Consider the following 288,358-nt stretch of genomic DNA (forward strand, 5'->3'; position numbering starts at 1 on the left):
TCCTCTGGCTATGTTGAAGTGAGTATTCATCCGGTGAGTATTCCTGGGTACTCTGCAGCCATAGCTAACAACCCTGGCACGACCCACATCTGGGGTTTCTTATGCAGAACTCTTTTATCAGAGAACTTTTGGCCTATTCTTAATAAAAGGACAACTTCTTCCTGCCAGCTGCAAAGTAATGCTCATTCACAGGGTGATGTAAATAGTGTCTCTTGGTATGTCTCCTTTCATAAATGAAAAAAAAAGGGATTAGTACAACATGAACTTCTCATTATTGCTCCTACTGCTGTCACAGTCCCTGCACTGCTTCTTAAATAAACCCCATGTGCAGTACAATTGCACTAATTCTTCTGCCTGAGAAATCCAATATCCCATGAATATGTGAGGGATGATATTGGTATAAGTCAATAGAAAGGTTTTTAATATTCCAGGGTTTTCTGAGCAAAAATCCTCCCTCCCCTTCCATTTTTAAATAGAACATTTTGCAGGAGTGTTTTAGATAAAATCAAAAAGAACATACATCAAAGTGTGAATTTTATATCTAAACTGTTGGAATCACAATTACTTTTGATTCATATGCTAACCCTGTGCCAAATCATCATGAGTGTTTATGTGTGGATATGCACAAACATACATTAGCTCTAAATTTTGGTGTGTTTTGCTTTATGGTAATCATAAAGGCATGCTCAGGCCAGGAAGGAACTAGAGCATGTTCATGAATCATTGATCAGTCTCAGTGCAGATCCAGAATTTGTTTTTTGCTATTATGCCCAGATGGGCTATTACTGTTATAGGGAAGTGATTTAGAGAAGGAGAATAGTGCTGAGCAAGAGAAAGAGAACAGAAGTGGCTCTTGCCTTGGGACTAGTGGGGTCTATCCCATCAAAACCTCATACTTCTTACTAGATGTCTTTTTTTGTCATTCTATCTTAATGGTAACATGTGCATAGCACAGTACAAGTTGTAAGTAGGAGGCAACATGTCACAGTAAATGCAACATGTCCCATGTCAGGTGTTACAGGATGTCCAACATACACTTTCCATATATATATATATAAATTTATATGTATATGTGGGTTTTTCACTGGTGTTTTAATGCAACATAAATTTCTCATACATTTATCCACCTGCACAGTATCTCTATTCCAGAAATTTTCTGGCTATCCTCAAGCTTTCAGAGATGAGGCTGTGGAATTCAGTCAGTGCAAAGATGTTGCAGAAGAAAATTACAAGGCCTTTTACAAGGTTATGGCTCTTTTCTCTGGTTTCCGAAACAGGAAAGTTTAGCACTGAAGTTTTTTTGTCTTCTTTTTGTATTACTGTTAGGAATAGCACACACTGTTCTTGCTTTGTGCTCTGCTGCTCACTGAAATATCAGTTGTGTTACACTTGCACAGATTTGCAGTTGTGCACAAATCCACTCTTGTGTTTTCTGCTGAGAGCTTCACCATTCATTCTGACTAGCTCCTAGTGAAACATCATTCTTTTCTTCTGTTGAGGTGGCTGATAGGGGGTTTTATAGCCTTATTGAAAGACCATTTTAATTCTCTATGTCTCCTGGTCACATCTAATAAGGAAAGAAAATGAGACAACTTAAGGGCTGGTTACTACATCCAGTTCCCTCCTGTAGTGTACTTAGCAATTGCACACAGCCTTTCATTGCCATCATGTCTGGTATGTAGGAAGCAAGGGCAGGCAGCATTCTTTTGGCAGTGGTTTAATGAAGAACCCAAATATAATGGCTATTCTCCAGTTTCAACACTTCAGTGGTGCAGCTCAACCAATGCACCTACAAGGAAACTACAAGAGACAATGAAAACCAAATCAGAAACCCAGAAGAAAGGAAATGGAACCAGTAGCATCTCATCTGGTGAATGTAACTTTGTGTGTTTTTAGTGGTCACTTTCCTCAGAGGCATTAATGAGTGATTTAGACAAGCTTATATGGTGTCCTGTCAAAGGGAGGCTGGATTTCAGCAGTTCTCTCTCTGGAAAGGGAAATGACTGCAGCTGTGTAGTCACAGTGCAGCTGTCTTGAATTTCACAATTCCCCCAGCAAAGATAGAAGTCCAACCTGTGTACTGGTCTATAAAAACCACCAAGATTCTCCTTGATTTCTGAGAAATTAGGGAACTAATCTTGGCAGAATCAGCAGCATCATAAATAGGCAGATGGTTCAGTAAGCTGCAGAGAGGGAGTATTGCTGCACTCCTTTCTTAATTTAGTATGAAAAGTGAGGGTTTTGTCTGTACTTTTACACAGATCCACCTGCATTCCCTGAATTGAAAGAAATATGCTCAGTCTCTTGATTTAAATTTCTACTACATAGAATTACTTTGTGCAGTTGCTCTCTAAAGCTCAGCAAACCTCCTTTTAAACTGAGCTAAGAATGTCATGTTAATGTTGGATCCCTCTTGCCCACAGAAGGGAAGCCACAGAGCACCTCCTCACTAGCATCAGCCCTAACAATGTACAAATCCAAAGGCTTCAAAAATCATTCAGCTAATGATGTTAGAAAATAAAACAATTTAGGAAGTTTTAAAGATCTTACATGCCTAATTATTTGAAACCATATCCTGTTCATAGACTGATATTGGAGGAAGTTAAATAAAGTTAATAAGCAGGTATTTTGGCATTCTGCTCAGTTTAATTCTATTGCTACATCCTGCAAGGTCAGAGTATCCAGAGGTTAGTAATGAAAAAGATTTGGAAAATTCTGTCTTGACTGAGTGGCTGTCATGGGGAATTTTTCTTACACCATTGCTGTACATAGTATTTTGCAAGTTACCTGACCAGACTTTGCTGTCAGAGATGCAAGTAGTCACTCAGCCACATTGCTAAGGTGGGGGATAGGAGCAACACTTTTTTTATTATTTGATTACTTAGAGAAAACAACAATAAAGCCACAGCCTTTGAGTGGTATTTTGTTACCTGACTCACCTCAGCCTCTTAAGCTGCGGAGGAAGAAGTGCTTGCAATGACACAACATCCACCAGGAGATGGCCAGGATCTGTGTTTCCAGGTAGAATAATGCTGTAGAAATACTGGCATATCAAGCCAAGGGGGTGACTTCTTAGGGAAAATGGAGAGACTACAGTGTGTACACTATACATATACAGTCTCTGGAGCAGACAGTATGTCTGATAAAAACAGGTATGAGTACTGTAAATCCAAAGGAACATCTTTTTTGAAAATGAAATCTCTCTTTTGGGTACTCCCTAGAAGCCTGATGCTAGATTCCTGAATGAGTTCACAGCAGGCTGAATGAGTTCACGCAGACTCCCATGTTAAAAAGACTGAAGCACCAGCTATGTTGGGCTCATCCATGTTTCAGCTTTGCAGAAGCACCAGAAGCAAATGGTGTAGACTTGTGCTTTCATCAGGCATCTAAATTTATGCAGTGGGACAACTCTGCTAGAGAGCAGGTCCCCACAGCCATGTGGGTCTTATCAGATCCCTCTCTAACTGCCCATTGCAGGAATTCCCAGAGAGCAGGAATCAATCATTCTGTGCCAGCAGTCTCTGGACAAGTCCTTCACTCACATGTTCTGTGTAAAGCCATGTTACAGTTCCTTAAGCTTCTTCTATAACCTGCTTGATAAAGAACTATGCTCTCTTGGGGATAGGTGCTTAGGAACATGGTTTTATATCTCAGCCAAAAGACAAATCCAATTTGCTTTGGCTGGTAGGACAATCTCTCCCATAGGATCAACTACTTTAAGGACAGTAGTTATCCCCTCACTCAGGGGTTATTCCTTCTCCTAATCCAACCTGCTTCCATCTCTCACTTGCCCAATAACCCACAGGATGCAAAATGAAAGCCGAAATATCCTGCAGAAGGACAAACTAATGCAAAAATCCCTGAGTGGCAATGCAATTTCATTCCCTGATAACATTGCTTTAAATTTCAAATCTATCTTCCAGTAGAACAAATGATTTTTGCAGGATGAAGCACCCAGCGCAGGAAACATTACACCAGCCCCAGTCTCCAACTCCATCAGCCTGACTTCTTCACTACTACCACAATTCATGGTTGACCATGCATCTGACAACTTCATGGCCTCCAGTGGAGCTGCATTTCTTGTTCCAAGGCAAAACCTCTTCCTCTGTACATTCCTTTATTTTATTGTGTGTTGGTAGAGCCTCCTGCACTGGAGGAAGTGGACTCTGTTCCAACCAGAGCTCCAGAAATCTCACTAAAAACTTTCTTTGTTATTCTGTGTTAATAGATGTTGGCATGCAATGGCAACATAGCACAGCGGAGGCAATGTGTGATTCTGGAGATAACTAGTAATATTTGCTTTCACATGTTTGTGTGTATAAATGTGTATATGCATGTATATATCTTCTTCTAATGTTTAAATGTGTCATAGACTTCTCATGCTTTTGAGCCCCTGTGTAGGAGCTTTCACTGAGGATTTTTCTGACTATCCCCAAGCCTATAGAACACAGGGCTGTGGGAATTAGGACTGATGAGGAAAAGGGGCTGGGAGAAAATCACAAGCTGATCTTTCACGAGGAAACAGCCCTTTTGTTTTTCTCCTGTGTTTCAAAACACAACAACTAAATATTTTAATCTGGTTAATATTATCTTAGTAATGGGTGACCCATATTGGTCTTATTTTCTATAATGGTGTTCTTACAACCCTCCACTCTTTGCACACATATGCATAAATCTATGGAGAATTTTATAAGATCTGGTAAAAAGCACTAACATCACTACCACAGAAAATGAAATCTTGGTTGTCAAGGGGCTCAGATTTAAACTTTTCTTTAGCAAGCAGAAGTACTGATAGATCTCACATTCATTTCTGGATCTTAATTCTTGTACTACATGCCTTTTGAGTGATGTGCTGTACTTTTGAGGGTAAGCATATCTTGGGGGCTGTGGTATGTTTTTTAAAGTAAATATTACACACTACAGTCATTGGATCTGCATAATGTTACCAGAAACATCTGGAGATTTTCAATTCCCTCTAATCTTATTTTCCTGACAGCTATAAACTTATGCTTCAAAATGTAATATGTACTATGGGCAAAAATGTTTCTTCTCACCAAAGAGAATTCCTCTGCCAGAGAAATAGTCCAAATAGTCCACTGACAACATCGGTAAGGCAGGGTTTGTGGGGTTGCTGTGCTCAAGAGGAAATAGCAATAATTTGTAATTCTTGTTAAAGTTTCAAAGTCTCAGTCCTCTATTGTGGCCTTTCAGATACCAGTGGGTTTTTTTCCTAAAAGTCCTCAATGGTTTGTGTCTGTTTGACTGTAGCCTCACAGGGTCATTGTTTCCTTTGCAGCTGATTCAGAAGTCAGAATGCAAGGAAAAGTCATCCACTACTGTAACCATGTAAAATCACTTCCACGTGTTTAGGTGTTAGACTGGCAACATATGTTCTTAGAATATTTGGACTCTAACAACTAGAAAGCAGCTGCAGATGCTGTGGGATAGCCTCTAAACAGTGTAGGTTTGTATGTTCACACATGGTCTGGAATGGCTCTTAACAACTTCAGCCAGTTGCAAGAGCTGGTAATTCTATCATGAGAAAGAACAACTTGGATAAGTACTACCCAGTGGTGAGATTAAGTTTGTGTACTTATTTACCATAGGTAATCTAAAATTCTCATCCTTTCTGTTATGCAGTTATCTAACATGACTTGTGTTGTGTTTTTGTTTGCTGACAACCCCTCTTTCTTGCCTACCTTGGATCAGAAGTGACGTTTAGTTTCCGACATGATGCAGTAAGATGAGAAGGAACTGCCTGATAAAGCTATTGCTGGCAAGCAGAGAGATTGAAGGAGGTTGCACTGCTTCATGGGCAGTCTGCACTTTGAAATGTTCCTATCTGGTCCCAGAGCAGGAAGTTTTAAAGTATTGCATGCCATGCACAAGACTGCTGAACGACCAGGTTGTTGCAGTCTAGTGAAAATGTATACTTCACATTTATGGTACCGGTGGGAGAATGAAGAAAAGTTTGTTACTTTCCAGAATATGCTAATTCACTGCTCTTAAATAAAATGTGTTACATGTACAAATCCAAGTCTTCTTGTTTTGCCAACATCTCCAGTTACTGTTTCAGTCTTGCACTGTTCATCTAGATTCCCATTTCTCAGTAGACAGGCATCATCTTCTGAGCGATTTAATAATGGCTGTTAAGCTGGACCTTTTGCAACTTACATCACTTTCAGAAATTTGAATTAGACTTCATTTCTAGCTTGATAAATTCAGTTGGGTTTACCACTATAATATTTGTTAATTCAAAGTTAGTTTAATTGAAACTATGGAGAAATATTGCCATTGTATGAAAACTTTATCCATTGAAGCCAAACTTCTAAAAAGATGTATAGAGCAGTTTTTAACTTAAGTGCTGGAACTAATGATTGAGGCTGAATCCTATGCAGTAAGTAAAAAAAGATTGTTATGATAGTTTTTTTCAGTCTTAGTCTCAAAAATTAGTCTTTCATTCATAGTGAGACAAATGCAGAAGCTCTGTCAAAGTCAGGCAAAAAATTATTTGGACTGGAATTTAAAAGTTTGTTGACAAATATTTAAAAATAATGCAGGTTGAGCATTCAGCAGATCAAAGGAAAACTGAAGTAGGGTAAAACTGCTGAGTTTAAAAGCCAGTTTCACAGTAAGTAGTTCAAGTTCCCTGAAAGCAATTCAAATGTTCTGAAGTTTGGGAGCACAGCTGCAACCATCCTCTGTAATATAAAGAAATGCACTTTCTCTCCCCCGAAAAGGGTTATCATTAAATCCTCTAAACAATCCTCTATGAGCAAAAGGGATGCTGACCAGGCCATGGACCAGCAAAGTTATAGCAAAAGAAGCATTTTCCTCAGCCAAAAGAAAGAGAATTTCAGAGGTTTGTGTTTTAAAGGTGAAAGATTTCTTTTCTACACTCAATTGGAACTTGAGCAATATGTATGGGAAGTGAAATTTTTTTCTTTTTTTTTTGCTAGCTTTTTTGACCTATTTATCAGAAACTATATGCTTTTAAAGTCAGATATAATGGCTAAAACTTGAAAACATGAGAAGCAGATACAATACACCAGCGAAGAAGTTTCAACATGCTTCAGTTCCTGATTTAAGTTATATTTATATGCTGTGCTAGTAGAATAAAAAGATTAGAAGAAGATGTTAGTTGAGACAAAATTATAGAATATACCAGGCCTGGCTGTTTGATTAGGTTCACTTTACAAGTCCTAACTTCCATATTCACACCCATTCTTCAAGTGTAGACAGGTCTTTCTCCTAAACTTAGAGCCTGCCAGCTGCAGATAGTAAACATGAAATAGTGCAGTACTGTGATGGTGTTCACAAGGGTTTTCGGATGAGGGAAGAGACGTAGATCTGACTCCATTTTTCAGAAGGCTTGATTTATTATTTTATGATATATATTACGTTAAAAATATACTAAAAGAATAGAAGAAAAGGTTTCCTCAGATGGCTAGCAAAGCTAAGAATAGAAAGGAAAGAATGATAACAAAGGCAGCTGTCTCAGACTCTCTGTCTGAGCCAGCTGGGATGTGATTGGCCATTAATTATAAACATCCAAGATGGGCCAATCACAGATCCACCAGTTGCATTCCACAGCAGCAGATAACCATTGTTTACATTTGGATCCTGAGGCCTCTCAGCTTCTCAGAAGGAAAAAATCCTAAGGAAAGGATTTTCCATAAAAGATGTCTGTGACACAGTACTTGTTACAAAATGTGAAGGTACTTCTTTGAGGCAACACCATGTGTTGCCTTGAACTGCTTGTGTTAGACATCTCTGAATTTTGACACAAGTAAAAATTCATCTGGTGAACAACAAGGTCCTTGCTACTTCTCTTGCCTAATGAAGTGAATTACATTTGTTACATTTTGCATTGTGTTATATTTAAAGTCCCAAAAGTGTTTCAAATTTTGTATTGTAGAGTGCATCTGGTTGACAACTCCTTTTGTCACATTATAAGATCCATATAGACACCAATTCCCAATAATAAGTTGCTATGAGGGCAGAATCAAATATCTAACTGACTGTCTTGCAGAAGAACTGTTTGCTTAAATTTAAGTGCTGTACAAGAGAGCTGCTTAATGCAGTAAAACCAAGTATGGAAACAAATTGTATGTTTGCATCTTAAAACTTAGTAAGTTTATGTGAGAAAAATGAGAAGGAAAATTCTGAGTCCATCGTCCTTTGTGCTCTGGCAGCACACGTGCATGCTAATAATCAAATGGCAATGGAAGTTTCTAAAATGCAAGTGGAAAAGGCCTGAAACTTGTCCTTTTAGACTTTTCTACAATGTTTACTGTAATTCTTTATCACTTTTAGTAAAGCAAGTCATTCCGGCTAGAAATTTCCATTCCTTGTTTTTGTAACAGTTTTTTTTCGGAGGGCTTGAGTAAGATTAGTTGTGCAGAGACTGGAAAAATGAAAATGTGGAGTTTTCTTGCTAATGTTAACAAATAAAGCCAGAAAAAAAAAAAGCTCTGTGACAATAATGTCCAATCCTATTTGCCCTGAAGTACAACACTGTGAAGGCACTGCACTTTACTCTGTGGGTTGAGTGACAGAAAAAGCAGTAGCGACCTCAGAGTTTTTGCAGGAAGCAAATACCTGTGGCCATGAAAAGCTCTTGCAGCTGTCACTGTCATTCTTGCAATTTTGGTAGAAGACTGTACCAATCTTGACTGCTTTTCTTGTGGGCACACAGTGTGCTAGTTACATGGTATGATAGTTTATATAATCACACTGTGTTTGTTCACTGAAGCGTGGTTTCGCTAAGTGAGACGGTTAAATGCTATGGGCTGAGTTGAATTCACTTCTGCTGTTCTACAAGCACAAGCTAAGCCAAAGAGACTCTGGCTTTTTTGCATTCAAAATGTGACATTCCAGAACTGATTAAATACTTTGAAAACAAGCTATACACAATTCAGGTTGGGTACATAAATGAATAGAAACATTTGTCTTCAGTTTCTGACTGTATTCTCTCCACATATTAAGTGAGCTGTGAAACATCCTAGTGCTGTTTTTACAAACAGCATAAAATAACATGAGAAAATAAAATGTTCTGTTTTTAGAATGGTATTTTTGTAGTTTAGTGTATAAGGCATAATAATGCATTACCTGAACATTTTGGGGAAAAGATCACCAAAATACTGAATTGCTGTCTATCTGCAGAGCACTACTCAGCTATGTGCTGAAGGAGGCAGGGGGACCACTGGAAAATGTCATTCAGTAATGTGGTTGGACAGTGATGGCCCTTATGTTTGCATTTTTCAACTATGTTTCCTGTCTGCAGCTGGTTTGCAAGTATTATGCATTCAAGGAATAGCAAAGTTTTTGTAATGTGGTAAACAGCAATCAGGAGAGTTCATATTTCCTTAACTAGCAGTCATAAAATAATGACAGAAAATATGGAGAAAGCCTCATAAATGCTACAGTAAAATGTAAATACTTTGCAGCTTTATATAATTATTTCCACTTTTTTAATCTTTTCCATGTTTCTGTCAACATTTCTTCAGACTCTGCTTCTCTATCCCATGCTGTCACCTGCACTTCAGCACAGCAACTGCTGAAGATATAGATGAGAACAACTATTTCCAAATTCTTTTTATATTTAGATATTGTAATAAAAATACAATGGGCCTTCAGCAAGTGATTTGCAACATCAGAACTCTGGTTTTCACTATATAAAATATACTCAAAAGTGCCAAAACTCCACAAATAACAAAAACAAAAGAATGAAAATTAAAAGGCCATTAAAATTTTTTACTGTACTAGTATCTACTAGCATTTAGCATTTAGATGTTTTTCATTCTAAAAGTGCCTTTTTTTCCCCTTCAAATTCTGTGCTAAAATACTGCATAAATTCCTGGCCAGTTAATTGCTTGTCTGCAATAAAATAGACGAACTTGTAACTAAAATGCAGTATGAAGTGTTAGGTTAAAGGTTACTACCTTTAGACATGAAAAATTATATATAAAATAAACTGTTATCTGTAGTGACAAGATTCTGAATTTTTCTTTTCTCTTCAAATTCAGAAATGGCTGTGAGTATTGCTCTCAGGATTGAATTGTTAGCTGAATTCTTTATGTAAATCAAATCAATGTAGAACAATTTTGTAAAATTGTTTATATCCTGAGAAATTCAGTAATTTCTTCCTAATTTATACTTGGTTTCAAGTCATTGCCCACTTTAAATTTTAATAATATAATTTAGCACTCAGATGCAATAGCAATAACTTTTCTGAGCCTCACATAGATCAAAACAAAAAAATCTTTGACAGCCAACCTGACAACATCATAAATGTAAGTCATCTGATTGTAGGCAAAATTCCTCTCATTTCTATGGCGTCCTAGTTACTATAAATTAAGTAGACTCATTCAATACAAAAATAAAGGACAAAGTGTAGAGTTGCATAAATAATCAGTTGAAATTGTTTAAAGCTGATAAATAATTGTCTAGCTTTCGACAAATGTATGCCACATCTGCAAAAGATCATGATCTAACATGTATTTAAATATTCTGCTGGTTTAATGTTATTAAGTGCATGAGCATCAGTGCAAGATGGAGAATTTAGGAGGAAGAGAGTTTAACAATACCTGTATAAGCTGCCAGTTTCCTTTTATTCAGGAAGGACAGTACCTACACCAGCATTATGTTCAGGTACACCTTTCAGGAGAGTAAGAGCATAACAGCATTTAAATGTTTGTAGAACTGATGTGTGACACATTTCTCATCAAGTGCCACGAGACACCACAGAACTGCTTAAATAAGTAGAGAAAGGGTTCAGTGGCTGTCAGATGGAAGACCATATCCAGGAAAGGCACTAGGTGGCACAGAGATGATTATTTAGGGCAGTGCAGAGAGTGGTAGGAGACCTCAGAGCTTAATAAAACAGCAGTGATTAGTAGCAATGTGAACTAATCCTTTTTATGCAATTTGCCATTGCAGACATTTAAAACTGAAATTCTGTGGTAGCAAAAGAATATTGCCCATCACTTTTAATCTTGAAAGGGTCAGGATTATATGAAATAAATTTACTGCCATGACAAACCAGAGGGACTTGTGAATTTCCACTTTTTCTTTCTGCTCAGAGTTTGCTTTCTCAACCTTTTACCGGAATTACCTGAACCATTTGGAGTTACATCTACTAATGGAGCACAGATGCCTAGGAGAAAACCTCCAGTCCCCCTAAGATGTAACTCTGACACAAAATGGGTGCTAAAGATTATTGTATAAAATGGTATTGTCTTTATAATTCATTCCTAAATCAGCTGTTGGGGAACAGGCCAGCAGGTCTCCAGGCTCTTCTCTCCAGAAGTTCCTCCTTTTTGCTATGGCTCTCTTAGTTTCCTGCTCTGGGAGGACTGACATTAAGGATAATGAATGTACTGACTCACACTTCTGTTAACAATTCAGTCATATTAAAGATTCTCCCTTTGTGTGGGCAGAGGAAGCTGGGCCTCATTAAGGGTTCAGAAGGAAAGATTAACATTCTAATGAATGCACTAGAAAATGACAGCCAAGACCTCTGGATCTGATTTCAGGCTGTGGTCTAGCTGCAATATCTCATCACACTTCTAGATGCAGTCAGAATTTGTTCCATTAGAAGATTGTTCATATTGACAAATTTAAGTAGGATTTCCCATTGTTAAATATCAATGCTGATAGTTTCTATTCCTCTGAGAAACACAACTTGTGTCTCTTCACCACTGTGTATCATTGTCATGGCTTTAGCTAACTCAGTGCAAAATCTAAGGTGAAATCGAGACAGAATCATCCCCCTTATTCTTGTAGTACTGTAGACAAAAATAGATGTATTCACTTTATAGTTACCAGCTTGGATCAGGAAAGACTCATCAAATTATGATGAGTCTTATGAATGCTCCTTGTCTTGGTGAGTAAATAGAAAAGGTAATTTTATAACTCTCATGCTAGACAAAAACTTTTTAGTTGCTCATTTTCAAAACTTTAAAACCTTGTATGAACAAAGATGTTGCTTTTTGAACTGTGAAACTTCCTCAGAGATTATAAATATTGGGTGTATGGAGGATTGGGCTTGTATTTTGTTCTTAGCAAAGTGTTTACACGGGCAGCAAGGAAACAAAAAGTCATGTGGCTATTATAAACTACTATATTTAGAGCCTGGTGCTCTAAATGTCAGGTAATTATCAGTGTCTCAAGAAGACTTCCATCAAAATGAGCTATCCCTCCTATTTGTAAAGGTTTGTATTGTATTTCAAAAATGTTTGCATCTCCCACTAAAATATTTGGAGGAGGGTAATAGAAAATAAAATAAAATAGAAGTGATGGTAATTGATTCAACATATTCTGAAATCCTAAGCTTATTTACTAGTATTTATTTTACATTATATCACTTTGAGGGTGTCAAATTAAAGCTGTAAGCTAAAGGAACCAGCAAGGGAATTAGAAGCTGGCTAGAGACTTTATTGTATTCAGACATTCATTCATTTGACTTTTAAATGCCACTGGCTGCTCACTCTTCCCCAAGCTTCCTATTTCCATTTTTCTATAATTGTTAAATACTATTTTAATGCACAGGGTTTACCTTTTTGGCTTGATCATGAATGACTGTAGTCCACAGAACATGATAAATACAGTTGTCTTTCACTTGGTTTTGTTTGTTCACTTTTATCCTCCAGTTCTTGCCTTTCTATGATATCTTCAGATCATAAGTTCTTCCAGGTGAAAGCATTATATTTTTCCATACATTCACTTGGTTCATTTTCATTAGGTACACTTTAGAATCATAGAATTAAAGTTGGAGAATACCTCCAGTTTCAAGACTAACCTTTGATGAACACCAGCATTTCATATGGCAAAGTGCCACAATTTTAATATATATAAAATTTCAATGTATTTTAATTGCTAATCACAAGACAAGAACTTTTATCATTTTCACCTGTAGACTTGTTTGCAAAACACTCAGCTGAACATTTTTTGAGATTTGTCCCCATACAATTTTTTCACCTTAGAGAATAACTGCTCAAATTGCTGGTTATGCTTTGAAACAATTCACAGTCTGCTATGCCTGTTTCTAAAATTCAATCTCATGTTTAATGATTCTCATTGGAAAAGAAATAATTGCTTAGACCCCATAATTTTAAATGTACTTTGCCAAGAGTTGCTTATGACACAGTTATTCCAATTCTGTTCTCATATTGTTAATCTCTGAGTGACTGCAAACCCCAGCAAGAATTCTGGGACACGTAATTAATGAGTACGCTTGGTTAAGGAATAAACATTAGAGACAGAATAAAATGTCCTCTGGTGAATATCACTCTTGTATCCAAGGAAAGGATAGCTGACAAGCCTGGGTGGTGTTCCCTTTAACACTATTTAATTCATTGCATTTGGAACGGATTTTGCTTTTCTTGTTTGGAGCAAGAGAGGAAGAATGTTTTGTACTCTGGTGTAGTTATTTACAGGGTCCTTTCTTCACCTACTGTGTGTTACAGTCAGTATTTTCTCTCCACCCTTCCCATTCAACATTTCAGAGTATCACAAGCAAGTAAGGTCCTTGGTGTAGTAAATGAACGCAAATAATCTAAAGTGCTGTGAATATATTTCAGATGGGACACCAGGTTTCACACTGACCCATTTTCTCTGTCTGAGCTGGACCAAGAGCCTCAAAAAACACACGTCCATCCCTCTGCTCAGCAAGAGCAGCTTGACTTCTCATTCTATTTTTCCTGGGCTAGACAGGAATGGCCAAGGTAATGGCACGTAATGGCACTGGCCCATGACATGGGTGTTAAAAACAAATATATTGTTCCAGCTTGTTCTGCACCAGGAAGAAAACACTGTAGGTGCATATAAGACCAAGAAATTACTTGCATTGCTGGAGATGTTCAACTACAGGTGACTCCCCAGTGACCAGATGGGAGAGCGCACAGCCATCTGTCAGTTGCAGAGCACAGAAAGGTGGCACCTGTGGTGGAATGGTATTCTCTCTTTTAACATTGCAGAAGGACCCCTTTCTGGCAGAACCCTGCACTAGAGTGAAAGGAATGTGTTAAAACAGGTGAATTTCCACAGGAAGAAGAGATTTGGCCAACATGTAACTTTTCTTCATCCCAGCTTGCTTATGTAGCAGTCCCACTGTGTTACAGGCAACAGCACTGAAGTGCAGATCAGACAAGGCAAGCATTCCTCACTCTGCCAGTTCTGTGCTCATTATATCTTGCACTGATTTTGGATTATTACTGAGGTAACTTTTTGTAATACCAATACTAACACTGTTAGCTAAGGTGCGTTCTTGTGTTTCACCAAGAGTAGAGAAAGTTGAACTTGTTACCACTCATCTAAGAGGAATTCCAAAGTTACCAAAGCGGATGGTGATTCTCAGTGTGGTCATCACATGCTTCAAAACAGCATATTGGAAAAATTTCCTAAAGTGAAAGTCTCAGACCCCCAGTTTGTTCCCAGATCATGTCAGGAGATTTGTTTTGCTAGACAGGTTTGACTAGATTGGTTTGGCTAGAGGTTTTGTAACCTGTCACAGTTGGATATCACCAGATCAAGCAATAGCAGTATGTTAACTTTAGAAAGAAAATAATTTAGATTATGCATATCCACCTAGCAGAAAAAAAAATGTTTAAAAAATCAAAATTATTTTCCTGTTGATCTGCTTTGAAGACTAAAACCAGATACTGTATGCCAGACAGTAAAGAGTGTACAATTTCTTTTGGGTAATTTTATTTTTTTTTAAATGAAAACCTGTGACAGATCTTGTTTTTAATTTATGTCTTTACCTTTCCACCCACTTTTCTAATAGTAATATTGGGGTTTTAAAAAAGAAATTGGACCACATTTCCCAATTACCACTCTCCACTGGGAGACTAGAGTTTCTCACAAAATAAGTAGGCAGGAGTGCTTTATACTGTATTTTCCAGCTCATAAAGTGTAAGGAATGGAGAGAGCTATTCTCTGTTGGTGGCAGGCCCAAGGCTTTTACTCCTCAATCTTTATAGATGTACAAGCCACATATTTGTCTGTACCAAGACAAATATGCTGGGTTTTGACTGCTTCTTGGTGAAGTCTATCTTGGCCCTATCCTTATTGCATAGCACTCAAAATTAAGTGGGGAAACAATTTTTTTGAAACGTTGTTGAATTTAATGATCTGTTTTGTTCATATGCTAGAACATGTAGGGATTTTGGCCCCAGGATCTGGTGTTTCAGGTGATGTATCTTCAGAAGGTACAGGATAGATCTAGGAATTGTCTCGGTTAATTTTTCTGTATTTCTATATTTCTATATCTATCAATATTTCTGTAATTTCTATATTTTATCAAGAGTGTTTAATGTTCCCTACCCACACAGAGTTGTTCAAGTTTCTTAGCACATTTTATCCAGAGTCTGCCACAGTGCCTTACTCATGACTTGAGGCATCAGCTAACACTTAGGGATTATGTAACACATGATGCTTTCTCTTCACCACAGACTATGTCCCTCAGGGACAATCTCCTTATAGAGGGTCATCTGATTCACAGATTATTTTGTCTGTAAGCTCATTTCTGTATATTTTACAGATTTCAAGATCTGGGGACTGATATCACTAGGCTGAAGGGAACTAGTGAGGAACAAAGCAGCAGTTTAACAAAACAAATAAAACAGATGAATGTGGGTTGTTTCATGGTTTTAGTTTTTCCCCAGACAACATTTGTGTGGGACTTTGTTTTGTGAAATTTGGCTGAGATTTACTGCAGATTTCAGATTTGTGACCAAACTTTTACAAAACTTGATAGATTGTTAGGTCTGATTTTTTTTTCAGGAAGAGCCACATTTTCTACAGCCACTGCCACAAGTAAACTGCGTATTTAAGCCAACAATTTCATCTCTCTTTGCATCCATTTATTCCTTGATTTGGCTAGTTTGTCTTCTGAATGATGACCCTCAGTGTGTTTTTCAACTCTGCTGCTATAATTGGCAAATACAATCTTGGCAGCATCATGCAAGAAATATTGTAATAATAATTAAAATTTTAATAAACAATATATTGGTTTGTTTTATAAATTATTGCAGAACACAGAAGTGTTTAATAAAAAGCCTTTTCTTTGTGTTTCTGAGCATCAGAGATCTACACTAAAGACTACACTTTCAGGGAGGTACAGAAGTCAAGGCAGAGTAAGAGGATGGAAGAGCAATTCCAGATTATGGACTCACATACTACAGATAAAGGTGAAGTCCAAATGTCAGCTAAATACATTGATTTTCCCATTTTAGTTTTGAATGAAATGTCTTCTCTCTTCCTTTTACATAATCTCCTGCTTTTGAAATTCATGTCATTCCACTGTTCAAAAAGGAGAAAACCCCTGGGGGCTTTAAGAGCGATGCATTGCAAAGCTTTTGGAAAGAGCTTGCTGCATTGGAAGGTCATATTGTAGTTTTACTGATTCATTAAAAATGTATGCCTCATCTCCTATATAGTTTTCACTCCATAGTTGCAGAGCAGCTTGTAGAGCATGTGGCTTTGTTCTATTTCCTAAAAGATTCTTTCAGCCTTTAATGCAGTGGAAACCAATAATGACACTGACATTTTCCCTGCAAGCCTTCACATTTAACCACGACTTTCTCCTGATGTCTGGGGTGCAAACTCTCCATCTGACTGATGTTACTGAAATGTCGTCTGTTCTGTCACCCTCCGAGTACAGGAAGATGTACTAAGGAAGCAGGGATTGATTGAAGTAACCCAGTACATGGATTTTTTTTAGGTTACCAATGTCATGCTGTTCCAGTTAAAGTGAATCCGATTCAACCTCAGTTACAGTAGGGTGCAAATACAGGCATTCATTCACAACATCCCAAAGCAGCACAGTTACAACTCATTACCAAAAAAGAGATATACATGCAGAGGTGAAAGGGAGCCTTGCCAGTGTACCTTGGGCAAGGTTATGTAAGAAAAACCTTTCACCCTTATTAATGCAAATACTAATGCTGTTTTTTATTTGTGGCTTGGTTCTTTCCCTCCTGTCTCATACTGCATCTGCTCAGCAACCTCCACCTAAAATCTTGCCCATCACTAAGCTGTTTTTAGCTTCCTATGGGGAAGTACTTCACAGTGCATCTTCAGCTATGCTTAGATCTCTGCTTGTCCCCTTCTCATCCTTTGTTGGAATACTAGCTCTCCTTCCCTTCAGCCCTTCAAGGACATCCACATGAACTTATTCTTTTGCTCCAAAACTCATGTTAACCCACATGAGCTTATACAGGAAATAATCAGCCCATTCTTCTTAATGAAAACCAGGATTGTTTGCCCTCATTCAATATGTATATATTGCTTGCAGCAACCCTTTGGCCAAGGTCTATATATAACTAACTAGTAGAGAAAACTTTACTTCGGTGAGTAAAAGTCTTTTGTTCCCCTCTTTAATGACTGCTTCCCATGTTTCAGTGTGGAATGTAGGTTTCATTGCACTTTTATTCTATACCAATCTGTACTTTGAAACCGTAACCGAGATAATTACACTTAGGTGCTTGTCTGCCTCTCATTATTGGCTGAGTGCTGCCTGGGCTGACAGTGAATTTTGGTGACTGATCTCCAACCTCCCACTCCAAAGCATTCAATTTGATATGTTGATGGTCTTAGGACAAAAAAGTTGTAAATGTAATTTTTTAAAGAAAAATAACTGAAAAGGCATTTTTCTACCTAGTCAGTAGCATCTCAAAATTGAAGCTTTTGGTCAAACTAGGAGAAGTCACTGTGTGATCACTGAGTATATGTGCTTATTGACCTTGATTCAAAACACCACTGATATTCAGCTTAAAACACATGACTGAATCCCACTGGAGTTGCTGCAAGCATGTGCTTGAGTGTCTCTTATGAGTAAAGATGGGCAGAAATCTTGTAGATCTACATTCCAGGCTGTGGGCCTTTTTTCCATCCTCCAAAAATTAAAATCCCTATGGCTGCTTCAGTCCTGAAAGAGTTAGAGAGTTCCAGAAGATTTTGTCTTGTAGATAATGTTAGCTTGTCTGGGAATGTAAGTCCTCTACTTGAAGCATAATTCCTAGAAGAATTAAGCTCCTGACAGTGGCTGAATGAAAATTTGGATTTTATCCGTCACTGCTGAGCAATTTACTGTATATGCATGATCCTTTCCAGTAATGAAGAGAGAGGTGTGACCAATGGCTGGGTTTGTTAATTGAACTCTGTGCCAGGACTATGACAAGGCTTAAAGAGCCCTCTTCATTGTTTTTAGGACTCTGAAAGGTCTCCATCTAATAAATGTGATACCTCAAAAGTGAATAGTTTCACTTCAGGCTTCTTGGCTCCTTGGGATACTTTTCCCAAACGCTTGATGGGAAGCTTCAACCAATAATTTCTTTGTCTTCACAGTAGAGGAATATGGAAAAGTTGATGTGTTGGGAGTTTTTAAGCTTGATTTAATGCATTTAGGAAGCATTGGCAGTATTTACACTATTCTACTGCTATCTTTTTATCTTATTCTGCACAGAGATCAAATTTAGCAATTTCATTAATCTGGAGGGGGGAGGAAACAGTTTTATAATAGACAAAACTGATCTTCTGCATCAATATAGCTAATGGGCACATCAGGTGCCAATAGCATCAACTTTATATCAGCTGTCATGATTATTACATTTTCCTTTCCCAAATTGTTTGCATTTATTTCACTATTACAGCCTTTTCATCTTTGAATAATAGTAGGAAAAATGAAGGAAAATAGCTGGAGTTTTTCCTCACTGAGACTAATATTTCAAGAGCAAAAGACAAATTACATATTTTGTCAAATAAAAAAAACAAACAGAATAAATAGATCATCTCTAAGTCCTTTCCAACCTAAACCATTCTATGATCCTATGATAAATCAAAGCCTGCTTGCCCCAGAGAAGTGTAACATCCACTATTTTTTCTCAGTAGTTCAATCTGAAGGCTTTTCTGACAACCGTAAAGTGAATTGTCAGTGTAAGCAGAAGCTCAACACTGAATTGGGTGACAACAGCTGGGAACTTAACTCTCAGCCTGAAAATGGAATGGCTGTGACAGTTTCTTTGGAAAAAAGACAGGTGGCAGCACATCTATATTAGATATTTTTTTAATCATGCCTACAGACAATGACACTTTTAGAGACCTTACAGCGCAGCACCTCCCTTGAGCAGTACATCCACATGTGTTAAAGGCTCCTGATAAAACAGGTCGTTGTATAAAAGGCAAATTCACCCACTCTGACCCTTCATACAGTAAGGAAAACTTTGTAACTAATGTCACTGTTTTTTAAAAGTAGTACTTGTAAAAAAAAAACAAAATAACTTCATGCCACATCAAGAATTTGCAAGATTTAACCTTAAAGTGAGATTTGTTCCTAATACAACTATGTAATAATGGTGCACTGTGTCACTATTCTCAATATTACTAGATAAAGCAGAATAATTTATTTGCTTTATGATGTAATATTCAAGACATGGATACAGAGACAGAGAAATTGACAACACAAGAATGATTTTCTTCTATATACATTCATTTGCAAAGGAAATAACAGAGAATGTAAAATTGATAAGTAACAACCTATTACTGAAGAAACAACTGCATTTATATGCAGTGCTGAGTGACAGACTTGTGGAGTATCCATAAATACCAGTTTATGCTTGAGATATTTTATTTTAACCTAAATGTTCCACTTAAACTGTGGCCTTATGACAGAAATTATAATTAAAATACTCTCTTCTCTACTTAATAAAATGAATTCCGGGGGGTGATGGTGTTATCTTTTATCACCCTGAATTACATCTCTGACAGCGAGCTAGATTCCACATATCACAGGAAATTCAATTCCTCTCCCTGAAGAGCTTAGAGTCTGATTAAGCTGACATTAAAGTCGATGTAGATCTGCCCATTAAGTTAAGGGAAAGGGACTGATTGCATCGGCCCAGATTTGGAGTTAAGGATAGCAGACACATTCTGCTTTGAACAGGCAGCTTCAGTGATTGTAAGTGCAAGATGACATTCAGCAAGCTGTTCTTTGCAAGTGGAACACCCATTGAAAGCACTTTTTTCCTTCCCCACTCAAAAGATGCTTTCCACTGAAAAAATGGGACCATTTTCAGTGCCACTCCCAGCACTCAGCACAAGCAGAGCAAAGCACAAAATTTGGTGAGGCAGCAGAGACTGTGCTCAGCTTGTTTGGCCTTCAGGATCAGCAAGAGGATCACCTTTAATTGTTGCCATTTAGTTTCAACAAAGCAATCTTAATTTTAGAAATGTAATATTTCTTACACATATTGCCAGTTTTTGAAGACATGCATAAGGTTTGAAAACAGCAATTTATATCATTTCTTTCCCATTTGATGGGAAAACCAGGAGCCAGTTAGTTATGAACTAAGCATGTTTGGTCATTGCAAAGACACGTATTTTTCCCCATTTGTCTGCAAATTAGATTGTATTGGGGCCCTTGCTTTGTGTCAAACCAGCAGGAGGTAGGAATTTTCATTAAAAAATAGGTAGTACAGATTCTTCAAAGATTGCCATGAGCTGCAACAACACAGCATGAGAATCTGATGTAGCCAAATGGAAATAAAAAACAACCAACGCCCCACACTATAATAAGAGTGTTTTAGCTGCAATTGTGTTTGTTAATGTCATGGTGAACTTGAGGCCTTTTCATGCTAAATGCTGCTTCAAACGTGGAAGCAAAAGATGGTGACTATTATAAGGACCTTGAATAATGGACAAGGCAGCAGATGGGCACAGGCAGATGGGAAGCAGCATAACCAGGCAAATTCTATAGGTCAGCTTGCCTGGCATTTGTCTCTGTCCACTGAAAGCTTAACTGCAGTCGTGCTGCAGGTGGCTGTGCTCATTTGGGCAGTGGGTGGGTGAATTTTGCTTGTGTTTTTTTTTTAACATATGCATTATTAGAATTGAAGGTATTAAAGCAAGTGGAGGGAGGATAAAGTCAGAGCTCTGCAGATGCTTACAGGGAAAATTGAGGGCGCAGATAATCTGACAGTGTCATGTCTACCTTCCCCTGTAAAGATTTGTGCCAGTTTTAGTGGGTTGTATATACTCAGTAACAAAATAACTGTCTTCAGACCTTTAACTTCATAGATTCAGTCAACTCTCATTTTGGTGCAGTTCAACTCAGAGAATTTTATTGCATCAGATTTTGGTAATGGGGGTGAACTGTATGTTACCTGTAAAACCAAATGTTATGTAAAGAGGTATTCAATTTAAGATCCTTGTAGTATTAAATATGTACCTGATTTAACAACGATTGATTGGCTATTACTGTCATGAAAATCACATTTTTCCTTAGTAGTCTTTCTACAGTAGAACTCTTTCATATTCTTCCCTCTGTCACGTCCTTTTTGAATACATTGTTTTCTCATGCTGTGAGATGCTGACACTTGAGGGAAAAATTATGCACCAGCTACATTGTTAATAAAAAACCCACAATTGTCTTCTGCTGTTTTTTGGATATGCACACACACCAGCACATGCTCCAGCACAGGCTAATTTACAGAAATAAACTTCCACAAAACTTATCTTAGAACAAAATTAATGTGAATTTCCAAGTATAGTGAATGAACATTTTTTTTCTAATCATTATCTTAAAATTCCTGTTTAGAAATTATTTTAGGACTTATCATTAAACTTATTGATTTGAATACTGTTTAAAATGTATCTAGAAAAACACTCTTTGTTTTATTAACTTCTAAGGACTTTTGGAATATTTTTTAGGTTTTCAATGGGCTTGATGGAAAATTGTGGAAGAGGAACCTAGCCAGGGCCGACAATTACTCTTGTAACAAACACCAACTTTAATGAAAGAGGTGCAATGGTTTATGATATGTGAAAGAAAGCTTACACAAGGTTGAAAACAACATATGCACAGTTTGCATTATAAGTATGTCTAAACCAGAGCTATTTTCAGAGAAAGACTTCCTTGGGCTAAAGCTGAACCACAGATAAGTCTAGTCCACAAAAAACTCCTCACACTGGCATTTTTACTGGGATAGTTTCAGCCACTGGCAGCTGTTCAGCTCTGATAAATTTTTCCAATAGTTTACACATATCACTATATAATTGCTATTTATAACCATAAATATTTGCCTTCACAGGTTTATTAATTTATAAAGACTTTTTCCAAGCAGTTATGCAGGGCTCAATGTTCTGGGCTGAAACATTATGATTTGACTATTTAAATAAAATTATTAAAATATTCTAGAATTTATTAATGTATTCACTTTAATTCCAAACTCACTTATTCATTGAATTTGGGTGTTTCCCAATGAAGGTGTTGACAGTAAGTTTAAAAAGCATTCACAAAAACATCTGTTGGGCTTTCTTTTACTTTGTTTCTTCTTGGAAATTCAACTTCATGCAGACAATGAACTAGCTTTTTATTTTTGGTCCTGTTTTCCATTTTAAGTATTTTTTTTCCCTTGAAATCTGCCATGTTTCCAGTTTACATCATTACTCTTTCTGATGCATCAGATTCCAATCTTTCCACAGCAGTGTAAGCTGTACAACAATGGAGCGCAATTCACGCTTTCGTTAGTTTAGAAAAACTAAAGCATTCTAAAGCATTGAACACCGGATGTTTCATCCCACTAAACAAAAATTCTACAAATCCGTTTGAGGACTACAGAGGCCTGGAGAAGCAGCCCCAGGAGAGAGCACTGACTGCATCTCACAGCGCTGCAGACAGAACATGTCTGAGGCCATTGGAGCTTCTTCTGGTTCTTCACCCCATGCTTTTATTTAGTGCTCACCATCTCTAAACATTTTTGTTACAAATGAAACCACCTTCTTTCTGCTCTTACCTGACCTGCTTATAACAATCTTTCATACACTGGAAGATTTACAGGGTCAGCCCTTGTCTAATAATGTTATACGTGTAAACCGCAGCCATTTCCTAGAGTACTGCTGCCTCCTCTCATTAGTATTAGTACTTTAATTTACCCTTTCATAAAGGCACTACCTAGGAATAACTTAAAGTTTCATTTCTTCAATATTTTAATTTTCACCTTGTCTTATTAAATTACTTGCATCCTTTCTCAGCTGGCTCCTTTCACCCATTTTATGGCCATCCTTTCTCCTCTAGCTCATATCAAAGAGGAAGGGATCTCGACAACTGTAGGGTGTGTCCCTGTTGAAATGCATCAGGGGCCCAAACCTTCCTCTCCTGTACCTCCTCATACTGACACCTTCTTTCATACTGACTAGTTTTTTTTTTTAAATTTCCCATTTATTAACATTTTTCTCTGTTAATGAAACCAAAGTTTTATACTAGTAACTAGAGCTTATCAGAAATAGAAAAAACAGGAATATGGTAGACAACTGCTATCTCTGAGCTGCCTATTCTTTTACCTTCAAGAGAAACCTTTAAGATTTTAATCAACTAAACACAAAGAAGTGGCATCATTTTCTTTATGACGGAGATCAGAGAACCTTTTAAAATCTATTCAGAAGTGTATTTTGGGAAATGGATATATTTAGCAATTTCATAACTGCATATAGTTTTTTGCAATACATTTATATCAAATACCTTATAAAATACCTCATAATTACCAACAAAACAGACCACAGACCCACCTGGAATTATTGGTAGGTGGTTACTACCACCCATTGGACGACTCAGCTTTGGACACTTAAAATTTTGTCAAATTTCAGTGATTTGGGAAAACAGTTAATTTGGGCTATGCCCCTCCCTAAACCTCAAAAACATTGCCTAATCTATTTCATATACTAGGATTATACAGAAAGTTACTTTCTTCATGTAGAAACAAGCAAGTAAACTTAGATTTTGCAATGTATGTCTAAAAATCCACATGGCTTGTTAATATTTAGAGTTTAGGTCTACCATGCAGGTTAAAATGAATATTAAGTAGCACCATCCTATCATACCTTACACTTGTTTTGGCCAAGGAATAGAAAACTTGGCATGGTCAATTCCAGAGTTATCTCAGGTGAAGTTTCCAGTATTGACTGTGGAGGCATAAGTTAACAATTACCCCGCTCAAGCTCATTTGAAACATCCAGGATAGCCATGTATTGTCTGAAAGTTTGGGGGCTGTGGATTTTCAGAGTTGAGAATTGTTGCATTGTGACTGTAAAGAAGAAGGGAATTGAAAACAATGCTGTTCAATCTACCATTGTTCAGGAACACAAGATCAGAACTTTATTGACAGTGATTACTGAATATTGTATCTTTTTTGATAGGTTTAGATTTCTCCATCATTCTAATTTTTACAGGTTTTTTTCACAGCCAGTCCAAATAACAATCTTTTATTATGGTTAAGCTTATTAGGTGCATAAATCCAAAGCACTTTTCTGATTAAATTTGATTCATCTTTCCATCCACCATGTCTGAATCTGGGGTAAACTCAAGTATTAAGCAACGCAGCACATACAGTAAAGGAATGAACTGCAGCTGAAAGCCTCTCTCTTTCTACTTGACTCTTTGCTTATCCCACAGCATAAGTCAGTCATACCTGCCAGTCAGAAGAGATCACCAAGAACAGGCATTCTCTGGCACAAACTGGGATACTTCTGGGCTAATCATTAAAAATGCTACTGACATCCGTGTTTTCTAGACCTCTTCCTTTGTAGTGACACCCTGAAGGAATACTGTATCCTCCTTTCTAAAAACAAACTTCACAGGTGCAAATAATATCCTTTTGTTGCTCATCTTCAGTTGGATAACTTGCCCACTTTGCAAATGTAGAATTAGGGGGAGGGAATGTTACACATTGACAACTCGAGCTGAAATCAGTAGCAGAAAAAAGTTATGTGCAGTCCATTAACAAGCACTGTAAGCATAGCTGATAAAATTCTTTCTTATGTATACTGCACTAGCTATTTAATCTGCTAAACTGAAAGAAAAGATAAAAGAGTGGTTAGCACAGTGCCATGTATGAAAGAGAAAAGTATTTCCCAGCAGGGAAAACAGAAAGCAGTGCAAGCAACTACATGCCCTATAATTGTACACTTTGCATAGATTTGTACAGAAAACTGCTCTTTTTTTTCAGATCCCCCTAGATTATGCAACAGCAAACTTGAAAAATTGCATGATTTCCTACCCTACAAAGCTAACCCCCAGCTGCAAAATGTGATTGTTTTTTGTAGTAGGGGATTATATTTTGTAGTGTGAAGGGGAAGGCCCCAGTTCAGTTATCAAAAATGTTTTCTGCTTTTTCTCTGCTGATACTGCTGCAGCTGTGCTAAGGCATTCTGGAGTAAGTTTTATGTGTGAGGCTGGTTGACTTCCTCTTGTTGGAAAGGCATTGAATTGCAATAAAGCAGAGCTTTGTAGATGTCTGCCCACACAGAGAATACAGCTTCTCTCTTTTGCAGCACGAGAAACTATAATGATGGCTGTCATGTTTGAGTTTTAAGGAGTATGTTTTACTTAGTGTAAAACTGATCTCAGCACACATTAGATTCTCCTGTAGAGACATATCTATATTCCGTGATTTAAATTGCACTGAATTCAAGAGCTAATGGTCACAAATTGCATGTAATACAAATCTTAGCCTTTTACAGATTTTCTCTTCGAGGATTATGCTATAATAAACAAAATCATATTGTTATTAGGTTTTATCATGTATTTTAATACCCCTTTTATTACAAAAATTTACTTGGAAGGTCAAATCTTATGATTTTATAGAGAATAATAAAAAGTTGCTTAATTGTGAGTGCCAGGCGATCATTCCTGTTAGTAGGCACGCTAAATCTGTCTTTATGTTCTAGGCCTGGTTTTTTTTCCAATTACCCCTTTTGGAGACTTTCACTCTGGTACTTGTAAATCTTCATTATTAAAACTGAACAAAAGCATTATTCCTCTTTTTTTCATTTCATGACAAAAATGCAAAAGGACTTTTAGCTGGACAGCCTTGCCTGTTACATTTGTTTCCAAGTTCAGTAAGACTGGAAGTTAGATATTTCATGTCTCTGAAATAAAGGTAATTTCTCCAAATGGCTGGAGAACTGGCACTAGAAACAAACCAGTACTTCAACACACTGCAGGTAATGGATTGAGAAAACGGATGGAGACAGAACTTCCTCTGGCACTGAGCTGAGTGAGGCTTGTTATTTTAAAAGCATCTAAACTGAAATAGAGGAAGTGTTGTGCTGGTCATCCCAGAGAGAAGTCCCAGCTCTGAAGCACATGCATAAGAGCCAAGGTGTAATAAGCAAAAAAAGGGAAGGTGGGAAGGACAGAGGTTCACAGTAGGTAGTCCTGTACATACTAATTTCTGTCTCTCTTGAAGTTAACTTTCCATCTGCCCGCAGAAACCTCTAAACCACTCTAGCGTGTGTTGTAAAAAGAGGGATAGAAATGGATCAAATTTATGTGTATCTCTGTGTGTGCATGCATCTGTAAGTAATTACTGAGAATACAGACACTTTAATTTGTATAAGTGAAGAGGTATTTATACACAGGCTTGTTTTCTACTCATTCATTTGTAAATTAACTGTACACAGCAGGCATGTTTTCTCTACTGATGAAGTGAAGAGCAGAAACATGGGAATGTTCTTAACAGCACTTGAACACATCAAATATTTTTGACAAACTTTTTCCATTAGCTGGAGTGTTCAAGTTAGAAGAAAAAGAAGAGTAAAAACTCCTTTTATCATAGGACTTCCTTGACCTATATTGCAGCAGTACATGAGATGTGTTTGAAATAACTTGCAAGATGATCAGTTTCACAGAAAACTGGGTTGTCAGAGGCAAAGATTAGACAGAGACAAAAAAAATAGAAAACTGAGAAAATGAGTTTGGTAGCCTGCTATGGTCATCTTCACTGTCCTGTGCTACTACAACTGCTTTTCAAAGTTTTCCTGCAAACAAGGTATTGGTGGTGTCATAAAAATAATGCTCACCTCGAACAATGCTTTAGAATCTGAAGACAAATATTTAGGTCAACAATTTGGAACAAAAATTCTTGTTTGATCATTGATAGGCTATTTTTGCTCTAAAATACAATCACTCAGCTCTTTAAATGCCAGTATTTCTGTAAACAATTGCTTTTCTTTCTCATTCAGGCAAGGATATATCACATTTGCAAGGACTGTCAATATCTATTATATTGTCCTTCATCCACTGCTGATTCATCCAGTTGGTAATCACAATTTACCAGTAGAAAGATTTTCTTTGCAATGCCTTGATACCCACGGCTAGTAAGAAACTGTGAGTTCTGACAAGATTTTTCAAGAGGGTCTGTCCCCTTGTGGCTGCAGAACACCACCCCAATTCTCAAGGTTCATTGAGAAAGCAAAACTGAAATTTTTTTAAGACTCAGAAATGGTGGGTTTTTAACTGCCCCTTTCACAGGTATTTACTGAAGAAGGACACATTGAGCCATTTTTCTAAATATTTGGCAGAGATCTTCTAAAGTTTAGTCACCCTGACCATATAGAAAATTCCTAACTAGGAATTCTAGTCTAACTTTGAAATATATTGACTGCTAACACATAACTCCCAGTCTGTAACAGTTCTCAGCATCTGCAGGTAATGGTGTTCTGTTTCCCTATATAAACAGTCTGACATTACTCAAAAACTTGCTGAGACAATGCTCTTGTATCAGAGTCTTCTTGGGAAAAAAAAGTATCAAGAACTTGTGTGATTCTACTCATAAAAATAGGGTAAGCATTGCGTTGTTATTTTTAAGGACTCACACATAACAAAAGGTTTTGTGAAAATACAGCAACCTCCTAAGTCTTTATAATCAAGATTTGATTCTAAGACTTAAATTAAACTATTGTCATCTGGAATTCACTGATGGTCCATTCATGAAAAATTTCAAATGAGTCTTTAATTAGGTCCAGATTATGTTTCCTCTGCATGTAGGGCTTGATATCGTTAATCTTGCATCGGCAATCTCCACTGTCTCAGTGATGGCTCCTCATTACAACATTTGCCATTTTCAATGCCTGAAAGCAAATAGCTGTTCTTTCATCTTAATTCAATAGTGCTCCATGAATTTTAATTAAATCCTTCTCTGAGTTTGTATGATGTTGGTCATTATGAGGCTATTGCACACAAACTATAGTTTTCCTACTAAGGCCAAGCCATTGGCCAGCAAGGTCAATTGCTTCTCATTAAGAATAATAAATGGCAATTCTAGTATAAAAGTACATATGAAAGACTATGCAAATTCTGCTCTCCTTCCATTGCCTTTCTATGATTTGCATAAAGGAACATTTCATACTTGACTCAAGCAATTTTTTCATGGACAGTGAATGTCAAAAAAAAATCTCAAGATTAATTTTCCTGTGACATTTGTTTTCATACTGTCTTTTATTCAGATAGAATTCTTTACAGTGGCCCAAAGACCAGGGGTGAAATAGCATGTGGAGTATTTAAGAAGAAGGTGACATTTTTCTTTTCTCCCTGCAAAAGGAAGCAAACAAAAGACAAAATGATACAGGCTTTGTAGATGTGGGCACATTGCTGCTGAACATATGCACTTGCTTTCATCATTAAGTGCTTCCAGGAGCTGGCATTCATTAGTAGCAGAGCTACAAGGAACAAATCAGAATGTCTACATTTCTAGCTAGCAGTGCTGTCGACTGATTCTAGTGTTTTTTACAGAAGTTTAATTTGTCTATGCAATTGAGCATACTGACATCTGCTTACATACAAAAATCCTGGAACAACAGAGGAAACTACAAACTGAACAGCAGGGAGATGTTCAACACACTAAGAGAGAGATGTTGCAGCTATGCCAGGTAACACAGCTGTGCAAGGGCAGTGATTTCTTCAAATTTTTCTTTCCCATTTACTGTATGACAATGCACACTATGCAACTGTGAGTCTCCTCATACCTTCATAGACATTTAGGCCTCAACAGAGTTAGTACACATCCATAACTGAATGTAGAAACACACACACATATATAAATATATATTTTTTGTATGCACATCTGTAGGTAAAGATGTTGACATGTGTAAATACATGACCCACTGCCCAAAGGGTAATTATTCTAGCTCAAACCTACATATAATATCAAAGAAGGGAAGATTTGGGTTCTAAACTGATTACCATAATTTATTCATCTGGGTTCTGAGGGTGTGATCAGATGAGATTTTTGGATCCAATTCTCCCCTGAGATTTTTATGCAAGAAAAGACAGAGATGACCACCCAAACTCTGAAATTGAGTGTTGTTTCCTAAAGTTGTTAAATATTGGTTTCTTTTATCATGCTTTTTACCAAAGTTACTGTTTAAAACTACACAAAGCTAAAGTATCAAACTCATTTAGTATCTTCCTCAAATTTCCAAGAAAAGAAGTGATACTTTTCTGCTAGTGAAGAAGTGTGAGGAGAGAGATGATTCAAAGCAGTATTTCATGTATCCTTAACATAAAATTCCCAGACTTTGAATTGCTCATAATGGTGATACTCCGCCTCTTCATTTCCTCTGCAAACCTTCCTTCCTTCTGTGACCTTTTCTAACTCACACTCCAGCATTTTGTCTGCACAGTACTCTACAAATTCAATAGAGACTAATGTTGTAAACTTCTCACTTTGCACTGTAAGGAATTAGGAAGCTAGGATGAACATTTTATACAATGGAATTATTTATACAAATAACTGTTTATTCATGAAAACATAGAGTTTCTAATATGGCCCAAAATATTTTTCTAAGACCTCCTCCATCTTTAGAGATGAATAGCAAGACAAAAAAAAAAGTCTACATAATGAGAAATTGGTGTATAGTTATAAACCTCGGTCTATAGAGGTTTAAACATGGTGCAGGTGCAACAGATATGCTTATCAGCGATGAAATTTCCAAACAAAAAAAATTACAAATTTACTTTGTACTTTTGCATCTTTGAACTGAATGGAAACACTGCCTAAAGTATTCAAGCAAGAGAACTGCCCCCAAATGCTGGATGAAACGCAAAAGGCAGTTTCTCATCCCTCTGAACTCCCAACAGCCCGACCCCCGGGGGTCGCGCTCTGGAGCTTCATTCCACGAAGGTGGCTGAAGTTTGCTTGTGCCTGGCGCTAAAGTCACAGCCGGTCCTGGGCTCCGGGATGCCCATGGGGCAGCGTGGAATTCCCTTTGGAACAGCGAGATGGGCCGTGGGGCTCGGGCTCGGCAGAGCACGGCGATACCGAGTCTCTGTTGCGGGCGTGTGACTTGGAGTTTAAAGCTGCAGGTCCCTTTGCCTACCCCTCCCGCCAACCCCGGGCATCGGATTTATCAGGATGCCAGTAAACCCAGTAATAAGAGGAAGTTCCCGGCCCAGGGCAGCCGGGCCCGAGAGGGCAGCCAGCCCCGGCCGGGCAGGGCAGGCAGGCAGGCAGGCAGGCAGGCAGGCAGGCAGACAGACAGACAGACAGGTAGGTTGCGACCGCTCGCCTCGCTGAGGCCGTGGCCGGACGCAGCTCCCAGTGGTCCAGAGCCACTCGTGTCCCTTTCTCAGCTGGAGCCCCGGGGGGTAATGGGGCCTGTCCCTCCTTTCCCGGGGTCCCTGCCCTTCCCTGCCCGCCTCCGGGCGCTCTCTCCCGCTGCTCCTTCCTGCTGGCCGGCGGCTGCCAGGGAGGGCGGGCGGGGAGCGGCTGCCGGGCGCACCTCCCGCGCAGGTACCGGGGGACAGCCGCCGGGCTTCCAAGGGGAGGGCTGGGGTCGGGAAGGAGCAAGGCAACAAGCCACACGGCGCCGACACCGAGCGGGGGCAGCTCCCGGCTCGCCCGCCGGAGGAGGCGCGGCTGTGTGGCGGCGGGAGGGACCCACGCGCGCTCCTGAGCGCGGCGCGGCGGTTCCCTCCTTCCTGCTCCATCCCTGCCTCTCCCCTCACCTGGCCGCCGCTCCCGGTGTGCGCGCGGGTCCTCGCACCTTGGCTGCCCCCGCCCGCTGCATGCAGCCCCTGGAGCGCCGCAGCCCAGGAGGATACGCTGGGTGCGTTAAGATTAACTCTTTTTTATTATTATTATAATTATCATTTTTAGAGGTTTTTCTTTTCTTCTCTCCGGGCGCTTCGCGGAGGGGAGGGCAGAGGGGCAGCCGGGGCCCCCCCGCCGCCGGCGGCCCCAGGGCTGTGCCCGCCCCGCACGCTGCGCTCCGCTCCGCTCCGCCGTGTTTGTTGTTGTTGTGCTCCGGGGAGGGAGGCGGCCGAGCGAGCAGCTCCCCCAGGGCTGCGGAGGGCGGGCAGCCTCTCGGCTTGTTTCTCTTCCTCTTTGCCGTGTGAGCCCGCGTCCTGTCCTGCTCGGCGGGACAGGCGAGGGGGCTCGGCGGAGGAGGTGCGGCGCTGCGGGACACCTGGGGCAGGTGGCAGCGGTAGGTGGCCCCGGGCTCCCTCGGGGAGGGATCCCGCCCGCGGGACGGGTGCCTGAGGAGCGGGCCAGCGGTGCTGGGGACGGCGGGGAGGGCAGGCGCTGCTGCCCGGGCCCCGCAGGTGTCTGCGAGGGGCGCGGGGCTCCCCCGTCCGTCGGGGCGGCCGTGCCTTACATAACCGGGCGGGAGGCCGGGGAGCAGTGGATGCCGTGCCTTCCGGTTTCACATCGCGGCCGTGCCCGGAGCCTTACACCAGAACGGAAAACTTCTCCTTTTTCTGTTTTGTTTTGTTGGGGTTTTTTCGCCCTCACTTCGCGGGGCCACGGCGCAGGACGGGCGCTGGCGGAGAGCTGAGGAGCGGGGCAGGTGCTGTCCTCGCCGCGGTGCCACCGCTGCCCCCGGCACGGCTGGGCGCTCACCGGCTCTTGCCGGGATTTCCTTAAGTTTCCGTGGGGAAGGTGTGCACGGGGCGGCTCCGAGGTGCCGCTGGGGCGCTCCTGTCCAGCGCCACGGGACCCGGCACCTTCCCCGCCCTCCGCGGCTGGGCTCGGCTCGAAGTTGCCGTGCTTCTGATGCTTGCCACGGCTGGGCGAGGGCTGGGCAGGCTTGGAGGTGTTTGAGGTAGCTGTGTCTCCGTGTGTGATGAGCTGTGGCCATTGCAAAGGCTGTACTTCTAGTGCCTTCGTATGCTTGTGGGGACTTTTTAAAAATCGCTGCATGATTTGCCTTGGGAAGAATGTAAACACGCATTTTGTAATTTTAAGTAGGTCCATCCTGATAGTATTTCCTGTGTGCACTGCCTCTGCCCTTCAGTATATCAGATGCTGTGTTTGAAGTAAAGTTGATTGAGATAATATGAAGACACTGGGAAAGTAATGAATTCTTGCAGAGAAACTGAAGTTTTCCCCCTCTTCAGTGGAAGCAGAATTGAGTCTCACGTGATCAGGAGTGATAGCATGTATATTGCACAGAATTATTTCTATTATATCCACTAATCATTTCTAGAAAGCTGAGACTAATGTCATGTTGTTAGTGTGGATTACTGCCAGTTCACAGATGCAAACAAGTTAACCTTGGTAGGTTGTGGTTGGTTGTGTACAAAGGCTTGAAACACCTGGCTGGAAGGATGATGAAGTGCTCCCTGTCAGTCAAGGTAAATAATAACAGAGTAAGGGAACAGTCTTGGTTTGTGTTAATGATTTGATTGCTCTCAGCAGTCAAGTAGGAAACAGTTCTCTAAAACCTTTAAATAGTCTTAGGGCACTCAGTAATTACTGGTATGAGTCCATCAAAGTTCTTGAGCATCGTGGACTGTGGGTAACATCAGCTCTGTCTGTCACGGATTGCATTCTGAATCATTCTAAAGAGCACCAAGGAGAACATTACCAATGCCATACCAGGCTATACCCAAGCTTCTTCTTGGGTATAAGTGGAGCCTAGTGAGGACTAGGAAAGGAAAAGCTTGCATTGATGCTTCCCTAGAATATTCCCTCCAGGCAGCTGTGGCTAAAGCACTCCCATGGGTAGAAGTGTTGCCTTTGTTCTTGACCAACACAAAGTTTGTTGTTCCTTCTTTGATTCTATACAGTAGTTTTTTCAGTCTCTGAGGAAACAGGCAACCAGATGAAGCATTCTACAGACATTATTAATAACTGATAAGATGGTCAGAGGACAAGTTCTTGTTTGCAAAGGCCCATGCACAGGAGTTATATTGAGGGATATTAATTTTCCAAGTGGTGTTCATGCATTAGGCTCAGAGATAATACATTTAAAATAAAGCTTGATATCTGTAATGAAAAGAAAAAGGCAAAGGGGTGGTGCCTTAATGAAATGGATTCAAATTATTTTTCACTGAGTTGGGAGAAAGCCATGAATCCAACATATAGTCTGCTTCACTGAATTTGTAAGTAGAGAATTAAGAACAGAAATTGAGTTTATGCCATTCTGTACAGCTGAATAATATTCACAGACTTTCAAAGCCCCTGTTCTATCACAATAGTTAATATAAATAAGGTAGTGAATGTTACAGTCACTATTGGGGTGATAAATTTCAGCTCACCACTGACTCTTAATGATAGAAATTGGAGTATGTTAATTAAAAATAGTTTCATATTTATAATTACCTAATTTTGTGCCTTTATGAAAAATTTAATGACAGAATTGTTCTTACACTGGGATTTGTTTCTCATGATGCCAGCTCCCATATGACACCTAGAGCCTTACATCCTTCTTAAAGCTTGTCAGAATTCTAGAAATAATCAACTCAGAGTATCCAGCACATGCAGGGGAGGATTATATCTGTTTTCAAGTCTTGAGAACAGCCAAGATGACACTGGTCACCCCATTAATCAATAGCATAAGTGAGACATGATTCCAGTTCTTTTCAGTTCTGAAAGTTGGAGAAGATGAATGTCCGTGGTGTGTTTGATTACACGTGAAGGTACATGGAGTGGTACTGGTGGGATGAGGCAGGAGAGCAACCCGAGTGAGTGTCCCTGCTGTTGTGTATCCAAAAATTTCTTGTTTGTTCTTTTTGTGATTTTTTTTTTCAGTACTTCATATAAATTACCCATATGGTTGAAATAGCCACTTCGGTTATTTATTCCATTAAACACAACATATAAATTTAGGCTCTAATTGCTCTGCTACATGATTTTTGTGTGATGAAAGAAATGCATTATAAACTGTGAGAGAAGGCTGAATAAGCTGAAATAAACATCTCATGCTTACTTGAAGCATAAGTACCAGAAGTCATTCAGTGTTCAAATGCTACTGTTTTCTGTTAGCATCTTACCTGTCAAAAGGAAGAGCTGTGAAAATACAATGGTGCTCATATATTAGAACCTGGGCCATTTCGCTCAAACTTTTACTTACCAGAACTAATTAATTTAATTTACTTGAGAACATAACAATTTTTGACAGTCAGCAGTGTTATTGGACTAATATGGATGAAATCTGGTATTTATTGGCTAAAACACTTAAACCATAACTCGTGTTTAATGAGGAGAAGGCTGGAAGGTTTGCAGTCTAAGACTCTTGCATACAGGTTTGAAGTATAAACTCTGCCACAGATTAAAGGACAGCAGAGTCTTCTGGATCGTTGGTAAAGTGCCCTGTCCTGTGGTGTTTAATTACCTGAATATTTTTTCTTTCAGGCAAGATGTCAGGTTGAAACTGTTATCTGTGTTTCTGAGGTGAGGCTCTTAAATAAAGGACAGCAGTGATGAAGAGCAGCTGGTCAGGAACTGCTGTTTTAAATACAGACAGCTGATAATCTTTCATAAAACAGGAATTTTTCTGGATTCTTTAAAATACCCTGTTGAAGACAGAAGGGTGTCCAGAATTGTTAGATGCTTCCAAGAAGAAAATCAGTGGGACATAGTAATTTCTGAAGAAGCCTGAATTTATGTGTTTTAAAAAGAAAAGTTAGCAGCCAATGGAAGAAGAATCAGAAAAAGGGTATGTGCTTTAGAGCTTGACTGCTCAAATCACTTGTGCAACTGGAACTTCAGACAGATAACTCTAGGCTCCAGTACTTTATTTGCATATTTCTTGTGTTAATATCCACTTTCCAGGCTGTCCAGCCTTCTGCACAGAGTGCTTGATTTGGACCTAATGAAAGAATCGATGCAAAATGAGCAGGTTCCTCTCTGAGAGACCAATGCAGTTGCCCAAGGCAGTGGCTGGCTGCAGTGGAGATGACACTGGAGCTGTGTTACTGCAGCCTTCAGTCCTGATTCTGGCTCTGGCTGTGTGGATCTTTCTGCAGGCAGGTTGTTCTCAGCCTGAGGATAGAACCTATGAGTGCTGCATTTGAGCTGGAGGAGCACAATATGCTGGTGCTGACTGAGCCCTAAGTTAAGATGCCACACATCTTTATTGAAACACAATTCTCTAAGGGTTTTGCCAATGTGAGAATTTAGACAAAATAGTTATGCTAAGCTGTGGTGGGAAAGAGTTGCACAGAACTTCATTGATTGCTTTCCCTTAGAGAGACAGTGATGGTGCCTATCCTTATGTATTCAGTGACAGTGAATAAAGGCTTTGTCACAATCAGTTTTAGATTTTCTTTACTTAATAATTTCATTCAGATGACTATGGATTTTCTATGTTCATTTCTCTGGTTGTTTTCTTGTATTAGTAGCACATGAAGAAATGTCTTCTTCAGTCTAACCACCACACATACCAAATGTTTTCCTACTTGAATCCTTATATCACGTGAACTTTTTGATCTAGTATTAAATAATTTCTGATGTTATGTTTATGATTGACAATCTTACTAACTTCTTTAAAGATGAAATTGTACTCACGTTTTCTTGCTTTGCCAGCTGTTTTCAGAGTTTGGTTTTTGGGTTTTTTAAAGCACTTTTTCTAGATACGGATTTTTAAAACGTGTTTTCTAGATGTTTGGGAAACATATCAGTCACTTTCATTAATCTCCTACACCTCATCTTCTTGAGACATTTCCAGAGACTGACCCTTCTGTAAAAGGTTGATCATCCTGGCTTTAACTTTTTCTTGTAGAGATTGACACACAGGTTACTACTATTTAAAGGATTCAGAATCTATTATGATCATTTATTAGTAGCTAAAGAATTTCTAAATAGCAAACACTTAAACAGTTCCTGACAACAGGATTCAGATTTTAACGTTTTTGGGCTTTCATATTTTGAAAGAAGCTTTATGCTTCTCAAAATGCTCTGTTAAAAATAAGTGGAGAACTCTGGTTAATATAGAGTGAGATAATTCCTATGAGGCTTCTTGCATCAGTTGCAGTAACTGTGAAATCCCAGTTCTGTTGCTTGGAATAGCTGTAAATCTTGGACATAACCCAGGAAAGCCCACACAAAAGGCACGTGAGAGAAAAACAAAAAATAACATGGACAGTTTTTTTTTTTTTTTTCTCCTTCTGTCCTGAAGTGAAACTCAGTGCGGAAGTTAGTTTTCTAAATATTGCTTTTTATTTTACTTTTATTTTTTTCCTGGAGCTTTTGGAAGGCCTTTCAAAGAGGAGAAACAAGAAAATTTTTTTCTTTTCAAGTCTGAAAAGACTGATCAAGTCAGAGCTTTTTTTTTTAATAAATATACAATGACTGAAGGTAAAATAGCAGGTTTTATATGAATTTTTCTTAAAATTTGAGCAATTTTTGATCAACGTATCAGCTGTACTAGGTTTGTTTTGCATGTTGGAAGGAAAGAGGTTTTTTAATTCTGACTTTTTTTGGATTTTGTTCCTACACTTGTAAAATTTCTTAGTGTGTGTAATTGAAATTCTTAGTATTTATTTTTTTGAACACTTGAGAAAGCTTAAACATTTGGAAATGTTTGAATTCAGGTTTTTCCAGGTTGGTGAAGTTAACAGCTGTGGGGATCTAGTGTTTAACTCTTATGAAAGTGGGAGGGAAAGCAAAATCAAATACAAACCAAGTTGTATTTCTAAAATAATTCAGGCATGTAGTGTGTTTTTTTAATATGTTTAACTGGTGCATTATCTTTGGCTTCTGCTAAAGAGTTGCAATTGCAGGACCACAACTGTAAATCTGTTTGTTCTTATCTTTGTACTTGGAAGTCCCAAAATTCAGGTAAAACGATGCAGTTGGACAATTCGTTGCTATACTTGGAATTCAGATACTTATAAAAGAGGCTTTTCAGTATGAGAGATCAGTACTACCAGACACATATAAAGCCATTCTGGCTGCATTTTTGAACCAGTTTTTCTGATTGGTCTTGTGAATACATGAAAGACCATGAAAAATAATGGTTGTATGTGGATTAAGTTAGATCAAGGACTCTTGTAGTGCAATAACAGCCTGTCATCTCAATGGGCATGTATTTTTTTTCTCTGAAGATTGGAAAAGTCCTGAAATACAGCCGTTGCGTTGTCTGTGCCCTGCCAGTTTTTTGGGTTTTTGTTTCTTTTCAGTTACAAATTGGGCTGTGATACCTTCCAGATGAGAAGGCACTTGTATTCTGGTTATTCAAGGGCCTTCTAGGGGACAGTGTACAGCTGCTTCATCTGTTCTGGGCATGGTCTTGCTGAAGTGTGGTATGGTGGTAGAAGGCCAGTCATGAGGTTTGTTCATCTTTGGACTAAAGGTGTTAAAACTGCCACAGTAAAATCAGAGTTTCCAATATAGCCTGTAATTTTTATCATTGGCTTTCCTAGATTGCCTTGATAGATTTCAGATGGATAAACTGAAGTGAGGTAGGGTGGCTTCAGGCTGGTTGGATTAAGTGGTAGAGGTGCTCTTTGCTGTCTTCTCAGATCTTCTTCCTCACCAACCTAACAGTATCACTTTGTATCCCTTTCAGCTTGTCCGCACAGGTGGCCAAATCTCTCATTCCTCAGGCTGGTTTAGTGCCTTGAAGATGAAGCCTAGAATTTATTTTTTTTTTTTTTAATGCAGCAATTCTGCAGATCCCAGTGACAACTGTTACTGTCCTCTGCCCTTCAAATCTGTACCTACACCTGTGTCTCATCAGCATATCCCCTAGCTTGTTGCCATTTCCTCCTGACTAATATATGTAATAATATGTGTGTATATTTAGAACTTCTATTGGCTTCCTACAGTACTGACTCCCAGGAAGCATTCCTGCAGTTTGTGACAAATCCCTCAATTACACAGACTTTCAGTTCATCTCGGAAAAGACTCATCAGCTTCTGGGGGTGGCAGTTCCATATCATCCACAATACCTCATGGTTAATAGCAAAACATTGCTTTGTGATGTTTTCTAAAGTATTGTAATGCTTTTCAATTATTCTTCTCCAACACTGTTGTTTCCTGGATGTCAGCATTGCTCTTCTCTTCTAATTCTAAAAACATGAGTCCTTAGTTAAACTCTCTTGTCAGATCTTTTTATTTCTCTGGACAAAAAGTAGTGTTGGAATATTATCTGACAGAACTTACAGTGATTAAAATAAAATACTATACTTGTCCCTTAGAGCGTTAAGAAGGTACAGAAGAAATTATGGCAGATTTATGCGTGTGCTGGGTTTTTGGTTTTTTTTTTGTGGAGGATGGCTGTACAAGTTTGTGTCCAGAAAGGACCTGTTATACTGAAAATTATGACAGCAAAATCTGAAACCAAAGGAAGGAAAATAGCTGGCTTATGTTTCCAGTAGTTCTGTGGTATAGGATAAAATACTGTTGAAACAATACAGAGCATAACCTTGGGGATTGGTGTGTGCCTTGTAGCTTTATCCATAAAGAATGATATAATCATTGTAATAGGAAACTTTTGGATCCCTACTGTGTTGCATTTGGAATGTTTTGATAGCTCTCACCATTCTAGAGAGCTAAATTGGAGTAAAACTCATAATCCCATGAATTACTAAAATCCACTATCAAGTTACACAGTGATCCCATTTTAATTTGTCTCTTCAGTGAAATGGTCACTGAAAAATAGTCAGCAGGCATTTTCATCTCTACGTTGGTTAGCTAAAAAGAAAAAAACAGTGCCTGGAGGGCTGTGTGAAGAACAGTGGCAAACTGTTTTGAAAGTAGCTGCCTGTTGTGCTTCATATAGTAACAAAATTGGTGATACAAGTAGAACCTTTCCACATTCCTTAAGTCAGCCTTAAAATTAAGTCCCCTTTTATTTTTCTGAAAGTAGAAAGAAGATGGATTTTTTTCACAGCTGTTTTTTAGCTTAATATACATGCTCAAATAATTGGGACTGACTTAAAGGAGAACAATTGCAATTATCTTCTGCTTTGGCTCTTGTTGAGTCTTTCACTATTAGATTCTTTTCTCAAATACTGGAAACTACTGAGGGACTTCTCACTGAAATGTGGAGCTTCTACAAATAGAAACTCCCTGACTTGTATTTTGTGTTATCTTTTATCTGTACTATTACTTTGCCCTGACTTGTTCCTGGAAAAGAGATGCAGAAGTTTCTGCACAGCTTTCACAGTTTCAGCATCGTCTGACTCAGTGCTGTTCACCTGGAAGCTAGGCAGTAATTTGGCTTTGGTTTTGTACTTCAGAAAGATACTCTTGTCAAATGGGAAATAGGCTCACATGGAAAAATTGTTGCTTTAATGGAACTTTTAATAGGTGCTTTTCAACTGAGTGCAGGGCTGTTAGTGTTGAAAAGCTAATCTTAAACTTTGGCCAGCCTGTAGGGTAGGTTGTGAAATACTCCATTATTCTCCTCCTCCAGTGGTAAAATACTTTGTATGTGGTTTGGTTGTTCGGTTTGGGGTTTTTTTTGGTTGGTTGGTTTTTTTCCCCCTCTTAATTCTAACTCCTGAATGCCACAACCTTCTTTATTAATGAAGACACCATAGGAAGATATTTGATTCCAAGTGAAGGCTGAAATTATAGCCACAAGTAATAATTTTTTTATTCCCCTGGAAAGAGTGAAAAAGAAGTAATGAAAACTACTTTGCAACATAATTGGCCTTTTATTATAAATGGCTTACATATTTCATCCCTGTGGGTAATATTTTGTCCATTAGGCCTTAGCAAGGCCACAAACAGCATACAGCAACAACAAAAGTATGCTCCTTGTCTTAATGGAGTTGTGTGGTAAAGCACTGAGTAGCAGCTACTCAGAATTCTTAACTGCAGTTTATATTCTGTCATTAGGGACTGTGTTTCTTTTCTCCTTACCTAATACATATTTACAGCTTCCCAGATCACAGCTGATGTTGTTCTGCACCCATGCACCTTGCCAAAAAGCCTGGCCTCATCATTTTTGTAATTTATTTTAGGTATTGAAAATTTGATACTATGTGCTCCAAAGCTTTCTCTAGGCTGAACAATCCCAGTCTTTTCACCCTCTCCTCACAGGACGTGTGTTTCAATTGACAGTTGTCTTTGTGGCCTTCCACTGAACTTGCTCCTGTTGACATTTCATAATGTGGATCCAAAAGCAGACCTGGTAGTGCAGACACCAGAGAAGTGGATTGTGCATGAAGCAGGGCAATGGCTTCCCTCCGTCCACTGCCTGTTCTTCCATTTCCAAAGCCTGGGAAGCTGTTAGCTCTCCTTGCTGCCAGCTGCAGGGCTGATTCATGGCCTGCCTGGACCTCCAGCTTGTATTCAGGGGAGCTGCTCCCCAGTAAGTTGGTCTTCAGGCTAGGGTCTCAAGACATTTTTGTTGGCCATATCTAAGTTATTCTGAATGGCAACCCTGCCCTCCAGTGTGTTTTCTACAGCAGTGTTTGCAGACTTGCTGTGTGCTCTGCCAGGTCACTGTAAAAGAATTTGAACAGGATTGGATCCCTGACCTATTCACTTTGTAACCATGGTCAGATTGTGAACCATCAAGAGCTGCTGTTTGAGCCTCATGAGAGAGGCGTTTGGGCTTTTTTATCAGCTGGTAATTTACCCATCCATGCTGTAACTTGGATCAGGTTAGGTGCAGTGATGCTGCAGGAGAGATTGAGTATTCCTGAAATCAAGGTGGGTGACACCAGTGATGTCTCATCCGCAAATCCTGTCATTTTATGGCAGAAGGCAATCGTATTGGTCAGGCATGATTTAACCTCTGTAAATCCATCCTGGTGATTCCCAATGACCATCTTCTCCTTAATGTGCCCAGAAATGACTTGCAAGCAGGCATATGTCAGAACATACTGTGGGAGTAGATAAACAAACAATGAAAGTAGGCTTGGACTGTGATGTTTTATTTCCTAGTGATCCCTCAGACTTGGTAACTGGTAACCTGTGCATAATCCCTCTCCTGCTCTTCTTTTTTGGATGCCTAGTTGCTGTCCATCTGTAGGTGGTGAGTGCATGCTGGTCACAGGATTGAGCACCTGCATCTTTGGGAATGTGGTGATGAATAAGCTGGGACTTCATGTGACCTGGGGGAACAAGTTTGTTAGGAACAGGATGTTGCTTCCAGAGTGATTCCTGCTCCCTCTGTGTGTGTGTGTGAGGAATTTACCAGATAAGAAGGTGACAGCAAAAGTGACAATAAGTTTAATAATTATTTTAGCTTGATCTAACGCATGTTAATGATTATATTGATGATCTGCTTAAAGCCAGTGGGCTTTGCCCTGGGTTTTCTTTTGTATTGATTTAGTTCCATTATCTTGCCATTTGCTTGACAGTAAAAGTATTGAATATGCAGTACTTTTACTGTGTCAGGATGTGTGAAAAATCTGTAGTTGCCTTCTGATATGCATTTAAAGCTTCTTTTTTTTGGTAGTTGTTTGCTTTTTTTTATTTTTTGGTTTTGTTGCTACTGTTAATCTACTTTTACATCTTCTCTAATTATGTTGTGGCTTTTTTTCTGATAATCATTATTTTGATATTCCCTTATTACTCATAATTTTAGGTGGTCTTTAGAAAGCACCAGCACCTGTCAAATGCAGTACGATCCACAGTAAAACTGAGACTTGCTTGATTTGCACATAGTAAGAAGCAAAGAAATTTAACCTTATTGTATGATGCTGAATAGTGAGTTCACAATGACTTATTGGGGAATTCAGTGTTTCTCAGATCTTATTAGCACCACTTGCCTTACTCATTCAGATGCTTAATTTTCCAACTTCTGTTACTGATGAACAGTTATTACTCTGTAGAGTTCATCAGGTATCAAAAAATTTTGTCACGTGATGATAGTTGTCCTTAGTTTTTTCCTGTATAGAACTATACATTTAGATACTAATTTTGATTAACTGCACTATTTTTTAGGACCTGAAAAGTCCCTTCAGAGTAAGGTTACAAATATATTTAATAAAACATTTCTAAAGGAGCAGTAGCTGAACTGATTTTAAGACTTAAATTCTACAGTTTAGAAATGTTCTAGAAACCATCTCATCAGCAGTGAATTAATCAGAAATAACAGTATTCACAAAATGTTTTGAATGGCAGGTGTAATTAGTTCATTATTTTAATGCTTCCAGTAGTGTTTAATTGCAGTAAGACTTTACTACTTTAGGAAAAAGATCATAATAGTTGGCAAATCATTGTCAGTATTTTAGCTCAATCTTACGTGTATTCCAAAATCATACTGGCATTTTCTAAACAGAGACTGAAAAAATCATGTAGGGGAAAAAGTCAAATGCTAAATGATGCCTCTATAGTAAATCTTAGATATCTAAGTTCTTACTTTTTTGTATAATGTCTGTCTCTCTGATATTTTAAGAACTGGTTTTATGCTTTGTTGTGAAGTGTAAAATCACATTTTCCTTGTGTTCAGTTTTTTCTTGTTCAGTAAATATTTTATCTTTTGTAAATAAAAGATTAACATGCAAGTACAGTATTTGTAGAATATTACATTTGGAAATGGACAAATGATTAAATGTGTTTCACAATCAGATAGCTCTGTACTTTAACCTAAGAGGAATAACCAGGGCTTTGGAAAGAAGGCAGTTAAGTAATTTCATAATCATTCATGCATTACAGCAATAATACTGGCACACACAAGCACAAAAACTGGTTTTGCAGTGTCTTCCTGATACAAAAAAATAAAACAATCTTCAATGGGCTTTCTTGTATAAGGAAAGACCACCTAAATAAGTAAGATCAAATGAAAGCAAGATTTTTAGACATTAAGGTTTGTTGCCACACTGATTTTAAATAGATAATAGATAAAAAATTATTCTTTATATGTCCTTTTGTGGTATTGAGTTATTTCGTGATTTTTTTTAATTGATTGAGGGAGGTGTTGACTTAGAGTAGGTTGACTCAATTCCAGCTTATTTTATTTGTATAAAAACTCCTGTAGTGTCAGTTAAATAAGTTGCCTGTCATGTAACTTCTTAAGCATTTTAAGTTTTCTCAATTTAAAGATTGCTGCAATTCAGAAATGTTGGAAGTTATTTGTATTTTGTTGGAAGGCAAGACATTATAGTTCATATTGAGGAGAATGTGGAGTAGCATTGTGGTGGGACATACATAGCGAGTTTCTGGCCAAGGGAGAAGATCTCCTTCTGCTTGAAAATTCTCTATTTACAATATAGGATCAGGCAGGTTGTGGGGGTGGAGCATGAAAAAAGCTCATCTGTGAAAAGATCATATATTCTGGATTATATTTGGGTATGGACAATTTTCAGTGGGCAGATGGGAAGCAAGTGATGGGCAAGATAATTGTATTGTCCGAGTGCTATGACACGAAAAGAGCAAAATAGTAACCTGTACAAAAATTATGAGGTGCCTTTGTTTCTGTGGCACCTTTTCTTCATCAACTTGTACATGTTCCAGTCCCAGTGGACCTGGCATCACTGTGCATCTGATTCTGTTACTGTCCGCTTACACCTTTTCCCCATGTGGCATTTGAGAGAGCATTTGTGGTATGATCTGCAATCCTCCTCCATGTTAGCAGACCACCAAAATCTGGTGACATTTTAAGTGCTTTAGGACTGGCTGTTTATATTATGTAATTGGCAAGATAAAGGAAACTTCTGTGCATGACTAATTGAATATAAGAGTGAAAAAAAGTGCACTCTGATTTATCCAAACTGACGTAATGTTTACATGCAGCTATGTTTAAAAAAACCCCAAAACTGTTCTGGTGATAATTGCCTTCCAGTTTGCTTAACTTCAAACATACAGAGTCTGGAGTGCTTTTAACTTATGTTTTTAAACATCCTTGCTAGATGCTGTGAAGCCTGTGGTTTTGGGGGTGGAGCTGTGTTTTTATTCTGAGTGAATATTGTGTGCTTCAAGATAGTAAATGGGGAAAACAGTTATGGTTTTTTGTTTTGGTTTGGTTTTGGTTTTTTTTGTTATTTTTGTTTTTGGTTTTTTTTGGCCCTAGCATTGCTGTATTTTTGTTTTGGAAATTGACATTAGATTTGGCAGATGCTCAAATACCAAACTGAGAATGGATTTACTAATAGATACTTACCTATAAGCAGTAATGCATTAGTGTTATTGGTTAAACAAAAGAAGGTAGTGATGAAAACAGTAGCATTAGCTTAGTAAAGGCTGGTTTGGTCATTCAGAATTATTTATGGTCTTAAAATGCCACAGACTAAATATTAGGGACCGCAGTTGAGCAATGTTGAAATAAAGAAGGGATTATTCATTTGGGAGTAAAAGATTCTAGCTGTAACATCTCAAACTTATCATAACTGTTAATTTAAATAGCTGAATTTTCACTTAAAAATGTATTATAAATCAGCTAAATCCTATTGGTATACCTTACTTGCTTGCAATTCAATAAAAACTGGTTTAAGTATGATGCTATGTTAATAAAAGACCCATTGCTTTCACTCATAGCTAACTCATGTGAATGTTAAATGACAGGTTTTGATTCAAGTCTAGTAACTTGTATTAATGACTGTATTTATGCCATGAGTAGTTGTTTGAAGGGACTGTAGGTGAGTTAAGCTGCATGGTAGTAGGTTGGGTGGAGATATTCTTTGGGGTAAGAAATAAATAATTTGGCCAAACCAGCAGCTAAGTATCTCTTTTCTGAAAGGTTTTAAGTCTGTTAAGGTATGGAATGCAAAGCACTTTTATGGATTGAGTCAATGATGCACAAACAAATTGCTGGAACCGTTAATTAGATAGTTTGTTCTGTGCATATGTGCTATAAAGCTTCAGTCACTGACTGTGGAAATGTTACTCATTATTGCATTTCCATGGAGCAGTGTTTACTGCAGAGTTTTTGAGGAGGGGATTTTAGGGACTCTTTTGGAATATACTCTTAGGGGAATGTTATGAAAAGAGCAGTTGGTTTGTAAATGGTGTGGGAAATAGAGGTGGAAGAGACTTGATGAGCCTTGTATGAAACCCCTAGTCTATCTAGTGCTCAGAATCAGATGTCTCAGAATATCACCCAATGTAACCAATGAGCAAAGGCTCCTGAAAGTCAGTATCCATCCAAACAAAGTGTGTTTCACTGCTGTATCAGTTCCCAGAGCTGTGGAGGGCAGAGGTGGACTTTGTGTGTGTCTCACAAATGTTTCCTGAGAGCCACTGCTCACAAACTTGCAGAAGAGCTGGTTAGCCAAGACCCTGCTGTGCTGTGGTTGGGATGGAGATCATCTCCAGCTCTTTCCCCAAGGGCTCAGACCTGTGTTTCCTGCTGCAAGGAGCAGGCTGCCAAGGTAGAGGCAGTTGAGCAGGAGTCATGTTCCCTTTCTTCAGTGAATGCATGTCTTGGTGCAGAGGGAGTTACAGCTCTCCCATACTTACACTGATCCCTTAAAGGATAAAGTGGATGAGCTCAGAGTGGGGAATAAAGTCTGTTTGTCTAATATCCTACATGCCAGTGAAGTCCAGCTGGCTAAAAGCTATCCTATTTCATTTCTGTTCCCCCTTTCCAGAGTAGTGCTGGTTTTGTGATTTCATTTTGTTTGGGGCTTTGATTATTTTATCCTTTTTTACAGTCAGTTGTCATTGTATGAACAGGTGCACAAAAAGGTAGGCCCTCTCTGCCCCCTGCTCCCCCTGCTTCCCACCCCAGTGCTCCAGGTACACTGTCCAGAAACACAGATTGAAATATTCCCAGGCCCGAGGAGTGCCCTGTGTCATTTGGGGCTGTCCCGCCATGGTAAGAACCACACCATTCATGCAGTCCCTGAAATACAGTGGTCAGACTCTGTCTTCAGCACAGCTAGGTATTCTACACTCCTCTGGTTCTCCCAGAGCCCTGCTCTCCTCATGTTTAGAAATATTCTGACTTTCAGTTTAGACTTATATGTGGGCAGTGTCTATTTTCTCTTCCTCCAACACTCATTTAGCTTTGCTTTACTTAGGCTTGACATGTTATGAGCTTTTAGCCTTATCTCTGTCTAATAGGTTCCTATTGCTCCCCTCATCTTCACATCTGTTCTAGTAAAAAATTCATGTTGTTAGCTACAGCTGACCAGAATTGTACCCACTAGCTGATGTTATGCTAATGGCTGGTGTGATGACTTTAATTCTTTCCTGTTTTAGCTGGAAATACTCCTTCATGTTACAATGTAGGTCTGTTTGTCTGGTTTTTTTAATCTATTTTCCCCTTGCCAGATCACACTGGTGACTCACAGTTATCCTGTGATCAAGCCAGACTGATCTTTCCCTTCAGTGTCGTCCAAGACGATCCCTGGTTTCCCACATCCTGTGTGAGTGTGCTAATCACAAGCTTATTATCTCATGCTATAGGTGACCTTTTGCCATAGCTGCCTAGAAAAAAAAAAAAAAAGAAGGCAGGGAGTGGGTTGTTGCAGTGGTTTCCACTCTGTCTTGTGATAATCTTGAGTCTGATAGTTCACATTTTCTGTGTTTGAGACAAAGTTGGCTGAATGAAGCCCTGGGATGTCAGAGAAATAACCTCATTGTATATTGATAGGGTTCTGGTGTAAAATCATGTGAAGCTGCTTGGCTGTGTCATCGCAGCTGGAGTGTTATTTTGCATGACTGATAGCAGAACTTGAAAGCCATGGAGCACTTATAAAATAAGAAGGGAGGTGTGTGTTGTGAGTACAAACCCTGGCATTATGAGTAGCTGAGAATGGGTTTTCAGAATTACAACTCTGGATTTAATTTTCTAATGTCTGCCAAAGCTTCTCAAGTGGGTTGTAAGTATTTTTTTAGTGTATTGTCCTTAACTTATCTCTGCTTTTGCTCTATATCTGTAATATGGGAGGAAGGTTTTCCTTCTGGTCATGTGTTTTGTCTACTTATGTTGCAAGACCTTTAGGGAAGGAACTTCCTCGCTATCTCTGTATATTGTCTGGAAAACCCCTCTTGGCTGAAGGCTGTGGACCCTGACACAGATGATGGCATTTGCAACACTTTCTTTTTTAAAAAATATTTAGTTAACAATAAAATAGTTTACAAGTGCAACTTGTTCAAGAACAAGATATTCTTATGATGGGTGCTGCAAATATTATATACAAGCTTACTTTTAATTATAGAGTGGATTTGAGATATATTTTGGTAATCATGATTGAAAGTGAATACACTGCTAGTCTCCTTATTAAAACATTTATTTTTCTCACTCCATTATTTTGATATGTTGCCAGATTTTGTTATCTTTTTCTTTTGTACACTGATAAATAGTGAACTGCACTTGAAAACCATACTGAAAAAAAGAGTGTTTGGCCTGTCACATGCTTTTGTCTTCCTTTTAATGTGGAATAAACAATCTAGTTTTCTTTTTAATAAAAGAAGGGGAGATAATGGTCTTGTGTACATTTAGAACATTCTCATGTTCAAATGGAAATTTTCCCCTGGGTCTATCATTGTTCTCTTCAGTAGTTATTCAGTAATGACTGTTTCTATATTGGCTTTAAATGTACCTCTGATAAAGATTGGGAAAACAACATTAGCACATGACATTTATGAGTTACATAAAATGAGACGATATTCAAGTATGAGCCACGAGTTCTTGAAAGCATATTTAAAGAAGCACACAAGTACAATAATTATGTCAGGGTGATGTTCCTCATGCAGATTTCAGCTGCTGTTACTCATTAATTTTTTAAAATTCCAAGTGCAACAACTCACAGCTTAGTGACTGTAACCTGCTGAGCTTATGACCAAAACAATTAAAGCCAAAACATCTGGATTAGAATTCCATTTGAAAAGAAGATAAATTGATTATTTATTTCTCAGCTATGCAATTATCCTTTGCAAAAAATTAATTTTGCTTTCTCTTCTGAGACAGGAAAGTAAATCAGTGTGTCATCCCCAGAGAAAATCTCAAACTGGGGTCAGAGTATCTGTCTTTCCAGATAATCATTTATGAGCCCAGAAAAATTGCTTCTCTACAGCTTTCTGAGTTACTTTTTTCTTAAATTTATTTACAGATTTCAGAGAAGAGGAGCATATAAATCTTTATTTAAGCTTCATGAGGTGTCAGTTGCAGCTTGCATAGCAAACCATTTCTGACTGGAGAAATGTCTTATTTGTGTTAATGGACTCTGGATAATGGTGACCTTTTAGGAGGCTGCCACATGAATTTTGAACGTTCTTGCAGGCTTCAGCATGCTTACAAATGAAAATACTGAGGATTGAATCTTCATCAAATTACTTTAGAAAACACTTTAGGATCATGATTTCATGTATGAATGCTCATACAATACAGCTAGGCAAAAGAAGGCAAAAAGAAGTGAGAAACACAATGCACAAGAAGAGAGAAATACAAGCACAGAGTTAAGGATGCATTTTTTCTGTGTCAGAGAAGAAACATTGGGTTTTGTGCCTCCTTGGCAGTGTGTTCATGGGGAGGAAGGGAGGGAAATGACTGCAGAGAAGTAGATTGGGCCGAAGGGAGTAAACTCGGAGTATGGTGAAAGTCAGACCCTTTCGCAATATCAGTATTTATGCCAAATGTTACAGAGGAGAATCTGCAGGAAATCCATCCTGTTGGTTGATATGTTTGCAGTATAGATAACATATATGAAGTCAGAAGAGAGAGAGAGAAAGATCAGGGAGAGAGAGAGAGAGAGAGAGAGACTTTTTTTTTTCCTGTTAATTGAGAAGGATCTAGTGATTCAGTGTTATCTCACAGCACGGTTAATGCTGTCTGAAGGGGGTGAATCATCTCCTTGTCCCATCTGTCAGTCTGCTGGATATGAGAAGAGCAGGCATACAGCGCCTTTAATTCATGTGTGTTTAGAGCTGCAGGTGTGCATTTTGTTGTCAGTCTCTACAAAGTGTTAATGAAATACTGATCATCAAAGTGCCTGTGTTCTCTGGGAAGCTTAGGTAACCTACCTCACTTTGAAAGGGAGAATAAACCACTCAACATTTGGAGAGGGCTGGTTTTTCTAAGCAGAGAACGGGAAAAAAAGTGAGTTACCAAATATATCTTGGTTTTATTCTCTTGGCATTTTAAAATTTTTATCAGAATAAAGGTGCTAGATCTTGCCTGTTTTCAGAGTACCTTAATCTCAGAAACTGAAAGTTTTCAAGTAACAAACAATTATAATTTTCTGTATAATTTCTCAGTTGCTTTTATTTTTGTCCTCTGGTACTGTTAAGATTGTTACTTTGGCCTGAAATTCTCAATGATTTGAATATGAATGTCATTCTTTTTTTCATTCTTCTGGTTAATGCTGCATCTGAGTTATATATTCTTGTGTGGTGTATCCTATTTTTCAAAACTACCTAAGAATCTAGGACAAATGTCTTACTTTTTGTTGTTGATTCACTGAGGCTGATTGTTGAGTTTCACAGCTGTGGAGGTATATTTGTAAAGGAAATATGGTACTTTAGAAGCCATGATGGTGGAAAGCACTGCTCTTAGGAGTCTTCTGCATATCTGCATAGAATGAGGCTATGATATGTCTCAATTCTTAAGCTTATTCTTAAGCTTACTAAATTTCTCTGTCCCTTTTTTTTTTCCTTTTTTTTTTTTTTTTCTATGAGTTAATGTATTTTACTGTAGTATCAAATTATTTTGTCTCTGGAGCACCTTGGTGCTGAAAAAAAAAATCAATGAATATGTGTCTGATCCTTCCAGAAAGCTGGGAAAAGTTGGTCCTAGCTCCGAGGTGTTGTATGCCATTCAGACATAAACCTATGAAAAAGAAAATAGCAACACCCAGCCTGTTTTGTTGTGGTGCTGTGCATAAAAGACAGCATGTAGCAAGTGGACCTTTTCATATTAGCGACTGAGATAAAAACAGACAAATCAGTCTAAGTTTCATAGGAGGGCACCTTTTTCCTTTTGATACATACATTCAAGGGAGGTGTATGAGTGGCCTCCTCTGTTCCCTAGACTGGGAATAGCTGAGAGGCACAAGTATCTCAGCAAAGTCACAGAGTACTTACAAGGAAATCCATGTTTAGTCAAGACGCAGTTGTAGGTACAGTGGTAGAAGCGCAGCAGGCAGAGGGGACGGAGCTCAAACATGCGGGGTGCTCAAACGTGCTGCTGCACCTTGCCCCAGGCCTTTGGGGTCCTACCTGGCTCAGGCGCACCCTCCTCAGGTGCACTGCAGCTGATAAGGAAATTTCCTTATGACCCTGCAGGTGGATTGGCACAGAGTTCACAGGGCTTTGCTAATCTTAGTGTTTTGAAGACAAACAGTAAACATGTGGCTAATGCCGAATGATTGTGGTCACCGATGATTTCTGGTTGCGTAAAGGAGTGTAGGTACCAGCATGTGCTACATGACCTTAGGGGAGCATTTTTCCATTTGGGAAGCAGAAGAGCCCTGTTGAGAAATTTTCTTTTCCTTAATGGACAGGGTGGATGGTGCTCTAGCAAGGAGAGTGGAGTGGGTTGAAGGAAGAAAGGAGAGAAGAGCAAGAAGAACCTGTGCTACAGAAAATAAATGTCACTTAGCAATTTCATTGTAATCTCACTGTAGTCTAGAATCAAGTTTGGAATATGCTCAATGTGCTGAGGTGAGATTCCTGGAAATCACATGCTTCTGTAAAAGATAATGTGCAATATCCTTCTTGTTGGCAATAAAAGAAAATGGTAATCAAAACAGTCAGGAAACATCTTAAACCTTGGACGTCCTTAAGCAGGATGCTTACCCTATGGCAATTTTAGGAAATAGTTTGCAACAACATTTTTTCACAGAATATATTCTCTCTCGCTGTTGTAGCCTTTCTCATGTGCCATAGTGTTGCAGAAAATTTTAGAGAAAATGAAATAATTTTGGTGTCCTTTGGAATGATACATGAAGTGTGTATGAATTACTGAGCAACTGTGCTAGCACTGGGGAGTACTTTCTCAGATAAAAGTGTTTCAGAACTTGGCCAGTCTCTCAGAGGAGTGGTTTTCTAGGCCTAGTGTCCTTGGTAAGGTACGTGCAGTTATCTGTAAACATCGAAATTGCTGTAATATCTAGATAGGTCAGGACTGTGATATGCAAGACACTATACAAGCATGATTAAATACATCTGTAAGTACTAAACTCCTGTTGACTTCTCTGATTTATAGACTATGGTCACCTCTGAAATCTTGGTTTTGATAATTCATGATGGAAATATGTCTGGAATAATGTGTTTTTCTTTCAGAGAAATATAATTGTGGAAGTCAAAAGTGAAATAAAGTTTGATTTAGGAAGTATTGCACTCTTTCACAATAATGAAAAATTATACTTGTGTTAAATAACAATGAACTTTGTAAGGGATTTAAGACACTATATTTTATGAACTGATTTAACAGTTGAATTAAGAGGGTGAGACTCCTGTGGAGCAGTTTATCCATGGGGCAGGTTACTTTAGTTACGTGGTTGCTCACATCTGTCTATCAAGAGTCTTGACTGTGGCTGCTGATGGATTTAGCTGCAGGTCACTCATTCGTGCCTGCTGGAGGTTTTCTTTCTTGGTGAGCTGGAATATTTGGTTACCACAATGAGGGAATTCTGAAGAAACAGATGAGGCATGCCAAGTGCCTCGGTCTTGTTTTGAAAGAAGATGAAGTGAAAGGCTTCCTTGGAAAGCTGTGTATCACACTGAGAGCCTAAAAAAACCACTCAAAGATTTCCATCTAGCTGGCAGCCACTGCTGTGCAGTGTGTCAGCTTGCTTCCCAGGAAGCTGTGTAACCAGGGCCTGACACTACTAGAAACAAACACAAAAACCAACCAAACAAAAAACCAAAAAAGAAAACAAAAAACCCAAAAACCAACCAACCAACCAACCAAAAAAACCCAAAAAAACCCAAACCAAAACCCAACAACAAAAAAATACCACCAAACCTTGGGTAAGTTTGTAATTAAGAGTTTATGTTAGGAGTCTACCAGAATTAGAGAGAACTTGCGCATTTCTTAAAAGAAATTACCTTTTTTTTTTCTCTGTTAAGACCTGTATATAGTAGTAAAATGTATAAGAATAGTTGTGAATTTAGCAGGAAGTTTTAAGTAAATTCCTCAAATATTTTTATATTCTATGGTTACCCTTCCCATGTGTGAGTAAGGCTAGGAGCACTTGTAGCTCTGCACTATTACCCAGCATCAGTCTGTGATGAATACATATTCCTAGACAAGGTAGTAATTATGTTCTGATACCTGTAAATATGTAAGTCCTTGCATACCTTTATTATTACATGTAGTTCTGTTGAGTCATAATTAACGTGTGGGAAGAGGTAAGATCATTTTTTAAAATCCATTTTCAGCATCAGGTGATACACATTCAGTAGTTTATGCTTTTTAATTTTAAGTAACCAATAGTGTTCAATAAAAGTGCTCCATGTGGATTGGCTTACAGACTGTTTTGACTCCTCAATTACAATATCACTTATTTAAAGTCTGATGACTTCATGGGTGAACTTTTTTCAGGCTCCTGTGAGTAAGAAAATGCTATTTTGCAGTTAAAACTGCATAACCTGCAGAAAGTAATTCCATTGCATTTCTTGTTATATTCAGAAGGTTTGGAGAAGTGTTTTTCTGCCTTTCAAAGGTAATTCTAAATCTTCTTTATAGGACAGTGGGTGTGTATGGGAAGATCACTAGAATGACTTGTTTAGCTGCAAATATTGACAGGCAGACTAGAAGGGGCTAAAAAACACTACAATGATATATGTTTCTAAACCCCTGTTTTTAATTAACTGCTCAGGTGAAGATAAATTACATGATGCCAACCCAAGTGTATTATTAGAGGTATGTGTTGTGTAGAACAGAGTTTTTCCATTTCTTTTTTTGAATTTTGGAAAAAAAAGTTTTTGTCCTTGGGTAAGGCACTGGCATTTCTGTAGTTGTTGCTAGTTGGAATATGGGTTCCTGCTGTGAAGAGAGTGGGAAAGCTGCTTGGGGTCTAGGCTTCCATCAGGTTATCTCTTAGTCTAAACTCTGTGACAAGGTGAATTGATGGGAGGAGATGCTTAATTTCATTTCCCCAGGCAAAATCCCTCCGCTGTTTTTGGAATTACTCAAAGCAGCTGGCATAGGTGGAGCTACTGCTGTATCAGTCATGGATTGGGAAGTGCCAGGTCATGGCAGCAGAGCTGATTCAGCTCAGGAGCTGGTTGTGGCATGGTGCTGAGGCAGCTGGATAGCTCTGCTGGTGGCACCTGCAGTGGTGGTTCATAACTTCCTGCCCCAATTCACTCACTTCACCCTAAAGAGCTTTTAGGTAGCAGAAGCGTTTTCAACTTTTAGTCCTGTTAAATCAGTTTAGTCGTGTGGCCTTTAATTTTCTGAGCCTCTCAGATGGTTTTAATGTGAAACCAGAAACACTTGATGGGGAGTTTTATGGGGGAGCTGGTGATGTAACTCCGTCCACTGCAGGCAAGTGGGGTGTCCCCTCTCATTTGTGACTCAAGCTCATGTGCAAAATTTGTCATCTCACTGGATTTACAAAACTTGCAGGGTTTCACTAGGAAGCTTTTTGGCAAGTGCTGTTGTGGTCATAAGGTCGATCCCATGTGCAGGCCTGTTTTGGCAGGTTATTGTTAGGTGTGATTCATGTGAGATTCGAAGAAGGTATTGCATTTCCACAGTACTTGTGTTTCTTCATTGCTTGGAGCACTGTGACTGTTCTTGTGGCTGTTCATCAGTGCTGAATCATTCATGGATTCCTCGGCAAAGAGTGCTGTTCAGTTGATGGACATTGTTAAGAAGTGTAAGAAGCTGTGTCTTCACTTCATACAGAGCTGCTTAGTCCAGCAACCTGTACATTATGAAGTTGACTAAAAAGAAAATATGAATCTTTTTCCAGCTGAGATGTTTAGAATAGTTGGCTGCAAGTTCCTACAAAGATTTGTAAAAGTGAGTAATCCCGTTGAAGTCAGTGACTCAACTCATTGCATAACGATTGGCGCAGGTAGAAACTCTGCAGTGTGGTCTCCCTCCGGACAGTAAGAACCAGAGTCAGTGTTTAAGTCTCAGTGTTTGATCCTGAGGTGAAAACAACCTGTGTGCTCAGTTTTTAGTCAAGTAAGGCAGATTTCTGCTTGAGGCTGCAGTGAAAAATTAAATCTTTGTTGCTATAAATGCTTGCATGTATGTATGGCTTTCCTTCCTAATCAGGTATCTACAGAACAGCTGGCACTATACAATTTCTTTCATAATTCATATCAGATTCTTGGAATCCTTTCTTTGCCAAAGGATTACTTAGATTTCACTGTTTAATAGGTAGCATGAAGAAATCTGTAACATTTAGGATACCCTTGCAGTGGCTGCTTGCTTTTGTCCCTTTAGCTGAAAAGTAGTTTTATTGCTATGTGAGGAATTAATAGCAGTTACCTGTAGCTAACTTCTCTTCAGTTTGAACACCTGCATTCATTTATGCATGAAAAAAAAAAGATAAAAATAAAATCTAGTTGTGGGTGTTTTATGGGTACCGGGTGATTGTTCCTGGGTGTTACTCCAAAGACATGAGGGAGGCTAAGGGGAGGCAGGAGGACAGGATCACAGATCTGGTCTGCAAGTGTTATGTGGGCTTCATCATCTGTGTACTTAGACATATGTGTGTTATGTACCAAATTTGATAGGTATTTTTTTGATAAATGAGTGGAAAAATAACATTTAGAACATTTGCCTTTATGTTCTGCTGTAGACATGTCTTAGAGTTTTGTATTCTGCTCTGCCTTCCTTACGTTGGAAATTCACCAATTCCTTGTCACCTACTTGATGAGGAATGAGCTGCTGCTCATAATTTGTAGAGCAAAGGCCGGCTTGAGGAAATTCAGGTCTGATACCCAGTGTATATGAATTTATTGGTATTTTTCCTTAAAAAATTTTAGAATGTCAAAAATGGGTGAATTGATTGTGCTGATCTCACAGTTGGAAAGTACAGGGCTTTTTGGTTTTTGTGGGTTTTTTAATCTTGTATGCCATAGATAGGGCTGGTTTAAAAACATCTGTTTTCAATTTAGTAATAAATTCTAACTTGAGTGCACTTACTGAGCTTGGATGTTTTTAATTTTGATTTTGTGAGACCTTGAAAATGGATTTTTTTAAGGATTTATTTAATTGGATACAGTGATAACATGGAACTTAAAGCAAACTGAATTCAGTGAATCGCCAAATAAGCACTGTAGACCCTCAAAATTTGAAATTTGTCACTGGGGGTTGGGTGGGGTGGTAAAGTGTGTGTGTAAATAAATCTATCAGTCTCTCTAAAAGTTGAAGTAGAGATACAAAATTAGATTGATTACTTATGACTGCCCATCACAGATGTGTACTTTGTCAAGAGCAAAGTTTCTGGCTTTAGAATCCTTTTGTACACAAATCAGTGCATGTAGCTGGGGTTATAACAATATATGAGTTTGTATAGCCTATTGCTTTATTTCATGCATGTAATTTTAAGTCATGCATGTAATTTTAAGTCTTATGACTCTAAATGCTGTGATGAACTGCATTCAAATCATCTCAAGGCAGCAGCTGCAAGGTCCTGTACAGACACCTGCTTCTATGACAAGAACCATGTGGCACAACCATGAGTGTGCTCTAAAAGCTGAAATTTGCATGTTGTTTAACCTTCATAAGCTCTGTTAAGCTGAGATATGGTAGGATGAGCCAGAAAATATGAAGAAAGAGTTGGCATTTCTTATGTGCTCATCATGAAAGTGGGAGCTGTAAACAACTTACATGTTCTAACCTTCACAGCAAATTGTTAGCAGTTAATGTGGTGCTTTTTTCACTAATTGCTGTTTATATAGTGGTAAGTGTGAATTCAAAAGAACTTACTTGAACTATTATGGAAGTTTATAGTAACAAATTATTTGATACATACTGCACTGTTTGTTATTAAAAACATAATATTGATAGGGCCTCTACCAAATCTCTGATCTAGTTTTGTTTTATGTGCAAATTTCAAAAAGAGCATTTTATTTTTTTCCTTCTCTTTTATGTCTTTTTTAATAGAAGTAGTAAAGCTTTCTGATATTGCTTAAATGTGTAAAATAGACCAGATAAGCATGGAGGTTTTTTTTCCTTAGGATCTTACCTTGGACTGTAAAAATTCTTATTGAATATGAAAATTTTCTTTGATATGTGTCAGGTTAAAAATTTATCTGTATTTCTTTACAAATGTATTGGTTTCAAAAATGTTGTTTTGTTTTTTATCTTTTCAGAATTTAAAGTTTGGTGATCCGTCATGGGGAACCATGTAGGAAAACGAGAGCATAGCACTGAGAAGTCAACCAAGGTGAGTGTAGAAAATGGAAGAGAGAGAGCCACTTGGGAAATATGTATTCTGTGAAATACCGGGGATTTTTAGGACAGTAGTTGTTTACCAGATCACTGTTACCATTACTATTTTGTAGTTTACACTGTAAAGTGATCATGTTTTTAAAAGAATTTCCTATGAGATGTGGCCAAATGAAGATTTTGTTGTGCTGGATTTAGTGAGAGATGTGATGTTTGATCCATAGTTGATAATAATCTTCTCAGTCATGGTAGTAATGAATGAAAGGGCCTTAGAATCATGATACTGTAGAGTATCTTTTTTAAGAGGCAGTAAGCAGAGTTATATTCTGTGTGTTGACAATTTTTCATTTGGGCAATAAAATTGGCTTTATCCATAAGAAAGACACTGTGAAAAAATAGGTAAAATGAGAGGATTTTTAAGGACAAGAGTGTCAATCCAAGGAGATACAGCTTTAAAAATCTCCTCCCTAGGGAACAAAAAAAAAAAGGGAACTGTCAATATGTTCATTAAAAGTTAGTATTCGATTCCTAAGCATCTGCTGACACTGTTGCGTATTCTGCACATAATGTGGTATTCTGTTTGCCTTGTGATAATATCTTGTTTATTTGTTTTTCTATGTTGTACCGGAAGAGATTTCACAGATCTTAAAACAGAACATCTTTCTATATTTATATTTAAAGTAAAAAAAACCCCACTGCTTGTTGCTAGCTTTTGCTATCTTCCCTCCACACACCCTCATCCAAAAATAACAGTTTGCAGTCTAAGCCCACACTGTATAAAACTATTGCCCTTTGCATTGGACATAAGCTGTAAACAGATAGTTTGGGCTTTATCTGGAGCAATGTGGGTATTTTGCTTTGCTGTGGCAGATTATCAGCTATCCCCAAAAGGTATACATACTGGAACTCATACATTTATTAGTTCCTTGCAATCTCCTTTAGGAAAATGCATAGTCACACTGGAAGGGATGGGGAGAAAGCCACAGGAACAGAGGACAGCTGGCTACATACAGTTTTGTTTTGTGTCAGTGCAGTATTTTGCAAAATATATTTTGTGACCCAAAGTTTCAGTTTGAGTACAAATAGTATGAATCCCAAGTTGCTGTCTTGTGGTGCCTGGTCTTGCAGACTTGCCCTTTTGAAAACTCAGTTGTGCAGAAATGTCTAATGCACCAAACAGAAACATTTAGCCAAATATTTTGATCCTTTCTGAGTAAGCATGTGAGATCCTGCAGGTATGATACATTACGTTTACAGAGCTTGATGGGCTTCAGTGCACCAAATATCCCCTTCTTTAGTCTTTGAGGATAAAATTTGGTTAAAAAAAAACACATCGTAGCTTCTCTCCTGCTGTGGGATCATGTGTTTGAGGCATCTGGATGGCAGGTGGGTGAGTTGTGGGCCACATCTGGCTTCAAAAAGCTAAAAATTCTTCCAATTCCAACAGCCTGTGCAAGAGGTACAAATTTTGTGGTGGTGAGTGAGAGTCAGGTGACCGTGAGTCTGCACTTGGTATGTAGGACAGAACTACAAGGAAATGGATGGCTGCAATTCTTTAAAATTCCTTCTTTGTCCTAATCAGTTCATGGAGAATACTTGATTCTGCAATCAAAATAAAATTAGTTTACCAAAATTGTTGTGTGAGGTAGGAACTTACTACTGTAGTAATATCTTCTGTCCTTCACTCATCCTCCTAGAGGGTCAAAAAACCAAAACACCAAACCCCTAAACTTTCAAACTGTCAGTGCTTGATCAAAATCTCCCTTTATGCACAGAGATGTGCATGATCTCATTTATCTAAAACAGTAATCATGCCACAAGAAATTACAAGGCCATAGATTTAAAATCAAGAAATACATGGTTAAGGTGTTACTATGGATTCCCTGTAGTTAGTCATTCTTGATTCAGTTCTTTCAGGCAGCATTCAGTTTCTTGGAGGCATTAGCCAAACCAGTTTGTTTTGGGGTTTTTTTTCCTCTTTTTTTCAAAGTTGAAGTAGGTTTTTTCTTTGTTGTTGTTCAATATTGCTGTAGATTAGAACTGTTTTCCCACTAATCTTCTGGACCTGCTTATGGCTTACAGACACTTCAGTGGAAATGCTGAACTGCCTCTCCTCCCTCATAGTAATAGAACTGCAAGAAAGAGGCAAACATCTTACCAAGGGTCTTTTTAAATTTCATTACTTTGACTCTTCAGGCTGTTTACTATAAGTCCTTCCCCAAAACTGTAGGTCTAAAGGAAAACCATGATTTTAGGCAGCTTCTTTGAACCTTTGTGTGGTATATTAAGGGTACCCCATGGCAGGAAGGAAATGATGAATCTGACTCCATGTTCTTAGAAGGCTAATTTATTATTTTATGATATTAAATTATATAAAAGAATGCTATACTAAAACTATACTAAAGAATAGAGAAAGGATACTTACAGAAGGCTTAACAAGATACCAATGAAAAACTCGTGACTTCTTCCAGAGTCCTGACAGAGCCTTATGGGGATTGGTCATTAAGTAGAAACAATTCACATGTTGGATAAACAATCTCCAAACCACACTCCAAAGCAGCAAAACAGGGAGAAGCAAATGAGATAATATTCCCCTCCCTTCTCTCTGAGGCTCCCCAGCCTCCCTTGAGAAGAAATCTTGGCGAAGGGATTTTTCAGAAAGTATGACAGTGACACCTTTGAGGTCAGATTTACAGCCACCGTACTGTTCCTGGACTGGTAGACCATTTCTCCAGAGGGCTATTTTATGTGTAGTGACATTAAAGAGACTGTTGCCAATTGCAGCAATCCCAGTTCTTGGCTGTCTCGTAAATGTCCTTTAATCCAGCAATTACTATTAGCTTGATTTGGTGGTTTTTAGAGTTGGCATCTAGCTTCACTTTACTTTTAGTAAATTTGTGTATTTGAATTGCAAAATTAGAAATGGACTTCTGGAAATCAATTACTTCATGAACTGTCTAAGGTGACACCAATATGCTTTCAAATTTCAGAATTTACAGAAGACATTAAGATGGCTTCCCATGCTGTGACACTTCCTTCAAAATACTGTTCTCCCCTTGATATATAGATATGGCAAGCTACAGAGATTATTTAATAAATAATGAGATACTGTGAAATTAAGTGAATACTTTGAAAAATGTTTGACATAAATAATGTGGAGGAGTATTTACAAAACCTTTCTCTTTTACTTACAGCAATAGCATACTCATTTCTGTGGGATTTCTTTCTCATATGTTTGATGGATCTGCATTTTTTAGTTTTGTAAGATACAAAAACATTCCTCAATGAACTCAGCATTGTATCTTTTCTTTTTACTTTGAATGATACTAGACTTTGCATCTGCTTGATGCATTAGTAAATGTTTAAGTATTTATTTTGTTTATTTTCCTCTTAGTGTTAATACTTGAGTTTGAACTTAACATAAATATATCTAAGAACAACGATAACAAAATGAATAGGCTGTCATGAGTTTAGTGCCCTGAGTTTCTTTAACTTCTCATAGAGCTAAATGTCAAGGAGTAAAAAGAACAGACAGTGGAGTTTTACTGGTTTAGTGTTCTAGTTGCTGTGTGCTAATTTGTCATCATTACACTACGAAGTGGCACAATCTCTTTTGCAATGACTTAAAGCTGCCAGTGTTACAACAGCACAGTTCTCTGCTACCCCTCATTAGAGAATTCTGCTCAGCACATTATTGCCTTTCCAAAATCTTTGAACTTTCTTGCTATCTGTCAAAACTGGCCCTTTGATTGTTCAGGAAGGGGGGTTTGAAGGAAGGTTTCTGGCATTGTCCCACTTATTCCAGAACAACTTCCAAATGCGCGTGGTCCGTGTAGCTTGGTTTCCAGGGTCACACAGTACTGTGGGGAGATGGAAATCAAGTTTGTGACCTGTTGTGAAAGATCAAAACCCACTGCACTGCCATGTCAAGGGATTGCTCAAGAAATTTATACAAGCCTGGGACATGTTAGATCATGGGAAATGCTGGATTATTTACCTAGTTCATGTCCTTTATGTAATTGGGGTGCGCTGTAAAAAAACAGCAAAGAACCAAACCAAATTGCTCCTTCTGGTACTCAGCTCTGAAAAGCCTTGGGAAATGTAATTGCAGGCCAAAACTGAAAACAGACATAATGATGAATAAGGCGTTCAGTCTGCAATTTAATGTTTTCTTTGAACTAAAAATAATCTGTTAATAATGACCAAGTCTTGCTGGGTAATGAACTTGTGAAAAATCTTGCCTTTGATTGCCCTGTGTTATGTACCTAGATTCTATAATGTGTTTTGCAGTGGTTGATTTGATATAACTTTAATAAACTGACAGGTTCTCAGTGTTTAAGGCAAGCTCAGCATAACTACTTCAAGCTAAATTGCTTCAGTGAGCATGTATCAGTAAATCAGATAGTTTCTGTGCTGCTTTAGAGGAGATTCTATTTCCTCTCCTCTTTTTTTCCCCCTGTTACCTTGCTAATGTTGTGAAATTAGCACCCTAAGGCTGCAGTTGGGTAACACCGATTGAAAATTTTCTGTCTCTTCCTAGTGAAAGGGAGTTGAAATTCTTAAGATGACTGGCACACAATGGTAGTTGAACTGTTCATCTCATACATGCTCAGTGATCTGCAAGCATAAAAGCTTTCACTACCTCTCATGGCTTAGGCTGCTTACAGGCCTGAGCTGGATGTGTGGTTTTTGCCAGGTGCTTCCTCTTGGTATGCATCATAAATTATCAAAAAAGGAAAAAAACAACAGATGAAACAGTTTTTACTTGCTTAGTTAATTGCTCTGAAGTATTATTTTTCTAAAATAAAAGTTTATTATTTTTTAGTATATACAGCTTGAGAGATGTAACATAGAGATTGTATAGATTTTGAAGTCTGGGGTACACTTTTCTGTAAAAAATAAACAAAAAGAAATAGTCTTATTGCCATACAAAATTCACTTGTATTGCCATAAAAAATTAATCACAAAGCCCTCTCACTTTTTTCCCCTAGCAAAGTTGTATAGCACTATTTTTATTTTCCAGTGTAATTGTGTGGTTTTTCAGAGTTTACTCTTTCCTGTAAAGCAGTAAAGAGCACAGGAACTATTATGGTGTATCCTTTGCTATTTGATGGCTAGATTAAAACACTCCCCCTTGAGCCAGGATGTTTTCTGAAGGCAAGCGAAAAGGAGAAAGAAACTTTAAATGTTGGGAGCACCAGTGTTTTCTGTGAGAGATTTGGTGAGCATTTTCACCAGTCAGTTTTACAGTTAGATATGATCTGTAGGATCCTTATGACCAACTGGTGTTGGTTATGCTGGTGCCTGGTACAAGGAGCTGCTGCTTTTGGAAGAGGCAAATCTTCTTCAAGGATGTGAAGGGAAGTTCTGGGCAGTCAGGTTCAACAACACCAGTTGAATTTGATAGATGTCTGTTTTCCTCATGTTCTACCATCAGCCTAGCTTTGCCCTTGAGCAAATCCTCATGTGGTCTCTCTGTCTTCCTATTTCATTTCTTAACCTTCGTGCTGTCTAACTGGATGCTGCTTTGTTGGGATAGAGGCAATGTCATTCTGTATTAATAGTAGTGCTTGGAGACCTTGAGTGGAGCCTTCAGGCACTAATGCGCTTCTGCTGGTGAGATGATACAGAAATGACTTACTGTTTGAAACCTCTGAGAATGCCAAGCATGAAGTAGCTGTGACATCTGTCCTCAAAAATTAACCTTAACACCAGCACCCAGTATGGTATCAGAAGTCTGTGTTAATGTTTCAGTGGGCAAATAATTCTACTATGAAGTTTAAAGGAACAACTTGTGTCTAAATCCAAGTAATGTGTTCCATTACTTGACTGTTCATTAAACTCTTTGGGTGCTGAATTTAGTACAGTCAATTGTGGCTGCAGCAATTAATCCTTCTCTTGTCTAAAATATAGCAAGCTCATTGAAATTTTGTGAGGATAATAAATTGTACCTGAATTGATGATGATACTCCTACACTTCCATGTTTGCCTTCGGTGCATGTGAAGGGTACTGTGCAAGGAATGGGTGGAAAAGATAAAAGGTGAGAAGCGAGGCAGGTACAAGAGAGGAGCAGGTTCTGGCCCTGCCACAGCACCCACTGCTAATGTTTAAGGAGTTGCCTGAATTGTATAACCATGGCAGTGTGTGGTTAGATCTGTGTTTCAGTGAAAAAGTGAGTTAATGTGTGGGCATTGCTTGCATAAAATAAGTTTCAAGTGTGTTTTTCTGTTTTGCATGCAATGGCTAAGTCCTAGTGCTCTTTGGTTTGGGTCTAGAGCTGGTGAAGCCTGCATGGGTGTAAAAGGAAGAGGTGCAGTGGCTGTGGTTTTGGCTGGGGAGGAGGTAGGGTGTTGGGCTTTGTTCTCCCACCCTCAGCCTGCAGAACTGACTAAAAGAGGGAAGTGCACTCTGTGCTTTTTTAAGGTCTGGTGCTTCAGATGCCATGTTTTTGTGGTAGTTTTCTGCAGTTCCCTCCTTGTTAACTTTGATGCAGAACTAGATAAATGTCCTGTCAAATGAGTTTAATGCCAGTGCCACTTAAATTAGCAAGGAGCTGGAAGAACAGGGGTGGACTGCAGTAGGCATTCTTTGTGAACTCCATGTGAACTGTTCTAGCTGCTGAGATGACTTTTCTAGTAAATCAGACCATACTTCAGCCTGAGAACATGTTGTTCAGTGTTTTGGCACCTTCATGCCATAAAAATGAAGGGAAAGCTGTTGATGCTTTTAATTTTGAGGAAGCAGTAAGTGACATGGCAGTACTGAAAGGGAGCAGTGTCCTTCCTCACGGAAACTTTTGTGCTTTTACTGTTGTGGTGGTTGTGGATCAGCTTGTGGCAGTAATGTTGTATCGCCTGCTCTGAAATTGGGTCAGATGAAAATTCTGGTTTGTTACTTTGACCCTGGTTGTATTTGAGAAGAGCTTAAAAATCTTCTGCAGTAATGTGTTACCTTAAGATACAGTCATATCTGTAAAATAAATTGTGGTGAAATGTATTCACCCTTTTAGAGAAATGGCTAGGCTTTACCTCTGGGTGTCCGGTGTCAAACCACGGCAGAATCTCCAGTGTCTAAGATAATGACTGGCAAAACTGCCCTGTAGCACTTACTGAAGTATTAAAACCTGTTAAAAGTGCATTTTAAAGTTTGTTCTCGTCTTTTTCCTCCTAGTGCTAATTCAGTGGTGTTTGATGCTCCTGGGCAGCAGCTGTGAGGAAGAGTTCTGGAGCCATGTTTCATTTTAATTCTCAGTTTCTCACAAGTGTATTTCTGATAATGCAACTGACTGTGCAGATAGGGTCGTTGTAAGACATAGTTTTACACTGTGCATCAGTAGGAAGTCAAAACACTCTCAGATGCTAAATATTCTGCCACGAGAAAAGAGAGGTACCACATTAAGCTGAGTTGAATTTTGCTCTCATTTGTAACTTCAGCAAGTGTGCAATGGAGATTGGAAGGAAAAGGTTGTAGGGCTTTCCAATGCAAAGTATTGCTGACAGTAACTTCTTTTTGCACTTCAGAAGTTGAATTTCTTGAATAATTGGAGCTATTTGTACATTGAATAAATTTAACTTGTCTGCAGCTACAGTTCAGAAATGGATTTTTCCACTTTGAGGAGAAATGCCATGGAATGATTTTCCTTTTTATTTAACTTTTTCAGGCCTTCTGGTTGATGGAAATACTTTGTAGCTTTTTCTGGGGGAGGAAAAACATGTTTTTGTAAAAGGAAATTGAAAAATTTTTAAGCAGAATAATATGATGTTACTCTTGATTGCTGAGATAAGATTTGTTATTTTAAAAATCTGATCTTTCAGTGCAGCAACCCTAAAGATATCAAAATTTACATAGAGCTAAAAGCACAAGTTACATGCCAGGTCCTTGGATGATTAGGGGGACTTCTGAGCATCAGTTGCAATGAAGAAGAGGCAATAAAGGAAATCTTGCATTTTTGTCACAGTGCCACACAGTGATGTTCAGGCTGGTGTGGCTGTACTTAGAATTGAAAGCTGAATTTAGGGAGGCCTGAGGGCACTCAGCTTGCTTGGAACTCTAGGCAGCTCAGAAAACATTGAAAAGACCCAAGAGACCCAGAAATCTTATCAAGTCTGTCACTAATGAGATATATCTTCAAACAGGCACTTACCAAAACAATAGTCACCATTTTTGGGTCCTCAGATTTTCCTGTTCAGTGTAAGAGCTTCAGGAATGGATTCACTGTTTGGTGGTGCAGAACTATTTTAACTGAATTATGGAAATACCAATATACTGGAGATGTTTTGAATAAAAAAAATTTGAGATGTGATGTTGAAATCTGAGTCATTTGGGGTTTTTCTTGTTTTGGTTTTGTGGTCATAGCTAATTTACCCGTCTACCTCCTTCCTTTATCTTCTTTCTGCTTCTTTCACCCAGTTTCTTACTGCGTGCTATTTTCTGGCAGCACCTCCAATGCAGTCAAAATGCCTTGCTTTGATTTTTCTGAGGTATTAGAAATGCTGTTTAGCTGCTGACAGTGCTCAGAAACAGTGAGGAGATGGCCAGTTAAGAGGCAGTCTGATCAGGAAGGTGTGAGCACCACAGAAGAAAACAGAGAAAATTTGCAACATATCCAACACATATCCACCGGAATAATTACTTTCTTTTCAAGCCAGTTCTCTCTCTTCATGTTATAATGTGACTTTCTGCAACCTTCCCAGCCTACCACAGTACATTGCTTTACAAAGCAATCCAGTAGTGCCACTGTCAATATTTGAAAGCTGAAAATCAAAACAATATTCTGTTATTTTTATGAGCAACTATCATTGTCACTTATATACTGTTTGGTCATGAAGTTGTTTTGGATTTTTGCATTTCTACCTTGTACCTCTTAAAGAATTTGTTACATGCATCAAATGCAAGAACTTCTCTGTAATCCTTTTGGGGAAATGTGGCTAAAATTTGTCAGTGTGAAGTGGAACTGCAAAAACTTTAAATCCCATTTTTGTTTCTTTTGTGCACATATATGTAAGTATGCACATGTCCATATTGAAAAAAGTACAAGTGTATATTTAAAAAAATATTTGTATATAAATGCAGGTGTATATTCAAGTATTGATATTGTGCTTCTATGCCTGTTTGGCTGCAGATGTGCTGTCTGTATTAGTTTCAAAAGGCAACACCAGTAGCCTTCCACCCTGGGGAGTCTGTTCATTCTGATCTTTCCTGTGAACTACAGACTAAATGTTTCCTTAATGCTAAGCCAGAGCTTTCTACTGCAGATGAAACTTGCCTTATGGTACACAGCGATAAAGCCTGAATAATCAGTACTTTTTTTCATTTAGACTCTTGTCTGAAATTCCAGACAATTCTGGGTTTTTGAGACTTGGGAGATGAAAGATGGAAGAGAAGATGAGAGCATGTGAGACTCAGAATCTCAAGTCAGTGCCTGTAACAGTTGAGAAATATTTATAGATCATAAAATATATTTAATATGTTTCAATACTTAATATGCATTGATTTAAAATTAAATATCTTTAATATATTTAACAAATCTATAGTACTAGTATAAATAAACATATCTTCATATTCTAGGAAAGGCTTTGGAGCTCACAGTAGGTGAAACCCACTGCATAAAGTAACAACTGTTTTGTCTTTGGTGCACTACTGCACAGAAAAGTCTGTGTGTTTGGGACGATTGACATTATTTCTGGAGCTTGGTCACGTGAGATGAGATTCTAGGTCAAGGCTGCACACAATGTTATATTTCTGTGCTGAAATAAATTACGTGTCATGTGCTGCAGGATACTTGCTGAGAGAAATTTGCTGAGAGGAGCTCTTTCTCCTATGATGGGATGCTAATCTCCAGTTTCCTTCAGAATCAAATCTGTGTTTGAAGAAAACTTATGTTATACATTTTATTTGAGATGGATCTGAACCACTGTAATCCATTACATTCAGATTGGCTTAAGTGAAGCATGTTTGTTTGTATGTGCTAACAATGTGTCCTGAGCACTCAGCTTTAGGATACCTTTGCTTGACAAATTAATTTTAATGTTGGTATTTTGTTTCTACCATACAATATTAAAAAAAAAAAATCAAAATAAAAGGTTTTTCTTTATATGTGCTTCAACTAATTTCTTGCCGTATACTTATATGGCAAGGGTATTGGCAAGGAAAAAAAATAGTTGAAATGCCTCATAGAAATTAGGCTTTGACACTTTTTCCTTTTGTTTGACCTCAGTGTTTATGTGTTCTGCTTTCCTGCAGTCTTCTCAGGAAGGGAAGTAACAGAACTACATTCAGGAGTCTCTTCAATATATATTTTCTTTCTGTTGCCTTCTTTTCCTTTCCACTGGCATTTTGTCTATTTTTTTCATTTTTTTAAAATTTTTATATTATGCCATGCTATGTAGTGTTTATAAGGATTGATAAAATCATATAAAAATGAAAGTCTTATGGAGCCTGGGGTAAAGGAGGCCACAAGATCCCAGTCATTGGATGTGTTCAGTCGGAATGGGGAGCTCTGGTTTCTAATACTCTCTCAGCAGATTGTACAGGTGTCCTGGCTGGTGGCTTTAACTCCAAGTACATGAACAACCAGTGGAGCAAGGGATATGTCTGCCTTTGGCAAGGGATTCTGAGATCTTCCAGGCATCAGATTCTGCTCTGGGATTTTGCAGAATTCCTAATAGCATAATGCAGTTAATACTGCAATAATGTAATATTCTATTGCAGCTGTTGAGTCACCTGACTATGGAAGAATAAAGGGTTTATGGCATTTTGGAATCCTGTAGGGATTGACACACAGACTTTGTATCAACTAAATTGCATGTCTTTGATAATTTCTGATGATGTCTGTTGCTGCTGTATGTAAGAAACTGGAGGGACCCTCTGAACATGTCTTGCATGTAGCCCCCAGGGGAGATGGCTCCACCAGGAGCAGGGGCCCTTGGCTTTAATCCCAGCTTTGAGCTCTGGTCTGAGTAGATGACAAGTTGTTCTGGGTTTTGTCCCATGGGCTTGCTTTAACCAAGTGGGCTGCAAACCGTGGGCTGGTGGAACAGGTGCAGAGCTGCTGTTTTTGTGCTGGAGCCAGATGCCATTTAATTGTCCCATTTAATTGTCCCAGTCACTGAGTAAGACTTGGCCGAGTCTCTTGCTCAGTTCTCAATTCTGCTGCTGCACTGCCTAGTTGGGTCTTGTGGCCTTAAGAAAATGAGGACTTCAGAGAAAACTCTGAGCATCTGGACTTCTCCTAGTCATGAGTTAGTTTCAAAATGTTAGTTTCAAATCTCAACATGGTTCATAGCCTAATGCTGTTTTCTTAAAAGAAATTGTTTGATGCTTTCCTAAAGTAAAGATTTCTGATCTGTCCTGGCATATCTTGCTTCTTACAATGTTATTAATATCAAGATGAAAGGAAAAAAGTTTTAAGTAGGTACCCTTATTTTCAAAGGATTTATTCCCTGAGATTTTGCAAGAAGAACTTTTGTATCTGTTGAGTTACCTCTTACCAGGACAAGAGCTGAGGGGAAGAATTTTCAGGGTTAAGAATATTTTGGCTTGCTAAAGCTTTCAAAATCCTGTTTTAGAATAACAATTTTTCATTGTTCAGAAGAGGTAAGAAAATGATTATTTGAATGCTGCACTTAAGGGGAAGTGCTATACTTTAGGGCTTGTAAACTTGCAAAATAGAATTGCAAATTAAGTGTGTTTGCTTATCTATATGGTTATACTTATTCACTTGGTTTAATAACTACAAATATTTTTTACCTGTAACGTCTTCAAATGAATATATTTGTTGCTTATATGTAACTCAATCAGTTTTTTTTTTTGTCAAGATAATCCACTTTTATTATAGTAAATCATTTAAGAAGCTGCAACTGTGGGGTGTTAGAGGCAAAGGATGAGACTAAGTAGTGTTATGGTAATATTTGCAGTGCTAGGGAATGGAATTAAAAAGATGTCTAGGTATTTCCAGCAGGCCACCTCTTTCATTCAGTGCTAAAAAGGTAGTCTCTGGGTCTAAAGTGATTATGAAGTACTATGTTGATTCAAGCTGCTTGAGTTAGACTGTCAGTCAAATCACAAGTAGCCTATATATGGAAAGGATCGAATATATATGTTAATAAAATACAGATATTTAAGCTTTTGAATTTAGAGTCAATGGATTCTAATCTGGATTTATTTTAAGATTTTATTTTTTTTATCCATCATGCTCCACCTGTTTTGTTCAGTCCTGGATCTGATTCACATAGCTTTTTTTAGTTTTGTTTCGACTGTGGCTCTGGCAGTACCAATTTTACCCAGAAGTTACATAGCCTCTGGATTATACTACTTCTAGGGGAGAAGGTGGAGAGCTTTGCATGGTCTGCTGTGCTTATGTCTGCAGTCCCCACTGCACAGCACATGAATAATACCAGAAACTATGCCCAAGGTCTACCTGCTCCTTTTTTATGATGAAATACCACCAAAAGAAGGGCAGTGAAAATAGCTTCTTGTTTACCCACAGGTTTCTCTCCAGTTAAATTCTCTGCCTAGAGAAGCAGTTGAAAATAGTTGGTGCTACTTTGTTTTACAGTTGCCCGCATGACTCCTTTCCTTCCTGCTGGCCTATAGAATCAAGGCATGGATTTTAGCCTTCACAATACATATGCAGTGATGTAAAATTCTATTTATGTGCAGAGGGTTACTAAGTAACAGTTGCTGAGGGAAATGCAGTCTTTGACTGTGTGATGACGTCTGTGCGCTTAAAATTCCCAGCCAAGTAGTGCATTAACATAGATTTTGCACATTAATGTAATGGAATTTGCTGTGGGCAGTGTGAGCAAAACCTTGGGAAAACAGCAGTGTAGTTTAAGGAATTGTATTCTCTGCAGCCTGACCCTGTGGACAGGAGATGAAACCAGTTTTTGCCCTTCTTCCTCATCCTCTCCATACGACACCATAATTAAAAACCCTGATATATTTCATAGAATCATAGAATATCCAGAGTTGGAAGGGACCCACCACGTCCAGCTCCTGGCCCTGCACAGGACATCCCCAAGAATATCACACCATGTGCCTGAAAGTGTTGTCCAGACATTTCTTGAGCTGTCTCAGGCTTGGCTCTGTCCAGTGCCTAGCCACCTGCCTGTGTGCAGAACATTCTCCTAATACCCAGCCTAAACCTCCCCTGACACAACATCAGCTAATTCCCTTCAGTCCTGTCACTGATCACCAGAGAGGAGAGATCAGTGTCTGCTTCATTTGCTGGGACCTTTCTAGATTCCCAAGCCATCATTGAAAACATCCCAAGACCACTGACATCCCAAGACCAGTGAAAAATCTTTAAGGGAGGTCTCCTGGTGACATAGGGCAGCTCCCTGAGTATCCTGGGATGAATCCCATTAGGCACCATAATTTTGAAGGGATCCAGCTGAAGAAGCAAGGTCCCCACAGGTTCAGGTTGGCTGGGAGTTTGTAATTCTTGCATTTGCAGTCCTCCAGTTCACGGCTCTGGAGGTTCTACTTTAAATATTTTGTGCATTTTAATATTTGTTTGATATTTGTATTTATTGTATTTGATATTTGTATTTATATTGTATTTGTATTTATATCTATCTGTAGGTAAAAAGGATTCCACATGCAATCAGTTTGTTTTGCATGTGTACCTTCCTTCAGAGGGAGGAAAGTTGAGTGGCAAAAAACCAAAAAGAGTTGGGGATAGACTGGGTGTTGATAGTACAAGGAGAAATTTCCCTTGAGCTCTTCTGTTAACTCTGCTTCTAATTTTTCATGGTCTATCAGAAGATTGTTTTTCCTAAGGATTTGGTTACTTGTAAATGGTTACAGTAAATGTTACTTGGGAAAGATCATGTGTCTAGCCTTGAAAATGAGCTTTTGTACTGGAGAAGATTCTACTTGAATGATCAACCTTTCTTTTAAATCACACCACCTAATATGACTTACAGTAGAGCTTTGAACTGAATACCTTTTATATGCTGATAAAGATGATTTTGTTGAACTTTCATGAAGTCTTACAGCTTTTAACTAATTTCTCTATTACCAGGCTCCTTTTTGTCTGAAAATACTTGGAGAATAGGGAGAAGTGCATGTATGTAAATAATTATTGCAGTGGGAAGGTAACATGAGCTTATCAGGCTGTGTGATTTGCTCACTGTGGCTTAAGGAGATCTTAATTTCAGTGAGGTTCTTACATTAATGATGTCGAATCAGAGTACATAAAAGATGGACAAAAATAAATTTTTATAATGAAGTACTTTCACCGTCCTTTAATTAAATATTAAATTAAAATATTAATTAATATCTATCAGACATATCTAGTAATTATTTTATTGGATTTCAATGAAAATTGTTTTAGCTGAATCCAAGGACGTTGTTTGTTGATCACTGAGAAATGCATTATAGCCAGGAGTTGATCTTATGTTACTTACCTGGGCTCTTCAGGAACCAGCACTGTCACTGTCATGGGAATAGTATCATAATTTGTCAACTGTGCAAAATTTACTTTATTCACTTATGACAGTTGTTTTTTAGTTTATTTTCTTGTTATTTCTATGCAAATTATAAAAAAAACCAAAACAGCAAACCAAGCAAAAACCAAACCTAGCGATTCCTTCTCTGTAAGAGTTGGTGTGTTTTCTGTTCCAGGCATTGTAAAGTCTCTTAACATTTTTGATGGGGTATAATTTTCAAGTACTGTCTGACTGCATTTTTTGCCTGCGTTTGAGGGAGTGTAGTATCTGAGGGTTTTTGTAGTCTTTCATGCAGTTGACTCATTTGGTTTTGAGGCCAGAAACTCTTCCCTCTGGAGAGAAATTGATCCTGAATTCTTCATTGTTCAGTCAAGCTCCTGTTTTTCTGTAACTCTTTGTGATCAGCTGTGACTGCTCAAGTGGTTTTAAACTGGTGTGTTGGCCACAGCTTTTCCCTCAGGAAGCTGTCATCACTGCTGGGAGTACTGACTCTGAGCAAAGTATCTTTTGAGTCTACAGAAGAAGCAGAACAGAGCAAGGGAAAAAAAACCAGTCACACAATCGACACATCTATTCTTCCAAAGCCTTTTCTTGTTCTTCCATAGGGGCCCTTGTGTATCTTTTCTCTCAAAAGCCCAAGTTCAGGAAAACTGAGTAGGAGTTAAACCTATTTGCCAATAGCACCTGCTTTTCCCATGTACTTTAGGAGCAGCTCATCAGTGCCAAACACCTCTAATGCAACCATTTGTAGTTACTTAACTAAAATGGATGCAAAAAAAAAAAAAAAAAGAAAGAAAGAAAACCTTCTCTGCAAAGCTGCTTCCAGGCGATTTAACCCACCCCTTTCGATCCTCAGGATTGGAGTTATCCCCATTTCAGCTGCAGAGTTTTGCATGCGCCTTTACTGGACTTCAGGAGATTCTTGTCTCTTTACTAATGTAGCCTGTCAAGGTCCTTGTCTGAAGAGCACCTCTGCCTCTGTGTACTGACCAATACCCCCAGTTTATTATTACCTGGGTTTTTAATAAAGACATTAAATGATACTGGCCTTAGTGTGGATCCCTGAGGGGTTCTGCTGCTGACTGACAGACACATGGACTCCGTGCTGTTGATTGCCATCCTCTGAGCTTGTTGGTCCTACCAGTTACCCACCCCTTGTGTTCCACCTGCCCAGACTTCATCTTCATGGTTTGACTGGAAGGGTAGAGTGGCAGACTGTGGGAGGCTGTGTCATAGGCCATGCTAATGTCAGGGGATATGATGTCAAGCTTCTCCCCTCCTCCACAAAACCAGTCATTTTATCACAGGAGGCTATTCAGGGGGTTAGTCAGACACCATTTGCCCTCCAAGCAGGGTGTTCCTACACACCTTCTATCCATGGGGGAAAATTACTGTTAAAACTGTTATGTCATCTAAAAAAAGAAAAACAGCTAAGCATTTGAAATGCTGTGTGTGAAGCATCTCTCTCTTTTTACCAATGCATTATCACTCCTTCAATGTTAATGCAGAGGTTTCTGTCGAGTACAAAATGTACCTACCTTTGACAGTCTTTTATCCTTCAGTAAAGTATTGCACTTATGAATTATTGACAAAAAAAACCCATACTGAGGCCTTCTTTTGGAACAAATCCACATAAAAGAGAAAAGAGGTGTGATGTGCGCTTTCTGGTTGTATGATGATCCTTGATTTCTTGAAACCTTTCTAGAAAGATGGGCAGTTGTCACGGAGTTACCAAGTCTTGACATATTGATAGCAGCCTGTATAGTGTAACAGTACAAAGTAAATGTTGATTGGTCACAGAAAAACAAAGGCAATGCTGTCTGGCTGAGCTGTCGTTGGGTTTTTATGTGGTGTTGTTTTTGGTTTTTTGATTTAGGTGTTGGTTGGTTTTTTGTTGCTGGTTTTGGTGGCGGTTTTTTTGGGGTTTTTTGTTTTGTTTTTGGTTGTTTTTTTTTTTTTTTTAATATCTATACAAAAGGAAAGATCTAAAAATTAGGCACTGTAGGAAAAGGTGGAAGTTGAAGAAAAGAACAAGTGTTCCTGCCTGGAGCTGGCGATGTTCCCAGGCAGTGAATAGGTATGCTTGCTGGTAGAGCTTCATGTTCCCACCCAGAGCCTGGGGCTTCCACAGATGATGACTATAAATAGTGCAAAGTAGCGCTTATTTAAATCACCTTTTTTTTTTTTTTTTCCTTTTTAACATGTAGCTCATGAATTTCAATGCAATATTTCTCCTGAAGATGTAGAGTACTTACTAGAACCACACTAATGAATCAAACTGTGGTAAATTGAATCATCTCTGTAGTGATTAGTGATAGGACCCAAAGTAATGGTCTGAAGTTGTGTCAGGGGAGGTTTAGGTTGGATTTCAGAAAAAGTTTCCTCACCCAGAGGGCGTTTGGGCACTGGAACACGCTCCACAGGGAAGTGGTCACAGCACCAGCCTGAGAGTTTTGACAGTGCTCTCAGGCACATGGTGTGATTCTGGGCCAGGAGTTGGATGTGATGATCTTTGTGGGTCCCTTCCAACTCAGCATATTGAATGATTCTGTGATCTTTTTAAATGACAGTTTCTATTTGGTTTATGGCTCACTGAATAATAAGCTGGTTGCTCACAAATTGTATTTCTGGTCTTAACCATTTCTCCTGTCTGTACATGCACATGAGTGTTTCAATGTCATCATTTCTGATACTTATTTACATTGGTATTAGAGAAAATGGACATCAATCTCACAGTCAGTATGAGATTGATATTGCTTGATCTTTCTCAGATTTAATTTCTTTGTTTGACTTTATATATTTGGAAAATGGTAGTTACAGCTGTTTAAAAGTATAATGTCTCTGCAACAAAATAAGAAATGTTGCTGAAGAACAGGATTTTGTATTGTGCAGATAGGGTTTTTTAAATTCAGTTATTAGATTAGCTGCTTATGCTTTGCAAAAGGTATGAGAACAGGCTTATGAACTATTTATGTTATGGAGCCTGTATCTTATCATATTTGCCATCTGGAGACACTTTGGATAGATACTTACTGACCACAGTCTTTTTTATATGGTGTACAGAAATGGCAGCAATTAACTCCACAGGAAAACCTTTCCTAGTTCCAGGTGAGTAATAGCAGGTATTTGCAGATGAATCAGGTGTCACCTGGGACTGAAGAAGCACTGAGTGTGAGATCTGAGTGAGTCATTTCCTTGGGCTCTCAAGGTTTGTCTTACCACTAAGTGGTAAGCAGCAATACTTAACTTGGGATCATTATTTCTGAGGGTCAGGAACATGTTAAATTACTGATATGTGGAGGAAAATGTAACATTTTAGCTGTACTCCTTGCATATGAAATCACTGATATTTGCTGCAAGCTCACCCCATCATATTATGGAATTTTGTAAAAGCATTGATCAGATTGCATATCTGACATATCCACATCTGCATGTTACAGTCTGGGTGCATTAGACTGTAAGTGTGCTCCAGAGGAGGGCACCAAAATCTGGAGGTGTTAGTGTCACTGGTATAATAAACCAGATGGTGGCTTGGTAGCCAGAACACAGCGACAGGTCAGGCTCTGAGTGACAGCCCTTAAAATGCCTGGAAGCCCCAGTGTGATCAGATGCTGAAACGTGGGACAGCTAATGAAATTGGCTTCTGCCATTCATTAAAATCCAGATCTTCAGGATTTGTTGTTGTTGTTTTCCCTCTCATGATGGTCAATGCAATTTGAATGCTAATTTGGACATTTTAAACAGGCTGAAAATAAAAAAAATTAAAATGTCATCTCTCTGGGCATGTTTGGGTAAACAATTGGGTTTGTTGTGCTTTTTTTCCAAAATATTTTGCCTCTTAGACTTCATTATTCCCTTCTGAAATGGGAAAGTTCACCTGTTGAATATGTAGGTTAATATTTCAGGGTGCAGCTTCATACATGTGTTACAATGGTCAATTTTTCTTCTAATATTGGTGCAGTTGTAACTCTGCACAGTAGTTTTTGTGAGAGTGCCTCTGTGTTGGCCTAAAACATGTAGGGAAGCATTGTTCTCTTGTTTGTTTTCAGAAAATGTGGTGGGTTGACCCTGGCTGGACTCCCGGTGCCCACCAAAGATCCTCTATCACATGTCTAGTGCATATGAACATTGTGAAAGGGAAATAATCATGCCAGCAAGGGTTCTGCTCCTCTGTTCCTGATAAAGGACCCAGAAGTCAAAGCAAGCAGTGAATGGGAGCAGTTTCTATTTGTGTTGAGAGAATTTGAGGGATTTGTGTTCTATTGCTCTGAGATTTCTTCCTTGTTATTGGAGTGGATTGGTTTTGGTTAGATTTTTTTACATTCTCCTGACTTGGGTTCTATTGCTTTAGTGCTAATTAGGTGCATTGTTTTGAGTTATTTGCTTTATGACACTTTTTCTGGTTCAGTTTAGACAGTTTCTTGAAAAATGACTGACATGTAGAATATTTCTGAAATCAGTTAATCTCCTCTTCAGATTTTGCATTTTGTGGTTGTTAAGGTAACTAGGAAAAGTGAGGAAGGGATCCTTATTGTGCTTTCTTCAAGTGTATTAAACAAAACTATAAATTAATTTTAATAGGTGTTTTGAAGTTGCTTTTTAAAAAAATATTCATATAATATTGCATACATTTCAATGTATATTCTTTGTTTCTTAGGAAATATCTCTTGGGTTATTTCTCTGTGTTCTAGTAAGTAGTTTTATTTATGTACCCTTGACAGCTATCTGTTTGTTAGAGTTGATTTATACTTGAAAGGCTTACAGTGGGCTGCTGAAAGAAAGGTCACCCCTATTTGGGCCTATAGTTGGATTTCAGATGAACAAATCTCTGGGATGGTATTGTGCCTTTCTGAAGAGGTAGCTGTACTTGAAACTGATTTTAAAGTCAAAAATTAGCATTTATCATTCTGTTGCTTCCTGCTGATTGACTTGAGTGAGAATTGAAGTTGCTGAGAGTTTATGGGCAAGCTCTATCTCTTAAAATTATGTGTAAAAAATATTTGCAAAGGTGACTAATACTTCTGACAAACTTGTAATGTATTTGGTGAGGTATGGAAAGGGGAGGTAACTTCAGGTCTTTAAGCACATTGAGAAACAGACTCCTTGAGGGGCTTTAATATGGCTCTAAAAATTAATGGTCCCTCTTTCCTTTTTGTCAGTCTTACCAATATCCATCCAGGGTCATTACATAAGGTGCAACTACATTACTGTGCACACTGTTTTTCCCTCTCATGTATTTTCTAGGGGAGAGATTTGGCTCCATGGTGGTGTGGTGATGCTGGTGGGGCTTGTGAAATCCTTGTGCTTACCCCCTCCTTCTCTTCCTTGATATGGGGGCAGCCTTGATACTGATACAGGGGTCCTGAGACTGATTATATGGCTCTGGGTCTGAGGAACAAGGGCACAGGAGCCAAGGCTTTCTCCCTGGTGCTCTTAGTGAGGGTCTAGGGCTTGGACAGAAGTGAATGGATCCTAGAGGTCAGCACCTGGTGGCACAACTGATGCTGTCAGCAGGCATTTGGCTTTTACAGCCATGGAGTCCCTCTCTGAGGGTCAGGGACTGCTCAGATGGAATCTACCTGACCCAGTCAGGGAAAAGCCTCACAGCCAACAGGCTGGTCAAGCTGGTGAGGAGAGCTGTAAACCGAGAAAAATAGGGGAGAGAGAGATGACAACCCACAGACAAGTGGGAAGTGATGGAATGGGTTGGCAAACAAAGGGCACAGGGTGATGAAGACAAGAAGAGGCCTTGGAAAAATTGTGCCCTCCTCTGGAGCACACTTACAGTCTAATGCAGCCCAGACTGTAACATGCAGATGTGGATATGTCAGATATACAATCTGATCAATGCTTTTTCAAAATTCCATAAAATGATGGGGTGAATGGGGCCAAAGGCCAAGGTTGATTCCATGAACTATCAAGCAAATACTCAGTTTTGCCTAGTGTCTCAACTTTTCTGGTGAGTCTGCATTTGACTCAAACTATTGATAAAACTTAGTATCTTAATGATTTTTTAATAGAAAATATTTTAAATGTAGTTTTACAGTGGGGAACTATCTTTTAGTAGTATATTGATAAAGTGATCCTTGATAACATGATCGATGTCTTTACTTATCTTCACATGTTGCTTGATGTTTTTTAAAATTTACTTACGTGGGAGTGAAAAAATGTCATACCACTGTTTTGCAATTATACAAACTGTTTCGTGCCTTTAGCAGTTTCCCTTAACTATAAAAACCCCCCTTGCTTCCACTCCAAATGCATTTCAAAACTCTTATCTGAAAAGAAATCTTTATTTACATTTTGAAAAATGCAGTTGTGTTGATTATTTTGTAAATATTGACCCTGTAGGTCTTGACATTTGAAAACATTTTCTCCTAAGTGGTGTTTGCGCGTTTATTTACCCTACACAGAGGACATATGCACATTCTGGGAGCACAGAGCAATAAAACTCATTTTCTTTCAAGATCATGCATTTAACATTGGCCTATTTAAATCAAACAGGGAAATGGAAAAGTAATTTTCTGTCTTGGGTGGATAGACAGGTACATGCACACCAAGGTCTCATTTTCCATGGTGACAGGGTCACGGCAGCTTCCCCCTTAACCAAGTGTTACACAGCAAACTTTCTTTTCCCATACAGACTGGAGTGAGGGAGGGGCTCTCTGGTGGATTGGACCCAAGATCTGGTTTGGTTCCATTTTCTCCCCCCTCATGTTACTCAGATGGATTGGTTTTAGCCCCTCTTTTGCCCCCTGTCCAGTTCCTTGAGGGACCAAAAAGTTTTGGGAGCAGCCCTGCTTGTAGGTATGGTCAGGAGGGAGGACACATTCCTTGGAGATGGGACAAGATTGGGATCTTGGCAGGAGTGAATGGTAATGATGAGATGAAATGTCTGTGTCAAAATACCTTGCCACTTTGGAAAGGCAAAATTGTCTTCTTCTTTACAACCCACCAGGCCTCAAAAAATCTTTTTGTACAAAATTTAAGAAACATCTGGTAATTTCCTTTCGTCACAGTTCAGAAACATGATGAGTACTGTAGTCAGAATTTTCTTTGAACCTACAAATCTTGCAGGGAAATGTAATGTATTTTAGCATCAGGCAACTTGTATGTACAATTATTCTTAGCTTTGGCCTAGAAAAGTACTAAATGGGGCTAGAGACTGCCAAGTGACCTAAATCACTTTCAGTGTGTTGAAAAATCTCCATTCTAAAATTAAGTGCTTGATGCTACATTTAATTCTTGGCAAATAAAAGTAAATTTTGCTGAAAATGTCTTGGTAGTTTTTAGGGAGTTGATGTGATGTAATTTTGAATGTTTTTGAATGCTTTTTACATAGCTGCTTTTGAGCTTTCTTTCCTCATGAGCTAGAGACTTGAAAGTGAAAATTAAATTCAAGAAGTTGAAGGTTCATGTTTGGTGTTCACGGGCAGTTGTTTCAGAGTGTGTTTCATACTCGTTAAGCTCAAAGGGGATTTGAATCACTCTGTTGTATCTCTTGCCCACTGTCAGTAGAACATGCAAAAGTGTTCTAAAGTTGCCTACTGTTTTTGTCTTCTTTCTGTAACCTTAGAGAAAGCACAAAGGTATTTTTATTATTCAAGAGAGCCAGTCTGCATCCGTGTTGAGGAAATGACCCAGACACATGTTCTTTGTAATTATTTTGCACACTGAAGGACTGGTTCATCCATGTAATGGAATTAGGAATAAAATACCAGAAGTGAAATTCTGCCTTCCCTGCAGCCTGGTTTGCTGCTGGGGAACTGGGCAGAGCGAACCTCTCGTGTTAGGTGCTGAGTTCCTGCTGTGCATGTTTTTTTGGCACAGTTGTGCCTCAGCTCTTTGTAGCCCCCACAGTCACATGTTGCACTTCTCTCCTGCGGGCCGGTGGAGTCAACAATTCACGTTGACAAGGGGAACCTTGTGTGTTTCCTCTTAACAACGTTAACACGGGCTGCAGAGCCAGGATGTCAGCTGTGCTGGGTTTTTGTCAAAAAACACCTGTGCACTGTCAGTTGGGGTACTGCAAAAGCCAGAACATTTTCACACCTAGGGGCCGAGAAAAGATGTTTTGCTGGTAATGCAGCAGAAAGGTTCATCTCTAATAGTTGTTTACTGTTCTTGCATTCGACACTTTTTCAGTGAATATTTCTGAGATGCTCTGTAATAGCTTTCATGTTATAATATATTTCCCTCAAAATACCTTTGAGATAATGGAAGAAGATAAATAGAATTTATTTTTTAAAAAACTTCTTTTATTTATGTAAGACACTCTGAACATCTTCTTGTTCCTGGGTTACTGCAGACATCCATCCTTGTGTTTGATGAACCAGATTTGGACACTGCTTCAGGCCTAATTTCTTATTTTTTAATTTTTTTAAACAACTGTAAGCATCATGCAAATGTAGCAATGCAGGTTTACATAGCCATGGTTGGTGGGATTCTGCAAAAGGACTGGAGCCTTTCCTCTGTGTATCATAGCATCAGGTAACTTCTGCACTGAATGGTGGTTTGGAACGATGCACTCTCCCAGATGTGCTCCACACAGACAGCTGCCACCCCTTCTCCATCTCTTCCTATGGATAAATGGTGCAAATCACCAGGTCTACTGCCACACTCAGTCTTCTATAGGCCCCTGAGGAGGATTCAAGACTGAGGAGGATTTCTGATTATGAGGCAATCATTTTGATCTTTACTCATTGCAAGCTGCCAAACTGAGACCTCTGATATGAGAAGTTCAATGTATGAGGGTGAAAGCCATTTTTTACCCGAACAAAAAGCCCAAAATACTTCTCATTTTTTCTGCCTGGCTAGTGGATTGTTATTTTGCACCTTTTTTTAAATGGCTTTGGTTTGATTTTTTTTCCACTGGTTAATTATTGGACATCATTCTGTACCTAGCTGCTAGTTTTTTGCATCTCTATTATGCTTTCACAATAGATAATCAGATGCTTAGTATCTTTTTCTGGTATATTGGTATCCTGATATATGAACTCAGATTTCATCAATATGCTGGAATATAGAAGTGCTCTCATTAGCTGGGAAGAAAACAGTATTGCTGTTGTACACTTCTGTTATAACCCTTCAGAAAGACCTCATGTGGTGGCACTTGAAAATTACCAGTCTGCTGGAGCCAGACACTGACGTTGTTCAATGGATTTATGAAGCTTTTAAGGAGGTGCACTGAGGGTTGAGGCTGCAGTATCAACACTGTGTTTTTGACTTAAACCACATCCTTTTCGTGAAAAATAGAGTGAAATATTTGCACCTGTGTACCATGTGGCTAAAATAAGTGCTGAAAGGTGAGTAAATTTGCACTCAGTTTAGATGAGATAAAGATGATGAATGGGCTGTGAAGGCATTGATATTGACAGCTGTCACTTTTCAGTCTACTCTGGAAATCAGCTTGAACACTTTTTGTAAAAGATACATGCTCTTGTGCTTGGTGCCCAAAATACCTGTTTTTGATTTTGTTCCTTGAGTGTTGTTGTGGCTCCTCCTTGATTCCTGAGGTCAGGAGCTGCTTGCATCCATGTGTCTGCCAGATGCTGTTTGCAGTGGACCTGAAGAAAACCTGTCTGGGTTCAAAGCAGGTACCACATGCTCTTTAATAATGTTAGTTCCAGCTGTTCTGGAGGCTGTTGAACCTCACTGTGTTCCCAAGTGTGGGTGTAGGTCCTTGTACTGCTCTTCACAGTTTCATCTTATGCTTGTGCAGCTGGTGTGGTGATGGTTGCTCTGCCCCATAGCACCAGGGTGGGATTGGCAGAAGAAATAACAAGTCACAGCCCTGCCTGTACTTGTCTGACTTTGATGTGATTCACATCCGGGTTTCCTAGGTATGGTTTCAGGGTTAATGTGCACAGAGTGAAAGACAGTTGCTTGAAACTGAAAATACTGACCCAGAGCGTATTTTTGTGTCTTGTCTTTACTTGTTTTGCAAATTCCTTGTGGTTCTAGGAGAATTCCTGATCATGGCACTATCTTAGAGTACCTACAAAGTAAAAGGTTACTCAAATATCTTTTCTTCTCCCTCTGCCCCTATGCACAGGGCACCTGAAATAATTTTTTTTTTTCAGTTCACCGTATGCAAGCCTCTTGAGTCTTACATGCCTGACTTGTTTTTTATTTAGTTTTGTTCTCCAAATGAACACTGTCATTTTAACAGCTTGCTCCCAAATGCCTTTAGCCTCTGTGACTTGTATGGGCACAGTACTCTAATCCCTCATTTTCTTCCTATTACATGCTTGAAATTCCATCCTAGCATAGGGGAGTACTGTATGGACTAGTGAAAGCTGACTAGTGGCACACTGTAGGTCCATAAATTATCATTATCTATTACATTCTGAGCTGAATATGAGAACCCCAGTGTGGTCAGGAACATTTAAAAGTGAGATATTCTCTGTATTAACCCAGTTTGTAACAAGATAGAGCAGGGTGCTGGTAACACCAAAGTCATGAGTCCCAGTATAGGCCATTGGCTTGAGTTGGACTCAGTGGTCCTTGTGGATCCCTTTTAACTCAGAATATTCTGTGAAATCTGTGAAAATTCTCCATAAACAGAAGCAGTTTTAAAAAGCCTTTAATAAAAGAAGGTAAGCACATAGCAAAATAGCGTGGAACTGTAAGGCGGAATGGAGCAAATTTTTGAGTTGGAATTCAGTGTTTTTTACTTGGTATTTAAAGTTTCAAAATAGACTGAATTAGTTTCTTAAAAGTCCTGAATAATGCGTTTGAGGCATCTCAGACCTTTTTAAAAGTGCCTTGGTCTGCCTTGGGGTTTAGTGATGAGAATCCTTTTGTTTGCAACTTCTTTTGAAGTTCTCTTTTGGTGACAGCAGCAGTTGCAGTATACTGTTGAAGCTGAAAGGAACAGAAAACTGTCCTTGGAAACTCTAGCCCTCTCTTTTTCCTTCACCCTGTCAATTTTTATTTTCTTTCTTGTACCTTAAATAAGATTCTGACACATGCACAGGAATTTTGTCGAAACTATGAAGTAGAGAATTGTGAGTCTTCCATTTTAGAAACTGCATGTAAAAATATGTAGAAATGAAAATTAAACTGGAAAACAAGATGTAATAGAAAATGGAGATAGTGATTGTGATTTGCTTGATGTTTAAAGGAGTTAATTTGTTTACCTGAAAATTAATGATAAAATTTGCATCCTTCTCTTGGCTGGGAGGGACTGAAGAACAAACTGGTGTAGGAGTTCCTGGAATGTTTACAGGAGTTTGGAGCTGTATAGATACCATGAGCCCAGCTTCAGTCTGGCATGACATTGTTCTGAATGATGGCTGTAGTCTTGTTTGAGGAGTACAAATCTGCCAGTAGGACATGGTTAAAATTGACTATTCACTCTCAGTGCAAGAGGCCTGATGCTTGCTAGCGTATTTGAGTTCCTGTATCAAAAGAAAGGTGTTTAGAAAATCTGCACATGTAGGAAGAATTAATGATTGAGTTCAAGAACATGTTTGAACATGCTTGTTAATGCAGGTCCAGGAGATATCAGCTCACCTGAAGAGGGCCAGCTGCCATTCCATGAATTCCTGCTGCTAATAAGTGTGGTCCACACCATCTCATCTGTTTGACTGTGTTAAGCTGTATGTGTAGAAATTCCTCTCGATCAACAGGAGCTAAAAATTTTGATACTGATTGAGGTGTCTGATAAGAAGCAACAAGGAATTTCTCCAGCATTTATGACAGCAACATTGGTAATCTGGGATGAAGAATACAAAAATTACTGGGAAATTATGACTCTCAAGACTGACTTACATCCTGCACTGCTGATTGCAGCAGTGTTTGGTACTTAGAGGAAAATCCCTGCATTTGCCAGATTTACTGACACTTGTCTCAGTCTGGTTAGTGTCACAATTTTGAAGGAGCACATATTAATGTTTTAAAGAATTTTTATACTTTTTCCCCATGGAACTCTGTGGAAAATCAGTTATCTCAGAGAAGAGATAATGTATAGATCATCCTGAAGTTATACTATAGCCTGAACATCATACATACATTTTATGAATGCCAAATGAAAGGTAGCCTTGCATGGTAGAGTTCAGGAGAATATCATTCCAGAAGTGGAAAATCAGGAATGTTTTGCAGAGTTCTTCAGCTGAGTCTAGAGCAATACAATCTACTACTATGGATATGGTTCAGATTATCCAGATTGTTACTGCCTTGAACAACTTACTCTTTTTCTGTTATTTCAAAATGAAGGTTTATTGCCAGTCCAATCTAGTTTTATCCACTAGAAACTCTCGTCTGTCTTTTGAGGTGGTGCCTGTTGTTTATCTTAGTTTTGTAGATGTAGCATGGGGGAAGAATCAATAACCATGCCCCCAGTGCTGCTGGGTTTTGTGGAGGGAAGGTAATGTGCACTATGGACAGGAATGAATGACAGAAGGAACTGGAGAAATGTCTGTGCTGCCAAATCAGCTGCTCGTGCACTCAGTCTGTGTTGTCTCAAAAGCTGCAGCTTATGATGCCTGTGTGGCACTTCTCCGAAAAGAAAGGGAATTTTAGCTCTTTTCACTCGTGCTATTGGAATGGGGCTAAACATACTAGCTAAATATATATAATAAGAAAAAAGAGTCGATTGTAAAAGGCAGGAATGAAAGTACAAACAATATGAATCAGTGCTTCACTCTGGATTTCTTTAATTCTCATTGAGACATTAACAATTCTTGAATAATCATTTTATCTCTGATGAGAAGTTTTAACTTTTCTTTGTGGTTTTATCACTTAGAAAATTAAGTCTTTGAGTAACAGCTTTGTGGTTAAAGGAAAAGAAACAAGCCCTTCCTAACTAGTATGCAAAAATGGCAATGTAGTTAAAAAGCTGGCTTGAATACTCTGGAGTACAACTTTCCATTTCCAAGGCCTATGATTCCTTGAGGACTTAGCTGCTTCTCTAAATGTAGTATGCCTTACTGCACTTTTTAACCTGGCCTGACACTGTAGTACTTGCAGAGTACAGCCCACTGTACTTAAATATTAAGGATTTCTTAATATTTCCCATGTAAGTAAAGATCATCTAAGTAGGCACTGATAGCAACAAAATACAAGTTGCACTAATTGCAACTTCTTGTATTTTGTTGCTATCAGTGCCTCTTCTTGCACTAATGAGTGTATATATAACATTTTTGATATTGCTGTTCATTTGCTGCAAATATTTTGGTAGCTACTGGTTATTTGTATAGTTGCCTATCAAAGTTTTAAAATGCTGTGTAATATGGACACTGTGGTGTGCCCATGGTGGATAATGGGAAAACAGGTGAACTGAGTCATAAGGCGCCAGGGGACAGCTACAGTTGAAAGTTGGGCCAAAAATATCTTCTAAATCTGAGGCAGATTATAATGCAATTCTAATTTTTATCAGGTCTGAATCAAGAGCAGCTGTATATGTGCATATTAATGTATATAGAGCTGCAGTGTATATGCACATCTCATTTTGAAACTGCTTTGTGAAATAATAGAAGGGGTTCTAGTCTGTCAACAGCTGTTATGATGCAGTAGTGCTGGTTTGCTCCTTAGGTATTCTGTGGTATTTTGGAACATGAGTAGTCAAGGAGATGCTTTTTGGGGGAGACAGTTTTTTGTGATTTTAGGCCTATATAATATTTATTTCATGCTAAAATCAGGTACTATCTACTCTCCTGGGAACTGATACCATAAAAGAAATCTATTTTCCCCATCACTTCTGAAATTGCATTGAGTACTCAGCCTGAAGGAGCTAGGTAGAATTATGTTTACTCTGTTATGTACAAAGGGCCTTTATTTTATAACCAGCCTAAAGCACACTATAACTATTGGTAAAGAATCTCTTCTGGCACAGCTCAGGCAGTGTAAGGGAATGTGTTTTCACTTTTTCTCTTCGTTGATTGCAAGGATGGAGACACTTAAATTTTTTAGAACCCTAGAAAAAGGGAATCAAGCAACTGACCAAGTCTTGGCTTTTTTTTTTCCAATACAGCTTGGTTTGAAGCATCTGGATCATTGATTGTTCTTTTGCAATGATATGTCTTGTACTGATTTTGATAATACAAGTATTATATATGCCAGCAGTAATGTGTTGAGTAGATTCTTCCAAAAAATAAAGTAAAAGAAGTCTTTTGAAAGTTTGCATTTTGGCTAAGAAGGCATGCCAAGCAGAATTATATCCAACCATACACTGTCATGTTTTGGGCTGATATATCACAGAACTTTGCTGTCAGCATCTTGGAGCTGGCATCTGTCAACACCAGCATTGTGCCTTATGCAGGGAGCAGACAGCACAGCTGCTGTGTGGTTCTTTCCAGTGATTTAAGTCAAACCAAAATGTCTCAGGGTTCAGTCTTTCAAACTTTCCTGAGACTGCCAAGACCCTGTTTTCAAAGTAAGGGATGCAAACATCTCCCCAGTAAGAGGCTGGAGTGACAACTCATTTTCCCAGACACAGCTGAGTGTCTGCTGGATAATGTTTTGCTGCTGCTGCTCTTGATGCCTTGCAGCAGGTTACACACTCTCAGCTGTTTCCCAAGGGGAACAAGAGCATAAAGAGCAGCAATCCCTCTCCTCCTCTATCACCAGCTTTACCATACACTAAATATGATGAAATACAATTAAAGATGAGCTAACAAGCACCGTCTTTACCAAGCCTAGAGCAATAGCTCTGATCAGGAGTTCAGCTGTCCCCTTCATTTGGGAAAGCCCTGAACTTTTGATCATCTAAATGTATTACTTTTGTCTCATCCATGATGACACAGTTTTTAGTGTTTTTCTTTCCCTCTGGGATTGACTTACCCTGCTGTAGCAGATGTCCTCTTCTGCTTTTTTTCAGAGTTGGCTGCTCTTCTCCATCTCTCTGTCCAACAAAGATGTAGTTGATTTGCTGCTCACTATAGAGCAACTAAAACTAGGATGGAGAACCCGAGTACAATATGCAGTCTCTAAATGCAGGTGGCCTCTAAATGCAGGTGGTCCTGTCAACCAGCACAGACCTTAGCCCATGTCCCTTGTGTGAGTGGACAGCATTGCAAACTGTGTCACTGCACAACTGGCAGATTTTATCTCTGGGGACAGGACTTAAGTTAATTTTGCTGATCATGAAGTTGTTTACCCAAAGCAAGTTGTCTCCCAGTATAGCCACTCCTGATTTCTGGCTGGGTCCCTCCATCTTCCCAAGGGACACTAGTTAAGCCAGACTGAGGTGAGCATCTGCTGAAACGGACTTCCCTCCTCAGCTCTGAGAGGTACCAAGCTGATGGGTTTTCTGCATGGGACCCACTCAGGTCCCTTGGTGCCTTGAGGGAGTGCAGAATCCTTTCACTTTTGCACATCCTTCCTGCTTCAGGAAGGACCTGCACTGTTCCTCTGAAGCAGTTTGTCTCTGCTTTTCCCAGTTCTTGTCAGTAGTGACACCAGTAGGCTTGTTAGGTCCATCTTTCATTTCTTTCTGAAAATTCTTGCTGTCTTGCTTCAGCGTCTCTTGAGTTTATGTGTCTTAAGTTTGCACTCCTCTGTTCTATAGGGAGTTAACAGACTTAATCTGCCTATTTTCTGACACCTTCCCTATTGTTATTAATAAGGCGAAATAAGAGAAATTTGAAAGTCTGCTATGCTCCGGAAAGCAGAGATGGTAATTTTTCATGAACAGATTGTATAGCAGTCTTTTCAAATATATGTCAGAGTTTAAAAATTGTATTTCTCAAAACATCACACAAAGTCTTCCAAATGAGCATGTACTTGAATAGAGCAATATGTATCCTTCAAAAAGCATAGGCATAAAACATTTCTCTTTTATTCCTTCCCCAACTCTTAGTCAACTCTTTACAGTAATATTTAATATTGAATCAGTCATTTCATATCCATCTTTCAACGGCTGACTGCTTGTGCAGTTTACTGTCTGCATTGCTGTAAGCTTGTGTATATGTTTCTCTTGAGTACTAAAGTAAAACATTTTTAAAACATGAGTTATTTTTTCTTCAGTAGAAATATAAATATTTAAAACTCAGTGTTTCACAGCTTATGTTTTCCTCAGACTTTTCTAGCTAGGGAATTAGATGTTTTAACTTCTGGCAAGTTAAGTGCTGAAGCTGTTGATTTATCTCTAGTTACACCAGGTAGCTACCTGGCAAATTTCTTTCAGAAATAGGTGAGTCCTTTTGCTTTAAACAGTCAAGTACAGGAATCGGTTAATGACTTGAAGGTCTAGTTCACTTGCCTTTCCTGTATAAGGAGAAACATTTGTGTACTATCTTCTGATCTCTTGGTTCACTAAGTCAACATGGAATATGTCAATAGAAATAAAACTAAATATGAGGAGGAAAGGTGGAAACTTACAAGTCTGTTACGATTTAAGATATCTCTCTTGTTTAAATGTCTTTTCTACCTCTCCAATTGACATAGTCTAGTCAGATTAAAACAGACTGAAAAGAAAAATCATGATTTTTCTGAGAGAATTTTTCCTTTATATTTTGCAAAACCACATATGTGTAGCAAAGATAACAAAACCACATGTATTCGTTAAGAATGCAATTACGAAGTCTGAAGAGTGTTTCTATTTGAGAGCTGTAAAAGAAAGACTAATCTCAGTAAATGTTTGTTTTACAGAATGCTGAAACCAAAGTGGAAGAAGCAGCTAAGGAGAGTCCAAAAGCAGCCAGACTAACACAGCAGTCATCAGAGGACAATGAAGTATTTGGTGAGTTACTGCAAACAGTTGAAAATGTTATTTGAAGTGTTAGCACAAAGGGAATTCCCACAAAGACACGGTGATCTACTTAATGTTGATGTACAGCATTTGAGTGCAGGCTGTACAGTCCCACAAAGACCTGGAGAGATGGAGTAAAGGACCAAGTAAAAAACAAAGAGGGATCAGCAGTCTAAAACAAATCATCTCTGAGGAGAAGAAAGATTGAATCCAAGTGTTCAACAAAATGAAAGGTTTATGCAGTAAGGGAAAATAAACTTTTCTCCATCCATAATGGAGAGGATAAGCAATGAATTCTTAAAACTGCAGAAAGAAAGATGTGATCAAATGTCAGGAAGGGAAATACAGAAACAAATACTAAAGCATTGTGATACATCATCTGGAAAGTGTGCAGATTCATCATTGCACGCCTTGAAAAACAGGTTAGACAAGTAACTGTCTAAACTGATGTAATCATCTTGTGCCAGAAGGATAGACTGGGTGACCTTTGAGAATTCTTGGAGGCCTCAATTTTAAATGAGCTTCTCTTGGCATTTTTCTGTGAATCCTTTCCCTGCTCTCCATATAGATCTTGCTAATATTTTTATTATTTGATCTGAAAGCCACATTTGACCTTTTCTTCTTCACTGAGTTTTGGAAAAGAGACAGGAAATCATAGAATATGCTGATTTGGAAGGAACCTATCAGGATCACTGAGTCCAACTCCTGGGCCTGCACAGAGCACCCCAAAAATCACAGCATGTGCCTAAGATTATTGTCCAGACACTTCTTGAGCTCTGTCTAGCTTGGTGCTGTGAGCACTTCCCTTCAGAGCCTGTTCCAGTGCCCAAATACCTGCTGTGTGAAGAACCTTTTCCTGATAAGGGAAACCTTATTGTTACAACTTAAGGTTGATTTTATGTTAATAGAACTCCAATGAAGAAGCAGTAGTCTAACATTATTGCAGGAGAGGTTAAGGCAAGGCTGATCATGTGGATGTTACTAAGGCTGACTAGCTTGAAAACTTTTGGATGAGTGAAATATTTTTGAATACAGTAAGGATTTTTTTCTTTCAAGGTACAAAAGGAATGGAGCATGAAGAATTAATAATTAGTCTTTCTTACTAATAATGGAAACCATTTAAAATCATCTTTTCTCAGTGAGATAATAAATAGAGTGTGATTGGCACATGAACCTGAATTCCTGATACAAATATTTCCAACACTGATCATACAGTGCCAGCGGCTGATGAATGCACAAGTGGACTTTAGAACTAGCTTTCAACTTTATTCAGTGGGTGCTGAGGCTGTTACCTCATTTCTTTGCCATTTGCTCTGCCAGTTATTTGCAGTAGATCCAGTATTACTGGTTGTAAAGCCCCATGGCACAGTATAATGTGCATCTCAAACTGTGTCCTTTCTCAGTGCAGATCTCTCGTTTTCTTTCTGTGAGAAGGGTGGAAACAGCAAAAGCAGGGAGATCTCCATCTTCCTCTTTCTACCAGCAAAATCTCAGGCATTTAAATCTTCTGTGTATTTGGATCACTACTCCTCTATACCAGTGGCCTAACCCAGTAGTTACTTAAGCCTGTGGTCCATGTGGGAACTGTGTGTTTAAAGATGGGAATTAAGCATGAAGTTCCCTGTTAGGTTTAAACTCACCATCCAGTGATCCATACCCTGGCTCAACAAATTCTTTAACTAATTGAAGAAAGTCAACATGCAGTGTTCTGTGTGGTGTTTAAAGCTAATGGTTTACTAACAAACTGCTAAATATTTCCATGTTCCAAATCTGTGAACTGAGCTGGTTATCTAACATAAGACACTGATCAGCCTTTGGTAACTCAACACAACAAGGAGGAAAATTTCTTTCCAACTCCAAAACCAGTCAGATTACAGTATCTTACATCAACCTTCCTACTACTTTGCAAATGACAGTCTGGGGCTTTTTTAATTTTAAGATTAGGTCAAAATGGGAGTAAAAAAAAGTGGAAATATGGTGCAAATGGACTCTGTAAAGTTCTCTTACCCTGGTCAATTGAGTAAATCAAAGTAGACTGAAGGTGCAAATGAAGCCACTGTGGTAAGAATCACGGAGAATATTTTGATAGATACAAGTTTCTTGTCTTGAGAACGACTGCTGCATATGCCTTTCCCTGCAGTTCTGGACAATTTCTTAAAATACTCTTATGCCTTATAGGGATAAAGGATAAGCTTGAAGCAGTTTTCCCTAGGTGACTTATTTGTTGTTCTGTGACTTAAATGATTACAGAGCCTGCTCAGTTATTCTCTCTCTGGCTTGATCTATTTCAAGCTATCTCTCATTTCTTTCTTTTTCCCCAGTGATGCTAATTATACCAAGCATCAAGTATGCACCAATAGCTGGCTAATTTATAGCTCCAGCTTTGACTAGAATCCCTCTTCTGAAGAATTTTTAATAGCCTCCAGTCTCTTTGAACCAGGTGCACCTCAGCCTTCCCTTTTCACGGACATCACTCTCTTGTGACTTTTTTCCCCGGAGATCCCTTCCCTCAGCTTTCTCTGGGCGATGCCACCCCCTGCAGAAGGGTTGGCACGGGCAGCAGAGGAGCCCTGAGCCCCCTTTGAGGAGGGCAGCCCCCCTTGAGAGCCGCCTGCCTTCTCTGCCCTGGTGCGGGGCGGCACAGCGGGCGCTGGAGGAGCCGTGTCCCCGGCACCGCTGGCTGTCCCCGGCACCGCTGGCTGTCCCCGGCACCGCTGGCTGTCCCTCGTCGCTGAAGCCACCCGGTGGCAGCAGCTGCCAGCCCCTGGCAGCCACCAGGGCGCCTGGACCGCCAGCTCCAAGGCTCTTCAGCAAAGGAGGCAGAAATCTCTTGATTTGCGCTTGTCTCCTCACTCTCCAGGGTTAGCGGTGGTGTGGACCAGGTGGCAATAATGACTTTGCAGGATAAGGGAACTTTCTCTGCTCTGGACTGCGTGGAATAGATGCAGTTGCTAAGGGTTGTTATACAGAATATACCTGATGAACTGTACTGTTTGAATAGTGGTTTTTTGAAAATACTTCCTTTCAGAGTAAATGTGGTTTCTGCAGTCCCTATCAGCTGGTCCAGTTTTGGAAGCAAACACATTATTATTGATTGAAAATATAGTAAGGAACCAAGTGTGGGGCTCTCTTTCAAGTCTGCTAGACCTGGTAGCATTCTTTGTAGATTCAAGCAGGGTTTCATCCACTACTGTAAAGGGACACCTGTGAACACACATAAATACCTTAGTTTTTCTGTTGTTCTTCTCTGTATGGGTTAAATTTGGGAATTACCATTCCAGAAGGCTCTTTTGCATTTCTCTTTAATATTCATTTTTAGACTGGGGTATAGATGAAACGACCTTGCCAATGATGAAGCCACATTGTACCAGCTGCTTTATGAAGTCAGGTGTGTCTTATGTTTCACAGAACTAAATCTCAAAGGTAATGAACTTTTTATACAGGAGGATGGAGTGGAGAAATGGAGCAGAAGGGTAAGGGTATTGGGAGAGAAAAGACATCACAGTGATGGCATTTGCAACTATGCAATTCTGAATTGACAAGAGTTAGTTTTGTTTGCCCTTTGAAAGGATTTTCTTGTGGCACCCAACAGAGTTCTGTTGTCTGATATATACTGAATATGCATCTGTGATGTGGAGCTAGAACGTCTTGCTCACTGCAAACTTCTGTTGGACTTGCACGTAGTCAACATGGTCTCTGTTGCTACTAGTATGTACTCAGAAAAGGATTTTGAATTACATCTCAGTCCAAGGAAAAGAAGAAATTTGCTGGCTATGATGCTATGCATTTAAAGAAATGGGTCAGGAGGGGACTCTTAGCCTTACTTACAGAGAATATTTTCAGAAGTTTATTTGATCCAATGCTACCCTACAATGGTCAGGCTGGAGCAGGGGGGAAAGCTGCCTGTCATTCTGACCACAGAAGGACTGGAGCTTCCTTTCTTTGGTGCAACCCCTATTACATTAAACTGGAAAATTAAAAATGCAGATTTTTAATTATACCTTATTTTTTTTCCATAGGGTTGAACTAGCATAAAATTGCAAGCAAGATTTTTTTGTAGGGGGAACTGTTGCATATTTTGTATTCCCCAATCTGATGACAATGAAAGTCAAAGTGTGCTAACTGTTTGTGATAGAATCATAGAATATTTTGAGTCAGAAGGGACCTTTGAAGGCCAACCCCCAACCATGGGCAGGGACACCTTGAATCAAATTGGGCTCCTCAGAACCCTGTCCAGTGTCACCTTGACTTTTTCTAGGGATGGGGCATCCACCACATCTGTGGGTAACCTGCTCCAGTGTTTTACCACCCTCATGGTAAAAAACATCTTACTTGGGAAGACAGAGTAAGGCTTTGTCTTTTCAAACCCAAAGGTTTCCTTTTTAATCTGGTAGATCAGGCCTAAAATTGTATCTGGATGTGGCCATTTTTCTTCTGGCTTAGAGCCAGGGATCCATGTTGTGTGCCTGGAGTTGTACTGGGAGGTGTTGGGTTTTTTTGTTTGGGTTTGGTGCTGGGGTTTTGTGCTTTGGTTATTCGTTGTTGGTGGGAGTTTTTTGTTTGGTTTTCGGTTTGTTTGTTCTTTGGGTTTTTTGACTAAAAAGAGGTGAAATGAACACTTATTTTTTCCCTCAAAAAGGAGAGATCCTATTGTGGATCTTTCTCAGCACCATCTGCCATTCTGCTGTTTCAGATTGCAGAATTGGGTACGTCCTGAGGTATCTTTCTGTGTGCAGAGCTCAGAGATACAGCAAGAAAATGTACATTCAGCACAATTCCATGGTGACCCTGACTCACCCTGATTCTCACTTATGCTGATGCCTGCTGCTGTGTCCCACGCAGAATGTCCTGTGGGGATTTGTGTGAACCCACGCAGGATGAAGGATTTCTCTCTCCATGAGACTTCATCTGTAGTGGTTTGACGGAGCAGTCACACTCGCTGTGGGTCTTCCTCACCATGGTCCCACTGCATCCAAACATAGGAATTTTTTGAAGCTGTGTATTGAATGCCAATTTGGGTTTTCTGGTTGGGTGGTTTGTTTTTTTTTTGGTTGTTGTTGTTTGGGTTTTTTCTCAGCTAAGGACCTATTGATGGTTTATAAAGTGTGTCTTATAAAATGAGAGAATTTGTATTCTGGTCTTACAGAATATACTGACAAAGCTGGGAATGTGAGTTATTGTATGTTACATGTGTATGGATGTCACTCTTTTCCTGTACCCGTTTTTGCTTTTTGATTCTTGCTTAAAAAAGGGAGGGAGCAGAATGTGAAGGGAGGAGCTGGAAGGCACAAGGCCTTTATCAGGAGGTGATGCAGTCCTGTCAGGAGCTGGCTAAAAGCTGAGGGTTATTGCAGTTCAGTGACCTTACTGGGAAGCTTCTTTCATTGTAAACACAATCAATTGTGGAACACGAGCTATGACTTTAATGCAAAATAATGGCAAGCGTACACAAAAAAAAATCAATCTGGTGTGACAGCAAATGGTTCTAAAATAGGTGTTATTACCATGTTGCAGTTATTTCCTCTTGCCTGAGAGGCAAATAGGAGAATTTAGTGTCCTGTCGGTTTTCATTATAAGCTAAGTAATGGTTCTGGTTTTCCAGCTATCCATTTATTTTCACTTTCCTTAACCTTCTTTCCTTTTCTCTGTTTCTTGCAAGACTTGGTCTGTCTGCTTTCATCCAGAGACAACCGGTTTATCAAAATTACAACAGCAACCCTGGATTAGCTTTCTGAGGTGGAAAGAATTTGCATTTTAATAAGATTTACATTTTAATAAAAAAACCTTTTACTATTTTTTGTACAAATTGTTGGGTCTCAGAGGTACAGCTCACAGCTTTCCCTTTTTTGGCACGGTATTTCATGCTTACCTGCAGATCGTTTTTTTAGGGAAAGGGCTGAATCTTGTGTATCTTACATATCGTAAAGTGGTTTCTGCAAACTGTGTGTAGTTTTTACATATGGACAAGTGAAGCTGAGAGAAGTTCTGTGGTGGGAAGAGATCTGTAGGAGTCCAGAGGCAGCAGCTGGCCAGCTGGTAGGATTTTTTGTTATTTTAAAGTTTTCAGGTTTTCATAAAATATAGATATTTCCAACTTCTATATTAGTTCTGTGATTGGTTTGGTTATGGTTCATCTTTATGTTTTTTCTTTACTTAAAAGTAGGATTCAAATGTTATTTATTTTGTGGCAGCAATCTGATGCTTTAAACAATAACGGTAGCTCTTGGACATCTAATTAGTTAATATGACATTAATTAATTAATGTAGTGTTTTACAGTAGCATCATCTAAATCTTTAAGATTACTTTTAGCATGCCATTGAGATTTGCTGCAAAATTAGTGCACAAGCACTTAAAGGCATTTTAAAAGCTCTGATTTGGTATGATTTTTCTTTTTTTTTCTTGCGTGCACCACATGCAAAAAACATACATAACAGGGGTCTGGGTTTTTCTAATATCATAGGGACTGGATTTGTTACTTGGGTCATTACCATAGGCGTGGAGCTGAGACAGTGATGCCTGCTGTATTTTTAGCAGTGGTGGGCTGTGCTTGCTGTAATTAATCAGCACATTAACAATAAATGACTTATTCATTATTTTAATGCCTGCTATACAGTGTACAGGAGCTGGTGATTTCTTCTCCCCTTGTTTATTCAGTAAGAGTGAGTCTGTATGCAAGATGGGGGGAAGCACAATAGGCATTTACCATCCTATTGTTATCCAGACCAAGCATTGTATCCAAATGTAAAAGTGAGGGTGGCCAAGGGTGGTCTAATGTCACATGCTGCTGGGTGGTGATACCAGGCTTTTGGCTAATCAGCTAGCCATGAAACAAATTACTCCTTTCCCAGTGGATTTTGTCATCTTTGTCCTGTTGGCAGGCTGCAGCCCAAGAGAGTATTCTGTATGCACAGAAGTCCACAGTGTTCTCTGTCACTGATTCTTATGTACCATCCAGTTGGTTTAAGGCAGGATTTTATCTGTAAATGAATTAAAAGTGCTTCTGAAAGATCCTTATTTTGGGGAAAGGAGTTGAAATCTTGCTGTTGTCCCATTTCCAATTTTTTTGAGGCTGAATAACCACTCAGTTCTGGTTAGAGTGAAAGAAGAAGCAGAATAGTTCTCTGTGGGCCAACCACTCTTCTGTCGGGTTAGCTGAAACAGATGTTGTCATTAAACTTTAATTGCAACATGACTCACTCTTTAATGCAGTGGCTAGAAGAGAACTAGGAGGAGGTTTTGTACCATACATTAGGAGAATATGAAAACAGCAGCTAAGATTGATAATACTTCTGTGTCTTAAAAAAAAATAAGTAATACAAAAGCCATCAACATGGGCTTCCTGCACAATACAAACGATGAAATTTCGTTATGTAGTTTCTAGATAAAATCCTTAGTAGGTGATTTGAGCCAGAATAATGTCCTATGGCAAAAATTTTACTAAAATAGTGGATTCTTCTCAGATTTTAAGTAGTTAGTTACCCTGGTTAGAAGCATTTTGTTGATGGTCTGGACCTCATAATTACCTCTGGTTGTGTGTCTGACCCCCATTAGGCTGCCCATAGCACACATCATGAAAGACTTATCCAAACACAGGTTTTTTCTTCTCTGAATGCAGAAGACAGAAACCAGGGGAAAAAGGGGGATACAGAGGTAAACATCTTGCCCTCAGAAATACAGTAGCTCTGTGCTTAGCTGATGCTTCCCATCCAGTGTGCTGTTAAATGGGTGAAATTCCAATTCCTTGCCAGGATCCAAAGGGCCTAAGAAATTCTGGGTTGTATTTCTTAATGATACTTCCCACTCAGACCCCCTTAATGTTCAATCATGATACTGGAATTAGCTCTATTGACTTTGCCAAAATTATAAAGATAGTGAATTGGGCTTAAAAATCAAAAATCCATTGGCTTGCCCTTCCAACATTAAAAGACTTAATCTGGAGTGTGGAAAAACCTGAGGATATTATATTCAGGTTGATGCCCAAAGAGTATGGAGAGGCAGGGAGAGAGCCACTGGAGCTGCATCCTCTTGTCCAGCAGCAGTTCTGTGAAAGTATCAGCTTGGGTATGTGATGGGGGTAGCTCTGGAAAGAGAGCCAAAAAGCAGCAAAAAGCCCACTGTGAAAGGATTATGAAAGTGGAGAATGACAGCAATGTAAACACCCCATGCAAGCTGTTTTGGTGGCAACCCTGACAAAATATTTTTATTCCTATGCTGGATTAATCTAAATTGTGCTTCAGCCTTATGTGTGGCATCTGCAACTGTGTCCACAGGACTGAAAATTAATCTGATGGTGGTGGGGAATGAAACCAAGAATGAATACACAGGATTCAAATGAGTGAATGAAAATGTGCAGGACTTGGCATCTGTCAGTTTCCCCTTGGCACTCCCATCGCTGTACCCTGGAGCTCTGTGGAACTCCAGGCTCCAGTACCATGTCAGGCAGGAAATCCAATCCATCCTTGAAGCTGTGGCTTTCTGCTACGCATTTGTTGGAGGAGGCTGACTGTGCTTTGGCTTAACTCCTTCAAACACATGGCCTGGCAGCACTTGTGCAATAGCTCAGTCTTAGGGGTGGGACAGTGGCCCTTTAAGTGCTGACAAGGAGGAACAGAGCAGAAATTCACCTCTGAGATAATCCATTTTTGATGAGGAAAATAGAAGTGAAAAGGGCCAGTATTTACTGGTGTGCACACACTGGTACTTGTACAGAAACATCCTGGTGGCGACAAGACTGCAGTCGCTCACAAGCCTTGCAGGGAGCAGAGAACAGCCATGATAATGCTGCTCTTTATTTCCAGGGCTGTTGAGAGCTGGCTCCCTCTCTAGAGCCTTCCCTATGCTTCCCTTCCCTGTTGCCAGTGAAAAGCTTGGCCTTCTCTAGTACTTTTAATAGTCCCACTTCATTAGAAGGAACCATTTTTATATTGGATGCAAATATTTCCATCAAAACAGAAACTTTAATTTAGTTTGAGTGATTTCTAGTAGTCATCCTTTGTGATTTTTTTTTTTTCCTTTTTGGTGGTTCTTGCTGTAGCATCTTAAAATCTCTGCTGTGCATCATATTAATCTGCTACAGGAGGACTGCACTAATATTGAGCATTCTAAAGACTAAACTCAGTCGTTTAAACACATGCATGGACTGAAAAAAAAATTAGAAATATGTTTATTTCAAGTGACTTCAATAGGAATGGTCTACAGATAAAAGAAATTCAAAGGAGTTCTCATTTCTGTTCTGAAATATCTGTAATAGGATTTTCTTTTAACCTTTGCTTGTGGAAAAGTGAAAGAACGGGCTCTGAAACAAAAGCGATAGGTTTTGGAACACTTAACTGAGCCACCATGTTATGTAACAATGAAGAGACTTCATTTCATTGCACTCAGTGGAGACAAAAAGAAAATATTGATGCTTCTAAAATAAATACTTGACATTTGACAATATTTATTTCTTTCAAGTAAGCCTGCTTCCCTGAATGTTTATAAGGATGTGATGACTCTGTTTACCTTGATGGGACCTCCTGCTTCTTCAGCACAGCAGCTCTGCTGATTTTAACAGAGCCATGCAGTGGCTGTGCCTGAGTTCCTGCCAAGGTTGTGGTTATGCCCAAGTTCCTGCCCGGGAAGATGCTGATCTGTGGTGCTTGAAGTCATCAGCTCAGCCAGCAGGTTTGAGGCAGCTGTGTTTCACATCAGGCATTGAGCATGCCGCTGGGGCAGCTTCAGGCAGGCAGTATTTCCATTTGCTGGTCTCCTGATGTCTTGCAGCCCAAAGTCAAACAGGAGTAGCAGTAATTTTATTCCAAAACAAATGGGCCGAGTTTTAATTGCAGTTTTGCAGTTTTGACATTCATTGCCATGAGTGAACTGAATTTTTTGGAAAGCCTTTTTGGGCAGGATTAGGTATAGACATGATAAATTTTTGCCACCTTTTGCTTCACCTATTAATCAGGTCTAAAATGTGCAAGTATGCCATTTTTTAAGGTAAGGCTGTGGTAGGAGCAGGCAGTAGTGATATTCTGTTCTCTTTTACTTACTCTTTCACTTTTTCAGGCTATCATTTGTTTTGTGTACCATATGCAGTCTTGTTTATAAACTGGCCATCCTTAAAGTGGCCACAAGACCCTCTTCTTTGGTCTTCAGATTTTATTGCTGTAGTATCTTCATTCCTTCTGCATTTGTCAACATAGGAAATCTATTACAAAATAGGGAGTAGTTGTGTGGATAGCAATTATACAACAAGCCTGAATGCCCTAGTTAGCATTAAATAAAAATTCTGAAATTTTATTTATTTTTTTATTTATTTGCCAAAATTTCTTGCAATAATTTTACTGCTCTATTTCAGAATATATAATTCCCATATGAAGATCTGAAGGCATATTTGTTTCAAGATTCATGCTTGAAATAAAACTCAAAACCAAAAAAATGTTAAAACCCCTGAAAAATGAGAGCTTCCCTCTTCCTTTTCCACCAAATTTTTCCAGTTTTGCTTTGAGGGATCAGTGGCTGGCCAACATCATCATGAGCTGCACAGCCTACAGAGGGACAATAATAAGTGAAAATTAATAGAGGAACTTCACTAGATTTCAGTAGAATTGGCAACGTGCATTAACACTTCAAAATACTATCCAAATTTTGACCAAGATATTTTGGTGGTTGTGGGCTTAAAATGAAAATCAGAAGATTGGGCAAAGTAACTGTTTCTTTTCCCTCTGTGTTAAATTCCCCTAGGCTCCAGCAGAGAGATGTGACTTTTGTTTCCATATGCCACAAACAATAAACTTGGCATCTATTTTAAAATCAGTGCTCACCTGATTGTAGTAATTTGTATTTAGTGGCCTGTTTTCATTATGTGGGCTGGAGTGATCAGTGAGGTTAAATTGAGGAATTTTCTGAAAGTGAGAAGCCTGGGAGTCAAGACTTCTAAATACATTCATGCTTGGGATTTTTCTTTTTCCTTTTCAGCTGCTCTCATTATTTCCATGCTGCACAGGTTTTTGGTTTTTTTTTCCCTATGTTACTAAAGTACCATAATTCAAATGCAGACTCACTCCCAGCATTATTTCAGTCACGATTCATACTGCAGGAGCACCCAGTCGAGGACTGGACCTCACTGAGCCTATTGATCTGTAAACATTAGACCATAACAGGGTTGCTCTGCACCTGTTACTGCTGATTCCCATTTCTGAGGGCAGGCATTTCCCTGCCAGTCAGACTGCTTTTACACCAAGAATTATTTTGCTCTTCACTGTAAGAAAAGGACCAAATTGCTCTAGATTTTGCAGAAATTGCTCTAGACTATTCCAGATAAAGCCTGTTCCATTTGGGTGAACTCAGCAGCAGAATCTCAAGAGCAGTTATTCTCTGTGGATGTGCACTTCACCAGCAGCCTCTCTGAATGCTGCTGCTGCTCTTGGCAGGGTTACAGCTGCAGTGCCACACCTGTGGCAGTACAGCTCTGCTGGTGACTGCTCCCTGAAGGCGAGCATTTAAATCATTCCTCTCTTCAGCCCAACAATTTTCTTATATTGACTTGTAATTTGTTGTTCAATTTTGAATAATTACGAGGAGGGACAAATGTCTTTCTAGCATCCAAGTTACATGTTTCTCACCCATGGGTTATTTTTGTTTCATGTATGAAAATGTTTCATACATTTTGTTTCATGATTAAAAATGTCTCCTGCAGTGAAAATATGATTTTCTGTATTTTCTTAGTTCTCATGTAAAAAGACCCTTTTTAGTTCTGTCTATAGGTACCTATTAGAAGATTTCTGAGACTGAAATATTCTTGCAAATTAAAATCAAGATTCCTTTAAAAAAGAAAATAAGAAAAAGGAAGCTGTGGAGCTGGCCCCTCAAGAAAACAGAAGTGAATGTCTTGAAATCAGCATGTTATTTAAAATCACACACTGCTTTGGCTAGCCATTGTGACACCCGACCACTGCTGGCATGTCCAAATCCCTGGCTTTTCTAGTCAACTTCCAGTCTATTTTCAGAGTATTATTATCATGTTCCTTATCAGGAATGAATTGTGGGAGAAGTCAGAGTATAAGATAGTTTGACATAGGGAGCTATTTAGAATTTAGAGCATTTTCTCCTCCATCTCTATTAGGTTGCTTGTGTTGATATAATTGTAATGCAGCGCTGCAATGTAAAGACATGTATTTTTTACAGGCAAGATTCATAGTTCAAGTATCCTGATTTAACTAAAACTATAACCCCTCTAATTTAGCAGATTAATTTTCATTGAGGGAGTATATAAATACTCGGTACTTCTGGTATTTTTTATTTAGTTGTTTAATTTGCTATTTTAATTAGAGAATGAAAAGGGATCTGGATGATTTCAGAATGTTGATAAGTTTTAATTTTTTTATCTATAATATTAAATAAAAAAATCTGTGCAAATAGTGACATTTTCATCTGAGTGAAATATCCTAACATTTCTTCTTTGTAGAATTGCTAATGAGGTCATGTCTTTCTGAAAACTGCAGTTAATTTGCATTAAGTGTAGGGTTTTATAACATTTCAGATCTTCTTAAAACGTTGTGGTTGCAATAGTGCATTTATTTTAAGGATATTATTTATACACAAAAATAAGGAACCATGCTAGTAAGCTGTGCCTTCCACAGGGGAGAAGATAAAATTACAACTTGGATTAGGGGAGGAATTTGATAAAGCATATTTATGTCCTTTTGTGCTCTATGCATTCATCTGTTTAATTCCTAGGCTAGTTTGTGTGTTAATTCAGAGAACAGTTATGTGCACACAGTGGAGACGCAAAGGCAATTTCCTTGTTGCTCTGAAGTGTGTAAGTTGGAAAGTGTATATCATTTTCTGTAGATTTTAGCACATAGTACCAGTTGGAGTTCTTGCCTATATGCTGCTTGTGCTAATGTGGCATGAATTAGAGGTGGTTTGTTTTGTTGTTTGGATTTTTTTTTACCTTAACACATCTGTGGATAAGAGGCTGAGCATCTCATTTTTGAGATTACTGGTAAACAACTTAATGTTTTCAACAAAACCATTCAAGAATCATTGAAGTGCATCACAAGGATGTGACTTGAATGGAATGTTATAAAACAAAATTTAAGAGGTAAGAAATAAATCTTGTATGGGAGATTGTAGAAAAGGACAGAATGGAATAACCTTATTCTTTCCTAATTACATTATCTTTGTGTGCAGCTTCTTAGCATAGTGTTTGGACTTTGAGTGTAGGGATTTTCCTTGTGTTTTGGAGTGTAGTTTCTTGGGAGTTTTGTTTGGGGATTTGCGGGTTTTTTTTTGTTTGTTTTTTTATTTGTTTGTTTTGCTTTGGTTTTTTGGATTTTTTCAGGGTTTTTTTGGGGGGGGTGGGTTTTTTGTTTTGGGTTTTTTGGGTTTTTTTTGGGGGGGGGTTGTTTGTTTGTTTGTTTTATTTTTTCCTCATGTGTTAGTATCTTGTTGTGCTGAGACTGTTGGATCAAGTGCACTTTTCGGTTTCTGCCTAAGGCTTTGGGGAGAGACAGATGGATCCGGGATTAGAAACACATCTGTATCTGTTTTGTCATTCCTAAAACTGCTTCGCCATTCAGCACACAGGGACACAGGGTCTCAAGGCTGGAACTCTTAACTAAAGGATTGCTTGTATCCTAACACCTTTTAAATTAGCCTGTTGAGTTAGCTGAGTTCATCTGAAAAAGCAGAAGAGAAATTCCAGGTCTGTGAAAATACTTAATTTAAAACGTCCTGCCAGCAGTTCTACCTCGGCCTTTATATGTGATAGCCAACATATCTCAGATGACCTCAACTCTCAGGGGAACATAAGAATAGAGGCATTCTCTGCATGCATGAGTGGCTAGAATAACACTGTGCTTAGTGATCAAATGAACAATCCCTTTGAGCTTTCGAGATAGTACCCCCTCTCACAGGGCATCGGAAAGCATTTCTTTAACAATTATGCAACAACAAAGCACAATAGGGTCACTGGTTGCTACGATTTCTTTCTGAGGAGGAAAGTCAGAGTTTATGTTACCTTGTTGTTACTATCTCAAGCTGAACTGGTTTGGCAGTCGAGAAATGCAGCCTGATCTGTTGCCAGATCCCTGGTTGTAGTGGAATAGGGTGCTGCAAAAATAAATATTTGAGATTTTTTTGTGTTTTAACCTGCCTGGTGGGTTTGGTTTTTTTTTTAATACCTCCTCCCTACCCTCCCCCGGTCACTTGTCGGGTGTCCCTTTAGAGATCCTCCTGTTGCAAACAGAACCTGTACCACGGGCTGTGCTTTTCTTACTCCCTGGGTCATTTCTCCAGCCCAGTGGTCATCCTTTTTACTGTGACTGATTCCTTCTGTCTGACTGCACTATTTTACTGCTTTTGCTTACCACCAGGCTTTTTTGCCCTGTGTTTTTCTCACCATATTTTCTTCTCACCTGCTGATCTACTGGTTTCTGCCAGACCTTCTTTAGCTGCCTTTGCATTCTTCCATCTGCCTGGTTCCTTCCTTTTCTTCCTTATGCTCTTCTCCTCTTCATGGTCTTCCTTTACTGCCAGGGCTCACTACTTCAGCTGCTTTCTAGCATCTTCTCTACCAACAAAGACACAAAGTTATCCTGGTGAGCTTCTTGATGATTAACCTGGTTGTTCCCACAAAAATTCTAAACAATATTAGCCCATCTATCTCTTTTCTCTCATCCCTGATCATCAGAAAAAGAAAAAAAGGACCATATGGTAAGGGTCAATTTGAAGTAATTTAGATGTTTCCTATTTTGATTTTTAAATGTTGAATGTGGGACACTGCAAGTCACATACCAATGAATATTCCAACCTTGCACAAATGAATACTGATGAGATGACCTGGGATAATAGCATTGCTTGGGGCTGTTGAGGCCATTCTGCTGTAAGAACAAATTCTAGTCAAGACTGAGACATATTCCACAACAGGATGTCTTGTCTTTTCTTTGAATTTGAAAACTAGTAACAAAACTGAGGCTTTCTTATGTTGTGCATGTGTGTGTGCAAACAACTATTTGTATGACAGACAAGTGTTGCACAGTCAGCAGCCAAATGAATACAAATACAAATATTCTGTGCTCTCTGGGTTTGTCATATCACCTAACCTTTTCCTTCTAGATGAAGAAGAATAAAAGTTGAAGATCATAAATTGCATTAATTTAAAATTAAGATCTGGAGCTTACATTTTTTGCTGGTGCAGTGCCCATGCCTTAATAAAATCTATGGGGAAAAAACATATGCTCTTCAGCAAAATTCTCACCTACAGAAATAAGCCTCAATGTAATATTTATATTCTCATTATAGAGTTCTACTGGTTTGTTGTTGGCTTTCTTTTTCCCCTTTTCTCCCTGCTAATTAGTTTAATGCCGCCAGCATAAGAAACATATTTTTACTTTTGTATTTGTACTATTTATCTATAACTTCAGGTTTGTCTGTACATTTTAGGAAAGATAATGAATTTAAGCCTTAACCCTAGATTCAGATATGACCAGTTACTGTGTCTGGAATCTCAGTAACTCTTCCTACTGCTTTCAGCTATCCCAGTAGAATAGGCTGTGATGGTTGGCTCTGAGGAAGCACACACAGTTTGTTGGATTTTGCATTGTTGGAGGGCCAGAGGCTGGAAATGGGAATGTATAAATTTGACACTCAATTTGATATTCCTGCTGAGTAAAAGAGACATGCATTTCTCCCTTCACACTCTTATTTTCTCCTGGAACAGAAAACATGACAATGAGTCCAAAAGCAAGTGGTTATTTAGATGGCAACAAATTGCTGCATAACTGTGGTCCCAAGGAAGGACGGGAAGGTTGGGAAGCTGTGCTGGTTTTATTTTATCTTGCAGAGGGTATTTAGTACAGCTGGGTTTCTCAGGGTCCCACTGAGATTTTGTTTATTGGAGAGAAGTATTTTGAATGTCTAAATCTACTGCTGCACTTTTTTCCTTTTTCTGCATTATTTTAAGTACTGTGGATTAGTATCTTGCTTCAGATTTAAAAACCAACCTACCAAAACCAAAAAGCCAGGTGAATGTGCACGATATGTTGGCAGCATGTTGCCCTCTCTGTTAAGAGGATGAAACTGGTAGAAAACAAAAAGCGGCATAAAATTCTTGAGCAGGCAATTTGCACGGTGTGGGTGGATTTTCTGAAATACCTGAAGGGAATTTTAAATACTCTGGAAAAATTATCAAAAAAGATCACAACCTGAGTGTGTGGTGAGTAATGAAGAACATTAAGCACAGTGGTGAGCTCTACAGAATATCCTAAAGTATTTTCCCATTTACAGCTCAGTCTCAAAGGAAAAACTGTAAATGGAAGAGAAGGAGTAGAAAAATCTGGCCCATGCAAACGTTAGTAATGAACACTGTCAATACCATGCTCTGAGAACTCTGAGATGTAAAACAACTTCTGGCATTTGGAAGTTTGGACACGGTTTGGGGGGTTTTTTTGGAAGAGTTGAAGGTCAGAATACCTGATGCCAGACTGCATATGAGCTTTAACCTGGCAGGCAAAATACTGACACCACGAAACCTTTCCAGTTTGGCTGGCAGTAGTGCCCCTAGCTGTATGTGTTTTGCAAGAACACAGTGGGGGCAGCCAAGCAAGATCAATAAATTGACACATATTCTTAAAGAGCAGCCGTCTGTAACATCCAGTTCCACTTGGCTAAGCACTAATTTGATTTTTGCTTCTACTTTTTAATTCTTTTTGAGCTCATTGTAATCTGTTTGGATTGGTTTGTCAAATTTGAAGTAAATAGTACAAAAGCAGAATTTGACAGCCACTGCTTTATTTCCACCTCCTCTCTCCACCCCATTTCAAGCAAAGCCTAATTCCAAGGTAGAGTGGCTACACATTTGGCTTGTTTGCTTTTGATTTCCATTAAAGTTTACTGCAAAAACAACCTGATCATACCAGTGACAAGCCTGAATTTGTCTTCCCAGTAACTTGTCCATGTTTGCCCTAAAAACCAATTTGATGCAAAAACTTTCTTCAAAAAGGGAGGCATTTGGGGCAGTAACTACACAATGAAAACACTTTATTTCACTTCTGGAGATCTTTCATTTTTAAATTGCTCTGGGTGAACACATTCCATTGTATGCTGAAAGAAGAGGAATTAACAATTGATTTGTGACATCTTCATGGGGCAGCAAGACAAGGGAAGCAAGAGAAATGTGCAGTATGGAGAGTACACTTCTGCTGGCAGGGGAATAAGATGTTTCCTTCTTCCTCACCTGGATCTTGATCTGAAGGTCATGGCATGTGTCTCGCACTGGCCATGGTCATGGGTTGAAAGCTTTTGTTATTTGGCTTGTTAGTTTGTTTTGTACACGTACAGTACTAGAGTGTTCACATCCTAAGTGGGATTGAAAATTTGGCTGATCAAGCACATAACTGATCCTGGAATCTAAAGATTTATTTCTTTACTTTGGAATTCTTTCTCAGTGAGTGATTTATTTTTACATGTGCATCCTTTAAAACAAACAATTGTTTCTCCCTTCTTTTAAAGTTGGGGAATAACAAGATACAAAAAGCCCTCTAAACTGCAGGACCCCAGCAACATTTTCCATCTCTCCTAGAGCTAGGTCCTGTTTTTTTCCAGTATTTACATGCTTACAGTCCCTTTACTTTCCCCTTCCACACCTTTGTATCCATGTTCCCATGTAAAAAACTAACCCAAACCTTCAAGAGCAGTCTGGGAGACTGAGGATGTCAGGATTCACATCCTGACACATAACATGGGCACATCTGTACCACCAGCATGCATCTGCTATGAACAGACAAAAAGAACAGACTTTTTTTCAGGCTGTTTGGATTATGGCTAAGGCTGCCTCTTAGTTTTTCAGAGATTCTGTTTTACATAAATTTTTAATTTGTGTAAAATAGATGCAGGAATGCTTTGACAATACGATGGACGTTTCCCCGGGATTGATCAGCTTAGTTCTGAATCATGATACTGTGTAATTCCTGCTAGGGGGATGAAGCACATAGTGCCCGATATGTATGCTTAGTCAGAGATAAAAGAGTTCCACTCAGCCATTTTTTAAAGACTTTTTAGCTATTGTGTTGGGCAAAGAGTGTTTCAGTAGAGGAGAAAAAGCCATTGCTTCTCTGATATCACTGGCATCTCTCCAGTCAGCATTCAAGTGCCATGGTATTCATTGAATGTTGTGTTTTTCAGAAGCACAGCCTTGTTTGATCTGTTTTGTGTTGCAAAACATGAAAAGACAGTCTCTGAATAAATTTCTATTCATAGAATCACCGACCCTTTTAAATGTATTTCATTTTCATATCCATTCCTTTTCTGGCTACCATTTAAAGCATATTTGATCTAGTTAGCAAGCCCTTCTGCAGGCTTAAGGCTGCTGTTACCTCCGAGTTATTAATGCTCATGTTTGTGTAGATGTTGCTGGAGAAACTGTGTATGGCCACATGGGAAACTTCACTGTCAGCAAGGAGCCTGGTGCACACCCCAGAGAGGCACCATGTGGTGCCTCTGAGTTGTAGTACATCCACCCTTGCCTTTGCTGACATTTATTCATTTGTTAAGGGTTTATATTTATTAGGGGAATTGCCTTTGGTCTGTCACCAGGTAAGCCAGCTTCTGCTAATTACATCAGCTAAATTATGCTAAAGTTCCTGTGAGCTGGGATGGGTGTCCTGCCACTCACATAAGTACAAGTGTCTCCTACTGACTTGAATACCAGTCAAAATAATCTTTAAAATGTAGCAAATCTATACTGCAGTGCAAGCAGAAGAATAATGGCTGCAGATGATGCAGTTTTATCTGCTGGTTAGTTGTGGTGATGATGATGGTAGTTATTTGGCTAGCCTCATGCAGCTTCTAAGGACCATACAAAGTGTGCAGTAAGTAATGAACTGCTCTGTAAGTTAACTTTTACTGACACATTTCAGAAAGCCTGACACCTTTTACTATGTGTGACAGACCTGGCAATGAGAGAAAGATGTAAGCAGCATGACTTCAACTTGCAATCATCTAGTCAAACTGTATCAAATGATAAATTAGACTTGTATGAAAAAGAATAGATGCTCAGATAATGTCATGGTATAGCTCCTTATCAAGTTATCCTCTATCTTTTCTCTCTTTTTTTCAATATGGATTGCAACATGCTGCTTGTGCCATTAGTAGAAGTGTAGGATAATTTGACAATTGCTGATTTCACCTAAGTTGTATCAGCCACCTGCAAAGAATATGGGCCTTAATTTTATTCCTTTCAGGTATGTGAGAAATATTTCCCTTGCCAGAATAGAAAATTGGGAAATCCAAAATGGGGTGAGTGATAGACCTGTCTTATTTATTGTCACAGAAAGAATTGTCCGGAGATGTGGGTGGGAAAAAGGGGATTTGTTTCAGTAAATGCCTCTTTATGATACTTTCTGAAAGGCAAGCAGTCAGAGCTGGAGACTTTTGCAAGTTTTTGTCCTGATTATCAACTACTTATTTTCTTTCTTTTATGAAATGTATCTTGGTCTATTAATCTGCATGCATTTGATTTCTTTTTTTTTCACTTGTTTCTCAGGCAGTAATGCAGTGGGGGTTTTTTGCTGCTAAGAGGGGAATACCTTTGAGGTATACCTAAGAAGGGATACTTTTGAGGTTGAATCCCTCCTGCAATAAGCCAAAGATAATAAATGAGAGCTCCAAGTTCAGTGAGTTTGCTTTTCACAGCTTGATGCTCTCATGCTGGGAGCAGCAGGAGTGGCCTGGCCAGCGTGGGGCTGAGCTGGGATAGGGTGGCAGCGAGGCAGGCAGGGTCAGGCACCTCAGGCAGCAGGAGCAGCCAGGGCAGCCAGAGCCCTGGAAGGTGCCACCGTGGGCAGACACAAGGCTGGGCACGGGCAGCGGGTCTGGCCTGGCCAGGAGCCATGGCCAAAGCTCCGGCCCAGCCAGGAGGATCTGAGCAGGATCCTCAGAGCCCTTTGTCTCATCTGAGCTGAGTGCTGGCAGGCTGGACCTGGGCTGGAGCTGACCCTGAACAGGGAACTCCCAGATGAGTGAGAGGGAAGAGGCTGCAGAGCCTGCTGGTGCACTTGGGACCTGGAGGTGTATCCTCAAGCCATGTGTTGTTCTTCCAGCTATTCTTCACAGTTACTATAGATGGAATTAGATTTTTTTTCCTTTGTATTTTTTTATCCTTGATTCCAGTACTTCAGGCTTTCAGTGGCGAGAAAAAAAAATCCTAGTAGGCCATGAACACCAGTCTGGAGGTACATGGCAATTTTCCTGCTACTTCCAGCACATTTGGCTTCTACAGTCTGTGGCACCTCTTTGTCAGACTGTCTTGGTTATCCTGTTTTCTCAGGATAAGCAAAGCCCATGATTCTCTACAATGAACTGCATCTAAATTGAGAACTGAACCAAGGTGCAAGGGTTTTATAAACAGATTGCATTATTTACTTATTTCAAAGGGATGCTAGGTAACTTTCTGGGAAACCACAGACTGTGAATATGAAAAACTTCTCATTTTGCCAGTCATAATCTGTGGCTGCAGAAATGCTCTTACAGCACTTACCTGGGAAATAAATGACTTTTTATTTTCAGAGATGATATTAACACAGATATTTTTCTGTCTGTGGAGCACTTTCTACCTCCTGTGAGTTGTCTGTACAACTTCCTAGGAGGCAGAAAAATGAAAACTTCCTGCTGAGAAAACCAAGGCAGAGTTGTTTTGTTTATTTCTGAAATGGCTTAGTGGATATTGCTCCTGCAAACACAGGTCCAGAACCATGAATTGTTGAGTGTTTTGCCAGCAGGCACAGGGCTGCTGCACCCAGGAAAGTGTCAGCTGGGGGCTGCCAGTCCCAGGTCAGTGCAGCACCAAGCCAGGCATTAGCCAGGTTTGCTGGCTGAGATGAGCGTGGGGCTGAGGCTCCAGCATGAATTCTGCTGGCCTTGGGCACAGTGGAGCAGCCTCTGCCTGCAAAAAGCAGGCATGGGATCACCTGCCTCGCCAGGGCTGCATCCTAAGTTTGGGTGAGCAGGACAGTGTGCTATGTGCATCCTCTGTGTACGGTTGTGATAGATCTTCTGGTGTAACCCCTTGAGTTGCTCTCAGGCTCTTTGTGAACTTTTCTAGAAGTGGTGGTTTCACTCATCCTTGTGCTTGCTGGGTGGATTGAGAGAAGCATACCCAAAGAACACTTGGGAAGAAAACATGTTTACAGCCTTACTTGCTTGATAAAATATTGTGGAGCTCAATCATACTGCCATTTTAGTCTTCAGAGTTAAGAGCTCTTTTTGCTAAGCGTGCTTTCTTCATCACATGAAAAGTGACTTTATACATACTCAAATAGCAAAATAAAGTTTGTGAATTCTTTTATTTTCTTTCTTTTTTTTTAATAGCAGTAACTCCCACGAACTGGTACAAGGCTTGGTACTGTGCAAGCAGTTTTTCACTCTTAGAATGCTGCTGCTGAAAAGCAGATATTGTGTGAAGTACCATCGATCACTGCTGCGGTTTTATACAGTTTGTCACCATTGTTCTTCGTATAGCATTGAGTCACATTTAGCACTATGGTACAGCTCACAAGTGTTCAGCGTGGGGGAAAAAAGTGTTGGGTTTTCTTAATGTAAAAATCCTCTTCATTGTTTATAATCTGATATCTTTGATTTGTTGGTGTATAGCAAATATGTCTGATGTAGCCTAGTATAGATGAGAACACATTTATTAATATGTTCAGAAGTGTAGGATGTAATTTATAATGATGGAGAGTGGAAGCTCCATTCTCTAAGACCCAGAACAGATGAGGTTAGAAGTATTAGAGCAGTTATCTATAAGGCTGTTCTGACAGATGCTTAGCTCAGAGGTGAAGTGGATTGTTATATCTGGTTTTACATTAACAGATTTGGGATTCCCTAATAATTTCCTTGGGGTTTTTTTCTGACTAAGAGCATACTGTATCTCAGGTAAAATCCCACTGAAATAATAGGTGATTTTAAATTGATGTGTGAACAGACCACATTTTCTCTCAGTCTATCAAACACCATGTAAATTCATCTTTTAGAAATGTGGGATTTCATGATGTTCAAATCCTACCCTTGGCCTCGGCTACTTTGCGAATCTTGTAATTTTACTCCCTTCTTCAGCCAATATTGCAATGTTTTGTTTTCCTTTCATGCACTACTTGTATAGATGAGCTTGTAGAACAAAATGGGGAGAACGCTGTTTGTAATTGGGACAGAGAGGAGGCAGCAGTGAATGATCTTTGTGTTAGCACAGCCATTTAAATTTCACTGGGAAGGATGAGAAATTAAATATTTCTTCTTTCAGTGCAGAAAAGACAAACTCCCCAAACCAAATCAACAATCTGTGGCACCAACCACACAACACGTAATGTTGGTTTAAGAGAGCTGTGGGCAGATGCTGATCCAGTGGTGCTCTGTTAACAGAGCTGTAGAGGGTTGCTGCTGGAAAGGTGTTTGTGAAGTGTGTCCTCACATGACTTTGAAAGCTCTTAGCTAATGTGGACAAATGTCAGTAATCCAGAGCAGCAGAAGCAAGTGAGAAAGGCCAGAAGGCCATGCAGTATTTATTTTCCAAGTGGGGACCCTTTGGATTTAGATGTTTTGTGTTAACATCATAAGAACACGTATGGGTTATAAGCATTTGACAGAGTAGGTGAGGAGAGGTAGCACTTTAATCTTGTGACTCTTGTAGTTGGTTTAGAGGTGAGTATTTGTTGTCTGCTTGTACTAGCTTCTGACAGCTCTTACTGGTGTTGGGTAGGCAGGCCTTATGACAAGGAGAGATTCCAGAGGTGATTTCCTGTGCAGAGATAATTTGGAATTTGCTCCACAAGAAGCCTGCCAAAGCCTGCAGCAGCATGGCAAGGGATCATGACCTTTGTGGAGCTGGAGCTTGTGGGACTCAGATAGGCAGCACAGCAGAGTGGTTTGGATGGCAGCTTTGGTCCAGGAGCCTTGGGAAGGGAAGGTGGGAGGAAGGACTGGAAACTGCAGGAGGCCAGAGAGGCAGAAAGTGCTTGACAAGAGAGAACAGCAGAATGGTGTGACCAGTGCAAACACTGTCCTTTCCTTCAGGATTGGAGGTCTTGAATCTAGACATGTGAGGCTGTGGATTCTGTGGCTCACCTTGGAGTGTAAAGTCTTTCCATGTGATTTCTGGTAATGTTTCTTTATTCTCTGGTAAATACCAGTAATTTCCTGCAGGATAGACAGACAAAGTGATTTTTATCCAGCTTTAAATGTTTTCAGTTCATCACCAAAAAAAAAACAATCATTTTTTTTTCCCTTGGTATCTTTCTTTTGAATATCTTATTCTCAGCTTTCTGCCAGTATTTCTGTGGAATAATATCTCTGCTGTTAGGCCCGGTGCCAGTTCAGTCAGCGCAGACTGCTTTAGTCCTTTGGATTCATTGTTTAATTTGCTTGGTTTTAAGTATTCTTCTTTTCTGTTTTTAGGGCTCACTTGAGGCAATTATGAAGAAGGTAAACCTGTTAACCCTATGACAAGTTCTGGAGTAAGGTTTTCTTTCAGTCTGTCTGCTGGACAGGCAGATATTTTAATCAAATCTCATATCAATTGCTCAGGAATACATTAGAGTTCCCTTCTGAAAAATATTTCTTTGGTTATCAAATTTCTTCACTGTGGAACTAGCTTCACTCAGAAGTCTCTAAACAGTTTATTTTTGCTGTTTAATCGAAACTACCTCTAAAACTCTTGGGAGTTCTATTGTACTGATTGTAAAAGTGTAAAGGCCTTGAAATAATTTTAAAAGTTAAATACTTGTAAATGTGTAAAGGCCTTGAAATAATTAGTATTTTTACAAACTACCTGCCTTTCATTGCATGTATTGCAATATTTTTATATCCTCCTCTTTCATTCTGCCACAGCAATTCCATGGCTCTGCTCCTAGGTCTGTGCTGACATTCTCCATTGTGCAGCTTCCAGACAAAGCTGTTCTGACAAGCAGGACAGAGCATGGTAGCAGGAATGCCATTCCCTCTGTTCAAGGCAGTGATCAGGGTGCAGCATCCTCGAGTGCTGTGCTCCTGTGCCAGGGGTGCAGAGAGTCTTTAAACTGTGAGAGCAGCCAAGTGCAGCCTCGGGTGTCTGTGCCCCAGCAGCATCCCTGCCATAAATGTGCTCAGCTGTGATTTCTCTGCTGACTTTGAATGTGACATGTGGAATTTGTCCTTTGAGTAACCTGGCTTTCAGGTTTCTCTTCAGAGTTCAGAGCTACTAGCTTGATTGTCACCTTCTAAAATCCTGTACTATTACATGAAAATGTTTTAAAATCTGGTTAGAGTAATCATTGCCAGGCAGACAAAAACTAACATCTGTAGTGCTGAACATCCCTGAAGTGACACATTTGTAAAGCATTAACTGTGTTTTTAAAATTAGCAATCAGCTGCTGATCTGTTAGGCAGAATGACTTTCTCACCATCCATACCAAAGGCAGAACTGGAGTTTCCCATAGCTGCTACAGTGTCCATGAGAGAAAGGAACTTCCTCTTAATGCCAGCATCTTGAACTGGCATTAAGAGGAAGACCTGGCAAAGCTGGAGACCTGCTCCTCTGTTTCCCCAAAAGGCTACAGAGGTGCTTGTCTTCTACCTCATGGATGCAGCTGATGGTGTGGCTCTTGTCCCCACTGCAATGTGAGCTTCTCCCACTTCAGATGTCCGGGTCAAGCTGGAGGTGTGGTCACTGCATTGCACAGGGGGCAGTGGCACATTTTCCACCTCCTGGGCACAGCTGGATATGCAGGGCACAGCTGGGCCCCTGCACCCTCCTGGGCAGGGAGCTCCCCCCTGGGCTTCTGCCTCCCACTGGCTCAGGGGTAATCACAATGATCCATCAGTTTCTGAGATGTGACAAGCTCTGTGAACAAATTCTGTGTGACTGGGAGAAATCCTGCTCACTTCTACTCCTCTGACCTTTCACCATAGGTTTCAGGTGAAAGTCAGTTCCAAACTGAAGTGAATCAGTTCCAAGTGTCAGACAGTGACTAATGGCTGTGGACTTGTTCTGATTGTAAAGAGCTGCAGTTTAGGCAGACTTGAACAACCCAACCCCTCTTCTTTGGCTTGTTTGTGTTGGTTTGTTTGTTTGTTTGGGAGGTATGCTTTATCAGCTTCTGAAAAGCCACATCTTCAATTTTGTTTTACATATATAAAAACTCAACACAATGGTAAATGGTCTATAGGCTTATTTGTGCCCAGGTATTTCAGATATTTTCTGGAATATTGGCAAATAGGTGTGTCATACTAAGAGTGTGTCATTTATACCATTGTGGTGTACTGCAGAATTTTCTGAGGAAAACAAATCTTCTAAAAACTACCAGCATAATTCCCCTCACTGTAAATTCTGTAACCATGACTTTCTTTCTGGGGTCACTTGTGCTACTAAAAGCTTCAGTTCAGAATATACTAGGGCAAAATAGAGAAATCCAGAGATATGGCAATGTACACCTGAAGGATGCATGAAAATGTCAAGCTTATTGATTACATCATCCTGCAGGTGATTCACAGCTTCCAGAAACCTGGCTTCTGTTGTGCACTCTTCTCTCAAGGACTGCCATACTCCTGTAATTTGCTTTTTACCTGGGCCTGCTCTATACAAGGCTGTTTTGGAAAACAAACTTTGAAGTTATGTCCTCAAACCAGCAAATTGATGTGTTATTTTGGGGGGAGTTAAAAACATTCATATTCTCTCTTTGTTTTAACATATGAAAATCTCCTCTACAGTACTTTGGGCTCTGGGTTTAGTTGGGTTAGTTGGTTCCCAGGAGGAGTTGACACACATGAACACTGTTACTCTGTAGAACTGTAATGCATCTTATTGAAATTGGACTTCATAGCCTTATGCTGTAAGTAGTTTCCCTGTGGTCACAATCAAACCATGGTTTTTAAAGGTAGCTTATTTGGTTAACTTACTACAAGTATATTTTTTGTGCAGTTTATACTTTCGAAACAATGAAATACCACCCAGACACTTAAATGCTGGTCAAGAAAAACACAGCAGTGTTAACAGGCCCTCTTTGGAGGTGCTACATGATTGTTTTTAACAGGAAATATTCTACTGATAGGGTTTTTTGTGCTGCTTATCATGCTCTGAGCAACTTCTTTGAACCAGCTGGTTCACACCAGACAGTGACACCAGTCACTGTCCTTGCCGCACTCATTTCACCAACATTTCTTTTTCTGCTGCTTTTAAGGCCCTGTTTCTCTATGGTATTATGAAAAAAATTTAACTGTAGTATTGGGTACCCAGTTGCTCTGATGGAAAGAGGTTATTTTCCAGTAAAATATAACTGATGTGGAATATACAAAAGATAGTGGAAGTTGTGAGGTCTGATGGAAGCACTACTCATTTTGCCATACTTTGGTGGGTGGGGGATATATCCAAATTTTACAACCTAACAATTATTCACACTCAGTGCAACTGAAGCAGTAAAGATGAATAATCAAACAATCTTTGTCTAATACTAGTCAGTTGCACAATTTTTAAAGAGTACAAATGCTGATGGGTCAGCAGGTGATTTAATTTCTCCTCAAGTGCATGAAATTGTTTGTTACAAATGATGCTCCAGCTCGCTTTGCTGTGGGAGGCTCTTTTGTGAGATGTTTGAGATTAAAACAAACCTATATGTTCTAGTTACACAAAGCAACGTTTTTCTTTGAAACTGGTGGGTGGATAAAATTCTTAGTTGAAGTTTTTAAAACCCTCTCTGCAGGCCCTATGGAGAATTGCCACATGCTTCTCATAGATTCCAAATTTCTGCCATAGCAAGTCCCACTGGTTTTCAACCACAGGCTCTTTTGTTTTCTGTACTGGCCTTTGTAAGCCTCAGCAAGTGGAGGCAGTGCCAGAAGTTGTGGAAAACAAGAGCGAGAGGGAGCGAGAGGGAGCGAGCCAGGCCTACACTGCTGCATTCCTCTGCAATGGTAGGCCACCGTGTGGGCTTTGGTTCAGCTCTTCATTGTGAGCCAGGGGCACGGATATCCAAGTGCCCAACTCTGTGAAGGCATGCAGAGTGCAAGGCAGTTTCTGCAGTCAAGTAGATTGGTTTTAATTACAGTCTGAAGATCAAAAATTGTTCTCATGCAGGGGATGCTTTTAGCTTTTTTGAATGCCTCTTTTTTCTTTTCTTTACTGGTCCTCACAAGCAAACAATACCTTACACACCCACAAGGCTCCTAACAGTCCTGAGCCACTTTCTCTTTCCCAGTCGTAGAATCGTTAAATGTCGCTGTAGAGCGCGACATGGCACAGGATACCAAGACTCCATCAGAAGGGTGTATAAGAGAGATTTCCTATAGCAACATGTTGCCTTTATAGTTTTTCAAGATATTTACATTTACTTAACAGACACATTGGTCATAAGAAAGAAACAAAGTTCTCAATAGGTGAACAAGGAGCCATGTCATTCTGTGAGCCAACTAAAGTCCGTATCTTTTAACTTTCTCTTTTCCATCATGTTGTCATGGGGATAGCCTTGGTGTCTTCCTCAGGAGAGATACCGGGCTTTCCTTATCTTTAGTAAGCCTTTGCTGGCTCACAAGGATAGCACAAAATGTCTTTCCTACAGTTAAAGCTGGAAAAGACCTCAAGATTGAGTCCCATCTTTGACTGACCACCACCAAATCAACTAAATCACAGCACTAAATGCCACACTCAGCCATTCCTTGAACACTTCCAGGAATAGTGACTCCATCACTTCCCTGGGAAGTCCTATTCAATGCTTAATCACTGATAATTTCTTATGAAGGTGTTCCACTGAATTGCTGAAATACATACATAGCCCATTTAGAAAGACGATGAAGAGGAAATTAAGCACCATGCAGTAACAGATGATGTGTAACTTAGGCCTCCCAGCTAATTTCTTGTATGTTGAATCTAATATGACTTACACAGTAGGTTGAACAAAAAAAAAGGTCTGTTGCACCCCTGGTTTTAAGCCTCAGCATCAGCAGTAACAGGAGAACACAGGGAGCTGGTATTCAACTGCTGCTCTGATTCCTGTGGTTGGAACGCCTCGCTGACTGCTTTGCTTTCATTGCTTTCTTTGACATGGCAGAACTAACTGGCTAAATTTTTTCAGTAAGAACACAGAGGAGAGAGAGTTCTTAAAGGCATAAATAATAAAGGGTGTACAGATCTGGGGAAGGTATGATGTTGTTTTTCCTCCAGCAAGTCTGAGACCTGGCTCCTGGAGTGCAGCCCTCACAATGGGTAATGGGATAGTAACACATTTCAGCCCACAGTAACCACACATGTTTCCCATTAATATCCAGACTTTGGGCATGGACTGTGGGTTATTACTGCACAGACTTGGAAGCGTTTTCACATCTCTGACATGTAGATGCTAGGAGCTGTGTGTGCCTTGGTGAAAACATAGAAAAGCTTTCCAGCAAGAAGACTCCTGATATACCAAAAATCTCTGACTCAGACAGTATTGCTAGTTTTTACACACTGATACCCTGAAACGTAATTGCCTTCATCAGAGTGGTAATGCTGAACATAAGCTGTAATGAATATACAGCTTATTTTTAATTTCTACTTTTTATTTTGTAGTAATTTCACAGAACCAGCCCTCTCAAATCATGAAGTTGTCAGCAGAACCAAAAATTATATTTGCTGATTCACAAAATAAGATTTAGGCATGATTACCAGAGTGCCACCATTCCAGCTAGATGTCATATTGCTGTGTATTTTCACCAACTCGTTGATTGGTTGCATTATGGTTTTACTGGGTAAGTTAAAAAAGTCAGTATAGTTACCCTACCAAAAAAGATACCACAGCAGTAATTCCCCACTGTGCCAGTGCCACCTTACAGGGATCCTTCTCTCAAAAATGTTGGCTTTACTGAAGAGCAATGCTTTAGGGATGTATTTATCATGAAACTGGTACTCTTGTGACAAGGAGTGGTTCACAGTTACATAATAAAGACTTTGGGATTATGAAGTCTAGCAGAATTTAGGGGAAAGAAAAAAAATCAGGTTATTGATTGGCCTACTGAACTTGCAAAATTAATACTTATTTATACTACTACAGCAAGTTTTTCATTGACTGGCCTTTTGGGAAGAAGGTTGGGAGTCGCTTCAGGAGAGATTTTGCTCTCTTAGCTAATAAAATAGGTAATACTTGTGAATTGATGCCAAAGTATGTCAAATGTTTGAGTGTTTGGGGTTTTTTTTATGTTTTGGATAGTATCAGAAATAAAGTGAGAGGAATCACACTTATGTTTTCATACTGTAGCAGTTAGTGTCTGAATTTACATTCTCCTATGCAATTTGCAGTTTCTTCCCTATAGCATAATTTTATGTTAAAAAGTACATATTCCTATTATATTAATGCTAAAAAGTACATATTCCTATTCTACCTGAGTGAATTCAGTACTTTTCTTTGAAATAGGAGCATAAATAATATAGCTGAAGTGTCAACTGCAAGGTTAGTTGATTCCATAACAGGATGCGACTACATTTTCCCCCTCTCCATCAAATGTTTTTGTGTTTTCATATGAGCTCTGCTGTAAGGCCAAACTCTGCTACCTCAGAAGCTGCTCTTCAGCAGAAGAGGACCAGGAGAAGAGGGCTTGGAGAAATGAGATCTTTCATGAGTCTGAGAGAAGCTGTGCAAAGACTTGGGTATTAGCAAAGGTCTAGCAATTAATAGATCTTTTTTGACCTATTAACTTTCGGTCTGGCATCAGCTCTTAGGGGGCATAAGGCTTTCTGCAGAGAACAGCTAAGAACTAGTATTCCATGAGGTACCAGGGATTCAGGAAAAGCAGGATTTGTCAGGCACTTCCTGTAAAATGTTAAGTGGAACTTTCATTCGCCCAGCTACAAAAATGTAGTCTAAATGTCTAAACCTATGTTGTGCTTTTACCAACAGCAGTGCAATAACTTTCAGTAGGCTCAGCCACTGATCCTTATTGACCCAAAGTGTAGTATAGAACTAAACTTTGTCTTTTTCAAATTTAATTCAATACAAGTAAATACTGGAGCAGGTGAGGTTTTTCACCTTTTACTGTATTTTTAATACCAAGTTTTATTGTAAGGAAAGTTATGCCACAGCAGACCCCTTCTTCACTGCTTCAGCAGATCAGAAATGTGCTCAACTCATCAGTGGAATGGAAACACCCTCATAACTTTTTTATTCTAGTCTGATAAGTGCTTTGTATGCTGTAAAATGTCTAATGAAAGAAGTGACGGAGGGAAATCAAAGGAATGCGTGTTATGCTTAGCAGGTGGCTTCTCATTTTTGTGGTGGTTTAGTCTGCAGCTTGGTTAGCCCATAGAAAAAGCCGAAGTTCTTGTGCAGAAAAATATCATTCCTTCAGTTATGCTGAAGCTATAGAAAAAATTTGCCTTTGGGGGGAATTTTTTTTCCTGAAAGTGATAAGCTTTTGCAAGGAGGGAGGAGAGCAAGCTGTATTGGAAGTGACCTCTTGGCTAAGTGCAGTAGGAGTGTTAAACTCACGTGAATCTGCATCATGAGATAGATGGGCACTTCTCTCTCAATTCACTCTGCTAGAAAATGGGGAGAATGTTTGTGTAAAGGCTAAATGCACCAGCACATCTGTTCTGGTTGTGTTCAGAGCTATGACCAAGTGTTTGTTTCACAATTATACTGCATGCCATCCATTTCAAACAGAAATATTTGTGTAAAATTGATTCCCAACCGTTTGACAAGCATCAGACAAATCCAGTAATTAGGTCTGTGAATTGAAATGTCTGATGGCATATTGCCTTCTAACCATATTAGAGAAGTTAGGCTAAGAGCCATTTTTTGTCTGCGGTGTCTTAGCATAATGAGGATGAATCAAGCTTTTGCAGTTCAGATTTAACAATGGAGACATAATTCTTTCCTCTGTCTCCCCAAATACTTCTGTACTGAAGCCTAGTGGCTGGGGACATGCTGTTCTGCTGTGGGCTGTGCTGAAGTAAAAGTCCAAACCAGGAGCTGAATTGTGGAATTATCTCAGCACAGAGTTGGAACCCAGATATCCTCAGCTGCAGCATGTATGTAGTGATGATGGATGTTTTTTCTTTGGCCTTTTATGCTTTCAAGTGCCTGATATTACCACAAATGTTATTAGAAGCCACATGTTCCAAAACAGTGGTCTCAGCCTCTTAAATAATGCAAGGCAACCTATTACTAATACATTTGTCTTATTGCTATAGCTTACCAGAGATCTTTAAATCTCAGCTGTGACAAAGTTGATTAATTTCTAGGTGTTACATTTTGTTGTTCAAGTGACTAAACATAGATGAATCAATACAAAAAGTCAGATGTTTTAACCAATATTTTGTTGTCAGCATTTCAGTAAAAATACTGAAATTAACTTAAGAATTGAGGACTATACTGCGTTGTATTTTACTATCCAGTTGACATCTATAGAAAAGAGAGGACCTAAAAGGTAGAAAAGGACAAACACAGATTATATTTCATTTACTGAAAAACAGTGCTTTATATATATATAGATGACTTAGTCTAAAATGAAAAGTTGATTTAGAAGTTCAGTAATTTCCATCTTCATGAGAAAGAAGAAAAGAGAAGGCTGAGAAAAAGGAAGTGTAATCAATCACAGCAGCCTGTCCTTATGATAAAGTGTATTAAATATTTGGTGTTGCAAAGTTGATTAATGTACTTTCTGGCATTTGTAATGTGTAAATAATACTTAAGATTTCATACAAATATTTAAGCACTGTGACTGTTGATCTTAGCCTCTCTTGAGAACCCAAAGTAAGGTAATGTACTTCAGCTTTTATCAGCTTCATCTTCCTCGTTTGTTTTACAGCATTTGTAGAGGGAGCAGCAGTAGGAATGTGAGAGGAATTACAAGTATCTGCAAGAAAGCAAGACTGGAGAGGAGTAGGAGGAGATGAAAAACTTGTCATCTTTTTTTAAAACTCCTAGCTTAACAATGTCTTTCCAGGCTGTCCTCTGTATGGAAGCAGCCTGCAGACTCAAGGAGGGACTGTGATAGAGCAGCCCTTCCAAGTGACCCGTGGGAAGGATATTTCTATCCGAGGTCCCTCGATGGGAAATTGTCCTTTGCATAGAACAAATTTCCGTGGTTGTTGAGAGGAGCTGTTGGAAGCATTGGGCTGAGAGGTCCCAGCCAATTAGCAGCTTTGGGAAAAGAGTTATTTTCATTCTCAAGAAATGGGATAAACTATCAATGTCTAATCAAGCACCCAAGGCCACTCCAAGTAGTTTTAAAATGCTTATATGGGACCTAACTCCTATTAAGGACAATGAAGGATTGCATTTATTTTTGTCTCTTTGAAAGCACCTTTGGACTTCTCTTTGGTTTCATTAACAGAGTGCTAAGAATTTTTTGTACATCTGTATTCCTCTTTTTGGAAGTCACTTGGAGTCTTGTTCCCTCTGGCTGGTTTTGGGCTAATGTGAGGAGGTGCTTTTCTTGTGCTCTCATTTGTGCAGCTCTCAAGGACCTTATGCACTTACAAATAAATAGAAGACACTTCCATAGCCTTCTAGTTAATGCCTATGGCAATGCATCCTGCTGTACTTCATTCTACAAGGATTAGCCAAAAAATGCCTAAGATCTCTTCCTCCCTGGGGAACTTTCTTTTGTACAAGTATTATGGTACAGGTTGTGTGCTCTATTTTAAGAAAGAGCTTCATTTTCCAAAGAAAAACAACTTGAAAAAATAGTAGCTATACACAGCATTTACAACAGGTTTTATTAAAAGTCTGAATATTTGTTTTTAAATGAACAAATAAGCATACATTTATATAGTCCATTAATTCTGGATGTCCTTAGGGCATTATTAGTGATCTGTCTCTCCAAATGCACTGGAAGACTTTGATTAGTTAGCAACAATATTAACAGTATCTCTCTTACATTTTTTAATATATTAGAGAAGACATAAGCATGAGGAAAATTTAGAGGCAAACTTAAATGTGTGCTTTCACTGCTGAGATGGAGCCTCCAGAAAGATTTATACTTTATAGCTCACTGCGTATGCATTGGGAGAAGCTACTTTTGTGGCACAAATACCCTTCTTTGTTGCTTACCAATACCCGTATTCAGAGGCACAAAGAACAACTGTTGTAAAAATATTAGTATGCAGATGCTCTGGTGTTTTGTTAATGCATTTAATTAAATACAATAACTCTTTTGTTTGCTTTTCTTTTTCTGTCCTTGAATGGATTTGTATTATGGTATAGAACCTAGGCTTAGGGTTGCTGTTTAAAATGTTTTGCAGTTTCAGAATGTGTCACACATCCAAGTTAGTTACTTTCCTTTTGTTCTATTAAGAAAGTCATTTGGGTATGTTACTAGTTTCTAATAAGTTTGATAGCATCTTTTCAGGAACACTCAAATTGCAAAGTTGCCAGCAAATATTTTCCCCACTAATGAGGTCTTCAGTGAGAGTTCGGCACTGGTTAAATAATTGTATTTCTGAGAGACTTTAAGACGTTTTAACCTAAGAATTTTTTCTTGAACATTTTCTAGCTAGTTTTCACAAAAGAAATTTAAAAAATGCAGAGCAAAACTGTACTTTATACTTTTATATTAAAAACTGTAGCAGTAACATAATTGAGCAATTGTAACCTACACAGGTTTTGCAGAAGCCAACATTTCTGTCTTACGTTGTTACCAATAAAATTATTTCAGAATTATTCTCAGCCTGAGAAAAGGTTGCTCTGCTGAATCAGCAAAGTGCTTGAGCCCAAAGTACTTTGAAAAGACAGCAGTATTTGCCAGATCCTATCCCTCCCATGGCAAAAAGGACCAAATCAAATCAGGATGTAAAAAGGTAATTAGGAGACCCTGAAGGTAACACATGACTTATTTCTGAATTTCTGAGTCCCATTAACTCCAAAAGACATTTCTGACACAGTGTGTGGGAGGTGTCTGTGCTGAAGGTTGCTCCTCAAGCAATGACCTTCTGATACTCTTTTGGTGTTCCTTGGAGATAAGGCATATTCTTCAGTGGGTGCAGTTTCCTTCAGAAGAGTAGGAGTAGGAGTCATGGTATAGGCCATCAAAACCTCCATAAGTTTTTCTGTCACTGATAGAAGGAGCTACTACAGGTGAAGGAAGGGCTAAGAGTGTTGCAGCTGATGCTTCTCAGGGGCTTTACTGGGTGCATCAGAACACAACTCTGGAGAAGGCAGCAGGCATTTCACTTACCACAGGGGTCTGTCTTGGCACCTTTCTTGGCTAAAAAAAAAAAAAAAGCTTTTCAGTTGCTGGTAATTGTTCTTGTTGCTTCTCACAAGCACTAAATACAAATTGGACGGTTTTGCTTTAGGCCTTCAGCGTCAATGCCAGGACATTGTACCCAGAGTACCAGGATCATCACACATGGACAAAAACTGTCATGAGAGGCCAAGCAGAAATTGCAGTTTAGTGCTCTCTTTTTTGAAGTGAGGAAAATTTCAGTAGTGGGGCAAAAAACCCCTTTCTCTCACTGTTTGTTTGATCCATATTGTAGTTACAGTGAGGGATTCCATATGAGGCCGTAAGCTCTGACATCGTGGAGAGGGAATGGTCACTTGTGAAAGCACAGATCTGCAATGTCACTGTAATTTTAATTTTTTTCCTCTGTTTTGGAGAAAGATGGCATAATTAAAGTTGCAGTCCTCAAGGGAAAGTACAGGAATTCTGATCACTCACTGAAAGCCTCCTCATCCACAAGCCTTCCATATGAATAATTAGTTTCAGTTACGCTTCGAGTAATCTATCAATCTATTTATAAATGTGTTAATAAAAAAAAAAGAAAAAAAAAAGAAAACCAAAACCTACACACACACACACACACCAAAAAATCACCTAGAACTACTGCAAATTTGTGTGAGAACATCACTCTGGTTTCAGTTCCAAGATAACTTAATGTTCTTTAAGGCTGGAAGAGAACATAGTTTCATTACAACTGCACATATTAAGGGTTTTGTATGAAATGAGCATCTCAAGGCAAGGGAAAGAAAGCAGCATTGTTCCAGGGCTGTTTTTCACAGGCCAGTATTCATATCTCATCCTTGTTGTTTGCAGGAGAGGCAGATGTGAACCAGAACAATGGGACCTCCACGAAGAGCCCAGCGGTGACAGACTCCAAAGGCACAGTGGACCCGAAGAATGCCTGGCCCGAGGCCAACCCAGCTGACAGGACTGGTCGCCCCCACTTGATCCGCCTCTTTTCCCGAGATGCCCCAGGAAGAGAAGACAACACCTTCAAAGATCGGCCCTCAGAGTCAGACGAGCTACAGACCATCCAAGAGGACAGTGCAGCAGCTTCAGAGAATTCGGATTTGATGGCTTCACAAAAACGCTCCTCTTTCCGGCACGGATCAAAACTGGCATCTGCGAGCACTATAGACCATGCCAGACATGGATCCCCACGGCACAGAGACTCGGGTCTACTTGACTCGCTGGGCAGATTCTTTGGAGGTGAAAGGCACGTTCCCCGGCGGGGCTCGGGCAAGGTGAGCTCTGAGGAATAGAGAACTGCAAGGCTACAGCAAAACACAGTACAGTTAAAGAGGAAGGGTGGGTCTGAAAGAAGGGTCTCACTGCTATAAGGCAAGAGTTGACCTAGCCAGCGGGATGGTACTTGTAATATAATGCTTGGCTTTAAACTGAAAACAGCAACAACAAAAAAAGCAAAGATCTGGGAAACAAGAGGAGCTACTCTGGGTAGTAACATGGAGTATTAGAAATCCAGAGGGCTCTAGAAACATTACTGGGAGGAATTTTTATGAGCATTTAATGTGGTGCGTTGTATGCATTTCTATGCTGTGCCATTTAGAGAAACTTCAGTCTGCTTTTGTGTGTTGTTCTTAAATATTTGCAAAAGAGAGCTGGATGAGAGCACTAAATGCAAGATGATCTCTATAGATCTTGGCACCAACTGAGGGGCAAACTTGGAAATAGATGTTAGAAAAGGAATTGTGGCCAAATTCTCAGCCTGCTTGTGCAAGAGTATGTTTAAGGTCAGTTGACAGCATTGCCATGGAGATGGCTTGACAGATACTATCCTGAATCCCAGATGTACAAAATAATCCAGCTGCTTTATTCTGACAATTTGAGATTTATTCCAAGTATTTCATATTAGAAATTGCATAACAAGCCATTTCTACACTATCAGTTCAAAACCAAGGGCATTGATGAAAGACTGTTAATTAAATTCTTCCTTTTTCCAGGATACCTGCCTCCTCTGATAAATTATGCAGCTGGCATATTAGTTCACTATTATTCAAGTGGCGGCATATTAGTTCACTATTATTCAAGTGGCGAAGTTTAATTTGTTTTCACTGTACCTTTTGCCATGTAAATGATAAGTGGAGTCCTGTGTTTGTGTGTCCACACACTACATAAGCATTCGAATGGAACTGCTGTAGGGATGTGAAATTTTTCTTTTAGCTGAATTTGTTGTAGTTGCTCAAGTTGTGCGTTGCAAAAAGCAGAATTCATAGTTGCTGGCTGAGCCTAAATTTTTGAAAACCCTTTGACAACCTTTGAGGTCTATTCAGTGTTCCAGATTGTGATCTGTGCTGTCTCTCAGGGCTGCACTGGGACAGGACACAAACTGCCCTGTGGTGTAAAATTGATCTGTGGTGGTCCCACAGCTGTGGCTGTCAGTGTCCTTCACAGCTCCACACCTGGAAGCACAATGTGTAATAGCCCTTCCCTGAAGAGTTGTTGTAATGTAGAGACCACCGGATGAAAAATACTCTAGAAACTTAAAACCAGAAGCTTCTCACACTTGGTGGGCGGTACTAAGCAAGCTGGGTGTTTTGTTCTTTTTATTTCTCACCTTTACCAACTGGGGCCTGTAATGCTATTGACAAAGATTTAGCAGCCAGGCCATTTTTCCTTTAGTAACATTTCTGTGTGTAATGTTCCTGTGTGTAATGTTCATAAATGCAACAAGCAGTTGCTGTGAGCATGAAGAAAACTTTTTTCTTCTTGCTTCTGCAAATAACAGAGACTGTTCCCAGCTGCTGTTTTCTGGGGCCTGGTTGGCCAGCTCAACTCTTGCTGTTTTGTTCATGTACTGTGTTACTCAATGACAAATAGTGTATGAAATGTTCTTTGTACACCGAGGTGACAATACCAAAAAGTTAGATTCTGCATACAGAATATACAGAGGTATGTGCATTCCTGTGTGGCAATAAATCAAACCAATCAACTCAGTTTTTAGGAGTAATGACTAAAAAAATGTCTGCCAACTGTACAAAGTCTGTATTTTATCCTTTGGCATGAACTTGATTGCAATGATTCTCTGTAGATTTTGATGTAATTATGTATGAGAGGACAGGAGATCATGTCTTTTATCTCTGCTGTAAAATGCTATTTTGAAGAACTTAAATGTCTGCAAAACAGAACAGAATTATGGACCATTCTGACATTTTTTACCAAGCAGAAGTAGTTGTTTGGGGTTTTTTTCCCTTAAGAACGACTACTCGTAGAGTTACGGAGTCCTGATTTGCAGATCTGAGCTGGAAGCACAGAGAAGTTGAATTATTTTGGCAAAAGTCTGTCACATTAGGACTTGCAGTGCCAAAGCATCTCTAGCACTCTTCCACACAATGATAATATTGATGTACATCCTAGGAAACATTCCTAGGAAACTCTCTTGTGGGAGGGCTTCAGTGTGGAAAGTATTGAGCAAGTGGCACAGTCATTTCAGTTATTATTTATTTAGCCTCTGAAACAATGCCTTTTGGTTTCTTGTATCAAGAAAGGCTTGTGGTGTCATTTATTTATACAAGAGTAGACAGAGGAAATCTAGATGGCTCATTCGTGCTTAAACCCTAAATAGTTGTTGCCATTTGCTGAATTTTGTAGAGGATCACTGATAGATGATGAAGGCATTCATGGACCAGCCGAAATAGAATGAAGTCCCTTGGCAGTATTCCAGACTTCACTAAGTAAACAGGTCTTTCATAAATAAGATACCACTAAAAGCACCTTAAAAGGATGAATTTCAAAGGCTTGAAAAGTTCCTAGAGCTGCACTGTTAATTTGCTTGCACTTTTTTCTTTATTTTGAAGCATTTCAAAGCAATTCTGCAGCTGCCTTCTTGCAGTCTTCCTTTTTCAGCCAGCCCATGCCTCAGTGGGAGCATCTCAACTACCCACACCAGCAAGCACTGGAATGCAAAGACAACACTTACTCTTTGTACAGATTTAGGGCTGACATTCAAGCAAAACACATTATAAATTCTTTGTGGAGGCATTTTCTTCTTGCATCCATAGCTAAGAAGTACATTAATGAATAATATTCACTATTGTGTCCATAAAGGTGGGGTGGGAACAATGCTGGGACTGTTTCATGGCCTCCTTTTCTCATGTGGAGCAGGTTCTCCCCTGCTCTGCAATTCTGAAGTTAAATTGCATGAGAGTTCCATGGGAGTTGTTAAAAATAGTAATACTGGAATGTACAGAAATAATACTTTTCTTCTAAGGGGCAGCAAGTGTATTTGCCATTTTCCCCCCAATCCCATTGAGATTTTAGACAGCTGAAACTCAATTAAAACCAGCTTGAATTTTGTACTTTTAAGAAAAACTTTTAAGGTAGAATATTTGAAACAAAACTGTTGTTGTGCACAGCTCAAATTTAATCATATTAAAAAAAGAATTTTAAATGGTGACAGAAAGAAACTGTGGTGCAGACATTTTAAATAGCATGCAAGAGAGAGCAGCATAACAATAAATTATTTCCTTTCTAATCTTTATAGAATATTTGTCTAAGCAAGTTTGTTAAAACGATCAAATGTTCTTTGTGCCTCCTAGATTCTGAGCCTGTATTCAACTTCAGTATGTACTGACTGCTATTTTGTTTCTTTGATGCACTTGTTTTGTAATCCTTTTGTTTATGATTTTATTTTTTTTTCTACTAAGTTTGGTTTGTGAAACAAGAAATTTTCTGCCCTGGTTTAACTTTTTGTATTAACTTACTAAACTTTAAACTACACTTGTGACACAGATCAAACAAACCAAAATATATGAGTGACAGTAAATAATAGGTGAGGCAAGACTTAGTGAAAGATTGAATCAATTTCTCTTTTACATTTTGCTTCAGTTTGGTATGCAGTCTTGTAACTGGCTCCTGTTGCCTGAATGAAGCCTTGCTCCTCCATTTCCTTCCCAACTTCTGTGTGTTTGGGTGCAAGAAATGTGGAATGTAGAGATGGGGCTTCCCCATGCTACAGACAGATACAAGGCAGGAGCAGCACTGGGCTGAAGTTCTTCTCAGCTTGAGCAGAACCAGGGTTTGGGATCAGCATTTCTGAATCAGCAGATCCAAACCCACTCCTGAGCTAAGCAGCTGCTAGAGTAGGGATCTACAAAACTGGTTGCGATAACCATGCAAAGGCAAAAAGTTTAGGAACCACAGTTTTAAATAATGCCATGGAGGGATAAGTTAATCAGAATCTTTTTTCTTTTTTTTTTTTGCACTTGAACTCTATTCACATTTCCTGTGGAAGCTTTAATGTATACTACAGCACCATGAAGAATTTGAAAAGCAGTAAAATCAGTGCTAGTCTGACTAGTATATGATGTGATTTAAGTAAATACTTACTGTGATTTTAATTTCCAAGTCTTAGTTTTCAGGGAGTGGTATTGCTTGTGATACACTGTTTTGTAAAACCTGCTGTGCAAGCTGTATGCTTGTAAAAAAATTTTACAGAGTTTATAGTGGTTGTAACAATAATTTTGTTTTAATCTTTTGCTTTTTATGTGCTTTATGTATTCATTAAACTGTTTACATCACAAAAACCAGTGTACTAATGATTTAATTTGTTTTAAATGCTTTAATCCATTAACAGAAGTTGCAACAAACTACTATTATATGTGACAGGTTTTTAGTTCACTAAGAGGCTGCGCGTCATTCTGCAAAATTCAGTTAGAACAGTGCATTGGACAGAGGGGAATAGAGAGGTTTCCTTCTGGAAGGAAAAGCTGGGCTTTGAATAACCAAAGCTCCTGTATCTGATATTCTCACTGAATCTGGCCTCTCATTTGTAGCAGCCTAAAAATGAATTAGTGTAACAGAACTGCCAGTCTGAAGCTCATTTAGCTTGTGCAGGGGTAGAATCTCAGACTACTTTATATCTGCCTGGTTTAAAAAAAATCACCTGCACAAAACAAGGCAATACCAACTGGTGAGTACATACACCATGTGAGAAGTAAAACACCTAAGAGCCACCATCATGGGATTGACTTTGACACGTTCATTTAACACCTGTATGACCATAAACATGTTACTTATGCCTAATAATTAACACATTATTTAATGCACTGGCACTCGCATTTTCAAGGAAGTTACTAATTGAAGTAATTATTACAAGGTACTAGAGGAGTTTGGGAATTGGGAATAGGTTAAATGCTCTTTAAGTGGTAGTTCAAAGTGCAAACACTAAATTTTGGTACAGTATTAGTGATGCTTTGTGCTCACCTGACATCAGCTGTATGGCAAGGCTTGTTTAGAAATGGGATGAAGTATTTGAGGCTTGCTGATTTGTTTTACAAGTTAAAGAGCAGATCATGACTGGGAGAATGCCTGTGTGCTTCACTGGTTTTTATATGGTCTTGTGCCTCTTACATTCAGATATATATTAGAAACATATTCAGGCTAAAATACAAATTAATCAACTAAAGCATTTGAAGGATCTGTTTCTAATCACTCCACAGCAAAAATGTTTTCCCCTTTCATTAAACTTCTAACAGGATCTTTCAGTTCAGTCTTTGCTTGACTATTTCTAGAGTCTTCTATCCACTAATATGATATAATAATAACAGTAGTATGTGTAAGTTGCATACAGAAGAGCTCCAAGGATTCTTTTGAGAACTTGGTGAAGTTCAAAGCTTGTGGTGCCCTTTGCCTGGGCCTGAGCCTGATGGCAGAGCTGGTGAAGGAGCAGTGATGGCCGCTTTGGGATCTTTTGGTGGGAATTGGCCTCAGCTGTTCTCAGCCATGCCTTTCTTGTTCACCTGTGTGGCCCCTCAGCCCAGATGAGAGTAAGGTCTGGATTTAATTTTAAATATATCAGAGGGGGTGTTTGTTTAAACAAGTGCAAGGGTCAGGCAGGGATGTACATACCGATGGCCAAAATGTACATACAGATGGTCTAATAGAGCTATTAAAAATTTAGCACAAGGATTTTCTCTGCCTAAGAACAATTTAATGGTTACTTCTCTGCAGATGAAGCAGTTTGATATGTAAGAAATTGCTTTATATTCAAATCTGCTATATTAGTTTTTTCTATCACATTCCTTGCAAATGAAGAACTGCATTAGCTTTAGCACTTTCCATCTTAGAATGCCAAAATAAATTACTGTACTTCAGTTGTTTTTCAGATTACACAATGGTAAATGCTTCTAGATAGAAAACCAGAGCAAAAGTTACTACTTTTTTGTCTCTGACCTTGTTTTGTACCTCTGTCATCACATAGCATTAGTAACAATTGCTGGCTTTCACCTTTTTTACTGATGCAAAATACCTCACCATGTTCCTGAAATGGTCTCCATTTAAGACACATTACACTCCCAAGTTACTCAGTTTTGTTTCTGACCTGCACAAGAAATCGCCCACTGCCATTTTCAGGTGATTTTACTGCATTTTTTACAAATCAATTAAAAACTAATTCTCATGATGCATCTACTTCTCCACTTTTGATACATCATACAATTAATGTACCTTGGAAACTGTATGAGCCTCAGGTTTGGAGTGGTCCATCTTCTCCACTTTATACTAACAGTATTATTAGAAATTTTACCATGTATTTCTTTCAAAGAAATATTAACCATGCCATATCTAAATATTTCATAAGAGTAAACTCTCCTTGCTATTACACTCTGTCTACAAGCTATGCTGAGACAGGCAATAGTACTTTTAACAACCTGTATGAGAGTTTAGCTTGTCACTTGCTTACCTATCAAAGGCAGAAAAGAAATAAAAGTGGGCCAATCCCTCGAAGATGAGAACTGATCAAATACCTTGTGGGTGGGTGGTTGAGTGTGTGCAATCTGAGATTTCCAGAAATCAAGGTTGTAGTAACATTTTTCTGGCCAGCAGCTGTAAAGTGATTGTGTACACCTGGTATTTATAGCTTTGTTTTCTAAATAATTCCTATCTTGCTTATTGTATTACCTTCATGACTATATGAAAATACCAAGGAACAGGACATCTAAAAATTGTATAAATGACTGCTTTCTTACCAATGGCCATACACATACCCCCATAACGTTACAGTGTTTTGCTGTAGCAACACCAGCCAACAGGTGCATCTCCACCAAATATGCAGGTGATCCGTAGAAACTGATCATGGTGAGTACCAGTGCAGGATGCCTTCCATATCTTGCCCATGTACAGTAAAGTCCTAAAGGCTGTGAAGTATGATGGTAGCAGAAGCTACTTGGAGAATACCTACTAGCCAAAGTCTTTTTTTTTTTTTTTTTTCTGGAGTGGTGATTCTCAAACAAAATCCAAAACAAATCCAGTCAGGAAAACCCCCACCCAAACCATGAATCATTTCAATAAAGTTTAATCTATGTCATTGATACCAACTTGAACAATAACAGAACAATAATGAGTATGCGTCAGAGACTATGTCCAAGCAAATAAAAAACTTCTGTCATGAAGAATATTTGAATAAAATCATTCATGCTAGGCAGAAAAAAATGCTTCTAAAAAGCCAAGTCAAATTAAAGCACTGGGTTTTGTCTCCAAAACCATTTATCAAGTTTCACAACAATGGAATAAACCAGACATAGGGGAAAAACCCAGAAGGCATGATGGCACTGGTCTCCCATTTGAGTCCCATCATAAACCAGAACTCTCCTGAAAAACTGCCCCCATTCTTCTTTTTTCCCCAGTAATTCTTTTACCTGTTAATTTATGAACACTAATCATCAAGGCACTAAAGGGTAACGGGGTTATGGAGAAATGTGCTTCTGGATTATTGATTGGCACCTCTCTTGATGGGAGTGTTCTCCATTGTCTCCTTCTTCCTTGTGTCTCTTACTTTTCAGTCATTTCTACTCACTGCCATGTTTGTTATTCCTGTCATTCTGCTAAGAATTCATCTTTTTGTTCATCACCTATTTCTAGACAAAGATTGATCTCAGCACAACCCTGAAAGGCAGAATCTCCTGCATTCTACATCCCTCTTCCTGCCAATTCTCCTCTATATCTTTGAGCAAGTAATTTAATTTCTGTCTTAACTTTCACATTAGTAAAAAATTAACAGTACCATTACAAGGATGTATGGCTTATCCTTCCTAAAGTGATTTAAAAAGCCTGCTGAATTTGGTAATTAACTATAATGTCATCACCAGATCAGCCAGTGGGGAAGACATCAGCGTTCCCATTGCTTTTGGTCAAAGATCAGCAAGTCATGAACAGCCTGGGACAAACACTGCCACCAAGAGCAAACTGCTGCCTGGGTTGTACGTGAACAAAGCTGGAACCAACACCACAGCTCTGATTTAGCAGTGCATGCTCACAGAAGTTACATTCCTCCTCGAATAAGCATGGAAAAATACATCCCACATGGGCTGTGTATTCTGTTGCTGCCTGGTGAGAGCCAGGGAAGCAGCACTGGAAGGTTCTGATGAAGTGTCAGCCATGCCCAGGAACACAAAGCCCCATGGACAAAGCCCCTCCAAATCCCAAGATGAAGCAATTTCTGTGTTCAAGTGCCTGCCAGATTTCTCATTAAACTATATCACAGATTTCCATATTATTAAAATAAGAAAGAAAAAGTATATCTATTTATTGAAAGGATGCATCTCAATTCCTGTTTGGCATACATATTTAGAAACCATACTGACTATCTACATTTGAACCTGGATAGGAATTTCATTGGGGTTTGGGTTTCAGAGTCTGTTTCAAGGACTAACACAAAATCAGCTGAGTGGCTCACAAATTCCCTGTTGAACTTTCAGCTTTTTCTTCCCACAGAACAGCACAGTGTTCATCACATAATGCTTAAAGGATAATTTTAGCCTACCAGTACAGTTCCAAATGTCTTAGTGGGGGTGGTAAGCATTATGGACAACCTACAGCTTTTGGAACAGTTTGGTTTTCTAAGACAATCTAAATGCAATTTTCATGTCTATGTGAATTTGAAATGTGTGGATTTTGTATGATATCTTTTAAATTCATGCACAGCAACTTGTTAGGTATCTTGTGATGAAATCTGTTGGAAACCATGAAACCCATTGAACCCATGAAAAAGCCCTTTGTTTTCCATCTTTAACTGGTTTGACTGCATTTTAAATCAGCTATTTCCATATTTTATATGTGTAGATTTTGCCAGCAGAGGAACAACATGGGACGTACTTTAGATTTTGATCTCACATTCTAAAGTAGGCAATAAAAGCACACAATAGTGATACCAAAAGGAACTATAAAAAGCTGTAAATTCAAGTGCTCCAAAAGTAACTTCATACTGTTATTGGCACAAATGCATATCACAGACTGATGAGGAGTTAAGAGCTATTTACATGCATATGGAATCTTCAGCTGTAAGCAATCCTCTTGTGGAGGATGAGAGATTATAATATGCATTTAAAAGTCCCCCCTAATGCATCTGAGTTGCAAGATCTGACATATCCTGTTGCTAGCAAGCAAAGTCAGGGATGGATTTCATGACTGAAAAAAAAAGCCTGTAACTGCTTAACTGTATCCATTTTATACCCAGAGCCAGTTAGTGCACAACACTGAAAAGCATGCATATATATATATACACACATAAATACATACACACCCACACACAAACACACACTTTGGTATCTTCAGGTCAACTGGAAATGTAATAACCTTGCACAAAACCCCAAATGGAGCCCGTATTATTAGTTAATTAATGTTAACTAACTAACAATTATTTATTAATTTTTAATTTATTAATTTTTAATTAATAATTTTTAATTTATTAACAAATTAATTTTAAATAATTTTTAATTAACTGCTTTTACAAGGTACTAATAGAGGTTGTGCCAGTAAATGTAATTAGCCTGATGTGAAAGTACATGGCTAACAGAGGGAATGCAATTCCAATGTATAGCTAATGTTGAAACTTAAAATACCTGCATGTTTTCTTTGCATTGCATTCACAGTTACTCTCTTTTTTTTCTTGTCTTAGTGGCCAACATACCACCATACTACCAAGGTAGGTGACACAGTAAAACAATGCTATTTTCCTGTGCATCACCAGAAAAAACCACAAAATGTTTCTAAAAAAAAAAATCACTCCCCTTACAGGATAACTGCGGGTATTTTATGTGTATTTTAAAGAATTCTTATTTAGATTATTAATCCTTAAAACTATTGATTTCACAATGAAGTTGAAAACTATGTTTTTGTCATCAGATCTCCCAGTTACTGTTTAAATTTCTAGTACTGGTAAATCTTTCTTACTAAGATCATTCATCTTTAGGGTTCCTTTTGGCTTTTTTGAAGGTGCAGCAGAGTTGACTTAGTTGAGATCCTTGACTGAGGTCTAACATTTAATTTAACTGGGAACAGGAAAAGCTGAGTGTTCTTCTGTTCAGTTACTGAAGAATTATGGTATGTTTAAACTTCCTTTAAGTGCACAAACAGAGGCTCCTCCATTTTAAACTTCACCACCAATATCCAAGGGCTCTGAATTCACGCTCATACTTGGCAAGTACATTTCAAAATACATCGATATGGAAGCCAAGGATGCCTTTTATTGGCAATGCTCTCAAGACTGAAATTCTTAACAACATTGCAAGAGGTGAGGGAAGAATTCACTGCAGCCCCTGGGCAAAAGACACAAGTAACACAAAAAAATAAGAAGCAAATTATATCCCTTCCTAAAACACAGTTGCTCTTCTCTATTCCTGTAAGTTTTTTAACATGAATATTATTTAAAACCAAGCATTTTAAACATATTTAAAGGAAAATAGTGATGATCTGAATGCATTAATGAAACACATGGTACGTTGAGTTCATTCAAAAAGGTCCACTTATATCACACCATCTCAGTAGCCCATCATAGCAGTATAAATCAGATTTCTCTTTTAATTTCAAATCCATCAGATTTTATCTTTTAACACCTACAGATATTACATAAACAAAAGCAGTCTCTGAAAAATACAATTGGATTTTGTTTTTTGTCCCTAGGAGTTCAAAAATTGAAAGAGAAAACTAGAGGTGAAAGAGTAATTTCAACAATGAATTGAGCAGAAATGTGTAAATTACCTGTCACAAATAAATAATAATATCAAAAGTTCTGAAGACAGATGAAGTTTGCTGATGTCAATATGAATGGAAAGCACTTTATTTTAAACACCAAAAAACTCACTCAGAACAGTCATTGAAAATTACTTCAGATTTGCTACTGCTTCATACACATTAAGACAGGAGACAATCGAAGCCTGTGATGACATTTGGCACTGCAGGCAGAAGAAACTTTGTACTTGTAGCACAATAACCCACAATAAGCCAAGTTATTAGCACCCAATAACTGGTCAGAACGCCAAAATCAAGAAACTCAACCCTGTTTAGATTCTAAAACCTTATTATCCCAATTTCTCTCCATTTCTGTGGCAATTCATTCATAGCCCACCAGATCTGCAGCACCATGATATTTATCCTAAAGACAAGGCAGTCAGCAGCTTTCAAAGGGTGATTTGAATGTAGATTAAGAAGACAAAACCATGACTGAAGTAACTGACTCTCTCTTCCTAACCACGGCAGCAGAGGCTATTTTGGCAACACTGGAACTAGTGACCAAGTAGAAACTGCTGCAGATTTATAAGCAGGACTGACAACCTGACACTATGGAGATCTCACAGATCCAAAATTCAGATTTTCCTGCTTTTAAAACAATGAAGTACCCACATATCATCAGCATGGAAAAAAAAAAAAAACAACCCTGATAAAAATCAGCCAAACTTCTCTGCACTGGTTAGGTTTTTTCCCAACAGAAATCAGTATCTGACTTCATTTGGACTACTGCTCAGGAAGCCCTTCTGAAAATAGAAAGCCCTACTGAAAGAAATTTCAGCCTCACTTGGTTCCCTCATTCTGAAAATAACATTGCTCTTGCAGCTCATGAGTGTTACAAAGTCTTTGGGAACTAAAAATGGTACATGATTCTATTCCTGCTTTCCCATGCAGAATGATCCAACATAATTTAAAGGTCTTTTTCCATTTTGGTTTCTTTTCTAAAATCACAGTCTATGATCCTACTTAAGAAAAATTTCCTATTTAAGGAAAATTACAAGGTTTCCATTACCTGAACTTTGCAATAAGCCTTATTTCCACACTGGGCTGTAACATCAAGAACATGTGCATCCATATACATGCACAACATATGTGCCTATATGTGCTGTGCATTTGCCATTTCACAGCACTGACAACTGTAAGGGGCAATCTCTGTAGATTCCCAAGGCATATTCCTCCTCTGTTCTCTCCTGAAAATGATTCTTCATGCCATGGCTGATAAGCTGTCCTTCCCAGCTCACTGGGCCACGTGCCTGTTCTGCTTTTCAGGACATACATGCAGCCAGGGTCAGCCACCACGTCGGGTCCATCCCCCCAAGATCTCAGCATGGCCGGCCAGTTGATGACAACCCTGTAGTCCACTTCTTCAAGAACATTGTAAGTCTCCCCTCCTCTTATGCACCAAAACGAAATACTTTCTTTAGAATACATCAGTAAACAAACACTCCCCAGTCATTACCCTTTATTTCAAGCCTCAAATTGTACTGTGCCCTTTGAGCTCATTATGCAATTCAAATACAAAAATATTTTTTATCTAGAAGACAAACAATACTAAAATGCTACCAAAAAAGCATGTGAACCTCCATTAGTATAGCCAAATGCTAACCATGTCAGTTATTCAGCTTCACCATAGACAGGTTTTGTCCTTGTGTCTTTAACACTGGCAGTATTAAGGAATTATTACTGCTTCAAGATGGACATCAATCCAGCATATTCCATGAAAGCCTAAGACAGCAGAGAGCTTCTTAATGCAATTACCATTTTTAGCTCATAGGCAATGTGCAAGAGGCCTGATGATTTCTGGCATTTATTTTTGCCTTTGTTTGACAACTGTTTTGTGTTGGTTTTTAGGTCTCACCCCGTACACCACCCCCAATGCAAGCAAAGGTAAGCAGTTTCAGGGACTCAAGGCATTTATGGGCTAATTTCCACTAATTCAACTGCAAGCCTGATTCACTGTCCCCAATGGCACTAAGTAAAAGTCTACAGGTATCCCTGGGAACAATTTAAAGAAAGAGCCTAAGACACAGAAGTCATGGTTCTCTTCCTCATGGACTTCCTGACTTCGTGCATGACTAATTGAAGCCACTTGCAGGGATTTTTATATTCAAATTATGGTGTGATTGCTTTAGGTAATGAACTAACAATAGGTAATGCTTTCAAACAAGCCTCACCAGCCAGGTGCTGTCCTTCCATTTACAGAACTCAGCTGGCTTTTGAAGAGGTAATACTGACAAACCATGGCTAGTAAAATCAGTTCTAGTAATCACAATTAACAATTTTGCCTTTTTTTGCTTCATGAAATGACTGTACAGACTGTTGTTCTCAACTCCTGCCTGCCTCATTATCTGGCCATTATTTCATAATCTCGGCTACCTTTTCATCTTCTGTGTATGGCAGACCCAGGTGCTGTGTTCCATAGTGATCACCATGTCATTGTTTCTATTTCTTTCATGTACAGGGAAGAGGATTATCCCTCACCAGATTTAGCTGGGTAGGTGACAAACGTGCTTTCGGTAACAGCCCTTTTATTTACCAGGCCAAAGCATCTCTTACTCCATTGCCTCAAGCTGCTGCAGCAATGTGATAATTTTGTTTTGTCTCAAGTTTGCTATTTTGCTTTTCCTGTTCTACTTTCCTTCCTCCTTCCACAGCACTTTAAGATGACAATTGTGTTGCTTGCTCTTATCCTGCAATTTGACAGCCCCTGCAGCAATAATTTCTTTTGCTTCAGCACAAAGGGAGCAAAATCCACTGCATGGCAAAGCTCTCTTCCTTTAAAGGTTCCTGGAAGACCCATCGGGTGCATTTTTCATCTCCTGGGATGGACAAAAATGGGAGGGAAGGCTGGGACAAGATAGGTGCTTATTCCACTTTTGCAACTGCTTTTACACAGTCTGCAAAACTAATGCTGCCACTAACCTCAGTATTTTGTTCCACCTTTCCTGTCAGAAGTGATCTGCTGAAGCAATTCCTAGACAAGCTCTTCCCACAGTTCTCTCACAACTAATTAAATTCTACTTTTCTATCACAGGTTTGATTTTATATGAGATGGCATGTAAATTACTGGCATTTTAAGACAAAATATCAAAGCCTTCAAGCCATTAAGCATTTCTTTCACTATCAGAACACCACATATTAGCTGATGTGTTTGACATCTTAGAACTCATGAAATTAAAACATTTTAAGTTTTTTCACACAGGTTAACCTTCTGAGTATTTAATTTTTGAATATAAATTCATTTTTTACAGATTGATGCTTCCCAGATTTGAATCTATTCAAATAATTTCCTAACATTTTCCTTCATCCTTGTTTATTACATAAAGATTGTTTTATTGCAACAACCTCCAAACTCCTCATTTGAGTATTACATTTCAGCGATCATATATAAAGACTACAACATGCATATGATAATTGGAATGTGACAATTTGCAATATAAATGAAAATCTTTCTTTGCAGGGTGGTGAAACACACAAGCCAGGATATGGAAGCGGAAAATTCTATGAGCATAAATCTGCTCATAAGGGACACAAGGGATCCTATCATGAGGGCCAGGGCACTCTTTCCAGAATCTTTAAACTGGTAAAGTACAATTGAACTTTAAGTACAAAAAAATTGAACTGGGAAAAAGAGAAGCCAAACCTCTCCAGAACCTGCCATGTTTGAAACAAGTATATTTCCTTAAAGCTTCTGATGGAATTAGACTTGCATGGATAAACCAGAAGGCTATTTTGTGGCTTAGTGACTACTTACATGATAGGAAACAAAGGTAAAAATACACAGTTAGTGGTCATCAGGAAAGAAGGTAAGTCCACAATGTCCCAGCACCAGACCAGTGTTGTCACTGAATGCAAAAATGATCTGAAATACAGAAGACAAATGAGATGACACAGCTTGTTGCTGCTGAATTATCTGGGATAGTGAAAATGGAAGAGAACTGATAAACTGCAGAAGGGAAGTACAGGGCAGTGTTGGACACATATTTGGATGCAGTAACAATTCCAGCAGTCCCTGCTTGTTCCCACCCCAGGTGGGAAAACTCTTACAATATGTCAGTATCGAAAGTTATGAAACCACAGAGCGGGACAAATTACAAACTGTCATATTAGAAATAAACATTTGGTCAGATTAGCTTTAGTCTGGTTCAATTCCCCATTTCAAAGCACAGCACAGCCACAACAACACAGGTAATAAATGAAAACAGAACAGGAAAAAAAGGTCAGTTGTGAGGATTTTTTCTATTCTATGTCAGGAAACAGACACATGAAAAGCAGACTATATCCACTGGCAGATACTTTAACAGAGACTGTATTTTCCCTCTAAGGCAATGATGGCAGGGAATTCACTCATAACAAATCACCCAGTACAGTATTAGCACATGAAGATGCCCTCAGCAGTCATCTTAGCTTCAAGTCAGAAGGTCTGAGATCCTTAGCAGAGTTGATCATTTCAGACTCTTATTATTCCTCTCCTCAAGAGGAGATATAACAATGCCTTCATTTGCAGCAAAACCCACATTTTTGTCTCTAGAACAGTTTAGGTTTTCTATCTCCCATTGTACAGTTGTTTTCCAAATATATGCAACACCAAGTGACAGCACAAAAACTTCAAGGAAGTAGTAGGAATTGTTATGTTGCAATTTAAGAAAAGGAATGATCTCTTCAAAGCCCCAAGTAAAAATCAAACAAAAGCATTTTAAGTCTTATTTTCATGTTGTGCGCTTGGTAGTTTTGTGGGGTTCAGGTACATCAACTATTCCATGGCTATACACTCTCATTATTTGTAAAACTTCATAATTTCAACATCTGAAAATACGCATTAATGATCTCTCATGAAATTTAACATTCTCTTTTTTGCATATTCATCACAGCTATGTTAGCTTTTATATATATATATTTTTTTTTATATATATATATCAGAGATACATACACCAGTTTTACTTTTTAGATAACGTTTATCCAGCCATTATAATTTCTGCAACTTTGATAAGAGTTTTATTCATGCTTATTTGATTTAGACCAATTGTTTACAGCAGGAGGCATTAATTACTGTTTCTTTATATAGTTCAATAGTCTTGTAATATAAAAAAGTTATCCAGTCTTTAAGGTATCTTTGAAAGAAAAAAACCCAATTACCTAATGAATTAAACTGAATTTTCCTGTAACAGTTCTGTAAAACTAAGGAGGCAGTGCTGAAAGATAAGAACATAAATGAAGAAAATTAAGTCCCAAAGTACACACATTTTTTTTTCAAGTAAACAGTTTAGTCATCATCTGATTACAGTAAAAATTACCACGCTATCTCCCATTTGTGATTTTAAGTGCATTTTTCAAGATTTGCCTGTAGAAGAGTTGCTAAAGCTAAGGAACAAGATACCAAGTTAGCTTAATCTCAAATTCCAAAAAATTAAGTGTTGGAATTTCAGCTTGAATCATCTTTGCTATAAAAATGCTTCTTTTCTCATGTGCAGATTTATGAATTGTCACAGTTTTTTTCCTCACAGCTTGACACTTTCTTATTATTTCTAAGAATAGGGCAGGTTTCAGCCCTTTTATCTTTTCTTAGCTTTCTCCTGTATCTGCATCTGAGCTTTCCATATAAACCTCCTGTTGATGTAACACTGAGAATTTACTGCAAAATGAAATGATTAAATTTCAGTTCTTTCGGATGTGAAACTATTACATCTTGTATGCAAGTTTTGGAGATTTTGTTTTGTTACTTGTTTTAAAGTATACACATAGTACAGGGTTCATAAAATGAAATTAAATAAAATGCTATTTTCCATGCTGTCCAAGGAAATAAATTGTTTTCATTAGGAAGGCCTGAATAAGAACATGCACTTAAAAGTTGTTAATGAGAGACTGTCTAGTCTTCTGTGGAAGATTTAATGACAGTAAGTTAATCCTAGGTGAAAATCAATGAAAAATAAATCCTATTTTTGAAGTGAAAAATCCCAGTAATATTTAGTGATATACTAGTGGCAATTGGAAGCTATTTTCATTAGATAGTATTTTAAATTTTGTCATACTTACAACAGATTGATGTTCTTCAATGCACAGCCCTAAATACATATTAATTTCTAATTGATGCAACTCTGTTCTTCCCTCCACAGGGAGGCTCTGGGTCCCGACCTGGATCGCGGTCTGGTTCCCCCATTGCTAGGCGCTGAAGCTCCAAGATGCCATCCAAGGATCGTGTACTCTGCTTCATAATATAACTGCCTTAAAATTAGTAACAGCTGCCACAATTACCTAGATAGATGCAATCCATTACTTAATGCCAATTAGTAGTAATGCCATGCAGTAGATGATACAAATTTCTATTGGCAATCCCTGAGCAACAGTTGAATGAGAGGAACACAAAAAGTAGCTTTGCTAGATGTTTTCCTTATTTTATGTGAAGTAACAAGATCTCTGACTTTACCCCTTCTTCTTCTTCAAGATGCCCTAACTGTATGCTGGACTCCTTTATTTCTCCCAAGCACCTAATTTAAGCTCAACACTTCTGGTTTCGTTTTAGTGAACATCAGAATTACAAATAAAGAGCTATAATGTCTTGGATACTGAGCACTGCTGTTAATGAATTTTTCAGACACTGCTGTTAAAAAAAAAATCCAACATGTGCAGAAGTTGTAAGGACTGTTTATCCAAATTTTCTTTTTAGTTTTTTTTTTTTCTTTTGTTTTGTTTTAATCTTCCTTCTCTCACTCACAGAATAATTTATTTTCATAACAGGATTAGGCAGTCATGGAAAGGTTTATCAAACATTGGGAGTTCAAGGTATGTGAAGTGTGGGAGGGGGCAGATGTTGAAGAATCAATATGACGTGGAGCAATAGCAATAAGGAAATTCTTTCCATACAATGATTTGCTCATTGCATCCAAACCATGAGAATAAAGAGTAGATGAGGGAGAGAAAGAGGATTTCAAATTTGAGTTAGACTAATGTTACAAAACAAGGGATATTCCCAGAGAAACATCTAAGACTGCACACGTGACCACTGGACGTCACTGGTGCTTCACATAAATTCTGCTGCAATAGCATTAACTTTGCAGTACAATAAGTAAATAAGCATATAAACAAAAAAAGTCTAATTTCTGAAAGAAAGCCCTTCAGTACTGGTATCTCAGATAGTCCTGCACATCTCACATTAGAATTTCAAATCTTCCTCTTGGTATTGCAGCAGTGTTGTATTTGATAGGCTCATCTTTTGCCTGAGTAACACTTGGATGCCTTTTAAGGGCAGTGCACCAAAGCAAACTCGTAGTAAACTACTGTGAACATTTAACTGTTGTATTGTAGTTGCCTCCTAGAAATAGATTATAGTTCAGTTAGATTTAGATATGAATTGTTCACAAATTACTAAAATGAATGTGTGGAGATGGTATTTCCAACCACACCTAGGGAAATAAAAGGCTCTTCTGAATTGCACTGTTTTATTACTTAAACTTACAATTTCTTCAACTTGTCATCTAAGTGTCTGATTAATTATTTTATTTTTTTAGTTTTAGCCTATGCACTGTAGATTACAGTTAGTGCTTTCTAGGTTGAAACAGCATTCCTAGTAAGTACCCAGTAAAAGTTACCTATAAATATATGTTATTTACATTTCACATCTAGATCTATTGTAGCTTTAAATCAGTGTCCATTAATATGAAGCAATGGAAGATGAGATGATAGAAAATACATAGAGACTAAAGAAAACAAAACTGCCAAAATTATTATGCATACACACACTATTACATCTATTACCTTTGTTGGTTGCTATGTGTATTTTTCTATTGTAGCTTCATTCAGATGTATACTCTGCAACGTAATAGTTGATTTAATTTGAACACGTATTGTTCTTAGAGGAACACAGCTTTTAAAAATAGTCACTATTGAAATAAAGTAATCAACTTGAAATGAAACTTGGGCCAGTTTTGTTTTTTTACAAAGGAAAAGGATGTATATATATATACTTATACATACTTATATATATATTTATATATTTAGGTCTGTTTGATTTATTGCCCCCCACCATCCCCCAGAGTTTATGAATAATGTTCAGATACTAGAAAATAACACAATGACACCTTGGGACCCTGCACACAGGCTTCTAGTGACATTGCATGGCCCAGAAGGTTGACAACAGGACACAAGAATTATGGAATGCCAGTGTCTTAAGGAGTGACAGCAACAGGCCAGAGGGATATTGCAAGGCATAAAATGTCTATGAACAGGAAATAAAAAACAGTCCCCTTCATGAACAATTGTGGCACAAACAGCCCTCAAAAATGTGAAAGATTATTTAAGGTAAAAGGCCCAGAGAAATACATCTTTCAATACACTACACAGTAGAGTAACAGAATTTAACCAAAACCTCTTCCTTGCCTTCATCACTCTTCTTTCCCCTCAGTCATCTTTGCCAGAGGGTTGAAGTGGCTTTTTGGATTTACTTCTTCTAGAGGAATAGGTACAGTACTTGAAAGCATTGCTTTACCAATATGAAAAGAGATTAAAACTTAGCCTGAAATTTATTTGTTAAACACTAGTAGTTTTGATGAAAACCAGCAGTTTAAAGGGCCATTTGATTTGTAAGCAAAAGATTTTTCCTGAAACAAGAATGCACAGCCAATACCACGAGTGTGTAATTTAATGTTCCGAAGGAATAGACATAAACCAAAATAAATTGTGAGCAGACACGAGCCAAAAACCCCAAGGCTAGCACAAACCTACTACTGCATTAAACCAGAAAGAACAAGGGCTGTCCACTTACCCATTGTGCAATGTGACACATCAAGCACTCCTCAGAACAAGAGTTCTTCTGCTTCCTTACATAATGCATCTACTTTAACACAGCTTTTGAAAATATCAACATACTGGTTACAGTGTATTTGCTCTGAACATCAACACATACACTGCTCTGAAAACCTCCAACTCAATCCTACCAAGGCTATAAAAACCTCTGTTAAGACACTTGAAGTTCACAGGTGAAGAGGATGCAGGGAAGCAAATCATATACAGAGTTAAAAAGAAATTTTTTAAAAGTCTATTACTGTAGCTGACAGGATTTCCAAGTGCTGGAAGAGCAGCAAACTGAATTCAGGAAAAATGTCAGCTGACTCCATAACTCATACTGTTAACACTTCCAAGGCTGGCTGAACAGACTCACTGCCTCTAACCAAGGCATAATAACACTTTGAGAAGTGACCCTTTAAAAATGCCATCTTTTTACCCATGAGATCAGCTTTTAGGTTCCGTGTACCAAGTATCACAAACTCGTTAAATGGTCTGGGTTGCAAGGGACCTTAAAGATCACCTAGTTCCAAGCCCTCTGTGCATTTATACAGTATTCCCTGAAATGACAGGGAAAAAATTTCATACATGGAACATGCAACACAGCACATTTTGCTCTATTATTACAGATAAACAGCGTGCTATGCCATGAGGCCCAACAACTGTAAAATATAATGTCTTTCTTTAACAGCTGAAACATTCACAGGCTGCCTGGAAGGGAAGGCACTGATGGAAGGACTTTATTCTTCACATCTAATATTCAAACATGTGCTTCTGTAAACAGTTTTTCCAATCTCCTAGAATCCAGAATCACATGCTTAAAAAATACGCGAAACAAAATTTGGAAAAAAGTAATATTATTTAGCATGTTTTTCAATTAAATATTCCACATAACAAAAGTGTTATTTTCATGTCACCAACTATATTACTTATATACATATGCTGAACAGTTAACAAAAGAATTAAGAGATGCCCTATCAAAACCAACAGTGATTTCTTGCTTCAGCAATCTGAAATAACTAGTTTGTATCACAGACACAGTATAGACAATATTTACAGAAAAGAGCTTTTTGGATCTGAGAACAATTATCTTTTAGAAGGAAAATTCAATTCCAGGTCTGTATTATAGTACAACATATCCACCACTGATCTAGAAGTACTTGTGGCAACCAAACAGATGAACTCCTTGCAACTGGGATTAATATTTACAAAATATACTGATCGGCCACACAGAGGCTCGTAGACTTTAAATATATATATATATATATACACATATATAAGCACACATATATATATCTATATATATGTAACATATAAATAAAATTCAAAGGAACAAGGCAAAAATAAGAAAACAGCTTCTGTCTTTGGAATGTCTAAAAGACAACTATGCTTTTACTCCAGTGTTTCTCTGCTATGAAAAGTACATACTTAACAAGTGGCACCTTTGAAAGCAATACTCAGTCAGCTAGGTAGTTTTGCTAAAACAATGACTTAAACAACAAATAAATGTAACATATTTCCAAAATCCACAAAGAAAATAATAAGGAATTTACAGATTCAAAATGATAACTGTTTACAGCACTGGGGAACATTGTATAGTATAGGTGACTTATTGTGCACCTAATTTTCTCACTGCTACCACAAAATGGTATTTGTTTACCTCACAGATTTACTATATGGCTGTTTTCCACAGATACCGAGATATGTACCTGCTGACCCAGTACAGCAAACAGCAACAGAGGTTTTTACTGGAACCCTTTTTCATTTGGATTCTTATGAAGTAATTATTGCCAAGTCAAAAACCTCAAGACTTTTACTGTAAAAACTAACATCTATCGGCCTCTGTGGTTGGAATGAAAATGAACATGCTCCCTCTCAAGAGTTTATCTCAAGAAAAGCCATGAGCTTGCAGTATTTTATTTTTTTTCAACAAATTCTCAAATGCACTAAAAAAGAAAGCTTTCAAAAGAAATACAGCCTTTTCCTGTGCCTTGTAAAAAAAAAAAAGGCAAAACTCCACTGTTTTATACTGCATGCATCATCAACTGCAACACTTTGTTTCCAATCTCAATTATTTCTTAAAACACATTTTAAAAAAGTTAACTGACAGTTTCATGATTTTCCTGTGAAGTCATTCTTCATCTCCATTAAAAATGGGAATCATTCTATTCTGATATAAAGTTCCAGTTTATTTTTAAATAGATATACTGGCTGTGAATTCAAAGACGAAACTGTATACATTATTACCTGAGTTCATTGATTCACAGACAACTTAGCACAGATTAAATGAAGTTTTCCCAATATTCTTCTACAAGCTTAAAAAAAAGAATTCATCTTTTAGGTATCTTTTGTAAATAATTAAAAAAACCCTCTAATATATTATTCTATTGTTAGTATCTTCAATGCTTGAAGCTTTTACTGTAAAGTTCGAGTCCCAGAAATACTTTTTCTTGTCAAATTTCAAGGTGTTATCGAAAAACATTGCCTATACTTTGCCATTCATTTGAAGATTCTTGTACCACTTCCTCTAAATTCAGAGCACGACTGATGTCTTCCCCTTCTTGTTCTTGGTGACTTGCAGGCTCTTGTACAGGACCTACCAAGGTACAAGAGAAAAGGCAATTGAGTATGATTTTACATATGGTGTAAGAAAAAGGCAAATAATGCACTTGGGAATAAAGGAACCATGATAGGAACAGTATTATACAATTACTTCAGATACTGTAAATTCATTAGATGGTCTTGGAAATTTTTTTTAAAAAATCTAATACAATATACTGCTTTCCTGGAATAATTTTTCAACTCTGATTTCTGTACACAGAGCTCCACATCAAAAACGAGGAACCACAAAAAGCAACGAATTGCTGTTTCAACCTAATTTTTGGGTTGCATGAGCAACTATTACCTCATCAACTGTGGTCTTCAGCTATCGGTGCTTGATTCCTCAATAGCTTAAGGGAAGTGCTCTGTGCTCTCCTAACAAAGTACATGGAGTCCTGCCCTCAGCAGTACTACCACCATGCTACGTACCAGTGTAACCATGAGCCCGTTTCATATGCAGCTTCATATTGCTTTTCTGTGTAAATCCCATTGCACAGTAGTCACATTTATAAGGTCTCTCTCCTGTGTGCCTTTTCATGTGGACTTTAAGAGCACTCTTCTGGTTAAATGCCTTTTCACACAGTGTACACTGAAATGGCCGTTCCCCTTTATAAGAAAGAAAAACACACTTTGTATTTTTTCGTTTTAAGATTAAAATACAGTTTGAAATTCTGTAAAAATTAACAAAATTATCTAGAAATGAAATAGACATCATCATTTTCCTTGAGACTTTCTCCAAACAGGGCTATAGCTCCCCATTGTCAGCAAAAATCTCAAATTAAATGTCAGAATAGTTACATAAGTACTAAATCACTGATTTATTCTTCCTATCCAGTTTATAACCTAGGTAAGTTATTTAACAGAGGTACAAAAAAAAAATCTATTTACCAATTTGACTTTTCTATACTCAAAGAAACCATCACCTTTTTTGCATCATGAAGAGTAATGCAGATAAAGCAATGTACTAGAATTAACAAAGCTGATGCCTTTAAGAAACTGAAAAGTCCAATATGTTAACAAAAAAAGTGTCCTGGTAATTCTGCATGGAACTTGTGGCTTCCTATGCCAACTAGTGATTCCCATATCTCACCAAAAGAGGCTTATTGTTCCAATTCTGCTAGAATACTACTGATTTCTAGCTATAAACACAAGAACATATTAACTTAAAAACATTTTAAAATTTAAAAATACCTACTTTGCAAGACCAGACTTTTACTTCAACACTAACATTCAACACCATAACCTCTGATGTAAACACACTGTATGTCATTAAGGACTACTAAAAGCACTTTCTAAGATACTCCTTGCTATTAGTTCGCACAATAAAGCACAAGAAGGAGTAAAAACATTTTTCCAAATTCTTTCTTACAGGACAAATATGTCTCTCCCTTCATTATGTTAGTGTTCCCACCTGCATGCCAAATCCAACTTCAGAAGGTCCTTCAAAGCACAGATATTTTCCTTCTATTTTTGTTAACAACTTTTTCTTTAGTTTGAAGAGAAATCCAGGGTTACTGAAATTCTTTTGATTCCATTTTTTAAATTCAGTGAAGGTGAGCAGCCTTTTTGGTGTAATGGATTACTACACAGTTTTTGGTAGAACTGGAAGCAAGTGCTTCCCTCTGATTTCAACATTTCAGCAAACCACTCTTCACTGATAAATCCTAAATAGCAAAATATCTAGAGCTATTCAGAGAAATAATGCGTTTTCCTTCTGGTCATTGATTCAGTAGATATTACCCATTAGAAATGGTTATAAATGTTTAGTCAAGATAGAAATCACAAACACTTTCTCACAAACAAGGACAGTACCCTTATGGAAATAAGTCAGTTTAGGTTTAGATTAAGCTTTCCTAGCATAGTTTATGTAAATGCATCCATCTAAACACTTCTGTACAGCACGTAAACAGGATTTTCACTCTATTGGTCTCAAGTGATATCCAAAAGAACATTACCTTTTGAAAGAATTACAATCCTATAGATTGACCTACTGTTGCCTGACATCGTTGAAACACAAAAATAAACATGAATTTAGCAAGGTCTGTTACAGTCTAGCACATGAGCCTCCTAGTACAAGAAACCCAAAAATATCTAAGGATTTAAGGATTTCCTGAGTGAATTACAACTCATTCCAAAACAGAAAGAATTCATCCTATGATGGGGAAGATTTATGAGAAACAGATCAATAAAGGGACTCTGCTCTGTTCTCAGTCTCCCTGAACTGCTCCCTATTACAGAGGGGCAGCAGCGTGAAATTAAACTAAGCATGGAAAATGACAACTGGTCATCTTTCCTGCTTCCTGTATATTCTGTGGAACCCTTAAACTAGGAGACAATAACTTTTTCAAGAGTCTGTGTTATTTAAGTCAGTTTTGCAAAAAGCAAATTACTGAGGGTATTTTAATTTCTTTGGATTTTAACTCCTGCTTCTCTTTTCCTAGCCACAGTAGAACCAGAATGTTCTTTCTAATGCAGTAACCACAAAGCAGCTTGATGCTGGGGAAAGAGAAAACTCTGGTTGACTCATTCTAAGAGAGAGTTTTACCCTTTTGAGGGAATCTTCTTATTCTACAGCACAACCAGCCAAATTCATTGGTCCTCTACAGCTTCAGCAACACAGGTAACTTTCCCCTGTCTTGTTTAAATTTAGCAGCCATGACAGCTATTTATTGGTAGCAGTGGTAGGGAAAAGAAAGAACTTGTTTCAGAGAACTGACTGCTATACTTAGAACTCATGCTCTGAAGAAGAATGTTTGTCAGGCACAGAAGGTGACAGGGAGGGCAGCTGGGCTATCATCCTATGTACAGCCTTCAACTTACAGTAGGGCAGAAGCTGCAACCTGAAAAGCATTTCACTTACATCACAAAAAGTGAGTAAGTGAAAGTGAGTACTCCCTAAGAGAAGTCAGAATAGACTTTTTATGGATTAACTGTTGAAGGAAATAATACAAGTGGAATACGTGGAAAAGAACACAACAAATTAAAAGCACTGGCATTAGAAACAGATGACATGTGCATGTAGCTCAGTGACAATGAAGCACTGCATACAGCAGTCAACATTAGCAGTCAAACCTATCTCTTGTTTAACATCACTGAGCACACTCCTCATTTGCACATTCTTCTATATGATTGAGGATGATCATAACCAGTGTTTTTAAATCACTTCAGACAATACTTTAAAATACGATTTTATTAATCTCTTTCAAAGGCTGACAAACCTTTAGACACAAGTTCATGCACTCACATTATCACTGCAGTACTGCCAGTCCCAAAATACAGATCAGCTTAGTGAAGCACATGAGTTTTCAAGTTTGCTGTTCCTCCTTTTAATTTCCATACATTTGAAGAAAGAAATTTACTTGGTTTTTTAAGCTTAAGTTGATATTTAAATGCAGTTAGCTGAAAGCATAAGCAAGGGCTCCAAACATAACATCCAAACATTGCTAAGAAAACCTCTCAAGATAAAAACAATTTATGGTGTCACCTGTGTGGATGCGACTGTGTCTCTCCAGCTGACTTGGCTTAGCGAAAGCTTTTTCACAAGTATCACACTTAAACACTCTAGGCTTCTGGGAACTCAGTGAAGGTCCACCCTGATGGGTTTGCATGTGTTCCTAAGCCAGCATAGGGAAAAAAATAAATTTCAGACCCTTTAAAAAGATTTCAGTACTTAACATAAAAATATATTCACACCTGGAAGACAAAAGCAGAGGATCTTAGTCATCAGCAGACAAGCTGGAAGAAAATGGAAGCGTGCATTGTTTTTTTTCTTTTAAATTAGAGATTATTTTTGCGTATCAACTCTCTCTAACCATCCGTCTTCACACTTCTGAAAAACTCCGTAAGTAACTGTACGTCTTTCTTTTTTTGGCATCCATTAGTCCCTTTACTAATTATCTGAAGCAAAATAAAATACAGAAAACCAAACCAGAGTTCTTTAAATGCTCTGTGCATCTACAAAGAAGTATTTTGACAACTGTGCATTGTAAACTAACATAGGATTTTTCCCCCCCTCTCCTCTACAGCATCCATCTCCCTCCTTGTCTGATACGTGGGCATTCCTCAGCACCTGAATTGGTAACACTGTCAAACTGCACATGCCTCAAAGAGGCAACTATCACAACATAGACACACACAGCTGCACGATGGCAAGATGCAAACAGAACCACTTCACAATGGACTCTTAATTGAAAAAAAACACCAGAAACTTAAATCACTAAGGTTCTTAATGGTAAGATAGCAGGATGTTTTATCTTCATGAAGAAGCATCAATAACAGTTCTAATTTCAGTGTTTTTATTACACTGATGCTAGGCCCAGATGTTTTTCAAACTTAGAAGAGTATTTATGTTATCTATTAATTTTTTCATTTTTCATTTTTTTATTAATACCAAGTTAAAATTCGAATTACAAAAGAAAATAAATAAAAATATATATAACTAAAAAAATCTAATCAAGAACTGTCTGTGAAACAGTACTGCAAATACTTGTCCACTTTCTAAAATGTGCGTGGATATTCTTTTCTAGTCTATTTGATTACAGACTAAACTATTAATTAGTCTTTACTATACCTAAACAATAAGCCTTCTTGATGTCTATGAAGTCCTATTCCTCACTCCACGAACTGAAGCAAACTGTGTCTGCAGAGTTTGTTTACACTGGAAAATCAGCGAGACAGTTACATGGATGAATATTATTATCACAGTACTTATCATAATAGAGTATTATAGGGAAATAATATAAGGTCTTCTGAGAAAAATTAGGTATCTTAAAACCCCTGCTTAGGTGGAAATAAACAAAATCTTTAGGTTTTATCTTGTTCATAACCCCCTCAAGCATTGAAATGGTGGAAGCATACTATAACCTACTTCAAAAAAATTATCTGAAACCAGCTGCTTCTTTCTTTCACCATAAAACCCAAACAAAAAACCAAACCTCCAAATCCCAATGACTCCCACCCCATCTTCTACTTCAATGCAAACAACATATCCAGATAGCCCTGTAAAACTTTCTGCCAACTTTCTCTGAAGAAACAGTTTGTGATGCAATTCTGTTCCACTGATCTGTGCACCTCTCATACTTTTCCTGTAAAATAAATATTCTTTTGAAAATAGTTCATGGAAATGCAACATTCATGAAGTGCAATCATCTCTTTATCTTCATAGATAGTATTTCACTGATTTTGTGATATTTTACAACATTACTTGTGCAATTCTTATATTCTTCAGAGAGTAATTATCTTGGGGTAGCAAACAAGCATTATCTAATTAAAAAAATAAGACCAGGAAACCTTCTTTGAAATGGCTCATTGCATTAGTACGCCACTCCTATACCCCATCACTCCTGAAACATTAATTGTAACCACCTCTCAAAGTGTGGCAATAAAAAGTTTGTTTCATTCCACTGTTTTAATAAGATGATAAGGCCTTTTTCCTTTTAACTTGGAATCATGTCTGTGCCTTATTTACTATCAACAGTCAACTTCCAGATACTTCCACTACATATTCATATAAAACTGGACAGTTTAGTCACTGTGCATGTCTTAAGGTTCTCCTCTCTGAAGCTGTAAAACAGGACAGTAACCCACATCAGAAGGGGAGTCTGAGTCACTTAACTGAAAAGCCTTAACATTGGGGGTGGGGGGTGGAGGTGTTTCTGAAAATGATCTCTAAAGAGCATTTTCTTGTGTATAATTATGAAAATGCTGCTACTGACATCTTTGGAAAAAACACCTACAGTTAAGTACTGGGATCTAAACACTGATACCCTTACCTCTTACTGGATTTTTCTGAAAAGCCTGAAGTTTGGTAGTGCCCTTAAAGTTTCTGGTGATCTCCAGAATTCCACCAGTATAAAATGAAGACCACGAGTAACAGATCACTGAACTCTTCCCAAAATCCTAAGCCAAACCCCAACATTTATCTTTGAATTTGCTATTATAGGCTGCTCACAACTGAAGCTGCTATTAACACCTTGATAAAGAGTCTGATGAGGGGTGGAATTTGTTTTAGTACCTGATGGTCCAGTGGTAAATGAAATTGTCCTTTAAGACCTTTAAGATCAAAGCCAACTGTTAACCAGCACTGACAAGTCTACCACTAAACCATGTCTGCTAAGACACTGTCCATAGTGCCACATCTACACATCTTCTAAATACCTTCAGAGTTGGTGACTCAACAACTTCCTTTTACAGGCTGTGCCAGTGCCTGACAAGCCTTTCAATGAAGAAATTTTCCCTAATATCCAATCTAAATCTCTCCTAACATAACTGAAGTAATTATCTCTTGTCCTATTGCTCATTATCCAGTAAAGGCCAACCCCCACCTGGCTAAACTCTTCTTGGAGAGAGTGTTAAGTGACCCCCGGGCTCCTTTTCTCCAGGCTAAACAACGCCAGCTTCCCTCAACTGCTCCTCCTAAGAGTTGTGCTCCACCCCTTTCACCAGCTCTGCTGCCTTTCTCTGGACACACTCCAGAACCTCAATGTCCTTCTTGAACTGAGAGCTCAAAACTAACATAGGATTTGAGGTGCAGCCTTGCCAGCACAGAGTAAAGAGGGACAGCCACTGCCCTGCTCCTGCTGGCCACACTATTCCCCACACAGGCCAGGAACCCATTGGCCTCCTTGGCCACCTGGGCACACTCTGGCTCTCGTTCAGCCGCTGTCACTCAGCACTCCCAGGTCCTTTTCCACCAGCAGCTTTCCAGCCACTCTGCCCCCAGCCTGTAGTGCTGCCTGGGGTTTTTCATGACCCAAGAGCAGGACCCGACACTTGGCCTTGTTGAACCTCACAAAATGGCCCCAACCCATTGATCCAGCCTGTCCAGATCCCTCTGCAGAACCTTCCTGCCCTCCAGCAGATCAACACTCCTGGCTAGCTCAGTGTTGTCTGCAAAATGACTGAGAGTGCACTCAATCCTCTTGTCCAGATCATTGATAAAGATATTAAACAGAACCAGCCCCAGTACTGAGCCCTGGAGAACACCACTGGTGACCAGCCATCAGCTGGATGTAACTCCATTCACCATCACTCTGAGCCTGGACATACAGCCAATTTTTTCCCAGCAAACAGTGAGCCCGTCCAAGCCATGGAGGTGAGTTTCTCCAGAAGAATGCTGTGGGAAGCAGTGTCAAAGGCTTTGCTGAAGTCCAGGTAGACAACATCCACAGCCCTTCCCTCCTCCATGAGCAAGTCACTTTGTCACAGAAAATCATGTTACTCGAGCAGGACCTGCTTTTCATAAACCCTCATTGATTGTGCCTGATCTCCTGGCTGTCCTGCATGTGCCACATGGTGGCACACAAGATGAGCTGCTCCATAACCTTTCCTGACACTGAGATCAGGCTGAAAGGCCTGTAGTTTCCCAGATCCTATTTCCAGCCCTTGTAGATGGGCATCACAGGTGCTAAGATCCAGTCAACTGGGACCTCCCTGGTTAGCCAGCACTGCTCATCGTAAAAGTGGTTTGGCAAGCTCTTCTGAAAGGCCCCTTGGTACCCTTGGGTGGATTCCATCCGGTGCTATAGACAAATTGTGCATGTTGAAGTGGTGCAGCAGGTCACTGACTATTTCCCCTACCTCCACTGAGATGACTACAGTGCTGCATGCACCAGCACTGGGACATTTCAAACGTGCTCCAGTGTCCTCAGCACAGTAGGGTGGAGCTTGAAGGGTCTCACTGGCACATGAACCCTCAAACACTGGTGTGCTGCCCTCAAGCTCATCTCCAGCAAGTCTGGTTTTATCCCTACCTCCCTACAAACCTAGTTCAGATGATCTCTCTCAACGAGCCCTGCTAACTCCTCAGCAAAGATCTTTTTCCCCCTTTGAGACAAGTGTAGCCCATCTGCAGCAGGCCTGCTGTTGTGTAGACCAATCCATGGTCAAAAACCCCTAAATTCTGCAGTCTCAAGAGACAGCTACTGATCTGCCAGCTCTTCCTACACCACACCCTGCAACTGGAAGGACAGAGGAGAAGATTACTTGTGCTTCTGATCCCTTAACAAGTTGTCCCAAGGCCCTCAAGTCTCTTGTGACTGCCCCTGAACTTCTTATTGCAACTTCAATCGCTGCCTTCCTGAAAAATCAGTTATGGATAATAATCCAAGGGACATACTAGGGTAAGAAGTTATCTTGTCATATCTTTAACATGGGCCCAGTTTTAAGAAAACAAACTGAAGAGAGACTGATTTTTGGAGTTTGTTATCATTACTTAAGGAAAACAAGTATCAAGACTCCTTTGGGTTTTTTTCCTGGAAAATTTCTTCTAATTCAGAGGTTAAGAGTTTCACAACAATACATTTTATGATAGTTTCCAATAGTCTAGTTGACAGACTTGATCACTCCAAGAGGGTGAACTTCACCAAGAGAGTATATTTCATTAAAATATTATATCAAAGTGAAATGAAATCTATTGAAGAGGTGTCCTAAAAGATAATATAAATATAAATAAATATAAATACATTGCCTTTGGCTCCAAAAATTTCTTGCTATAAATTCTGGGAAGCTGGTAAGATTCTGGGCAACTTATATGTTTACTCCTTTCTTAAAGCTCTTCAAATTACTTCCATTAAGTATCTCCCAGAGGTAAGATACTGGCCTGAACAAAGCACTAGTCTAGTACAGCCCAATATTCCTAACATTCCTAACAAGAACATTCTATAATACAGTTAAGAACTTAGATACATCACTAATTTTTTTAAAATACTTGGAAGTACTAGGTTGTTCATAATCTAGAGAAAACAGAGAAAATATCACTAGACAAGAGCAATAATATAAAGACATTTTAAAATAAATGCTCCCTCTATCACTTGTACTCACATGACAGAGCATCTACAAATGAAATGGTAAGACTGTAAAGCAGGTAACTTCCTGAGATAGCAAAAGATTATCTGGAAATCAGGATTAGCATTGATGATATTCATATGCAAATAAAATAAGCGAAATATTTTCCTGACACTACTACTTGCATGACAGGCATTAACATTTTCATTCTGTAGTCAACATATGCATTAAAATCCTCTCCATGCTCCAGAAGAGAGTTCTCTATCTGTGCATACATTATCACTTAGATTCCCTCTCTCAGATGCACACCTCTGACACTGTAAAGGGAAAGCAAAGACAAAGGGCTAATAGGTACCTTTTGTTAATATCACAGAAAGTCCAAAACAAAAGGAGTTTAGAGAACTATCAACTGTTATTACCAAATACCTTGAGATGTGTTGCCCTCTTAAAGGCCTTATTGCAGATCTGGCAAACATGTATTCGCTCCTTGCCATGAACCTCTTTGCAGTGGTGTGTCAGCATGGTGATGGAATAAAAGGTTTGGCTACACTCAAAACACTGGTGCCCACGAGTTTCTTTTTCTGTTTGACTGCTTTTACTCACATTAGGGGTAACTTCTGTCACCTGTAACAATTTACAAATACACTATCAGGTAATTTCATAAGCACATCCACATTGGTTTATTTTTAAAATCTACCTCAAAATTTTTGGAGAGCATCTGCAAGCAACTTAGAAGACACAAAAGAAGTCAGTTATATGTAAACATGAACTTCTATTTCATTGCTCTAAATAATGACACATGTATTTTAAGAAAACAACATTAATAACTACAATCAAATTGACTTAATACATCATAAATAGAATGCGTGTGAGTGTGGATTCGTACTTGTCTACATTCAGTTTTATGCTCCTGAACAACCCAGATGATCCTCAATCTGCTACCAAATAAAATTCAAAGCCAAAAGCATTCCAGACAGGAAAAAAGTTATCTCTGATTCTGTAGAGGAGAAGAATATTTTCTATTTATTTAACTTCTTGACTGGGGATTCTATTTTCATAAGGAAGTAAAGGTCTACCTCCAGAAGTACTGAAACACAACTAAAAATTGATAGACTTGCATGGTGGTGTGATGCATTATTGTTTTAATTAGTGAGAACTGCCTGGAAAAACTACTTTCTGCAGATAATTTAATACCAAATTCTTTTTTAATACCAAATTCAACTTTATACATACAGAGGAATCCTAAATACAGTAACATAGAAAGCAACAAATCAAGTCACAATCCTCCTCTCTCATTTCTCCTATATTAGAGCTTGCCCAGCCAGGCTGGTGGAAAACATTCATTCTGCCTTCAAGAAAAGAAGTCTGAACCACTTTTTCGAATACCAAAACTGTATTACTTATGTAAGAGTTTCTATTGTGATTCAAAGGCATAAGAAGTTGCAAAGACTTTATGTTGCACCATCACTGAAACAACTTGGATTCAGAAAGAGAATGGAAAAAGTGTACCAATGGGTGCTATTTTTCCCCACATCTCCAAAATTTATTTATTTTTATTTTATAAATACCAACTTACTTGGAAATTTTTGGAGCAGTCTGTGTTGAGCACATGATTATGTGATTTGGAGAAAGAACCACATTATAAATTACATTTCTTTCTTGTGTGCATGTACATATATATGAAAGTGGTTTTTAATTCAAAACTTAAAACAGTATCTGTGTGATTAGGAAGTTACAGAGAACCTCTTCCCAAAACTCGTTTGGGAATGACATCAGGCTTCATGATTCAAGTTAAAAAGACATTGTTACAGTATTTTGATTAAATAGAAGTCCTTTACCACAAAAGATACAGAAATGTATAGTATCTACCTGATATGTTATTTCATCAGAGTTTGCAGGTGCTGAATGGGGTGTATGGCTCACCAGTATTACTTGCTGTGATCCTGATGCGCTTTGGCTAGCAATACTGGAATCTGTGAGTATAGCAGGGAACTGCTGACCCTGTCAGAGAGGGGAGCAAAAAAATAGAAGAGTAACTATACTTAAAAATCTGCATTTAAACAGCTGACTGAAGCAATGTAAGTTTTCCTATTTAAACAGTACTTTTCTTTTTCCTTTAGAAAGAAACATTTCAGAACCCTATCTGAGCAAATGCAACTGTTTTCCTTCCTTTTCTCCTTTACATTGATATCTAATCATTTAAGGGTAACAAAGCTGGAAGTTTGTAAGACTAGATTCAGTTCTGATCAATTTTTACCAGCCTTGCATGAAATGCTGAATGTTTTAGCCTTCCATTGCCTTTCTTTAACTCCTGTATTCTGCTCTCCTGCATGGCCTTCCTGCAGTATCTTTATTCAAACCTCTTGATTAAGCATACTTCCAAACACCGTGAAATCATGATACAAAATCACTACTTAGGGTATATGATTACTAATATCTTACTACTTCTACTTCTACACTACTTTTAATGACTTCAACAGGAAACACAGTTCTTTTACATACTACCTATCTATTCACCATGATTTCTTGCAACATAAACTGTGTTTGCACAGCTATTATTATTCTTCACTGTTTCAATTTTATTTATGTTTGCCTTAACAGTAGGCATGGGATCTTATTCATAAACACCAACACTGCCAAATGTTATCACTGAAATAATTACAAAGCTTGAAATGAAACCATGTTCTGCTTTGTTATTCTGTGAAACCAGAAATCACAAACATATCATACGAATTATTTAAGAAATCTTTTCTTCCCTTCCCTGGAGCAAAACTGCAGAGGAAAGCATACAACTTTGCTTCACCAGTTTTAATCACAGCACATACAAGATAAATAGTATTTAATTTGTATACATTTACACACTAACTCAGGTCAAAAAGTAAATAAAAATCAATCTAAACCTAGTTAAGCCAAGAAAATAGAAGAAACAGCTCAAGTTTTCAGATGTAAAATCTACACTGAAATGTCAACCATACATTGAAAACCTTTTCACTTTGTAGTCTTTCAATATTATTTTTTATCTCCCCACTCTGTAGATTCTATTTGCCAAATGTGCCTTTGGCTCTTGATGACACCACAAAATTCTTAAGTTAAGCTATAAATGAAACTAATAGTAAGGTTACTAGAGAGATGACAGTGCATACAGCACCATTTTTAGAAGATTTCTTATAATGCCACCTGTTATTATAGATAGCCAATTAAATTCTGTCCTGTTACTTGCTGTGAAAAGAACTGTCACAACTGCTGTTCAACTCTCCCATTACTGCTGTTCAACTCTCCCATTCACAAGTAGGAAAAGAAAAATTTACCAAATGAAATAATATATTAGGAGTACTAAGCTATATTACTGAATAGTGATAATAAAGTATTTGGTCTAACACCAAAAACTGATCTCAAACCATGTTTGAAACAGTAGAATCTATCTGTTAATTTAAAAAACAAACAACTTTGCAAAATCTATTGGCACTTCTGTTCCAACAGTTCATTTTTCTAGATGCCAAACTCACACGGTTGGCAGGGAGAAGGAAAATTAACTAAGATATCAAATATGATGTATTTACAGGACAAAATTATTTTCTAAGCAAAAGAAATTATGTTCTGTATGACAGAAACACAAATTTATCTGTCAGTTCAGAAAAGCACCTTACCTGCGAAGTGATATTAAGTGTAACTGCATCAAGACCACCTGACAACATTCCCTGAGTGTCAGCAAGAGTCAAAGTGACACTTCCGTCTCCTCCAACTCCTGATGAAGACATCACCAAATTCTGTGCAGAAACTGCAGACTGAGATATGGGTGTTGCTGGAGGAAGGTTTGTTCCCCCCGTTGTATTAAGTTCTAGAACAGATGCAAAATGTTAAAAAAAAATAAATCTGTTACATATATGAACACTAAACTACAAATTTATTTTAAGTGAACCTAGTAATTTCTGTTTCCCATTGCTGGGATTTTCTATTGTGGAATCAACAAAATCAGTTAAACTGCTAGTCAAGAACCTAAAGTTGTCAGTCAGATGATAAAATTAGAAAAATTACATTTAAGTGTAGCTTCATGAACACAGTATTGCACTCACAGGTGGTCACGTGCATATACAAACATATATAGGTAGAAATTCATAAATATACTTAAAATCTCAAAATTTGAGTATTAGAGCAAATTTGGTATTTTAGCACTTCTGCAGTGAAGGCACCAGATTTTGTCATCCTCCAGTTTAGAGATATAGTTCTTCAGTAGTCCTGTAACTGCCTCAAAGTACTAATTTAAGACATGTCTTCTTGTTTTCATTTTTCTACTATTGTGTGGAATAAAGCAAATTTAAACTTGTGGAAGAATGGCTATGTGACAAGGGCCACGTTTTGGACCAAGAATCGGGAGGATGCAGCTAATCTGGGTCCCTGCACCTGCAAAACACCGTGTCCTTGAGCATAGCTGTGGTACAATAAGAAGTGGTGTGAGACATGAGAAAAGAAAGATGTAACCCCTAAGGTATGAGGAAGAGCTGATGTTGTAGAATAGCCAATAGATTGCTTAGCTTGCAGAATATGTATGAGCTTATTATTTGTTGTGCATAAAAGTCTGATGCTCTCTTCAATAAACAAAGCTTGCTAAACACTCATATTGAGCGTCCAAGTTTCCCTCACCGCGACATATGGCGCCCGAACAGGGACCCTACAGAGGGCTTGAACCTGCGAGCCACGGTCCGGTGCAGTATTCTGTGTCGGTCCCGACACAGCACAGGAGGTGAAAGAGCGGGCTCCGCGTCCCCGAGCGACCTTAGAGAAGGGTCTCGGCTGGTGAAAGAGCGGGCTCCATGCCCCGAGCGACCTTAGAGAAGGGTCTCGGCTGGTGAAAGAGCGGGCTCCGCGTCCCCGAGTGACCTTAGAGAAGGGTCTCGGCTGGCGAAAGAGCCATGCCCCGAGCGACCTTAGAGAAGGGTCTCGGCTGGCGAAAGAGCAGGCTCCATGCCCCGAGCGACCTTAGAGAAGGGTCTCGGCTGGCGAAAGAGCCATGCCCCGAGCGACCTTAGAGAAGGGTCTCGGCTGGCGAAAGAGCAGGCTCCATGCCCCAAGCGACCTTAGAGAAGGGTCTCGGCTGGTGAAAGAGCGGGCTCTGCGTCCCCGAGTGACCTTAGATAAGGGTCTCGGCCGGCTAAAGAGCGGGCTCCGCGTCCCCGAGCGACCTTAGAGAAGGGTCTCGGCTGGCGAAAGAGCAGGCTCCATGCCCCAAGCGACCTTAGAGAAGGGTCTCGGCTGGCGAAAGAGCAGGCTCCATGCCCCAAGCGACCTTAGAGAAGGGTCTCGGCTGGCGAAAGAGCGGGCTCCGCGTCCCCGAGCGACCTTAGAGAAAGGTCTCGGCTGGCGAAAGAGCGGGCTCCACGTCCCCGAGCGACCTTAGAGAAAGGTCTCGGCCGGCTAAAGAGCGGGCTCCATGCCCCAAGCGACCTTAGAGAAAGGTCTCGGCCGGCTAAAGAGCGGGCTCCATGCCCCAAGCAACCTTAGAGAAGGGTCTCGGCCGGCTAAAGAGCGGGCTCCGCGTCCCCGAGTGACCTTAGAGAAGGGTCTCGGCTGGCGAAAGAGCGGGCTCCATGCCCCAAGCGACCTTAGAGAAGGGTCTCGGCCGACTAAGCGCCACCAATGTCTTGCAAGGGCTGCAACAGTGCTGACTACTAAATTAGAAGGTAATGGAGAGACAAGCAGCCTATGACCTTTTTAAATGCTTTTTACAGAAGCAGGGATTACAGGGTATCGACCTGGGAAAAGAACTCCCGGGACTGCTTGCATCTGGAGTTGCAAAAGGGTGCTTTTGCAGATCCCAATCAGCTCTTTGAGGAGTTAGAGTGGCGTAGGTTTGGGGATAAGTTGTGGGAAGCTGTGTCAGATGAGTGTAAAACTGCAAAAAAGTTCTCTAAAACTTGGCGGATAGTTGCTAATGCACTAAAACAGTACCAGGCAGAGCAGAAGGCTGCTCAGGCAGCCTCTGCCCGATTGGGAATGCCTGTTCCTAGTGAGAATAGCAGGGCCTCAGCGTCTACATCCTCTTATCCTCTGCCCCCAGCAACTGCCACGGTGTATCTGCCGGCGGGGACAGCCTTTGCGCCAGCTGCCCAAGCTGCTCCTTCTGCACCTCTGCTGGCAGCGAGGGATTGCCCCCCCCTCTGGCTGGAGAGGACGGCAGGGAAAGAACAAAGGAAATGCTTGAGCCCGAGGCAGGGCAAATTGCTAATGAAAGGCGTAAGGCATGGCGAGAGAGTACAGGAGAGGCAATAGTTGCAGGCGACCGAGTGGCTGCTGATGCCTTGCTTGAGGTGGCTTGTCCGGTGGTTTATGCACCAAATCCTGCCGGAGGCTTGCAAGCAACTATCACTACCTTAGACTGGAAATGGCTGGCACAGCTCCATGCCACTGTAAGTGAGTGTGGCATCCACAGAGAACCAACTCGTCAGATGCTCAATTATTTGTGGGGAGGATACATACTGTTGCCATTGGATATTAAAGGCCTCATGAGGCTAGTGCTTACCCAGCATCAACAGTTGTTGTTTAATGCTCACTGGCAGGCTGCGTGCCAAGAGTCTGTGGCTACCCTGAGACAGCCAGGAGGTCCGCTAAATGGAGTTACTTTAGAGGAACTTATGGGGATAGGGGCATACCTAAGGATGGAGGCGCAAACACTAATCGGGCCCAAGAAGGTGAGGGAGGCTATGAGATTAGCCCGGGTGGGGCTCGATAGGGTGAAATACCCAGGGGGTATTCCCTCATACATGGGAATTAAACAAGGAAGAGAAGAGCCATTTGGGTTGTTAGTGAATGCTATTCAGACAGCAGGGGTCCCTGAATAGATGCACGGAGCACTACTAAAGCAATGTGCCCTACAGAATTGCAATCCCACCACTAGGAGTATACTTGTCACACTCCCTGGTACCTGGACTGTTGAGGAGGCTTTAGAACAAATGGTTCAGGTGCCAGTGGGGCCGCAGGCTATGTTAGCGGAAGCAGTAAGAGATTTGGGAAGTAGTTTCAGGGAGCAGGCGCAGGGGACGCAGAGTCAGGTGTTGGCTGCCCTTGCCCCCTTGCAAGCGTTGGTAAATTGGCTTCAAAGAAAAGGACCATCACAATTCCGATGCTTCCGCTGCGGAACTGCTGGCCATATGCGACGGGATTGTACAATGGGAGCTGTGTGGTGCCGGTGCTGCAAGTCCGACACACACAATGAGTCAGCCTGACGGCATGTCTTGGGAAACGGGAAGCCCAGCGGGAGGGGTCGCCCCGCTCCAACACAAGTGGCGGCCCAGAGCCCAAGCGCCTTCCCAGCACAAGCACCTCCTGCCTCTGCCCCGCAACCAGTGGAAGCCTCGGTTTGGACCTGGCAACCTCAATAGACTGCATCTTAATGGACTGCAAACCACAGCGTATCCCAACGGGGATTAAGGGCCCTGTTACAGCTGGCGGACAAACCATGGGAGCTTTGTTGATTGGACGCTCGTCTGCCAGCATGTCAGGACTTACTATTCTTGTTGGACGAATTGATGCTGATTATACAGGTGAAATCCAAATAACAGCACAAACACTATTCCCACCATTGTTTATTCCAGCCGGATCATGAATTGCTCAATTAATCCCCTTGCCTCAATTAACCAGAAGGACTGTACCACTTGGCAAGCAGCGACGTGGTGAAGGTAGTTTTGGTTCCACAGGAACAATGGCATTGTTAAGAGTGGACTTAAAGCATCGTCCTAAAAAACATATTGACGTCCCGTATCAGGGTCAAACCATCACCCTGGTTGCGCTCCTAGACACCGGTGCAGACGTCAACATCATAGGGACGCAGAAATGGCCACCCCAGTGGGCCACCCATGCGGCAAATGCCCCAGTCGCAGGAGTAGGAGGACTCACGCTTGCACAGAAATCCCCTCTGCTGAAAATTTTTATAGAGGGAAAGACTATCACCTGTACAGTTTCTGTAATACTGCTCCCTGAGGGTGTCCACACCTTGCTGGGCCGCGATGTGTTGGCACAGTTGGGAATGGTCCTTGCCACAGATCTCCCTTTATAGGGACGGCCATTCCATGGACTTTCCTGATCCCACTCCAATGGAAAACAGAGGACCCGGTGTGGGTTGAGCAATGGCCTTTAAAAGGGGAAAGTCTCATTCAGGCACACAAGCTGGTCCAGGAGCAGTTTGACCAAGGACATCTCCGGTTATCTGTTAGTCCTTGGAATACTCCTATTTTTGTGATCAAAAAGAAATCTGGCAAATATCGGCTCCTGCGTGATCTATGTGCCGTCAATGATCAGATGCATAGTATGGGAGCCCTGCAGCCCGGATAGCTCAGTCGGTAGCTTTCTGGCTCCAGGGGTGGCAGCAGCAGGCACCCATGCCACCCTAAGTAAGTTGGGAGGCTGGCTTGTGAAGCAAACCAATGCCACTTCTATGGCACTTTCTAGCCTTTTGCTTGATGTTGATTCTATTCGCCATGCAACGCTTCAAAATAGAGCTGCAATTGATTTTCTGTTGCTTGCACAAGGCCATGGTTGTGAAGAATTTGAAGGCATGTGTTGCATGAACCTTTCTGACCATTCGCAGTCCATCCACTCCCAGCTCTCTGAGTTGCGGAGGTTAACCAGAAACCTACAGGTAGAATCGGGCTTTGGTATTGATGGATAGCTCAAATCTTTAGGCCTGGGATCATGGCTATGCTCTATTGTTAAGGCTGGCATAATAGTAGGAATTATAGCTTTGTTGGTAGTATTAGTTTTGCCTTGCTTTTGCATATGCTTACAAAATATGGTGCAAAGGATGATATCTGCTGCATTTAATCAAACATTGCTTGTGCAAAAAGAAAACAGGGGAATTGTGGAAGAATGGCTATGTGACAAGGGCCACGTTTTGGACCAAGAATCGGGAGGATGCAGCTAATCTGGGTCCCTGCACCTGCAAAACACCGTCTCCTTGAGCATAGCTGTGGTACAATAAGAAGTAGTGAGAGACATGAGAAAAGAAAGATGTAACCCCTAAGGTATGAGGAAGAGCTGATATTGTAGAATAGCCAATAGATTGCTTAGCTTGCAGAATATGTATGAGCTTATTACTTGTTGTGCATAAAAGTCTGATGTTTAGCAAGTGTTTAGCAAGTCTTCAATAAATGAAGCTTGCTAAACACTCATATTGAGCGTCCAAGTTTCCCTCACCACGACATAAACTGACATAACAATTTAAAGCTTGTGAGAAAACACACAAAACACTCAAAGTTCCTGAATCATGACATGCAAGATTATTCCATTAATTCTAGTATTTACTTTTTAAACTAAGTATTATTTTCAATTAGAAAAAACGTTGTATGCGTACCTGGAGCATTTAGTGAAGGGCCCTGAGAAAGAAGCTGGTCATTGCTTATAGTTAATGTAGCACCTGTAGTCTGACTGCTGATGGTTGGTGCCGTCAGCCTTAAGCCAGTGTTCAGATCAGTGCTTCCAGAATTATGCTGAATAAGATCTTGGCCTGAATAGAAATAAGTCCTACTGTAACTAGAATCGTCTCAGCATTATTCTGCTACTGTTCTTGCAATAGATCATAAAATAATAAAAGTAGAAAATACAACCAAAACACATAATTAACTTCCATACAGATTTTTATGCAGCGGTTTGGCAAGTTTTTAATACAGATGTGATTATGCAAATCCAGATGCTAACATGTACAGAAACATCTGAGATTAGTAATATTTAGACAAATATGGATCTTACTTCTCTAGATTTAAAGCACCAACTTGATCAATCTATAAAAATCCAGCTGTTAACTGAGGTTATGAATAAAACAGTGAGTGAATCTTAAGTGTTCTCAAGGCAAACAAGTTCAGGTTTCAAATGCGGATTCGGGAAGTATCTTTTAAAGCTGATGAATATAAGGAAAATACGCCATGGGAAAACTGTGGACTGTGAAAATCCTTGTATGCTACTGTATAGGTACTTTATGAAATAGAGATCTGGTATCATTAAAGATTTTTAAAAACACAAACCAGATATTGTAAGAGTGATTTCTTGAGGACTTCCTGATGAGGTCGCAGTAGTAGAACCCGAAGCATGAGCTAGAACTTGACTCAAACTGGAATTATTTATGGTCAACATTATCTCATGTTGTCCACTTGTAGATGACACCATACCCTGTGAAGTCATGACTTGAGTAATGTCTTGTGCACCTAAATGAAAGTGGTAGAACAACAAAAAAAATCCATTAATATCCTTTGGTAGAATTTTTGACAAAACTGTTTAGAGCAATTTATACATTATTTTCTCAGATACTATAATTGATGCAGCCAAGGGGAGATGCTAGAACTTGCAGTAGAAAGTAAAAACTCTTTTCACATCCTATTTATTCTTCTACAGTTAAGATTTTCAGAATGAAGATTTTTGTATTTTGCTCAAAACTATCGAAGTTCTTAAGTATTTTCTATTTTCTATATTTTTCTATTTTATAGAATCATAGAATGGCCTGGGTTGGAAGGAACCCTAAAGATTACATGGTTTCAACTCCCCTGTCATGGGCAGGGATGACTTCCACTACATTAACCTGCTCAAAACCTCATTCAATCTGGCCTTGAACACTTCCAGGGATGGGGCATCTACAGCTTCTATGGGCAACTTGTTCCAGTGCCTCACTACCTTCACAGTAAAGAATTTCTTCCTATTAGCTAATCTAAACCTACTCTCTAATTCACCTTCTGAAAAAAATCATGTTAAGAAAGGGTAACGCAAAGCTGTAAAATTTGCTGAAGATGCTCAAGCAAGAACTGCAAGTTTATTTTATTAAAATGAGACGTCTGGTGGGAGTGGGGGGAGGCAGGGGTTGACATTTTCTCACTGTGAGTAATACCCTGAGTAAAATTAAAAAATTGAACGCACAATAAAACCACTGACAGTGCTTACCATTAGCGCTGGTTGTCAGCACAGACTCCTGCTCAGACAGGGACCCTATTGTCATGTTAGCAGATGATGTTACTGTGGGCTGCAAAGACAAGCCTGATATGGGCTGAATAACCACGTTAGCTGGCACTGCATTTTCTGTTGCCTGGAGGGAGGAATTCTGTGGAGCCATGGTGGGATCTCCAGTCAGCTGCTGAGTAAGTAAATTACTCTGCTGTAATGTCTGCTGTAGGATACTTGGATCGATCTGAAAAACAAGTTTTCAGCAATCAATCTGAAGTTAACAAACTGGGTTAAATGAATATTCTTAACATAAGTCCAGAATACATATTTACTGCATACAGAGTATATACAATACTTAAAATTAATAATTAATTTAAAATCTAAATTTAGTTTTTATGTGTCTGTATCTAGCCAGTCTCCAAAGTGACTATGTAACCAATCTATTCAGATTCACTTTCCCTCTCTTCCTTCAGCAAAATGTTTGGGAAATCATAATCAGTTACATATCAGCATGCCCAGCCCCAGGTAAACACACTGCTGGTATTCTGTACTGTCCTATTAGTGCATGTAGTGCTTATCACAGTCTCCAAGCCTTTGAAAGTGAAAAGGCATAGAGCAGAGGGAAGACTGATACAAGAAATTACTTAATTTTGCAGCTCCTAGGAGTCATTAAGGTCTTGTTTCACAAGCCAACAACTGCTCTCTATACTTAAAGATAAGACATTTTCCTCTTCAGAGATATTTAGCAGTTGAAAAAACAAAATGAAAATGTCCCCATTTTATGCTAAGAATTCCTTGAACAGAGGGACTATGAGCAACTCAATGCAACTCTGCAGATGTCCCTTCTCTAACCTTGGGGTTGTACCTGGTGAGCTCCAGAGGGCTCCTCCAACAACAATAATTCTGTCAACTGATCAAACACAACCACGTTCAAGAAAATCATTGTTTCACACATCTCAAGAACTTTTAAATACAATAATCTCATCTCTTTCTGTCATTCTTTTTATAAGCTCAGTGGGAATTTAAATTGTGAATTCAATCATTAAAAGCTTTCGAAGTAACACAGTGCCTTATGCTTAGAAAAGAACACTCCGTGCAATAATTTGGGTTTGTTTTGGGAGTGGGAAGGAGCCAAAGTACTTGTGAAGTTTAAAGACAAAACGCAATTAAAAGAAAAAAATACATATTTTAAAGCAGTCTGTCAAAATCTGAGAGGTAAAAAATCCTGAAAAAAAAAAAGAAAATTAAAGAAACCAAACCAGAAATATATCCCATTGTGCAGCTATTTTTTAAGTCTTCTAACATTGTACAAATGATACAGTATGTTACTAGCTCACCCAACTCAAGAACACTTCCAGAATTATGTAGGCTCCTTAAACTTTCTTCAGCCCTCAAAGTGACTCTACAGAATTAAAAGCTGTAGAGCAACTTACCTGTAACGTTATGTTGTTAATACCAGTGGCATCTATTCCAGAAATCTGAACATTTTGTCCAACCAGATTAGTAGCAAGTTGTAACTGTATTCCTTCAAGAGTGGCCAAGCTACCATCTGTCAAGGACACAGTTAAGTCACCTCCAGCTACCAAAGAAAACAGTTATATTGTAATGTTTTTATTTACTATTACTGACTACCTCTTTCAGCATGCTTATTTTTATAAATTAAATCAATATAAAAGCTACATACACACACACACATTTATTTATGACAAGAAAGATAATTTGAAGTGTATAATTTGATTATAAAGTAATTTGACTGCCTGTTTTAAAGCTTCATAAATTCCATGTGATTTAAGGATTGCTATTTAGGCACTAGCTAGTGGCCTACAAAACAAGAATCCCTCCAGAGTAGCATTAGAAATCTGGAAAAATTTGGTTTAGATTTCCTTGGAGAGTGTGCTGCACCTAAACAAAGCAGCACACACATAGGGTATTTATATTCCGACTCTGAACATCCACAAGAAAGTTATTGCCACATTTTGCACAGCACAGACGTGGTTCAGTACCAAACTGTCAAAGTTCATCCTCTGTACTTACATGGATGAATATAAAGGTGCATTAGCAATTGAAATCCAAAAGTCTTTAGACCTTGAAAAGGTTCTAATCTCAAAAGTTGAATAGGCCATCTCTACAAAAGGTCTTGAGAGAATATATGGAAAAAGTCATCTTGTGTTTGACGTACCTTCTTCCCCAAATACCCTGAGTGTATTCTCCAAATACCCTTACCTCAACCTTGGAGAGTGTTGGTTGATGCTTCAAAAACATCTACCCTTCCCTCTTCAGAATTCTTAAGTATAATAAATCTGGTTTACAATGCACCCAAAAAATACCTGCTCTGGCCAAACACACATAACTAGTCTCAATTTAAGAAGGTCTCTTTTTAGGACATCTGAACAAGCTAAACACACCACCTTAATATGCTCAAAAAACCAAGCAAACAATTTCTCATCACAACTTTATCACTCACTGTACCTGTCAAATAACATCAGTATCTCTGAACATCAACAATTTATTCATTTTGGACAACAGTTTAGATCAATTCAGATAAGCTGGAATGGCTACAGTTAAATATGAGACTGATATAATACTCTGAATTTGTGGGCATACCTGCTAAATCATAGACATGGACTGAAAAAAATGCCAAAGCACATAAAATCAAAGTCTCACTTTCAGAAATGACAGACAGCCCAAGACCCACAATCTAAGTAGTACATTTAAGAGTACCAAGGCACGTCTCCAGACACCTTAACACTATTCTGCTTTTAAAATCGTCCCTGTCCCAAGTTTACCTGAGCACTTACACAAACATTGGGTCAGTGAGCACCTACACAAAAAATACCTGAAAAAATTTAGAAATTAGCAAGGATCATTCTCAAAAGGTCATCTTCTTGCAACATGAAGCATGTTGGGTATTCTGTGCCGGTTGGTCAAAGAATGGCCTGTGGCACATTTAATGTGCTAATGCAGCTTTAGTCACTGTCAATTGATGAGACTTCATATCTTAGGAACTCACTTATCTAACATACATACCTACACTATTAGTTTTTTGCATTGTTAAAGAGTTTTCTTGCTTTGTGTTGAGGTTGGGGGTCTTTTGGTTGGTTTTCTTTTGGTGTGGGTGTTTTTTTTTATTTTGGAGAAATAACTACACATGTACCACAGAGGATGTGCACTTGAAAAACATTCTTCATTATTCACATAAATAAGTAGTGTAGACAAACAGAGTAACTGTTTTACTTCTTTTCTTTTTAAATAAAACCAAGAAAGTATTACCACAAAGAATACAAGTACTCCAGCTATTTTTTATCTGCATTTTCTTCCACTCTGCAGTGCAATACTACAGGAGAACTGAAGAGACTTCTAGGTGAACTGTATATATTTTTCTTTCATTCTTAAACAGGTAAATTTCTATTCATGTCACCACTGTGCATCAAACCATGAATTCAGTAAAACTCTTACCTGTTTGGCAAGCAGTGTTTTGTAAAACTTTCCAAACTCTAATAGAAAGAAAAATTCATAACTTGATCACCACACCAGCACCTCCACCCCCATCCCCATCCATTTTTACCTGACACTGAAGCAGGCAGGATAGCCTGGCCCACAAGTCCTTGTTGAAGTAAATTTTGATCAAACTGACTCGTCAAAACAGAGTTATTCATGATGAAAACATTAGGGTCTGTTGAGGATGAATTAAGAAGACTGACTGGTTGTAATGCCTCAGTTGAAGTCCGGGCAACAGGCTTCCTAACTTTCTTTGCATCCGGTTTATAATGACACTGTATGTGGGTTTTTCTGCGCCCTGAAGTACGAAACCGCAAATCACAGTGTGGGCATTTGAAGGGCTTTGCTCCCGTATGCAGGCGCATGTGGACTTTTAGACTGCCTTTTGTGGAGAAAGAATTACTGCACACGTGACAACAGAAGAGCTTCTGGCCTAGAAAAGTTTCAAAACCAGAAAGATAAGTGATTAAACCCCTAAAAAGACTGAGAGGACTAAATCATTCATTTAACAAACCCTGTAATAGATTCTAAACTAATTTGAACATAATAAATTAGAAGTAATTGGACTTTGTCATTTGGCTGCTTTTCAGATGAATTAAGGTTCTCAATGAAGAGTATATTAACTTTTTCCTTTTACTAAAACCCCATATGCTTTTAAAGCTTTCATGCAGAATCTTATTTGGTCACCTTCATGCCTCTGTCATCCTCCTCATCTCATCTTCCTGACTAATCCAATTGTTTAAACTACACAGACCATAAACTGGAAAATTAAAAGTTTCATCTTGACCTCTTCAGCATTTGGCTCCTACTTAATTAGCCACTCATTTCCTTTTTAATTCCAGCAGCTTTATTCTTCTGTTTCAATGCTGCCCTAACTAACCAGTATTAATGGATTAAAAGTAAGAAATTATTAAAATTAAGTGAAATAACATTCTAAAACAACATATCAACCCCACAAAGTAATCCAGAAGTACAGAAATCTGGTCTATACATACACAGACCTCTTTGTCTCTCCTTTTGGAGTGCATAACATCTGAAAAATATCCTTGGTCTCAAACAGAATTTTTAATGTACTACAAATAAAAGCAAACTACAGAGTTTATTCCTTGAACCATATACACAGCTATACAATTCACAAAAAGCATAATGTAAGTATCTGGCAGAAAACATGCCACTGCAGCTGAAAACCCACTATAACTCCTGGAATTCCTAGGCCTTCCAGCACAATATTGCTTCCTAGCTAAACAAGGGAAAGAAACCAATGCATTTGGTAAAAAGAAATCACAAGAGCAATGTGTGCCTGTAAGTCCTGCTATTGAGTTCTAGTTTTCACTTACACAGAAGAATCTCTCATCCATTTCCTGAACTACAACTCAAACTACTTCAAATTACAAAACCCTGGCACACTGTTGTCACTTCCTGTTAAACAAAACTAAGTAAATCTCTGACAATATTTTGTTTCAAAAAATGGAGAAGAAAGAGCCCAATAACATGAACCAGTGAAACAATGGGAATCTGGGCTGCAGCAAAGTCATCTACCATATTCACAGTGCCACAAAGGAAGCCATCCAGCAGTCTTTTCCCACTAAATAAAAAATCCCCACCCATTGGGAGAAAGGGGGGTGAAAAAATAAGAGAGAGAGAGAGAGAGAGAGAGAGAGAGAAAGAAAGAAAGAAGAAAGCCAACTAAAAAAAATAAAGGACAGGAAAGAACAAACATAACATCTGAAGTCCTGTTATTTAAATATGCAATGAGATTGTGAGCTGACTCCTGGGCCTTTTGTGTAAATATTAGGAATGTGAAAGACAAAAGAAAGATGGTTGAACTGTTTTCACTAGTTTAGTAGTTTTGAGGTAAAGTCCACAAGAGAAACTTGGAGGGAAGATGATCACAAATTCAGATGAGAAGTCATCAAGGAATGGTGAACACTAAATTGGCCCTGCTTCCAAATATAGCAAAAATTAAATGTGTTTTATGCCACTGACACACCACACTACTGGCTACACAACTAACAAGTTAACAAGAGCTGTTATCTGAAACAATATATCTGAAAGAACTGTAATCAGGAAACTGGAAAAGCAATGAAGACAGAAATGCAATAGTGTGTGACTTCAGTTATCCCACTTCATGCTACATCAGGATGCAGGAGCTAACTGTTTAGACAAAGAACCATATACCTCTATGAGAAACTTCCAATCTTCCAGTAAAGCCCCAAACTAATTCTCTGGATCAATGCTGGTTACAGATGGTATCAGGTACGTTCCTATCCAGGCAACTTTGATTTACAGGTGAGGAACAGAGTAGCTTTTCAAACAGAACTATTTTTAGGGGAGTTACAGATATTAATACTGTAATTTTTTTTTTATTATTCATTTAAATAAATTATGTATCTCTCAATATAAAACCAATGAACTAGCAAGTGTAGGTATTGCCCACAGATGAAGACAGCACTCCAGAAAGCAATCTAGGCTCAAATGCAGAAAACTGCATATTAGCTAAACTTCATCCAGCACAAGCTGGCCCAAGTATAAAAAACATGGAAAAAAACTTCCATAAGATAAAATGAATTACAATAGGGAAAAGGATGTGGCTTTTGCAGTGAAAATTACACCTCACAAATCTGTGAGTGCTCTTTGAAGAAGATCAGATTTCCAGTGTATCTGGATTTTTGGAATTCTACGTTGGTTTTATACAAAAAGATCTTAATAAAAATGCTGTCACAGGATGAAAGGACAGAGTCCTTCTATGAACTAAAGAAAACCAGTTCTAAGACTGAACACAAATGGCTTACATGGACAGTTTTCAAAAGGCTGTAAGTCAGCAGAAGAGCTCTTAAGCACCTGAGCAAGGACTCAAACCATCAAAATTGTACTATATGTATTATGAAAGAGAGAATGAATAGCAGGTTGGGAAAGTCTGTTTAAGGATGTTAAAATAAAATTTACAAAGCTCCATTATATATTATCAAAATGTCTGTACAACCACAAAGAGCTAAAAAATTAAGAAGAGGAAACAATTTATTTCTCAAACAAAAATCTAGTGGGCTTATGAACAAAATTAGCCAGACAGCAAACTGAAAATCAAACTTGAATCCAGGAACTTACTACTACTGACTATACTGAAGGCCATTCCTTTTTACCCAGTTTTTCTTCATTCAGAAAACAACTGGATAAAACTAATGTAAAATATTCCATTAAAGCTAGCAAGCAAAGAGATGCAATCTCTTATTCAGAGACCCACAATTTGTAAACTGCTTGAACCAGGAGGTGTAACATGACACAATCCCTGCTTTGTTCCTTTCATTATCCTTACTATCTGTTACTGTCTGTCCTGACCTACACAATTTCATGTAACATAAGTACTATTTCTTACTAAACAACAGTAGAAAGTATAAGTACAGTAAAATGAAAAAGGAGCTTCCATGAGCAAAAAAAAAAAAAAAAATGCATTACAGCATTAAAAGCTTTCTATCTTGTTTTTTATTGTTTTTGAAAACAGATTATAATGAAACTTAACAAAACTGTAGACAGTTTTAGAAAATAATTTATAAAATAGTTCAGGACTGGGTTTATTACAGAAGTTTAATGCTAAGAAGAAAACAAGTATGAAAGACTGGAGAAGGCTTTTTTTACTTCGCACAAAATTGTAGTTGAAAACTACTACTATCAAAATCAGACCTCTCTCAGGAATACAAAAAATCTACCCTAAAAATCTAAATTCAAACAGCTGAATGCTCAAAATTTTTGTACTCTTATTTTCCAGTTTATGTAGCAGTGCAAACATTAATGTTTATAGGTTTTTTTTTTTTTTAACCTCTAAATTATATAAGGTTGCCTCAACTCTTACCTTCTTACTCAGGAAAATCATTTATCATTGAAATGCTGCAGAAGATCTGACATGAACATATTCAGAACACTTACATACACAGTTTTTAGCATGAGCTAAGACTGTGCTTTGGAAGCCTACAGAAGGCTGTAATAACATGGTTTATTCAGAATGTTCTGATGTAATTCATTCGATGGTGTCACAAGTACCAAATTTCCCCTAGCATCGCCATCCACAGCTCCAAATACTAGATCACAGTGAAACATAACATTCTCTGCAAAATCTGTACTTAAACAGCTGGTCAAGAAAGCAAACAGCTTCTAAACAAAGACATGCAAAACCTTACTGACCTGTGTGTGTTTTAACATGACAATCCAGAGTGGATTTTACAGTGAAACTCTTTCCACATTCATCGCACTTGTACGGCTTCTCTCCAGTATGGATACGAACATGCCTAATAATTCCAGGATACATGTACAAGTGAAATTCTACTTTTATGTCAGTTTGTACAAATATTTATCTTCTATCTTATTAACTTTATTAATAAATTAAATACTTATACTAGCATTACACTAGGCAGACTAGGCAGAACAAGAAGATTAAAGTATTTGAAATTTCTTGAAAAGATTTTCACATGTTTTTATATGCAAGTATTAGAGAAAAAAAAACCCAATTTATTCTAAAACTTCATAATAATAATAATAACTTTCATACTCTAGGCAAATAAATATCAAAGAGCTGAATTAGTCATATTCAGAATATGTAACATTTTGACACATTTTTGAACCACTGTGAAAAAGAAAATTTATGTAAATATTAGTCAAATTTCAACTTGGGCATAAAGAGTTATATGAAACTGTAATTCCTAAAGTTTCCTATTCAGCAAATTAAAAACATATGAATATATTTCATTCCTCACCTGACTAAATCACTGGGTTTTTTAAAGCTTTTGGGACAATAGCTGCAACAGTTGGCATATTTGGGCTCTGCTTCCAGTTCTGCTTGCTTATCTTTCATCTCACTAATTCTGTCTTTCTCTGCAGCTGACTGGACAAGAACTTTTTCTGAAACAGTGGCACTTTCTTGAGGCCTAATCTTTGCCAGTTCTGCTGTCTCTTCTTCTGTAAAGGTTATGACACCAGGACGAGATTTTCTGGAAGTTCTTTCAGAGCTTTCATCATCATCTTCAACACATGCAACTATTAAGTAAAAAAAAAAAACCAAAACCAAACAAAAACAAACAAACAAAAAATCAAACCAAAATAAAAATCACACTTCTGTTCAGTTTAATCTGTCAGCTGAAATTACAAAAAATAGAAGAGTGTATTATTAAACACACAGCCACTACATTTTGTGCTTGGACTTACACTATTATGGATTTTAATCTCTTTTAGAGGTCTAACTACTCATGTCTGTACTTCATTTAAAAAAAAAGCTGGATTTATAATTCTTATCTTTATAATAACTAACACAGGTTAAGTAATACAGAACAAAAGATCTACTTTAGTAAAATAGCTATGTTACATACAATACCTTAACTGTGCTGAACAGATCCTGGAAACTAGTTTATTTAAACAATTCAGATAATAGAGAGGTTTCAGCAGCTCTAAACAGCAGACATAATCCACGCTGGAAGGTTATTTTGTACCATCCCTGTTATAATAGCATTCATGTAATACACCATAATATCTGTATTTCTTATGTAGTAAGGACTGTAAAAGTAAAAATGAAATCATTTACCTCCTCCTCCTGTATCTGTAGCTGCTGCTACAGCTGAGGAGACTGCCTGATGTTTTTTCATATGTTTTTTGCAGTGAACAGTTGTTCGAAAGCTTTCATCACAGAATGGGCACTTGTAAGGCTTCATGCTCATGTGAGTTGCCATGTGCCTCGTAAGGCTGCCATTAGTTGTGAAGGAAGTATTGCAAATGCTACAGCTGAATGCTTTAACTCCTTAAAGTAACAGAAACAAATAAGTAGCATGCTATTTGTTTAAGTTTACTCACACAGGACATTTACAAAACCCAAACATGGGTTAAGCTAATATAGAGCTGGTATACTCTGTTTACCTGTATGAGTCTTCTCATGTGACTTAAGAACTCCCGAGGAAACAAAACCACGGCCACAGAGTTGGCATTTATAAGGTTTCTCACCAGTATGTGATCGTACATGTTGCTTCAAATGGCTGGATTTCTTAAAACCCTTGTTGCAATATTCACATCTATTAGAAAAAACTAGTTTTCGTTAGTTTCGTGTAATTATTAGGTATCATAATTACATAATAATTACATGTAATAATTAGCCATTCAGGAAATTCTGTGACAAAAGCTAGAAGTGTAACATACCTATACGAACGCCTACTTTGATCTTCATTATCCTCAAGAAAATGAGGCCTTTGTGTGTGCAATTCAAGGTCTTCCTGTGGTGACTGGTCTTGCATCAAGCGAGTGGTCTAAAAATCAAAGCCTCAAGTGAATTTCAGTAACACAGCATTTAAATATAGTTTCACAAATAGGCAAGAAAAAAATTACAGCATTTACAGTCAACACAAGTAATTAAATTTATGCTTTCATGCATTTTGAAAGGAAATTAAGAATGCAATGTAATACTTCACTCTTCCATAATGAGAAGGAAAGCATAAAAATGTTCAGCTACTGAACTGGAATAAACAGACAACATAGTACACTTACACTTCCCTGAATCTCCACAAAAATGTATCTAAATTGTCTACATTTTCTAGTGTTTGAGGAGTTAAATTTAAAACTAGACCAGCCATTTTAAATACTGAGTAAGCATCAAAACACAGTGCTGCTGACAAATTTCACTGCTTTCTGAACATTCCTGTAAGTAAAAGGCACAAGAGAATAATCCTTGAGAGCAAGAGATTTCAAAATTGAAGACAAAGAAATTCTGAAGCCTGTAGGCTGAAATGACTCAAACTCTTCCAGATCCTAAAATCCACATCAGTTCTCTGACAACATCTGCACTTTGCAAACAAGCTTCAAGGGACAGCAATTCCTAGAAGTCATCTTGGTAAATACATTACAACAGATTGTCTTCATGCTAGGTACTTCTAATGTCATAAAAGTTATAGTTAAACTGTATTTTTAGCAATTAAGCCCTTTTAAAAATTTAACTAAATGAGAGCATGCAAAAACATCATACACTGCATTATGCAAGCTCCATGAATGATGACTTAAAGACTTGTAATGCTTTTTTTATTGCTTGGTCATATGTGTCTATAAACGTACAGATTTAATAATTAGAAGAGAATATAATGAAATAATGTTAAATTATTTCATAACATTATATCCTCTCCTTAGTTTTAAAGTCACAATCCAATGTTATAGTATTTTTTTAAGTCTAGAGCATCAAAACATGCACTTCCTTTTCAGAACTGTAGTCAAAGCACTTATCCTCTCCTCACATTTCCAATTTCCAGTTGTTAACCATAAGCAATCTAGCTTATGCTTTAAGCAATAAGCAAAACTTTTCTGACTTCTTGTTTTACCTAATCACCCAATGAAACAGTGCAAGGAAGTCACAACTGAACACAGAAAAATTAATCCTGCCTTCAAGTAGTACTTACTACATTAATAGTGTCTGTATTTGGAACCTGAAGAAGGGCTGGTGGATGATAACTCGTTGAAAGAGCCTGAGATTCAAGTGTGCTTGAATCCTGCAGCTGTTGTACAGCTGGAAATTGACTCTGTTGATTGTAGCTGTCATTCACAGTAAAACCTGCCAGAAATTAAACAGTCATAAACGTGTAAAATACACTGATTTGGACTTTGAATAACACCACACTTTTCTGAAGACTACCTTCAAAAGAGAATAAGTAGCATTACCATATAGTAACAGTTGTACCCTTCACTGTTGAGCATCAAAACACACAAAAGTTTCTGGCATCTACATAATAGGCATAACAGGGTTACTTACCATTAGCTGGAATTCTATTGGAAAATCTCCTCCACAGAAAAACACTGTTTGAAGTTCCTTCAGGGTGCCACAATTACCTTAGAGCCATTGAAATTTTGAATTTCTTGTATGTAAGCATGCATGTGTCAAACAGGTTGACCCATCTCCCTTTATCCACGTTGGTACCACGCTCCCTTAACTACACTGGAAGCCGATCACAAGGATGCAAAGCTCAGTGGGGAGGATGGCGGGTGAGTGGAGGAGATGACCCAATAGGAGAACTCCAGTTTCTGATAAAGTAACCCCATTTTCTCCTACTTTGGATCTCCTCCACATATCCCCACTCTTTAGATAATAGTAAAGTAGAGCCTCTCAAAGGCAAACTGCAAAGTAAAAAAATAAACACATTTTTATTCACATTTCTGGTATAAAACCCTGAAATTTTTATTTGGTTTGTTCTCCTGAAATAGCAGGTCTTAATCATCTTTTCTAAATCAATGAATGAAATGATAGCACCAATTATTGAGAGCCAGGGAAATACAGCTCAGATTGCAGTGGTTTTTGATGCTATTAGAGATGTCCTTTTACCAACCTTTTTAAATCTTAATATTTCCAGTATTAAAAAATAACCCATAATGTCATGTGGAAAAAAATTTAACCACAAGTATCAGTAATTAACGTATGGGCAACAATTTCAGTACTTCTGTGCAGTTTGCCTTTAGTGGACAAAAAGGGTGAAGATTATGAACACAGAGTAGAAACAAATCCACATCAGATGATCACAGCATCAAAGGCCAAAAAGCAATGCTTAAAGAATGCTTTTGAGCAACAGTAAAACAAAAACCTGGATTTGTTGACTTTAAGCAGAAATGTTCCCAAAAGACACTTTCCACAGCAGAAGAATATTGTAATCAGTAGAGAAAAAAATCCCTATTTGTATGCTACTGCTTCCATCATAGAATGAAAACTCACAAATGTAAGTAAATCTTGAAAGCATTATTAATCAGGTCATAACGAGTCACCAAACTTAATGCTGAAACACGTATATTATTCTCTCTCCTAGAAGTACCACAAGAGTACAAGAAAAAAAGATCCTAAAAGCTGGACCTTGTACCTCAATTGGCTTTTGTGAAATGACAAAAAAGTAGCCAGAAGAAAGCAATGAAAACTTCTGCATTGATAAGAGGGCTGCTAATTTCTACTTCTCAAATTAATTTTTGAAGTGTCTTTATAGAAAAATGACGTTCCCATTACATAGGATGAGAATACAAAAAAACAAGACTCAAGAAACTGAAGCAAAGTGATGTTACTTACATGACCTATATTAAAAAAAACAACTACTAAATATACTATGTAAAAACCTGAAATTTCTTTTTTAATCAGTAGGTGTATTTTAGTAGCTAAGAAGGAAAAAAGAAGTTACTGTACTATGACCTATTTCATTTCACAATGTTTGAATGAATTACTGAGATTCTGAAAAATTTCCCAAGATCATAAAAAATGCCCAAGAAGAGCATTGAATGTAGAGGTACTTGAGATTTGAGAACAAACTGAAGAAAGAAATGCTACTTCTGAAAGTAGTTTGGGAATAAATACAAACCAAAGCTGTAACAAGAATATACACGATGCATCCCCATTTTGCTCAATTCCTAGCATAAGGGCCAATTTCCTCTCAAAATTTAATAAAGATCTGACAGTTTTGAGCATTCTAAAAGCATTTGCTACTGCCATACTATTTGTACAGAAGAGCACTAAAAAAAACCCACACCACCAAACACCAGAACCCAGACATTCAGTCTGAGAAAGAAATTTCACAGCCTTTATTTTCTGCTCTTCTTTTCATCACTGTATGTTGTTTCCCAGAAGCTTTTGATCAATCTTAAAGGAACAGAGAGTACCTTAAGCTCTGTATAAGGGCAGCCTCTTAATACAAAGTCTTCTAAACTTGGAACTGGATTTGGTGGTTTTCAGTACAAGTAATCATTTGTGTAGCTTGGGATTTTTTTCGGCTTTAGGACATCATCCAACCTTTTATCATCAATATTAACAAAACACAGCAAAAAACAGAATACTCTGGAAATCATTTTACTCATAGAAAGATGTGTCTTGCATGTGAGAATGAGAAAACAACACTATGATAGTTTGTAGTAAATACAATATTTAATTCAGAAGAAATTTCACACCTTTACTGACAGATCTAAACTCTAACACTATAAACATTGACATGAACATGTGCATCTCAGCAGGGATCAGTGACTATCAATTACTTGTTCTGCAGGTTTGCTTCTTATGCAAAGGCAACCAGCTGGACAGTACTGACTGCAAATATGTGTAAACAGTTACTGAAAGATCAGTATTTTAAGTCTGAGATCGCAGATCAGCTTCTTAGGAAAGCAAATAGCATTGTGGTGGTAAGGGTATGTTTGTATGGGCTATAGAACTAACAGCATTTGGACTACTGGTTTTTCAAGATCATTTGCCTATCACCACTATTTGAATTATCATTCAACCATGCTTACTGGGACACTTTTAAAGGAAGTAAAGGTGATATCATTTATAAGAAAACACATGTGCTGACAGGTAACCCAAAGACAGTTTCAGATGAAAGACACATTTTTTGTTCTGAATTCACTTAAAAGTCTTCAAATGAAGATGAATACACTACAAAGAACTTAAGTCCTTTTCCTCAGCCTCCAAATCTAGCTCAAATTAATCATTTGATACTGTAGCACCCTCATAGGATCTGCACTTCTTTACAAGTCTGAACATATGAAGAAAATAACCTATCTGAATAAACAAGAAATTCAACAGAAGTATTACGAACAAACCTGAAAGAAGAAATAAAGTTCTGCCAGGTCTATGCAGACCTAGAGATTACCCTCATCTGTCTAAAATGCAAAGTTGGGGTTTTTCCCTCAAAAAAGGAAAAAGAAAAATCAAGCAACCTTTCAAAGACTTTTTTTTAAACTCCTACATAATTTTATTAATAAACACTGAATCAAAATATTTAATCAAGAATACAGCCTATAAATATAACGAATAAAAAAAGACAGTGTTTTAAGCTTGAATGTTCTGCCTAGCTGATAGGAAAAAGGAATTAGGAGCATGAAGCACAGATGCAGACATAGGGAGAGGGTCGACCAATTTAACGCATGCATCCGCGCAAATGCTTACCTACCTGAAATTCAAAAATTTTGAAGGGCTCCAGGATCTTCAAGGAAACTTCAAAGAGTTGGGAATCTGTGGATGAGATTCCAAGTAGAATAGGAGACGTCTTATACAAATGAGACTTTAAAATACCCACATCACACATGTTCTGCTTCTCTGAACCAATTTTACAACATATTGATGATCAATCTAGATTTCTGATGATGAAAGAATTGGTTTGTGGGTTCTAGGAGTCTTTCCCCTCCCCAAGAAATCATTTGATAGTTACATAACACAGAAGATACACATACACAGAAACTGAAGCTTAAATAAGATGATAAAACAAGAGTCACTTATTGGCTTTATAAATTCTAAGGAGCCATTAAAAAATACCAAATAAAAACCACCACCACTCTTCAGAATAATGTAGAACAAAAGGCTGCTTTTTTTTCCATAGTGTCTTCTCATTCAGAGAGTTTGAAAAACTGTAAAAGTCAACCAATGAAAATAGTCATAGTATTTTAAGAGGATCTGGATCAGTCTTGTTTAATAAAGGTGGAGACTTTAATTTTCTTTTCCTTACACGCAAAGCAGCACAACCTGGAGAATTAAAATTGGCAAATTATACTATTTCTTCACAGTGTGATACAACTTACCATAGTCAATTAAGTTTTTACAAATGATACTATACAATTAAAAAGGAATGAAACTAAGAACAGAGAAGTTTGTGCACATAGAATACCAATTACTGGTTATCAACTACAGAAAGTTATTTCCTGGAGTGAGAAACAAGGAGATCAAGGATAAGCCAGCAATATTTCCAAATCAAAACAAATGAAAACCCCTTGAACATTCCCCACCTCAGCAACAGCCCCCCTGCCAGAAAACCCAAAACAACCACCAAGAAAACCCCAAAACAAAATTAGTAGCTTCATATTATGTAACAATTCAAGAAATCCAGCTGTGAAAAGCAAAAAAGATAGTAATTTCTTTACTATTTGCAGGCTACACACACTTACATATATTTCTCTGTATTTTAGGGGGAAAAATAGTTTCCAAGTGCTTACAATCTCTTAGTTTGCTAGTTTCATTGCTCTACATAATACAAAAAGAAACCATTGTGCATAGGTGAAAGTATGATTTTTATGTGACTATATTTTGCATTGTCTTTTTCCAAAATGAATCCCAGTAGCTACTCACTCAAATCTTAAGACCGTGTTTCTGATCATCTCAGGTTATGAGCATGTATACCAAGGGAGAAACCTGTGCAAACTGCCTACTGCCACAGCAAGTTCAAACACAATCAAGGAAAGAATATTATATATGCTTGACTATAAAACCCATACTGTAATGACTAGACATCGGCTCATAAAAGCAAAAAAAAAATTAAGTATTCATAATATTCTACCAAGTATAGCTTCAGAATGGTAATTTTTTTCCAAGTTCTCTGCATTGCAGTTACTTTAAACTGCAGACGCCCACCTTAAAAATGTTTATCATAGCTATGCTGTCAAGCCAGATTTATGAAACTACTTTTTACCTCCTTTATTTATTACTAACCTTGTGATAAGCTCTGTTGATCAAATGGCTGCTGTGTTATAGTCTGTTGTTCAAACTGAGTGATGTTTTCCTGTAAAGCATGCTGGGATGTCACAAATCTATCTGAAATGGGGAAAGGAAGGAGAGGGAAAAGGGGGAAAGAAAAGGGAAAAATATCAAGAAAAAAAGATGTAATTAAATGTATATTTCAGTTGTTTCAACACTCCCATATTTTACAGTCATCCAAATATTCGCATTAAAAAGAAACCAAACAATTATTAGCTAAACAGGTATTTAAATCTTTGTTTATAGTACATTTTATTAATATTCTCCTGTTGTACCTGATAACTCATTGCACCATGAAAAAGAGCAAAGCAAAACCAAGACACTTTATTCCACTATTAGAACATGGAACGTTCACCTCAAACCACAGCTATTACTTTCTAAGTAGACTATAAGGCAGTGCTTTTTAATAGTCGGAGAACTGACACGGTAAGGTTTCGTGGATGGATCATTTTTTTCTATATTTATTTAGTAGTTTTGCTTGCAAAAACTAAAGAGTGCAAATCCTAATTTTTTTTTACTTGAATCGTAAATGTAAACACCAATGAACGAAACTGTACTATACATTTTAAGTATACAGTAAGTAGCCTTTATTTCATGCATTTTTGTAGTTCCTGTCAAGAAGCAAGTATTTGAGAAATTGTAAACTTACCTCATTATAAACCTTATCATATTTCAAATACTCACCCTCATCTTGCTCTAAAGGCTGATCAGCCAATTCTTGTTCTAGTGCTGTTTCTTCTGTGCCTACTACTGGCTGCTGGTCTAACTCTAAAATAGCCTGCTGATCTGTTGCAACAGTTTCTGACTGCTGTAGCTCATCACTTTGAATCTCCACCTGCATTTGTGTAGAAACATGAATGCTCTGCTGATGTACTGTAGAATCATCTATTGAAGAAGACTGCTGATTCTGCTGAAGTTGCTGTGCAAGTTCATATCTACAAAGTAAGGTGAGAAAGTCTTTACGGTTTCAGTTAACATTTATCCTATTTATATGAACAATTTTTTATTTTTACTGTACACCATAATTTACTATACCTGCAAAGGTACCTAACTTTTGCTACCCATAAATAAAAAACCTTATTCAAACATATACAGCTGCTACACAGCAAAGCTGCCTTTCCAAGCATCTTTAAGGAATGGCTGCTGAATTACACTGGAAGACTTATACAAAAATTGCAAGCGTACCTATGAGTCTTCATGTGTTTTTTACAGTTGAGTGATGTTTTGAATGTTTTTTGACAGTAGGGACACATATATGGTCGAAGGTCATTATGGATCCCCATGTGTCGCCTGAGGCTGCCACCAGTAGTGAAGGCCCCGTTGCACACAACACACTTGAAAGCTTTCAATCCAGTGTGTGTTCTAATATGTGCTTTCAGAACTCCAGCTGACACAAAACCTCTTCCACACTGAGAGCACTTAAATGGCTTTTCACCTGTATGAGACCTTTTTAAGAGAAAGCAGAAGTTAAAATAGATTTAAACGTTTGATTTACAAAGTTATTAAAGGACTCAATTTTAAAATGAGTGAAATAAACCAAACTAACATGACAGCTGTATGGATGGAAGAGGCCCCAACTAGGAAAAGCCAGAAATTAAAGTTTATTAAGTTATAAACAACCTGGCAGGGCTAAAAACAATACTATCTGAGTAGTTTTAGTTAAGTTGTACAGTCCAATCTCCTTTTCTGATCGTACTTTGTCTCCATCACGATATTTGGGTTTAATTTATCCATTCCAGATGGTGCAGTAGTTTTTGAGACTAGTATATTATCACTCACATGTATTTTCCTCAATTCAGCTAACAAACTGTCCACAGAAGTTTGGAGGAAAAGACATGGTTCTCCTTATACATACTACCACTACACTTAACAACAAAACTCTTGGGAAAAGAACTGTGTCCATCCCGAATACTTCCCAAACAAGGCAAAACCTGTCTCTCATCAAGCTATGTGAAAAAAATATTCAAGTGGGGAAAGCTTCTCGTTTATCAAAGTACATAGCACTCACTACATCCTTCCTCCCAAAAGTGCTAGAGGAGTTTCCCTTTAGGACTACACTGAGATACAAAACAGATGGAAGGAAAAGTTAGGAAATGAAATGGAATGCAACGAGAATTTTAAGGGTTACAACTACAGCATCCCAAGAGAGAGCTAGAAAGAAGGCAATGGAAATGTTAGGAAATAGAAGATAAAAGAAGCAAGGCTTAATAAAATCAGGAAAAGTAAGGGATAGTTTATTACAGTAACCTTCGAAGTCTATAACCACCACATCAGAGACCATAACGAAGTATATAACAGACATTAAGATTACTCTTTTGCTACCAACACACACTATATTAATTAGCAGTAGGGTATCCCGACCTTCCTTGGTGTGCCTGGGGGATTATTTGACACACTATTCACAATCACTGCTCTACTGAAAATACCCCTACTACAAGTTTCCCTCTTTTTCAGAGGGGAAAACAAGCTTTGTAAGCAATGATCAGCACTACTCCATGAGGACACACTGTCTACAAAATTATCAAGCAAAGCAATTTAATAACAGCAATGCCAATTTACAAAGAGCAAACATATGACAAGAAGAAGTTTCTAATTCCTCCACAACTCTTAAAGCCAGGCTTCACTCAGTACTCAGATGAAAGATCAAAGAAACACAGCAGCAGGTGATTAGTATCCACATCCTATTTTTGCATTTTCAGTATAATTCAAAATTATTTTCATTTAAATCAATCCATCTGGAATGTGTCTACAGAAGACAATGAGAAATCTAGGTAGGATATTACAAAAGAAAAGATGGGATATTGTAAAGCTTTCCTTCCTCCTGTTAAGACAGCATATAAAACCCAAGAACTGTTTCCAGGCAATGTGAGAACTTAAAAATACAGAACTTGATTTTTAAAGAGAGTATGAGGAGCTCACTGTGATCTGAGCTAGAGAGAGTGAGAAAGAAGTACAGAGCTTACACTGCAGAAACAAGCAGATTGCCACCTGCTTGTATGGACTCTTCCCTTAAATTCCAATAACCATCTTTGGTGGGGTTTTTTCATATTTCTTCTTCTAGTTGTTTATAGTTTGTAAGTCAGAGAGCACTGTTTCATACCTTGACTAAATGTTAAATCTAATTGCCTGTAAAAACACAACCCGATCTAACTTTGAAGCTACTCTTCTTCTCAAAACAAGACTGGATTAGTTACCTCCACTGGTTCTTCTACAACCTAAATTCTTCTGTGACTCCACGACTGTGGCCCAAACAAGCACTGACAACAGAGACCTTGAACTGAGCCTCAAGGAATAAAATGATCCCCACCAATATTTACTCAATTACAATGTAAACTCCAATTCTTTTAGGTTTTCTATACAGAACAAAAGGCAAATTTCTGTCTCAAAAATAGGAGTTACATACAAGGCAGACAATCTGGAGCATGCAATTACAAAATTACCACAAGAATTCACAAACAATGCTTTTTATTTTCTATACACAGTTTTGGAAGAAAGAATCCAAGTGTCAGTAAACTAAACTGCATATTGAACACAACCACTTATACTGCTAGAACTACAAATAGCCATGAGTTAGTCCAAAGTCTCCTCCAACTCAACAAGAAAAAAAATCAATTATCACTGGTTCAGTGTTTAAGAGATGGTAAAAAAGTATTTTCAGTGAATACTATATAAATTTAATGTCTTTCCACAAATTTGTTATGGCATATATTTCCTTTCTTGATTGTGTTTATTTTACCTGATGTGTTGTTTAAGATGACAGGATTTTTTATAGGCTCGATGGCAATAGTAGCATTTGTATGGTCTCTCTGCATTATTCACAAAATTATTGTTAAAATAGTTTTGGAAGACCTGGCTATTCCTCGGGATTGGCTGGATAAGACCTGCATACATAAACACACAAATAGGAAAAATTGATTGGTAAAGTTATTCCAAAGATGCAATAGTCTGAAGAGCTAGTATTTGAAAAGAAAGTATGACTAAACTTGTAGTATCCAAAAATATGAAGAAAATGTGCATGTTTTCAGCACTTACTTAAAATTATGCCTACATACAGCATTACAGATATTATACTGTACGTGGTATTTTAATGGTAAGTTCTTCTTCTATCCACAGGTCCACCTCACTACAGTAGCAGCCTTGTCTAAAATAAGCATTAACTTTTCCTAAAGTTGACAGTTTTGAATTCATTGCTGATCCAATAATATCTTCTCCTTCCAACCTCGACCTTAGCAAATGATATTTAATCCATTTATATCAAGTAATATCAGGTATACACTTGACAAATATTTAATACACCTTTTGGGAAAAGCATTGAAACAGATAGAGAACAATTTGCAGAGTTTTTTTAATAGACTTTTAGAAAAAATAAGATTATTATAGAAAGCAAAATATATACCAACAGAAGTGCCACTCAAAGATTAACACTATTACAAAGTAACATTATTACATTCTTGACACCTCTAAAAGAACTATGATTCTTTTTTTGGGGGGGGGTGGGGGGGGAAGGAGTAAAAATGTGGAAATATTGTCAGGGGGTGTAAAAAACATGACACACCTTCTAGATAAACAGTAGAACTTACTTTTACATTGAACACTGTAATATCAGCAGAGTTCATGTGTTATCAGCATCCATAGGAAACAACTTCTATAGTATTTCTTGTTAATATTAATCTTTTTCCAAAAATCAGTGACTTTGATGGTGCAGAACTTAATTGTGTTGAAGTGGAGGTTCTCTTCAGAATTGAGAAATGGGATTCTACTTGTTTCTGGGGTTCACTCAAGAAAAATACTGCGTGATCTGTCTGAAGCTGTCAGCTAAGTTTTGTTTGCACCCCAAAAATTTAAGTTTCTTCTATATGATATCAAAATAACCCCTACTCTTGCTTTCAGTAACTCCTGGATGCAGTGAAAGCAAAAGGATGTTTAAAGAGTGATAAAAAATTTTATCGATACAAGATAAAGGTATTTCCAGTGTAAGATTCCACCATAAAAATGACTCCAAACAGACAAGTCAGGGGTTAGCAGACTGTTAATCAAACAACAAAGAGTAAACACCTCACCGACTACACTGACCTCTACTGGAAAACTACATATTGCTTTGTACAACTTCTTCCAAAAAGTGGTTTAACTTAATCTTGTGACAATATTTATACAACAGAACTATAATAACTGGATGAGTTCTCCCAAGCAGGCTCCAGAATTAAAGCTGCCTTTTTCTGAGATATGACCACGAATGATTACTACTAATTCAGTTGAGATCATAAGGAAAGCAAATACTTTAAAAACATGTAACAGACTGACTCATTATTATCTGTAATCTTTATTACAAATGTTGATTGAGACATGATCATCTTGAGAGGACTTTTGGTCATGAACTGTCATCTCCTCTATACCAACAGTCTAACAATATTCAAATTAAACTCCTAATATAAAAATGCACATAGCTTCTTACTGGTAGGGATTATACAGTTTAACTGTAAATAAAAAATACCCTTCTTATTAATTCTATTGCAAGCAAACTATAAAATATGGCACTTTGCTAAAGTTTTTGATGACTTATTTCAACAAGCATCTTTACAAGTGAGCTCTGAATGCTTTTGATTGATTAAAATGCAGCATTTATATTCCATTGAAACCCAAAGTTCAAGAGAGCATGGATTTAATCGCTCTTTACCTAAATCAGTTATGAGTATGGGCTCTTGCAAAGGGATGTCTGGTACTGGACCACTTGACTTTCCTACTCGAACTTTTGTGGGTTTACGTTGATGTCGCAGTTTTCTTAGCTCTGTGTGCTTGAAATGTGAAGTGATATGAGTTTTCCGATGGCCCGATGTTCTGAACTTCTTGTCACAGTGAGGACAAGCAAAAGGCCTAACACCTGCAAAAGATAAAAAAAATTAGCTTAAAATTTTATTTCCATCAACCTAGAAATGCAGCTTTAGAATACTGATGCTCTTTCCTGTAATTTTCTTTTTGCTTTCTCCATAGTGTTTATTGTAACACAGGTTTTCAAAACAGATGCATAAAATTCAATGAAAATAACAACTAATCTGCTGAACGGCTAATTGACTGAAACACATCACTTGAAGCAAGTTTGTTATCAAGAAACTGGATGATGCAAAAGTGACAGCAAATTTCAAGTGCTTCAGAAGCTGTCCTAAGAATTGCACATGGCAGGTTAAAGTCCTTCCAAAACAAAATTTTAAAAAACTGTGAGAAAAAGGAATCAGCAAACACAGACAAGTGTGTTATATAACAGGATAAAAGAGAGGGAGCAGGGATGTAACAAAGTAAAAAAATTCTAGATCCGTCTCTGAAAACATCAACTCGGTTTGATGGCAGTCAAAAAAGCATGCCAACAAAAGCATTAAAGACTTTTTTAATGCAAAATCCAGTAGAAATATCTCCTTGAGAGAGATTTCCTAGAGAACTTGGTAAGTAAGAGATAGGCAAAGCTGAACAACTTTCTGGTTTTGTTCAAGGGGAAATCTTGGACTTTAAAGGCTAGGAAACACGACTGGGTATTATGAAGACAGCTTTTATCAAGTTCAATCACAGGCAGAAAAAATGTAGAAGAATGAACCATTCTTCACAATGCAATAAATGAAACATTATCTGAAAGTACAGAGCAGCTCCATAAACACTGGACTACCTGTTTTCCAAGCCACCTAGTGCTTCTGCCACTCTGAATTAATCTGAATGCTTGTATGAAGTAAGCCTGACTTTAACAGAAAAAAAATACTTGTTTACAAGTTTAGAAAAAAAAAAGTGGAAGACTTTCTGCAGATGAACCAACATTGATATTTCATGGATGAAATACATCAAACTATAAAACATGTTGGATCCCAAATGCACCTAAGCCAATAAATGATACTTTTGCAGAAGGCAATATTAAGGCACTAAAGGGAAGAGCAGCACATTTATCTTGCTGCAACTTTATTTACCTGAACGAACAAAGAAAGGACTTGGAAAACAACCAGGTAACCTACCAAAAGCAGAAATTTCATTGCTTTTTATGGAAAGGATAGTTCAATCACATAAAAACGTTTTGAAGACATCATATGTAAACAAAGACCATATGATCTGAGGAGTTCTAGGATAGTCACTGTAAGATGCTGAAAACAGCATCAAACAGCAACAGAATGCAGTTGTAAATGCAATATAATATACCAGTTAACTTATAAATAACATATCTAACACAAAATTATCCAACAATGACTGTAAATCCTCAACCACACCAGATTATTTTACGTGAAAACATGATGCAAACTGTAATGTAGAAGATAAAATGGGAAGTAACCAGCCCCAAGTGTTACAGTAAAATTATAAAAAAGTGTGGAGAGGAGGGAAGATCAAGAGCAAATATTAGAGATGACCGGGGATAAGTAAAATCAGAATTCAAATTGCAAGAGTATGACTCTTCAGAAAGCACAATACAGAATAGTGATACTAGAAAGGAACAACAGCTGACTCATAATCAGAAAATTAAATGTCTATGTTTTTTTGTAAGAGCCCAAAGTTTCAAAGCCATGAAACACTAGAAATTTATGACAAAAAATGACACTCATCATGTACAACACTAAAATGATACATTCTCTGATTGATATTAACAATGACGCGGCAGACATGTCTACGACTTACACATTTTACAGTCTTTACTCATTCAAGGTCCCACCCATGTCATAGAATACACAGAGCCATCTCAAGGCCTTACCTGTATGCAGGCGAATGTGAACTTTTAAACTCCCTGAGGTGGAAAAGCTTTTCATACAAAATTGGCACTTGAAAGCTTTAATGCCAGTGTGTGTTTTTATGTGTGCTGTTAGAGTGCTCTTCACGGCAAAGGCGCGGAAGCACTGGGGACACTTGTATGGCTTCTCGTGGGTGTGAATGCGAATGTGGCGCACTAAATCGCTTGGTTTTTTAAATTCTTTAGAGCAATATGGACAAACATGCCACCTGATTCCATTTTCTTCACGTATAGAACCTGAAACAAAGAATATCAAAATGAATGCTTTTTAAACCTTCTAACAATTCTTGAAAACTCCCACTACATTGATGCTATTGTACAAAACAATCAGGCCACAAAAACACTTTGTGAAATAGATGCCATCACAACACACTTCATAGAAGATTAACTTCTCTATCAGACATATTCTACTTTATGAAAATGGTGATGGGCTGAAAAAAAACCCCAAGAGAATCCTGTTGAAATTCAAGTAACACAATTTCTATACCACTTAGAAATGTAGAATGCAGTTGTAAATGCAATATAATATACCAGTTAACTTATAAATAACATATCTAACACAAAATTATCCAACAATGACTGTAAATCCTCAACCACACCAGATTATTTTACATACTTAACACTTACCTAACTGGAGGAGATACTTTGCTTGACCCTCTTTTTCAAATTCAGACTTAAATTACAGTTTGTAAACTTGTAAAGGAAGAGAAACTGCACAAGTCTTTCTCATAGGTTAACAATTTAATGCTACTTTTTTTATAAAAGTTGGTTTATGATCCAAGAACCCTAAAGTCTGTCCTAAGGCAACAGGACATTTTTTCCCCAACAAAAAATGAAAGAAACCCTTCTAAAACCTATCCAAGCTTTTTATCCAGATATGTTGTTCAATATCAAATTGTTTGCTCATTTCAATCAGTAAACCTAGTGGTTTTTTCCCTGTCAACACACTGAAGTCATGTTGCTTTATCAAAAACAAAAGTGGTTGTGTTTGACTCTACAGCAGTGACCTTTTATTTTTATTTGCAGTAACAGCTAGAGAGTTGTTGCTGTTAAACACAAGTAACAAAATAATTATACACCAGAGGAAAAATTTAATGTTAATTTTTATCACAGCTATACTGCAGAAGACAAGTTTTTACCTTAGATCAATTTCTCCTTGCAAAAGAAAAAGCAACATCAGTGTATCCATGCAGATACTACAGCCAGAGATCAAAGGCTGCATTAAAGCACTGTATATACCAGGATGGCTGCTAAAGTATGAAGACTTTACATGGAACAAACAACTTCTGGCAGCCATAAAGCTCAAGCAACCTTGAAACTGAAGTTGCATTTAAGCACACAGAAACAAAATGCAGGCTTGTATACACACAGCACAGTACAGAGGCAGAATAACAACATGTATTTATGGTGACAATATCATATCAGTACTGCAATTCCAGAGACAAGTGACATGAAGAATTATTCATAATGCCAGCCTGTGTCCTTCCCTACATGAATCAGTCATGATCTGCAGTCCTGCCCTTATGTCTCTGTAAGACCTCACTTCCAAAGGGGAAGAATAGTTCTTGCAAGAACTCTACTCTGGGACACACAATGAAAACCCAGTCCTTGTCAGAGAAGGATGACAGGAGAGAATAATACATTCATATACTTTGTCCTTTTCTTGTAACTCCACTGATTTAATCCAAAAGATTCAGAAGTATAATTTCAATTCATGCCATCCTGACATGGCTTTTTAATGAAAATATATTTTATAATAAAAATTATAAATATTATTAAGCATACCTTACACTGTATTTTAGATAAGAACAAATACTGTTCATAACTAATCCACAACACATTTTGGGAAATCCCTTTATAAAGCCATAAACACACCCACATTTATTACAGTCTTTACAGCACAAGAAGTAGAAAGCAGTGGCAGTATTACCAGGTAAAAATGGTGATTTTTTCTTAATGAACTTTTTTTCTTTTTTATCTAGTTTATCTGTACTCTCTTGCTCCTTGTCTTGTTCAGCACTATTAGAATCAGCCTGATGATTTGAGAGGCTCGGGACATCTGGGTTCTGATCCTGGGCCCCAGCAGCCTTAGCCTGGCTGCAGTCAGTAGAATGTGCCGAGACAGGAATTGATGACAACCCACTGTTCTCTAATGCTTGCTAAAAAAAAGAACAAAAAAACTTCTAGATCAAGGAAGAAACATTCCACAGTTATCCCCAACTTTTCTCACACAAGCACTTGGAAGATACAATGAAAATATAATTAAATGAAATAAGCGTCTCTTTCTCAGAAAACTTCAGCTGTATTTCAAATCTACAAACACACTACTACACAACATTGATTTCTGATTGTCTGTGAAATTTTAGGCTGGATTTTCTGCATTTACAGCTGCCCTTTACAGAACAACAACTTTTTTTTTTTTTAATAGCCATCAGGGTAATAATTATGTATCACGTTGTTACTCTTTCCAATTCCCCATCACATTCCAGACACCAGAGAACTCAGCACAGGTAACAACACGGTGAACCTGCCCATAGCTGCATAAAACATTTGGGTCTTCCAAACGCAAATTTAAATGGTATTTAAAAGTCTAGAGATGAAAATGTGCCTGACAGGTTAGCAGGCTACCAGTAACACTAAAGAATATTATTCTCTGTCCTGCTCCATCCTGTTTGTATCCTTCTGGGGCACAGGATGCAGAATAAGGACAGAAAGTAATTAAATCACCCTACATTTCTTCTGTTACACTGCATCACCTTCTGCCATTATCAAGGACCAAATATAGAACGTTTTTTAGGAAAAACACTGGCTGACCTTGGAAAAAAATTCTTGCTCAAATAGGAAATATTCAAATAGTCCTTATTAATTACAACAGGGTAAAGGCCAGGTATATATTCTCATTTTTTAACCAGATAAAATATTTTTCCCCTCTTGAATGATATCACGTTTTAAGCACTGCATACCCTGAGAACCCACCACAAGCTGCTTCCAGCCAACAGCAAAAAAGAAGGCTTAAGGTATCAGTAAAAATATCCACATACGAGGTACACTTAAAGCCATACAAAGATGTCTTGGTGCAGCCCATACCCACTCAATAAATCTTGACAATTCTGTCTTGATTAATGGATTGTTTAGAAATCCATAAGGAATGCTATAACTGAAAATACTGAGAATGAATTTCATTAAAATATAAGAAAGAATGAGAAAGGAAACACTGAAATGTAAAGTTGTTCTCACATAGAGCTCTTACCTGCAAAATATCTCTACTGATCCCCACTGCAATGTTGAGTTGTTGACCAGGTTGTTGAGGCTGGTTATTTTCTACAGGACCTGGTTCTGATAGCTCAAGGAGCTGCTGAATGACATCAGTGACAGTCTGCTGACCCTGATGAGCAGCAGCTGGAGACACCTGGTTTTCTGTCTGTTGAAGAAGTGGAGACCGAAAATGTGTGGCCTGAAATATAGTGGTACATTTGTCAAGGAAGATCAAAAGTACGTGTTATGAACTCACCTGTCCAGCTCCCTTACCTGAAATGTCTGGTAACTGTGCACTAGATGGATGGCTACTTATACAAGACATAATGATTTTACAGAGCCTCATTCAAAGTTTGTGTGCTCCATTATAGAATTGCTTTTGTACATCCCCTTTTTTTTCAGTTCTTCCCAAGCTTGAAATTGTAAGCTTACAGCTTGGATTAAATTTACTGTTCACTACTGAACCTTCAACCAATTTAGAAAACACAGGGAGGGATCAACTACAAAACTCCACATGTAAAAGCCACATGAAAAGTAATTCCCAAAAGAAAAAAACTGACATGGCTATCTTTTTAAAGTTCACATTTATCTCAAGTAGGTCCTTTGTAAAAAACAACCTTCCATTAGAGTTTTTTTTTTTAACTAAATTATCTGTGTTGCTGTATCAAAACCTTTCAGAACAAACGACTAATTTTTCCCCTTCAATTTGGAACCTTGAAACCACTTAGTTCAAGAGCAATCTCTTCATGCACATCAGGCTCTGTCAAAATACTAAAAAAATTTGAAGTTAAAAAACTAATTTCCCAATCTTTAATTTGAAACTGTGTATCTTAGACTACCTCAGTAACAAATATGAAGGAAAAAAGTGATAAAGAGCCTTGGTATTTATTTTAAATTGAATCAGAAATAAAGACTCCTGTTTGCCTACATTTATAAACTTCTCTTCTTATGACAAATAGACTGCATTAGTATAAAATTACTGAAACAAGTGCTTTCAATATTTTTTTTATTGCAGAAAATAGAAATATGTATTTGTACAATGGCTAGCCCCATAGCTGGGTATCCTAGAACATACTGGTTATTTACGTCTAATATTCACTTCTGTTCCCTAAAAAGAACCACTTCAAGGTGCATATACAACCACATGCAGTTATAAAAGGCTATCTTCTTTCAGATTATTTTTAGCAAACAATAATCTTAGGCTTCACATCTGTACTATTTCCTTCTAATCTGAAAACTTCCCTGAGATTTTCTTTATACTAACACTTTACATTAGACAGTTAAGATGACACTCACTATAATAAAGAAAGGATGGCTACAAAGAATTATATTAAGGAACATTAGCTTGACTCGGATTATGTCCTGTGTATTTGATGAAGTATTCTTAATGCCTTCTCATGAGAAGATAAAAACCAAATCCTTATCTTGCTTCTCTTGCATGCGAGAATATCACTTGTTTCTTTGCTGATTTAACCATCAGTTCTTTTTGACCTCACTAGTGAGACACAAAAAGACTCCATATCTCTTCAGATTCCAATTTAGCAAAAGTGCTATAAACATTTCAATATGGGTGACACACTATATTGCAGTGAGAGTGGCATTAACAGGAAGCAAACTTCAACGGAAGCAAAGCAGTTTGCTGAAGAATGTAACAGCTCTTTATAGACACAATTCCTCTTCTGGAAACAGAATGTAAGGAGGTTTTTAAGTAGAGCAGGATGCCTATACTAAAAGTGTGTGAAATTTCCTCAGGCTTTAGCAAGAAAAAAACTGATGCTATTATTAATTAATTATTCTTAATTAAAATTAATGTTATTGTTAATGAAGGAACTTCTCAATATCATCTTTGATATGAAAATTACGGCATTATGTGAATTTAGCCAGTATGTCCTGTATATTATACAGCAGTTTATATACAGTTTCATGAAGGCTATCTTTTTTGAACAATAATGCACACACATGCACATATATGATGTTTGTTACCATTACTCTTAAGATACTCTTTGTTCTAGAGTTAATTATAAAACGTTTCAGAGATCTGAAACATTTATAAACATTTATAATTGTTAAAATTTATAATTGTTAATTATAACATGTTTCAGGTCTCTTTCTAGGTCTTAGTTGAACATCTGATTTTAAAGAGAACATGGAGAATGAAGTGTTTTATTACTGCTTTGTAATTCCGCTGTTGTTGAACTGGAAGAGTGGACCTTGTGATGACCCTTGGTTTGTCTGATCTGCTGTGTAACACAGACAGTGTGCTTGCTCTGAGTGAATTACTCCTTCAAGTCACAGCAACTCTAAAAAATTAGAGCAGTTCTTTAAATCAAGTAGTTTATTGTGATTAACTTTTTCTGTTGCCATCCAACTTCAATATGTGGCTCCAAGAGTAAATTATCTTCACTAAAATTTCATACTTTATTTCTAAGTGTCAATTTGCCTAGCTATGACCCTCAAACTTTTTTTCCACTCCTCTATTAAGAAGACAGACTTCTCCCTCTTCTTCAAAACATAACATGAAATCATGTCTAAGTATTTCATCTGACGGACAAGGCAGCTAACACACCTTGAGTCTCTTCACTAATAAACACATCACAGCGTATTTTAAGGATTCTGATAGCTCTGATTCCTCCTGTATCATTGATTACAGTTCATGAATAGTGAACACTATAAACAGACAACTGAAAAAACCCTAAAAATTGCCAGAATGAAATACAGACCAGATACAACCCTGGATCTGGAGAGACTGTGTTAACAGTTCAGTTATATGAGGTTCAACAAGGCCAAGTGCTGGGTCCTGCACTTAGGTCACACAAACCCCAGGCAGAGCTGCAGCCTGGGGGCAAAGTGGCTGCAAAACTGCCCGGCAGTTTGAGGCAGTTCTGGAAGGAGAAGGCAATGGGATCCATTGCTCTCAACTCATACCTCTCACTAGGAAAAACCTGGCACTCTTCATCACATTATCACAGAATACTTTGGAAGGGACTCATCAGGATCACCGAGTCCAACTCCTGGCCTTATGCAGGACAACCCAAGAGTCACACCACGTGTCTGAGACGTGGATGAGCTGTTTATGGAGACTTGAAAGCTGTACTGCCACATTTCCCAGATCTTGGTTTTGTGAGTACAACACAAAATAATCAGTAGCTGAAGTCGGGAGACTGTAAGTCAGATGGTCTGTCCCTAAGATACCACGCTGCAACCTACAGCTGACAAACAAGATGCTGTATAGCTGCAACAAAACCTGCCAGAATTCCCAGGGAGCAGGCACATACAGACCTTCCTGTACACCACAACTGTTTGCTATGGAGTTCTAGAAAGTCAGTCCTGCATCATCCTTCCCCAGCTCCACAGCTCCTCCTGAGCCCCACGGTTCCTCCTCTGCTATCAAAAACTTCCAATCAACTCAACCTGTATGAACACAGCTCCTTCCCTCTCCAACCAAACCATGGTAATCCCTGGAAAATAAAGGCAGAAGGGCAGAGCAATCCAGGATTTTTAAGAATCCTTACTCTCTGGTCTTCTTATACAGAAAAATATTTACCTCCATTTTGAAGAGCTATTGAAGAGACTTACATGCAAAATCATGAGTGTGCAAACAAATGAGGCAACATAATGGCAAATGAAGCAAACATAACATTCAAGATCTGTTCCACCTCTAAATAACCAGCTGCATTCACCAAGGAGCTTCCCTTCACATATTAGCTGATCCAACTTATCACAAAGTATCACAGCATACCCTTTTTCACTAGGTAAATGAAAATTTACAAAATTATGTAAGGTTTCTCCCATTTATAGTCTTGACACAAAAATATGACCAAAACTTCACACTTACATTCTTCCATTTATTATCAACAGGTTGCAAAAGATTAGTAGGGGATGTCGTTAAAGGCTGGGTGACAGAGTCCTACAAAGAAATCAAAATAATTTAAATCTTAATCAAAAAGAAGAAAAACATGGCTGATACAAAACATGGCAGAAAAGTAGCACAGAAAAATCAGATAGTGTGAGAGAAACAGAAGTACACTAAATCATTTTAGCTATAAATACTAATGCAGCAAATGACAGCCTTACAGTCACTATAATTTAGCAATATTCTCATATATCACACAAGAGTACATTCTTTGGTAGCACAGCACTTTAGGAAACTTCAGCTTTTGGAATGGGTACTTAATAAGGACATAATCCTTGCTTATCCCCAGGTATGTATCAAGGGATGACAGATACTGATGGCAAACTTCAGAATAGAATTATTATACTGGAGATATGTTGTTAAAGCAGTTCTGCAAGTTTTCAGCAGAATGAAGAAAAGTTCTAATGTAAGAATGCTAGTGCTAATCTAATAATGTACTAAGTTTCTAATGCAATTTAAAAAATAGAAATAATTAAATATATGCAGATTCAGACATAAAATTACAAATAAAAAGCATAATCCCCTCTAATTTGCAATTGATGTCATTTTGTATCTCTGCTCCACCTTGCTAAACTTATTGGCATCTATTTTTAGAAAGAATCTTTTTCTCCCTCCTGTCTCTTTGTTTATACTACTGTATGGCATTTTTTGCTAGTCCACTCTTGCATGCAAGCAGCAAAGTATTCATGCAAGCAGAGATAATACCACACTGCTGTAATAAAAATATGCTAAGTAAATCCAAAATATTTTAGTAAACAAAAAAACAAAACAAAAAAAACCAGAGCTGGCCAGGGAAAAAAACACATGAGGTAGTAATGAAGGAATTCTTTTCCATCCTGCTTTTAGGATTAGTCTTGAGAATGTAGAAATGTAAAAAAAGACATAGTGAATATATGCACTTGCAAATAAATAAGACACATTAGTCTTTCTTTTTATGAATTAACATGGAGAAACAAATAGTATCTGGCCTATAAAACAACTTCAGAAAATGTAAAAAAAAGCTTTTCCAAACACCATTACTAGACAGGTTATTTCAAGAAGACACAGCTGCAAAATGAAGTTCAGACTTCAAATGTTAACCTTCTTCTTTCAAAGACAGGTATTACTCATCACCCATTGAACATAAAAGCATGAGTTGGAGATAAAGCAAAGCAGAAGGGACTAGAAGTAGAAAAGATTGTTCTAATAAAGAAAAAAAGAAGAGTACTATGATAAATTAAATATGCACTGGCTCAAAAAATACTGTAGTCTTATGAAAACAGAGACATTTTCTGAAATGTAGCTCTTTTTTGTTTCTTGGTAAAGAAAAAAAAAACATCCACTACTTCCAACAAAGCTGTATTTTTTCCTTTATAATCTGCCTAATAAGAAATTAGCATTTAAAAAAAGTTATCAGATATACACAGAAGAATCCACCATGTGTTTATATACACTAGAATTATACAAACAATTTCTGAAAATGAGTTGAAACTAATACATTTTTTCAATAGTTCTAAAACTTCCCCATAATTTTTATTTTATCAGAGGAGGCTAACATAATCTGTAAGAACAAGAATTATACTTTACTTAGTTGCAGAATTAAACTGCTACATTTTCAACCAAAGTGTCGAATTGTAAACACTTTTTTGCATACAGTTGGCCAATTTACATTTTCCCAATATTTAATCCTGCAAATTTATACCAAAAATCACACAAAACTTGAAAAAGATAAAAGACAGCTACAAGTTTAGAAGTTCTAACCTATCTGAAGAACTACTGGAATTAAGATATAGACCTAATTAAACTCTCAAAGGCATTTTCATTTCATTTGGATCAGCAAAGCTTACCGCTGTAACATGAGATACATCTGTTGAAGCACTTGCAGAATTCTGTGGACCACCCATGTGCATCTTGCTGATATGTGTATTTAAACTACCCAAGCTTTTGAAGACACAGCTACATTCTGTACAGTTGTACGTAGGGCCATTCTTCACCTTAAAAAAAAAAAAAGTAAATTTTCCCTACACCTACCAAATATCATGTTTTTTCATTATTTTTCTATATAACAAGTAACTATGGGATTATGAGAGCTACAATGGTTTATTTTTCAAGTTACCAATATGCAGTTATGGAATCAGGCTGGTACCTCTTGGATATATGCAGATTCATATAATCACATATAATCTATATGCATGACTACAATTGCTTATTACCACTTGACAACATTGTGAAGCAGCAGACAGCAAAACTCATGTTCTGCGGCAAACGAGGCCTCAGACCTCTTTACCATCTCCTACCATTTCACACTTAAAATCAAAGCTGAAATGCAACTTTCCAATTAAGATATGCCTGAAGAGGAAACATCATACATAATACAAATGGAAGTTTGGAAGTATGAGATGAAAAAACACAGACAAAACCAACACCGTGAAGACCATGGAAGTTTAATGTCTAGTTTGAACTGAATTTGAACACACAGAACAAGAAAGTGATCAGCAGCCACTTTTTTGAGACTTTCAGACTAATGGGTTAAGGTAATTAAAGCAGTTAAATTTGCAGATTCCAACCATCCTCACCTTCCCTCCTCAGTCCATCACACATCAATAACATCCAGTGTCATACTTGCAATGTGCAGGTATTTAAAAGAAAATACACTGCAATATATTATTGGAGAAAACACACTTGCAATATATTATTGGTATTTCATCTTTTGTGACATTAAACTGCCAACAAGACTTTCAAAAAGAGGTATCAAGTAATAAAATATGCTACAACTAAACAGTGCTTTAGGAAGTGAGAATCAACCCATAATTCATTATCAGCTGCAATGTTATTCTGTAACTCTCTCAGAATAAAACAAAGAATTCAGAGAGTTCCACACAGACTTGAAGAAAACACAGCAACAGAAAGAAAGGAAAAAAATCAGTAAGTTAACCAAAGCAGTAACTCAAATGCAGGCTCAGGACTGCAAAACACAGCATAGGACGTGATCAAGAGCGTTTATTTAAAGTATCTTATCCCACAGCTTGTTTTCTTCTTACAGAAAAACAGAGTAACAGAGAGAAAAGTATAAAAGTTAACTAATATTGAAAAAAGTCAATTTAAATTATTAAAACAATGTTGGTTCATTTTTTCATGTAGCATAAGCTGTCACACATAGAGAGTTGTTAACCTTGAGGATGACCAATCACACCAGAGAATCACAGAATCAATTAGGTTGGAAAACACCTCTGAAGTCCTCAAGTCCAAACCTATGACCAAACACTACCATGTCACCTAGACCATGGCACTGAGTGTCAAGTCCAGTCATAAAAATTTATGTCCATGGATGGTGACTCCACTACTTCCCTGGGCAGCCCATTCTAATGTCTAATCACAGGTTCACGAAGGAATTCCTCCTGATGTCCAACCTAAACCTCTCCTGGCACAGCTTAAGACTGTGTCCTCTTGTCCTGTTGCTGGTGGCTTGGGAGAAGAGGCCAACCCCCACCTGGCCACAGCCTCCCTCCAGAGAGCTGTAAAGAGTGATAAGGTTACCCCAGAGCCTCCTCTTCTCCAGGCTAAACATCCCCAGCTCCCTCAGCCACTCCTCATAGAGTGCTCCAGACTCCTCACCAGCTTCATTGCCTTTCTCTGGACATGTCCAGGACCTCAATGTCCTTCCTGAATTGAGTGTCCCAAAGTGAATACAGTACTTCAAGTTATATGACTTAACATAATTAAGTGTATCACATAAGACATATTCATATACTAAGGCATATCCTAAAAGTAAGAAGCTAACATGCTAAAAGGATCCTTAATAATATCTACCATTGTAACACAAAAATGAAAAACAAGACTGCAAATCTCAGTTAGGGGAAGAGTGAGAACAAAGATGATATTGTGCACACAGGAAATAAAAGAAGCAAAAAGCACTACCTCTGTCACTTCATAATTTCAAACCTAAACTAGGTCTCTTTCTATGGGTATTTCCAACCACAACTCACTGAAGTATGGAAGGAAATTACTGAACAAAGTTGCATAGATCATATTGCTAAGAAGATTGTATTACTTTATCACAGCAGTACTTTCTGAGTCTTAAAAACTGTCTGTCAAAAAGAGAAAAAAAAAACAGACATAAAGAGGTCTGAATCATTCTTTTTGTAAAACTTATTCTGGAATTTTCTTCTACTTGTAACCAAAAAAACTCTGTAAAAGGCTGCAAAACATACTTCAAAGACAAATGGCAAGCATGTTCTACAATAGAATTAGTGAGTTGCTGTTTGGCCTTGAAATTTTTCACCATTTTCTGCTTGGCTACTTCTGGCTTACTTTCATCTGATTCTAGTCCTTGTTCTCCCAAGACAGACACAGGTACATTTTTGTACACCTAACCCCACTATTCATTAATCTGCCCATGTACTGAAAAGACACTGGCCAATGAAAGTTTTGCTACTTCTCCTGAGTATACATTTATTCAGACAAGCTAAGGAAAGCTGAGAGGTAAAAGCAGCAAACCAGAATCTACACTACAGCAATAAATGCATACTGGTTGGAGCACATAGGAATAGCAAAACGGAGTTAATACACATGTTAGCAGCCAGGACTCGATGAATAATGGCCTTTACCTCAGAGTGAACTCTCTGGATGTGTGACTGCAGGTTGCCTTTCTGGGAAAAGGCGGCGGGACAAAAGGCACAGGCGTGGGGCTTCTCCCCCGTGTGCTTGATCATGTGGGTCTGCAGAGCCCCCTTCTGGTTAAAGGCCTTCCCACACTCGCTGCACTTGAAAGGTCTTTCACCTGCAGGGAAACAGCAGCAGGAAGAGGAAGGGTAAGGAGATTTAAGGAAATGTCAGCCGTTTTCTGTAGCTAAACGAAAAATTGTATCCATTAAAATAAAATACAAACGTTATTAGATATGTTATTAGGAAGCTTTGACAATAAAATTGTCTACCTCAATGACCAACCTCAGCACCTACACTGATGAAAATGTAGCCTTGCTAAAAAGGTTTTGTGACTTAGCTGATGATTATTAGTTTAAATAGGTAAAATAAAGGATATCTAAATGAAGCAATTATTTAAAGCACCTTCCCTCAACTTGTGGTTTGAAAGATCTCAAAAGCTGCTATGCAAAATCATTGGAGCAAAAAAGACCAAAGGGAAAAAGAAAAAACAACCCCACATATGTTTTATACCAAATCCTATAAAATGTATATATCTTTACAGAAACAAGCAGGCCCAGAGGGTAAATGGACAGTAATAAATAACTAACAGCCAAAAATTAAACCTTTTATCTAATTTAAAATCAGAAAGTCTTACAGCAACTCTGCATAAGATGGTATATGGTTCCCATTCACAATAAATATTAAGAGTCATTCACTCTTTGCAACCACATACTGAAAAGATGCAATGAAATAATGTTTTAGACAGTTCTGCTCAGAAAATAATTTTTAAAACTGATCATACTGAATATTTAAAGAAAAACTAGCCAACATTTTTACAGAAATGCTTTGTCACAATTTCCCAATTTTGGTGCCCTCAGTGCTGTGCATAATTACACTTTTTGTATGTTACCAGATAAGCATGAGAAACCCCATAGAAACTTTAAGTGATAGAACATATATAACATAATAAACAGATCACAAAGCTACATAAACTTACTAATAATAAATTTCAGTATCTTACAACTATGTGTCCTACTTAACTCCTGGAAACCTCCACTGTGAACCTAGTACTACTACTTTTTTTCTTTTAGTGAAAGAGTTCAGCTGTGGTAACTCTAGGAAAATATTTAACACCTTGCCTTTGCACATTTCCATAGCCAAGACCAGTATAAGCACCACTGGGTGCTATCTTTGCTACACCACTAAGTCCTACCATGTACACATTAAATCAGTTTTAATAAATATTTTTATATTATTTATAATTTTATAGCTGTAATTACATCTACTTTCAACTTATTATTCCTTAATTAAGAAACAGAACAAAAGAACAAAAGCAGCTATTTTTCTGAAATTGATTTCAAGCATATAACTCACTGAAGGAATGTATATCTTCTGTTCTGCTGCTTAGGGTTTGTGAAGGTGCCTTAAGGATTGCAGGTTTTAACTGTATGTTTTTTAAAAGAGATTAAAATGAAGTACACTGATTCACATCTGGAAATACAAAATTCCTATTAGGCTTTCATTGGCAAAAAGCTTAGCTTCCAGTAAGAGTTGCTGGTGGACACATGGAACTATTGTTTCAGGTTAAGTTTGCCTATGTAAGTAAATCTCATTATAAAAAACGAAATCCTAACTCTATTGTGGAAACATGAAATTTCTGTATTTCTCAAGTGCAACTTAATAAATTACAGATTTGAGAAAGGGGACAAGGGCTTCATTACTCAATTATTAATGTGGGAATTGCAGTCCCTGAGACTGGATTTTTTTTCCCAGAAGGGTCTAAGTGCCTGAAATGACTAGCTAGAACAAAAAAAGTACTGCAATTAAGAGACTAACCTAATGCCACCCATTGTGCACAGATCTGCTGTTTTAACACTTAAAAACTTGGGCATTCTAAATTCTCTAAAACAGAGTTGTTCTTTTCTACATATCTACAGTACCTCAAGCAGACAAATGCCAGACAGATTGTCTGCAGATTTGGAGTACTAACATACTTCACAAATTACATGAGTATTTGCAAGGTAATTGGAACTTAAAATGACCTCCCATCATGTGCAGATTGGAACTGCATTTTCTGTTTCCCAACAGACAAATGTCTTTCAGTCTTCAGAAAAAAAACATAAATGCCCTTGAACTTTTCAAAGCTTAAAAAAAGCATCCATAACCAACTATAATCTTGTTTATTTATTCTGACTAAAATAAGCTAATGAATTAAATTAAAGAGCCAAGAATCTAAAATACTGAAGTTAATTTTCACTGACGTTTTTTATATTACTTTCAAGCAATTTTTTTAAAGCAGGTACAAGGGTGACCTCTTGTGTTATTTTTCTATAACTAGATCTGTAAAACTACAAAAGATTCTTAAGAAAGTGTCACACAATGGTCTTTTTATTTCTTTGTAAACAAGGCCATTCCTTTAAATGGCAACTCATTACATCACTGTCTGAACAGTGATATTACACTGATACTACAAACAGAATTGTACACTTACACAAATGTATACCTGAATTAATTATAAACTAGACAAATGGCAATTTATTCAGTATGTATGAAAAATACATACTGAAAGGAGACTTTGTTTAAAGCCAAACTCCTGCTATAATAATGTATACCTGGTTAAAACATAAGAAGTATTCTTTTATAGTCATCTGTACACTTCGAAAGTTTTATATTATTTTATGCTTGGCATTTTTCAATTACTTCAACTGCTTATGGTTTAAACATGCACATATTTATGATAAATGTGGCAAAAAACATTTCCTACTCATTCTGCAAATTTGAACAGTCACCTGCACTTCTTCAATTATTACAACCTAGGCTTATCACCTCAGAAAACCACTTCTTAAGTTTAAATTAATCAATTTTAAAAATGCAAGACTACTACTTTATTAGTATCATTAATTCTCATGTACTTGTGCTGTTTTTGCAACTAGATTTTAGAACCTGCTCTCTAGAGCACATAAGATCTAATTTAAAGTAGATGACTGGCCCTTATCAAGAGATTCTGATTTTAGGGCCCATTGAAACTCTAAGTACCAAAACTGATATTTGGAAACAAATGAAATGTATAGATTTTCTCACATTTTTAAACTGCTTCTAATCACATAAATCTGAAAAATTTAAAAGCATATAAATTTCCTAAGCAAATGAATTACATAAAGTTTATTTTAAACCAACAGGTAAATGTATCTAATAAGCCAAATCTATTAATAATATTTCAGGTCCCAACAGGGAGAAAAAATACACGGCATTTCAGAGGTTAACTGATATTTTTAAAGCAAAAACAAATTAAAATAAGTACTTCCACAGCCTTACCTGTGTGTATTCTAACGTGCCGTGTTAATTGACTCGGTTTCTGGAACGTCTTCCCACAGTGAGGACAGGAATAGGTAAACCCACTTCTATCAATGTTTCTGTTGTAAGATCTGGTATTTGATACCCTGTGATTAAAAAAAAAAAAGAAACATTACTTTGAGGATGCTTCTTTTACGCCATCATTTTTAACATAGTGTTAATTTGATGGCAACATAGTATCAGCTGCAACAGTGAAAACCCAAACTCCATAATGATATTCATAGAACACCAACAGCTCTTTTCTCAGTACGTACATGCACCAAGACTTTTAGCTATTTCTGCAGTAAAGATCTGATACATCTTAGAGGCTCTCTTCAGACATTTTCATGGTAAATTATGCCAGAAATAGACAGTGACTTCACAAACAGTGAACAATATACAGTGACTTCACAAAAAAAAAAAAAAAAACATTTTGGTGGGAACCTTCAACTCTATTTCTTTTGCCTGAATATAGCAAAGTCCTTCATTCTGAACTAGAACACACAAATCTCACACACTGGAGTACAAATGCACTTGCTGAAGTCTAGTAAGAACAAGTTAAGAATTTAACAACCCAAATATTCCCCACTGGCCCTTAAATACAAATCACATTCTCCAAAGAACCACAGAAACAGAGAATATAAATTCCCAAAATTCATTTAGCTACAAATCAAACTAATTAGTTTATTCATCCTAACAACTCTAAATAGGAGTTGTCCACAAGAACAATGGTTTTAGTAGGTAATACATTTACATAACTCAATACAAACCTTACTTGACACTTCAAATCTTTAAATTTCTGTTTGCAGATTGAAATTTACAACACTTGTTTAAACCTCCTGCAACACAACTATTAAGATTGTAGAATCTGTATTAACTTCTAGTAAGAAGAACAGTGAATAGACAGCATTTCTTGGTTTTGAATATGTCATTTTCATCATCTGTTTTTTACAGAAACAGTGAAAATTAAAAGAGAGATCAGCTGTCAAGACTTCAGGCTTTTTTAATATATAAAGTAAACCAAGAAAAGTTTTTCTTCCTTCTAACTTAAAGTAGCTCTCACCTTCCTCAAAGTAAAGTTAAACTAGAGAGCTGAAAGAAAAAACAGAACAAATATTCACTAAAAATAAGAACAGCATTTACCAGGGCTCTTTTTCCCCCTTTCATTTTGTGCTTTTTCAGACTTACAAGAAGCTCATGGGAGGCTGTAATGGGGAAAGATGATTAAACTGCAAAGAACAAGTAACATCTTTGCAGAATGAAAGCATTAAAACTTTTGTCATTATAATAGATGCTATGTAAAATTAATATACATTTGCTTCAATATACTGCTATTACTGTTTAAAATCATAAACACACTTCAAAAATCACTTTGCATCAGAGAAACTTAATGCATGTTTACAAATAGCTTGTAGATGAAGTATGCTTAGTATGTGTGCCTAAATACAAAAACAGGGGGAAAAAAGACCTCCAAAAATAACCACCCACTTGAGCAAGGTTTTAAAAAGAAAGTGTCATTTTAGAACACCATACCAAAGAAAAGAGATTATCTGCATAAATCATGGTACTTTGCTGACTGGAAATACTACTCCTGCTTTTCCCAGCTATCACCATAAAAGTAACATCTGCTCATTTTGTTATAAACCCATGATTGTCACCTTATTTTATAGTGAGTTTTCATATGCTCCTTTAGCTGTGAGGAAGTTTCAAATTCTTTTTTGCAAGACTTGCAGCTGTGAATCCTACTGCCTGCCAATTCTTGACGATGTTCTTCCATGTGTATGGACAGCTGACTCTGTAAAGTGAATTCATCTCCACACTCTGAACAGATAAGATTCTGAAAGATATAATAGAGACTGATTTTTCAAAACAGCAGTGCACAAGCTTTGTTCAAGCAGATTAACTTACCCTTCTATGGACATTGGCAGCTGGAAGCAAGCAGCGAGGGAAGTATACGAGCAAGAAGAGTTTATGAGCCCTGTGACATAAATCATGTACAATAATCACTGCAAGATTATATTTATATTTATATTTTAAGAAACTCCAGTAGAACTGAGTTCTGAAAAACTTCATATGGCAGCAGAAACAAGCAGTTCAGTACCATCCTCACCACTCCCTATTTCCTCAGTGGGCTGGTTCAAGACACACACAGAAGCTCACCTCAGTACCACTACACCTACATGGTCTACTGAAACATCTGTAACAAATAATTATTTTCTAACCAAAATCACTGTAACTGGATTCAGGGATTTCACACTTTTACAGGTTAAAATTATATTGAATGTTATTTTTAAACAGTAATCCCACCACAGTTAGCACTCACTGACTTTTAAGCTTTCTTGACAGTAAAGATGACAGAAATAAAGAAGGACACAGTGTTTCTAACAGATATCTCTTCAACCCAATAACTTCAGAAAGGTTTTTTTATCAGCTCAGTTTTAAGTAATTGTGATTATCACTGCAAATTGAAATGTTTCTTATCCTCCCCCCTTTTCTCCTCTCTCATAATGATCAACAAGAAAAGTAAAAACAAACAACAGAAAACAACCATTTTCATTTCAAGAAGGATATTGACAAGAATGTTTTAATCAAGAGGAACACAGGTATGCCACAGTTATTTTTGGACTGCTTTGACAATAAATTTGTTCTTTAAGTCTGAAAAAAAAATTCTGCAGTATCACATTTCCAGACAAAAGCTTAAAAAGCTGAAGTCCTTTAACAAAATTATTTACCAATTCAAAAATTATTTGTTTAACCTAACCTAGATGCCATTATTACTGCATTCAAGTTACAGAGTGAGCAACAAATAACTAATTTTTTTTTTCTAGGGCATACATTCAAATCTGAATACTTCTTATGGGCATCTACTGCTCTTATACAACAAATTTAGTTTATGATTTTAGATTTCTAAAAGTGGGGGAAAATTTCATGAAGTGAAACCTACAATTACTATGCCAAGCTCACAAACCTCAAAACTGAGGGATTTTGAATCACTTCTCAGCATTTTTCAGACATGCATATGTATCACGTTAAGTTGCAAATACACATATTCTATTAAACAACTTCTACAAACAAAAAAATAACCTAAGATGAAGTTATTTGAGACAATTAAAGCCTTCATTATTCTGTTCAGTACTGTGAAATTTCTGTAGGAAAGCAAGATTACGGTAAAGCAGAAAAACTACAGAAAACCCACCTATATATCACACCAAACAGACTCCGCTATAGGCAATACCAGATGTATTTTTTTGCTCCTCAAGCAAACAAAAAAATCACCACCATGCACAGAGCAAGTAATTGAATGCTGTAACCTCACTATGGTTAAACCCACGTTTTAACACCAAACAAAAGGAGTTGGTCATACGCAAAATTCCCAAACTCAGAAAAAAAATTTTTGAAGCTCTACTCATTGGATTCTGCCTGTTTTAGCTCTCCCTATCTTACCAGATGCAACATCTGAAGAACACTTTGGAACTCGTGATCTTCACCTGTTTTGTATCTATCACTCCCAGCATCTGTAAAGGATTTTAATCAGCACTTTTTCAAAAGATCATTGCTCACGAATTATTAGACAGTACAAATCAAATTCAGTGGATATTTCTAAAAAAACAAAAAAAAAACAAACAAAACCCCAACATCACACAAAGTAAAATATAAAAACCCAAAGCAAGAGGATCTTCTAATGAAGGAATTTTCATTTTATATCCACCAAATATCAGTTTTAATTTTTTCAACATATTAAGGTGTTCCTAAAGCCCCAAAGCCACTCATGTTCATGAAAAAAGAAGACATAATAGCAGTTCTGATGCAATAAATAATTTGTGTTTCAGTTTTTTATTCACCATTTCTATCCTGCCAGGGCAAAATGTAGCAATGAAAACTATTGTGCATTTCCACTGAGGAAATGGACATGTTCAACTATCTTCAAGAAGATGGGTCATATTTACACAAGATATATTCTTAATGACTTCTCAAGAGAAAGCTACCCTATATTAGTGAGGAATTTCAAATATGAAGCTTTTCCCTCACACCAGTTTATCACACATAAATCACTGAAGAATGTGAGGAGAAAATAATGTCTTGCAAGCTCAGTATCAACAGCCCAGAAAATTCCTTCCAGAACCTCTCACATGGAGCAATCAATCACAAAAATCTAAGTTTCACAGACAGACCCACTCTCCCAAATCTCACTAGAGCTGTTCTATTCTTTCCCATCTGCATTCATCTGTAGATAAAGCTGCCTGATGCAGCACAAAACAAAGGTAAAGCTCCCCAAATTTCATTTTGTGAAGCAATCTTCTTACCCTCTATGTATGTCCCTTAATGTATATGCACCTTTGCTCTGATTTCAGACTTGTAACCCTTCTAACAGCAAAAGGAAGAAGAGTGGACAGGAGGAAGAACATACTCCACCCACAACTTGTTAACCTGCACGTTGTGGAAAACCCCTCAATGACAGCTGGTGCCATCACCAATTCCCTCTGCTTCAAGTTCAAATTCCAGCTCTCCTACAGGTCCTGTGCATAATTACTGTGAAAGTTATTCCTGCAGTTTTATGTGAATTAATTGCTACATCCATCTCTGTTTTATCACAAAACTATTGGGTATTATAAGAAACACATTCATTAGCAATTGAAATATGTTCATATTTTTATAAATTTAATTTTCAAGCTGCAGATGGAATTTTAAATTGGAAGGCATCACACAGCCTATTCTTCTGACATCTGCACGAAAGCAAAAAAATCAGCACTGCTGAAGCGCATGAAAAATCACTTAGTGGTAGAAATAAATACCAAAAACCACCCTCAGGTGTCTTTCTTATTCTGATGTTTCGAGCAATTAATAAATCAAGTTTCCTTAACAATACCAACTAAGCCATTTACCATTATAGATACATTAATATACAGCAAAATTGGACTCCAGTCCACTTAACTTGGCTACCTACTTGGCTGTGTACATGACAAAACACGAGCTAAAATGATTAAAGAAGGAATACAACCTCTACAGATGGTGTGCCCTGCATCTGGTTTAGGGAGAAGTGCACACAGGCCTATTATTCCAAACTTACAGGTCAAAACTGCTGTAAGCTGTCAGCAATTGGCATGGAGAAACACACCACTGTTACATTTGTGATTAGAAGCTGGACAATAAAAATGCATTCCTGATTCAGCTACAGTTCTCCAACATGAAGTGCAATTTTAAAAAAGCCTTAACAGGAGGAAGAGGCAATTAGATCATCAAAAACTTGGTATTTTGGGCAGTGCATTCAACTCTGGCAATTGTTGAAATGCAGTAAAGACTATAAAGTGTGCAAAATACAACCACTATGTATTAACTGCTAAGAATTTAATCAACACTCTATCAAAATGAAAAATGAAATTTTGATAGGGGAAGGAACAAGTACTCCTCAAGCAAAACAACCAACCACGCAAAAACAGAGGTGGGAACTGTAGATAAGGTAACAGCTTCATCTATTTCTATGAATGGTGAGAGTGCCTCACCATGACATCTGCCATAAAACATGATCACACATTATTTCTTATGTGTAGGCTTTTCAATATAGATTAAGTCACAGAAGTATCTTCAAAATAAAAGTACGTGCAAACAACCAATCAGTCAATGTTTATATATAGTATGATATGGTATGTATCAAATATGCTCAAGTTCCTTTTGTTCATAAAGACACAATGGGAACACTTATTTATAATCAGGATATTAATTTCTGTAACTAATATTAAAACAGACTCCCCACGTAAAGTTTTATATTTCTTCAGAACAAAATCTTTTATTCAAAATCTAAATTTACACAAAACCTAAAGCATACAGGTAAGGGATTAAATACAACCACTATGACATGTCTTTTCAAAATTAAGTTATAAAGTTTAATGAATTACCTCCTCTTTCTCATGTAGCATTATATGTGCTTTCAGACTGGCTACTCTGGAGAACTTCTTGTTGCACACAGGACACGTAGGATCTTCGCCATTGTGAGTACATTTGTGAAGTGTCAAGTTGAATTCAACATTAAATGACATCGGACACTGGTCACACCGGTGAGGCTGTTCGTTAAAATCACAAAAATAAAGACAAAATTTAGTCTTCCCATAAGCTACATATACCTTAAGTGGCACATATAACCATACAAATCAAAATGTTAAACATTAAAAAAGAACAATTCAATTACCTACATAGCATAATGATGCTTAAAAATACCAATATTAATTATTTTATCTTCTTTGCATCTCATTACAGAAAATGCAAATACAGCATTATAAGAGCACAAAAGAAAGAAGGGGAACTAAGGAAACCAGAGATTCAAAACTGAGACTGTCTGAAAAGAGTGAAGTTAGTAGGAGAGAGCAATGAGCAGGAGACAGAAATACATTTTCCTATTTTAACTGTGATCACGATTCACCCAGAGGGTGGCTGGACACTGGAACAGACTCCCCAGGGAAGTGGTCACAGCACCAGGCCTGACAGAGTTCAAGGAGGATTTAGACAATGCTCTCAGGCACATGGTGTGACTCTTGGGGCATCCTGTACAGCGTCAGGGGTTGGCCCTGATGATCCTTGTGGGTCCTTTCAACTCAGCATATTCTGAGGTTCCATGAAATCTCCTGAAGTAAAACTAATAATCAAAGCAGCAAAACACTTAGTTTATACTAGGCCTGACTGCTCCTCACTTGTTATCTGCAAAACCAGTTTTCATTCTTTAAGAGCACTTTCACTTTTGGATGTAAAGGCTCTTACATAAGTGTGTAATAGCATGGGCTTAACCTTATCAATTTTACAACACTGAAATTTGTGTAAGCTGTTTTTGTATACGTGAATTATCTCCATTATTATGCTACATTTTGTAAAAATTAACCTGTATTTAGGGCTACCTCAAAAAGTAATAGAATTATTTTCCTATACCATGTCAGTAGTTTTAGCTTTGTAAACAAGAAAGCAAGGGAAATAAATTAAATGCTTCATATTACAGATGCAACTTGTGGCAAAAGCTTCATTTAAAAAGCCAGTCCAGTCTTACTCACATATTGGCATTCTTCTCATTCTTTCCCAAATTTGATTTGTAAGCAGCTAAAGTGATGACATTAATCCACTGATTAATACATACATACTAAATTAGTTTACAAGTAGGATCCTTTTAATAAATATAAGCATTATTTCCTTCTTATTGCTAATGTGTAGAATCCCTTTGCAAACTATTGAAAACAAACTTATACATTTTGTCATCCACCTGGGTATTTTAGAAATCAAAGAAAATGGCTAAAATTAAAAACTACTGATCTGGAAACAACAGTCCAATTAAAGGGCATCAAAGGAAGGTCCTATCTCAAATGAAACATGAAAAAACATAAAAGAGATATGTCACAAAACTCTGAGGTCCCCAAGTAATAATTATTAGTGGTGCGACTGAAAAGAAATGGAAAAAACATCCTGCGTTAGCTTCACTTGACAGTATATGAAAATATCAATGTACACTGGTTGTATCTAGCACAACTCATACCTTGTCATTTTGCTCATGATCCCTCATATGGCGCTGGAACTGGGTCTCTCTTGGAAAAGACAGCAAACAAATCTCACACTTATGGAAGTTGGGTACTTGGTAGGGAAAATTACCGTTCTCTGTAGTTGGTGTCAGAACATCATCTACAAAACAAGCAATAAAACATTTGTATGAAGTCACATTTTATCTACTTATAATTTATTGTAAAAAACAGAATAATTTGAAGCAGAAACTATTTCAATTCCTCTAAGATTTTTGACTTATCCAACAGCTTCAGGAATCTTGAAGATCTCAGGCTGAAATATCACTTCAAGGAATCTTGAAGATCTCAGGCTGAAATATCACTGCTTCCATTGACACAGGATCAGCCAAATATATCCATACCTCAAACTGCCAGTCACTACAGACATAAATGATCACCTTTCCCCAGTAATTTGAAATAAATTCTTTCTGTGCTTCACAAACACCCATCAAGTCTGAAACAAAATGAAACCTTGCAAAAAACACTAGGTATGAGTAAGGGACTGCCAGGGGTTACTTTTAATAATATTACATCACAGTTTTCTAAAAAAGTTTTATAAAACTACATAGTCAGCAGTTCTGACTACACAGATTTTCTGCCCTCCCTCCCTTCTCTTGCTCGCTCCTTCCCTAAGAAAAATATTTTCTTTCTTCTCCTTCTGGCATTACAAAAACTTTATTAAAACCTATTTTAAAACCTTTAGAGTTGTAAACCCAACACCAATGTTTCAAGCAGTTGAGAGAGATGCAATAAACTGCAAGTCTAAGTGCATACATATTCAATCAATGGAAAGAGATGTATTTTACTTGAAAAAGACCCAGTCTAAGCCCATACAGTTTTCTTTTGAACTCCTACAGTCATGTAACTTTTGATACACCAAGTCACAAGCTTCTACATCCTCCTGCTCAAACGAGTGAAGTCAATCCTATAAATAATTTATGATAAAAGGAAAATATTAATCCAAGAAAGTTAAATACATTTTACATTTGAGAAGATACTGTATTACTAAGAAAGTTATCTTTATTTAAGGAAAACTTTAAGAAAAGCGACTGGCAGGAGGGGTCAGTTTGTACTGCAGGTTAGAGTCATGAAAGAGGAGAAAATCTATAGAATTCAGTTTCAAACTACCACAACTATAACTGCATCAACAACAGAACACAAAAAGAAGGGAATATTTGTTTTATTATCTAGACATGCAAGGTTTCTGATGTTTCTCTTTAAGTCAGTACTTTTCTTCATGTATGTAAGAACTAGGCATAGGAAGTAACAACAACACAAGCAGAAGTTTACAGCATCCTGTTTACATTTCCTCAGAGGAAATTGGAGATTATATAGTTCATATAGTATTTCCACTCTACTGCACCCACTTCAAAGTCCTCTCTCATTCACCACAACATTTACAAGGGGAAAGAAAATATCAATACCTTATGTCCTGATCATTTTTTTCCCTGCCAAAAAATCTCATAAACAAACTTTAAAAGCTTATAGTTGAGGAAACATTTCAGCACAATTTATCTGGACAAGAAATCACAACAAAAATCAATGCCCTAGGGACTTGCACTTCCCATTCCTGGACTAAGTGACCCAATTAAATTTTGCTTTGCAAAGTTTAGTTATCAAATATTTCTCTGTAAGAAAATGATGCAAACATCACTTATCTTTATCATGTTTAAACTTACACTTACTGCATCTTTTAATAGACTATAAATTCATAGTATGCAGACACTATCAATAACAACCCTGAAATGGCCATATTTCTTCAAAAGCTGAAAACCACAGCTTTAATTACAAGACACAAACTTTCAAGCAATCTTGTGATAAATATGCCTGATTAGAAAAAAGGACACAAAATCAGTTTCTGTAAATAATGGCATCACAAGAGAAGTGAAAGAAAAACCTACTTCTATACTTGGGCTATGTGAAAACATAATGCACAAGGCTTTCCTTTCCTCTGGAAAAAGGAGTAATTGTTCAACCCCACGTAGGCCTGACCTCTCACTTTAAATTGACAACTGAAAAGTGATCCATCCAATCCATGACTTTCCAAAGGCCTTCAAACCTTCCCCTTGAACCAAAGAGATTATTATCTTTAAACATTCACTCTTGAGATCAAAGGCACTGGGCAATTTACAAAAACAATGTGGAAGCAATTGAAGTAGCAAAAATGTAGCAGTGACATCATCAAAGGTGCTAATTTCTCTACACTTTGAAGCAAAATCCCAACATGCTCACTAGATTCTGAATAATACTGCCAAGTGGTATTGGTCTTGGGTCAATAATATACCTATGTAGTACCATTTTTATTAAAATGTGTATCATATCTGTATTGACCAATACTGATAAATCTACAGGCTGTGAATTTTCTTCTGCAATTTAAAAAGGAGTTTAACTATAAAACAAAAAATTAAGTATCTTGTAATGTTTCAGCAGAATTTGATTACTATAATTCTACAAAATCAGACCACCTGATGCAGTACTTAAAAGTAATTCAGCTTTTCTGTAAAAAGACAGGAATGACCACCGCTAAAATAAACAGGAAGAGGCAAGAAATGAATAGTCTTAAAATATTTCATAGAAAATAACAGAAAAGCAGCCTGAACTTAGAAAAATGAGGAGTTGAACATATCACATCCCACACTAAAGCATCATGAAGTTCTCAAGACTAGTTCATGGATGATCATAAACCCTGAGCTGCCCCCAAGCTGTTCCACCTTCCCAGAGGCACTCAGATCCCACGGAAGAAGAAACAGAAGGCACCCATATAGCAAATGGACTGCTTACAGTTGTAACATTTTAAGCATTACTCTTTCAATGAAAATTTTTGTAACTCTTTCCAAAGCCAAATCTTGCAGGGTTTTTTGTCCCTCTCTTTCATACTGCTAAAAAGCAAAGGAAAGGCACTGGGGAATCAGGACTGGACTCTAGAATCACCAACTGGACTGCAAAGTCCAGCTTCTCTTGGCAGAAGACTCTCAGTGCAGAAATCCTTAAGGACAAGGCACAGCAGATCAACTTAGGTTAGACTCCAGAAGTCTTCAAAGGCTCAGCTACCAGGAGGTCAGGCTGAAGTCTGTTCTAGGTAGTTACAGCCAGTATGTCCACTAAAACAGTCCAGTTTAGACATTAAAGTATTCCGAAAGTTCAATTGCTTCACTTTTCCTCAAAGGGCAGGACTGCTACCTAATACAGGTTTAAATTAAAACACGAACTCGTTTATTCATTACCACTACGTCTGAAGTAGCCTATGGGAGAAATAAGACTACAACGTCTTTTTAACTTTGTATTGTCACTAAAACAGTCCTATCCTCTATCACCCACTAAATACTGGACATGTCAGAGAATTGCACAGCTCCTTTTTTTTAAAGATGTAGGAAGTGCCTTTATAGATTACTCTTCTACTAACAAGGAGAGTATTCAGAAAAATATCCCTCCTGAAATCCAACAACTGGGTAACAGAAAGGCCTAAACGGTTACACTGTGTTTAGAATTAGGAGGACAGTAAAAACAGGAAAGACACTGTCAATTAAAGAAGTAACAAGCAAGTGAGCCATATTTTGACTTTTCAGGCAGGTGTCACAGCCTCATGAAATAAGACTCAGGACTGTTTTCATTTCCATGTTATTAAAAAAATATTTCAAAATGAAGTAACAGTTTGACACAATTTGTTTGTTAGAAGAATCAGTATCCCAATGAAAACTTTATTTACACTGATACCTCTTTCATAACAAGTCAAAGTAATAACCTACACTACTGTATTTCAGATAAATCAGCAATAAAATAATCTTTCCCTATATCAGAGGGAAAAAATGCTTATGGTGCATCAGCTTGGATCATCAAACAAGCCAAATGCTGCAAAATACTGAACCTATCTTAAAGACCAATACTTTTGAATACCAAAAAACATGCAGAACAAAAGCAAGTTCAAGAAGCCAGCAGTGGGGCATGAACCATGTAATTTTAAAATCCACTGAGAAATCTGTCAATTAAGAAAAATGCAACAATTCCAAACATTCCCTGGGTACCCAAGTGAAAAAAATCAAAATACTGACATAACTGACACAACATTTGATGGACACATTTATCATTTATCATATTAGCAAGAATCTCATTAATAGCCAATATGATGCTTATGTTCTCATATTGTAATATATGTAAATATAAGTGTTAGAAACACAAATTAAGCAATCTTTTTATTGTCAGGTATACTCGGGCAGATGAGAACACAAGTCTGCTTTTTAAATGAATTAATGCAATTCAGAATGGCATTCAAGCCAAAACCACAGAATTAAAAGTCTGAGGTTTTAGTTCAAGAAGACATTCACTAATTAAGTAACACCAACACAATCACACAAAAAATTGGCATGCTCTTATTAGAGAGCAGCTTCTTACTAATATCCATAAACAAACACAGAGAGAGAAAACATAAAGTAACTATTCAAGTAACAAACCTCCTGAAAAATAAGTGATTCTTTCAGGTCTACACACTACAACGAATGATAAACCTTGCTGAACAGAAGGATAGTTTCAAACATTTGCATTTATCAGTATTAGCTGCATAGAAACAGTGCAGAAGCTACTGTCACTTTCTACTTTTTTTTTCAATTTGCATGTTAGTCTAGCTGCAGCATAAATCAACCTTATTCCTTCACAGCTTGGGAGAGACACTCAAGTATCAATACAATTAACATAAACAGGGAGCACTTAGCTCATTATGCGCCATCAAACACATCTTTATCAACATGCACTGTCAAACATATTTTTGTCTGTATTCTTAGTTTGTCGAAAGTGCCCAAAAATAGAAGACTCTGATTTGCAAAGCACCTATCAATGATAACAAATTTTCAGTTTAAACAGAGTCTTACTTGAATACTCCTAATGTTATAACCTGTAATGTCTTTCCTGAATTTATTGTCCCTCACAGAGCAGCCATAATCACTCTGGGTGAATTCAGCTGTGATACAGCCTTCACCAACCATTGACCTCAGGAGTTGAGTCAGCAAGCAGGTGCTCTCTGCTAGAAGCCACTGATGCCAACTCAATGTGGAAGGAGGAAGACAGAATTAGAGCACTCCCAGCCATTCCCTCCTTATGTAAGCAGCACTGTGCCTCATGGCAGCCCACAGCCCTCTCTGCAAGGCGCAGATGGACTCATTCAGCTGTGAATACAGCACAGCCTTATTAGATCTCTAATAACCTCCTCCAATCCAACTGAAAGGACATTGCAAATAAACACTCAAGCTTGTAAAATTCATGGGTGAAAACTTGTCACTTATGTTAAATGGCAGCTAGTAAGCCTAGGGACAAAAGGGTCTGACCCTATCAAAACCTATTTACTAATTTATGAGTGGAAAAGAAAGTGGTAGGACAAGGGAACAAAACAGGGATGGCAATACTGACATTTCCTCATACTACACTTGAACTCATAGAACACAAATGATAATGAATCATTAAAACATTTTACTTAGTTCTGCAATCATAAAAGCAACAGGTTAGTTTAAATCTAGCTCAGCACTCTAAACAAAAACAGCAGGCATTCCTTCTGACTCCTAATGGGAAGAGCAGGAGGACTCAACTCTCAAAAAAAATCCATAAATCAATTAAGATTTACTCATATAAGACAAGGTATTTTTATTATGCTTTGGTCAACACTTAATCTGGAACACACTACTGGGATGGACATCCAGGGGCCAGTCACTTAGCATGTGCTAACACAAAGTAGATGCACTCCTTTCACGAGCAGAGTCCAGACAGCAGAGCCACACTGCTGCACCTCTGCTGCAGAGAAGCCTGAATTAACTCTGAGGACACAAAATTCACAGTTCCATCACAGCCAGTGAGACACTAAGTAGGTTGCACTTCGTCTGGCTGGGATAGAGTTAACTTCCTTCCTATCAGCCCATATGGTGCTGTGCTTCAAATTTGTGACTAAAACAATGCTGCTAACATCACAGCTTAAGCTATTGCTGAACAGTGCTGCACAGCATGAAGGCCTTCTCTGTTTCTCACTTTGCCCCCACAGTGGGTAGGCTGAGGGTGGGAGAAAGGCTGGAGCTAACACAAAGGGATATTCCAAGCCTTAAACCATCATGCTCAGCCATATAAAACTGGGGGTAGTTCTTCCAAGGTAGTGTTCTTGGCTCAGAGACTGAGCACCAGACTGCACCTCTGAGAGTGATGGCAAACATTTACCTTTGCACCACTTGGTTGGGCTTTTTTGTTGCTTGGCAATTTGGCTGGTTTTGGGGGGGGGGGGGGGGGGTGGGTGTTACCTTTTTTTTTAAACTTTCCCCCTTTATTTCCTCAACAGCCTTTATCTCAATCTACAAGCTTTTTCTTGCTCTTGCTATTCCTATTCTTTCTCTCACCCTACTGCAGGAGAAAGTGAGCGAGTGGTTGGAGGGTGCTAAATTGCTGGCCAAGGCCAACCCACCACACAGATACACCATCCCCATCATCCTAACCTACACAGACAACTGAAATCTGGCATTTCCTTCAGCAACTTTGATAGCTTTGTTTGACGTTTAGGTAAATCTTGCTATATTTATTGCTAAATGCTCCAAAACAGGAGTTACACTTTTTTTGACAGCTGCATATGAATGTACCAAGCTACCATTTTTCAGCTGTTTGTTTCCACATGATTTGGATTTCTCATGTGTGAAGTCATGACCTTTACCTGTGCCCAGCCACTACACTGCTAACAGAAACTTCTGAATGAACTAAATGATTTACTACGTGGTCTTCCCTATTCCGGAGAATGAACATAATCCAACTGCAGCAATAAAAATCAAAAGAGGGACATGAGAGATCTCAAATAGAAATTTTAATTATATTTGGAAGCATTTACTGCATGGGTATAAATGAGGTATGGATGTATCAGCATAGATGCAATAGGAAATAAAATTTCTGCAACTGGTGGAAATCTATGGACAAGGGACAGAACAAGAACTGAAGCTATCACACGGACAGAACACAAGTTATTCAACTGCATAGATTACTTGGGAAAAGACATGGAAATTATTTAAAGTATAGTGAGGAACTAGTGTGGAATTAAAGCATGCCAGTGTAATCCAAGTTTACCATCTTTATCACCCAACATGCCCCTTTGTACATAAATGGGGATTTTTTTTACTGCAGAACAGTGAGATACCAGAGTATCACCATTAAAGCCTAAATATGAATGTTTTCCGAAGGCAAAAGCTTGAGCAGTTGTTCTTTCTGCACGTTTTCCAAAGAAATTACCTATACCTACTATATTTAAGAGATTTAGAGCACACCACACAAGCTGTACCATAACCTCGTCATTCTTGCCTGCATGACATCACTCACCTATTCTTCTCTTATCAGTCAGAGGTCACCACATAAAACCCTAATGCAAAACTACTAAAATAATCTACATAACAAAAATTTTGTAAGATTTAACTGATGTGTTCAAATTTCATTTTTCTTCAGTAATATAAAATTGGGATGCAAAGCCTCTAAATTGCTTTTCCCCTAATTCAATGTACTCGCACCCAAAATGCTGCTAGAAGACTGACAGCAGCAAACAAAATACAGCCAGCTCTGCAGAGGCTGACTTAAAAGTATGTCATCTCTGTGTTTCCTAGCTTTGTCTATTTAATATTTATCACTCTTCATGTGTGAGTTCTGTTACAATTCAGGCCCTCTGAAGACATGAAATACTCAAGTTTTAACTGCACTCATAAAGGAACTCAGTTCAGACTTGTTTCAAACTAGCCCTTGGGTTTAATAAAGGACATACACTCTAGGCTTAAAAACTGCTTCAGTACACCCTGACATATTTCACTTTGCTGTTCAAAGCATTCCTTTCCTGCTATTTGAAAATGATCAGATAGCAAAAGTCAAAACTGCTCATTTCATGTTGCCGCTAGTCAGTGACAAACATCACAGGTAAAACCAGAAAGGGCCTCTCTTTGGGAGGAGACCTCACAACTCCCTTGTGTAACCACTGCCTGTGCTCAGTCACCCTCACAGTAAAGAAGTGTTTTCTTATGCTCAGACAGAACCTAGAATGTTTCAGTTTTCACCAGAGAGATTAATTTGAGCTGTTTAACTGAGTTTAAAAAAAAAAAAATTGCAAGATGGTTTTGGGAAAACAATACAATACCAAAAAAGGAAAAGGATCCTTTAAAGTATCAGCTATTGAGGTCAAGATACTATTTCGACTACTGCTGCCTAGAGTTCATTTTTCTTATCCAACATATTTAATTTTCCTAGAACAAAGAACTTGTTCTAGTCTTTGACATGCATGGTGGTTTGTCTAAGGAAGCTACATAAAACATTATTGATTCACTTTATTTTCTCCCAAAGCAGAATTACCATAAACATACAGACTGTACAACTACAGAGAGCAACATTTCCATGAAAGACAACAGCATAGCATGGCTGTAGGAATTCCAAGGACCACACTTCAAAAAATCTAAACCAATGCAATCTCCTAAATAAAAGATACGAAACTTATTTTTGTAAACACCTATTTTCTAAATAAAATTCCTTCTGGTAAAAGTGAAACCCATGAAATGCACAACCAGTTTTCAAAGCCTGTATCTGAACAGGACAAACAGCCAAATGTCCTGAGAACATAAATTTCCCAGATTCAAGCTGTCCTGTTCAGCCAGAGCTTCCTCATTCATGACCTTTTTTTGTTACAGAAAAGTGCAGAAAAAATGTGCTGCTTGCCAACATTGACTTCACTGCTTTCCCAAACTGCTGAAATCTCAAGGACCAAACCCACCAGAATCCACAAAACTTGCAAGGCCAGTCCTTGCAAATGTCTCTCAATCCCTGTGACAGCCCCAGACCCTGTAATTCTCAACTGCATTCAAACCACCTCTATGAAAAAAATATAATTAATAAATTGGCAAACTTCTTTTAAAATAAATGAAAATGTGAAAAACAGAGAATGTGATGAAACTCACATTAAGTCCTGTCAGCCATTTGCACATCTTACCATAGAAACAGTCTAAGATCAAGGTCCAACTACAAGCAAAATGAATACAGCTACTAGGCTGTAGCTGCCTGGACAGCTTGTCTCAATTCTCAGTTCTCATCCTTTTCTCATTTGTACATCATGCCATTACTATAGGAGTTCACACATGTATGACACATGCATACCCTTTCAAAACTACCAGAGAACTAAGTAGATCTTTGAGTAGATTTTTAGTTTAAATAATAAAACAACAAACAAAACCACCTCAACCTCCAAAGCTAGTAACACCAAAACTTCTTTGGGACTTTCTTTATATCCTTATTACTTAGTGATCAAAAGCTGAGACCAATAGCCACAACAGAACTAACAAAAAAAAAAAATATCCCCCACCACTTCTGGTAGGAACCTGTGGCCCATCTGGCTTTCCATACTGTAGAAAAAATCTTGCCAAACTTCCCAACTCTGACGTAACAGTACAGCTTTTTCTTTGCCTGTCAGCACATTTCAATTCTACAGAAAAGTCTTCCACAGAACGCTCACCTACACATTCCCACTGCAGAGCGAGAACTCATCTGAAAACATCAGGAAAACAAAATATTCTAAATACATACTGAAAACATTAATTGGCTGACTTTTTGTTACTGAAATAGGCATGGTATTAAAATGCTTTATCAAATCTCTTTCCATTCTATTTGTGAAAAAATACGTATTTCAATTAAACATCTACTGCTACCGGCTAGTGCTGAAGGAGAAGTCACTTAGGAGGGTTTCAGGCCTACCTGAATCACAGCATTTTTTGTTTGTGGACTTTATTTCGATATTGCTCACAGAACCACAATAACATCAGCAGGAGCGAACTACACAAAAGAGCCGTAAAACTCACCAGCTACCCACTACTGTCAAAAAAAAACCTCCCCAGCCCATCAAACCAATCCTGCCCTGAACGTGCTCCCCAGACATCAACGGCAATAAAATACAATCAAAAATGTTAAAACTTAAGCGTGAGACTAATACATGTTGGGAGAGAAAACCAGCTTGGTTTGGGTTTTTTTACACATATATTAACGTAGAAAACGACTGCAAAGCTGTTTCTAAAGGGAAACAACAAGAAACTTAAAAATAACGTCGTCCTTGCAAATCATAAAGATGGGCGAGTTAAACATCGTTTCCCAATTTTTATCATGCTTTATTCGAAGGTCTCGTTAATTTGGCCGGGAGAAGAAGGAGAGGGAGAGGAACAGCGGAAGGAGCCGGAGCCTTCCCGTCCTGCCCGCCGCAAGCTGGCCCGAGCTCTTCCTCCGGCTCCGGGTCCCGCACCGCGGCAGCAGGACGAGGAAGAGGAGGCGGAGGAGGGGGGCCAGGCCCGAGGAACCCTGCTCCGCCGGCCACCACAGCCACAGCCACGGCCGCGCTGCCGCGGCGGGAGGCTGCGGGGAGGCCGCCCGGGCCCGCTCCGCCGCGGCCCGCCCGGTATCATTGCGCAGGGCCGGTCCCGGCTCCCTCCGCTCTCCTCTCCTCCCCTCCGCCCTCTCGCCTGTACCCTCGCACAATAGACCCGGCCTTCCTCCCCCATATCCGGGGACTATATGCGGAGCCCGCGGAGGCTTCTCGCCTCCCACCCCCGGGCGCGGATCGCGCCAGCCCGGCCGCGCTCGTTACCTGCCTCGGCGCCGGCCTCGCCACTCTCCCCGCCGGGCTCGGGGGGCCGCCCCCTCGGCATGGCCGCCCCCAACCCGTCCCTCCCGCCCCCCCCGGCGCACGCACACACGGACACACCACACACACACACTCTTGGCAACGGGCGGAGGGGGGACGGAGGGGCGGGGACGAGCGGGCGGGCCCGGCCCTACACACGGGCTGCGGGGGGCGGGCGCCGGCGCTCCCTCGCGGGGGAGGCGGGCAGGGGGCGAGCGGGGCAGCGGCGAACTCACGGCAGGGCCGGGCGGGCGGCCGGGCGGGCGGGGGGCGCACGGCGGGTGAGGGGCGGCGGCGGCCCCCGGTGCGCATGCGCCGGCCTGTGCCGGGCTGGGGGAGGTCGGTACATCCGGGTGCGGCGGCGGGCGGGGCCCGCAGGGCGCCCTTGTGGGGCAGGCCCGGGAACGGGAAGGGGAGCGTGCCGAGCGGGGTTTGGCACGGTGGATCACCTGCCTGTGGCTCCCACCTGGCCGCGTACCTGTGTCCCCTGCTGTAGCTGACCCTGCCTTGGCAGAGGGGTTGGACTACAGGTCTCTTCCAACTTTTTGACAGTTCTGTGATTCCGTGAGGGTGAGAGCCTGAAAGCCAGCAGGACTGGGCCAGAGCCTCGTGGTTAATGGCCTGAAGTTGTGTCAGGGCAAATTTAGGTTGGATATGAGGTGCTAGGAAATGGTTCTTCGCCCAGAGGGTGTTTGGGCACTGGAACAGGCTCCCCAGGGAAGTGGTCACAGCACCAGCCTGACAGAGTTAAGGAGTGTTTGGGCGATGCTCTCAGGCTCGTGGCGTGGTCTTGGGGCTGTCCTGTGCAGGGCTAGGAGTTGGGCTCCATGATCCTTACGGGTCCTTCCAGCTGTGGGTATTCTGTGTTTCTGTTCCCTGCGGGCGATGGTTCCCTTCCTTACCCTTGCACACCCTCCATGAATTATGGTTTTAGGCTGAGGGGTACAAAACATGAGTACATGGGACTCACCTGGTGCCCAGGAAGGTGGCAGCCTCCAGCCCGCACAGCTGCCAGGGCAGGCAGGGTTTGCTGCTGAACTTGCTGAAATTGTTTGGCCTGGCTGTGCCCTGGCCAAGCTTTGCTACCTGAACCAAATTGCTGCCCAAGGAGATCTTAGAATCACAGGGTGGTTTGGATTGGAAGGGACCCTATAAAGATCATCTTGTTCCAACGACCCTGCGCATGAGCGGTGACACTTTTGACTAGACCAGGTTGTTCAAGCCCCAGCCAATCTGGCCTTGAACACTTGCAGGAATAGAGCATCTACAGCTTCTCTGGGCAGCTTGTGCCAGTGTCTCACTACCCTCACAGTAAATAATTCCTTTTCAGTATGTGATGTACCCCCCTTCACTTTAAAGCCATTCCCTCTTGTCCTGTCACTCCTCGTGAGTGAGCCTTGTCAGAAGTCTCTCTCCAGATCTAGATGTGAGTTGTCATAAAAGTTAACTGGGTCATTTAATAGTGATTTCCTGGTATCAGAGGCCATAGTTTGATTCTGTCCCCTGTAACTTGTGTGCAATAGAACTGCACTCTCTGGAAAGATACAAATAAAGTTGCATATGCTTTTCTTGACAGCATGTTCTGCACTTCATAGATTTCATTGCTTCCAAAGACACTGTTGCATGTCTTTGTTTAATACACAAGTGTTGAGCTTCTAAAATTAGGTGTTTATCACACCTCTTTCTTGCTAAATACATCTTAATACAAAACACTTTTGATTAATGACTTGATTCTTTTTCTTCCATTATCTCTTTAGTGTTTAAGATTCTAAAGCTTGTGAGTTATAGGGGTTTCCTACAACTTTTGATTTTTAAATACCTTTTTAAAATGAGTATATTTCTGTACAGAGGGAACTTGTATGAGAATACTGCCTGCAGTGATCAAAGTACCTTTTTTAACATTTTTTTGGCAACTCAAGTCTTACAGCCAAAAATGGATCCAAAGCCCATTGCCACTGAACTGACTTGCTGCTGCTAATTTGCCAAACTGTTAAAACGTGCAAGTTCTTCTCACTGCCTTCCAGGATGTCCCTTTTTCCTCCCCCCATCCCATATGCCAGCATATGTCCAGTTTCTTTATTACAAACTACATAGTGCTTCAATAGCCTGTATTAAAACGCGTTTAATATGATGCATTAACCAGGCTGGATGATCCTGTCCTCATTTGTTACATTTATTACTTTAATGTCACTTTCTGTAGTTTCTGCAAGTAGTATTTGTCAGGTACTTCTGATCACTCATCAAAAAACAGGGTGGGTTGAGTACTGATACCTGTTAACTATTGTAGCAAAGCATTATTCAGTCGTTTTCTCATCGTTGCATGTTAATTATCACTTGGTTAATTCGTCTTGTTCCATTTCAAATGGATGTTGGGGTTTTTTTCTTAAGTTAAAGCCTTTCAGATACCTAATTCAATTACATCTAAAAACTTGCCTTAAGCAACGCAATTTAATCATATCAAAGAATGAATTCAGGTTTTTGGAATGCAAGGTTTAGTTTCTTCCTGAAGGCTAAGGTTGGGTAAGCAATATTTGGATAATTTCACATTCTGTCCGCCAATAAAAAGTGTACTGTATTTAATTTTCTCTGCAGAAGTGCAGCACTGGCTGTATAAAAATGGAAAGGAGGACTGAAGCTGGTGTGACCATTGCCTGGGGCTTCTGTGAGCTCATTCCTCGCTGCAGCCCAGCTGCAGGCAGGAAAAGAGCGAAGAACAGCAGTGGCCTCTGGTGGCTGTAGGATAGTTCTGTGCTAAAACACTAAGATCGCCGGTCGTTTTAGCCGTGAGCTACAACCTACAAGTACAAGAAAGGAAGTGACAGCTTTTTGCGTGATTGCAGAGAGAACCTAGGGACAGGAATCAAAACCAGCGATACCGAACCGGATCAGTATCTGGAAAAACTTTGCACAATCTCATTATCTTACGTATTTCTCCTGATTTTATTCTAACTTGGTTATCAAGCATGTCTGTGTTTTTTGTTGAGGTCATCTGCTTTAGGATTAAGAACCTTCATTTTGAGTTTATTTTCAGTTTTGAGCTGATGCACACTTTACGGGAATGTGAGATTTTATGTGCAGGCAACTTCTGTCTGTACAGATAGTAATGAAAGCCATTTAATGCAAAAGCCAACTTTCATTGCTATTTTAGCTTTTCAACATTATTGTTCTCTGCCTGTCTTTCAGTGTTCAGCAGTAGTACATACAATTGTGTTTAATTTTGTGCTGCAAAAGTCTGTTCATTATCTGTTCCAAATTTATGTGGTATGTTTGTCATTGCCTATCAGTCTTCTAACACTTCTGCATTACTCTCATTTTGTATAAAACTAGCTCTGCATAAAAGCATAAGAGCAGAATAGACATAATTTTTTTCTTCAGGGCCTTGTGGTACTGGGAGACAAATAGTTTATGAAGAGTGCATGTAATATATGTTGAAGAGGATATGAACATTTTTATTAATAAGGAAATTCAGTGGTATATCATATGCCTAACTTTACAGACATTTTCAAGCTGTCTAATCTCTATGTAATTTTCCTTCTTTGTCTGTGTGATTGACACAATATTTTTCCCTTGCACTTTGCAGCTCCTGGAAGAAATGTACTGTACTCATTGCTATAACTTCTGTGCTACTTGTCAGTGATTCTGTTGTCTGTATTTGCAGAAGTGCTGATATTTCAAAATATTTCAAAATTTTTGTATTTTGTAAATAATAAAATCTCCAATTACAGTCTCTCTCTAAAGTCTCTGGCATTATTCCAGAAGTGCTACACAGGACACTCTTGGTTTTGGGGTGTGCCTAGCATTATAACCCAGTGCCTTCTCAAGTGAGAGCCTAGCAGACCATTACTTATGTTCTGCTGTCCATCCAAAGAAAACATGGGTCTGTTTTCCAGATGGAATCTGTAATGTAATACAGTGTGAGATGGCTAGCCTTTAACTTTTCTATGATTAATTTTATCAGGTATCGCTAATTTCTAGGCAGAAAAGCAGCTACAGTGTCATCCCTTAAAATATGCAACAATGAACTGTATACTTATTTCATACTTGCAGATGAACTATAGCAACAGAGAGTAAGGTTAACACAAGGCCACAGAACAAACTGAGTTCTGGGTTTTACTACCAACCAGTAGTACTAGATGTGCTGCTGAATTTTAAGGCAAACTAATGAAATTCAGTGAACCATTTCAGTAAAGCTAATTACTAAGTAGGGTACTATTTTCAGTTGTCAGATACTGTTTTACTGTAGGAAGATTTTTTTTTTCCAGTTGCGTATGGCTTTGCCGTACTTGAAATCTTTGGACTAAAATTTCCATGCCAGCTGTGTCACTGCTGTTGATTTGAACAGTCTACTTCTGTTTGTCAGCTTATATATCAACCTTGATTTTGGTTTTTTTCTTATTTAAGAAGGCACATGAAATAATTTGCTGCACTCACCAGTGAAACCAGCAGTTGAAAATGTTGATGTTAGCTTGAATTTTAATTCAGGACAAGTCCATTCCAATAATACTTCAAATTTATTCTTTCTCTATATGTTTCAAACAAATTAATAGAATGTGCTCAAGGTTTTTTTAATTTTTATTTTTCATTTTAAGGGTCATGTGACATCTCCCTGTCCATGTATTCCAAGCTGGGGAAGGCAGCGCAGTACTTTCCCTGAGTTAAGGCTGTAGATGTGTACTATTCCAGATTGGAGAATCCCTCTACAATTTGCTTAGAATCGTGACATTTAGATAAGTAAAACACCTTTTGAACTCTAATGTTTTGGCTTTTGCATGTCTGAATGCTTGAGAAGTAGAAACAAACATACTTCTAGTGAGTGCATTTTTGTGTCTTGGTTTGGCTTCGAGCAATGGCATTTTGAGAAAAAAGTATTGCAGTTTTCCCAGAATGATGAAAATGCTGATACACCAAAGTAGTTCTGTGGTTCTGTGTTCGGCCAGAAGTGAGAGAAAGAGAAGCAATCTCAATATCCTAGATACACAGTAGAGCCAGGCCTCCATAGAAGGGCATTTTGAGAGCTATACCATCAAATTTTGTAGAATGCTTTGGATTGGAAGAGACTTGCAGGTCATTGAGTTCCAACCCCTCTGCCATGGGTAGGGAACTAAACCAGGTTTGCTCCCAGCCCCATTGAGCCTGCCCTGAACACTGTGTTTGCCAACTGTTGGCACAAAGCAGTAAATAAACTTAAGACTGTCTTAGTGCTGTTGCCAAAATGAAATCAGCTGTCCTGGGAATAGGAGCTTTATGATTATAGCACATAACTTGGACTAGGACCTGCAGTAATGTGGAAATGTCAACAAAAGCAACAATCATCTTCTGTCATACTGCTATAATAGAAAAAGCTAGAATAGGCCTGGTGTATGTTCAGAATGTATAAATTCTTAAAATTATGCAGTGTGAGAACTGCAGTACGCATTGTTTATGAAGGATTTCTCTAAAGAGGTAATTTTCCAATGTTAGCATATTAATTTCCAAGGAAAGGGAAATGTTTCCTGCCTTGTTGGGTTGGTTTGTTCATTTATCAAAGAAATGGTGCCTCCTACACTTTCTTGATTTCCTTTTGTGTAACTAAAGGACTTGGGTTTCCAGCACGGTCAGCTATCTTGCTTCTAAAGGTGCTATTCCAGTGGAAAATAGTATTTTGATGAAAAACTAATTCCTTGTGAAAATCTAGTGTTTACACTCATTACAAACCCCCACCCATTTAATGAAGATTGAAAATGTAAATGCCCCTCGAATAATATCCATAAAAATCTCATTGGCAGCCCTGGGGCTGCATGCACAGTTCAGTATTTTAAGAGGAAATTCAATATAGTAAGGCAGGGTTGTACTGTAGTATATTGTAGTAGTAGAGCTGTACTAAAGGTGAAATCTATTTTGAGACCAGGATGACTAATCAAATAAAAACAGCACTGAGTCTAGCAGCTTCTTTTAACATATGCTACTGAACTTAGATATTTCACATCTGTGTGACTTTCACCTTCTGCCAGCTGGGCACTAACTCAAACTGATCATCTAAAGGATATACATTATATTTGTTGTCAGTGTGAGAGTTCTAATTGGATTCCTATGAATTTCTACAGAGCCATCTTACCTAGTTTGGCTCCTACACTGGGATTTAAAGTCTCCTTCCACGTTTAAAACCGAGCACAGATGTCACCATTTTTTTGTGCGGCTTTCCTAAGATGCAGTTTTTATTGTCACATTGATCAGTCTGAGTCTCTGTGACCAGAGCTGTCTCTTTTCTATTGCATTTGATTCTCCATTTTTTCTTCTATTTATGTAATATATACCCTATGATGCAGGTTCTCCACTGGCTGAGCTTTATTTTCTGTTGTGGGTGTAACATGCCTGGAAGATGGTCCAATCCTTCACATACAACCTGCTAATCTTTCAGCAGCTTTGCTGCAGGGATACCAGTGTATCATATGCTCTAGATAGGTGGGGTGTTGATTTTTTAAAATTTTTGAATCTGCTTTAAATAATTTGTCAGAAACCTCCAATAAGTTTCATTATTTCTTTCAGTGACACGAGTTTCTGTGTTGTCTGCACTACCTGAAATCTCAGCCTGTAAGCCTTCTCTGTATGTTTTCTTTATGTGTCTTTTTTGGGGGATTTATTGCATGGTCCTTGTGGTTTTATGGTCATGCATTTTATAATTTTGATCTATCTTGTTATGGTTTCAATTTTGTTTTCTATTCACAAGTAATAATGTAGGAGTCTTTATAACCTATTAGGTTCACTGATGCCTTACTGTGAACTTGGCTTTTAATTTCCAGTTTGTAGGCTGTCTTGACTTGATGTCTTATGATAGGCTGAAGTTTATGTTTTCTGTTTTATGTTGCCTTTTTGTTCCCTTCCTCCTTTTTCCTCTCCTCTTCCCTCTCCTATTTCCCTTTCCCTTGACTACAAGTGTTGGCACAATAATTTCTTCTGCTGCAAGTGTATGACCCCAAACAGAAAGTCTATCCATCACCTAATTTTTCTTCATAGTACATCATGAGCAATCTTATGTGATCTTATAATTTGCTTGTCTTTTCTGCTCTATATTGTTTTTTTTATGGTTTTGGTAATGGAAGTGGGTTCTTGGGCAGGCTTTTTGCTGTCTTTTTGTTCTTTTCCTCTGTTAAATGCCAAGTTGTCCCTGAGACTGCTCTATTGGGGAGTTGCTGTCCATATTGTGTTTGTCTTTATCTCCTCATAATGTTTACATGAAGTTTTTGGACATTTTTGTTCAATCTCCTGAAGCTTCATTACAGTTTCTAAATGATGGGAATTTTAATCTGACAATTCTATAATTCAGCTTTCTTATATGATTCAGTATTGGTCTTCCCCAGATTCTTGACCACAGTTGTTTTTCTGTTTTTAAAAAACCTCTTTCATTAATTCTTGAGCTAATGTAAAATCCTAGAAGTCCTCTAAAAGCATGTACTGCCTCGGTCTTGTCTTCATATGCCATGGAATATGTATGAATATGTCTTGTCTTCATATGCCATGGAATATGTCACCTTTGCAAGCAGCAAGTACAGTCTCAGGACATCATTCTGCCCTCCACAGATAAAGACCCCTCCTGAGAGCAGTTTCAGAAGTAAGGCTTGCCATTCGTAGAAATTACAGATTACATATTCTTTTCACTATGAAGACTATGTTTGAACCATTGGTCTTTTCGTGTGAAGGATTTTTTTAATAGGAAAAAAGTCTTTTTTCAGATTGGACACTACTTGTATTTCCTTAAATCTGTTGTATTTTTCTATCTTTGGATATGCTACAGAGCCCTGGTTTCTGGATGCTGCATAGACTGCAGAAGCTTGAACAACTCAAGTGCATAGGAGATGTTTTTCTCCCAAAATTTTCGGTGGAAATAAACTTATAGACTCCAGAGTTAGACTATGCATAGGACTTACCCTGAAGTAGGAATGTAGGCTAAATACTTTGATCCTGAGGAAGAAAAAATTAAGTTTTCTTGAAGGGCAAAGATCTTACCTGCTGCAACAAGTGCTAATCCATTCTTTAGACAGATAACTAAGGAATTTTTATCATTTCACAAGCCTGTATTTTTCCTACTTGTTGATGGGAGCCTCTCACTCTGTATCACACACCAAGATAATATAAATGAGCTTACAATGAGAAAACACAAAATTAAGTAAGTAGGTGCTTGCAGAGAAGGGGAGGGTAAGAAAGTATGCAATTATACTTTCTTGAACAACAGAAATATTATTTGAATAATAAAATTTTCTTATAAACATTTATTAGAAAAATCTGATAGAAATGTTTCTGTCTTAAACCTAAGCCTGAACTTTCTAGATCAATACAAGTATCTGAATGTTCATGTTCATAGTCTTGTAATTTTGAAAACTTGTGCAATAGCAAACAATACAATATAATTAATTGGTTTATGTTTTCACAGTGTTAATTCATGTGCAGAATTCTTGCTTAGACAGAGCCCTTCTGGGGATGTAGCTGCACATTGTGAAATAGTTGGTGGCTGTTCTCACTTAGAAATTCCCTCCCTACCATTCTCACAGTGATTTTTCTTCTCTCCACAGCTTGTCACCCTGGGCTGTGCTGGCATGATGGTCCATGAGGGTACACCATACTTGAAAGAGATTATGGAACTGACCCCATTTTAGAGGATTCATATTTTATGTTTTTGGCAAGCACAATATATGGGTGCCAAACACAAATGCCATCCCCTCAGCCAGATATCAAAGCTGCAAAAATCTGGTTGCCAGATTTACTAGGATTTAGAAACATTGCTTCGTACAAGGAAGACATAAGAGAGGGGTCATTACAGAACTGGGCTTCTGGCACTTAAAATCAGGAATATCATGGGCTTGTAAAAAAAGGAGTGTTGAGAAAGCCAGTATGTTCAGAAGAACATGTGGTTTGAAGTGGAAATTGTGGTACTGGTAATGCTATGGGATTTCAGATACATCAGTCAAAGCAGAGAAAAATCAAATAGGCTGGCAGTTAAAGAAGAAAATGTGGCAGAAACAACTGCTTAAAAACTAAGATAAATGATGAGGGAAGTAAGTCCTTCTAAGTGGAAGAAGTGGCATAGTACACTTACCAGAAGCTTGACAGAAGAAAGTTAATCCACAGATTATAACACCCAAACAAAAAATTTGTTGATGAAGGTGAAAATTAAGTAGGCCTTCGTGGTGGTGATGTGGTGTTACTTAATTCTTAAAAGTTAGAATGTAATGAAGAAACTCCCTGCTTCATCAAACAACCTTATGAATCCACGTGGACTGAAATTCAAATCAATTGTGTCATTTGGTTGGTAACTGCTCAGCAAAGATGGTAACATTGGTTTCAGTATCCTAAGACCACCAAAGAAGCAGCCAAATCAGGCAGGAGAACAATCATGGGCTGCCTTCTTTGTCTGCAGTGAGGGGTGGAACACCATGAGACTGTGCCATGGAGATCACTCAGTAGCTGGGTCTGGGGCAGGTGGTTGGGCAGAGCCCAGGAGGGTCTGCAGCCTACATGCAACCCTGAGCTGGGTCAGGGCACTTCCAGGCGCTGCCCCAGAGCCCCACAGCTCAGGGATTGCTCTGCAGCAGCTGCTGCAGCCCGCTCAGCTTTGGTGTTCTTTAGAAGTAACCGCAGGTGGGCTCCTCAAAAGGGGAACTGTGGGAAAGAAGCACCTTGTTAAGTTGAAAAGGTCAGCTAAGAGAATGGAATCCTCTTACTTCACTTGAATTTTTTCTGGTCACCACCACACCCAATGGAAGCATTGGGCCAACACACCCTTGTTACAAAGATAAGTGTGGGAAATGGCAAAAGAAAACCCACATACTGGGGAGAAAATGACAAGCATAAAAAAAGCAAGGAGATGCTCTGTGAAAAACTGATGTCCGTATTAAAAGAATAGAAAGAATTGTATATTCTGGCAGGTAGCATGTAAAAGCACAAGAAGACAAGAAGAATTTTCAGGAGCATCTAGCAGAGGAATTCACAAGTAGCAAGAAATCTTTCTTCCAATACATCAAAAGCAGGAATTAAGCCAAAATTTGAAGGGCAAGGGTAGTAATTGTGGTATGAAGAGAGCACCCACGAGGGTCAGGCCATTGCAGAGGAATTACACTAATTATTTTATTTATTATCAGCAGTCACTGCACAAGAAACAGGGCAGATCCTGATCTAAAGTTGTCTTTATGAGAGACTCCTCACAGGATGCCCATGGAAAAGAAGTGGCTAGAGAAAAGCACACATTTTAAAAACAGAGCATGCAAAGAACACCATGTTGTCAGGACAAGGTGCTGTTCATTACAGAGTTCAGGAGGAATTCAAGCCTGAAAGAATTGAATGACTCCTAAAACATGACGGTGGTAACTTTCTCAAAGCTGCCTTGGGACCTAAGGACAACTGAAAATCTGAAGGCAACTTTTGAAACACTTCTTAAGAAGAGACCTGGAGAAGTACAAAATTCTTAAGCATTTTTTATAGCATGATATCTGTACCATGCAGAATAGCTATCAAGAGCAAAATTACTTAATATCTTGATAAAATGATGGGGGGTTTGGCCTTTCTGAAGTCTTATCAACATGTTACATGGATAACTGTGATATGCTTAATGCGGCTTACTTGGTTTTTTCAAAAGAAATGAGAAATGTCTTACTAGAGGCAATTAGGGAAACTTCACACCATGTCATGAGAGGGAAGACCCTTGTATGGTTAAATGCTTAGAAGACAAGAGTAAATGGTCAATTTTCACAGTAGAAGGTAGTGACGGATGAGGTTCTGTATGATCTATGCTAGAGCCTTTGCTGCTCAAGATGAAAAGCATGTTAGCACTGAGGTAATCAAGTTTAATGATACTAATTTATTCAGGGTAGTAAAACTTGGCGACTGAGCAATAAAATGGCAACTGAAATTCAGTGTAGATAAATATTCAGTGAAAGAAATACTGATTTCACTTCCATGAGCTGCCTGGAACGAGAGTTGGGAGTTGTGATCGATAGTCACACAGAAACATCAGTTTTCAGTAGTGTTCAAAAGAATTAATCAAATATCAGGAGCCACTAGGAGAAGAATGAAGAACAGAAGAGAGACTGGTGGTCTGCCACCATGTAAATCTGTGGTTTTGGCCTATCTGTAATATGTTGTGCAGTTCTGGTCTTGTCCCTCCCTACCACCTCAAAAAAATACAAGGGACCAAAGAACATTTAGTCAAATTCAACAAGGATGGTCAGAGGCATAGATTAACTTCCATATTAGAAATCAAGCTACAGCTGTTGAAAGGAGATATTCTCAGTGACAAAGGGAAAACTGTGGAAAAAGGAATCAAGAAGAAACTAAATTATTAGGGGCAACAAATAATTATAATCACAATTTTAATAAAAGAGAGTTGAAGGAAAAGTCAGAGGGCAAAAACCATAAAACTAGGGAAATAGAGATACTAAAGTAGTAAGCAAAATACTTCTTGATAGCACATTGTGGGCATCCAAAGAGATAGTGAATGCTGCTCAGCTGTTCTGTGCACAAAGGTTTAGCAAGGTGTATGACCGCAACTCAACACTAAATACTGAAGAATTTATTTTTTAATCAAATACCATTAGTTTGATACTCATTTACATTTGCAATTTTTCAGGTATTGTATGTTTTAGCTCAATTAACTGTTTTTGTTGAAATGCAAATGATAAGCATATATCTTTTAATGTATTTCACAGTCCAGCTCCACATGAGGATTTCAGATTACCTTCTGGGACTCTAAACTAAACAAACCCCAAAGCTTCCAATTTAAATCAAGAGGACAGCTATTTGAACTAATTTTTCTCTATAATCTTTATCAGAATTTGAAGAATATACTAGCTCAAAAATACATCAGTCAGTCAGCATTGTAACAAAATTTAATTTAAATATTGTTCATTATTTAAATAATAAAAAGGAACAGATTTATCTATTTTCTGTCTTAAAACACCACAGGGCTGAGACAACCAGGTAATTTCCAACCAGTTCATGAATGTTGCTCTAATATAGACCAGTAGTGGCTACATTATGGTGAGCTGTGGTTAAAATCACTGCAGGTGTTCTAGTTAATGAAGTGTTATTTAGGTGTCAGATGACCATGACTTGTTGGGGTCATTAGAGTCACCAGTACAGGAGAGGGAAGGTGTAAATGCTGAGCTGTGTGACATGAAAGAAGTACATAGAGGATTGCCCTTGTAAATTGTAGTCTTTGCTACATTCGGCATCTGCTGATCTGGGCCAAAGTGTAGTTGCCAATGTACAGGTGGAAAACTCTGTATATTGCTCATAGGTCACTCATATTTATTTTATATTTTTTTATAGATAATTATTTTATAGACATTGTAACAGCAAAGGCCGATGGGTTTACTGAATTTAGAAAACTTGGGGAAAATTCGGAGTCAAACCCCCAGGTTTTTTGATTCCAAATTCTCTTCAGAGGGGATGAAGAGAAGAGGGTGTAAAATCATCCCAAATAAAAAACAAACAAAAATTTCATATGTAGGTCTTAGCAGATGAGCAGTCAGCAATTGCAATCTTAGGGATGCCAGTAATTTCAAACAACATTTATTTTATGGAGAACATTTCTTATGTAACATGAATGGAGTACAATCACTTCTATGAGAAGAACAAATGATTTTGTAATAGCATATGTCTGGACTCAGCTTGCAGGTATGCAGTCACCTTCACAGAAGCCTGATGCTGACTTTCTGTGGGGAAGGTTAGAACAACTACGGGCTCATCTTCCGTATGAGTTATCTCCTGGGCTGCCTAGGTCATTGGCACTGAACTTCATCATTATTTTAGTACCAAAGAAGCAACAAAAATGTGTTATCTTTTTTGTGGACACATAAGTAAAAGGAAATGGAAAATTATGGCAGCTTTTAAAGATCAGAGAAGTGTCAAGATATTAAAGTTGTGATTTAATGCTTCATCGTTAAAATGCCTGTTGCCTCTTATAATTTTTCCTCTTGTTCCCTTCTCTTTTTTCTTGCTAATATTTGTTCTTTTCACTGGCATTGCATGTCCCACCAAACTTGTCTATTCTTCTTCTGTTTTATACATCCCATTGCAGCACCTCTGTCCTCACCATCCTACATACTTTGTCAGTGTTTGAATTCCCTCCCTGTCTTTTTTTACTCCTGGTGATTTGTCAGAGGTAAAAGAAAGTAGAATCTTCAAAGACATTGGATACAGAATTGTAATACTTTTCTACTTTTCAGTCACTGTGTATTGTCTGCTTTTTCTGGGGCTTGTAGCTTGGTCAAGTATGAATGCCTCTCTAGGGAACTTCAGTGAGTGAAAGTGCTGATTTTCAAGTTCTTTTTTCAAAGGATGTAGATAACTGATTTTTAAAAATGAAATAACTGAGACTCCATATGAAGTAAGCAAGCTGTTATTCCCCACGTAAATCTTAAAAATCACAAGTTCATCTGAAACACTGACTCTCACATTTTATCCTTTGATTTAATTCTGAAGATGACACTTACTCCAGAAAATATCAGCCCACACAATCAAGCTGAAAAGGATCTTATGATGGAAAAAGTTAGGAAAGCTTAACAGCAGGTGTCAGTGTGAACTCTGCCTTTCTAATTAAGGGTGAAACCAATCTGATTAAGAAGTTTCAGCACCATCACATAATACTCTCGCTTGTGGATCTTAAAAGCTCTTTTATTATTCAAAAGTGCTTTCCAAATATTGTTCTTTCACATGTCAAATAGTTACCATATCGTAATCAGGCTACTTTTTTCTCTTTTCAGCAATTTTCACTAGCAGCAGCAGCATAATAAAAACCTTGAAATCCCACCTCTGAAAGCAGCAACCATAATAGTAAATATTTGCTGTTATATAATATCTATTCAATTAGTTTTGTAGAGGAATGTGATAAATAAGTGATAAGGTTGATTGAAAAGACAGACTGGACTATGAAAAGACAAAAAAATCATTTTGAAGAGATTTCAAGAATGGTATAGTCAGTAGAAAAAAAAATCTAGAGTAGAAAGTCACTGAGGCATGTAGTAATAAAAATCAATTGTCTGCAGAGCTGGCTGAACAAGCTGTAAGACATTAATGAAAGGAATTAAATAAGAATTACCTGGAAACTAGTAAAGTGGGGGGGTTAAGGTAGAAGAAATGAACACTTTTATAATGAAATCCATTTAGACATTCCTTCTTCCCTTCTGCCTTTAGCCAATAGCTTTGCTCACTCATTCCTGTGTGAGGTGCAAAAAGATATTTTTCATTTTTGAAGATCTTTGGAGTGCCTACCTATCTTTGTTCTCCAGTACAGATATTCCAATTACTGTTGGGATATTTAGTCCTAATTTTTTTTTTTCTGAGAAGAGAGGCATAGAAACTTCTACAAATGTTTGTTTAACAGCATGGTCCGTTTGAAAGCTGAGGATAATCCCACATGAGGCATCTGTAGATTTATTCTATGACTAGATAGGAGAGAAAAAACTCAGCCAATCTGAAAGACATTTTTAAGATGATTCTTTCAAAAGTTCCACTATACATATATATATATATATATGTGTTTTTATATCTACATTCATACATACATACATACATATACATGTGTATATATGTATATATTATATATCTGCATATATTATATATATGTATATAAACTTACACATATATAATATATGCAGATGAGCAAGGCTGGAAGGCAGCCAGGTTCTCCCAGCTGAGAATTCCCCTGGCTGCCTGCTTTGGCTGGCACCTACCACACTGCTCCTGTGTCACAGAGCTGCAAGCGCCTTGTCCTTCAGCTGTACTCACTGTATGTAGAGAAGCTTTCACTAGCATATAGAACAGTGTGAATCTGTCTTGGGAATCAGTAATCTGTAATGATCTCCATCATTCAGCCTCCTCTACATCCCCAAAAACTTTCCATCTTTTTGGCTGTGTGTTTTGACTGGCTACTGTGGTGTACTGCCTGAGTGACTCCAGAATGGGAGTGTATTATCTTCCTGATCACTGTAAGGTAGAAAAGCTCTGCTACTCTTCATGTTACACATGGGGAGTTAAAGCCACACTGTTTCTACTGACTCTGAAATCTGTGTTTGAATTCAAAGAACTAAATCACCTGAATCTGTGTCTGGACAGCCTGGAGGAGCTCAGGTATGAGCCAGTCCTGCTCTTTGCTTTAGATTTCTTTTTTGGAGAGGCATTTTGATTTTCCAGATGAGAAGCAAAGAGAGAGTCAGCCTGCAAAAATTCCCAAGGAATTTTGCCTCTGGTCCCAAGTGACAAGGCAGTGTAAATACAGCAGCAATTTAAAAGCCTGAGCTTTTACAGTAATTAGGTGTCCATAATTTCAGCAGAGCACAACTAGATTTTATGAGATTTGGACTCAAGAGTGGAATCCAAAACCCAGATTTTGGGGCCCAAACAAAGTTTGGATAACGCAGAAACATCATGTTCTGAGGAGTCATTTGGAATTATCTCAAAGGTACCAGTAAAAGGTTTGTCTGAAAACTGATTCTGTTTGAGACTTGCATGACTGTACTCAGACTACAAGGTAAGAATCTGGATTTCCTCTGGGTAGCTGGTGGTCTTCTTAAACAGACTGTACTGGAGGCAGAGAGGCGGCATAATCCTGTAGCCTAACAGGTTAGACATTATGGACTGGGCTGTCAATTAGTCCAAAACAAGAGAGTGACTCTGCAGAAGCACAAAATAATGCTCTGCTCTCTTGGCTTCCAGGACTTGAGGTGGCAGGCACTCATCTCTGGTTACTGGTAGCATTGGATATTCTACCTACATTGCATATGCTACCTTTAAATGTAACTCCAGCCTGACATACTGCATTGAATTAATCAATTTACAGAAAAAACAACCTGTATCTCAAACAGGTTCTGAATTTAGTTGAATTTTGTGTTGCATCTGTTTCAGTGGGATTAAAATAAAAGGGGAAGGTGGCTTGTTAAAAAAAAAAAAAAGAAAGAAAAAACCTCATCCATATAGATTTGGTTATCCAAAGTTGTTTTAACTGAATGAAACTTCATTGACTTGGTCTTTACCTTCCTTAAGCATCCTACTTGCCCTGAGCACTTCTGAGAAAGGGTGAGAAGTATTTCTATACCAGCAAATAACATCATTCCCAAGAATATTCCCAGGTCCAGAAGCCAACTGGCATGGACTGACTCACAAGTAAACAAACACAGCCAACCTCCAGAACAGGCTGACTGGATGCAAATCCTTTGGTGCTAATGGTCTGTGGGATGTTGTAATTCCATGCCTGGGAATTGCATGGGAGACAGCTAGTTGGTACAGGCCAAAAGCATGTCAGGGACTGCTCTAATAATTTCAGACCAGTCATATTCCAGTGTCTGGGAAGAGTCACAGGTACTGTTTAATTCACTGGCATAGACGTAGCCTTAGGTTCACTGGTGTATTCCACAAATTCTTTCCAACTGCTCAGAGATGATAAAGACTGGTGATTATTACTGGGGAAATATTAAAAATTAAATCTTGACTCAAATGCCTGCTTTGTTGTGGACCTTTTTACTTCTGAGAAATACAACTTTATAGTTTGGTTCTGGATTTTTGGTCTTGTAAGATGTATTTAGATAGTGTAGCAAAACTTTTAGTGTCTCATAGTAATATATAATAGCTTGAAGATATCTACAGGTTTTAGAATTAATTTTGTGGTCTTTAGGGCAAATTTAGGAGTAGACAACTAGATTTGAAATGCTTTATGTGATTCTGGATATATAAAAGCAGTCTTCTGTGCAGGGTCTTCTCTCTCCAACACCTATTGTTTTCTTTGATAACAGTTACTTGTTTAGAAGATATTATAATTTTAAAGCTATCATTCCAGAAAACAGATACCTTTAAAATATTTTCAGGTTTTGCAAAACACTGCTTCATTTTCTTGTGCAATTAACTGTGCTTATTATGTAGGAATTGAGTAAAATTGTAATTATGTTTCGTATTAACTTGATACGAAAAAGTAAAGCAATGGTTAGGCGTGAGCAGATTGTCAATTTGAATTATTTTAATCTGTTCATTATAACATTTTTAAGTCTTCTAATTCCTAGTTCCTATGATGCCTTAAGTTTTAGCTTTCATGTTATCCAGATTCTGTACTGCATTAGTATATAACTCTGAACTTCATATAAAGTGTTAGCAAGTTCTATTCACAGTTTACTTAGACAAAACAATCCTTTTCCAGGCTGACAACCAAGAACACCATTGTAGCTTCAGGCCCAAAAAGTATAAACAACTCTGAAATGAGGAGAGAAAACTGAGGATGAGACTTCATAACCTGAAGCTGTAATTGGACAATTAACCCCAATATGTAAATGGACCAAAACGTATAAAAGTGTAAAAACATGTGATCCATTGTCCGTCTTGGGTGGAGTCACAGCCAGGCTCTTTTACTGCCCAAGGTGAATCCTTTAAAGGCCTTTTTAATAAATACCTACTTTATTCCTTTAACACTGTCTAGCCTCTGTTCCAGGTAGCCTCTCAAGACACCACCTACTGCCCTCTAAACTTTTTGTGCATTAGCTAAGAAGGAATAAATAAACCACCCTGAATTTAAAAACATAACACATGTTGTGTAAGCACGCAAAACATGAAAAAAAACTGTTTAGCCTTTACATTGAATTTACCTAATTTTATCAATTCTTTCAGCTTTAACCTGAACAAAATGGCTCCTTTTTCCTACAAGTTATTTATTCATTGAAGTATCTTTATCTTGGTTACTCATTATTTACAGAACTAATTTAAATCCCCTGATTCCATAAAAGGTCAGACAAAAGCTTCTGTCACAGCCCTAATGCCCTTCATGCCTTTGTACTTTATGGGAGATATTTCAAATAATGGTAAAGGAGCTAGGCTCTCAGAGGATCACTCAGAGAATCCCATGGTCAGTATGTTATCTCTCTTTTTTGTGATGAAGTTATGTTTGCATATTTCAAAGACAGAGATTTGCAGAAAATTTGCACATAAAACTGTGGAGAGGCAACATAAAGAAATCAGAACACAAAGAAGATGGCAGCTTATACTACAGCATACTCTTAAAAGGTTTTCTGGTGTCCAGCTAATAGAACAGATCTGAAGTATTAGAAGGTGTCATTGTTTATCCAGTGTTGCATACCCTAAGAGAAAGGATGTAGAAAATTTGAATTAATACAAGCATTTTCATTATAAAAGACAAAATAAAGCTAAATAAGCAAGCAGTAAAATCATTATTCTTCGGCTATGCTATATCTTACCATCAACTGAAAAAATGTGATCTTAAAACTCTTTCCTTTTGCTTTGTTTCAGCCTCACTAATTCATTTAAATCCTTCCTTCTGCTACAAACAGCATAGTCTCTGTGCTGTGACAGGATATTCTAGTCCTATTCCAAAATATTGTGAGACTTTTGATATAAAGGTAGTGAAAAAGGACATAAAAATATGTACCAAAGAAAACCAGGAATGATGGTTAGAAGAGTCAAGTTTTAGATGTTTTATCTAGATCTGAATTGTCACTGAAGCACCTATTCTAAAATAAATGTCCGTAAGTGTAGGTTGAGACTATGTGCTGTATGAACTTTTCCTGTGTTATTTTATTGCAGTAAACGTGCATAAATAAAATACTGTGATTGCCAGTTTTCATGAGCAAAGCAGTTCAATAAAAAGACCTTTAGGACTGGACTCAAGGTAAATAGATTTGTTTAATGTACAACATGAGCAGAAGACTGCAGTCAATGTCCTTAGTGTGTAAAACCTTTGAAGTATGGTGTTTTCTTGTAATCTTCTGGCTCTAGGAACTGGTATGTTAAAGAGCATCACCAAATGTATGGAAATCATGACACAGAGATAAGTTTGCAGCATTAGAAATTTCCGTCACTTACTTGTGTGTTGTCACACCTCAAACCAGCTATATTGATTGTAGCTGCTTGGTCCTGCTACATCTCCTCAACCTAGGGAACTTCAACGAATTCCAAAAAATTGTGGAGTGTTCTCTCAGATTCCCACTTAATTTCAAATGCAAGAGAAGGCTGCAGTGGCTGGTGCTGGTTGGCTGGGTTAGAGTGTGTGGGATCTGTGGTTTGCTGCAGTTTGTGTTTTACAGTCTTCTCCGGGGTAGCTGAGTGACACAGACAGCATGCATCTGAGCCAGCTGCAGCTCTCTGCTTTTAATCACAGCTGATGGACCGTTAACTGCAGAGATTTAACAGTGGAAGTAGCCAATGTTGAGGAAAGTCCAGGGACTATAAAACCAAAGACATAAAGAGCATTTTAAAAAATCTTTTTATAGGGTGAGATGATGGAAGTACAATTTTCTCTTTAAATTTAGGGAAATTTGGTCTAAATTGATCTCTTACTCACAGAACTAATTTATATGCCACATGTCTCTGAAAAGGTCAGGCGAAATCATCTTTCACAAACTTGATAGCTCTCATATTACTTTGTATTTTCATGCCTACACAGATTGTTGTTGACTCAATATGACACATCCAAAAACCTCCACAGTCTATTAAAACCAGGCAAGGGACAGAGAAATAGAGTTTCTTTAATGCATGAAAACCAACTAAAAATGGAACAGGCATGAAAAGGACTTGATGCAGAAGCTGTAGGATGCTTTCTAATCTTGAAAAGGTACCTGATGGAAATTACCTACTGATGCAGTGTTGCCAGAGAGAAGAAAAGATCTGAGGATTAGCACTGCAGCTGGAGGATTGGTGAAAGAGTGGTATGAAAATAGAGGGCAGAGGAAGGGAGAGAAGAGGCATTTGTGCAGGCATTTGAAATTTACAGACACCTATTAAATGAGATGACATAGAGGAGAGATGCATGAATGGGTTGTATGACCCAAAACCCCATATGTCATCGGTCAAAATGAAGAAAGAGATCATTATTGGAGGAGGAGATGAGTCAAGAAACAGGAGTAAATCACTGAAAATTGTGGGTAAGGAAACAGAAGACTTTTTTTTTTTCTGGAAAGAACAGGAGTTACCTCTAGGAAAGTGGGAAATGGAGATAGCCAGGGAACAGAGCAGGAGAGGTAACAATGTAATATAGGAGATTGAATTTCAGAAATATAAACTTATTGGTTGGAGGGACATCTAAAAATCATCCTGCATAGTTAGTTGAATGAGGATTTTTAAACAGATGAACAGGTCAGCAATGGCTTTGTCTACCTCAGTCTTGAAAACTTCCACAGATGAAGTCAGTGTCTCTGTCCTGGTGCTGTACCACACTTAGCAGAGACATTATTTGTAAAGCCCCATTGGAACTTCTCTCACTGCACATTGCTGCTATTGCATCTTGCAAAGCTGTCTGCAACTACCATGAAAAATTTGTCACTTCAGTGTTGCCCCCTGAGGTAGTTGCAGGCCTCAGGAAAATACAGTTGTTAGCTCACACTGTATTTTATTCTTCACCAAACCAATCAAATTTCTCCTCACCTATGTGAGGCGCTATGCCTGTAGCTTTTCCAGTCAAGCTTGGAATAGCTTCCAAGACAGAGATTCCACAACTTGAATGGGCAGCTTGGTTCAGTGTTTGACCCAGAGAAAACATTTTTTTTTTATAAGTTTCAATAGAAATTTCTCTTGTTGCCATTCAGCACCATTGTTCTCCTTGTTCATTTTTTATGGTATATAAGAAGAAACTTCCCCTGTGATCTTATAACAGCAGAATAGCCCCATTACACTTCCTTAGTGCAGGCTGAACAAACAGGGCTCCACCACCTCCTTGGTGGGATGTGTTCCAGCCTCCTAGTCATCTTGGTGGCCCTCCAGTGGGTTCATTATAGTATGTCCATATCCTTGATTTATTGAAAAGCCCTAAACTGAACATCAGCTGGGGCCTCCTTATTACAACATAAAGGAGAATAACCCACTTCATTTGACTTGCTGGTTACACTTTTCCCAGTACAGGTGTCATGGTTTAATCCCAGCTGGCAGTGAAACCCCATGCAGCCACTCACTCTACTCCCCAGTGGAAGAGAGTGGGAAGAGAATTAGAAGGGTATAAGTGAGGAAAACTTGTGGGTTGAGATAAAGGTTTAATAGATAAAGTGAAAGCCACGTATGCAAGCAAAGCAACATAAAGGATTCATTCACCACTTCCCATGGGCAGGCAGGTGTTCAGCTGCTACCAGGAATGCGGGACAAGGAATCACGAGTAATGGTGAAAGCATCACTTTGAAAGTCTCTCTCCTTTCTTCTGATCCCCACTTTCCACACTGAGCATGACATGGTATGGTGTGGTGTGATATGGAATGTCCCCACCACAAACAGCAAAAATAAAACAGATTCTCTGGGCTGGTTTTGGAGGAAGGTTTTGGTTGCAAGGGTTCTGAGTCACTGAGAATTTTTTATGAGGGATCTGAAAATGGACTCCACTTAAGTGTTGGAGTGCTGTTCTTCTGCCCAACTAAGAGGAGCTTTAAAATACAAGCTTTAAGCTGTTCTCATATTTACAGCATTGTTTAAAATGTAGTGCAGCTGTACATAAATTACTTCACATTTTGGAAGCAGCCTGGCTGCAGCACAAGGTTGCTTTGCTTATGCAGTTCAACCTGATGTTTAGAAATTGCTTGCACAGCAGGGGAAGACTGACATGGAGATTCATGTTAATTTCCACACTTGGCAAAGGTACAGAGGAAGAAGAAGAATGAGTAAAATAAAAGCACTGTAGTGGTGAGAAGAGCTAAATTTAAATCACAACATCTCATCTAATCTCCTTCCATTTTTTTTCAGCAGATTTAAAGTATTTAATACCTTGATGTAATACTGTAATTGCATGGGGAATTACAAAATAAAACAGAGACTGAGGTTAACAAATAAATGCCTCACAAGATGGGTGCTTTGTTATATCCCAGTGGTTCTCTGCACTCCAGTCAGATTTGAAGCATTTGAGTTCTAAGGAATACAGCAGCACTCAGTATCTCTGCAGTGCTTTTCCCAATGTGTTGTGGGCTCCCTTTGCCTATTGGTTCATGTATGGTAAATATGTGCAAAATCTTGTTTTCAGAGTAAGTACAAAGAGCAAAAGTTCTCAGAGCAAAAAATGCTGCCGTTGGACTTTAAGTAGAGCACCTGGCATTTTAGCCTGGTGCATGTCACAGTCATGTTCTCTGGAAAAATCCCTTTGCCCAGGATTTTGCTCCTGGGAAGCTGAGAAGCCTCAGAGAAAAAGGAAAACAGTAATTATCTGATTTGCTTCTTCTGTGTTTTGCTCCTTTGGAATGTATTTGGAGATTGTTTACCAACAGGTGGTTTTTCCATTGGTTTCACGTGAATTGTTTTGACTTATTGGCCAATCAGGGTCGAGCTGTGTCGAGGCACTGGAAAGAGTCATGAGTTTTCATTATTATCTTTTTAGCCCTCTGTAAGTATCCTTTCTGTATTCTTTAGTATAGCTTAGTTTAGTATTCTTTAATATAGTATAGTATCATAAAATAATAAATTAGCCTTCTGAGAACATGGAGTCAGATTCATCATTCCTTCCTGCCACAAGGCACCCCGCAAATACAATAGTTGCATTTCACTGATTGGCATTTTTCCACTGCAGTTGAGTTGGAACTAGGTGATCTTTAAGGTCCCTTCCAACCCGATCTATTCTATGATTCTATGATTCAATGACATTCTCGTCCTGATTTGCACTCTTGATGCTCCCAAATATGTAACATCAACATATTTCATGCTGCCGGTGTCATGAGCTTTAAAGAAAAATAGTAACTGAAACCGATGGGAAGCACAGGCACTAATGGAATCTGCCCCAGTACTGATGTTTTACCTCCTGAACCAGACATCTGTAAGGGGGAGAAAAATATGAGGGAAGAAAATGGCTGTCCAGCTAAGGGACAATGCTGGCAGAATAACAAATACCCAGGAAATGACCATAATTAAGTTTAATATGGGAATTTAGGGCCAGGATTCTGACTGTTGGAGGGGTGTTATTTTGGACCTGCATTTTAGCTGAAGTAATGGAGTGTGAAAAAAGAGACAACTTCATTTCAAATGATACTGTTCTGTTCACGTGGTAGAACTCTGTGCTTAGTGTAACACAAAAGGCACTTGAAAAAAAGCTTTTTGGCATTTCCACATCAGTTTTAATTGGTATAAACACAAATATAACACTATCTCCTTGAAACTGGCTGGTTTTCATCTTAAAACAATAAATTTAGTTTCATTCCTGAAAGGGAGTAGGCAATGTGGGCTTACAACAATCTTTATTTTCTATGGAAAAAGGGTAAGTACTTCTTCCATATCTGTCTCAGAACCAGCATGGTTGTTCCTTTCCAAAGAAAATTGTGTTTGGGGAAAAGCTAATCAGATTATCATTCATTTTTTAGAGCAAGCCATTTGGGTAAGATGCCCAAAGGTATCCAGACTGGGGCCAATTTTTCCTGACAGTAGTTAGTATGACACTTTCTTAAAAGGCATAGAATTAAATCACTACAAAAGGAAACTATTATATCAGTTGAACTGTTAATATATAGTCATAGTATCATGATTTTTATCACTTTATACATGTAGTTGTGTCATTGATTTTTAAACAGTGCACTGGGAAAACTGAATCATTGTTCTCTTTTTAATAAAACTCAGTGAACCTTCAGGGTTTAACATCTCCATATAAATAAATCTTATGTGTTACATCACACTTTGGAACCTCATGACAAAAAGATCTGTTATATTGTGCTGTAAAACATGCAAATATTACTGAGATGGCTGTTCTATAAATGCTTGGAAGGTAAGTTTCTCAGTTTTGGACATAAAGAAGAAATTCACTGCCTTTGGTAGCAGTGGTTAGCCAATATTAAGATCCTGTCCTCATTAGCAAGAGAGATGGAGAATGGCCCAATGGTGACAATCCTGGTAATTTACAGGAATATATGAGGCATCCTGTTTTCTAGGAAAGAGTCAAAATAAGCACTGTGAGACAGCATCTTCGTTCAAAAATCAAAATCTGCCTGGCTTTCGAGAAATTTTTCCCCAAACAGCTCTGCACGTCTTGCTCACAGAGGTATGCCCTTGACATCTCTTGCTTTCTTCTGGGTTTCTACTTGCCTCATATGTATGCATTGGTAATCAGTCTCACAGCACTCCAGGGACCTCCTCCATCTCTCTCATCTTCTTGAATTGCAGCCTCTTTAGTTAGTTACTTAGTTACCACTCCCCAAAGGGGCCCTTACTTGCTCCTTCCAGTTAGGCTGCTGAACAGCCAGTTTCTACTGCCCTTTTGATTTTACTTGTCTCTAAGTTAGAGAAAGCATCTCTTCTCAGCAACCAAAGTGTCAAAATTTGCATTTTTAAAAATGATTATGTGACCAATTGTTTGCTGTTGTCAGGTTTGCTTTGGAGTGACTGTTAGCCCAGTCCTAACTAAGCACTGGAGCAGGATGGTGGTGGAGCACCCTCTCTTTCTTTCCCTGTTTGTGTCAGTGCTGATTTACTGGGCTGTGTGGTGAGTACCCCAGCTCCACAGCTGTGGAGCTTTCTTTATCAGCCGCAGCAATAAATGAGCATTTGCCAGGACGGATGAGGAAGTTAAAGAAAAGGGACTGGACACGCCTGGGAAGGATGGGTCCATTGGGGTCTCAGCTGAAGCAGCCCCCAGAAGGCTCTCATGCAGGATGTACCTGGAAATATGTACAACATTCCTATGAAATATTGCCCTACCCTTGATCAGTTTCTGATGGTAATCCCCTAAGCAGCCATGTTGAACTTCTGTCATGGGGCTCGATGGATTCTTGATCTGTCTGGTTATGTCAATCCCAGTATTCATTTAGGAACAGGAAAATAAGGTGGATTGCACCTGGAAGACAATACTAGATGAACTCAAAGTAAAAAGCAAGTGAACTAACCTTTGAAATCACTTGAGAAAATGTTATTATTCTTCATCCCCTGCAGTTTGGAGATCCAGTTCAGCAAAAATACTCAAGTTTTTAATATACGGTCAATGACATTTTAGGAGAGGTTTCAAATTAATTGTCTTTAAGTGATGTGCTTGATGGTGTCATGTCTTTCTAGATACGTAATATAGATTACAAAACATGGTTGAGATGACTTTGGAAATTGCTGTCTTTGAAAATGAATGAAACTTGCTGTTGAATGCTCTGCAGGATGTTAATTAGGTAATCCTAGTAGCACCTACCTTTGCATTTGAACTCTGTTACAGATACCCAGGGAACATGAACAAATTATTGGGACATAGGAAATTGCCATGTTGAATTCTCTGTGTGTATTCTCTTACTTCAAGTAAATGTGAAGCAGCCTGTCCTTTAATTGAGAGAAAAACCACCTAAGATTATAGCAGGAAAGGAGGGATGTGTATATGGTTACCTCACGAGAGCTGACACACAGCAATTCATTATCCCATGATACCTTCTTCTATGTCAAAGCCTTATGGTTTCAAACTGGTTTTTTCTTACATTTTGCTCATTAATTCTCTGTATTGAACAGACCATATATTTATTTCTTGAAGTCCCTGAGAGAGACAAATAAAATGATGACATCTTGAAATTTTGACTGCTGGAAGAATAATTACAAGTGTAGTTATTTAGTTTATGATGAAAGTTGCAGCAAAACTGGCCTATGTCTGCTTTGAGAAGGTATAATTTCTGTAAAGCTTGTGTCCACCAATGCTAGCATGTATTTAGTTCTCTACTCAGCTGCATTCCATTTCTATCCAGCATTTTTTGCCTAAGTTTTTTCTTCAGCAACCTGCAAATATAATGCACTAAATTAGTCATGGTCACAGTAAGTCCATGTTTTGAAACATTTTGAAATAATAGTTGATGCTGCTGAGTATAAATAATTGTAATAAAAGCTTCCAGGCAGAAGATATTATAGTGACACTATCATGCCAATGCAATGATTATTTTATAGGTGATCAAAGTACCACTCATACCTAAGAAGTCCTTGATTAAACAGAAAGTTGACACATCCTCAGCCCCCATATCCTACCATATTGTCAAGTTAACATTGCCATAAATAACACTCCTGGCACACAATTTCACATCAATATTACTTTATGCTTATATCAAGTGCAGGAGTGAAGGCAATGAGTTGAGGGCACCTTTATTAATTAGTGTCAGGAGGAGTGACTGACCACTTAGAGGTAATGAACATGATATTGAATAGTAGACTTTTGTCTTTTACTGTAGATTATGTTTCTAATAAAATAATTATGAGAGTAGAAAAAAATAAGTTACAAACTCAGATAGAAGCTGCAAAGACACCTCAGCAGGAGAAAACAAGCAGCAAACAAAATTATTTGTATGGATGGATCAGCAAGCAGTAGGCCAGAAAAAGGGCAGCCCAATAGGCTCAACACAAGGATTCATCCACCCCATGTCATTGCAAGGCCACTTCTTATTATTCAATAATTCAATATTGTTGAATCTTGAAAAGCTCCTGAGGGACATAGCACCAGGGGGACTTCAACAGTCTGGAGAGCTGGGCCAGCAGGAACATAATGAAGTTCAACAAAAGGAAATGCTAAATCCTAACCTTGGGGAAGAACAACGCATGCACTGGTGCAACCTAGGGGAAGACTATCTGGGAAGCAACTTTTCGGAGAAAGTTCTGGGAATGCTGGTGAACAAAATGATCATGAGCCAGTAAAGTGCTTCTGCAGCAGAGAAGGCCAGCAGCATCCTCGAATGCATGGAGAGCACTGCCAGCAGGTCAGGAGAGCTGATCATTTGGCTCTGCTGAGCACCAGTGAGAGCACATATGGAGTGCTGTGTCCAGTCCCAGATTCCCCAGTAGTGAGAGACATGGATGCACAAGAGTGAGTGCAGTGAAGGCCTGCGAAAATGATTAAGGAATTCAGTGAAGTGCTGCAAAAATAGTTAAGGGATTGGGAGCCTCTGATACAGAAAGAGAGACTGAGAGAGCTGGGACTGTATAGCCTGGGGAAAAGAAGGTTCAGGGATATCATATCAATGTGTATAAATAGCTGATGATTGGGAGTAAAGAATATGGAGCCAGAGTCTTCTCAGTGGTGCCTAATGAAATGACAAGAGGCAATGGAACAAGATGAAATAAAGGAAACTTCCCTTGAACATAAGAAAATCTTTTTTACTGTGAGAGCAATGGAACCTCAGAAGTGATTTCCCAGAAAGGTTGAAGAGTTGTTATATTTTAAGATAACCAGAAGCCAATGGGGCACTGTCCTGAGTAACTTGTTCTAGTTGTCCCTGCTCTGGGGGAAGGAGGGTAAGAGGCTGGAGGAGGTGAAGTCTCTTCCCACCACAAACAAAGAACCAATGAATAATAGCATAAATGAAGGCATAAAAGTTGCTTAAGAAAAATAGCCTGAAAGACACTATAAACTTTGAAAATACTCTGATGCCACACTGAAGATGCCAAATAAATTGTAGCCTGAATGAAACAGTTTAGAAAGGGCTTTGCTGAGCATAAATTTAATGCAAAGACAGGTTTAAGCAGCACAGGGTTAACTGTATTCTCCTACTTAAGGATTCTGACATGTTGAATGATTACAAGGACCACCATGTATCCAGTTCTGTGAAATGCAACTTTACGTATTTTGTTTTTGCATGCCTGTTTAGAATCCCAGGGAAATAAATAACTGTGACATGTGAAGCCCATGATAAATGAATGAAAACATACAAAAAGTGGGTGTTTATTGAAAATTTGATGTAATTGTAAGTGTTAGTCAAAATAAGTCAAAATATGTTAAAACATGAGATAATGTCTTCTTACTGAGATAATGTTTAGCCTGTTGAGTGGGTGATTCTTAAATGGTCTTCACTCTAAGGATCAAAACAAGAACAGTTGAAGGCTCTTATTTTGTAAAATAGATATAAATAGGAGATGAATCAAATGTAGTTGCTATTGGCATGTTTCATGCAATTACAGGGGAAAACATGATTAATAGCAATGAAATTTATAGTTGATTAAAAATAAAATATAATGCCTAGAGAGAGGCCACAAATAAAGCTAAATGTATTAATATGAAAATAGGCATCTGCAAGTAAAAATCTGTAGCAGTGGTGAGTCTAAATATAGTTGCTCTTAATTGTGGGGAATAAATATTACCTCTGAAGTTGTGGGAAAAGAGAAACTTGCTTAAAGGGAAAGCACATTTGTTCAATGCACAAAAAGACTAATTGCTGCTAGAAATCTGTTCATTTTGCTGCTCACACAGTAATGATCCCAGCATATACAAAAGGAGCACTTCAGGCAAATTGAGGCAGACATTGAGCATGGGCTCAAGGTGGCTTGGCACTGTGTTCCTCATATCACCACCCAGCAGTCAGTCACTACAGCTGACTTTATGGACATCATGATATTATAGGACCAGGAGAGTGGGGTGCTACAGACTGCCCTGCATCTTAAAGAATGCAGTTGTCATTTTCATTTTCTACATGCAAAAGGAAACCCACCACTATCTTTAGACGCTGGTGGAGGCAGGGCATGAGATCTACACTATTTGCAAATTAGATGCATCTGCTTACAGAAATTATGGAAATTCTTTACATTGTTCAAGAAAAGAAGGGTATGAAGTGTATATTTAAGCTGCTATAATGAAACACATAAGAGTCTTCTTCTGGCAACCTCTGAACCAGAAGTGTGTGAGACAGACTTGATGATGAAGATAGTGTGTAAATGTGGGTTGGATATAAGCATTGGATTAAAACAATGCTCATAAATGATGTATCCAATCTAGTCTGCCATAAATGTACATACTCAACATCTGAAACTGGCCAAACTGAGTAAAATAAAAGGAAATCAGAAACGTGGCCTGAGGCAAGTTGCTTTCTTTCATCTGCTTCAGGAACCTCCCACTAAAGTAGAAAAAGAGCTAAAGCAACCAGGCACCTTAACATTTTGCCATATTTACATCTGTTTAAATTATTTCTTATTGCCACAATTAAAAAAAAATCCTGATATTTTTATGACTCCTCATGTTGCTTTTACTTAAGCAGTTGAGGCAAACTGTATCAAGAATAAAACTAAACATTGCCTACATACTGCTGTAATGAAGGAAAGAGTAGGAGCAAAGAGGAATATTCAGGGAAGTTTAGAAGAATATCACATGTTCAGACCTCATATAACAGATGCAACTCTTTTGAAAAGACTGAAATAGTATTAGAGCCGAGTTCAATCCACTGATGTTAAATGAAGACAAACATCCCAGCAGATTATTTGTGGGATGGACAAAATATTGTATTCCATGTTCAGAAAGCTTGTAATAAATACAGACACAGATGGGAATCCACGAATACTTAATTTATAACTACCATACCAGCTTGTACAAATGAATAGTTAATTACTTGCTTATATATTTTGCATATCACCGTTCAATAATATTTTGTGTTCTTTTTCTAAACTAAATACCCAAGTAGAATATAAATAAGGGGGGTTTTGTCATTCAGATAGGTGATATATATGTCATATAGACATCTGAATCCTACTGCGTTGTCATAAAATTTTGAAAGAAATCAGAAGATGCTTTTTCCTTGTCATTTGTTCTTTTCAGTTTCTGTCATTGCAGCTTTTTTAAAGCACAGTCCAAACCTCCCCGTATGGCATCTTTGGTACTTTCCTACACATACATTTCAGTAAATGGGCTTCAGTCCAAATTTTGATTCCTTTCTCTTTTGTTGTTCGAAACAATTGACATCAAACTGAAACATGAAAGAGGGAAGAAAAGGTTGTTTTCTCTCCACGAATAACCACAGCAGTGTTTTACATTTTCCATATGAATACAATTATTGTTGGTCTCTTGCATCCTGCATTTGGGTTTTGGCAGGTAAAGTTGTGCTTGCTGAGCTCGCTGATGCTTTGTCCAATTCTGAGCAGCACTGTAGGCTTTGTTATTGTCCACTAGACACCTCCCCTCCCCCACAGCTACTTAAATCCTTTTTAAGATCAGTTTTCTGGAGTCCATCTGGCATTTTCAGACCCCTGTTACGAGGCCACTGCACTGCTGGGGTGTGCTGTGAGCTGCGAGAGGCCATCGTGCTCTTACATACACACAGCAACAGAAGCGCTTTCTGTTTATACTCCTCCGCATGTTATCTGCAATCTAATTTCAAACACATTTATGCTAAAATAAGGCTTCCAACTACTACTTCTATTTATACACTTTAAGCTTTCTCAACCCTAGCTTTATTGGCTAAAAACAAAGTTTATAGATAACATACCCCAGGCAAAGTTCTCTAATGCTTCATTTAAGAAACATTAGTAACTGTGATCTGTGGAAATTAACTGAGATAAATTGTTGCTTTGTTAACACAGCTTCTTCCTATCCACTTTAAGTATCAAAGACTCAAACACTGGTAATATGTCTGAAGCATTTGAAGATAAAATAAGAAACAGCTATTGATAAAGAGGTTGAGTTTATACTGTTTAAAGCCTGATCTGTCCAGAATAATAATTTAAATCAAAGTTTTAGTAAATAAAGATGGGGAGCTGGTGCTATTGGTCCCTGTAACTGACTCAGTTCCCCTGTTTATAAGCAGATGAACATTACTTGGTTTAGATCTTCTGACTCCTCTTGCACCACCTGCCTAAGCATCACTTCTGGGGCTGCTTGAGCATGAGTCTTCCTCCGCTGCCCCGTTTTCCCTGCTTCACCTTGTGTAACCTATTCGAGTGCTCCCTCACATCAGACTGGCTCTCTCTTGCTGCTTGAAGCACGTGGCACCAAACCCAGCAGCACATTTTGGGTGAGGACTCTGAGCTACTGATTAAAAGTGGAGAGTTCCTGCTCTGACAGCTCGACAAACCTGGCAATACATTTGGATGGTGAAGTGGAAAATTGCTTCTCAGAAAATCCCACTGGTAGTCAAAATATGTAATGGAACAACAATCATTATCATTGTCTTTAATGAAAGACAGTAATCATGGGACCTGTGGCATTCAAAGAAAAGTAAAGTATTAGATTTAGTGAATCCTATCTTGGAAACTACTTTTGTAAATCTGGAGGAACTTTTCATATACAGTTTGAAAGTAATCATCTGCACCTTTTCTGGGAATATAACATTCAGGACAGTTTGTCCAGTATCGATTTACAAGTTTTCCATGAGACCTAGGGCAAATGGAATTGTTCAGTCTAATCCTTGGTTTTCTAGTAATGAAAAATGTTTGAGTGTTTGAGGACACTTTGCTTCAGTTATGATGATGAAGAATTCTGAATCTGTGGCAAGAATCTAGAGTAGTGTCCTTTTGCTAAGTAGTAGCAAAATCCAGAGCTGTGGAGTTGAGTTTTTCATATGAAACAGAAATTAGTGACAAGTCAGTTATTCATGTAATGTAATTTATGCATTGAAAGATTATGCAGAAGTTCCTTTTCTGTAAATAGTATTAGGAACAAAGACCATAAGGGTAATTGCATTAGACACTTCTGTCCTGCAACCAACCATCCCCCAAATAACATTAAGTTGTCCTCAGTCTCTTTCTCTGACCTTGAGAGAAAAATGAGTGAGGCCAGGCAAAATTCAAAAATAACTATGATTGGAAATGTTTGAGTTTCACCATCTTTTTGCTCATTATTACTCCCTCTTCAGCTGAGACAGATGAATCAAGTCTGTTAAATCACTGCCTTGAACATTTCAGGAAAAAAACAGCTGGGCTGTGCTAACTCCTAGCTGTAATTGGACAATTAATCCCAATATGTAAATGAACCAAAACTTATAAAAGCGTGAAAACTCATGACCCATTGTCCATCTTAGGTATAGTCTTGGCCACGCTTTTGTACTGCCCAAGGTGTATCCTTTGAAGGCCTTTTTAATAAATACCTACTTTATTCCTTTAACACTGTCTAGCCTCTGTTCCAGGTAGCCTCTCAAGGCGTCAATGGCATCCAGGTGACTTGACATGATGAGAATGAGGGGCATACCCAAAAAGTTTAATTAAATCAGCTGTATGGCCAATAATCTTCTGCTGAAGGCTTATTAAAATAACTGTGGACAGAGGAAGAGGAATGGGTGCTATAGTGATTTCTACAATAATTGCTTTTTTCACAACTGGGAAACTCCTAGCCAAAGGCTCTGTGCTGCTTGTTTAGAAAAAGCAGATGAGACTGAGCATCCCTCTTCTTTTCTGTAATTCCTTTTTCTTCATTATGCTTTCTGTTGGGGTTGTGTAATATAAGGGAACTTCAAGGATCCAGATGCCATCCAGAAAGAAAAAAATTATCTGGTCATAGTTAATTAGCTCTTGGCAAAAAATTTTCCAAAGCATTATCTTGTTTGTTTACACATCTTTAACTTCTAGTGTACCTTAAATTCTTCTATAATAGCTTTAACTTCAGATGCACTGTACCAATTAACATTCCAATTTTTTAAGTTCAGAATAATTATTTTCATATAATATTTTTAATATGACAATGTAGTGCCCTTCATAGATAGTACTAAAATGTTAATTATAAACATAGCATCTATTTTTCTGTATAAATTCTCTTGTAGAATCAAATAATTGACCTTTTTCTCATGTAATCCTATTTTCAGAGCCACCTTACAGAATCTGACAGTGGAAATTCGAAACTGAGAGCTAGCTCAATTGTTTTCTTGGTTTTTATCACCTTAAATTCTTACCTGGAGGAAACAAAATCAAATGAAATCAAAATTAGCTGAAATAAAAATCAAAAGTGACTGGTTTTATAGGCCCATTTTCTCACATTACTTCAGATGTTGTCTGTTATGTTCATACCGCAAATAATCAGGAGGAAAACACTTGGAGGGTCACATAGGTCAATAAACATCTGGCTTATGAAGTGTTGCCCCACTGCCTGTATTATGTTGATAAAATTACTTTAGTCAGGAGTAAGAAATATAAAGTACAAAATATAAGTGGTAAATTTTCCCGCCTTGACATATGGAAGATTTGCATGTGTAATTTACATCGGCATAAATCTCAGTTTATCAGAATGAAATTCTATCCAGAATTCCAAGAGGAAAAGAAACATGGGGTGTGTGTTTTGGGGGTCTGTCTCCATCTGAGTGTAGTATAGGGTCCTCTGTCCATCAGGATGAGACCACTCCAGAGTGCTTTACACTTCTCCAAGCAAGTTGTTTGAAGGCACTGTTTCATTCTGCTATGGAAAAAAATTTAATCTGCTCTAAATGCAAATCAGCAGCAAAACCCCCCCAGCTATACAAATTCTCATAGCCACTGCTCTTCCCCAAATTCTTCTGTTTCTCTCTCAAGCTTTTGCAAATATTTGAGGTTCTTGGAGAAATCCATCCTCACCTGCACCCACTAGCAGATTCACTAAAAGAATATTTAATGAGAAGGTGCTGTGTTGTCTGTGTTATCGGGAACAGCATGCTTAGCTTGCTGTAATTCATGTGGCAGATAACTGCCTTTGTGATAAGTCAGTTTTCTTATTTTTATGGCTGTTCTTTGCATGGCTTTTATGTTCTCTTGTGATGTTACTAAACGTTTTGCTTGAATAAAGATTGGGCTGCTTGTTGGATTTTTGAAAACTTTCTGGGTTAAAAAAAAATTGCTTTGGGAAAATTTTGTTTTCTTTTTTTTTCCCTAGGAAAATTCCTGTTGACTTCAAATAAGGGCTTCTGGGGTCAGCTGTCCAAGAAAAATGAATGTATGATCACAGGAAGAGATTTGTGACACTTTCCTTGGCTAGGGGTATTCATCACATGTTTGGATGGCGTGCTGCCTAGAACGGATCCAGGAAAATAGGTATTAGTTTATGAACTCCAGTTATAGTGCAACCAAAGTGCAATAACATTACCTGATATGTTTAAGTGACAATAATATTTCATCAAGAGGAGACAAAGCAAAAATTACTAGATGTGATACAAAGAAAAAAAAATTTCCTGTATTAACTGAATTAATTTTTTTTGCAGTGACAAAATTAAGCACAAGGTATGTGCCACAGACACCTAATTCTAATGCTTATTCCAAGAATCTTTTTTTTTCCTTGAGGGAGATTGGATCATTTTTCAAACAACTTTCTCTGTCAACCTGAAATGAAAATTACCAGAGACTTGGTACTCACACCATAGGTAATGGAATATCCCCAGCAAGGCATCGTGTCTGTGATCATCGTATGCATCCTCCCAAACAGGAATAACAAAACCCCAACACTGATCTTTTAGTCTCTGTTTTGGGAAATTAGATGGTAGATGGTTACCAAGAGATGCAATAATATCCTCAAATCATCATCTGGTGTTTGTTAGGTAGGTCAGCTTCCAGTGTAGCCAGTTGCTGTCTGATCTAGCCACTTCTCATCCTACATTCCAAGTAAGTCACCTCATCTGTATTTATCTGGCCACTTTCTCAGTTTTCACACAGTCAGACATGCTCATAAAACTGTCCTACGCACCTTTTCCACATCCTTCAACTATTCCAAACAGGTGTGGTGATATATCAGAATTTCATAACTGTTGGCCATAGTGGATTTACTCTGTACTTCCTACATTTTTTTAACCTTTCCCTGGAACACTGCAGGTGTATGCTACATGCCAGCAGCCAGCAGGGACTCTATCTGTGGAGAAGAAAGGCCAAAAGAACCTTGTGCTCTCCAGTGCTCTGAATTGCCAGAACTGCAGGAGTGGGATGAGTGCAGCCTCTGCTCCACGGAAGGAGTTTGTGAGACTCATGTTTTTAAGCTGCCCTTCAGGACACAATCAGGGCTGTGTGCTCTGGTTGAAGCAGTGGAATTGCTTTCTCCAAATTGTTCTCAGTGCCATTATTTGCACTCTGCAAGTGACTGGTCTTGGTGATGGCTTCCATGTGGTACATTTGGTAGACATCTCTTGCCTTCTTCAGCATCCCCTGCTCTTTTGTTAATGTTAGCCACAACAAAAACTCAGCTTTGTGGGTTTTCTTCTTTCTCTTGTGTTAAAAGCTGTGGCAGCCTCAAAAAGAAGGAAGATTTGGGTTCAAGTAGAGAGACTCACTATGTTTGGAGGCCTCTTCACTCTCCTTTGTGGTCATTGCAGTCATGTTTGCAGGTCGTGGCAGGTTTGGCAAAGCCCGTAAATCCTGAGGGTGATTCTGCACACCACCCACAGCATGTATGTCAATGAGCCCAGCTGACAAACCACCTCTTCTGGAACCAGTCTAATTTCTGACCCCTGTGTTCCTGCCTTAATGCTTTCAAATAGGTATTTTGGGAAGAATGCATGGCATGAACAGAATTACTGTAGGACATCTGTGGACACAGTCGTCCTGACTCCTGTTATGACACCTGATCTGCTTTAGAGTAATTGTTTATGATTGCTATGGAGATTGGCATGCCTGGAGTTTATTTCTAAGCTTGCATCTTGCATGACAAGTCCATTTTTTGCTATATAAATTTAAAATTAAAATATTGGAATATATATCACTATTCCAAGTTACACTCTTAAGTCTGCCTTCAGGCATTTAAATAAATGCCAGGTTTTTAAATAATTAAGTACTTGCAGCTGCCATCAAAGTCAATAGGAGGCTTGCAGCAAGGAACAGGCAGCAAACTTCAAGACAGAAAATACAAAGAAAAGACAATTTTAACCAGTATTGTATCAATCTGAGGCATGTGCAGAAAGAAGATAGAGAAAATGTACCCTTAACATGGATTCTGCCAAAAAGGGGGCTCACTGTTGATCTGTCCACTAGTTGGCAGGCATAGCAACGCAGTCAGCCATCCTGTGAATGCATCCCTGGCTGCTCCCGGATCTCTGCCGAGGCGTCCTAGCAACTGTGTGCCAGCACGGCACCGTGCAAATGCATAAGCATTAGCAGCATCAATCGAACCTGCAGGGGAGTTTTCCAGCGCCTGCTGCATGAAGCATTTCACTGGAACAGAGTGAAACACCTGGCAAACAGGGATACCAAGATTAAGGGTACTTCCAGGACCGCATTCATCTTTTTGTTTCTTAAAAAACCCTAACAGCTAGAAATCACAGTTCTGAATGCACAGCTTGGAGATTTTTCCCTTCCCTTCAAGATCCTGTTCCTGAGGATTATGCAACTCTGCAAGTGCCTGCAGCAGATGCTCAGAATACTCTCACTCTGATGGATTACATGGGTCATTTCAAATTGAGGGACAATAGGACCTTACAGATCAGATTTACAGTACATTGAACTTTCCTGTTTCAATAGTGGCCAGCGTAAAAGATCAGCAAGAAATGAACTATCTGTTATGTAGTAGTGTTCACTGTTTTTTTTCCCCTCAATACTATGTTTCAGAAAAATTATGTATCAGCAATTTTAGTTCGCTTACAAGAGGAGATGAATTTTTTACAGCTTTTCATTTTGCTTTCTGCCTTTGCATCCCACATATAACAACCCTGTAACATTTATTTTGGAGCAAACTTGTTGTTCATTCAGGAAACCAAGAAATGAGTCACTCAGCTCCCATTTCACATGAACATCTCACTCCGTGTATATACAGATTCACAATTTCATTTTCTGCCTTCTGTGCATTATCTGATGTATTAACATGCTTTCCTAGGCTCCTTCTACTCTTTCACTTTTCTGTAGCTGCTGGAGAGACTTTTGTCGAAGCTTTTTTTTGTACAGAGGCAAAATCCTGTCAACAGAGTGCAAAAGCATGTTTAATGGCCTCTAGCTGGCTGCAGATGCCCACATTTCTGAATAGTACTCAACATCAGAAAACTGAACGTACTATTAATTAAAGCTTTCTTTTCAAATGATGCCAAAATAGAATATTTTCTAAAAAGACCTCACTTTTCCTCCAACATGAAGTAAGATGAAAGACATTTACTCTGTGATTTCATTTGCATTCTCTGAAGTGACTCTCTGAAATGTGCTTTGGCAATGAAGAAAGCACTTGTTGCTGAAAAGCAAAAACAAAGTATTACTTGTCAGTCTTTATACAGTGTATCTGAAAATGTGAGTCTTGCATGTGAAAAATTACTGGTGGTGTAAAATCAGACGTGTAAGGCCACACACTTACTGCTTAGAAGATCCTAAAAGGATTTTTTTTTCAACCAAGTTACATTTTCCACACCAAATATCTATTTTAAGGTTATTATACAATAATATGCAAAAAATTTTATTTGGCATGTGAAACATGTATAGATAGTACTAAAGAGAGATAAAGCAACTGATTTTTTGCAATTAGAAAACCCCCTTGTCTAACAGTGTAGCAATAAATTTTACAGTCTTTCAGTTTTTATCCCTGCATCCCTGTAATGCTGCATAAATACCCTCTCTACATTTTTATTTCCTTTTATGTGTTTAGATATGTGTCTTTCAATGTAAAAAGGAAAAGAGAATTTAAATAAAGCGTTAGTATCAGTGAAATGCATAGGCATTGCTCATTGTTAGAGCAAGCATGTATATGCACAGGGTTACAGGAGTGACATCCAAGCTGTGTGGAAGTTGTGCTTGTCCCAGTTCACCAAATTGGAAAACAAGCTGGTAATTGCCTCCCCCCACAACTTCCAGGCCACATACTGTGCTTTCATTTCCACAAAGACAAAGCTGAAAGGACAGAAATGCAACAGATTGCCCAGAGAGGTTGTAGATTCTCCTTCACTGGAGATATTCAAGAACTGCCTGGACACAATCCTGTGCCATGTGCTCTGGGATGACCCTGCCTGAGCAGGGAGGTTGGCTCAGATGAGCCTCTGTAGTCTCTCCCAACCTGACCCATTCTGTGATTTTGTGAATAGGAATTGTGGTCTCAGCCTACACAGAGTTAGGATGTGACTGCAGCACAAGTTTGGCCTCACCAGCTGGGGAGACAACACAATGTACACACAGCACTTTGGACTTCAGAAAGAATTCAGGGCAAGAAGAAACATCTTGCTGTGTTCCACTTGGAAAACCCCTTCCAGCTCCCATGCAGTTCAGGGAAAGGGTAAACAACTCTGTGCAAAAACCCAGCAGCATGCTGGCATTCTGGCAAAGCTTTCTCCAGCCTAAATCTCTATCTGCCTGCTCTTGCCTGCCTGCATGAGGAGAATACATAATGTGTCAGCAGGATCTGCCTCTCCTCTTTTACTGTGTGCTGAGGAGCGTGTGGGTACCTGGTACCCTCTGTCTTCATTAAGCTACCATGCATTAGCAGGATACTAGGGGTGTACTTCCTTCCCAGCATTCTCTATGTCCTATTTTAAATTATTAAGTCCTGCTGTTCATGCTCAAGGACTTTTATAATGTAGGCAAATACATCTGCTAAATTTTAAAACTCCTTGAAAAAGTTTTATTGTGAGAAGTCAAATTAATGATGCTTGATTTGTGAAGACTTGTGCAACTGATCTTCAGGGGCTGAACAGACTCAAAGCTTTTTTCCATACTAGGGTTATTCATAATAGGGCTCTTCCATTTCTACTGCAGACTTTTTAATGTTTAAAAAGTTCATAACCATCTTTTGCCTTACCAGAGAAATGTTTCTGCAGAGACAATAGTGCAAGACTGGAACAGGTTGTCCAGAGAAGCTGTGAAGTATCAGTTCACAGAGATGTTGTGCTCTGCACTGGAAAAGTTCCTGAGCAAGCCTAGATAGCCCATTTTGAGAAGGGCTTTGTCCAAGTGGTCTCCAGGAGTCATTTCCACCCTAAATTACTCCATGTTTCTACATAAGCAATGGAGTCTTGTTTAAATATCTCCATCTATTTCTGTGGCACTGCTGTACTGCGCCTATATGCCAGTGAATCAGGTTGAATTTGGCAAAAGGGACTCAAAGGTTACAAGATGACAACATACATCATGACCACACCATTCTTATTGCCTTGCAAAGGTAGGCTGCACATGAAAAAAAAGCAGTTTTGTCTGTATAACAGGTTCAAAAATTGCTGATGTACAAAATATAACTTACACATATGATTTTTAAGAATGTATTACTTAATATTGGTCTTTGAATGGAATTATTTTTCTATATAGATTTTTAATTACAATGTTAATGAATTTAGCATGTATATTAATGTTAACCTGTATTTTTTCTTACAGTGACAAAATATCAAATTCTCAGGCAAATTCTGACCTCTGCAACACTGAATTACATTGCTGAATTAATATCAAACTAAACAAGAGTTAAATTTATTCCAGTAATTCCGATGAGTTATTCTGGCTCTTTCAGTACAGATTTATTAAAAAATTATATCTTAAGAAATAAAAATATATGCAGTGGAGGATACTTGTGCCTAAGAAGACAGAAAATAAACCACAGCAGTTTTTTTTTTTAATGTAGTCAAATAATTATTTGTGTTATTTTACAAAAACTACAACTATATTTTATTACTTATATTTTATCATTTCTTTCATGAGATACAGGATATACAATATTAGAGAAGGCTCTGGGGCACACAAAGGCTAATTCATTTGAGGAACATCACTGATGTCATGACCCACAGGAGTGAAGGCTGAGGAAACTTGGGACACTAAATGTGTTAAGCCTGCACAGAACAAAAAGATTGCAGGAACATTTCCAGTGTTACTTGTTTATAAATCTAAAACCCCCACAAAATTGCATGACAGTTCAGGTTTTCTAAATCAGTGAGATTTGTGATAATGCAGAAAGTGAGAACACAAATCTTTAACATAACTTGGGAAATGAATTTACTTGTAAAACAATGATTCTTTTGGAACTGTCTCAATTCTTTCTACAATAGAAACAAAGCAGTCTCTGCTAGCATGGTGAATGCTGCATTGGTGTCATCTGGTGGATGTCTGACATAGTATCCATGCTAAATAAAGCCAGAACCAGTCAAAAATCATATTTGGGGAAGCATTGCACCCTTTTCTTTACCATTTTCTCCATCCTCGGAAAGGAAACACTAGAAATAAAGTGTTTCTAAATCAAGCCCTTAAGATCCCTTTCCACGCTATTCGAAAGATCCTAGATTGTCGAGACTTGCTGAAATGTCTCTATCTCCAGAAGGATAAAGCAAAAGCAATCATTGTTTTATAACTTCATGCATAATTTAGAGAAAAGTGAAGATTTTTGAAAAAGGTATTTACACCAGTTTTCTTCAACTGGTGTAAATTGGTCTGCATCCCTTAATTTCTGAATTCATACCTGGTGAAATTGCACATGGGTTTAGTGCTATCAAATAGTCCCACAGGAAAGTGCAAGATGACTACCTAATTTAGCACCACAGTACACTCTTCAGGTTTCTTGCCAAAGTATCCAAGGTAATATTATAATCCAGACTTATGAGAAAACAAAACTGTCTTCTGGGCCTGAAGCACGGCCCTAGCTTGCCTGTGCTTACTGCAGCTCCCTCTGAATGGAAGTGGATTTACTTCCTTTGCAGAAAGCCACCTTTGGGGAGAGCTGGTGCACTTGGTGCTGTTGATTGCCCCACCTTGAGCTGTTAACAGCCCCCAACAAGATTCTTGTCTCCTGCCAGCAATTGCAAGGTGGATGGTAAGGATGCAGAGAAAACATCATTTGGTGAGTTATGTGCTTTTAATGTTGCTTTTGCTCCACTTGTGGCACAGAGTTTCTGTGCTGATGGCCAGGATCCAAGTCTTTCTCAGACTTCTAGCATGTACAAAGTGCACTGCAAACAGAAATATTTGTACAGTGTCTTCAAGTGTTGCTCAAGGCAACCGAGGTTACCATAAAAAGGAGACCATTGGTGCTCATTTTTTGCAGTGTTTCTATGCCTAGATGACAGCTCTCCCTGTATTTTGGCAGCCCATGTGATTTTCATGCTCAGATGCCAGGCTTATATTCATAATATATAATAATCTGTTTGCACTAGAACAAGCAATATTTGTCCAGCATTTATGGTGGTAGGTAGGTATTGGGCTTTATATCTGCCTGTGCTCTGTGTTTGGGAAAATCAAGTCACTGCAATGCAAGAGGATGTATGTCTAAATATGAAAATATGTCTAAATTTCTGGAGTGCCTTCTGATTACCAAAAACTATGGAGGAAAAATAGGAAATAAATTATTCAGTCACGGTTAACTAAGTAGGTTGGGGAAAATGGTAAATTTTTAAAAGAAGAGATTCATTGGCATGAGGCTGAAGGATGTGCCCTTTAAAAGTGATCCAGAATTCCTAGGAAATTTGCACCTTGGTCACTATGCAGCATATCCCTGTGTCCTTTAGCTCCAGTTGCAGCTAGTTAGAGGAACACTGACTTTTGATAAATGAAATCCCAGAGTGAAAGGAAGGGGATAGTGAACAAATCTCATACCCAAAGCATATTTTTTTTTTTTTTCCAAAGGCAAAATGGTAGTGTTGCAAAAAAATTCCCTTGGATAATTGTAGAGGTTCCACCCATAAGGATGAGGAATTCAACTCTGTCTTCTGTCTCTAGCCAGGGAGGGAGTTTTGTAGCTCTGTGAAAATCCCTGTTGTTGTAGCTAAGCTGACTGCCTGCAGCTGCCTTGGGTGGTTAGCAAAAGAAAAAGTAGGTTAACTCTACTTTGTACCGTACAGAGTAGGCTACACTGAATCTTACCTTTTGTAAAGAGTAAATAATAAAATCCCTATTTCTTCTCAGCATGTTTAAAATCTATAGAAAATAAAAAATGTTTGGTGTTTGTGGAATGCCTTGCTGGTGACTAAGGCACTCTATGATGACACAAACACTTAAGGTAATTCTTCTTTCTTCTTATCTTAGGGAGTCACTCATAGGTATTAGGATTCATCAAAATCTATGATGGGTAATAAAGAAAATGTGTTGTGTGCCATATTTAGAGTAAATTCAGTAGCAAACAAACATGCTATTAGAAAACATGTAACTGTAAAGGAAAATTCATCTCTGGTTATCTCCCTCTGTCCTTGAAAACCTTATCCTTGATCTACTGCTCCACCCTGGATCAAAAATACCCCACAAAACAAACCTAAAACCAGTGTCACAGAACAAAAATACCCCAACCATTAGTTAAAGAAATCGAAAATGTAAGTCCAAAGTAGGTCAGCTTTAACCAAGTGACACGACTACTAAGGTCAGGAAAAGCTTCAGTCATAGTTTGTGTTCCTTTGCTAGGGAAATTATTACACAGTAATGTCTTGGGGCTGTGTGCTTGCTGGTGCTGCCAAGACAAGTAATTTCTGTGTGTGCTGTGAGGAGCATTCCTTCTCTATCATATGACTACGAGATGGACATAATGCTTCACAGTAACAGCACTGACTCACCCTGTGGTTTACGCCAACACTTAATGTCATTCATGCTTAATAAAACTGCAGGGTTCTGCTTTTCCACCCACTTTTTGTTATTTTTCTTGAAACCTACCACAGCACAAGAACAGTTATGGCAGCTTGATAGAAAATGCTTATTTTATATTCTCCATTCACATATATTTGACAGTATTCCTGAGAAAATGTTATCTGAACAGCCACACAGATGGCCAGCATGCAGCTGAATGGCTGCAGCATTCTTTTCAGAGAAATAGGTATATCTGCTAATCTGATTGTCTGGTCTTTCTGTTTGATTTGCAAAGTTCATTTGGAAATCACAAATTCATGCCAGCCAAAATCCCCCCCAAAACCCCTCCAGCTCAGATCAGCAAACTGACCCACTTCTGGTCTCCTCAGCTCAAACCCACCTTTGCACCAGCTGCCATGCTCCCTTTGAATGACTGATGTGAAGAGAGTCTGTTAAATATTGCAGGTAAAAACCTTATTAAAAAAATATTAAATCAAACATGTTTCCCTGCAACGCTGTAAGCCCAAACACAACAGCAGCAGTGTGGTTGCTAATGAGAAATTCCGTGCTGATGCACCTCAGTCCCCAGCTCCAAGATGTACTGGAGGAAGGCAAATGCCAGCTCTTAATGCCACCTCTTAATGCCACATTATGCCTACACACATGTCCAGAAGGATTTCACTCCATTTGAGCAGTGAGCAGCTGTAATTCCAGCTCTCTCCCCTCTAAGTAGAAGCAATGAGGAAATCAAACGGGCCTGAGGATTGCTTGGCTCACAGAACAGCAAGGATGGGTGGGCTGTGGTGGATTTCTTCATGCTGTGCTGCCAACACACCTGAACAGCCACAGGAAATCCAGTGGCAAAATCCTGAAAATTGTAGTAGAGCGTGCAATTTTCATGGACTGTGATACTATAATATCTAGTGAAATTAGTGTGTTCTGCATTGGGTTTTTATTGTAGTAAAAGAGAGTGGAGTAAAAAAAAATGCATTTTGCTCCTGTGTTCTGTACCTGAACTCTTATGCCCCAGCAGGGATATTGGAAATACACAAGATTTGGTGCACTCTGCTTTCTCCCAAATGGAACAAAATTATCATTCAGAAATATCTATAGCAGTTCCAGGAATAAATTGTCTCTCTTATTGATTTAGCAATACCAAGGCAGTAGAAAATTCTCAGTTCTATATAGAGGCAATTGTCCCAGTTTTCATTGTAGCAACAGAACTGAAATACCCAGTTCCAGTAAAATGCTATTTTATTAAAACCACTATAATTGCACTTTAACTGTTTGTGTGTTTTAGTTCTTCTCCTCTTTCCAGCCTGAAAAAAAATCACATATTTCAGTAATATTGTTTTTCCAGTAAAATTAGTAAACTGGCTTCTCTGTGTAGTATCAGCTTAATTAAAAGCTACCACACTCAAATTCATGACCTCCTTGCTCAGAGAGCCTTTTAGGGAGAGTGTGGAGTGTGAATATAGATGTGATAATGAGTCGATGAGTCACACATTTGTGCCTGTTTTTACTTCAACAATAGTATTTCCCCCCCCTTTTTTTTCCCCCAATTAAAAACAAACAAACAAAGAAAAAACCTAAAAAACTCTAAACAACTAAAGATTTTTCATTGATGGCTTTTAAGATATGCAAAGGATTCTGCCAGTATATGTGATCATTACAGAATATTCCCACAAGAAACAGGACTATGTTGCTTTAAAGTCTTTTCTATTTAATGTATTTGGTTTGGTCTCTCTTGTGAAAACTGTCAGAAGAAAAAGAAGAGACAGCATGTGTGTAATATATAGTTTGATCATTCAAACATGGTAAAAATTATATCTGTTCTCTGTAGATAGAAGCACATTTTCAGCTAAAACAAACCTGTCTTCTGCTTTTTGTTTGATGCAGAGGAGTGCTGTTCTGATTAGGATGGAGTACCTGATATCAGGGAAGTTACTCTTCATGGCTCTGACAGGCACTTCTCTGCCCGAATAGGTCACTAAACCTTTATGTGCTTCAGTTTTATTATTTGTAAAACAATTCTTATTTATTTCAGAAGGATATACTGAGACTAAATAAACTAGGATTTGAAAAAACATGTTTAGATCTCCAGTAAAAATTCTGTAAATATGGGACACATTCTCTGTTTGGAAAAATAATTGAAAAGTAAAATGAAAGTAGGAAAAGTTTTAACAGGGAGGTTTTAAATTTTTGTAAGATTCTTTTACTTATGCCTGGCTCATTTTTATCAGTGAAGCCTGGTAATAAAAAACAAAGCTAAGTGTTGCAGTAGGAAGGAATGACACATGCTGTGTTCTCCTCTCTAGCACCCTTACTGTATTTGATGTCGCTGACAGGTACCTCAGGGCTTTGGAACAGAATTTATTCAGAACTCCAAATATTGCACCAGGGTCATACTTGGCACTTGCTGCTCAGCTGTTCCCATGCAACAGGACCCTTTTCCAGTCTCATTTGAAGACTCACAGTCAGCAGCAAGATGTGCAGCCCAAGGTTGGTTTAGGTCCCGTCATTGCTCCTGGCTAACAAGGACAGAGGGAGAGCAGAAGGGAGAAGGCCAGAGCTGCTCCACAGGGACCTGGATGTCTCAGGCAGAGAGTGCTGCTGCCTCCCTGAGACACTGACTGTCTTGGAGAGATCTGAGGCCCAGGGTTTCAGCTCAGATGGCCTACAGTGTAGTTGTTTGGCTTTCCCTGAATGGTGTCTGAGCTAAATCATTTAGTACTTTGCCTTAGGCCTCATGTCCTATTGCCACAAGTGTATTTAAAGGATCCTCTTCTCCTTTCCAGCTGTCACATAAGGCAGCAGACATACACATCTGTTGTATATACACATCCAGATTTATTTTCAGGTTTCTCATTTCAAGGCTTTTTTTTTTTTTGCTCAAGGTTCTTCAACTTGAATTGTGGTCCATGTGAGTCATCCATGCTGCGTTCAGCTCATTACCCTCAGGGCCAAATATAAGATGGCACCTGGCATACAGAAGAAAGTAAAGTATGTACAAAGAAAGCACCATACTGGAAAGAAGCACTTGAAACCAAAGGGTTGAATTATGTCCCTGTGGGCTGATGTTCTAGATAGATTCACAGAAGAGAAAAAAAAAAAAACAAAACACCTTTTCCTACCTCAGCCTTCCCGAGACCAGACTCAGATTACTTAGGTGCATAACTGTTTGTTCAAAAGCACCACGTGCCATTAAAATACTATTGAATTTTTGAAGCCTTTTGTTTTGCTCATAGAAACAAGTATTGTCTACCTAGTATCTTAAAGTAGAAAAAAATACATCATCACAAGCAGTTTTATATTAGCTTTAAGTATTTTTATTTCTATTTATTATTAGGAGTCCATATAAGTATTTTAAGGACAAGCTACATTAAGGTTGCTGACTGGCAATCTGAACAGTCCATACTATGACTGGTGGGAAATTTCCAAGTATTCTAACCCAGCTTTTGTAACTATGGTTGACATCACCTATGGGACTGACTGCTAGATGAACTCACCAAGAGTTGAAGCTCTCCTCACCTAGCTAGTGACAGCAACTGATGCCTGAAGAACCCCTTTCATTTTTTGCTTGAATGTTAATGCCAGTTTATGTTCTTATCTAGTCATCCTGACTGCTCACAACAACAGGACCTCACTTCGATGACCTAGGAAAGAAAATAGGCAGAACTGAAAACCATGCAAAGCTGTCCTGTCATGTCAGAGCAACCAATGTTATCACAGATTTGTAGAATCATAGAATCATAAAATCATAGAATGCCCTGGGGATTTGGAAGGTACCTTACAGATCATCTAGTTCCAACCCTCCTGCCATGGGCAGGAACACCTTTGACTAGACCAGGTTCCTCAGGACCTCATCCAAGCTGGCCTTGAACACTTCCAGGGGACATCTACAACCTGTCTGGGCAATCTGTTGCTGTTTCTTATCACCTTCCAAGTATAGAATTTCTCTCTAATATCTAGTCTGAATCTACTCTCTTTCAGCTTAATGTCATTACTTCTTGTCCTATCACTCCATGGCCTTGTAAAAAATTTCTCAACCTTCTTGAAGGTCCTTTTTAGGTACTGGAAGGTGCTGTATGGTCTCCCCAGACCCTCCTCTGCTCCAGGCTGAACAATCACAGCTGAGTCTGTCTTCATAGGAGACATGCTCCAGCCCTTTGATCATCTTCATGGCCTCCTCTGGACTCACTAAAGCAGGTGAATGTCCTTAGTTTTGGGGCCTCTGGAGCTGGATGAAGCATTCCAGGTAGGGTCTCTCCAGAGCAGAGCTGAGAGGCAGAATTCCCTCCCTTTCCCTGCTGGCCACATTGCTTTTGATGCAGCTCACAATAGGTTTGGCTTTCTGGGCTGTGAGTGCACACTACCAGGTTGTGCTGAGCTTCTTATCAGCCAACACACCAAAGTTCTACTCCTCAGGGCTGCTTTCAACCCATTTTCCATTCTCTCTTTCCATTTAGCATACACCTAGCCTATTCCTATTAGCCACTGTAGGATTAGCAGAATATAAAGTTGCAGTACGAGCAACCAATAATTTGCAAATAACCCAAGCCACTTGTTGCTACTGAATATCTTTTACATATTTATATGCTGTCTAAAAATGTTAGATATCATTACTTGCATTTTTTAGTATGCCAGCATACCTAAAATTATTTAGATTATATAGTGTTGTTCCACTGCAAAGTGGGAAGGAGCAATCCATAATTCCTTCTGGGATCCACTCATCAATTATTAGGTTATGGTAACATATGCTGCATAACAGAGGCCAAAGTACCTCATCCAGCAATTTACTCTGAGTTGGCATGGATTTTCAAGGAAGTTCATTCAGACTTTACCCCTCCCTATACAAGTGATTTTATCAATTAATTAACCTGAGCAGTCATAATTTGTGCTGTGCTTCTAGTGAGCATTTGCCTAATGTGTGTTTACATGCTCTGGAACACATGGCCTTTGTTTGCTGTTTACTTGGGCTTTTTTCCTAGATAAAAAACCACCTCCAGTCAAAAATCCATTACAGCAGAGGGGCTCTAAGACAGATTGCAATTCACCTCGCAACCTTCTTAATGGCATTTGCAACAAAAGCATGAAGAATTGCAGTTTGCTTTCTCAGAGCAACTTAAGGGAAAGCAGACACAGCTGGGGTGTGCAGGGCTGCCCTTAGCTGGGCAACAGGGATTCACTGCCAGAAGAAACCCTAGAGATGCCACTCACCAAACTCCCAGGGCTCGCTCTGGCCCAGAAACATGAATTTTACACCAAAAACAAAGACAGAAGAGTCTGAGGCATGCATATGTCTCATCCCAGTACAGGCTCCATATGTTGTCAAGAGGTATGGACCCCCTACTGCGCCTGGGTGCAGAAACCCAGAAATATTACAGCTGCTTAGGCATTCTCTTGACTACTCAATCACATTTTTTTGGAGAGGAGATATTGCCCTACTTTGTGCTGGTTTGACTCAAAAAGTGCTCAGGGGTGCCCCAAGCAGCCATACCACATCTTCTTCCAAAAGTTGCACAGCAGGAGAGTTATTTTTTCCCATGGGCCAAATATGAACAGAAGTGTGGAAACTGAATCCTTTCATATATTCTTAATAGTGCTAAATACATTTTCACCCACTATGTATGTGTTCCATTTTTATGTAAATAGAATAGTTGTGACAGCATGATACTGCCCAAAGTTTATTTGAGGGCAAGTTTATGAAAGAAATGCCTTTTTTTCCTCTGGGTAAGGAGGAGGCCTATAGCAACCAAAAATTTCCAGAGATAAAGCAACTTACAACTTATCTCATTTAACTAGAACCCAGTGCATCTATATTTTTAAAGCCCAGGACACAAAGCACACTGTATTCTGGGCAAATTTCATAGCTCAGCTAACATATCTGTTCCCTACATTTTGTGCAGCTCAGATGTATTTTTCAAAGGAAAAATGCCTTTAAAAAAAAAAAAAAACCTTTCTTAATTTTAGGTGATTTTTGTGGAATTCTTTAACCTGATTCTCCTTTAGGTAATTTTGACAATGGAAAAGTGTATGCCTGTGCTATTTACAGACATTTGGTCTGTGATGAGAGAACAAAATGCACTACAATTAGAGAGACATTGAGCCACATTATTTAATAGATGAAGAGTCCTGACAATAAGGTAGAGTTATCCCTAGACCTTTTTTATTCACTGGGAGATAGTATGTAAGCATGAAGATCAGATAAACATATCAGAAAACTATTAGCCAAATCTTGGTAACAATTGTACCATTGCAATTTCATGGTTCAAAGACTATTTTTGAATCAAGTGAGACATTCCTCAGCTCACAAGACCTTTTCCTTCCTTATAAGGGATTTTAATAATGAAGAAAACTGATAATTTTCTGAGGTTTGGTTTGTTTATTACTTTTCTTGTCCTGGAAAGGCCAATTAAATTAAAAAAAAAAAAAGAACTGTGGGAACGTAAAAATATTAGACAAAAAATAATTTAGTACTTTGCATGTTCAGAGTTGCATATGACCACTGATGAGTCATCCATGTTTTGGTATTGTGGTAAATTTGATTTAATCTTTCTAAAGCTATCCCTGATAAAAAGACATCTGCTTCTCTTCACTGCTCTGACATTTTGTCTTGAATATATCCATTCATGGTAGACATTTACAGTTTCATATTCCTGTAACAGTCATTGGGAATTCAAAGGAATGCCCTTGCATGCCCAAAAGGCAGGATTTAGTGAAAACTATGTGATGGACCAGAATTAGCCATTCACTTTTAGACCTTTGACTTCAGTGGGCTGAATTTGAAGCAAAGACTGATCTTTCCTAACTCCTTTCTATTTATGGCTATATCAAAGGCAGAATTATTTAAAGCCATGTAGAAACAAAAGCAGAGGACTTTGCATAAGCTTTGAACAAAGATGCACATGTAGAGGGAAAAAATGAGCCTAAGTATGGGGAAAGAGCAACAACCATTAGAAAGGTGGACATCAACAAAGGGATCCTTTCCCTGATCAGAGAGGTGAAATCTCTCAGAGGTGGAAGTATGTGTCTAGGAGATAAGAAGAGTTAAGAATAAGAGCTAGCTTAGCATTAGCAGCAAAAAAAAGCTGTCAAAAAATCGTAGTCATTTACAGGAATCTGCCTTTACTCCAAACAATTAAAATTGATTAGGTAAATCTTAAAAAAATTGACTGGGTGAAGAGGCCTTGTAGAACAAGATGATAACCATCACAGCTCTGCATGAAGCATTCAGGAGATTGAGTTATTGGCTTTTTTACTGAATTAAGATAAAAAATGAATCTTCCTGTAATCCTGATTTTGTTATCATCTTACTCATACAATAACTTGAAGAATAATTCAGTAACATGAATGATGCAGTTTAGTATATAAAGAACTTATCTTTTCTTCTGTTTAAAAGTTAATATGTGATAATTGATGGTTGTCCACCTTACACCTTGCTGTAGATGATAATGAGAAGCCACAAGTCCCTACCACTGATTTTTGGATGTCAAAAACATAGTATAAGAAATCACAACCAAAAATAAAAATTAGATTACACTGGGCTACTGTCAGTACAGTTCTGAGGAGCAACCACATCTGTCACTGCTTTTTACCTTAATGACATCTAATCTCCTCTTGAAACTCATGGAAAGGATGTTAAGAAAGGAGGTTTAAATAAAAAGTCTCATCCTTATCAAAAATATCAGTAAAGCATTTTTGAGGCTCAGGGCTCAAATTGAGGGGGAGACTATTGCCTTTGCTTCAAAAGAAAGTAGCTAGTTTAATCTTGCTTCCACTGAAGTAACAGACTTCATCATACAAACAGGGAGAGAAAAATTGACTTTGTTTAATAGCTGTGGTTTCAGTTCTTTGTGCTTCTGTTTCCTTAGAGACTTACATGCTTGTAGATGGGCATACATTTTCTGATAAACACATCTCATTGTACTTCCTTTGCTTTCACAAGTTGAGGTTTAAAAAGTGTTCATGCATTCCTTCATCTTTTGTTTTCCTTCAAGTGCTAATGAAAAAAGCAGGGCTGCTGGAATATCATATGCAGGATAAAAACAACAAAACAATTATCTTATAATCATAGCTAATACATTTATTTAGGCAGGTTAACTAGTTCCTCACCAGTTATCCTGACTAAATAAGTGTATTGGCTATGATTATACAGATCAAAACCATGATATTGGGAAATAAATTGTACACTCAACTGCTACCAAATATTGATATTGTTGTCACAAGTATTATAACACCATGCTGTTTTTCTTAATTTCTATATCTGTGGCAATTCCTAAACAACAAACATTGACAAACAAACATGATTATCTCTCATGTTTTTAATGTGCTGTGGTAAGATAACAAGGTTGATATCCTTGGTCTGGTGGATTGTGTCAAGAACCTGCAGGATTTATCTTTCCAGCATGTCTGTATAAACCTATTATTGGATCATCTCAAAATCTCAAATGAATTTAACCTCCCAGAGCCTCTATGAAATAGAAAACTCTTATAATTATCACTTTATGTATTTGGAAGTAAGCATCACAAGCAAGACCAAAAGCAAGAGAAAGCATAAAGCCAAGATTATGAAAGCTACTCAAATGTACCTGCACTCAGGAGCACATAAATTAATTTTAGATGCTTAAGTCTTTCTGAAGTCACAGACCCCAATAACTGCAGCATCCCTTTGACTCAAAGCAGAGAGTGAGGCACCAGGAGTGATTCATAGTTGTCAAACTATCCTTTTGGGAAATGCTGTAGATCTGATGAAGACGAATCTTGTTTCTTTTTACCTTGTTGAAATTAGCTCTAATAATTGCCAAAGAACATCTATTCTACAGCATGGCAGCTATGTTACTGCAGGATAGTGGGAATTGGCACCTGCTCAGAGGGTAGAATTGTTCTGAAGGAGACCTTTTCTTTAGGTCTTTCTTTCATTAATAACCCTGAGAAGGTCACACTGTGGAAGTTCATTCTGATATCCTGTTCATTGAGTAGCAATCTCAGATTTAGGCAATTGTTTAAAAGGGTGCAGAATAGGGAAATAAATCAACATTGGTGTCAGTTTGTTTTATTTCAATAATGGTCACCATGGAAACAAAGTCACTGACCTATTTCTTTTCATACATACAAGTAAACACCAGGGTTTCCAATTTTCATACACACCATCTTTCATGCCAACCATTTACCTTACAGAATTCCCATAATCTACTATCTTATTGAAACTCCCAGTTTTTCCCTAAGGGGCTTTTTTACTTTTTGCCAATTTCCTTCACCAGGAAGGCAACGAAAACTTAGTATTGTCATGATAATTCCAGATCTCTTCTAGTTTCACTACACCTACACTTGCACATAGGTGCGGTGACTGCAAACCAGCAGTCTAATAGCTGTATGATTAGATGTGCTTCAGCAGTACGTCTGACTCATCAGATTACTTCATTCTGCATCTTTTGAAAATACTGGTCAGTGTTACTACGCAAGGACATCTTTCTAATGAGAATGAACATCATCTGCTTCCAGTCGACGAGGACTCTCCTCTTACCTCCCCATCATGGCACTCTTTAAATAAATTACTACTGCTGACCTGGCTTGTGCCATACTGTTCAGAACCTGTGGATTCATTCTTGGCTTGTTGTATTTGCATAATTCACGTTGATTTATTTGCATTTAGGTAAGCTGTAGGTGTCAAGAGCCCACAATATTTACCAGCTGACACCCAAAGTGAGTGTGTGCATGTAAGAACAACGTGTGCCTACTTGCATAAGGAGGAAATACTGGAGTTTTCAAGGAATGCTGCAAAACCATCAGGCTGAAGTGCCACTTCTCCTTTTATTATTGAGTACACAATAACACCCTCTCCCTAAACTTCTTAAGCATTTACTGCATATGTTGTGTGCGTGCAATGCACTGTGGCCTCAAGGATAATCACCCACATGCGTGGCAAGAGAGAGACAGATCATATGGAAATGCTGAAAACTAAAACAATATGATACTTGCTACATTATGGCCTCTGAAACTGTGCCCCGTGCTTGTCTCATCTCAGTAACAGTTAAATAATCTAGCACATTAGCTGCACATTCTAGGCTAAATGCATTGCTAGAGTAACTCCAGAGATGTAATGAATATACTTTCTTCTCCTTTAAGCAATTTAAATCCATGTAACACCATTGAATTTGATGGCACTACTCCAAGACTAAATAGATATAACTATGAACAGAATTATCTGACTGAACCAAGCTGTTCAGAAAGAAATCAAAGATGTGCCAAAGAGCCAGTGCCTTTCATTTTATATTTCTGTGACAAGCCTGACTGCTGTATCTTTCACAGGCATTTTAAGTTTAACTTAAAGGCATATGAAAATGGTTTAGGTTTAAGTTAAAGGCATTAAGTCAAGTTCATCTACATCACTGTTTGTAGCAGTCAATATATGCATTTTACCTGACATGGGAATTGAGTGTTGTCTAGGTCACTTTATAGTGAGATTTGCTAGATTTTTTTTTTCTTGGCTGCTATTATTTCTGCAATCTACTGGGTAAATGTGGTTACAATTTCCTAAGTCCCATTGCCCAAATTTACTTAAACTGCTTCATAAATAGAATTTAAACATGCCTTAGCTAGCACTTGTGATAGATGAAACTTTTCCTCTACTACACTTCCAAAACTTCTGTTCCAGCTGAGGGCACAGACCTTGCAAATAGATAAAACATGTTTTGTTTCAGTGCTCTATATCTATCTCAGTGGCCTGCAGTCTTTCAAATTTTCCTTCCCCCCTCCTCCTCTTGGGTCCTGCCATTTCCCACTGATGAGAGGGACACAGAAGTTTCCTTATTGGGCAAGTCCAAGCGCTGCTGTCCACTGAAGGGAGATCTCTGTAGTGACGTCGGACTATTTTTACAATAGCAGCCTGAGGAGCCTGAGCTCAGCAATCAACAGCCTGGGGAATTGAACAGGAAGAGGAAAAACAATGAGAAAAAAAAACCCTTACAACAACTTAAAAAACCCCTACAAACTTAAAAAAACCCCTACAACAACTGTTACATAATACATTAATACATTAAGAGGATTAATGTATTAATATCATCTTAATACATTCAGATGATTTTTGTTATCTCAAATATAAATATAAAGTCAGGGGACTTTCTCCTCATTTTCCTCTTAATATTGGCAGCAGCTCAGAACACTCATTGATTTTATTTTTCAAATAGAAAATATTTTTTAAAGGTTATCTGATATTTTTATCTTTCAGTTTGTCAGGGATGCAGTATGTTGTGGGGACATAAGGGATGGTGTGTCTTCACTGCCAAGCAGAACTTAGCTCTAGTGGCTGCCCAGGGTCCCCACATAGACTGAAAATCCATTGAGAATACAAAAACAGTGCCATTTTACTTCATACCATCAGTTCTTTACATATTTAGAGGTTTTTTTTATTGTTTATTCTGTACTTTGTTTATTTCAATAACAAAAATTGATTCATATTACACCAGGATTCCATCACCCACTAATACTCCCAGATTAACGGAATCAGTGGTGCTGATTGCATATTGAGATTTCCAAAGTAAAAGCACCCTAAAACATTCCCTGTTTTCCAGGAGACTACATGGGGAACCCAGAGTATTCTACAGCCTACCTCAGAGCAGAGAGAAATTTTAACTGTAGGAGTTAGCAAGTTTCAGAAAGTTTTTATTTTTTTGTCAGATGGAGTTTGTAAATGGCTGTTAAAGAACAGTAAATTAAAACAGGACAAAATAGCCTTTCTCTAATCATTATACTAAGTTTGATACAGTAACCACCCATATAAACACAGAATCTTAATGATTTAAAAATCCTAAATATGGACATTGTTGAGAGAAGTAATTTCAGAGACAGTGAAAGAAAAGTCCAGGTTAGAGAGAGGGTATGCATATCAATAATATCTCTTTAGAAATATACTCTCCTTCTGGTTTTGGCCTCACTCCAAAAGTCTACTTCTGAGACATCCCAAACAATGGAGACCTTATAACGAGAACCTGTGGAACAGTGTCCCGCATCATGCTGATGATTTATGAAAGAGTGGTTTGTCTCAGCTCTAATCATTCAAAGTACATAAAGTTAATGGTCTCAAAAGACAAGCAAATTCTTCCTGCACACAGCAAACACATTGCAGAAATCCACTTAGATGGTACTAACTTTCCACTCATTTTCTCTGCACTTTTCCTGAGGAAGCAAGCAGTCAGCAGGGTACTCCCTTGTATAAGCCCAGATCTTGGAAGTGTTGACTCTTACAGGCAGATTCCTCATACCATACTTAAGCTGCTTAAAAGGAAACAGTCAGATTTTCAAAACTGTGAGAAATGTGCAGTTACCCTGGGCATTGAGGAGATTTGCAGCTTCCAGGCAAGCCAGGTACCTCCTCCTTGGGCATCTAACTACAGCATAGCTCTGGCTGCTCAAACTCAAAAATCTTGGTGTCAGTGTGGAGCTAAAGGATTTTGTAGTGCTTGAAGGGATTAGGGATTTTTATATTAAAATTATCAAGATGATGCATTTCATGCAAAGACTTCTCACCCTCTTTCTCCCTAAAAATTCGAGCCATGCTGGTGTGAGTACCCCTATGTGTGCCAAAGGGATTTAACTCAGCCAAGGGTTAAGTGGCAGGAGCTTGTGTTGCTGGTTTAGGGGTGGCAGAGGGGGTTGAGTAGTTGCAACAGGGACACAAATCACTGACAGATCACTGTCACTAGATGATTTAGTGATGTTCCACCTCCACTTCCCTGAGTGGAGACTTTCACAAATCCTGTGACATAACTATATTTTATTTGTGCGTTTGGAGACCTGGAATTCATTTTATTAGTCAATCAGCTGGACTTAAGTGAAATAACACGGTCAGATAAAACCTGTCTGTAGGTGGACTGTGATCCACCCTAAGGAAAAGCCTGTTTCTTCTAATAAGGGCTCTCCAGCACCTTGTTGTCAGTGAACCTCCCCCTGCCTTCTCCCACCTTTATAGTCACCCCCATGCACAGGGGGCACAGCCCAAATGGTAGCTAGACACAATCTGCAGATCTTGGGATAGGGAAGACAAAGACAAACCATGAAGCAAAATTTTTATTAAACTGGGAATTTGGTGGTGAGGACTGGAGAATTCTGACTTCAGGGAGTTAAGAGATGCCCTCTGCTGTAGCTCAGCCACTAGTCAGTGTGGATGCCTGATATTGTCTTCTCTTGTTCCTGAGTCATTCTTTACTTACTTTTTTTTTGATGCCATTCTATAAAGTTTCTTCTCTTATGATATTTTTTGAGGAAAAAAATGTCCCCTTTCAGTTCTTGTTCAAAGATTCTCAGGTCTGTGGAAGAAATGGAAAGTGATTAAAAAATATCAATTATTAATTGATAAAAAAGTGATAAATTAAGAGTATTAAATCTACTGCTTACTACATAAAAGCAAATTCCATGGGCATAGATTATGTCATTCCTAATTATTTAAAGTAGATATTGATCTACCTTTATGAAATGAAAGATATTTTTATGATATTTTGCAGGTATATTTAATAGATATAACACAGAAAAACATTTATTATGTGAAACAATGCTTACATACATTATTTCAAGGACTGGTCCATTTGATATAACTAACTTGTTTTAAAGACCAGTACAAAGACAAAGAGTTCATTCGCCTGTATATTTATTAATTCAATATGCAAAATTGCCTTTATTTGCATCCATGGATTTTATTCCCTGTTACATCTCCTTGACAGGAGAAAGCTGAATGGCATGTCAGTAGCAAATAAAAAGCATAAGGGTGATGAGGAGATGAGTCTGTTGTTTGACATATGCAAGTTGCAGTTTAGAACTTAAGAGAAACATATCTTCTCTTGAATGCTAAGGAATCGTATGGTGTTTTAAGGAGAGAATCTCTGGTTTTCTTCTGTCTCTTGTCCTGTGGGACAAGAAAGATGCATCAGAGCAGTGTCATGGGCTGCATTTCAGACTCATACCATTGACTTAAAACATCACATCAGTGTATGCTAAGCTCCACTGCTGCTTTGTGACTGATTAGTATCATGTATTGACGAATCTTATCTTGTCACACTACTTGGCATGCATCCAAACCTTCCGGTGTACAAAGTAAACAATGAAATTTTCAATGTAATTTGAGGTTTTCTGGTGTAAATTGTGGAAAGTTCAACAAATTTAGACGTGGAGGGTAGTCCTAGCTACACAGAACTTATTTGGTGGCTTTATGATGCCCTCCGAGAAGAGGCAAATACAATTTACAGGGAGTTTCCATACGAGGGGCCTGCAGTTTCTACTGTTCCCAGGAGATGGCATACATCTTTTGGAAAAAATGTCTGCTCACTTCCTAAAGGAGCAGTGAGGTGTAGGAGGAAACACTTCAATGCACCATTCAGTCCTGCGATTTCCACGTGAAAAATTGAAAGTCAGTTGGCAAACCCTTTGGGATTTAGGAGAGATGGAATGGGGATTGCCATCCACTGAGGAGAGTTTGCATGAATAGCTCAGCAGGAGGAGGGCGAAGAATCCCCACCCAGCAACTGCATTTTCTTTGTGGCATAATATATGTAAGACCATAATACAATGCCCTCCTACTTTCATCTTTCTATATTGCCACTCATCAGCATTACAAAGAATGTAGCTATTAAAAGAACTGCCTCTTGGCACCCAAAAGCCATAGCACTGTATTTTCTACAACAAAAACTTGAGCCTCTATTATTTGTTTTGCTACATTTGCAGCAGTCTCCCCATTAAGCTTGCCTCTCACAGCTCCCTGATCTCATTCCCCGTTGGACCTAGATCAGACACACAAGAGGTCAGGCTGACTTTCAAACTTTCTTGCGGGCTGGCAAGCACAGAAAAGTGTAACTGTAATAAGGATTAAGAAGTTCTCAGATGGGCCTACCAATGTAAAAAGTCTCTCCCTTCCCCAGCTCTGCCACCCTCCAAAACCCTTGGGGTAAACATTAGAGTCAGATTTATCAATAGAGCATTTATTAACCCCTGGTTGTTGAAGACAGCTTTTGCAAGCATTGGGGCCTGAAGCTCCTACAAAAACATTCTCTGGCACTTCAGTGATATTTTTAAAAGTCCTGCAACTCCTGGATGGAAAAGAATTTCCATCAATTTCTTGTGGTAATCCCAAATCTTGGAAGTGCAATCTGAGGCAGTGAAGAAGAAGCTATCAGACATTGCTCCTTCTGCTGACACACCCATGTGTAGGTCTTTGTGGTAAATGGAAACCAGTACATTGTGATTTGTGACACACTGCCTGCACGTTCAAATTTACATACATAAAACTAAAAATACCCTCGCTGAAAGGGAGCCAACGTGACCAGCATCAAGGTCTACAAGAACCAAAACTGAATCTATCAGGAACCACCTGCTGACAGCCCAGACTCAGGTAGCTGCAGTGGGGAAAGCAGGGCATGGGCTCAGTCACTGAAGGAAGCTGCAGCCAGAAGGAGAAGCAGAAATAGCTGAGAGTTGGTTACCCAGGTATGCAGCAACAGCACCTTCACCACACATCACAGCTGAGGGATTAGCTTGACTGCAGTCTGGGTCAGGTCTAAACTGATCACAGGGGGATGTGTGAGGTTTCAGAGGAAATTCCTGAGCACTGAACTCCTGATTCATCAGGTCCAGACCATTATATTGTAGACAACATACGCACTAATTTCTGAGAGTTGAGGGAGGGTGTGCAAATTAAAGAGGGCTATAATTCTGATCAGTCTATACCATGGGCTGCATATGCTCTTCCTTATGCCATGGTTTGCATGGTTGCACATCCCCATTCCTCCCAGGAGCACAGGAGCTGGAGCCATTCCCAGAGTCACTCTACAAGTGCCCCTAAAGATGGTGTTTGTTACTGCTGTCATTTATGGCGACCAACCTTTAGCTAAGGCTTTGCTGTTCAGAGCAAGGCACACTTGCCCACCTCCCCCAGGACTTCCTGTGGCTGTGAGCAGTGTCTGTGGAGCCTGAACCTAAATGCAGTAAGACTCCAAGAGGCACCCAACCTACCTTAATTCCCCTAGGCAGCAGGTCCCAAACCCAGAGTACCCATGCATGTGACAGTGCACTGTTGCATCACCCATCCTGTGGCTGGGATCCTGGCCCTTCCTGAGCCTTACCATCTGTCCTGCTTTAGGGACACCATCTCCCACCAGGTGGGCACTCTGATAGTGGCTTTTGTGCTCAGGTGCCTGGCCACCAGTTGTCAGAGATAATGTGGCCCCTCAAAGGCACGCTGGGAGATCTTAACTTGACAGCAGGCTCCTCTCAGCCTGCCTTTTTTCCACTGTATTTGGCACAGCAGAGGTGGAGCCAGTTTCAGACTTTTGGGAGTCACAGGACATTGGGATAAGCCTATGCCAGCTGCACTAAAGTAAAAGTGAGTGAAACAGCTGGCAGCAGGTGAGTGGTGTGTTTTTAAAGTTCCTGGGGGATGCTTGAAATGCACTTATCTTGATGCTTGTGGATAGTTTTAGAAGAGCTCCCTGGATTTGCTGTAGTCAGCTGTTTGCTTATTCTAACAAATAAATATAAGAAACTGCTCTTCAAGAAATTAAAGGTTAAATTTGGATGCCTTCCACAGGAAATGGAAATGTAAGGGTGAGTATGTGTTTTGAAATACGGATGTTACAATTCCCATTCTAGCTTGCAAAACAAACCCCAAACCCATACTATGTCACTTTAATGATTTATAAGCACGTCTTTTAAAAAAATCACTTATTCAGTCTCTTGTGATGCCTCTCTGGTACACACATGAGGCTCAGCAGCCTGCTTGTTTCTCATACTGCAGAGATTATTGCTTTTACTCATGGCCAGACCGTGGCTGCCCAGGAGCAGGTGTGTGACTGAGGGGGAGGTGAGGAAGCTCAAAGCCTTCATCTGCTCGTGCAGGTATTCAACAAGCAGCAATCCCCATGCAGGTTGTCTGCCTCTTGCAGACAACATTTCAGGAAGAACAGGCAAGCCACACTAGTTGTGGTTCAAGTGGGGTAAATGCACTTCCCTCTGACAGTGCCCACTGGGGCTGGTTTGGAGACAGCTGTGCTGCATCTTGAAATGCGCTGATGAGCTGCTCCAAGCACTGGGGTGGTGTTCAGCAAAGAAAATCAGCTGGCTCCTAGCACTTTCTGACCCTCCCTCTATAGTCATAGGAAGAGAAATTCTGTATTTCTGTTAATCTGAAAGTCTTTCAAAAGTATCTATATAGCCTGCTCCACTGCTGAGGCCCTCTGACACCTGGGTCTTGAGTTCAGAAGGGCTGGACACCCAGGACTGTACAGGTGTTTCCAAGGTGCATCAGAGAACCAAGAAAGTGCAGCTACAGAAATGCTGCTAGTGAGGACATGAGCACACTCAAATACAGACATGCACACGCAAGAGCAGAAGTGAAAGAAAAAGTTAAACCGAGATCAAGGTCATGCAGATGTGGAGTTATTAAAGCAACGACTACTCATTTAAAATTTACTCTGAACCACTCAGAAATGGAACAAATCAAAGGAAAGTGTTTCTCAGTTGTGTTTGACTAATACAAAATCTAAACCATACTTAATATATCACTGGGTTTCGAAAACTTATCTGACGGCATGGTGTCTGCTTCTTCTGAGAGATTTACTGCTCTTCAGAGCTGAAATATGCCAAGGGGGACCTTTAGCTGGTTATGATAAATGGCTTCTCTCCACTGACTTCACTGAAGCTATGCTATATTGGTCTGATTTTTTAATATCTGACCTAAAGAGCTAAAAAACCTTTGAGGACATGGGCACTGTTTCTAAATGCAGATACTGCAACAGTTTTTCTAAGGACTTAGAACTATTAAAGGGTCAAAGTATGAAGTTCGCAAAATGTTGAGAATATTTCCAAAGACAGAAAGAAGTTCCCACCTTCCCTGGCCCCGACTGATATTCTTCTCATTAAAATGCAGGTGTATTTTTCATGACTTATCCAGATTCCTTTTTTCAAGGAAGAAGTTGCTCAGTTTATAAGACTAAATGCTGGTCTTTCCCTTTAACATTCTGTGTGGAATCATGTTACAGAGAATTAGAAACTTTCAGAATCTTTGGAAAAGGCCTCAGCCCTCTTAACATTGAAATGGCAATGATTAACATCATTATTTCAATGATTGCCACTTTATCCAACTAGTAGATACTCTAAAGATTTTCTTCCATCATATAACCACAGCTGAATACCAAAAATGCTTTCTGCTGTAGGAACAACTATCTGAAGATCATTTTCATTTCTCCTTTTCACGTACAACTGTTTGCTCCATTCTCAGAGTAATGTTTTTTTTAAAAATGTTGGTAAAAGCAGAAATGAAAGCAATTAAAAAAAAAAAAAGCTACTTCAATTTGGTTAAAATTGAGACTTTTAAGGTTAACTGTAGTTATGGAAAGCAGCAACAGATAGTCTCAGGAGCAGAAGGGTGAGGAAGAAGACACACTACACTTGTCACCGGGAGCGTTACTGGCTTCTACTCAGAGGAAACATCTGCCAAAACTTGCACCAATCAGGGTAGAGTTAGCTTGATGCAAAACCAATTCTATTCATCAATTGTTAAGGACCAGGCAGGAAAAAGTTACAATCTGATCTTGGAGCAGTTGCTGCACCATAAAACTTCCTTGAGAATTGTTTTATATTTCTTCTGCAGTCTAAATGTTTTGATTACCAAGGCAGTGTTTTCCCATGAGGCATATCTCAAAGAGATGTGGTGCCAGGACCAAGTGGGATGAGATTATAAAATATAAGAAGCTGGAACATGAGAAGTTTGAAACTCAGCTGTGAAAATGTTTATTGGATAAATGTTTACTCTGCTGCATGCTCATATTTATTTTTCTTTCAAACCTTTGAGTTTCCTTACTGCTGCACTGAGACAATTAATTTTCTTTGGAAAACATGGCATGGTTAATTAAACAGGTGAGAGAAAGTAGTTTCTCAACTGTCAAGAGATTCAAAGATTCAATTGCAATTTACAAAGAATATATTACAGTTGTCAACATCATGTGAATCCTGGATTCTGTGAAAATGATAAACACATGAATGCTGTAGGAAATACTCCTTAGAAACCTGAAACCCTTTAGAAACTCATCAATGTCAGTCCTCTGTTGTTCCAGGTGATCACAGCATAGTGTGCTTTTCATGAACAGCTTGTGCTTCATCTTATAAATACCTAAGGACTTTGCTCCTTTTTTCTTCCTGTAGACTGGCTACTCTGAAACCTCACTATGCTGATGACTGGGGAATGAATTAAAAATCCCCTGGCTGTTTCTTTTTGTGCCTAAGTTGTTTTTAGCTTTTGTAGCCTGTCTTCATCTCTGATTTTAATCTTCATGATAAATTTACAAAGATATATTTGTGTTCTCTTAAGTCCTCACCTTTTAGCCAGAGCAGTGCAAACCTGGGGGGCATATCTTTGTATAGAGGTGTGTGTGCTGACTTTGGTCCTGTGAGCCAGCCCTGCTTGGCCCACACATCATGGCCACTGCATCTTCTCTCTGGAACTCAGCCCAGCTCTGCTCTCACAGTTCCTGCTCGCCAGCAGGCAGCATCAGGGCCTTGAAGATGTGCTGAAGAAAGAAGCTAAAAACACTGGCCTGGCTGAACACAGAGCTTTGGCTGAAATTCAGGGAAAAAACCCCAGAGTTTATGACCTTTGGAAGGAGGGGCAGGCAGCAGGGAGAAATTTAGAAAGGCCAAAGCCCAACGAGAACCTAATTTGGCTACTACTCTAAAAGATAAGGAATATTTCTCTAATTACCTTATCAAAAATGGAGGGCTAAGGAGAATCTCCATCTTTTATTGGATGCAGGGGTAAACATAGTGACAAAGGATGAAGTAAAGGCTGATGAACTCAATGCCTTCTTTGCCTCAGTCTTCCACAGTAAGACCAGCTGTCATCCAAGTACCCGGCTTCCTGAGCTCTTTGGAAAAAGAGACATGGAGGGGAATGAAGCCCCCACAATCCAAGGGGAAATAGTCAGTGATCTGATCCACCACTGAGACACTCACATCCCTATGGGGGCAGCTGGGATCCACCCAGGGGTACTGAAGCATTTGGCAGAAGTGCTCACTGAGACACTTTCCATCACTTACAAGCACTCCTGGCTAACTGGGGAGGTACCAGCTGGCTAAGGGTTAGCAAAGGCAATGCCCACCTACAAGAAGGGCTGAAAGGAGAATTTGGGGAACTACAGGCCTGTCAGCCTGACCTTGGTGCCAGGGAAGGTCATGGAACAGCTCATCTTAGGTGTCATCATATGACACATGCAGGACTACCAGGGGATCAGACACAGTGTGGCTTATGAAAGGCAGGTCCTGCTGGACCAATCTGATCTCCCTCTATGACAAATGGACCCACTCAGTGAAGGAAGGAGAAGCTGTGGGAGTCGTCTACTTGAGCTTTAGTGAAGCCTTTGACCCCGTCTCACACAGCATTCTCCTGGACAAACTGGCTGCTTTTGTCTTGGACAGGTGCACTCTTTGCTGGATAGAAAACTTTCTGGATGGCTGGGCGAGAGAACGGTGGTGAATGGATTTACATCCAACTGGTGATCAGCCAAAAGTGGTGCTCCCTGGGGCTCAGCATTGGGACCAGTCCTGTTTAATCTCTATCAGTGATTTGGACAAGGGGATTGAATGTATACTCAGTAAGTTTACAAAGAACACCAAGTTGGATGGAGTGTTGATCTGCTGGAGAGCAGGAAGGTTCTGCAGAGGGATCTGGACAGGCTGGATCAATGGGCTGGGGCCATTTTGTGAGGTTCAACAAGGCCAAGTGTCGGGTCCTGCTCTTGGGTCATGAAAAACCCCAGGCAGCACTACAGGCTGGGGGCAGAGTGGCTGGAAAGCTGCTGGTGGAAAAGGACCTGGGAGTGCTGAGTGACAGTGGCTGAATGAGAGCCCAGGTGGCCTAGGAGGCCAAGGAGGCCAATGGCATCCTGGCCTGTATCAGCAAGAGTGTGGCCAGCTCAGGACTGGAGGGGGGATCATCCTCCTGTACTTGGCACTGCTGAGGCTGCATCTCAAACCCCGTGCTCACTTTTGGGTCCCTCAGGAAAACAAAGACATTGAGCATTGAGGTGTTGGAGTGAGTCCAGAGAAGGACAACAGAGCTGGTGAAAGGTCTGGAGAATAAGTTCTATGAGGAATGGCTGAGGGAGATGGGGTTGCTTAGCCTGAGAAAAGCAGGCCTGGGAGAGACTTAATTCCTCCTTACAAATACCTGAAAGGAGGTTGTGCCCAGGTGGGGGTCAGCCTCTCATCCTAGGTAACAAGCAATAGGATGAGAGGAAATGGCTTCAAGTTGCACAAGGGAAGGCTTAGTTTGGATATTAGGAAGAAATTCTTCTCTAAAAGGGTTGTCAAACATTGGCACAAGCTGCACAGGAATGATTCTAAGATTCTAAACCCAAGCCCTCATAAAAACAGTTTGCAAAAATAGCACTTTGAAAATGAACTTGAGCCTGTATTTTCTAGAAGATAAATCTAGAAAATGGAACAGAAATTGCCTGATGGGGCCATATCAATGAGTTTAAGCTCTCTGAGGCAGACTGTTACTTCCTCTGTTTTTGCCTTAAATGTAGAATCATGTGGCCTTGGTCAGTGGCTTTTTGGTCCTACTGTGATCTAAGAGTCAAGTATTAATAGCTTCAAACAGCAGGGACTTTTCAACCACACTGTACTATCTGTTGTACTGAGAAAGGCCAGTGCAGAAGCTTCATTTATGTCAGGAGGGGCTTTACATGATCGAAAAGGCACTGGTCTGGGTGGGGAATGAGATGAGGTACTCTGGCAGTGAACTGTACTTAGTGGTAAGATATACTCCTCTTTACCTCTCATTAGTGACTCCAGACTTTATTTCATCATTTTCCACACAGAAAGATTGAGCAATTATGTAAATTCTTTAAATTTGACTATTGTTTAATGCCTGTTTTATTTTACTGTTTTTAATGTGTTATCAGTAAACAAGTACTACTCTTTGGCCAACTGTTATGTTTTGTCTAGGGTTACTTAAGTCTCAGCTATTTGTGGAATGTTCCTATATTCCTTTGGGCAGTCAGTGCATGACTCATAATTATCTAATATCTTTTTGGGAAAAAATATCTCAGATCACTTTTATGCATCTTTTACATAGCTGTTAAATATTATAGGACATACATACTCACTTCAACACCACCACATCTGCAATTGTGGTTGAAAGTAAGAGATTCTCTCTATAGCAACCAGTGCATATTCAGTTGTTTTTTTTAATACCAGACCCAGATTTTGTTCTCAGATCCTCAGTAGTTTTGGGTTTTTTTCTGATTTTCTTTTTTCTTGAGAGTGAATAAAGTCCTGATACTTTTCCACTACACGTGTCTCAATCTTATTTTGGCAGCTTTCTGAAACAAATTGTTTGCTGACTTTTCTCTAAATCAAAAATGTATTAATGGATCTTCAGAAGGGGATGTGCATTGAATGAATCTGGCCAGAATTAGTGACGATGAAATGTTTACTGCAGAATGTTCTTTCTGCAAAGCCTTTAGAACTAATTCCAAATGCATACATGACTGTGGACTTTTAATTGGATAATTCTTGCTTGTTGACATTCTTCCAGCTTCATCCTGTAAGGCGATGTGTGTCAAGATTTCAGAGTCACTTGCATATCTGTGTATCCCTATTTTTCATCTGTATGTGTAAACAACTATTTGCCCATGCAAAGTGGGTCCTTAGATGTGCAAATACTTGATCTTCTTGCATAAATATTTTTTTTGTAAGCAGATCTGTTTACAAGAATGACTACATAAAATACAGATATGTTTGAAATTAAATGAAATACAATTATGTGCAGGTCTATTTACATGAATGACTACATAGACAAAAAAAAGAGAGCCTTTAACTCTGAGCTTGGGGACTTCTGTCTTGTACCACTGACTTTCTTTTTGTCTGTGAAAGTAACTCACTAATAGAGTAGTTTTAGCAGTGAGCTCAGCAAATACACTGATAAAACAGCTATGCACGTGTTTAACTTCACTGAAGCTTAAGCAAGGTTAAGCGCATCAGTGAGTGCTTTTCTGAGTTGGGCCAGCATTTAGATCCAGAGCTCCATGTTTTTCTATGCTTGCTGATTTCCTACACTGCAAGAGAACCAAATTTCAATGGAAATAGTTTATAAAGGATGCAGCATTAGGTGTCGTCGGGGAGAATCCCCTTTGTTGGTATATTTCATATATAGCCAGATTCCTTATGTAGTCACAGTTCATCTGAGAAAGGGCTGAGAAATTCAAACACATGCCATGCACTGTATCTAGCATTTCCATAGTTATTGGGGAAATGGTGATCCTTTTGATCTGCACATTAGCTTGCAGTTCTCCAAAAATAAAGTCTGTGACATTTACTTCTCCAGAAAAATTTGTTCATTGGCCTTTGCATTTTATTTGGCAGCACAAATACTAATTTAACTGACCAGCCCATTAAGTGGGAATCACATTATTAATGAATAATCAATGTTCAGCTGGTGGTCCAGGGTCTGAAGAACATTGCATTTGTCCTCATTTCAAACTGGGATAGATAGTTATTGTGGAGCAATATTGCAGACGATTAGTTATGGAGTGTTCTTTTGGCCAAAGCCCAGCCCTGAGCAGGGAGCTGAGAATGTATGTTTCCCTGGTGTTAAGGTGTCAGAAGGGAACTTGCACTCCTTGAAAAATGATCTTTCCCATAAGTTAGTAGAGCACAAGACAATTGCTCTCTTCTAGAAGTCTTTGGGAAATAGGGGAAGTGTGCAGTGTGAGGGAAGGAGAGTCCCTGAGTCCCTGTGACTCCTGCAGTTGGCTTTCGGGTATGGCATAAAAAGGGCAGGGCAAACCTCTGTCTTCTATGATCCACACTATGGTTCCCTTCCAAGTTTTTGTTTTCGTGCCTGTGCTTCCCATCCCCCACTCCTCTTAGTATTATCATTACAAGATGAATGTAGAAATTCAAGATCTTGGCCCTGGAACCTGCAGTTTGTTGACTGTCCCGGACCAGGCAGGGTTGAAGATATTTCACAAAGTTACAAAGAACCAAGAACACCTGACTGGTTTTATAATTTGTGATGGTGATTTTAATGGCACTTAAAATTAGAAGTAAGTATCATGACACTATTCCATAATAAAGACACAATACTTCTGGTTAGAAATATCCTGATTTTCCATGTACATGACAGGTTTGTACCTATTTTTATACCAAATTTTCTCCTTTGCCCCACCCTCCATATTTTTGCAGATTCATGTGTGATTACCACTAACTTAATACTAGATAGTATTAGATACTAGATACTTAATTTATTTGTACTTCAGATATATAATTTTCATCTCCTTTATAAATATGTATAGTATGCTCAGCCTTTTAAAAGTATAACTTTTTCTACAACTTTTATTAGATTTGGTTTCTTTTGCAAATATTTTGTTACTATTTTCTTTAAGTTTTGTTTTGACTTGGCAAAACATCTGTGCACTTAGCCAGTTTTTAAAAAATGGGCAAATTTTTCTATGCTACATGGTTTACTTCCCTGTACACTCCTAAAATACCACTTAGTGAAAACCATCCACAAAGTCTGTTATTTAGCAGCAGTGCTCAAGATAGCAAAGATCAGCTTCCATGTGGACAGAGCCTTTGGATCAAACAGGAGGAACAGTCTAAGAGATTGTATGACTGTGAACAGATGA

The 288,358-nt window shown here is 38.5% G+C and overlaps 2 protein-coding genes across 4 annotated transcripts; one reads left to right on the plus strand and one right to left on the minus strand.

Annotated features, from left to right (window-relative positions):
* Window positions 1-56,134: 56,134 nt before the first annotated feature.
* On the plus strand, window positions 56,135-141,487 carry MBP (myelin basic protein). Of its 3 annotated transcripts, XM_066561015.1 has the most exons (10): window positions 56,135-56,206; window positions 87,256-87,346; window positions 122,370-122,800; window positions 126,113-126,136; window positions 132,469-132,495; window positions 134,847-134,954; window positions 135,429-135,464; window positions 136,039-136,071; window positions 137,038-137,160; window positions 139,691-141,487. In XM_066561015.1, exons 1-10 carry the CDS (start codon window positions 56,156-56,158, stop codon window positions 139,745-139,747), a joined length of 981 nt encoding a protein of 326 aa, XP_066417112.1. In that variant the 5' UTR covers window positions 56,135-56,155; the 3' UTR covers window positions 139,748-141,487. The 3 variants fall into 3 exon arrangements, with proteins under 3 accessions (XP_066417112.1, XP_066417121.1, XP_066417130.1); XM_066561024.1 differs by lacking the exon at window positions 126,113-126,136; XM_066561033.1 differs by lacking the exons at window positions 126,113-126,136; window positions 132,469-132,495.
* A 1,582-nt stretch (window positions 141,488-143,069) lies between these two features.
* Window positions 143,070-221,725, minus strand: ZNF236 (zinc finger protein 236). Its single transcript, XM_066561046.1, has 33 exons — window positions 221,664-221,725; window positions 211,036-211,178; window positions 209,420-209,584; window positions 205,184-205,362; window positions 203,508-203,632; window positions 200,156-200,328; window positions 197,396-197,542; window positions 195,492-195,563; window positions 191,652-191,855; window positions 190,332-190,560; window positions 188,366-188,638; window positions 186,326-186,529; window positions 184,388-184,532; window positions 181,837-182,097; window positions 181,336-181,586; window positions 180,607-180,708; window positions 175,571-175,722; window positions 174,327-174,433; window positions 174,051-174,202; window positions 173,722-173,934; window positions 172,901-173,180; window positions 172,332-172,435; window positions 168,223-168,588; window positions 166,091-166,236; window positions 164,658-164,901; window positions 163,751-163,930; window positions 163,084-163,236; window positions 157,388-157,578; window positions 155,610-155,741; window positions 154,167-154,364; window positions 148,441-148,570; window positions 145,386-145,562; window positions 143,070-144,951 (listed from the first exon to the last, which is right to left on the minus strand). The coding sequence occupies exons 1-33, from the start codon at window positions 221,722-221,724 to the stop codon at window positions 144,824-144,826; spliced, it is 5,787 nt and encodes a 1,928-aa protein (XP_066417143.1). The 5' UTR covers window position 221,725; the 3' UTR covers window positions 143,070-144,823.
* Window positions 221,726-288,358: the final 66,633 nt, after the last annotated feature.

This window comes from Molothrus aeneus, chromosome 1 (assembly GCF_037042795.1).
Source record: "Molothrus aeneus isolate 106 chromosome 1, BPBGC_Maene_1.0, whole genome shotgun sequence".
In the NCBI taxonomy this organism is placed as follows: Eukaryota; Metazoa; Chordata; class Aves; order Passeriformes; family Icteridae; genus Molothrus; species Molothrus aeneus.

What these genes read in the sequence shown, in the direction of transcription:
- MBP (XM_066561015.1), top strand. Translation starts at nt 56,156, where the DNA reads ATGGGGAACCATGTAGGAAAACGAGAGCATAGCACTGAGAAGTCAACC. An exon ending in AGAGGACAATGAAGTATTTG is followed by an intron (nt 87,347 to 122,369) that starts GTGAGTTACTGC and finishes TGTTGTTTGCAG; the next exon opens with GAGAGGCAGATGTGAACCAG. An exon ending in CACCCCCAATGCAAGCAAAG is followed by an intron (nt 135,465 to 136,038) that starts GTAAGCAGTTTC and finishes TTTCATGTACAG; the next exon opens with GGAAGAGGATTATCCCTCAC.
- ZNF236 (XM_066561046.1), bottom strand. Translation starts at nt 221,724, where the DNA reads ATGCCGAGGGGGCGGCCCCCCGAGCCCGGCGGGGAGAGTGGCGAGGCC. An exon ending in TCATGTTAAAACACACACAG is followed by an intron (nt 168,589 to 172,331) that starts GTCAGTAAGGTT and finishes AAACTTTTCTAG; the next exon opens with GCCAGAAGCTCTTCTGTTGT. An exon ending in CTGATGAAATAACATATCAG is followed by an intron (nt 154,365 to 155,609) that starts GTAGATACTATA and finishes AAATTGTTACAG; the next exon opens with GTGACAGAAGTTACCCCTAA.